General features: G+C 39.2%; 1 long non-coding RNA gene and 1 pseudogene across 1 annotated transcript; both read right to left on the bottom strand.

The window, feature by feature from the left end:
- Positions 1-61,280: 61,280 nt before the first annotated feature.
- On the bottom strand, positions 61,281-171,695 carry LOC132211479 (uncharacterized). The gene is made up of 3 exons (XR_009447454.1): positions 171,298-171,695; positions 63,087-63,197; positions 61,281-61,330 (listed from the first exon to the last, which is right to left on the bottom strand). It is a non-coding gene; the product is annotated as an uncharacterized LOC132211479 (long non-coding RNA).
- A 13,962-nt stretch (positions 171,696-185,657) lies between these two features.
- LOC132211478 (large ribosomal subunit protein eL38-like) lies at positions 185,658-185,915 on the bottom strand (annotated as a pseudogene).
- Between the last annotated feature and the right edge of the window lie 102,443 nt (positions 185,916-288,358).

The raw sequence follows: 288,358 nt of genomic DNA, 5'->3' as shown, positions 1-288,358 counted from the left end.
AGGGCTTTTGGGGGTGACCGGGCTTGCGGGGGAGGGCTGTTGGGGATGACTGACTGGCAGGTGAGGGCAGTTAGGGGCAACCAGGCTGGCAGGGGAGGTCAGTTCGGGGCGATTGGGCCGTCAGGGGAGCAGTTAGACATTGATCAGGCTAGCAGGGAGCAGTTAGGGGGTGATCAGGCTGGCAGGGAGAAGCAGTTAGGGGCAATCAGGTAGGCAGGCAGGCGAGTGGTTGGGAACCAGCAGTCCTGGATTGTGAGAGGGTGGTCCACAGGGATCGTGCCTAAATGGGCAGTCGGACATTCCTTGAGGGGTCCCAGATTGGAAAGGGTATAGGCCAGCCATGGGCAAACTATGGCCCGCGGGCCGGATCCGGCCCGTTTGAAATGAATAAAACTAAAAACAAAAAAGACCGTACCCTTTTATGTAATGATGTTTACTTTGAATTTATATTAGTTCACACAAACACTCCATCCATATTTTTGTTTTGGCCCTCCGGTCCAGTTTAAGAACCCATTGTGGCCCTCGAGTCAAAAAGTTTGCCCACCCCTGGTACAGGCTGAGCTGTACCCCTCTCCGCCCCCCCAGTGCTCAAATTTCATGCACTGGGCCTCTAGTAATCAATAAATATGCTTCTGCCTCCCTGAGGTTCCATCAGCCTGTGAGAAATTTTGCTTCTCTCTTTAATGTACCAACGTTGGCTTGTATTATTTGTGAGGAAACTTGGAGGACATACCCACAGAAAAGTCCTAAGTTGCCTGTTACCATTCCCTTTTAACTTTATGACTTCAACTTACTCACCCACTCACTCACTATGTTTGGGGGCAATAGTCATATTTTTCATTATTAGTAAAAATTTCTTCTGGGACTCTTATAATAAATATTACCAAGTTCTTTGTTTAATCTCACAACTGCTCCAAGTATGTGTGAATGGGGCAATTGAACAACCAGTGCTTAGGTGGCTCGGGGATCTCGCTGATTAATAATGGTAATCAGATTTGAGCTATAAAGTCCAGGAGACGGTTTGTATTTTTTTTGTTTTTAAATATATTTTTTATTGATTTTTTACAGAGAGGAAGGGAGAGAGAGAGAGAGTTAGAAACATCTATGAGACAGAAACATCGATCAGCTGCCTCCTGCACACTCCGTACTGGGGATGTGCCTGCAACCAAGGTACATGCCCTTGACTGGAATCGAACCTGGGACCTTTCAGTCCGCAGGCCGACACTCTATCCACTGAGCCAAACCAACTAGGGCAAAGGAGACGGGGTTTTTAAGTAGCACTTTAGTGGGAGCATACCTGCTAAATTTCCTTCTAAGTGAACTTTTCCTTCTCTTTAGTTTTCTTGCTTTTTACTTTTCTGTTTTTATCTATTTTTCTTTCTTACATCAATAACTCTAATGTCTAAATTATGTTATCTCAATGATCCTTTGTGGAATTCTTAGACATTATCGGTGCACTATGCCAGGTACTGCTGAAGGTGAAAAATATGGGTCTCATATGGCCCTGCACCCCAGGAAGTTTTAGTCTGGTCTATTGTGAAATATACTTTACAAAAATGAGAATCAAAGTAGAAATCAGGGACAGAAACAAGTGGGAGAAACAGCCATGAGCAGTCAATCAGAAAGAGGTCACTTCCACATGTGATTATCAGGAGACTGGATCAGAAGATGGCTTTTCATCCTCCCCTTTCAGGATTTGGATAGGGTGGGCAAGAAAGGGGAGGCAGTACTTTTCCCCACTTTGCCTGTGTTTTGGTGTGTTTTTTTTTTAAGTTGGCTCAGTTATGACAATTTCAAATTAGGTATGTCCTTGGGGAAGTGACTCCATAGCTTACATAAAGTGCAGACATGTACTTATATAATTTTGTCACTCATGATAAGAGCGCCCCCCCCACACGAGTCTTGGGCTTCTTGTGGTGAATTACATGAACAAGGAAAAAGGAGTGTGATGAAATTAGTTGTGATTAGTCTTAATCAGATTGTTAGTCTAATTGATTTTACATCCCTCCTCCTTCTTTTACACACCCAATATCTACTATAGGATATTTCAAACAAAACATCATTCAGCCCTAACTGGTTTGCTCAGTGGATAGAGCGTCGGCCTGCGGACTGAAGGGTCCCAGGTTCGATTCTGGTCAAGGGCATGTACCTTGGTTGCGGGCACATCCCCAGTAGGGGGTGTGCAGGAGGCAGCTGATCGATGTTTCTCTCTCATGGATGTTTCTAACTCTCTATCTCTCTCCCTTTCTCTCTGTAAAAAATCAATCAAATATATTTTTTTAAAAAAACATCATTCAAAAACTAACATCTAAACCTGTGGGTCGCGAACAATGAAAATACATCCTGCATATCAGATATTTACATTGCGATTCGTAACAGTAGCAAAATTACAGTTATGAAGTAGCAATGAAAATAATTTTATGGTTGAGGGTCACCACAAGATGAGGAACTGTATTAAAGGGTCGCGGCATTAGGAAGGTTGAGAACCACTGATATTTTCATGGCTGCATAGTACTCTGTGCATTTACCTAAAAGAATCTGAACATAACAGACTTCTTTAAAACCCATGTAATAGAAACTCTCTTCTCCTCGGAGAAGCTCTAGCAATATTCAGCATATTCTCCTCATAAGTTATTTTTTATCAAATTTTATAGTAACTTTATTTTCCTTTGCAATGTATTGATTATATTTTTAAAATCATCGATTTTTTTGCTCTCTTTTGGTTGAGCCATAATATTTCTTCTCTTGATGTCACAGTACCTCATAACCAATTTCCTTCTCCAAAAGGAAAAACAGGGTCATTTGTCTGGCCAGCTTAGTTCTCATCTTTTTTTGTTTGTTTGTTTGTTTGTTTTTTTGTTAAAGGAATATCTCATATACCAATCCATTTTTTCAAAGAAATGCTCAAAAGAAAAATTTTTATTGGAATCTTTTACACACTTTCAATCTGTTCAAGAATTCATGTAAGAATTCATTGCTAACAAAGGAAAAACATAACTGTAAAAATCATTCTGTAAACTCTATCACCCTTTCTTCCAAACTAAAACAAATAAGTAAACATCATTGTATTGGTATTTTATACTTTTTAAAATCTTGTTTAAACTTTATAAGACTGCAATTTAATTTCCCCTTCCATCATTATGCTTTCATAAACCCAAAGCTTTATATTTTTTTCCAGAAAACGCTGTATTTGATAATAGAATGGTATTTTGCATTATTTTGTTTTTTGTTTTGTTTTTCATAGAGCAATGACATTTCTCCTTGGGGTAATATGAATTGTTTTTTTTTTTATATTCTTGGTGTGAGGAGTGAATGGATGGGTTGGAAATGGATTATTAATAAAAAATAGAGTAAGCATGAAACATCTGTGTTTGGAAATGTATTTCTGTGGAATATGGAATGTGTGCTTGGAACATTTAAGTTACTCATGATCTTCATCTGTTCTTCGCTTATGGTTACATTGTTATAAAAGTGTCCGCCCTTTGTTGTGGGCACATTTCTATTAAGGCATATAAGGAATAGACTTGTGAGAAATATTCACAACAAATCTACAATAAAGGTAATATTGAATAAAGTTTGTCATAGAAGCAACTTTTACAATATTTTTATCTTCTTAGATGTTTTCCCTGATATTAATATAGTTCATCAAAAGTTCACACTGCAGTGGTGATTTTTATGAAGCCACCTTTCCTAAGCCTATTTTCAAATAACCTAGATATTGTTGAAATTCATATTGCTATTGACCTGTAGAGTGTATTACTTAAGTAAGGTTACTGATCCTTTTAAAAATACTTTGTTTTTTTATTGTTTTCAGAAAGGAAGGGAGAGATAGAAACATCAGTGATGAGAGAGAATCATTGATGGGCTGTGTCCTACCCACCCCCTACTGGGGAACTGATCCCTTTTTAAAAAACAAACACAAGACTAAAAGTTGACTTATTTTCTATATCACTATAACATTTTTAAGATTCATTATATTACACTAGGGGCCCAGTGCACTAATTTGAGCACCTTGGACTCTGGGCTACTAGGCTGCGATAGGCACAGGGGTGGGTCTCAGCCCATTCTCCACTCCCCGGCCAGGCCCCCCTACTGTGGCCACTGGTCCCCTGTCTGCTGGCAGCCCCACTCCCACTGCCCCCACGTGCTGACGGCGCTAACCCCACTTGTACTTGCTGAAGGTGTGGAGCAATTGGGGCCGGCAGCAGGTGCGAGTGGAAGCTCCAGTGCAGGCTGCAGGTGTGAGCGGGGCTGGCCCTGGCAGTGGGTGCCAGCAGGGCTGTTGCCGGCAGCAGGTGCGAGAGGCGGCTGCTGGCCCCAATCTCCCCTCAGGAGCAGGAGGAGGTAGAGAAGCCCTGAGGGGCAATTGGGGCCGGTAGCCGCCGCTTGCACCCGCTGATGGTGCTCAGCGATTGGGGCCAGCACTGGACACTGGCAGCAGGTGCGAGTGGGGCCAGTGCCAGCAGCAGGTGCAAGTGCCAGGCGGGACCACGGCGTGCAGGAGCAAAGAATTTTCAGTAACCACCAGAGGCTCACCCTGATGACAGCGACCAAGCCCCCACCTTGGTCTGGTGCCCCTGCTCACCTACTCCACCATCCTGCCACAACTGATGCCCGCCATGTTCCGCACATGCCCCCTGGTGGTCAGCACACGTCATAGTGACTGGTTGTTCTGCCATTCGGTCTATTTGCATAGTAGCCTTTTATTATATGAGATGATTCAAATTATAGATAATATCACAAAAAGTTAAAGAAATTTTATAGCTAAGGAAACAGATTTGTTGGGAGACAGTTACTGGGTCTCTTGCATTTGCACATATTTTATGAGAGAGGAACCAGCGTTTTCTATTCTGGTTCATTTTTTTAAGGATGTTTGTATAGCACAATCTTTGGAAGACAGAGATAGCATTTTTCTTTGGAGAAGAGAGGTTTGTGTTCTCCCAGTGTAACAGAGATAGTGTCTTCTTTTAAGGTTGAGGTTGGGTAGGCTTTCTTGCAACCCATTATAAAAAATTGGAATTTCCACAACTTGTGGCTCTTCAGCTGTGATAAAAATCCATTACAAATGCAGCGTCCACCTGGACTGCTGTGCATCACAGAGAAACAATGCAAATGCAGGTAATCAAGTCCTTTGTCTCTGACCCAGGGTATCATGCCATTAGGAAACCGCTGAGGGCTTAATTTTTAACTTGCCTGTCAGGGAAAATCTCAAGTCCATTATAGTTAATAGAGATAGTATTCTACTTATACCTATTTTGTGAAAAATAAAAATAGGTGAAAGTAGAAATATGAGAAATGAATAATTAATTCTACTATTCTTACCATTTCACTATAGTTAATTATTATTTACTTTCATAGAACTGTTTTATCTTAAATATTATATATCCTGATATAATTAGCTTTGGCACTAAAAATACTGAATAGTACAAAAAGTCCTTATTTATTGACTTTAAAATATTGTGTTATCTTTAAAGACTAAGTTACTTATAGTTTTAAGGTTAAAGGAAATATTATAATTCACTTACAATATTTGCTGTTTAACTTTTTAGAAAAAAACTAAAATAGAAATAAACCTGATAACCTCTAGTAGAGGTTTCCATATATGTTCATATAGTTTTTATTTTTTCATCTACTTTAGCTCATGCTTCAAATTTTATCAAAATTCATTTATGACAAAACTTGTTTCAGAAAATTTACAGAGTTTAAGAAGAACTCCGTGTTAATTTTATGATTTTCCCATTTAATTGCCATACAATAAACATTTTAATGTGCTGTTAAAGTGGTTATTAAAAACTATTTAACTGGTGTGCATTCTATCAATTAGATACACATTCATTTACTTAGCACTTCCTTTTTATTTGAAATTTATGTTCTATTTCCCACTATAAAAATAATGTGGTTAGAATCACTTTTGTGCATAAGTCTTTATTCACAAATACAGAAAAATGACAAATTTCCCAGAAGTAAAAATTGCTTGCTTAAAATTTGAATATAGTTAAGAACTCTGATTTTTATTATTTAACATTTATTCAGAAATCATGTGTCAATTGACTTTTAGTCTTAAAAGGATCTCAATAATATGGCAAATGAAAGGTAAAGGTTATAGTTGGTTTTATTTGGGTTTTTAGTTTGAGGTTAAATATGAAGAGTATGTTAGTCATTGTTTATATGTCCACTTTTTCAAATTGTCTATTTTTTCAGCTGTAATGCTATCCTTGCTGTCTTCACCATGATCACTTTCTCTCTCATCTGACTCCATAAATTATTAAAGAGGAAAGGGAATTGCATATTGAAGTAAAACCCATTTATTCATCCTTGTAACCATATGTCCCTGAATATTATGTATATTTTGTGTTCAGATGCTTTTACCCAGCAGGTCTATGAGAAACATTCATGCTATTGCACATGCCAGTGTTTTGATACTATCGATGGTTGATTAGTCTACTGTATGTATATAGCACTATTTTTTCAGTATTAGTGACCATAATAACATTAACATTATAATACTACCTAGCAATAATGAATACTTTGAAGTTCATTGTGACAATTGTGTGGTTCCCCCAAAGGTACTTGTCGTTAGTTTTATAATTCTTCAATTCTGAAATTTGGTTTTACTCTTGAGGCTACATTTGTCACCGAGCAAAAATTTTTCTAACTCATGGTACACAGAATTTCTACTTTTAAATTTCCTTTTCTGGAAATTGTCAATTCAGAATTCTTGGTGAATACAGAAAAATGACCAAAGCTGAGGTTGAGCAGGTTCTCACCCAGCCCATTATAAAACATAGGAGTGTCTTAAGCTGGAGACTTCTTAACTAAGGGGAAACCCCACTGCTCCTGCAGCCTCCACCAGGGTGTCCTCATCACCAGGGGAAAATGGCTCACATGTGAGTAATAAGGCCCATGGGTATCATTTGGTAGCATCTATGAGACTATTGAGGGCTTACATGGAATTCTACACTGCTTGTTATAGACTAAATGTTTGTGCCCCTCTCCCTAAATTCACAGGTTGAACCCTAATCATCAATATGAGGTATTTAGAGGTGGAGCCTTTGGGAGGTGATTAGGAAGTTAGATTAGTGTCCTTGTCTCCTCTGCTATATGAGGTTATTGGGGGGAGGTGGGGGAGAAGCTATCTATGGAAGTGGGCTCTCACGACACAGTGAACCTGCCAGCACCATGATCTTGAACTTCCCAGTCTCCGAAACTATGAGCAATCAATTGTTTATTAGCCACCCAGTCTATGGTACTCTGTCCCAGCAGCCCAAGTGGACGAAGACACTGCTTCATCTTTACTGGCAATGAGGACTCGTGCAATTCTGAGTTTCCAATCAGTGTAGCCACTTAAAACTGGCAAAGGGCAGGCTTGGCAGATGACCCTGTAAAAGACAAGCACAGTACGATGCTTTCACACATAGTAGCCATGCCAAATATACATTGAGGTAAAGCTACTGAATCCTTGAACGGTCTCTCCAGTCACACTCTGCATTTTCTAACTTGATAATTGCTCTCTCCAGTATGGCATCTCTGAGCATATGTAGTTTCGAATTAGAACCTTTTAGTGTGGTTGCTATCTTGCATAATATTAACTTTCCATTGAACACCAGAATCTGCAGAGCACTTCACCCAAATCACTGCACATTTCCCAAGGGCCCCTGAGAGAGGCACTAATTTCTGCAATTCTGCAAGGATGAGATGTGCTTCTGGTTTCTTACATTAGAGTGAGGACATTCCCAAAGCTTCCACTTACGTATTCCTATTATATTGGTTATTTCTCCATGGGTCAGAGAGCCAATATGGAAACTCTGAAAATTATGAAATACATCTATCTCAACTATACATTCAGAAAATAACCACAGGATGGGTCATTACCCACCCCTACTGCAGGTTTAACTTGGACTGACTCTATCTGTCACGAGCCACCAAAAGTACACACTTTGCCCAAGGCTGCAGTAGCATTTTTGGTGTTCTGGAATTAGTGTAATTTCAGAGCTAATGCCTACTAATCTTTGAAAAGTCTCAGTATTCCTTTCTCCCCAGTGCACCATCATTGTAATAAATTGTCTTAAGTCCCTTAAAAGGAAGACTTAGAGGAAAATTTATGTTTTATACTGTGACAAAGTTGCAAGCTCTTTCCCCAAATGGGCCGGAGCTTCCCTTTTATTTTTTAAGACTATTTTTGAACAGTTTTATATTTACAGAAAATTATAGACATATCCTATAGACAAGAACCTATAGCTTTCCCCACCGCCATTCTTGTTAACATATTGATTAGTGTGGTTCCTTTATTACAATTAATGAACCAGTATTGGTACATTATTATTAACTAAAGTTTAAAAATACTTTATTTATATTTCCTTAGTTTTTATTGATGCCCCTTTCTATTCCATGATCTCATCCAAGATAACACATTACATTTAGTTGTACATATTTCTAAGTTCTTTTTGGCTATGATAGTTTCTCAGAATTGCCTTGTATTTGATGACCTTCATAGTTTCTGGGAGCAGGCATTATCTATATTATAAGATGCTCCTCTGTTGGAATTGTCTGATGTTTTCCATTGATTAGATTGGAGATATAGATTTGGGAGAAAGATCACAGGAAGAGCTCTGTTTCATCATTCATGAAAAAGTTTCATACATCAACATGATTTATTCATGCTGGTAGTGACTTTGATTACCTGATTGAGGTCGTGTTTGTTGGGTTTCTTTACTACAAAGCCCCAAATCCCTGTTTTATACTCTACTCATTGGAAGGAAGCACCTACGTATAGTCCACACTTAAAGAATGGGGAGTTATGCTATACCTTCAGGTTGAGATGAACTGTATATAGCGATTTGGGGAGATTTCTTCTCCAACTTACCCAAATATTTTCTTAATATAAACTCATACATATTTGTTTTATACTTTGAATTAGAATTCAGTGGGGCTTTATTAATTGTTGCTCACGTTATTTCAGGTTTAGTCACTGTAAATTGTCAGTTGGCTCCTGTGTGCCTTTGCAATACTCTCATCATTGAAAACTTTGGGACAATTTCTTACCTGATGGCACTACAAGATGCTCCAGACTCATCTTTTCAGTTTCCTACACTATTGTTATAGTCAGCCACTTCTCATAGGAACCCTAGATGTGTGGGTGGCTCCAGAAGTGCCTTACTTCTGGGCCCTCTCAGCACACAGAGCAAAGAAATATATGTGTGTATACTAACTTGTGTATGCACACATATTTATAAATATTACTGTATGAACCACATGTATCTTTATTAAGTTAAACATGAATTCTTACTATCTGCAGTTATAATCCATTACCACATGGATCATTCTAACACCTTCACTTGCTTATGGATAAATTCCCACTCCAACAGTGAGAAACATGGCTCTCATAATCTCTCATCCAGTTATTTCATGGTCAATGCCAACATATCCATTGGTCAATGTACAGCAGTATCAGAATTATTAACCTGTATCTCAATGGAAAATAATTTTATCAAGCAGAGGGCAGGTATTATGTTTAGTCTTACATAATACATTCATTTCCAAAGTGACTTCGGTCAGCACTTTTCCCCAATGCCCTTGTTTACATTCACTTGTGATATAGTTAGATTCTCTTGTAACACTTGGCATTCTTTCTGGGGATCCTACAATATTCTAAATGACATATGTTTTTAAAATTTCATACCCAAAGGTTCTCTTTGCTTTTAAGTTTTAAAGGTTTTTGTAAATGTACTAGAGGCCTGGTGCACGAAATTTGTGCATGAGTAGGTTCCCTAGGTCTGGCTGGTGATCAGAGCTGATCGGGGCCTTCCAGCTGCCAGCTGGGGCCTTCCTTCATTCCGTGCCACCCCCTAGTGGTCAGTGCATGTTATAGCGAACAATTAAACTCCTGATCTCCCAAACTCCCAAGGGGGCAATTTGCATATTAGGCTTTTATATGTAGACCAGAGGCCCGGTAAACAAAAATTTGTGCACCTGGGGGGGGGGGGGCGGTCCTTCAGCCTGGACTGTGCCCTCTCACAGTCTGGGACCCCTCGGGGGATATCCACCTGCTGGCTTAGGCCTGCTCCCTGGGGGATGGGCCTACGCTGGCAGTCAGACATCCCTCTGGCAGCTCAGGAGCCCTCGGAGGATGTCCACTTGCCAGCGGGGAGCAGTCCTAAGCTGCAGTCAGACATCCTTAGCGCTGCTGAGGAGGCGGGAGAGGCTCTCACCAGCACCGCTGTACTGGCAGCCGTCAGCCTGGCTTGTGGCTGAGGAGCGCACTGACCACCAGGGGGCAGCTCCTCCATTGAGCGGCTGCCCCCTGGTGGTCAGTGTGTGTCATAGTGACCAGTCATTCCCAGTCGCTCTGCTGTTAGGGTCAATTTGCATATTACCCTTTTATTATATGCCTGGTGAATGGGTGGAGGCTGGCTGCCCTGAAGGGTGTCCCAGATCAGGGTGGGGGTCCCGCTGGGGTGCCTGGCCAGCCTGGGTGAGCGGCTGATGGCTGTTTGCAGGCTGGCCACAGCCCCCAGCCACCAGGTCCCAGTGGAGGCTGGCTGGAAGCAGGTATCTGGGATTTATTTATCTTATATAATTGAAACTTTGTTGCCTTTAGCGGAGGCCACAGCCGGCCAGGGCAGGTGAGAAGCTGGGCTTCCTCCATCACTGGGGCAACCAAGCCACCTGCTTGCTCCAGCTCCATTGCTGCTGACCGCCATCTTGGTTGGGTTAATTTGCATATAGTTGCTCTGATTGGCAGGTGGGCATGGCTTGGGGCATAGCGAAGGCACAATTTGCATGTTTCTCTTTTTTTAGATTAGACTAGAGGCCTGGTGCACAAAAATTTGTGCACTCGGGGGGAAGGCGGGGTCCCTCAGCCTGGGTGGTGCCCTCTCGCAGTCTGGGACCCCTCGGGAGATAATGACCTGCTGGCTTAGGCCTGCTCCCGGGTGGCAGAGGGCAGACCCAATCCCTAGGTGCAGCCCCTGGTCGGGCTCAGAGCAGGGCCAATTGGGGTGTTGGGGCGCTGCCCCCTGTCATGCACAGAGCAGGACAGATCGGGAGGTTGCGATGCCACCCCCAGTAACACTCAGGGTAGGGCCGATTGGGGGGTTGGGGCACCGCCCCCTGTCACACTCAAGGCAGGGTTGATGGGGAGGTTGCGGTGCCACCCCCTGTCACACACAGAGCAGGGCCAATCCGGGGGTTGGGGCGCTGCCCCCTGTCACACACAGAGCAGGGCCCATCAGGGGGGTTGGGGCTTCTTACCCTGTCATGCACGGAGCAGGGTCGATCAGGGGGTTGGGGAGCTCCCCCTGTCACTCACAGAGTAGGTCCGATAGGGGAGTTGGAGCACCACCCCCTGCCACCCACAGAGCAGGGCCAATCAGGGGGTTGGGACGCCACCACTGTCACACTCAGGGCAGGGCCGATGGGGAGGTTATGGCTCTACCCCATCACACAAAGAGCAGGGCCCGTGGGGGTGGGGGGTTGTGGCACCGCCCTCTATGACCCACAGAGCAGGGCCAATCAGGGGGTTGGGACGCCGCCACTCTCACACTCAGGGCAGGGCCGATGGGGAGGTTATGCCTCTGCCGTGTCACACACAGAGCAGGGCCGATCAGGGGGTTGGGGCGCCGAACCCTGTCACACAGAGAGCTGCAGGCCGATCAGAGGTTGGGGAGCTCCCCCGTATCAGGCACAGAGCAGGGCTGATCAGGAGGTTGGGGTGCCTTCCCCTGTCACAAACAGAGCAGGGCGGATAGGGAGGTTGTGGCCCTGTCCCCTGTCGCACACAGAGCTGCAGGGCGATCAGGGGGTTTGGGCGCTGCCCCCTATCATGCTGATCCCAGTGCCGGGAGGCCTCTCAGCTCTGCTGATCCCGGTGCTGGGAGGCATATTACCCTTTTACTATATAGGGTAGAGGCCTGGTGCGCGGGTGGGGCTGGCTGGTTTGCCCTGAAGGGTGTCCTGGATCAGGGTGGGGATCCTCACTGGGGTGCCTGGCCAGCCTGGGTGAGGGGATGATGGCTGTTTGAAGCTGGTCACACACCATTCAGGGTGGGGGTCCCCACTGGGGTGCTTGGCCAGCCAGCCTGGGTGAGGGGATGATGGCTGTTTGCAGCTGGTCACACACCCTTCAGGGTGGGGGTCCCCACTGGGATGCCTGGTTAGTCTTGGTGAGGGGCTGTGGGCTGTTTTCAGGCTGGCGGGTGACAGAAGCTCCCAACCGCTCCTTTTTTTCTTTTTCTCTTTTTTAATTCTGGGCCAGCTTTAGCTCTGAGGCTCCAGCTCTTAGGCCTCCACTGCTGAAAGTAGGTATCTGGTTTGTTTCGGTTCGAAACAATGTATAACTCCAGCTCTGACTCCAGCTCTGAGATCCCAGCTCGCTGAAAGCTGGTTTCTGGGTTTTTCTTTAGCTTTTATATTTGTTAAAATGTTTCAAACTGTAGGCTCAGAGGCCTGCAAGGGAGGCGGGAAACGTTGGAGTCCTCAGTCACTGAAGCAAGCAAGCCTCATGTTAGTTTCAAGCTGCCTGGCTGCCGGCCGCCATCTTGGCTGGCAGTTAATTTGCATATCGCCCTGATTAGCCAATGGGAAGGGTAGCGGTCGTACGCCAATTACCATGTTTCTCTTTTATTAGATAGGATAGATAATGTCATATTCAACATTACAGTAACATACAGAACAATTTCATAGCCCTAAAATTTCTTGTGGTTCACCTATTCATTACTCCCTAGTTCTCTAATCTCTTAGTAACCACTTTCTCTATAGGTTTGCCTTTTTTAGAAGGTCATATACAGTAGCCTTTCAGACTTGTTTCTTTTACTTTGCAATATTCATATATTTAGGGTGTCTCCATGCCTTTTCATGGCTAAATCATTTCTTGTTATTTCTGAATAATATTCCATTGTATGGTAATACCACAGTTTATTTGTACTTTTTTCTCTTGATTGACATCTTGGCTATTATAATTTGAGTGATTCCAAATAAAGCTGCCATAAGCATTCATGTACAAGTTTTGGTGTTGATATGTTTTATAATTAGTTGGGTAAAGACCTAGGGGTATGATTTCTGGATCATATGATAACACGATGTTGAGATTTTAAGAAACTGCCAAAATGTCTTTGAAAATGGTTGTACCATATTGAATTCCCACCAGTAAGGATTAAAAGTTCCTGTTGCTCTGCATCTTCACCACCAATTAGTGTCCTCAGTGTTCAGGATTTGGGCCATTCTAGTAGTTGTGTTATAGTATCTTATTGTTTAAATTTGCAATTCTCTAACGACAAATAATATTCTTCATCTTTTCATATGGTTATTTGCCTTTTGTATACATTCATTAGTGAGGTGTTTTCTCAATTATTTGCTCATTTTTAATTGGTTTGTTTTTTATTATTGAGTTTAAGAGTTCTTTATAAATTTTGGATAGATGTCCTTTATCAGACGTGTTTTGAAAATGCTTGTTTTTTCGTTCTATTAAAGATTCTTTTACAGAGTTGAAGTTTTTTAACTTTACTAAGTCCAACTTATAAACATTTTCTTTGTAGAATGTGTTTTTGGTATTGTATGCAAAAATTATTGCAAAAGCCATGACCACCTAAATTTTATTATATGTTTTCTTCTAGTTTTGTTGTTGTTTTTATTTTACACTAGTGGCCCTGTGCATGATATTCATGCATGAGGGGAGGGTTCTCTCAGCCCAGCCTGCACCCTCTCCAATTGGGGACCCCTTCAGGGATGTCTGACTGCTGGGATCAGGCTTAAACCTGCAGTCGGACATCCCTCTTGTAATCTGGGACTGCTGGCTCCTACCTGCTCACCTGCCTGCCTGCCTGATTGCCTCTAACCCCTCTGCCTGCCTGATTGCCCCTAACTGCTCCCCTACCAGCCTGATCACCCCTAACTGCTCCCCTGCTGGCCTGATTGCCCCTAATTGCCTCTACCTCACCCCACACCCGGGACCTGGGCTTCCCTCCCTCTGGCCAGCCACAGGCACCCAGGACCACAGGGCATGTGGCTTGTCCCTCTCCTGGGCTGCAGGCGCAGGTGCAGCTGCTGGCGCCCAGGACTGCGGGGTGGGCGGCTTGTCCCTCTTCTGGGCCAGAGGCACTGGTGCAGCTGCTGGCTGGTCCCCATTTTTCTCTCCCCAGTGTTGAGGGTCTGAACCGTTATGGCATGAGGGTGTGATGACTATTTGCGTATTAGCTCTTTATTAGATAGGATTTTTACTTGTCATGGTCTGTCTTCAAGTGGATATTATACCACTTCAGATCTTGTATAGAAACTTCACTGTAACAAAATTTCATTTTTCCTGGGCAATCTTTGTGCTATTGTTGTTATGTATTTTACTTTCACAGATGTTATAAAACTGACATTACATTATTATTTGTTTTAATAGTTAATTATCTTTAAATATATTTAAATAATAGAAACTTCTATTATAGTTTTTCCTATGCATTTATTGTCTTTGATGTTTTTCATTTCTTAGCACAGATCATTATTTCTATCTGGCAAAATTTTATTTCTGCTTGCAGGACTTCTTTTAACATTTCTTACACTACAAATCTTCTGGTGGTAAAAAAAAAATTCAATCTTTTATATATGACAAATATATTTTAACTATTTTTAAAAATGTTTTCACTCAGTCGAGAATTATAAATTGAGAGAATTTCTCCCCCCTTTTGAGTACTTTAATGACGTTGCTCTACTATCTTCTCCCCTACACTGTTTCTATTGAGAAATACTTTGTAATCTTTATGTTTATTCCTGTGTATAGTGTGTCTCTTCTGACTAGTTAAAAGGTTTTTCTTTTCATCATTGGTGTTGAGCAATGTGATTTTTATGTGTCTTTATGTAGCTATCTTTATGTCCTGTGCTTGCTATTCACTGAGCTTCTTTGATCTGTGGGTTTATATTTTTTTACTATAAGTTGCCAAATTTAGAAATTTTGAATCATTCTTTCTTCAGATGATTATATATATATATACAAGTTCAGGTCTCTAGAGGGGGCTGGGGAGGAAGAGGAGTGAACCAAATCATAGGGTCAGGGCCTCGGCAGGCAATTGAGTGCAATGATGGCCAGCAGGGCCATCCCTGCAGTGGCCAGTTCATGACTAGCTGCCTGAGACTGGCTCATTCCTGGGCTGGGGGTTTCATGCATCTGCTCCGTGCTGCCCAGCAGTGTGGTGCCCGTCAGTTCTGTGCATAGCTTACAGGGAAGGCACGCCTGGGGAGTCGGAGCCTTGATCCCGTGCAGTAACCAGATCTGGGCATTGGGAATGCAGCCAGTTCTCTGCACCCTGAGTCGCCCCACTGTTACATCCCCTGAGCAGTCATGGTGCCTTCTTCTGTCACAGTCCCCTAAGCTTGCAACAATGGAAGTGTGTTGTCATAGGTTTGGGTGAACAGAACACGGAAGACCCCTGGGTGATAGCAGGCTAGGGAGGCGGTCGTGTGGGTTTGTGTGAAGCGCTCACAGTCACAGCTTTGGAAGCCTCTTTCTTAGTTTCTCACAGAGCTACGTGGTGAGGAAATGCAGGTCTCATCCTGCATTGTGGTTTCCGTGGGAAACCTCGCTGTTGGGGGTGTCAGAGGGGTTGGCCAGGAGTGCCTGCGGCAGAGACACCCTTCTCTAGTAACCTCTTCGCAGGCGGACTTGTTGCCGGATGCCCGGGAACTGCTCAGTGGACCCCTGCTGTTCCACAGAGTTCTCTGAGCAGCCATCCATCTTCCGCAGGAAGAAAGGTGTGTGCTTGTGCACAGTCACTGCTCAGTCCCGGGCCAGTGGGGTCACCCCCTCTCCGGACGTGTTCTCCCACTGGGTTCGCAGAGGTCAGACAATCGTTGTCCAGAATTCCCTTGTTTAAGCAGAAAAGTTAAGTTCCCAGTGAGGCCCATGGTTAGAAAGGGAGGGGTTTAGGGAGAGGAGGAGGAGCCCAGCTGCCTCTTCCCCACCCGCCGGAAAGGTGCGAGCCCGAGGCATGACCTCCAGCCCACTCACTTGCCCCGGGAGGCTGCTTTCAGAGAGACCGTGAAGGCAAGGCTCTGCTCCTGTGTCCTGGTGGGTCTGAAAAGCAGGAGGCAGAACCGTGCTCTCACCTGGGCCTCGGGGCAGCGGCCTCCTGGTTCTCGGCTGCTCCTCAGTGGTTGGAACCACATGTAGGCACTGCTGGCACAGGCGTGCCCCTGGGAGGCAGATACAGCAGGCAAACCATCAACCTTGTTCCCCGGGTGATGACCCCAGTGTCCCACCCGGCCACTATGGGCACCGCCATCTTTGTTGTGGAGTGACGGTTAATTTGCATATTCCCTCTTTATTAGATAGGATTGTGGTTTATGATATGTTTGAATTAAATTTTGTGAGAAGATTTTGTGTATGTGTGTCCAATTTTTGTAGCACAATTTGTTGGAAAGACTATTCTTCTCTATTGAATTGCCTTTGGTCTTTTGTCAAAGACCAGTTAAATATACTTGTGTAGGTTTAAATATGGCCTCTTCATTCCATTCCATTCACCTGTGTGTCTATTCTTTCAGCTATACAGTGGGGCCTCGACTTACCAGTTTAATTCGTTCTGAGACCGAGCTCATTAAGGAACTCGTTAACTCAAATTACTCTGTCAACTCAATGCAAAAAATCGGCCGAGAGACAGCTGGTATCTCAAAAAACTCGTTAGTCGGGACACTCGTAAGTCAAGGCCCCGCTGTACTACACTGTGCTGACTTCTAAAGCTTAATAAGGAGTCTTGTGGTTGGATGATATTAGTTGTGTCACTTTGTTGTTATTCAGCATTATATTATATTTTTCTGGGTCTTTTGCCAGTCTCTATAAGCTTAGTTTCAGTTTATCAATATTGTAAAATAGATTGCTTGGATTTAGATTGACCTGCTATGAATCTTTGAATCAAGTTTGGAAGCACTCACATTTTAATAATATTGAGTCTTCCTATCCATACATATGAAATAGCATTCATTTTTAAGTACTTTAATGTATTTCATTAAAGTTCTATATTTTTCCACGTATAGATTCTGTACATATTTTGTTAAATTTGTAACTAAGGTGTTGTGGGTTTTTTTTTATATTGAGTGGATGAAACCACTGAATAGATCAAACTGATTGATTGATAGTGTTCACCATAAGGATATAGCTGTTTACTGCAGTTATGTCCTTTCTAATTGAGTTTCTTATAGAAACATAGAGTTGAATGTTGCTTTAATATACTCTGATAATCCCTTTTTAAAATCCATACCTTTAGAGCATTCACATTTAAAATGGTTATTGATATATTTAGATTAATGTCTACCTTGTTTGACACTCTTTTAAATTCATTTCACTTGTTATTTATTTTATTTCTCTCCAATTTCAATGGTACCCCACCAGATGCCTTCTTCCTAGGTGTCAAGATCCCTGCATTTCTCAATCAAGCCCTAACTTTCATATGAGAAACTGAGCAAGATAATTTCAATCAGCATTCTAATTATATAAACAGCACACTTAAATTTTATGTTTAATAGTCAAGAAGTTTCACACTGAGATAGCAAGAAATAAGGGATTATTCTAGTCCTGTCATGGAAGTCATCTGGTTCTGGGCTCAGGACCTGAGCTAATAATTTAACAATGCAAGTTCCCAGGGATTGTCTTCAGTTGTCACATATCACAACCACAGACAGTAACTAGATTCCCTGTGATGTCAGTGTAAAACATAGATTATTATTATTTCATTTTCCATAACAATATGTTCAGCAAGACTATGACTAAATCAACCACAAAACTCTGTAATTGAGGGACAGTATCCTAGGACCACTGTTGGCACAGAATCTGTATCAGTCACGGTCCTGTCACAGGCAGAAACCGTACTAATAATTTGAACAGGCAGAGATTTACTAAAATATTACTTCTCAGTCAAGCATTCTTTTAACACCCGATTTAAAATTGCAACCTCATGCACTGCCTAAATGTCAGGATTTATTTTCCTCCAAAGTTCTCACTGCCATTTATAAAATATATTTTATTTTTGTGTTGTATGTGCTTTATTACACTAAGCTGTAAACTCAAAATGTTAGAGATGTTTGTCTGTTTGGTCCATTGCATTATTCCTATCACTCTGAATGGTGCCTGGGATATGGTATATCTTAGTAAAACCTTGTCAAGTAAATTAAGCCCCATTCCAAATGAAGAAAGAATTCCTCCCATGTAAGGATGGGTTTGGATTTCCTCCTCAGAATTAGGGCACAATATAATCCAAATATTTTAAAATCCAAGGAAGAACCTACATGTGTGTGTGTATATGCATGCATGTGTCTATCTATGTATATATATGTATGATGATATTTTTTCATGATAGGTTATTCTAGGAAAATATGTTGTCTTTACCAATGGTTTTCAGCTTTAAACATAAGTATTTTGTGGGGATTAAAAAGGTAAAGAGGCTTAAAAACACACACATTTTCAATAGAGTAGTAAAGACCTGGGAGGGTGGGAAGGGGCTGGGAGGAGGGGAGTAATGGGGGCGAAATGGGAGAAATCTGTAATACTATCAACAATAACAAATAGATTTTAAAAATAAAATAAAACATTTTAAAATTATTTATATTAATGATACAAATGAAATGTGGTGGTAAAGATCTGATGATACTGCAATGAAGTTGTACATTTAGTGAATGTTTATATGCTTTTAGCTTCACTAAACCAAATTAATATTTCTGACACTGAAAATTAATATGTCCTAACATCCTACTTTAGAAAAAGTATTTTATTTGAACATTGGTTATATTTGTCTTTTCCATTTATGTCCTGGCCTTCTTGCCCAGGGCAGAAGGAGTGAAAAAGAGCTAGTAATGGTATTTATTACAAAAAGCAATCAACCATAAAGACTGTAATTGAACACACAAGTTTAGTCATTACATGATTAATTACTTTGGTAAATCAAGCTCCTACATATATCATAAAAAACATTCAAATAAGCTAGAACAAAGTGTTCAAAACCAGACTGTCTTCTGCATGATCACTGCCATTCATGGCTCCTTTTCAGTATATCTCAGTTTTCATTATTTTCCTCCCTGCTAATCCTCTACCTTAACTACATTTTAAGATAAATGTTTTCATGATTAAGTGATAGCAGTGCGGGCATTGGCTGAGGCAAATGTTTTCCTCAAGTTTTTGTCACACACACAAAATATTAAACTCAACGATTCATTTGTCATCATATGCATCTATCGGTGATTGATATATTACTGCACTCATTTCTAATATTCCTATAATGCTTCAGTTTAGTAGGCTATATATCAATATCATTTTTTTCTCAAGCTAAAAGCAATGGCATATACAAGACTCTGAAAAAAGAGTGCAGAGAATAAAGTGAGGCAACCTGATGAATAAAAGGTGTTTTCTTTTGCTCTGAATGTTCTTGTATCTGGATATGAAACCCAGAATTGGTGCAGTCATCCTGTGACCTTGAGGGGAATCAGCCTAAGGACAAACTGCCATACTTCAGATGCCAAATTAGAGATGTAGGGAGGACCCAGGTCATGGATGACATCATTAAATTATTGAGGCAGACAAACTTAAAATGTGCTTTGACTCTGGACTTTGACTCTCTTCACGCTGCTTCTCTTGCTCAAAAAACTATAATGTCCCTCAATGAAACCTATACGACTAAAATAATTTCGTTTTACAATTTAAAAAACAAATAGGGAAGTACCTTGGACTTATTTCTCACAATCTAACACAGAGTAATTTATAACAATAAAAGCATAATATGCTAATGAGACCGGACGTCCTTCCGGACAACCTTCCGGACAAAGCAGGGGGCTGCAAGGGAAGCCTGGGTCCTGGGTACCTACGAGTGGCCAGAGGGAAGCCTGGGCCCCAGGTGCCAGAGGGAAGCCGGTGCTGGCTACTCTTGCACGAATTTCATGCTTTGGGCCTCTAGTCTTTATATAATCTCATCCTTCTCAACTACTTATTTTCATCTAAAATTACATTGAAATTTCTAACATAGGTGCTTTGATCGAGACACCTGTTGGGTGGTATAACGTTCTCTTACCTATTTGATAAGAATGTGAGTAGCCACCTCTAGAACACTTGCTTGTCCTAGAACTGGGCATCTCCTACAAGTTGGGCTAGGTAAGTTCTTCCTTGGATTTTAAAAGTGACTCTAAAAGATTGCATTCAAGGTATTGCTCTAATAAATCACAAAGATAGAACTCTGGAATGTTGGTACTCATAGTTTCTGTCAAAAATATTTAAGAAACTGTGGAGACTCATATTAGTTAGAAGAAAGATAAAAGTAGTAGAATTAGCCATATAATAGGGAAATAATAGAGCAGTTGGAAAGAGAATGTTTATACATTACACATTGTGAAATGCTAAAATCATGTTGCATATGGAAAAAAAGAGAAAACATAGGGCCCTATGGCTGAATATGAAACAATGTTTTCTTTTGTTTTTTAAACTTGATTGAATAATTGATCATGTAATTGCATATATTTAAAGTGCTTTGATAAGGTATATTACTTTGTAGAATGATTACCAAGATCAAGATAATTAACACACCCTTCACCTCACTTACTTACACAGATAATTCTTTGTGTGTATATGCTGAGAAAGCTTAAGATCTGCTTGCAACAACTTTCAAAAATACAATACTGTGTCGTTAACTATAGTCACCATACTATACATTAGATCCTCTGAACTTCTTACAACTGAAAACTTGTGTCCCACCCCAAGCATCTGGTAACCACCATTATATTCTCTGTTTCTATGTAATGAGCTTTTAATCTTTTTTAAAGATTTCACATAGAAGCGATACTATGCAGTATTTGCTGTTCTCTTTCCATCTTGTGAATCTGTTTGGCATAGTGCCCTACAGACTCATCCATTTGTTGCAAATGGCAGGATTTTCTTCTTTTTTATGGCTGGTAAATTTAGTTAAATCACATACAGGTATTTAAATAAGTGTCTGTCCATGACTTTTCCCCCCCATTTTAGAATAAGCTTATATTGGATTCTGATTATTTTCAGCAAGTAATCTAAAAGAAACAAGTAAAAATATATCCAGTCATGCTGTTATAATTTCCATTGAATTCTCATGTTTTCTTACCGTCATTTTTCATCCTGAAGATGTCCCTGTGATTACACTGGGAGGAATGCACACTGAGCAATGATTAGTATTATAGTGCACATTTTGAATGATAAAAAATAGTGTGCATGTTACAATTTATTAATTAAAACATAAAAATGGTCCTGTCCCAAGTATTTATGATCTGGGATTTGCCCCAGAAATTAATTAAATCCCTTTTTATCATAACTAACAACATGATTCATGAATGCTTGTGAAGATTATTTCTAAATTGCGGTATTGTCAATGAAAAGACTATATGATGAAGTTAAAATGTAAATGACAAAAGAAGAATATCTAATTATTCTGAAATAATTATTTAGGTGTCACCATATTTCCTTTATGGTGCCTATAAATTATTTAATTCAGAAATTGAACACAGATGTTTTCATCAGAAACTGCTAACTATAACCTATTCAAAGATGAGAATGTTTCATTTATCCATAACTTATTCATGCAACAAACTAACCTGCCTAAAAAGATAGCCAATAAAACTGAAATAAGCACACTGTTTCTGAACAGCCACAGCAGATATAAATCAGCATATAAAATTGATACACACTTATGGAAAATGTGAACATATTTAATATTCTATAATAATAGGTTTAACTGCAGTATTATAGTTTAAAATGTTATATAAGACGATATTTAATTTTTTTCATGGACATTTCCTTTAGCAATATGTATCAGTTGTTTAGGATTAATTCAAAAGAAATTCTGATAAAAATGGACTTGTAGATAACACTCAGAAAATGTGTTTACATGGGATGTTTCAACATTCAAGACTTTTGGCAACAGTAGAATTAGGTGTACATACATGTGTTAATATTCTAAGAATGGGAGTTTGTATGGTATTTGGAGCAAATATGAATAATTTTTAATTATGTATTTGTTTTTCTTTCAGTCTGTGACTTTTTTCATTTACTTAAATACATGTTCCTTTCTAGAAAAGCAGAGATTTAAAATTTTTAGAAGGTCTAACCTATTCAAGTTTTCAAAGAAATCATGAGTTTTTTTGGTCATATCTAACACATCTTTACCTAAACCAAATACTTTTTTCTATATTTTTCATCTAAAAATTGAAAGACTTTAGTAGTATATTTAGGTCTGTGATCCATGTTGAGTTAATTTGACTCTCCTTTCTCTATTAAATTATTTTTTAACTTTGTAGAAAAATCAATTCATATATATATATATATATATATATATATATATATATATATATATATGACTTTCTGTTCTATTTTATTGATCTATGTGTCTGTACTTTCACAAATACCACATAATTCTGATTACTTTAACTTAAAGTAAATGGTTAAATTATTTAACACTATAAAGACTGAAACTTAGTATATACCTATATTGCCCAAAAGCAGTCAAAATGACTGCATTGTGAAAGAATAATATCGGAGCATTCTTCACTTATGTTCCTTAACTTTTCCAATAACTCACTTCTATTCGACATTTCTTTCATGAATTTAGGGTGCAAAAGAAATAAAATAAACAACTTATTAGAACAAGTATCACTGCATAAAGATTTGAATACCAAGTACTAGTTTAGCTTATTGAGCAACTGCAACTTATCAAGTATCGACAATTTATCATGTACTTGTATGTTATCATGTGACGGTAATCGAAAAAAAATGAAAACTGTTATTTCAACACAGAGCCGAACTGGTCATATAAGAAATTTACTCAATTTAATAATAAGAGTCATTTGATTATTTAAAATTTCCCCAAGCAGTCAAAATGATTGCTTTTGGGCAATATAGGTATAACACACATATATATACCGGAAATGAAGGAGGGGGGAGGTAACTACAATTATTAATAAACGCATTTATATGTTGTACAAAAAGTCACAAAATTCTAAGACATTGTGTCCTTATATACATAATTGTTTTTCTAATTGAAATTAAAAAGCAGTCAAAATGACTTCCTTGGGCAATCTAGTGTTAACTATGAATTTTCTAACTTTGTACTTTTTGTATAAAGTTGTTTCTTGCTATTTTAGTTCCCATATTTTGCATATAAATTTTAGGGTTCATTTGTTGATACCTACTAAACCCACACACAGACTTTACCAAATACTTGTTGGATTTTTTTATTGGGTCTTTGTTGATTCTATGGATTAGAGGGAACTTGACATTCTACAAATATTGATTCAACAAACTTATGTTGCTATAATATATTTTCAATTTTTTAGGTTTACTTTGACTTCAGTTATTATTGTTTGTGTGTTTTTTTGTTTTGTTTGCGAATAGATTTTGTGAATAAACATTTTTGTTCAATTTATTTGAAAGGTGTTTTTTTCATGATATTTTTATTAAGATATTGACAAATAGCATGTGAGTTCCAGGTATGCAAAAGCAATGACTCAATATTTGTATATATTGTGAAGTGATCACCACTAAGTTTAGTTAACCATCTCCTTACACAGTTACATTTTTTTCTATCATGAGGACTTTTAAGATCTACTCTCTTAGCAACTTTAAGAAAAACAACATAGTAACACAGTATTATTAGCTACAGTCTCTGTTGTGTACATTGCATCCCATGACTTATTTATTTTATAACTGGAAATTTGTATCTTTGACCACCTTCACCTGTTTGCCCACTCTCCATCCCCCCACCTCTGGCAGGACCCAATTATACTCTGTATCTAGGAATTCATGTTTTGTTTGTTTTTAGATACCACATATAACTGAAATCATATGATATCTGTCTTTCTCTATCTGACTTATTTCACTTAGCATAATTCTCTCCAGGTCCATCCATGTTGTCTCCAATGTCAGGATTCCCTTTCTTGTGTTTGAATAATATTCCATCCTATCTAATAATAGAGAAACATGGTAATTAGCTGTACCTCCGCTACCCTTCCCATTGGCTAATCAGGGTGATATGCAAATTAACTGCCAACCAAGATGGTGGCCGGCAGCCAGGCAGCTTGAAGCGAACAGGAGGCTTGCTTGCTTCAGTGACAGAGGAAGCTAACGTTCCCCACCTGCCTTGACGGCCTCTGAGCTTGCAGTTTAAGAAACATTGTTAAAAATATAGATGCTAAACAAAACCCCAGAAATCTGCTTTCAGCAAGCCGGGCTTCAGCCAGCAGGGCCGCAACATTGTTTCATTTATAGAACAAACGCAGATCCCTGCTTTCAGCCAGCTGGGATCTCAGAGCTGGAGTGAGAAGGACCGCAACAGTGTTACAATTATAGAACCCAAACAAACCAGATACCTGCTTTCAGCATCCGAGGACTCATAGCTGGAGCCAAGCCTCAGAGCTAAAACTGGCCCAGAATAAAAAAAAAGAAATAAAGGACAGGTTGGGAGATTCAGTCACCTGCCAGCCTGAAAACAGCCCTCAGCCCCTCACCCAGACTGGCCAGGCATCCCAGTGGGGGACCCCCACCCTGATCCAGGACACCCTTCAGGGCAAACCAGCAGGCTCCCCCCTCCCCCCCCCGTGCACCAGGCCTCTATTATATATAGTAAAAGGGTAATATGCCTCCCAGCACCGGGATCAGTGGAGCCGCAAGGCCTCCCAGTACCGGGATCAGCGTGACAGGGGGAATCGCCCAAACCCCCTGATCGCCCTGTGGTTCTGTGTGTGACAGGGGGCGGGGCCACAACCTCCCTATCCGCCCTGCTCTGTTTGTGACAGGGGAAGGCGCCCCAACCTCCTGATCAGCCCTGCTCTTTGCCTGATAGGGGGGAGCTCCCCAATCCCCTGATTGGCCTGCAGCTGTGTGTGTGACAGGGTGCGGCGCCCCTGATCGGCCCTGCTCTGTGTGTGACAGGGTGCGGTGCCCCAACCGCCCCCCACAGGCCCTGCTCTGTTTGTGACGGGGTAGAGCCATAACCTCCCCATCGGCCCTGCCCTGAGTGTGACAGTGGTGGTGCCCCAACCCCCTGATTGGCCCTGCTCTGTGGGTGATAGAGGGCGGCGCCCCAACCCCCTGATCCGCCCTGCTCTGTGTGTGACAGGGGGTGGCACCGCAACGTCCCTATCAACCCTGCCTTGAGTGTGACAGTGGGCGGTGCCCCAACCCCCCAATCGGCCCTACCCTGAGCATGACTGGGGGTGACATCGCAACCTCCCGATCTGTCCTGCTCTGTGCATGACGGGGTGGTGCCCCAACTCCCCAATCAGCCCTGCTCTGAGCCCGACCAGGGGCTGCACCTAGGCATTGGGCCTGCCCTCTGCCACCCGGGAGCTGGCCTAAGCCAGCACGTCATTATCTCCCGAGGGGTCCCAGACTGCGAGAGGGCACAGGCCAGGCTGAGGGAACCCTTCCCCCCCCCCCGAGTGCACAAATTTTTGTGCACCGGGCCTCTAGTCTGTTATAATAAAAGCCTAATATGCTAAGTGTCCAGTCGATCAGTCGGCTGTTCAACCAATCAAAGCATAATATGCTAATGATATGCTAAGGCTGCTCAACCACTCACTATGATGTGCACTGACCACCAGGGGGCAGACAGTTAACTGGTTGACCAGTTGCTATGACATACACTGACCATCAGGGGACAGATGCACCAACCTGTAGGTTAACTTGCTGCTGGGGTCTGGACAACCGGGACTGAGATGGGCCAGACATGACCTGGAGCCCTCCCGCGGTCCCTCCACAGCTGGCCAACCTCCTGTGTCCCTCCTGGGCCCTGATCGTGCATCAGTAGGGTCCCTCAGTCTGGCTGTACCCTCTCACCATCTGGGACCTCTTGGGGGATGTTAGAAGCCGGTTTCGGCCCAATCCTGCAGGCCAAGCTGAGGGACCCCACTGGTGGATGAATTCGTGCACTGGGCCTCTAGTCCTATCTAATAAAGAGGGAATATGCAAATTGACCATCATTCTGTCACAAAGATGGCGGCACCCACAGCAGAGGCGGGGTTTCTGTAACACAAGATGGCTGCACCCACAGCGGAGGCCGAGTGCCCTTAATGATCCCTAAAGTGCAATCAGCAGGGACCTCAGGCTGTGCCCCTCCGCCCAGCAGGGCTTGATGGGGGACCTGAGGCCATGCCCCCCTGCCCTGGTGCCAGGCCAAGGGACCTCAGGCCATGCCCCCCTACCTGGCGGGGCTTGAAGGGGGACCTCAAGGTGTTCCCCTCGCCCCAATGCTGGGCTGGGGGACCTCAGACTGCTCCCCCCACCCCAGGCCAGGGAACCTGAGGCCATGCCCCCACCCGGCACCAGGCCAAGGGATCTCAGGCCACGCTCCCCCACCTGGCGGGGCTTGGAGGGGGACCTCAAGGTGTTCCCCTCGCCCCAATGCTGGGCTGGGGGACCTCAGACTGCTCCTCCCACCCCAGGCCAGGGAACCTGAGGCCATGCCCCCACCCGGCACCAGGCCAAGGGATCTCAGGCCACGCCCCCCACCTGGTGGGGCTTGACAGGGGACCTCAAGGTGTTCACCCCACCCCGATGCTGGGCCGGGGAACATCAGACTGCTCCCCCCACCCCAGGCCAGGGGACCTGAGGCTGTGCCCCTCTCCCAGCGCCAGGCCAGGGGACCTGAGGCTGCACCCCCTACCTGGTGGGGCTTGACCAGGGTGGGGCCGGCCGGGTCTGGATCTCGCGTGATTTTGAGACATTACAGGTGGGCGGGGACTTGACTCTGGGTCCCGTGGCGCGCCCCAGACTCTGACAGGAGAAAGATTTTCATATACATTTTACTAATTTTCTTTCATCTCTGACACTTCTATTATAGAGAAAGGGCAAACAGCAATATTAAAATATTTCCTCTAATTAATCCCCTTTTAATGTGCATGAATTTTGTGCACTGGGCCACTAGTTAAATATAAAATCCTCTCTTCTCATTCATTAACTGATGCACACTTAATTTGTTTTCATTACTTGGCTATTTTGAGTATTGCTATAATTAAAAAGGGAATTCATATATCCTTTTGAGTTAGCAGTTTTGTGTCCTTTGAATAAATACCTAGAAATAGAAATGCTGGATCATATGGTAGTTCTATCTTTAATTTTTTTTGTGGCAACTTCATGCTATTTTCCTTAGAGATCATACTAATTTAGATTCCTACAGACAGTGCAAAAGGATCCTCTGTTCTCCATATCCTGCCAATTCATGTTATTTTTTTGTCTTTTTGATAATAGCCATTCTAAAAGGTGTGAGTTTTAATTTGCATTCAATTAATGTCATTGCGGTTTTAATTTTCATTTCCCTGATGATTAGTAATGCTGAACACCTATTCATTTACTTATTTGCCATCTTTGTCTTTTCTGCCCATTTTAAATCAGATGTTTGTGTGTTTTTTTTTACTATTTTTATTTTTATATATTTTTGATATTTGCCCCTTATAAATTATATGGTTTGCAAATATTTTCTCATTTGGAAGATTGTCTTTTCATTTTGTTGATGGTTTCTTTCCTATGGAGAAACTTCAGATTTTGAAGTAGTCCAATTGGTTATTTTTTTCTTGTGTTGCCTTTGGTTTTGGTGTAGAATACAAAAAATCATCATCAAGATCCATGCCAAGGAAAGTGTTGCCTATGTTTTCTTCAAGAAGTTTTATGGTTTCTGATATTATGTTCAAGTTTTTAATCCATTTTGAGTTAATTTTTAGGTACCATGTTTCAGATAATGAATGATTCTAACATTATCTGAAATAAATGGGTCTTTGTTCTACTTTTCTAAAGAAGAAAATCACCTTCCTCCCATAAATTCACACTCAGATTAGAAATGGGAGGTGCTCTGTATGCAGTATTGAAGTCAACCTTTCTGAACTTTGTAAGCTTATGATTACTCTTATTTGTTGTATGCTTATCTCTTTAAGCCTTCAGCTAAATTAATTTGTGAAGAATACTGTTTTATTTCAGATAACAAAATATTGACTTTGAGTCAAAATATTTTTATTGAGTTTTCTAGGATTTCTTCATTCAAATATTGTCAAATTACTGAACCATCTACCTGATCTTTCTTCTCATTTTGTAATTTGATAAAAGTTGTAAGCTCTAATAAATCAATTTTCTAGCCTCATTGTACTTTTCAATTTTAATCTTTCATTATCTATGATTTGGCACCTTGAATAGTCTGTTTCTAGAAGTTTATTTCTCTTTAAAAATGTAATTCATTTTTATACAATAAAAATGAAGAAGAAAAAAAGAACAAACCTGATGCAGACTCACTCATGCATGGCAAACTTATCTTAATTATGTAGCTTCCACAAGTGAGGACACTGAATTAATTCTTGTCCTTCTTAACTCCTAAATAATAGCTAGATTACCTTATAGAGATAGACATGCATGGTAACCCTTCTTTAGTGCTTAATTACCTCTCAGATGTTATCTTCCTTAAGGGTAATGTATGAAATCACTTCTGCAATGTTCTCTGATAGCACACGTAGCAATTAGTTTAACATGATAAAGATTGTCACTTATTTGGCCTAGGACATTTATCTAATTTAAAACAGTTAGATGATTCTCCCCCTATGTCCTCATCTATCAGGACCCATAATTTCATTTTTACCATGTTATTTATGCCCATCAGAGTCTATGAAGGCAACACAGAGTAGTTTTTTATACTGCCAGCTTTTCACTAAATCTTTTTTGTTATTGTTATACAATCTGTTTTCATTCTTATTGTATTTCGTGCTAGGCATATGACGTAAGAAATATTTATTTTGTTATATTCTATCTTTTCTATTATAAGTTGCTTATCAGAGCTTTCCTTCGTCATTGAATATGTCATATTTCATTTTCTTAGAGGATTGTTCACAATCACATGATCAGAAATATAACTTTTAGAATCCCTCAGACTTTACAAACTTTATAATTTAATACAACCTATAGACATGAACATGTTTTTGAAACTCTAATCTTTATTAAAATTGGGGTTAAGTGTCTGCCTATGAAATATGTGATCTCATTCTGAGGTTTCTGAATATATGATTTCTTTAGTTAGACATCAGCTTCTTAAACTGGGGGAATATGATGGGCACTTTAATAAACTGTGGTGATAGCTGGGTAGCTATTTGCAGAAACATACAATTGAAGTCGTACCTCACACTGTAAGTCAAGATAAGTTCCAAACATATATACTAAACGCACTAGCAGAAAACAAATTCTTTCAGAACTCTAACGCAGAAAACCGCCTTAGCTGCAACTTAAAAACCAGTCATTTTAAAACTCATTAATTCAACTGCAAAGAACATAAACAGAGTAAAAATGATAAGCATGAAAAAATATTTGTATGAGTCAAAAACAAGTTACAGATTAATGAAATAAGACAATATATTTTAAAACACATATTGGTAAATATATATTGATATTCCAATTTATATTCAAATTCATATACATATTTAGAAATAAACATTCCTGAAGGATAAGCCAGTAACTAATGAAACTATAATCTATAGGTTGGGGAGAGGGGGAGAAGCAGATATAACATGGATGGTTGCATTAATTCTCAATACATGATTTTCATACTTTTAATTTTGAAATCGGTGCTTTATATATTCAATAAAATAACATTAAATAAAAAGCATAAACAAATGAAACTGAAAGAAATGGAAACAAATAAACTTAAGGTACATCTTTAGTGGGATATATACCACTGACAAAAGGTGCTGCAAATAAACCTTAAATTGCATGAGTTATTGCAAGCTGTATAATTTATATTCATATATTTAAATTATATTAACAAATTGTGATAATGTTAGAAACATTTATTTTTCAGTCCATGAAAGTTCTAAAATAACAGAACAGCAAGGAAGTAGGGAACACTATTAGCACTCTTGAAAGTTATTTCTAAGTATCTTTTCCCACTAAAAGCAATAATGAGTCTTAGAATAGCATCTGTGTGTGTTGTGTGTGTGTAAATGTGTATCTGTAGCTGTATATGTATATAAAAATATAATATGTACATAAAAAACAATATATATACATTATATTAATTATTTTAAATGTCATTAAAACATATCTTTGGGGCATCTTTGAATATGAAGCTTTGGATGTTAGATGAATTTGATATATTAGGATTAATTTTTAGTTGTTAAACTGACATTGGTTCAGAAGGTAAGAAAGACCTTCCCTCTAGTTGTCTGGTTCAAGAGCAACCTGGGATGAGGGGCTGCCCACTTTTTTCAGGATGTATGTATTGATAAATCAACAATTACAATGGAATATTTTACAATTTCACGCTCAATTATCCTTATCTGTGTTATGTTCTATAAAGTCACAGTGAGCACTGGGTTGGTGAACACTGAAACACTGTTCCTTGGGGTAATACAGAGTTAGGTTCCTGGGAGCCCCTGGATTGGTGTCATCAACCAATCAATTTCTAACCTTGATTATGTGGATTTCTGTATAACAGCACATTATGTAGTATATAGTTGACTCATTAACACGGAACTCATGGCCAGCAACTCTACAGCTTATGCCTGAAGGAAACTTTGTGTAACACATACATGTTTTCCATAACTACATCATGGGCTTCTCACACTCTCCGACAATAGATGGCACTACACCTAAGGGCCGTTTTAAGCAGCAGAATCAACAAAAAGCACAAAAATGAGAAAAATACGGCACTAAATAGACAAAAAAGGATACTTGTTGACATCATGAGAGCTGAAACAAAAAGATCATTGCCTTGTTGAGGAGGCAAATTGAAACAAAATCCACAAATAATGAAAATCGATTATATATTATTTTTATATTCCTATGAACACCAGCATTGTCTATTCAACATTAATAAAAGTGATGTTAACAGTTTTGTTAATTTTATATTAATATAATTTTTCTATAAACGCAAATGATGGAAATATTGTGAAAAATTAATGGGTGTAATAGGTCATATTGCTCCCCCTGTACTGAGCAATTAAAATATACATATGTACATTTCAAAAATTATTCACTTTTTGAAACAAAGAAATTTCGATGAATTAGTACTGCACATTAGCCTTAGTCTCTAAATATAGGTCAATTAAGTTAAAAACCAGTATTTAACAGGTAACATTGAAAAAAATCCAAATTATTAGATATTTAAAAATCCATTGTGGGTTCTAGATTCAAATTAGTATGTAGAAAAGTGGAAACAGCATCACTTCCACTGTAACGACCAAAAAATCAGAAAACCCACAAACTCATAGCTGATCTAATCAGAGAGCTGCAGCTGCAGATAGTCACCCAGCCGGAAATCTAAGGGAAGACGGACACTTCCAAGTAGAGATGAGGTGTGAGCACTGCTTTGCTTGTGGCTGAGCACATACAGAAAGGTAACATTTTAAAAATTATTATAAATAATTGAATTGATAAAGAGCAAAGACACAACAAATTTAACATAGTTAACCTGAGACTGCTATCCTTAGAAGGCATGCTTATAAGACTGGCTTTGGCTGGTGTTGGGGAGGTATCCCCCGATTCTGTCATAAGAATGGATTTCTGTGTCGAGCTTGTGGATCAGTATGGTTTGTGTGGAACAAGTGCTTTTCTCCTGGGAGCCTGGGCTTAGTTAAATGCTGGGCAGAGGAGGCCTCTGTAACCATCCCCAATAAAAATATTGGGCTGTGAATCTCTAATTCATTTCCCTGGTAAGTAACATTTCATATGAGCTGCTATTTCTTGTTGTTGGAGGGATTAAGTATATTTTAAAAATATACATTTCTCTGGGAAGGACTTTCTAAGCAAATGTAAAAATGCGTTAATAAAAATAAAACACTTGATATGTTAGATGACATCAAAATTAAGAACTTTTATTAATCAAAATATATTGAGTAATTAAAAGGAAAACTATCAAGAAGGTTCATATGACACCAACATATTGCAACAAAAGAATAATAGCAGAATACATAAAATTTTCTTTAAAACACAGAAAAAGATATTGTCCATTTTATAGTGTACAATTAGCAGAATAGGATCTTTTAAGAAATAGCCACAGTTGTTATCACATAGACTCAAATTTAAAAACTAAGAGATACTGTTTTATCCTACCAGGCTGGTAAACATCTAAGGCAGTGGTTCTCAACCTTGGCTGCACATTAGAATCACCTGGGAATCTTTTTAAAATCCTGATTTCTGGGCCTCATCCTCCAGAAATTCTGTTTCTTTGTTATGGGGTGGGGCCACAACATTAGTAACAAAGAAACAGAATTTCTGAAGGATGAGGCCCAGAAATCAGGATTTTAAAAAGATTCCCAGGTGATTCTAATGTGCAGCCAAGGTTGAGAACCACTGATCTAAGGAGACCTGTGGATAATGTGGAACAACTGTGCTCTTTGAAATCTAATGACATTTTCTAGTAAGCTTAAATATATATACACTTTTTCAGTGGTTTCATCTCTAGGCATCCTAAAATAACTCATGTGCATATGTATGGTCCCAGATATGTGTGGTCATATTAGGTTGTAAGCAAGAAAGGAGATGTGATACAAATGACCGTAAATAGTGGTACAGTCATACAGTGGAATATAAAGAACATATGTTCGATTAGAAAAATTTTTAAATTGCTTTTCCTGGAAAGAATTAAAGTAAATGCCTACCCATTGTAGAATTAAAGTCTGTAAGTTTTTTAAGCTTTGCCTAAAATTCACCACTTAGGATTATGTACTACTATTATTTCTTCCAGTTTAATTTCTATCTGTAAGGACATAGCCTACTCTGTTAGCCAACCTTAGCTCTTGCATTTACATGCCATTATATTTTGGCTTAGTTACTTAATTTCTTTAAAGCCCATTACCTAATAAATAAAAAGAGTGTAATATTGTTGATTATTTCATAGGCATTTTGGATAGTTAATGAGATAAATAGATGATGCCTCTACATTGTCTCTGTCACTACCTCTTCCTCTCTTCTCTCTATACAGGGTGTTCCAAAAAATGAATACACACGTTGATTATAAAGTCAGTGTTTATCAACATTTCATTTTCAATATTTAAAATAATTTACAGAAATTAATACTTTTTTCTGTCAATGCCTGTTTTCAAACTGGTGACATTCTGTTCCAAGCACTGATGATAATGCAAAGCAATAAAATCCCAAATATCAAGAATAATTTTGTTCAGTATTTGTATGCTTTCAATTCGTCTGCTGTTGCTGGTTTTGTACCATAAACTTTATCTTTTATGTGTCCCCATAAAAAAGTCTAGTGGCACTTCACGATAAATTTCTTTTGTTCAAAGTTTAGTCTAGCTTCACTCATTATTTCAAAGCAGTTAACCCTGAAAAGGAGTGAAAATTGAGTGAGTTGTCAGCTGTTAAAGTGTGTATGCATTTTTGGGGACACCCCATATTTATTACACACAGAGTGTGGCTTACTCTCTGCCAAGTTCTTTGTTCTCCTCCACAACCTTGTCTGACATGGGCACTGGGGGAGACCCTCTTTTAGGGGACTGCACACCTCTCCTGGGCAAGGGATTTTGGACTCTCTTTAAGGAATTTAAGGGTGATTTATTGGCTATGAAAGTGCTTACAAATATTAGCAATTGCTGGCATATTTCCCTCAGTTGGTTTTATGTATAAATATCCATAACTGAAATTCACATCCAGATATAGTTGCTAAACTGAAGAATCTCACGTTATACTTATTGAAGTTTGCGTTCTTCACATTACCCATGCATTGAAGTAGCACTGACTATTTTGAATACACTTGAAAGAATAAGATCAGGCAGCAATGCCAGACCTCACCCTGACCTTCATCAGTGTGCTTCCTATAACAGGAGAACAGTTCATCTCCTGCTATTGCTGCCCTTTAACAGGCGGAGTTGATAAATGCACCAGGTTGGAATACAGTAGAATTTATCTTTTTCACCCCAGCTTTCTTCCAAATTAATGAATTCTCAATGAAATTAGACTGTAAGCCATTATAGATGGATTCCTGAGCCTTGTATCTTTGATCTCTGCTTACTTTCCTCCTAGTTCTAATTTCAGTTTATCAACTGACGTGACAAAGATTGAGCACACGCTACACTTTTACTTTTTTCTATAATAGTACAAGAGGTTGTGATATTACAACCCAGGTTGGCATATTATCTACCTTTCAATATGCAGCAGGCAACAATTTGAACAAATATTTTGCTATCATACAACAAGAATTGTCAGCTCTCTAGCCTACACTATTGGAATGCTTAGTATTTTCCTTACCTTCTCCATTCAGTCAGTTCCAGGGTTTTACTCTGTTAATTACAATAGATACTTCGTTATCAAACTTTATATCATACTAGAGACCCGGTGCACAAAAATTAGTGCACTCGGTGTGTGGGGGGGAGGGGGCCCTCAGCCCGGCCTGTGCCCTCTTGCAGTGTGGGACCCCTCAGAGGATGTCCACCTTCTGGCTTAGGCCTGCTCCCTGGGGGATTGGGCCCAAGCTGGCAGTCAGACATCCCTCTGGCAGCCCAGCAGCCCTCAGGGGATGTCCACTTACCAGTAAGGAGCAGACCTAAGCTGCAGTCGGACATCCTTAGTGCTGCTGAGGAGGCGGGAGAGGGTCCCGCCACCACCACTGTGCTGGCAGCCATCAGCCTGGCTTGTGGCTGAGCAGAGCTCCCCCTGTGGGAGCGCACTTACCACCAGGGGATAGCTCCTGCATTGAGCATCTGCCCCCTGGTGGTCAGTGTGTGTCATAGTGACCAGTCATTCTGCTGTTAGGGTCAATTTGCATATTACCCTTTTATTATATAGGATAGAGGCCTGGTGCACGGTGGGGGCCAGCTGGTTTGCCCTGAAGGATGTCCCGGATCAGGGTGGGGGTCCCACTGGGGTGCCTGGCCAGCCTGGATGAGGGGCTGATGGGTGTTTGCAGGCTGTTCACACCCCTTTCAGGGTGGGGGTCCCCACTGGGGTACCTGGCCAGCCTGGTGAGGGGCTGATGGCTTTTTGTAACTGGTCACACCCACTTCAGGGTGGGGGTCCCCATTGGGGTGCCTGGCCAGCCTGGGTGAGGGGCTGATGGCTGTTTTCAGGCTGGTCAAGCCCCCTCCTTCCCCATTGGGGACCCTCACCCCATGGAGGTTTGGCCAGCCTGGGTGAGGGGCTGATGGTTGTTTTCAGGCTGGCCACACCCCCTTTAGGGTGGAAGGTCCCCACTGGGGTGCCTGGCCAGTCTGGGTGAGGAGCTGAGGGCTGTTTTCAGGCTGGTCAAGCCCCCTGGCGACAGAAGCTCCCAGCCTCTCCTTTTTTTCTTTTCTTTTTTTTTTTATTCTGGGATTTGTTTACCTTCTATAATTGAAACTTTGTAGCCTTGAGTGGAGCTCAGAGCCAGCCAGGGCGGGCGGGGAAGCTTGGCTTCCTCCATCATTGGGCCATCCAAGCCTCCTGCTTGCTCTAGCTCCGTGGCTGCCAGCTGCCATCTTAGTTGGGTTAATTTGCATATAGTTGCTCTGATTGGCTGGTGGGCATGGCTTAAGGCATAGCGAAGGAACGGTCAATTTGCATGTTTGCCTTTTATTAGTGTAGATATTAAATTTATTTCTGTTAAATAGAAAACTTTAAAAAAGTTATTTAATGGAAGTAGTTTATTATTAGTTTTTTAATTTATTGTTGACAGTATTTCAGATGTTCCCCATTTCTCCCCCTTTGTTCCCCTTCACCTAGTCCCCACCCCACCACAGGCCTTCCTCACACTACGGTCTGTCTCCATGGGTTATGCATATATGCTTATATATTCTCTGGTTAATCTCTCCCTGTGGCTTCTACTCCCCTCCCTTCTGAAATCTGTCATTCTGTCCCATGCATTCATGGACCTATTCTGTTCATCAGTTTATTTTGCTCATTAGATTACACATATAAGTGAGATCATGTGATATCTGTCTTTCTCTAACTGGCTTATGTCGCTTAGCATGATAATCTCCAGGTCCATCCATTGTGTATATGTACCACAGTTTTATGGTCCACTCATCTACTCATGGGCATTTGGGCTGTTTCCAGATCTTAGCCATTGTAAAGCGTGTCCCAAAATTCATGCAAGAAGTAATTTTGATAAAAAAACACAGGTTTATAATTAAAAATTGTAAATTTTTTATTGATTCATAAAGTATACAGTATAGGGTTATGTAAGGAATAGCATATCGGGTAAATGGCCTCCACAGCTTTGCTGGCACATACGCACTCCTTTGTTGAAATTTTCCATGATCGAAATGTGGCTGCTCAGGCAATAACAGTTAATGGTGCTCACTATCGCACATGATAATCCAGTTTTTTGTGCCTAAATTGCAAGATATGGATGTGGACGACATGTGGTTTCAACAAGACGGTGCCACATGCCATACAGCCCGAGAAACAATTCAATTACTGCATGAATCATTTCCTGGTCGTGAAATTTCCCGTTTTGGTGATCAGAATTTGCCACCCAGATCATGTGATTTAATGCCGTTTGGACTTTTTTCTTTGGGGTTTTTTGAAGTCTAAGGTTTATGCCAACAAGTCCATGACCACCCATGCCTTGAAGGAGGAACTTGAGAGCTGTGTCAACGAAATTCAGCCACATTTATGCAAAAACGGTCATGGAAAATTTCAACAAAAGAGTGCATATGTGCCAGCAAAGCCATGGAGGCCATTTACCGGATATGCTATTCCATACATAACCCTATCCTGTATACTTTATGAATCAATAAAAAATTTACAATTTTTAATTATAAACCTGTGTTTTTTATCAAAATTACTTCTTGCGTGAATTTTGGGACACCATTTAAATAACACTGCTATGAAAATAGGGGTGCATATTTGAAAATGGGGTACATGTATTCTTTAATATTTTAATGTTTCTTATATGTAAAAGGATTCAAAACCTAGGCAGACCAGGGTTGATGTGGATGTTAACACATCGCGTACAGCTCAGGAGTTTTCTTGTGATTCGCGCGCCATCTGTTAAGGGCCGCTCACAAGTGTTCTTGGTTTTCACGCGCCATCTGTTATGGACCTTAGATGTCAACACACTGTCTTGTCCACTGTGGGGCGCGGTTACAGTGTTTTGGCCAGGTTCAAGCCTCGGACTAATGAAAGGGCAGGGTCCTCTCACTGCCACGTGCAAGTCCCAGCTGGAGGGCAGGGCTCTCCCAGCACAATCATAGCCAAGGGCTGTGGTTGTAAGCTTGAACCTATGGTCCAACACATAGCCCCTAAAGTACTAGGAACTTTAATTGTTTAATTGTTTTTGTAAATAAAAATGTTATAATTATTGAAAAACAACACCTAAAGTGCATTATGATCTGTAGTTATGATGATTTAAATAACGTGCAGTTTACCCAAAAACGTGTGGCCCCTGGCATATATCTTAGAGATTTCTATGTGGTACGCAATGTGTTAAGGCGTCTCCAGAGTCATCAGGAACCTAATCTCTTTTATCTGTTCTGTCAGTTTTCTGACAAGTTTCCAAACTCAAAGACGGACTCTTTTCTTTTTTTTTTTTTTTGAGATAGACATTGTATCTTTAGTTATCTAATCCATACTCTACAAAGCAGTAAGAAGGAAGAAAGAAGCATCAAACAAAAAATATCCAGCAGAGTCAGCCCCCTTTAAGGTGATTTCTTATTTCTAAACAGCAATGGTTGGATTCTACTTTAAAACTATATACCCTAAGACAAATTTACATCTTTAATTCATTTTCTAAAGGGAAAAAATGGAGAATATACGCAGGCAGGTAACCAGCATTCTCTGCAGTCTAACCCTACATTATTTTTGTTTTATATATGGTTGGTATACTTTATGGGCTATCATTAGTAATGAGGATGGGTTGCTGTCAACTTTACACTCCTAAAACTTTTGAGAGTAGTGTTCAAGTGTCCTTTTGCAAATTCAATAAGTGGCATATGTTTTAATATATTAATTTCCTGGTATGCCCACTTTAGTATTCCACTACATGGAGGCCACTTTTCATCTTTTATTTTCTGACAAGGAACAAGCACAGACCTGCTTTTAAAAGAAAATGCCCTACAGTAAATCTCAGATTAGATAGTGCTTTATATACAGACACTACTGTTATTTTTTAATGGAATTTTCTGAGACAATGAAACAACTCACAAGAGTAGTCTTTTTAAATGAAACCAATTTTATACACTGAAAATTAACATTTTAAAAGATAATGCTGCCTGTCACTGCTGGGAGAGTGCTCATTTTTGCCCCTATATCAAGGTGTGTCCTGCTAGAAATACCTGGGGAAACATGATATACAGCATGTTTTCACACCAGAATCAAATACAAAGCAGTACTTTAAATGTGAAAAAAGGATGTAGATTTATTTAACTTGCATTTATTGTGGTCAAATGCACATATATCATTTCCCATTTTTGTGCTTCTGACATTGGAAGTCAATGTAATAGATACTTTCTAAATCCCTGAATTTTAAACAAGGGAAAATATTCTGTAAATTATAATCACAAAACAACTCACAATTGATCAATTCTTTCATGAGATCAATTAGTATGCAAGAGAGTTTGGATAGTTACTGTTATTTATACATGTCCTACTGCAGTTCATTCATTTATTCATCTGTGTGGTGTGGGAAGGGTATATACAGGCATAGAATTAACAAAAACAATGAAATACTTTCCTAAGGAGATTATACCTGTTTTTACATTTTTATTAGCAATAGCCAAAAGTTGTTTATAATAGTACCTTATGATATTTTTTATTTATGTGGCATCATTTGTAATGTATTTTTTGAATTTATTAATTTGTCTTTTTTTCTTGGTTAGTATAGCTAAGGTTTTGTCAATTTTGTGTGTTTTTTATTTTAAAAACACTCAGTTTTGTGAATTTTTTCTATTTTTACATTCTATATTTCACTTCTCGAATCTTTATTATTTCCTCTTTATGATTCATATCGATTGTGTTTTTTTAAATTATTTTTTAATGAATGTGTTTGTCACCATAACTTTCCCTGTTAGTATTGCTTTTACTATATTTCATAAATTTTGTTGTGTTTTCTTTTTGTGTCAATATTTTTTCTAATTAACCTTTTGATTTTTTCTTTGACCCAATAGCTATTCAAGTGTGTGCTATGTAGTTTCTGTGTATTTGTAAGTTTCTCCATTGTCCTTTTTGTTACTGATTTCTAGAGAGTTTGACAGTGGATTGGTCAATTCACTATAGGAATAAGGGGAAGGGAGAAATAAAAAATGTACTTGTGATTTGCATTTTAGGCACTAGGAGAGGAATGCCACTAATCAAAACCCAAAAGTCAATTTGGTTTGCTGAAGGAAGGAAGACTTTATAATAAACTTGACTATAGGATGAATTCAGTTTGTAGGGTGCATACAACATTGAAATGAAAATCACCATAGAAATGGAAATGACACATAAAGGTGTAATTGCTTACTAAGAAATGTTTATGAAAATTACATTATTTGGTGTAAGATAATCTCTCTCCCTTCATGTAAAGAAAGCCTATAAATTTGGGCTGATTGTAGAGAAGATCATACATAAAGATGTTTAAGTCTAGATTGTAAGTGGCAGCAAAATACTGTTCAGCAATGACCCTGGGTCTTATTATCAGAGCTACCATTCCTGACCTCAAGAGCTCACTGCAAAACAAGAGGGTCATCCTTTTTTTTTTTTTTTTTTTTAGAAACATTGTACCCTCTGCTTGGGGAGAATACATGGTGGGGCAAAAGTAGGTTTACATTTCATATGGAAAATAATACAGGAATAAACTCAATGTTTTTGCATACTCACAACTGTAAACCTACTGTGCCTGTCTCTGTACTATTACAATGAGAATCTTGTCGGGATAACACCTTGCAATATAAGCTAATTATGCATTTCTATCTTAACTTGGGCAAGGGGTAGGTAAAATATATTACAACTTTATTTTAGTCCACAAGACCCAGAATTTATTGTCAGGCTATCCAGCTCATGTTTACGACCTTTGATTTATATGACAGCGGAAATATCAGTGATCTATAGCTTAAAATAAATAGATCCATGTGCACGCTTGCATTCTGAACTTCCACTGTAACATGAATTTAGTTTGTACCATTTCAGAATTCTATAGAGTTGCCAAATAAAAATTTATTAGGTAGTGTCTCTATAGCCTGGGGACTGAGGCTACAGAGCAAAAGGAAGAGAATATTATTCAGGAAGATAAATGAAACTGCATTATAGCTCCTTAATTCCAAAGAAAATGAATCATTATTCATAATAAATTTATGTGGAAAATATTAACATAACAGTGTGTTTCAAAAGCCTGGTCTGTCTTATTTGACTGGGAAACAGTTTTCCTGCAGGCATAGTTTATCATTTAAATTATGGAAAAATATGATGAACATAATATTGAAATAATAGAACCTGAAATTTATCTTAAATGAGATTAGACTATGCCATTGTTCCTAAAGGTATATGCCTTTTTTAAACAGTGCTGGGAAATGAATTTATCATTTCAATATCAATTCTAAAACAACCACTATGTATCTTTTGAGATTAATAGGCTACTCAAAATTTTCATCTAGATACTAAAAAATAAACCAAAAAATGCACTCTTGTGTAGCTGGAGGTCTGTATCTGAGACAGCGAATGTAGCTATGAAAGCACACATTCACGGCTGCCTGAGGAATATTTAATAATCTCTGTATATTTTTCATAAAATTTTAATTGGGTTTCCATGAGAGGTGATGGGGAAACCTTAACTAAATACAAAAAGCATCTCATTTATTTTATCTTTATCATATTAATATAGATCTTTAAAATAAAACATCCACAAAGGTGATTCCGAGTAAAGCAGAACCCAAGTTACACATTTAGTGTGTTAATATTCAAAGTGGGTCTCTGCTTTAGGAAAACAGATTTATTTTTTAGCTTCTGTTTGCTAACAGAATATTTTATAAGAGGCAGATAGAATTTGGTGATATGAAGTCAAGAAAATTGGGGAACTATGGAAAAGGAATTGTTGTCCCCCAAATAATCCCTAAGGAAGTAGGGATTTGTAATCTTCAGACAAAAATGTGGTTTAACTTTTTCTCCTGTTATTTATTCCATAGAAAGCAATTCATTAGAAATTATTTTATGAGTTTGTAGTCATAATTAATAATTGTATAGCATACTTTATTGTAACTGTAAATAACTTGACAAAGCCTTAAACAAAGTACATAACTCATTTGTATTTCATTTTATATAATGTAATATTGAATCACATGTAATATTTCACTTAACTATATGCAAGAAAATGCGTAACTAAAAACTGTCTTCCATTGTTGCCTATTTTCTCTGATTTTACTCTTCCAATATGCTTTCTCTGGCTTACAAGTTTCTTTTCTGCACTTTTGAAGTGGTTGATGCTGCAGTGTAAAGTAAAGGAAGCTCTGATTGGAATCACAACACATGATACTCAAAGAGGAAAGAGTGAAAATTTGCAGGAGATAAGCAGTGGTAGGGGCAAGAGGTGATGAAAGGGGCTCAGAGCCCAATGCTACCTGCTTCACAGTTGCTCTTTGTGCTGTCTCCACTCAAAAAATATTAGAGCATCCCTGTTCCTATATTATAAATGAAGATGACTTCAAAGCAGGAGAGGACAAGTACTTCCTACTTATTACTTAGTTCTCATTCTGAAAAACCAAATTAAAGTGAAACCAAAAATAATAGATACTCAAAATTGCTATGTCTTGTCCTGGACAGTATGCTGTGTGGTTAGAGTGTCAGCCCGTGCACCTAAGAGTCACAGGTTTGATTCCCAGTCACAGGAGCGTACCTGGATTGCACGTTCCATCCCTGGCTGATGGGGTGCGAGCAGAAGGCAACCAATCAATGGCGGTGTCTCTCTTGCATCCATGTTTTTCTCTCTCCCTAAAAATCAATGGAAAAAATATCCTAGGGTGAGGATTAACAACAACAACAAAAATGCTATATCGTTAAAATTTCTAAACTAGAGCATTATGATCAGCTTTAAAAACACCTTAGCTTCATGTCAGTTTTATATAACCTACTGGCTTTGAAACAACATTAAAAAGAAGCAAGTTAAATATTAAAGGTTTTTCATAAAGATAGAAAAATAAATAAATGTAGTCATATATTATTAAGGGCACTTCATTTTTATAATGACTTTACTTTTACCAACAAACAATATCCACTTGTCTATTTTTTAACCTAGTCCATAAAATCCAAGTATAACCCTAGAATATTTTTTTTCTGTTATAAATTGAACATACACAGCTGTCTTATATTCTGTCATGGTTGGACTACAAAGTTAAAAATATATTAAACAGGAATTCCGACATGTAAAATAGTTTCTTTTCTACAAGTCATTATTTTGAAGAGTGTCATATTCTGTGGGCTGCAGTATATTTTGAGACGGTGCATGTTCTTATTAATTACATTTAAATATTTTGAGTCTTCATAGGAATATTTTAAAGCCAAGAAGAAGAAGTTTTTAAAAATAAATGAGTAAGGATAAAATAACAGACACTAGATTTACTCTACTACCTGAAGCAGCCAAATTATGAACTAAATTAATGCAAAAATAGACAGGAGAGCTCAGGCAATGAAGGACAGAAATAGATGAAAAGTAGTAAATAAACCAGTTGAACCCTATGCTTACCAAAATGTGCTGTTCTGAGTGGATTTCTGGGTTGTTAGAGAGAGCGAACACCCAGGCACAGCCCCGTTGTGTCCCTGAGCTGAACAAACGAAACCCTGAGTACAGGTAGACCTGGTGCCTGGAACTCACCAGGCAGGCTTCCAGGTTGGAACAGTTGCAGAGGCAGAGCTGCGGGGATCTGCAGAATACAGATTAGCACATACCAGCAAATGGAAAGAAACTACTGGTGCCAGAGATTTTCCAGATAGAATTTATCTCTGAAAATAGGGAAGAGCCCCAAGCACACCCTATCCTTTCCTTCTACCCTTTGCTCTCTGTCCAGGTAAAGGCATCTTGAACCCTAGGTGAAATTTTTTGGCTGCAGGACTAAAATCATTTTTAACCTAGGAAATTGGACAGGACTGTGCGTCTAGAAGCCATTTTACTGGGGGCTTCATTTGAAGATGGAAAGGTCACTTTCTCTGAGCTTGCTTTCCTTACTCAATAGATGAGAAGGAACCAGGTGGGATCCAGAGAGGAGGACACAGGGTGTTCTTCCCTGCTTTTCCTTATTTTGGCTGTGTGCTTTCCGGAAACAGAAGGAGGGACAACATTGCCACTTAAGTTTTCAGGCCCAACTTGGCATCATCTGAAAGGAGACATAAATTTGGTCCAGGAATGAAGTGTGTGTGTTTGACAGCAAATGGCAATGGGCTTGGTTTCTCAGGAAAATGAGCATGTCAGCTGGGTCACGGGTAAAAAAAAAAGGACTGTTTCCCTTTGGATATCTCAAAGTGTCTTATGCCTTAGTTCTGTATTTCTAGGAATTCATTTATTTTTATATCAAGAACTACTTCTTAAAAAATCTTGATGCTGCAACATTAGCTGTTTTAATCATTTAAGCTTTAATTGAGTTCATTTATGATTTATTATTTTTTAGCATAACTGCTAAATAATTTTATTTTTAATAATATTGCGGCAGGTCATCTGGGTTATACACAATTTAAAAGTGTGTAAGTGGCCCTGGCTGGGTAGCTCAGTTGGTTAGAGCATTGCCCATATACGCCAAGGTTGTGAGTTCTCTTCCCAGTCAGGGCACATACAGGAATCGACCAATGAAGGCATAAATAAAGGGAACAACAAATAAATGTTTTTCTCTCTCTCTAAAAATCAATTTTAAAAAGTAAGTTAACTAAGTATATTCAAACACTTAGCATGATATATCAAAGTATACTTTCTTACCAAATACAGTTGTAAAAATTTAACTTGAAAAGTAACATAAAATACTATTATGAAAACATAACCTATGAGTATTTAAAAGCAATTAAAGAATTACCTAATGGAAATTAAAACAAAATAAAAGATACATGGTTTAGCAGACTGTAAGTCTATGGTACTTGCATTGCGTTACCCATGTGAAATTTAAGAATTTATGTCCAGATGACTTTGCTTTCATTACAATGACTCCTAACACCCATCAATGTATTTCAGTGCCACATGGAACCTAATATTACTTTATTAAATATAAAGGTAATAATGGAATTATTAATATTCATAATATGTTAAAGGGAATATTAAATATTTATTTTGCTGTGAAAATACTAATTGAGTCTATAATTTGGTTTGTTATCTAGTTTGGAGTTTAGTAAATAAAATATATAATATATATGATATGTGACATTAGGTATATTACTGAACCTACATAACTTTACTGGTATATGAAACATATAGCAAAATATCTAAATATAGCAATTAATGTACAGACTGTTATACAAAATGTTTCCATACATTGTATTACATACCTCCAGGGTATTATATTTTGGGTAGAACACTATAAGATTTCCTCATAAAATAGAGTGTTTTTAACATTCAAGCACCAAGCATTTGTGTCTGTCTTTATGGTTTCATTACTTTTCATCCCTGTTTGATTTAAATTGCAGTATCCTCATATAAAAAATACATAACTTTTATAAACATATTTTATAAAATTAGATATATTAGCAATGAAATCCTTTCCTTGAGATATTTATAATACCAGTAAATCAGAAATATTATTTGCTATTTGCTGACATGATTTATTCTCACACTCAGGGATTTCCATAAATCAATTTGATGCATGCAAATCAAAATGATTGAATTAATATAAATTGTTAGATGTCACACAGAATATAACAATGCTAGAACTGGAATAGGAAATTAATTTTTCTCATTTAAATTCACAAAACTGTTAATTTATGATACATTGCTTTAAAATTTCTAGTCCTATTTTTAGTGTTAGTACTAAGTCAAAGTCCTTTATGAAGGACTATAAGGTATCCAAAGAACAAACTAAATTTTTTTAATAATTAGGGGAGATGGGAAAATTGGTTTGTAGATATTTAAAATTTAAATATTTAAAACCAAACCAAACTTTAAAATTATAATCTAATCATTATTTACAATCACAATAATCCTACTTAAATGTTGAGTATTGTGGATTTACTTGGGATTCTTTAGTTGTTTTTATTGTTTTAAATGTTTAAACATATTGTAGCAGAAATGGTCCACATGTTTTCTTTATATGAAGTTGCTTAAATTAATTCAATATGTTTAGTGGTTGACTATTCTATTTACAAAATGCTGTACTATAAAGATGAAAAGAGTATATTTATTTGCCCTTTATGAGCTCATGTATCATGGAGGAAATAAGATAAAGGTATCTTAATATTAATAAATGAGTACAGATAGAATGTGATTATTCATAAATAGGAAAGACACTTTTAGAAAGATATTTTCTGTTATCATATAATCTGCTATCTAAAGAGCAAATATTGAAAAATCAATTTAATTTTAGAGAAGAGAAAAACCTCCCATATGCACAGGTTAATGGATGCCTATGCAATACTCTCAAATATTTGTCAATGGCTGTTTTTTAAAAAATATACTTTATTGATTTTTTACAGAGAGGAAGGAAGAGGGATAGAGAGTTAGAAACATTGATCACCTGCCTCCTGCACGCCTCCTACTGGGTATGTGCCCGCAACCAAGATACATGCCCTTGACTGTAATGGAACCTCGGACCCTTCAGTCCGCAGGCCAATGCTCCAACCACTGAGCCAAACCAGTTAGGGCCAGTGGTTGGTTTTTGTCCACGATGAGACAGCAGAGGACACAGTGCTTGTCCGCACCTCTCTCTCTCTTGCAGCAGCATCCCAACACCAACATGAACAACAGAAGCAGCAACAGCAAGAACCTTTTCAAAACTACAAGGTATGTGACGAGGGTTGTTGTGAATGCCGGTATAAGCAATGCTATTTTAATGCCCAAATAGCTTCTCCTTTTTGGATGGTTCAGATTTTTTTCTAGTGGCTTAAAAGTATGTTAAGAACACATTCATAGCCAGGGGTTGTCTGGTTGGTTTATTTTTTAAAACAGCTTTGTGAGCTATAATCTATACATGCCATAAAAGTGGTCCATCTTAAGTGTAGAATTCAAAGGTGGCATCATCACTAAAATATAATTTGAGACATTTTAGTCCCTTAAAAACAGATCTCATTGCCTGCTCAGTCGTTACACTGGCCTGCATGACTTCTCCAAATAATGTGCATGAGTGGAAATGTTTAAGATGTTTAGAAATGTATATAAAAGTGTATAGCTGCTTGTTAAGAGTCTGGAATTCTGTAAAATATCATATTTATTAGCTGATATACTAAAATATTTTCAATACATTTTCACTCCTGGAATGTAAATACTATGGTTTATAAATATACAGTTTTCAGTAATAATTCTTTCTAACCATCTGAATGAATACTTTAGTGCAATTCGTTAGCCTCTGTCTAAATGTGATTTGGTATTTACCAGGAGAACACACCTAGTTAAGCACATTTTATTCAAAGTATGTTAAGATATTTGAGTAAAGACAAATTATTTATGACATAGGGTAGTCATTACTATTGACTAATAATTCAAAAACAATAATGCCTTGAATTATAGTAGCATTTAGATAGAGAACTATTATACTAATTAAATTAGCATATATAATATAGTGGTTGATATTTTTCCTCCTTTAAAACCAACATCAATATTATGAACAAGTTCCATTTTATTTTACTACTTAACCCACAGTAATAGAAAAGTGCAGGTAATAATACTTTTTAGGCATAATATATATAATATAAAAATTTCACCCACATCATAATTTTTTCTGTAATGATTATTTGAAAATATTTCTAAATGTAATTTGAATTAGCATTCACAATCTGTCATTAAAATATCTTTATTACTGAAGTATAGATTAAATTTTTATGGATTACTTTAGAATTTTCTGAATTGTTTATATATATTTATTTTTAACAAAGTCTATATTTATGGTCTACATGATTTGATATACATAATACATAGTAAAATGATTATTACAGCCTAGCTAATTAACATATCTTATCACATAGCTACCATTTTTGTATATAATGAGTACCTATTTGAAATCTGTGTTCTTAATCCATATCCAGTATTCAATATAATATTATTAACTGTTAGCATCATGCTGTTCATTGAATCTCTAGACTCATTCATCCTACATGAATGCAGTATAACTATATGCTACATTTTTATCTGGTCATTCATTGATAAACATTTAAGTTATTTCTATATTATCAATGTTGTGAATAATACTGTAATGAATATGAGAGTCTAGATATCTCTTTGAGGTGTTGATTTTATTTCCTTTGGGTATACTAGTATACCACAGTGGGATTGATGGAGTATATGTATTTTAAATTTTTTTAGGAACTGCTATATTGTTTCTCATAATAGCTGTACCAATCTATATTCCCATCAGGAGTGTAAAAGTGTTCCAATACTTCCACATCTTTACCACACTTGTCTTTTATTATTTTTTAAAATAGCCATACTACCAGTTATGAGATGATAACCTCATTTTGGTTTTAATTTGCAATTTCCTGATGATAAATGATGTTGACCATCTTTTCATGTACCTGTTGGCCATTTGTATGTCTTCTGTGGAAAAATATGTGTTCAGGTCTTTTGCCTATTTTTAAAAATCAGGTTGTTTGATTATTGCTATGGAATTTTATGGGCTCCTTATATATTTTGGATATCAACCTCTTCTTAGACATATGGTTTGCAAATATTTCCTCCCAATCCATAATGTTTTTTCATTTTGCTGTTTCCTTTGCTGTGCAGACACTTTTTACTTTAATATAGTCCCACTCATTTATTTTTGCTTTTGTTGCCTGAGCTTTTGGTGTCATATACAAAATTCATCGTCAAGGCCAATTGTTTTCCTGATGCTTTCTCCTGAAAATTTTAGTTTTATATCTTAGGTTTAAACTTGAATCTACTTAATTTTTTTGTAAGATAAGGATGCAGTTCTTTCTTTTACATGTAGATATCCAGTTTTCCCAGTACCATTTATTGAGGAGACTACCTTTCCCCACCTATACAGTGGGGCTTTGACTTACGAGTGTCCCGACTAACGAGTTTTTTGAGATACCAGCTGTTTCTCAGCTGATTTTTTGCATTGAGTTGATAGAGTAATTTGAGTTAACGAGCTCCTTAATGAGCTCGGTCTCGGAAAGAATTAAACTCGTAAGTCAAGGCCCCACTGTATTTAACAATTCTGCTCCTTTATTTCTCAGTGTTTTCCTTGAAATGCTCTCCTGGGAGATATGCTGACAGGAACAGTTTCCAAAGCCAAATAAATTTGGGAAATTCTGCACATTTTTTTTTGTAGATTTTAATTGTATATTTACATATTAAAACCCTCTGAATCCCTCCAATAAATAAGTCTATGTTGTTATTTGTTTTTATTTTATTCCAGTCTCCCAAAGCTACTTGTTCATGGACTTGAAAAAATCTTGTTAGGATGTATTTGCATCCCACAGAGTATTGTTCTGTAGAGCATGTTTTGAGACTTACTGATTTAAACCAAGATGATAGCAATTGAGTAGGGTTGGTTTGTTTGTTTTAGTTATAACAGATCTATTTCTTGAATCTATTCTCTGGATATTTTTCTGTCTTCTCATCCATCCACATTGTCTCAATTAGCTTAGCTTTATAGAAAATCTTGGCATGAAATTGTGTTGGTCTTACAATGATTTTTCTCCCTTAGAATACCATTTTAACTATTTGAGATCGTCCGAGTTTTCATTATAAATTTTAGATGCAGCCAGATAATTTCTTCAAAAAGTTCCTGAGGTTCCTGAGGTTTTGATTGAGATGACACATTGAAATTATATATTAATTTAGAAAAATGAATATTAACAGTTATATTTATTTTAGTAAAATTTGTACTTGGTATATAACTCTACCTCTAGTGATCTCCTTAATTTATCTCAACAAGATTTTGTTGGTTTCAGGTATAGCTCTTCTAAATTTTTGTTGGGTTTATTCAGAGGTAATTGATGTTTTTGATATTATTGTAAATGATATTATAACTGTTTTTTAAATTACTTGTTGTCAGCATTTAGAAATCAATTTTAAATTGCTTATATTGTGTTTGTTGCCCACAGCCTAAATTTACTTACTAATTCTAGAAGCTATATTTGTATTTCTTTGCCTTAACAAAGTATCACAAACTGAGTGGCTTTAAAACTAAAAACATGTTGTCCACAGTTCTGGAGGCTAGAATTCCAAGATGAAGTTGTTGGCAGTGCCATGCTCCCTGTGAAGGGAAGGATGTGATCCAGGCCTTAACCCTAGCTTCTGAAAATTCTTTGGCTTGTGGCAGCATAACTTCAATTTCACATGATGTTCTCTTTGTTTTCATGTCTATATCCAAATTTTCATTTTTATAAGGACATCAGTCATATAGAATTAGGGGTTAAGCTTAATCCAGTATGATCTCATCCTAACTAATTACATTGGCAATGACACTATTTCCAAATAAACTCACTTTCTGTGGTTACTTGGGTTTAAAACTTCAACATGTTTTTTTTAAGGAACATAATTTAACCCATAACTATATATACCAATTTCACACACACACTATCTATCTATCTATCTATCTCCTAGGGTTATACATATTCACAATTATGTCATCCTCCAATAATGAGACTCTGACTTCTTCACTTATAGTTGACTCAAGGCCCAGTGCACAAAATTTGTGCACTGGTAGGGTCCCTAGTGGCTGCCAGCTCGCCAGTCTGCCCCCTGGTCAAACTCCTGAAAGAACTCTGGTTGAGGGGACAATTTGCATACTACACTTTTATTATATAAGATGCCTTTTGTGACTTTTTATTTTACTATCTCTGACTAGGATTTCCAGTAAAATATGGAATGAAAATCAAAGTGCATTATATAATTGCTTTCTTCTCTGCTTGAGGGGGGGAAATTTCAATATTTTACCAGTGAGTTCAATGTTAGCCAGTTTTTTCATAGATATCCTAGTACAGCTGGAGAAAATATCCTCCTATTCCAATAACAATTTTAAATGCTTATGCTTATTCTTTATGTATAACAAAGATCATATGACATATTCCTACCTTGCCCCATTACACTGTTAACTTTCAAGTGCTGAACCAACTTTGCATTCCCGGTATAAATACACTGGGTTTTATATATTGCATTTATGGAATGCTGAGTTTGATTTTCTCATTTGTTAAGGATTTTTGTGCCTATGTTTACAAAAATAATCAGCTCCTAACTTTCTTTCTCTGTAATGTCTTTAATGGGCATTATAATAGTAAGATAATAATGGGATGTGCAAAATGACTTTAAAGGGATTCGGCTTCTTTTGTTTTATTAAAGGTTTTGTGTTAAATTGGTATAATTTTTTTCTTTTATACTGATAGAATGCACATTTGGGTCTGCAAATAAATTTTTATTAGAGGGAAGATTTTAATTAAAGCATCCGTCTTTAATAGCTATAAGGATATTCAAATTTTATTTTTATTAATTAGGCAAATAGTCATTCAAGTTGGTATACTTATTGTTAGAAAGCTCTTCAAAATACTTTCTTATATTAGTAAATTTTGTATCTATTCTCAGTCAGTCTTAAGCACTTACAAACTTTATTAAAATACCAAAGACCAACTTTTGATATTGTTTTTTGTTATCTATTTTCTATTTTTTTATTTTACTGTTATTTATGGTAATTATTTGTGTTTAATTTGCCTTCCTGTTTCTAGCTTACGAAGTGGAGGTATAATTGTTTTTAACCTTTATAAGTACACTCTTCACTTCAAATGCATCTCCTCCTAATCACTGCTTTAGCAACAGTGTGTAAGTTTTAATATGTTTTAATTTTACCATGCTCAAATTACTTCTGTTTCTCTTTGTGATTCCCTTTGATCTGTATGTTATTTAGAAGTGCAATGTTTGATTTTCATAGATTTTAGAATTTTACAGATATATTTTTCTTACTGACTTATAATTTAATACTTTTATTTTTAGAAAACATTCTGGATGATTTCAATACTTTGAAAATGTAAATATTTGTCTTTTGGCCCCCCAAATGGATTATATTGCTTACCATTCCATGTACACTTGAAAAGCATATGTATTCTGCAGTTGTTTCATGTAATGTTCTATAATATTAGTTTTGTGGAAACAACTTAATTGTCCATCAATGACTGAATGTAGAAATATGTGGTACGTATATATACATAGGTGTATATGCACAATGTAAAATTATTTAGCCATGAGAGAGAAGGAGATACTGCCATTTGTAATAACTTGATGATAGTATGCAAAGTGAGATAAATTAGAGAAAGACAAATACTGTATAATATCACTTATATGTGGAATCTAAAGAAGCCAAAATTAGAGTAAATTGTGGTTATCAGGGGATTACAGGGTAGAGAAATAGGAGGGATATTGTCTCAGGATACAAACCTGGAACTAAAAGGTAAATAGTCCTGGAGATCTAAGGCACAGTATAGTGAACATAGACTACAATATTGTATTATAATCATCAAACTTGTTAATTATTCTTACCAGCAAAAAATAATTATAACTAGGTTAGTTTATAGAGGTGCTAACTATGCTAAAATATCATATTACAATATATAAATGTACTAACATGTTGTACACCTTAAATTCACATAATGTTGTATGTTAAATATATTTCAAATGTGATATCACTCTTTGCCATGAGGAACATTTAATAATATATATGGATTTGCATCTCTGCTATCAATTATTTTTGTGTTTCTAAAAATGTCCTTAGTTTTTTATTTTGAAGAGAATTTCTACTGTATGTTGAATTTTTAGTTATTAGATTTTTTCTAGAAATCATATAAAATATTTCAATCTCTTTTATCCTCTATTATATTGAAAAAGTAGTCATCCATGTGTCATATTGTATGATATGACCCTCCTCAATCTAGCTATTTTAAACATTTCTCTATCTCCTATTCACCCGTATAAATACAATATGCCTAATTGTGGTTTTCTCCTTGCATTTATACTGCTTGGGATTCTTTGGGTTTAGGGACCTATGGATTTATTTCTTTAATCAATTTTAAAAAATTTCAGTAATTATACTCTTTCTGGCATTCCAATTACATTTTATATTTCATTTAATACTGCCTGAAAGTCTCAGATGCTATGTTACATTTTCTTATCTTTTTAATTTTTTGATAATTTCTACTGACCTTTCTTCTGCTATATTCAGTCTACTGTTTGGATAATCAAATGAATTATTTCCAATTTAATATTTTTCAAGCTAGCATTTTCATTTGGTTGGTTGTTTTGAGAAGGAGTTTTCATTTCATTTAACATGTTTAATATTTATCAAATTTATTTTAAAGTTGCATTTGGTAATGTGTGAGTCTGCTTTTACTGACAGCCTTTCCCTTGATCATGCATAACATTTTCTTCTTATTATGACTTTGAAATTTTTTTAACTGCTTGACGTTGTGTGTGAAGGAATAATAGGAACTTAAGCCATATTTATCATCAGGAAAAGGAATATTGGAGTTGTCATGTCACAACTTTAGGCAGGGAGCTAAGTAAAGTCAACCTCCATTGATTTGGGGTTTACACTTTGCTGCTAGTTTTTAGTTAGAGTTATTTGATTACAAGATGTGAATATTTTGAAGTCATAAATAATGACATTTCCTTAGTGGGGCTTGTTATCCTATAACCAATCAGACTCTAGTGATCTCTTTTTGCTTTAAAGCTTAGGTGCCAGCTTTACAAAGCATATATAAGTGAACCCCATGATAAGGGGGTGAATAAGAACTCTGACTTACCACTTTTTTATGGGGTCCACTTTAGTCCCCATCATTCATCTTCTCCAAGTATCTTCACAATTTCTACTTCACGTTTGGACCTGTGGAACCTAAGAGTAACTATTTCTAATTTTACATTGCTCTCTATTTTGAATTTTTTAAAGCCCAAAGTAAGCTTTCTAAAAGTCATAGTCTAGCCTTACCTCTACTATGAATACTTATGTGAAAAAGTGCACCCTCCCCAAGTCAGAGTGAGGACATCAGAAGAGATCACCAATGTGAAAATAGGTATGTCCAGTAAAATGACAATATGCTGGGGAGAGGGCTCACCATCAAGGAGAGTCACTGGGACATCTAGAAGGCAGGTGAAATTTAAGGAAATGGAGGCCTGTCCAGGGTACAGGGATGAGGATTCACTTTGGTGTCTGATAGGACTGAGGGTATGCATTTCTCACAGGTTTCCAGGGAGCTTCTATGTCATAATAACCTATCTATAATAATGAAAGTATAATATACTAATTAGACCAGACTTCCTTCCAGACAAAGCTGTGGCTACTAGGGAAGCCCAGGTCCTGGGTGCCAGAGGGAAGCCGGTGCCCGCAGCCAGGGAAAGGAAGGCCTACTCTTGCACGAATGTCATGCATCGGGCCTCTAGTGTGTATATAAAAGAACTGTAATTTCATTTTTGTAAGCCGGTGAAAAATGGGTTAGGTAATTAAGAGAATTGAGGTAATAAAATAATAAGTGGAGAGCAAGGCAAGGTGTACAGAGTCCTTTCAAGTCCTTGCAACAACAGATGTGCCTTAAAAAAGGTAAGTGACTTGCCCAAGCTCAATATAGCTAGTGACCTGGGAAACTGGGATTTGAACTTTCTGATCTGTGCTCCAACTAAGTTCAGCACAAGAAGCATAAAACTAGAATAGGCTCATTCTCTCTTCGGGGAACTGATTGTCTCATGTTTTATAGCAACCTCATGTCCAGGATCCCTGTTCTCACTCCACTCAGCTTTTCATCTTGAATGTGGTTGTAATTTGGAGACTAACTTTTAAGGGTAAGTCCTATGTTCATTTAATCATTAAAACACTGCATTTTGGCAGATTGGCCAATGCATTGTAACTGTGAAATATACGTTTCCATCATTTTAATCTGGAGTGAGGACTTTCACTGCAATCAATATTCAATGAGAAGTTCTGGTTCAAGATAACAATTTTGATGGACTCTGAACTCACTTTTTCCCATGGACACAATGAATCTACAGCTACTTATGGAAGTTTCCTCTGGAAAGAAAATACTAGCTGAGCAATATCTTCACATTCAACGAACAAGAAAAAACACCTTGAAGCAGGTATGAGAGGCTGAGACATGATCTCACATTACATCTTCTTTATCCACTCATATATCAATGGACACCCGGGTTGCTTCCATATCTTGGCTATGTGGTATCAAAAAATCCCCAAGCAAAATAGACCCATAGATACTAATGGTTGCCAGAGGGGAGGGGGTGTGGAGGGATGGGTGAGAACAGTGAATAACGAGAACAAACTTCCAGTAACAAAATAAATAAGCCACGCTGGTATAGTGTACAGTATAGGGAGTGTGTTGATAATATAACTTTTCATGGTGATCGCATTGTAAGGTATATAAGTTTTGAAACACTATGTTGTACACCTGAAACTAATAGTAATGTAAGCCAATTATAGCAATCCTATTAAAATATTAAAGTATAAATTATGGTCTGCAGACCATGTGAAAACTTTTTAATAAGTATGTGAACACTATCTTATTTTAAATGAATAAAAGAAATAACAGAGAACTATTACAGAGAACTTCCCTTCTCTATTGGTATTCATAAGACATACATAGTTAAAAATAGTGAAATTTAATGTAAATACATCTTTACTTACGATTAACAGAGATTAACTCTCACAATTTCTAGATGACCACAGAGGTACTCTGCATCAGAGATCTTCTTTTTAAATCCTCACCTGAGAATATGCTTATTGATTTTAAAGAAAAGAAAAGGAGGAGAGAGAAACATCGATGTGAGAGACATCTATTATTGGTTGCCCTCAGTATGTGCCCCAAGCAGGGATCAAACCCACAACCTTTTGGTTTACAGTATGATGCTCCAACCACCTGAGCTACACTAGCCAGGCCTGCATCTGAGATCTTTGCTCAAACCAAAACAATAAAAATCTCTGGTGAAACAAAGATAAGTAAAGTATACATTTTACTTTTTCCATATACTTGCGTGAAAATATAGGTTTTTATAAAAGCTCAACTGTAATAGTACATCTATGGTGAGTTTGTAGAAGTTTGACTTATAAGCTGTTGAAATTGTTCATATGTAAAAATTAGATGCTTCTAGATCCAAATTTCATAGTTTTAATTATTTGAACTTGTCCTCAATATGAACAAAATTGCTTGAATAATCTCTAGAGTAACATTCTTAACAGCCAATTAATGAACTCATAGACTTACAAAAATCGTAAGAAATGGAATTGAGTCATTAAAGTCCTAAGAAGGGGAATAACAATGCAAAATTACAAAGGAAGTTGCTAAAATGTTAATATGCATGATAATGAAGTAAGATGACAATGTTGAGGTTAATATTGGCAAGAAGAGGTCACCTGGCAATTTTGAATTCTCAGTTAAATGAAGAGATAGCTGCAATAGGCAAAATAAATCAATTGAAATTTTGTATTTTTCTATAATGACGGTCACAAAAGATTTCTATAGTAATTGACCATATAGTTCCATCAAACATGGACTCAATTCTCTTTTGTCATTTCATATAGAAATTTATTGTGTTCATGTTAATCTCAGTTGAATAAGTTTTCATAAACAAAATATAGTGTTGAATCCACAACACTATAAAAACAGTATAGTCTACAAATGATACTTGAAATATAAAGATTCAATAAGTTGAAAGTAAAGGGATGGAGAGAACTATAGCATGATAACACTAATAAACCAAAGGTTGGAGTAACTACATTATTTCCAGACCAAATTTTAGAAATATAATTATCAGAGATAAGGAAAGACAAAGTAACAATAAAAGAATAAATTCTCCAAGAAAATCCTAAACATCTATATACCAAACGAGAATTATCTAAATGCAGAAATAAAAATAGAACTGAAAAGAGACATAGACAAAAACATCATTTTAATTATATATTTTACCATCTCTTCTTCAGTAATTGGTAGACAAAGCAGGCAGAAAAAGCAGTTAGGATAAAATTGACCTAAAAGCACTATCAATCGTCTTGATCTAACTGACATTTAAAGACTCCTCTATCCATCAATAGTATAATACACATTTTTCTAAAATGCATATGAAGTATTGAATAGGACAGATCACATTCTGGCCATAAAACAAACTTTGTATGATCTATGTTCATTTAAATAATTTAAAGTATGTCCTCAGGCCATAATGCAATCAATAATTAATAAACTTCCTAAATAGAAACCATAGTGCCAGTTGATTTCACTTATGAATACTGTCAAACAATTAATAAAGAAAGGATAGCAATTCTCCACAATCTCATCTGGAATAAAGAAGCAGAGGGAACAATGCTTATGAAACCAACATTATCCTAATAACATAACCAGATAAAGATAAAATAAAGGGGAAATGAAGATCACATCTTGCAACAACATACATAGAAAATTTCCCAAAATTGCATGAAGTTGTATAATCATGTGACAGTATAACTATGTTATATTTACTTCAGGTTGTCAACCTATCACATCAAGAAGCTAATGAGAGAATTTATATGATCAAATCAACTCATGCAGAAGACGAATTTCCCAAAATCTGACACCCAATCATGAGAAACCTCTCAGCAAAACAGGAATAGAGGAGAAGGGTCTTAACCTAATAAAAACCATCACTTCATGATGGTACAAAAGTTGGAGCTATATGTCAAGGACAATACAAGGGGGAGAAGGATCCATTTTGCCCTTCTCCTTGCTCACTGTCTGGTGGGTTTTGGAGGGTGTATGTTCAATTATTTAAATTGATATTCAATTAATTTTCTGTCCCATCACTTCTAAGTGTTATGAAGCACTTTCATTAGGAGGTGTGATATTTAACATTTATTGAGGATTTATATGTCAAACACCATGCTAAGCAATTTACATGGATTCTGTTATTTCGACCTCAAAACAATTCTGACTTTTTTTATTATTATTATTGATCTCAGAGAGGAAGGGAGAGGGAGAGAGAGGGAAACATCAATGATGAGAATCATGGATCAGCCCCCTCCTGCACGCCCCACACCAGGCATTGAGCCGGCAACCGGAGCACGTGCCCCGACCAGGGATCAACTGCGACCTCCTGGTTCACAGGTCATGCCCAACCACCGAACCACACAGGCCGGCTCTATGACTTACTTTTGATTTGCGTTTAGAGCTGAAGATCCGGGAAGTAAGCACTACGACTAGTGCTGTGACCTTAGTGGCAGAGCCAGTACTCAAGTCTAAATAATCAGGCTCCAAAGGCGCCTCTCCTTTCCCATGCTGAACTATCTCTGGACAGGACATGTGGGTACAGTTGCAAAAAGAACACTTTCCAGTTAATTCTGGTGGAACTCACGGCCTTCTTTCCTCATTGAACATTCCTAGTGAGGCCTTAAATCTTTGCATCAAAGGACAATTTTAGAAGTTTAGGAACTTCTGCCTATTCAGGCTGCCCATTATCCAAAAACAAAGGCAGAATTTACCACACTTGAAACCTTTTGTTTTCCTCAATCAAACTAGAGTCTGATAGATCTCACTTTTTATCTTTGTGAACTTTTGCATGTCCTAGCCAAATTAGCCTTTGTTTTGTTTTTATTTCACCATTATGGTAAAACAGAAATATTTCTGTCTAGGAGATTAAAACTAATTTTTAATGAAGAGAATATATTTGTTTCAAACCAAAAGTCTGCCTAGAATTTTAGTTTCCTGATTTAATAATTCTAATACTTCTTAAACAAAAGATTAACATCTCTGAAATAAAAATATTTAATAACACTAACTAAATTAATGTGAAATGGAATGCTTTTGTTTTCTTGGTCTTATCTATGAAAATATTCTATATTGAGATGTTTATAAAGATAAATTGACTGTTTATTGTGCCAAATAGAATTCCAAATTATTTTTCTTTAGAAATATATGACTTGCTAAGGCACAATATTTTTCTGCAAATTTTATAAAACAGACATCCAGAATATAAAAAAAAGAAAATAGTGAAAATAAATAAGAATACATTGAAATTTGACAATTTCAGGTGTGGGAGCAAGCATATTTAGAAATAAACTTGCATGTGAAGTCTTTCTTTTAATGACTTACCTTTAAAAACAATCGTGGCTTAACTTTATCCATCTCCCTTGATTAGTCTCCTCCACAAAATGCTTGGCAAACACATTCTTTAGTCATTCCATGTATATGATTCCAAATCTATTGTATTTATCAGGATATATACTAATATTTATTACACTAAAGTACTACTTTGCTGACTTTGAATAACTGGTCTATAAGTTTATAAAAACTATGCAAAAACAATATTAGAATTGTATTCAAGTTAAATGGGCTTATTGGAGTTCTTTTCCATATATACATCTGTATTTAACAGTAAGAGCACAATAAATTCCAACAGTGATTCTTAGGATTTATCTCCTTGTAATCTTGAAAAAAACACACCTATAAAAACTGCTTATGAGCAAGACAGAGTAACTGCATCTGAATTTACAGCCCCCCAAACAACCAACTAAAAATCTGGACACTATAAAACAATACTTTTCAGGGCATTGGAGATGGTGCAATTAAGGGTAGTATTCCCTAAAAGATAATAAACAGGATGAGTGCTATTACTGCCACAGTATCCTGTCCAGAGAGAAACTGGAGACTGCATCACAATGAGGTGAACCTGGGCAGAGGACGGTGCTGTAACTGAGTTGAGAGGAAGTCAAGTGAATGGGTAGGACAAGAGGCTGGAGTTGACAGGGCAGAATCCTGAGAGCAGAAAGCTACACACAGAATGCAATGTGGGATTGTGCAGTGGGTCCTTTTTCAGTCTTCAGCTGAGTACTGATCAGTTTTCAAGGCGAGGAAACAACCATGTAAAATAAACAGAGGGAAGCAACCTCAGAGCTCACACAGAGACAAATACAGTTCCTATTCCCACAGTGGAAAGCCTCATATTTCAGAGGCTATTGGGTAGATGACTTAGAAGAAATATGCCTTAGTAATGGGTAAAAATTTGACTTAGACTAAGACTAAACTCTGTCTGGATCTGCTTAAAAAACACACCTTAAAAGCAAGACAGGTAGAGATCACATTATTTTCAAGTACCATAACTATATCCATTAATGAAACTCAACACTATTTATAGGAATGCAAAATATACATATATACCAAGGCGTCCATTCAAAACTATAAACTATATAATAAAGCAGGAAAATTACCCATGATGTGGAGAAAAATCAATCAAAATTAACCCCAAAACACTGCTTATACAATTAAAAACAACACTGAAACATATACTAAGTGTATTTTCTATATATGTAACAAGCTAGAGGAAAAGAGAGAGCATGTTAATTAAAACATGGAAATATAAAAAGATGCAAATTTAATTCTACAGATAAAAACTGCAATATCTGATATGCAATGTATTGGGTACTTTAGACACTAAAAGATCAATGAAATTGAAGACACAGCCTTAGCCTGTTTGGCTCAGTAGATAGAGCATCAGCTTGTGAACTAAAGGGTGCCAGGTTCTATTCCTGTCAAGGGTATGTATCTCGATTGCATACTCGGTTCCCCACTCTGGTTGAGGTGCGTGTGGGCAGCAACCAATCAATGTGTATCTCCTCCTCCCTTTCACTCTTTCTAAAAATCAATGAAAAAATATCCTCAGATGAGGATTAAAAAAATACTGAAAGACATAACCATAGAAACTATACCAAATAAAAACAAAGAATGGAATATAAATATAAATTGGGCATTACTGTATTGTGGGACAAATTTGAGCAGCTTACTATAAACGTAATTAGAGTTTCAAAAAAGAGAGGGAAATGGGGGGATTAAAACAGAAATAATATTAGAAAAAGTCCAAATTTAATGGAAACAAAAACCACAGATCCAAGATGCTAAATGGACTCCAAACACAATGACATGACAAAAATTATATAAGAGTACATTATAGTTCATTTGATTAAAACCAGTGATAAAGAAACATATCAAAGTGTAGTTAGAAGAAAAGCAAACAGTGTATACAAAATTAAATAATTATTAGGCAAAGATAAAAAATAACCTAGACTTCTCATAGAATATAAGTCAAGCCAGAAGTCAGTAGAGAATGTCATTAAAATACAGGAGAAAAACACAACCAAATAAAAAGCTCCTGCAGAATAATATGCCTGATAGAACTGTCTTCAAAATAAAGGTGAAATCAAAAGCAGTTTCATACTTTCAATGGCTAAAAGAATTAATCACCTATAAACATTAAATATAAGAAATCTATAAGGAACATGTTCCAATAAAAGTCAAATGAAACCAAATTTAAATCTGGATATACACAATGGAATGAAGAGTACACAAGTGTTAACTATTGGGATAGTTAGGTTATTATTATATAAAATATCCAAATAATAACGGTTCAAATAAAACAATAATACTGTGGACTTTAAAACATGTGTATGACAAAAATAATACAACGGCAAGTAGTGGTAAAATGGAAGTACATTTTTCTAAGGTTCTTATACTATGCATGAAGTAGTATGGTATCATTTGAAAGTAGACTGTGATAGATTAAAATGCATAATGTAAATGTAACCAAATACTAGAACAAGCAAACAATGTTATAGCTAATAATTCAACAAAGGACTAAAATTGAATCATAAAAAATACTAAATTAACCCAAAATAATGTAATACAGTGGAAATAGAATAGGACCAAATGTGACCTAGCATTAGGCTACAATTTCTTAAAAACATAATTAAAACAATTGATAAATTACATTTAATAAAAAGTAAAAATGTTGGTCTTTGTAAGTCACTATTAATAGAATATAAAAATAAGATACTAGTGAAATAAATTACCAAATATTTGACAAAGAACTATTCTAAATATATAAAGAAATCTCAAAACTCGATAAGAACATCAACTCAATTAGAAGACAAAATATTTGAACAGAAATATGTTTATTCATTAAGAAATAAATATAAATCGGAAATAAGTATTTGAAATGTTTTCAACATCATTAATTATTTAAAAAATTGCAAATTAAAATGTAATACTACTTCGCATTTTTTGCATATCTAGCATGAAATAAAGACTAACGAAAGAAATCATTGGCAAAATTGTAGAGCATTAGTAAATCACATTTACTTCTTGTAAGAATGTGAAATCATAAACATATTTTGGGAAACAGCTTGGCTTTTCCTTAAGAATTAAATACATATACCTGGGCATATGTCCATGCAAATACTTGCACACACAACATATAGAAGGTGGCATAGTGGAGAAATCAAGGGAAATATCTTAAGGCATTTAAAACCCTTACTTACCATCTCCACATCTCAAAAGGGGTAAAGAAACCGCTAGACTTTCTAAACTCTGTGTGAGAAAGAAAATATATGTGAGAAATTTGAATCATATAAGTGAAAAATCATATAAGTAAAATAAAATACAGTAGGTTGAGGATGAATATTTACAAGCATATTATATATGAAGAAATGATACCTCAAATATATATTAAAAATAAAGGTCTACTGGTGTCTCAATAAGAAAACCATAACAACTAAAAGAAAACTTGTAAAATACACCAATATGTTTACATTATTTTAAATTTCAAACAGATATATATATATGTGTGTGTGTGTGTGTGTGTTCAATTTCAATATTAAGAAAATCTAAAAGTAACAACTAGCTAGCCTGAATAATGTATTTGCTGATAACAGATATTACAAGTGGTAACCCCTGCTTGTGTAGCACATGCAAGGAAAGGGGCTTGCTTTTGAGGACTCATGAATAATATTTATTGCATTTCATTACCTTGGAAAAGAAATCTCAAAAGTAGCTACTGAAATTTAAAACATATTGATATTGAAATAAAATATAAAAATGTTATTGCAGCATCTCTTGTATAGGCAAAATATTTGGAAATAAATCTTGGGAATGATTATTGAAGTATAGTATATGAAAAATAAAAAAATGACATATCACTAATTGAAAGAATTTCTCAGATACTATTATGTGAGAAGTGTAAGATGAAGAGGACACTATATAATTTCTCATAATTGTTAAACAAAAATGGCAAAAATCCATTTTTTGTGTGCTTTGTATATCAATAATGATATTATATAAACACGGAGAAAAGTACAAATCAGTTTGTTAACATTAGTAATATGGTAGGTAAAGAAAAAAAGAAGGTGAGCATGATGTAAATATAAATAATACCAAAATCTTATAAAAATCAGAATGTGCACTTTCCAATAAAAAACTACTGCTTCAAGCTGGAAAGAGGAAAACCTAGAGGAAATAAATAAATGTCATTTTCCATGATACAAAAAAATAAACAAAAAAAACCCCCAGCCTTAGCATACGTCATAAAATATATGGGTGGGTAGGAGACCAGGGTGTATCTAGAAAAACATATAAAACAACATTATAAAAATATTAGTGGTGCTTCTTTCAGGAATTTTTTTGCTTCCTCCTTTACATTTTTATGTATTGCTTAATATTTTAAAATGACACTGTATTGTAAATTTAGTGAAAAAATATTACATATATGAAAGTAAAGGAGATTTTTAAAAATATTCGGGTGGAAATGAGTGGGAGGAGGAGGTTAATCAGGGAAAAGGGGGGCAAATGCAATAATTTCAATAACAAAAGTAAACGTAAGAAAAGTCTTATTTTAAAACCCAAATTATATGAACTCTATTCAAACTTGCATTTAAAAATGTAACAGTTTAAGAATTCATTTACTCACATAACTGAAAAGCTGAAGGGTAGTCCCAGCTTTGGGCACTGTTGGTACCAGTACCCACATAGTTTCATCTGGAATGTGTTTGTCTATATCTTTCTGTGTTGCTTTGTGTGTGTGTGTGTGTGTTGGAGTTATTTTCAGGCAAGATCCACTAAAGGTTGACAAGATGGCCATAAAAAAGTCTAAGTGTATATACATCTACTAGTAGATGACAGTGTCATTTAGTTAATAATTTATTTTCTTTATCCAATGTAACAGCAAAAGACCTCAAGTTGGCCTACACTTGCTCTTACATGGCTTGTGTCATGTGCTCTAATTCTGTGAGTCTTGGAATACAGTTCACTCATTGGCCAATTCTTGGAGAGAGAGGAGAGTTTGTATTACCTGATCCAGAGTTTCAGAATAACTTCATGAAAATAGAGATCTCAGCATCAAATGCACAGGAGTTGGGCAATAGTCCAAAGGGCAAAAGACTGCCACTACTTTATGTTCTTCCTAAATGAGACAAAGTTTAAAAGGTATAAAGAAAAATATAACCACCTACATTTATTACCATCTCCACAGGATTATCATTATAAATATGGTTAAAAGATAAGAGGCAGATTGAAAAACACATATTGCAATAAAATAGTATTTATATGTAAAGTCCCTATAACTCTATGAAGAAAAGATATCAATAGAAGACAGAAAAAGATGAACAAAAGCAGGAATTCTCAGTTGAAAAATGCTTATGTCCAATTAGTGTATAAAAATACTACATTAATCATCAGTAATGCAAATGAATGTGATAAAAAGTTTTCAATTTTTATTCAGTATATTATGAAACTGGAAATATAATTTATTATGGTAAAACAGTCTACTAAAGCTAGTGCTCTCAAAGTTGATGAAAGTATAAATTGGTACAGCCTTTTTGTCTGGTACAACTTAAGGTTGACAAGATGACAGTAATCTGTCAAAATTGAAAATGTGCATAATAATATCTACCCTACAAAAATATTCACAAATACCCTCAAATGTGTATTTATATAAGAATGTTATTGCAACATCATTTTTAATAGCAAAAATAAGAAAATAAATACCTATCAGTTGAATAACGATTAACAAATTATGGATGCACATATTTAAAGATATCAAAGTCCATAAGAGTATGAAATAGCTCTATATAAATGGAACCACTAGACATTGTATGACTGATTTTATTGAAAGTAAATCTGCATTTATGTGCAAATACACATTTCCCCCACTATCCCTATCTGTGTGTGTATGTGTGTATTCATACAGAAAGAGTAGGAGAATGGGCATAAACTGTTGATAGAGGTTACTTATGTGGAAAAGCAGGAGCATAATGAGGGAAAAGAGATACATTTCTAAATGCTAGAGTTTTGGTGACATTTTTAAAATAAATTTTCAACTTATGGTTAGTGGAGGGAAAGTACTACAAATGCTGGAATATATGAAAATATAAACATGCCATGGTTGCAGAAATTATAAAAATAATCTTTCTGAAGCCTGTTCAAAGAAACAGCAACTATTGCTTTTTTTCTTACCTTCATTTCATAGGCAAGCATATCTTTCATACTCTTACATCTTGACCCCATCTCCTTTCTCCACCCCTAAGCATCCTAGCACTGGGAACACATATGGAGATGAAAATACTAACAGAAGCAGATCTATAGCATGGTCTCCATGAAGATTATCTCACACTGGGCAATTAATTCCCTATGATCAACACACCATTAGGAATTTATTGGCTATTATTGTTTATGTCTTCTGAAATTGTGAGACCAGCCCTAATAGTAGAAGGAGCTGAGCCTAGCAGACTCTCTTGACACTTTCTCTTGACACTCACCATTCCTAGCGTTCCTTTTCCACTTCAAGGCAAGTTAATTATTTTAATGGTTTTTAAATTTTTATTATTATATGAATCAATAGATAGTGACCAAAAAGTGGGCTACAGATTGCCAAGATTTCTCTTTGGTGTTTCTGGTGCATGCAGGGCTGAGCCAATGCAGGCTGGTTTGCTGGTGCTCAAGAGCAACAGGTTGGGCTGCTTGTGGGCCATGGCCAATAGGAGGGCAGGGCAGCTCTGTCTGGATCAGCACAGAACAAGGATGTTCTGCACAGCCCCTCCAGGAAGCTGTTGAATTTAAACAGGCTTATTAATGCATCATGGCGAACTTATTAATTTATTTCAAATATATACTTTTGCAAAAACTCACTTTTCTCAATCATTATTTCATTTCACACTGAAGCCAAAAGATTGTTTGTGAATACATATCACAAAGTATAGACCAAGGTAATATTATGAGTTGATTTACCAAAAGGAGTTTTTGCAAGAAATTTTAAGTAAATATTCAGCATAAATAGTATTTTTGCATCTTAATTCTAAGATATATGGCTCACAGTTTAATTTTTTTCTATAATCTAGCATATGGGTTCAGAGTTATTGAATTTGATTACTTAAAAAATACTGTCAGCTTGATCATTCTTTTTGTAGTTTTTGTCACCTCCCATTCATTCTTGTTTTCCTGTCTTTGTTCATAGTTCTGTTATTGTGCTTTCCATTTTTTGAGTAATTTTCAAAATTATGTTGCTAATTCTGTGATGATAGGAAAGTTGAGTCTACACGTGCCTTGAGGGAAGTTTTTGATATCCAAACCTTGGAGTATTTCAGATTTTGGATGAAGGAAAACTAAGTTCCTTAATGTAATTTTAATGTATCATTTAATGACTACAATAAATCCTGATGTATTTTTTTCTTTCTACAAAAGAGAAAATATCATTACCTAATATTTAATGTGATTCCTCAATTTGCAATTGAGATTTCAAGTATGCATTTTCTGTTCTTGGTACCTAAACTGCTTTATTGTACAAAATATATAGCTGTGAAGGAATTTTCTTTTTTCACTAATGAACAAAATAAATAAAATTGCTATGTCTAAAGTTCTAAGTCAAAATTATTTTTTTTATAATGATCTATTTTTTTTACATTTATGCACACTAAAGCAAATGCACAAACTTTCTAGCTTTTTTACCTCACATGTTTTAAGCTCATTTCTATATTGGGAAACCATGCTTTTTAAGCTAGTAGAGTTATGTGAGGGAATAAGAATTATATGTTACAAGAAGATACTATAAAAATGTTATTTGAGTTTTAGAAAGTCTTAATAGGAGTCCACAAAGGAAAGGTCATTGCATGGTAATTTATGACATGATGAGAAAAAATGAAAATATTGTCCTATTATTTAAAAACTAGAGGCCCGGTGGACGAGATTTGTGCACTCCAGGGGCATCCCTCAGCCTGGCCAGAGCCCTCTCGCAGTCCCGGAGCCCTTGGGGGATATTCGACAGTTGGACATCCTTAACGCTGCCGTGGAGGTGGGAGAGGCTCCCACCACTGCCACTGCACTCTCCAGCCGTGAGCCCGGATTCTGGCTGAGCAGCACTCCCGCTGTGGGAGCGCACTAACAACCAAGGGGCAGCTCCTGCATTGAGCATCTGCCCCCTGGTGGTCAGTACGCATCATAGCGACCTGTTGTTTCACTGTTTGCCAATGGGAAGGGTAGCGGTTGTACGCTAATTACCATGTTTCTCTTTTATTAGATAGGATGACTAGAGGCCCAGTGCACAGATTCATGCGCTGGTGGGGTCCCTCAGCCTGGCCTGTGAGTATGGGGCAAAAGCAGCTCTCCGACATCCGCCGAGGTGGCCTGGATTGCGAGAGGGCAGTTCTCAGGTGACACACCCTGGAATCAGGCTCCCTCCTCTCTGGTTCCGGGTGCGTCACCCAAGAACCACAGCTGCCAAGTCACCGCAGCTTGGCAGCTCCTGCGTTGAGCGTCTGTCCCCCCGTGGTCAGTGCGCGTCATAGCTACCAGTCGGTGTGTCTGCCCTCTGGTGGTCTGGTCGCTGAGGCTTTTATATAGAGAGATAATAATAAATTGAGTCACCTTAAAATGGAGCTAGAGGAACTGCCTTGCACTTCTTATGCCTCAAATCTCTGGCATAGTAAAGCAGGGCAAAATAACCTTTGTAGTAGGACTAAAGCAACATTGTGCCTTAAAGAATTGTTTGCAAAGACAATAAGTAAGCAGTTATGACTATTGAACTAAAAATTGAAAACATTGTTTAGAATTAACATCACTATGTTATCTGCACCAATAAATAACCTTCTATTAATGTAATTATTCCCTGTCTCTTTCTCAGAAATGCCCTTTGCTTTTGTCTCCTAATCGAAACTACTTGTGCTTTTGCCTGAATCAGTGCGTCCCAAATGGCTACTTTTATTGATCTTAACTAAATGCATGTTACGTATTACTTTGAAAAACCTTTTATTTTTAGGTTAGCACTATTTTTGGAACTAGCATATATATTAAACAACCAGAATAAATAAGCATTACTGAGAGAAAAAGTCCAACCTAAATAGCAGTGTTTCACTTTTTTTTGCAAAATGTATGGAAAGAGGGAGCACAGGAAAATGTTTTAGTTGTCCCATGCTCTTTAGAAAAAAAAACAAACAACAACCCACCAATGTCCTTTTATTTTATTTTTTACTTTAATTATACTTTCCTATTTTTTTAAATTTTTTCAGTTATAGTTGACATTTTATATTAGGTTTCAGGTGTACAGCATAGTGTTTAACAAATGGTGTTGGAAAATCTGGTAGATACAGGAAAAAAATGAAACCAGAGCATTTTCTTACACTATCTGCAAAATGGGTTAATGAGTTCCATGTAAGACCTGAAACCGTTAAAGTCATAGTAGGAAACATCGGCAGTAAACTCCTTGATGTTGCTCTTATTTTTTCTTGATATGTCTCCTTGGGCAAGAAAACAAAGAAAAATAAGCAAATGGGACTACATGAAACTAAAAAGCTTTTGCACAGCAAAGGAAATCACCAACAAAACAAAATATCAGCCTACTGAATGGAAGATAATATTCACCAATAATACATCTGATAAGGAGTAAATGGGCAGAGGACCTGAATAAACATTCTTCCAAGTAGGACTTACAAATGGTCAAGAGACATTTGAAAGGATGCTTAACGTCACTAATCTTAAGGAAATGCAGTTTTGGAGACTGGGTAGGAAAACAGAGATAGCAAACTCCTTGACATTGCTTTGATTAATATTTTTTTTTTAATCTTTCTTCTCAGACAAGGAAACAAAAGAAAAGAGAAACAAATTGGACTACAAACTGAAGTTTTTGCACTGCAAAGGAAACCATTAACAAAATGAAAAGACACCCAAATGAATGAGAGGAGATAATTTCCAGTGATACATCTGATAAGGGGATAAAATTCAAACTATATAAAGAACTCATACAACTTAATACTAAAAAAAAAGAATCAAATTAAAAAAATGGACAGAGGTCCTACATAGGCATTTATCTAAAGAGGACATACAGATGGCCAAGAGACTTATGAAAAGCTGCTCAAGATCAGTAATCATCAGAGAAATGCAAATTAAAAACACAATAAGATATGTACATATATGCAGTGGAATATTACTTGGCCATAACAATGAATAAAATATTTCCATTTTTGACAATCTAGATAGACCTAGAAGTTATAATGCCAAGTGAAATAAGTCAGAGAAAGCCAAATACTATATGATTTCACTTGTATGTGCAATCTAAAAAACCAAGTAAATGATAACTGGAGGGAGGTTGGGATGGGGAGGGGAGGGATGAAAATGGTGAAGGAATTAAGAAGTAAAAATTGGCAGTTATAGAAACAGTCATGCAGATGTAAAGTAAATGGTAATAACTATGTATGGTGACAGGTAGATATTAGACTCACTGGGTGGATCACTTATGACGTGATATAAATGTATAACCACTATGCCGAAACAAATATAATTTGAATCAAATGTAATTGAGCAAATTTTTAAAATTTAGAAAACAAAAATGAATGATACAAACTTCCTGCAAAAGAACCCTCCCATCCCCTCCTGTTGCACCTGGATAACAGGTAGAGCCCTTTCATAGGTTTACCAGATGTACAAGTTACTTGTGACTACTGTCACAAATTACCACAATGAGGTGGCTTGAAACAACAGAAATTTGGAGTCCAGAAGTCCAAAATCAAAGTGTTGACAGGGCCGTGATCCCTGCAGACAATCTAGAGGAAAATATGTTCCATGCCTCTTCAGATTTCTTTCATCAAACAGCACCCCTTGGTTTGTGGCAACACTCCAGTGGTCAAGGCCACGATCATCCATCCTCTCTGCTCCATGTTCACATTGCCTTCTCTGTACCTCAGCCTTTCTCTTATAAAGACACTTGTGATGGCCTCTAGAGCCCACCCATGCTTTTAAGTTCTCACCTCAAGATCTTAAGGTAATCACATTTGCAAAGACTTTACCACAGAAGGTAACTTTTATAGATTCTAAGGATTAAGACCTAGTATTTTAGAGATCCAACATTCAGCCACAACACCTAATTTCTGCCCAACTCCAGCCGCGTTTAGAACCACTTTCTCTCATTGTCTTAGTACACTGGAAATCTTTCAATGTCTTTCAAAATGTTAAATTTTCTCTCCCCACAATGGCCTTACTGATTTTATTCAATCTCCGGGGTAGTCTTTCAAGTGCTCTGCTGACCTAATGTCTACTCCTTCCTAGGACACATGCTAAATGCCATTTTCTTGCAGATACTGTCTGGTATCTCACAGTGTAACTAGGTCCTGTTATGCTCCTCACAGTATCCTGTTCTTTTCATTTGCATGGGTTGTCGCATCATTTGTGTTAATCATTTGTGTTATTATTTGTATACATTCTGTGTTCTCCACAATGCTTTATAAGGACAGAAGAGATTATCTGCTTGCTCACCGGTGTAGGTCTAGTATCATTCACAGTGCAGAAGCTCAATGAATATACATTCTTGATTTGGATATAATCTTTGTAATAGTTATGCATTTATTCAACAAATACAGATGAAGGCCAAATGGTGTACCAGAGAGAGTTCTAATAAAGACGTTTGTTTCATTTAATAAGGGGTGTGCTATTGATTTAGTAACTTTTTGTATAATGAAAACATTATAGTTGACAATTACAAATTTTTAATATATCATTTCCAGCCCTGGTCCAGTAGTTCAATTGGTTAGAATATTGTCCCAATAAGCCAAGTTTATGAATCAACCAATGAATGCATAAATAAGTGGGAAACAAATAGATTTTCTCTCTTTCCCTTCCTCTCTCTCTAAAATCACAATAAATAAAATATTTAAAAAAATGAAAATTTAAAAGTAAATAAAATGGTAGTTTTCCACGCAATGTATATTTTGGACTCTAAATTTATCATAGAATATACATGATTAAATTAACATTATGTCAGGCTATCGGATAAAAGTAAAAGCAGCTTTTACTTTGAATCTAACACTAAAAAATAAATTGGCTTATTTTTATGTTATGTCTTCTAATTGGAAAGGGAAGGTATCAAGATATTTGAAATTACATCTATGAAAATAACACATATAAAGTGTGAATAATATTTATTCTCAGTTAATGAAAAAAAATACACCAAGTGTGATCATCACTTTTTCTTTAACCTTTGCTTTTAACACCATAGTCATTCTGATGTGCTACATAAAATCTTTGATCAGCAGAATACAATTAGTAGTTGTGATGAACATCTTAAAATAAATTTAATGAGTTTATGCTCCTAACAAACTCATTCTATTTTAACATCTGTGTACCTTATACTTTCTGCCTTTAACCAATGGTACATTATAGATTTATAACAATAATTTACTAGAAAAAATAACAAACTTTATAATTATCAAAGTCATTCGTGATGGCTAGTGGCAGATAACGAATCTGACACATGATAGAACTCTGAGAACTTATTGTGTTGTTCCTTCTTAAAGGGCAAAAAGGCTCAAATGGTCTTTATCTATAGATTTTTTTAAATAAAAAAATTGAAACCTATAATCCTGATCTCTTATGATGCTTCAAGTCTCAGGGTATTAACAACAGCTTCTCTTGTGAGTTCCTTGGTATTGCACTATCTCCATAGAGGGGAGAATCATTCAGAAGTGAGTTAACGGATATGCAGCTGCTTTATAGAATTAATATATTTGCCAAATTGGGGCGTAAACTTACAATTGGAGAATGTACCATTGTTAGAAAAAGGCAAAGTGGCAAAGCTTTAATTTATGTGAGGGACTGGGTGACAAAATGTGAAGATTTTTGAGGACTAATACGTTATCTTGGTTTCCCTAGCTTATCCTTGGCTGGAATGTTGCCCTGAATGCTGGTCTAAGGAATTGGGCAGAAAATTGTGAAAAGGAAAGTGACATCTCCCATAGACATTCAGTGCTTAGGAGATAAAAAAATAAATTGAATCTAAGCAGATGCAAAATAGGTCAGAGATGAAGCTGCTGGAATGAGAGGTAAATTTACAGTGAGAACCCGCAGCCAATATAATGTAGGAGCACTGATTGAGGGCTCAGATGGAGGTCATGAGTCCAGTGTCAGAAGGTAGCTGCCAGAGGACACAGAAACTGGAGTTTGACATTGTGTGTGCTGATATATTAAGGTCAGAGGATGGAACAGCCCTCTAAACCAAGGAGGAAATTTCTCTTAAGACACTTGCCAAATATTGAAACATTACTGGACAAAAACTAAAGAGGATACCTTTAAAAATTATTTCAGGAAGAACGAAACTCTTATAGTCTTCAATATTGACAAAGAACCACAGATACTCTATTAAAAGAACTGAAGGATGATAAAGTTGTGGTGTAATGGTGGTTAACCAAAAGTAGCTAAATTTTCTGAAGCTTCCATTCTGCTTTAAATAAACTTAATCCTAGATTAGATGGAGAGGACCAGCCCCAAAATTAACTGAGGAAATGGGGAATCCTCTCTGGATAAATGTGTCACCATTTTAAGCCTTTACTCTTTTTGTAATACACAGTATCTGCCAATAATAACTAAGTAATAACTAAGGAAACAGTGAATGCAAATTCTACACTACTAAGATAAAAATATATAAAGAGCTATGGCTTTCTGGTAAATTACGTATTACCTAGAGAATAAAATAGACAATAGAAATAGATAGATGATCAAATACTGATGTTAGTAGATGAGGAGTTTACAATAATTATTATTGATATGTTAAATATAGAGGAAAGGATGGTCAACCAGAGGAAAGGATGGACATTTTTAATGGCTAATGAGATCTAATAATAATCATGATCTTTAAATACTAGAAATGAAATATGAAATATCTGAAATGAGCAACTCAATGGATGGTTCTCATAGCACACTGTTTCTAGCATGATAGAACTGGTCCAATGCAAAACACAACAATAAAAGATGTCCAGCCCAGCTGGTGTGGCTCAGTGGTTGAGCATAGACCTATGAACCAGGAGGTAATGGTTCAATTCCTAGTCTGGGCACATGCCTGGGTTGTGGGCTCGATCTCCAGTGTGGGGCATGCTGGAGGCAGCAGATCAGTGGTTCTCTATTATCATTGATATTTCTGTCTCTCTCTCTCCCTCTCCATTCCTCTCTGAAATCAATAGGGATATGTTTGGGGGGGGGGGGGGGGAAGATGTCCATACTGAGGCAAAGGAAGCAAAAAGGACAAGAAGGAACAGAGCTTAAGTGACTCAGACCATTGGTCATATAGCCTAACACACAGGTTATTCGAGCTCACTCATAACATTATGGATATTTGACCTGTGGTATATTAATTTCTTCCTTTCATATTCTTGGATAATTTTAAAGGAATTTAAGACAACTCTATTATTTTTCAACCCATTTTGAAATAAAGTATTTAATTAAAAAATAAAGTGTTTGTAATATTTAGTGCCACATCTAAGAACAGAATGTTGACTCTCCTCTTATAAATATAAATTTTTGTGTGTTGTTTTATCTATGAAGTTACTATAAAGTTATTCCTATTATTTATATTTTATCATTAATTTTTGTTTGTAGAATATTTTCTTATATTGTCTAAATTGTTTTTTATGGCATATCGCAAATATATTTATTAGATATTTTTATTTCATACAAGCTAACTATGTGCCTTCTTTATAGCTGATTTATTTAGACTTTTGATTTCTCTCATACAATAACCCACCAATAATTATAATATACATTTTACTCAAGTTTTATATTTTAATTAATTTAGTAAAGCTCCAGAATAAGATACATATAGTAAACTAGTAGCCCTGTGCACGAATCTGTGCGCCAGTAGCTCTCTGTGATGCCTGGCCGCTCTGCGCCCACTGCCCAGAGGCTCTCACGGCCCAGAGGCCCATCTGTGGCCAGGCACAGAATGCTTGCCTCATTGGGGCAACGACGTAAGCATTCAATTCAGCGCCCTGGCCTGACCAGAGGCCCATCTGCGGCTGGGAAATGCAAACAACTTCCCTCCCTGTTCTTGGGAACTCCGATAAAAGGGCTTCCTTCCTCTTTCTCAGCCAGCTTTCACCCTTGTGCCTCTGCCACCAGCCCCTCCTATCACACTATCCCCCACCCCCTCCACCCTCTGGCCACCCAGACTTGACCTTGCCTGGGAGTCGGGGGCCACTCGACTCTGCTCAGCTCACCAGTTCCTTCTCTTCTTATGCAAGTGTTCCACACCCCAGACTGGCCAGAGGCCCATCCGCGGCCAGACATAGAGCGCTTGCCTAGTCGCCATGGCTAGAAAGCAAGCATTCCGCTAGGCCGCTCATGCTGCCCACTCTCAGCGGCCGCTCCCCCTGCAGATCCCCCCCCCCCCGCCCGCCACCAGGACTGGGGGACTCCGGTGGGGCTGAGAGGACTGGGTGCCGCCATCCTTGTGATGGAGTGATGGTTAATTTGCATATTACCCTTTTATTAGGATAAGTAAATGCAGTTTTTTAAAAAATTAAATTTTATGCCAAGTTTTATCCCTCAGGGATAATAGATATTTCCAGTGAAAGTATTTTAATATTCATTTTGTAGTTGATCTGGAACTGTTTAGAGCCAAGAATAACAATTTTGTAGGCACCTGATGAAAGAAAGCTTTAATTTTCCTGGCTGTTAAAGCATGCTTTAAGTTTGCACTTTATGCTCAGGGATATTCTGAATGCATTTGTTAGATAATTTCAAAGTCTATAAATAAATTATAAATATGTATTGTCATCAATATGTCCCTACTATAAATGAATAAGAACAGACAAAAGAAAGCATGGAAAATAACAGAATAAAAAATAATCTTGGAACTTATTCAAAAGGCCCCATTTTACAATAATCCATGAGGTTTAGGAAAATCATTTCTTTAGTTCACTCAAGATCTGTCTTCCCATTTATGATCTAATAGAATGACATCTTAGCCTATTTATGCATAGTTAATAATGTATATATTAAAATCCATTTTGATTAAGATCATGGGCAAGATAATAAAGCACTTATATATTATCAATAATTATACACTACATGTTGTTTTATTCTACTATAATTATGTGTCATTTTCTGAATATTGGCTAAGAGAAATATCTTTGTTCTCACTACCCTCTAATTTATCTGTATCGTGGGTCCTTATTTATTTATGAAAAACATTTCTTGAATAACTTCCATATACATATTTGCACTGTTCAATACAGTCACCATTGGCAACATGTGATTAGTAAACACTTAAGATGTGGCCATTCCAGATTGAGATGTCCTGTGGGTGAAATATATGTAACTGATCACAGAGCCTGATATACATAAAAAATAATGCAAAATATATTATTAATTATTTTTCTACTGATTGCATGTTGCAAAGAGCTTTGGATATATTGGGTTGCAGAGCATTATTATATTAATTCTACTTAAAATATTTTAATTTGACTAATGGAAAATTTTAAATTGCCTGTGTGACTTACATCATATTACTGTTACACACAGATGGGATACATAGTATAAATATCAAAATGCATGTACTTTTCACTCAGAGTGACAACTATTTATTATTTCTGATGCTTTTCTGTTTATTGAAAACTCACAATTACATAATTAGTTAATAATTTGTATTCATTTTACACTCTAGGTAGGTGAGGCTTGAAGAGCTTCGGTAACTTTGTTCTAACTTTGTTCTAGAAGGTAGAATCTAAATCTAACTGATGTAGCATTCAAAGGCATTTTTTCCTCTTTACATCTCTACAGGGGACATAGGTCCAAAACAGTATCATCAATATAATGTAATCAAAATATAAGACAATAGATTTTGGCAGATAAACATGTTCAAAGTTGCTTCCTGGGGAAATGTTTAACTCTCCCTATAGTCTACTTCCAGCAGAGTTGAAAGGCTAACTAGTTGGGCAATGATGATAAATATTGAGCAAGAGATTTGTAACAAAAAGTCAACATTACTCCTCCATATCTGTCTTTTAATAAAAGACTCCTGTTCTCTCCAGCAAAATCTCACTACTGAATTGATTCCTTTCCTGTGCTTCTGAGTTAAATGATAAGAGAGAGAGAGAGAGAGATGCTAAGCTTTTATTCTTTTAGAATCTGAAAGCAAAGCCTTTGCATCTAATAAGAACACCACAATGCTATATACTTAAATGATGATAATTCTATTTCTCTTGGAATAGCTTTCAACATTTAGAAATATGCTCTTGGGTTTTTTATCCTAAACTGATGTAATAAATAGTCCAAAAACGAGAAAGAGTAAAAAAGAGACAGCACACCCACATTTCCATTAGCAGTATGATTCAGAAGTTATATCAATTCTGACCACATTTCATTTCCCTGGACTTTCTGGCATTGAATGCAGGCTGGGATGCAACCCTGACTGGGTATCTGTGTGCCCAGGGGCTAGTACTGAATGGAAGAAGAGAACTTATAAGGTTCACAGTTAGTAATGCCTACCATACTTATTTGCCTAATGCATTAAAAACAAAAAACAACTTCCAAGTTATGTTAAAAAGGTACAGTCTCTATCCTCAGACTCTTTTCTCTATTCTCTTACCTTTTTTTGTGACTGTAGTCAAACGGGGACATTCTCTAAACTTCCGGTTCTTTTTAATATGTGAAGTAAAGATATTAGTCAAATGATGTTAATATTCCAGAGTTATTGATGGCCTTAAAGATTATCACATGTAAAGATACACTATGAACTGTAAACTCTAAATTGAATCAAAATAAGATATTATTTGAATCATGAAGGAAGAATTATTATTTTAAGTACTTTTATTCAAAAGCTATCAATTATGACTCAGGGCAACTAAAAATGATGTAAATGTCATATTCATCAAATTACCAAAAAGGTCATTCAAAATGCAAATAATTACAAGTGGAAAAATAAAATCTTTCAGAGGAAATACCTATAAGACATCACAATTGAGCAGACAATATGATTTATACAAATAAATATACCCATTCACAAACACAAAATACACATGTATATATTCAATTTAGCACCAGCAAAATTCTTTAAGGCAAGCTTTCCATTTCCCAAATGAAGACAAGTGAGGTTCTGAGGGAGTATGTAAATAAACTGGTAGAAACAGAATTGATATTATAATCCGCATCTGATTCCAATGCCAGAGCTACAACTGAAACATTTATTCACCCTTTATTTTGATTAATCTAAATATTTTATTAATGAATCTTAGTGTTTGTTTTTGTTGTTTTTTTTAAATAGCAGTAACATTACCACAAGTAATCTTACTACATTGACTTTAATTCTGCATTGATCTTGTTGCTTTGGAGCAAAGATTTCGGAAGTTTCAATTATATTACTAATAACTAAATAGGAAAAATGTGTGTTTTTACTACTACCTGCTTAATTCATAATAAGATTTTATAAGTTAAAATATATCATAAATAATTTATATCCTAGTAATAGGGATTATATAATTGTATGGGTTTTGTTAATTTTGCTAAATATGAGATGCCTGAAATTGGAAACACATCTTCATGGTGTTATTGAATAAAGTACAGATGTTTGATCCTCGACAAAATAGTCACATTTTGTTCAGTTCAATGGAAATCAACATTGATTCATCATCTTTAGCCCACTGGCTTTAGCATCCAAGTGTCAAACTACAAGCTTATCAGCTGCATCGACAATTAAATTTCCTTTAAAACAAAGATGTGGGGAATTGAATTTGCTCATTGTAAATGGAAAAAAGATTGGATTGCAGCCTGGTTGCCAGAATGATTGAATCTTCCTGGGTAAGGCTGTATTAAATAAAATGATTAACAAGAGGCTGCATTTTTTTCTTTTATAATGTGAATGAATCAGCTTTCAGGGTGAGTGCCAGAAGTATACATATAGCTATTCAATAAGTTGGAAAAGTGAGTGATGGAAACCATATGAAAAATTAACATTTTAAAAATATCCATATTAACACAGACACAGCCTGCTCCAACTTTCATCTATATAGCAGCAGAGAAACAATACTAAAAACAATTTTCAAGCCTAGTTACAGTTAGTGGGGAGAAGGAGGGGGAAATATGTTACTGAGAAGGTTTCTGAATAATGCTTGCCACTCCCTGCAAATTCATCAAAATAACGAGTAAATCATACCTGAAATAGGTCATTACTGCCTTTGTGAAGCACTTAAAGATATTATGAGCTTTTTTTGAACACTGAGAAATATAAACATCAAGCTGATATCATCTGAAATCATTGAATTCTTAAGTTTCTTTGACAAGTATATACAGTAAATAGATGAGTATAATAGAAAAGAGATGACAAAGAAAGGTTGAATCATTTTTATGAAGTGTCTCTGTATATAACGTAAGAAAATAAGTGTGGATGGCTTCTCTGGAGGCTCTCTCAATGCTGCATAAAACCACTGCTTCTTATTTATCAACTATATATATGGCTTTGACATAAAATTGAAAGAAGCACTCTTCATCTACCTTTATACTTCATTATTTCATCATGAGTCCCATAACCTACAACTCTTTCCCCACATCTACTTTTAAAATATGTTAGAATTTATGTCTATTAACAGCTTTAAAATACATAGGAAGAGTTATTTATACCATGACACTTAATTACCCATAATTAATCCAATATTAGGATGGCCAGTGTTATCAATAATCCCTATCCTACTATTTGAATGCCCAAAAGTCCCTTGCTAGGAAAAGACTCAAAACCTAACATTCTCTATTATATAATATTCAAATGTTAATCAAATGAATTTTTTGCTATTATTTTCTTAAAAATGTTTTCAGTATCAGGTCATGGATATTTATTTTATACTCTGGATTATAACTCTATACTACATTGGCCATTCACCATCAGGTTAATTTTTTATTTCAATGATTATAAATTAAATATCAAGAATTTCCTGTTCTCCTTCATAGTTTCCAATTATTCTTTACAGATGGTCCTTAAGACCATATTTTTAAATATATTTTATATGTATTTGAACATTTTATAATAGATGCAATTTGATAAATCCAACATTTGTGCCATCACTGGGTTGGCTTCTATTGGCTATATTTATTTTTAGTATGGAAACCATTTTCACGTTTGAGTGACTAGTAATTTTTAATTTTATATTGCACATTATAGACTATATATTATGAAGTTTCTAGGTTCTTTTACTGTCTTATAAAAGCACTGATTTTTATTTTAGTGGGCACTTAAATTATTGACTGATCTCCTTGAAATTAGATAGGCTTGATGCTATACCATTTATACCTGAGTAAAGTTCAGTGTGTTTCTCAAACTTCTCTAAATTAGCAATAATTAATCTCCAAACTCTATCTCCTCTGTAGATATTGAGGCCCAGTTTCAGAATGGGTTAAAATGGGTTAGGGTGAGTCTATAGGAGGTTTGTTCTAGAATGAGGACATAACTAAAGCTTGGCATCAATGGAGTCTCTGTTAGATGCCCAGTTTACTAGGGATGTGTCAGAACCCCAAAGTCCCCAGCACATCTCAGCCTCTAGTTATCTATGCTTCATTCACCACCTCATAGTTGCCAACTTCTGGTACTAATGTGTAGCCTCATTCTGTGTGTAGACAGCCCAATCCTTAACCAACTACTTCAGGGGAACTTCCTCTTAACTTCTTTGGACTCCTCTCCTCTATATTGCTTTCATTTACAAATTAGACCTGCTGCATCTGCCCTAAACTCTGACTTTTGCCTTCTACATCAGCAGGAGTGTCATTTGTTTGGATTCTACCAGCAAGAATTTGTCCCCAGATAGAGAACAGCAATGAATGGGGGGCTTCCTTTGTGCATATCCATGTTCTCAAGGATAAAGTTCTTGCATTGGCTGTTGTCCAATGCTGTAAAACAGTTGATACATTTATATGTATATGTGTTGACACACACACACACACACACACACACACACACACACACACACACTTGTTTGATTTTCTTATTTATAGGGAGAGGGCTAGTCTGGTACCAGATAGAAAAATGTTGATAGAAAGTGAAATCAGAAACACCAATCAGAAAGGATATACGCACCCCTATGTTCACAGCAGCACAATTTACAGTAGCTAAGATCTGGAAACAGCCTAAGTGCCCATCAGCAGATGAATGGATTAAAAAACTGGAGTACATCTACACAATGGAATACGAATTGGCTGTAAAAAAGAAAGAACTCTTACTATTCACAACAGCGTGGATGGACATGGAGAACATTATGCTAAGTGAAATAAGCCAGTAGGAGAAAGATAAATATCACATGATCTCACTCATTTGTGGAATATAATGAACAACATAAACTGATGAACAAAAATAGATCCAGAGACAGAGAAGCATGGAACAGACTGTCCAACATATGAGGACAGGTGCAGAGTGAGAGGGTAAGAGATCAAATAAAGGACTTGTATGCATGCATATGAACATAACCAATGGACAGACAGTAGTGGGGTGAGAGCATGTGCTGGAGGGTGGGAGTGGCCATGGAGATGTCAATGGGGGAAAAAGGAGACATATGTAATACTTTAAACAATAAAGAATTTAAATTAAAAATAAAGAAGTCAGGAAAGAAAGTGAATTGAATTTATTTTTAAATATATGTATAAAATGCTTATTATAAATAGTGTTGACATTCACTGTTGCACTTAAAAACTTTACTGTATATTAAATATTATTTTTCTTACATGTAAAATGAGAGTTTTCTTAGAGTGCTGGGGATTATCTATTGACACATTTCCCCCATTTCTGTAGATTTTCTAAGTATTTCTAGAATATATACAAGTTGATTTCTAGAAAAATATTCAGAAAAGAAACACAAAGTGGTTGTTTCCAGTGGTTTGTATTAAACTGTATAACATGATCTTGGAACCACAATCAGAGTTTTTATTTTTATTTTTTAATATATTGTTATTGATTTCAGAAAGGAGGGAGGGGTAGAGGGAGGGAGGGAGAGGGAGAGGGAGAGGGAGAGGGAGAGGGAGAGGGAGAGAGAGAGAGAGAGAGAGAGAGAGAGAGAGAGAGAGAGAGAGAGAGAAACATCAATGATAAGAATCATTGATCGGCTGCCTACGCATGCTCCCTACTGGGGATTGAGTCTGCAACCTGGGTCTGTGTCCTTGACCAGAAGTGAACCTGGAACCCTTCAGTCTGCGGGCCAATGCTCTATCCATTGAGCAAAACCAGCTAGAGCTACAACCAGAGTTTCTAAAGCATAACATTCAATTAAAAGGGGATGAACTTGAAATAAATGAAAACAATTATGTTCATTTCCATAGTTTTCATTGCAGAATTCCAAGATCAATACTCTCTTTCGAATTGCACCAAATTTTCTCTGTAGCTATCTTTATAACTCCATCCATATTTAAATGCCTTTTTTTTCTGTCTAGCATTGCATTCTCTTCTGCTAAGTTTATTCACTAGATGTTTTAAAAAGCCCAATTTTCATGATTTGGGGCAGTATGAAGAGCAGTTTTCATTAACGTCATATTTTTATTAATGTGTTTTAAGTGGTTGCAATCTACTGGCAGGACACAGCCTTTAATCCTTTGTCCTCTATGAGCATCTTCCATTAATAAGCTTGTCTGATGTGTGGAGTTTCTACTAGGATGTGTATACAGTGTGTTAATTAACTAAATATCTAGACACTTCTTATTTGATCTTTTACTTCTTATTTTACTTATTTTATCTTTTAAAGATTATAACTAATAAAAGTATCCCCACAGTTACCTCACTGCCGTGTAGTGGAGCAGACTTCAGCGCAGGTGCTTTAGAGCCTCTATTATCAGTTGCAACCTGCCAGCATTGGCTCTTGAAGCTAAATGGTAAGGAAATAATTGTTTCCCTCCTGTAATTCTACCTTAATCACTAGTAATTCTTTATCCTATGGAACAGGACTTTTCTTCCAAGTGATCTTGGCAGTAATGGGAAATTTGAGAACTACCAAGACATAGCAGAAATGTAGAATATGTGTTAAGAGAGTAGTATAATATAAAGATTAAAATGTAACCAGGTAGACCATAAAGGAAATCATTAGAAATAGATTGTCATACAATGAACCTAGAGAGGAAAATTTCACTACAGTTTAACGGTATCTGTTGCTCATCTGACATTTTCCTTGGAAGGGTTTTAAGGACGCATGTAACAAGGTCAAGTCTTCATTTAGGTATGCCAAAGACACATCAACACCCACATGCTAAGTGACTTTCCAGTTGTAGTTGGCTGTGGTAACTATGTCCTTTATATCCCTTAATCCTCTCTACTACTCTTTATTGCCAGGCACATTTATCCCTGGGGCCATACATTCAGAGTTATCCTTCTCTCATTGAAGGAGGAGAATGTCTAGAGGATTGTACTTAGTTCATGTGAGGATAAGCAGTTTGAGTAACTTAGCACTCCTCCAGAAGATGGATTTCAAAACCTCTTCTGTGTTAACAATGGCATGTCATTTATTATTTTAATAGTTTCAAATAAATGCCTTAATGTATTGCTAGTGGGAACATTTGGAAATTTCTAATGGTATGAAAAGTACAAAGAAAAGTTCATTGGGAATATGAAAATCTCTTTACTATGAGACAAATCCTCAACAAGGGGAAGAGTTTGGAAGATTACAAACAATAGAATTCACTTGGTGCCAGTCTTATTTAGGAGTATAAGGTTAAGAAATTCCATAATGTAAGATATTTAGTATATGCTAAAGCTATACATATCATCCATTGTTGATTAGCAATTTTGTTGTTGCCTCAATTTTAATTTCAGTTGCTCAGGTATTTAATGAGCAGTATGGATCCTGACATTGTGCCACAAAATTACAGAATTTTATATTTGAGATATTGTTCAGCCCAACATTTTTACATTTATTCTCTTCACTGAAACATTCTCAATCTCTACATTTTCTTAAATGTCAAGATTTTCTAAATTTTCCCAATATTCACAATTCCTCCTTAGATAACCATTTTTTAATTTCCTGTCCTTTCAAAATATTTCAATGGAAAATATATCTATTTACATAAAAACCCTGGGTGTAACACCCATCATGATCAAGGCTCGACCAACCGGTAGGAAGTCAGTCCTGCAGGGGTCATCTTGGCAATAGCTGTGCCCTCCCCAGCTGTTTCCCCCCGAGGGCGAGGTTTGAGGCAGGAACCTGCCCTCAGAACTTGAAGGCATAACTTATAAAGTTTTAATACATTATATTAGAGGTCATGGTGGTACTGTTTTACCCACAGCATCTACAGGAATCGCTGCAAGTTTACTTCTCAGTGGAAGAACTTTTCATTCCTAATATAAATTACCAATTCCATTAAATGAAACTTCAATTTCTAGACTCAATATAAACAGTGAAGTTGCTAAAACTATTAAAAAGGCCCAACTTCTCATTATTGATGAATGCACTATGGCATCCAGTCATTCTATAAACGCCTTAGACAGATTACTAAGAGAAATTATGAATTTGAATGTTGTATTTGGTGGGAAAGTTCTCAGAGGGGATTTTCGACAATGTCTCAGTATTGTACTGAATGCTATGTGATCGACCATAGTACAAACGAGTTTAAAGTTCTGTAATGTTTGGCGATGTTTCAGAAAGTTGTCTCTTACAACAAATATGAGATCAGAGGATTCTGCTTATAGTGAATGGTTAGTAAAACTTGGAGATGGCAAACTTGAAAGCAGTTTTTATTTAGAAATGGATATTATTGAAATCCCCTGTGAAATTATTTGTAATGGATCTATTATTGAAGCTCCTTTGGAAGTAGTGTATCTATAGATAATATTAGAAATATATCTAAATATGCAATTCTTAGTCCAAAAAATGAGCATGTTCAAAAATTAAAGGAAGAAATTTTGGATATACGTGATGGAGATTTTCACACATATTTGAGTGAGGATTACATTGATTAAGCAGATGATGCTGAAAAGAAAATTTTGCCATCAAATTTCTTAATAGTATTACTCCTTCAGGAATGCCGTGTCATAAATTCAAATTGAAAGTGGGTGTAATCATCATGCTATTGAGAAATCTTAACAGTAAATGGGATATTTGTAATGGTACTAGATTTATTATCAAAAGATTATGACCTAACATTATTGAAGCTGAAGTATTAACAGGATATGCAGAGGGAGAGGTTTTTCTGATTCCAAGAATTGATTTGTCCCCATCTGACACTGGCCTCCCATTTAAATTGATTCAACGACAGTTTCCCATGATGCCAGCATTTGCGATGACTATTAATAAATCACAAGGACAAACTCTAGACAGAATAGGCATATTCCTACCTGATCCCATTTTCGCACATGGTCAGTTATATGTTGCTTTCTCTCGAGTTTGAAGAGCATGTGACATTAAAGTTAAAGTTCTAAATACTTCATCACAAGGGAAATTAGTCAAGCATTCTGAAAGTGTTTTCACTCTTAATGTGGTGTACAGGGAGATATTAGAATAAGTTTAATCACTTTATCAGTCATTGTTTGCATCAGTGTTTTTATATCATGTTTTTGTTGTTTTCATATCATGTTTTTATATCATGCCTCTGTTGTTGTTATATCCTTTTGTTACTATCTATTTATTAATAAATTTATATATTATTTTCATATAAATTTTACTAATTTCATTTCATCTCTCACACTTCTATTATAGAGAAAGGGCAAATAGCAATATTAAAGTATTTCCTCTAATTAATTCCCTTTTAATGTGCCACTAGTTATGTTAAGAAAAGAGGGGCTGCCCTAACCGGTTTGGCTCATTGGATAGAGCATCAGCCTGCGGACTGAAAAGTCACAGGTTCAATTCTGGTCAAGGGCATGTGCCTTGGTTGTAGGCACATCTCCAGTAGGTGTGCAGGAGGCGGCTGATCAATGTTTCTGTCTCATCGATGTTTCTAACTCTCTATCCCTCTCCCTTTCTCTCTGTAAAAAATCAATAAAATATATTTTTAAAAAAGAAAAGAGGAGCTAAGATATGAGAGGCAAGGCCCTTCTGAAGAAATTATATAAAATCATGGACTTACTCTCTTTAAATTTTCCGATCCAGTCATATCTGAGGTAAAGATTCTAGGCAAAAGAGGGTTATAAGTTAGGTTCTGGTGTACCTTGCATAGATTTCAATCTTGTTGTCCTGATAGTACATCTCATTAAAGTCTTCAAAATTGGCAAAATTTAGATGACATTTTATTATCTTTGTACTTATAAGTAACAGGATGCATTTTAGGTAGATATTTATTTTCCTTTAGCTAGGTCTTGTCTTTTGGAGCTCACAATGTCCACATTGATGATGATGATAATGATTTCACTTAACTTAAGCCCTTAACCTAGAAAATGTTCAGGGGATAGAAGCTGGGGAGGGAGGGAATACTTTCTAACCCCACCCAGGTTTAGCATCTTCAGAAACTCTAAAAAGTATGGATATTGCTCTCAGTCCTCTATTATGAACAGATTTTGGAACTTTAAAGGCACAAATAGTTTCCCTAATTTCTCTGTTATCATGTGATCACAGTTCTCCTCTGAAGCAATGAAAAACCATAATGACTGAGTACTTTAGCATAAGGTGGGGCAAGAAAAGTAGAGAGGTATTAGATTTTATTTTTAATCCAAACATCTTGTTATGCATATCTTTGCTCTTCCTGTGATGCCCTTCATGAAAACATCCTAAGTAAACATTTGGTGAATAAATTACTGACCTGGAATGAACTATGTCAGTATCATAAAATCTGAGGTGACCAGGACACCTTCCAATTTCAGAAAATAATATTAGGCAGCTGTGACCCTTGAGAGACTATGGCTTCAGCTGGAGCTCATACAAATTCAGCATGTTAAAGAATGGTAATCTTGTGTCACTGAATATTCAAAAGCATAGCAAATGTTTAAAATTGCTTGACATTTGTTTATATTTATAAAAGTGCCTGTAGCTTTAAAATGAGTGACTCCTAAAATTAGCTGAGCTTTGTATTTAGTCCCTCAATCAAAACTTGGTTCCTAGACCTGACCAGTGTGTTCAGTGGTTAGATCATTGGTTTGGGCACCAAAGGGTCTTGGGTTGGATTCCTGGTCAAGGGCATGTACCTGGGTTGCAGTTGTAAGATGTTTTCTTTTAATCTTTCTGTTGGATTTATGGAGTGTTTTTTGAGAACCTATTATGTGTTTAGAACTACATACAAAAAATAAAGTCTTTATATCTGTGTTCATGAAGGTAAAAGAAAATATGTGACAAAGGAAGCATGTATAGCCAGCCAAGTAGCATAAGAACAAATAAAATGAAATAGGTTACTAGGGTTTTTGAAGGAAGATTAATGGTGATGACAACAATCTAGAAAGACAAACTGCATGATGAGAAGCAAGTGCTCTGAGTGAGTAGAATTTGATTATGCTGAAGGTAGGAAAGGAGCTATAGAAGTTGACAATTCACTCTTGCAAATAAATCTTTTTGTTACTGATGTTCACAAAAAGACATGTGCCCCCCTATGTTTAATACAGCATTATTTACAATGACCAAGATATGGAAGGAATCCAAATGCCCATCAGTAGACAAGTAGGTAGAGAAGATGTGGTATATATATAATGGAATATTACTTAGCCATAAAAAGAATGAAATCTTGCCATTTGTGACAACATGGGATGGACCTAGAAGGTATTATATAAAGTGAAATAAGCCAAAGGCAAATACTATATTATTTCACTTACATGTGGAATCTAAAGAACAAAATAAATGATAATAATTAAAAAAACCACAAAACAGATTCATATAGATACAGAGAATAAACTGATGGTTGCCAGATGGGATGGGGTTGATGGCTGGGTGTAAAGGTGAAGAAATTACCCTGGCTGGGTGGCTCAGTTGGTCATAGTGTCCTCCTATACACCAAAAGGCTTTGGGCTCAATTCCCAGTCAGGGCACATACCCAGGTTGTGGATTGGTCCCCATCAGCAAAGAACATATGGAAGGCAACTGATTGATGTTCCTCTCTCACATCCATGTCTCTCTCTCTCTCTCTCTCTCTCTCTCTCTCTCTCTCTCTCTCAAAATGATAAAACATATCCTTGGGTGAGGATTTTTAAAAAAGTGAATAAATTAAGAAATACCAATAGGTAGTTACAAAATAGACATGAGGATGTAAAGTGCAGCTTAGGGAATATAGTCAATAATATTGTAATAACTATGTATGGTGCCAGGTGGGTAACTAGAATTATTAGGGAAATCATTCCATAAATTATAAATTTGTCTATTCACTATACTATATACCTGAAACTAATTTAAAATAATATTTCATGGCAACTGTAATTGAAAAATATAAAAATAAATTTTAAAAAAGACTTTTAATTTATTGAAAGAAAACCTCACCATATCAATCACATGCCCTACCACCAACCACTTTCACAATCCTGTACCATCCAGATGTTGTATCTTATTGGTCCTCCTCTGTCACCCAGTTTTCTCTGTTATACAAAAATCTATATAGTCTTTCTATATATATCTTCAGTCATTTTCTACATAGTTCTTTGATCAAAATTATTCAATGTTTTTGTTTGCTTCTATGACCATTTTTTAGCTTTTGACATAATTCTTGAACTTCTTAGATTTTTTTTAGTATAATCTTAGTCTTTGAGGGACTTTCAAGTACTTATTTCTGTAATAACTACATTTAATCATCATGTCCTTTCTGAAAAGTACAAAAGTGAATGACAAATTATTTTTACTTCCTTTCTCTGCCAGCCCTAAAGTAGTCAAATTGGCATTATTATGCTTTAGCAGTTCATCCAAGTACACTCTTCATTCTGGTTCTTATACTCTCTTCAAAACATCTATTTATATAAAAAGCTAAGACCAGCCAGTAGATATGACACACACTGACCACCGGGGGCAGGTGCTCAATGCAGGAGCTGTCGAGCGACAGCAACTTTGCAGAGTGCCCTCTTCCACTCCAGGACCCCACGGGGGATATCAGACTGCCAGTTTCAGCCCAATCCACACAGGCCAGGACAAATGACCCTACCTACTGGAAGAACCCCGCTTATGCTGCAGACGCCCTTTGAGCCCCAGCACTGCCCCAGGTGTGGCCGGCCTGGGAGGGACCACAGGAAGTTGGGTCCAGGGCGTGTCCAGCTCATCTTGCCCAGTCCCACCCCACCAGCACCTTCTATTCAATATCCTTTCAATGTGAACTAATCTGTGCACTGGGCCTCTGGTTAAACTATATTTTATTACAATTTTGAAACTGTAAGTTTTAAGTAATTGCATATTCTCCCTTAAAACTCTTCTACAATTTCTACCTTTTCTCCCACAACTGCTGATCAAATGTGTTTTTATGAAATTCCTATCTTGATTAATGCCACAACTTCCCTATCCCAAGTTTAGTGTCAATATGCAATATTTATATGTAGATACATTTTTTCACTTAAACATGGTTTATACTTGTAACAGATAAATCTTATAAATTCATATTTTTCAGTAGCAGCAGAACAATTGTCCTTTGGATGTTTCTGTAATGTGAGGTAAATATTGATACAGAGAAGTTCCCCAGATAGGGTTGCCTGATAAAATATTAGATACCTAATTAAATTTGAATTTCAAATAAGTAATGAATAACTATTAATGTCATTATGCATGTATGGGTCATAACTGTATTAAAACTATATCAATCATTTCTTTTGAATTCAAATTTAACTCGTCTTCCTCTATTTTTATTTGGCAACCCTACCCAGAAATGGTTCCCAAGACTCCATTAGGCTTCCCCAGAGACATCTGCTTCATAATTTTCTTCTTTACCAACTTTCTTTCGTCTCTGCTTTGCTTAGTCCCTTCAATGAGTGCTGTCTCTCCTGCACAGCCTTTGGTACATACACTCCCTGCCTCTGGTTTCTCATCTGACATATTTGTGTCTGAAACTGTTTGACCATGTCCTTAATATCTGCTCTAAAATCATCCACTGCTCTCTAATCTACTCATGATGAAGTCAAGTTTCTCAGCTAATTTTCTGCCTCTTTTTTAACTGGGTGCATGTTTCTATTCAACTGCTGTCCACAAAATCCCCAAATTAATATCTCACTGCAATGCCTTTACAATAGCACTTTTTTTGTATACTTCTGTCTTATTTGCCATCCAGCTTCCATGCCTTAGATATCTTCTTTTTTTTTCTCCTCATCTGATTATCCTGTTGAGGTCCATACAACTTCCAATTATTGGATGTTTTCCTATGCTTTTTAATCCCCTTTGCAATTACTCTTCTATTGAAGTTACATATAATAATTACTTAACCCATGATCCTATACTGCATTTTTTAGTACAATGCTACTTCTCACTTGATGAAAGACTAATATTTTTGAGGTCAATAAATATGTACTTTCTTAAAAACACTAATCAAATAGAAGGCACTTAATAAATATGTTTTAATTGATTGGAAGATGATAATGACATCCTAATATAAAGGACATGAATTTTCACTGAAATGGAAATGACTGAAATCGTGTAGGAGGACATGGACACAACCATGTCCTCTGCTCTGGAATCTGCTGTGCTGGATGCAAGTTGCATTTAGTAACCATCAAAGGGGAGCGTAAAGTGAGAAAGCATTAGGCTTTAATCATGCTTCTCAGAGTGAAAGGGACAGGGCCCTAAGATTCTCTAAAATAGAGTATTTTTGCAGACTTCAGTTTAGTGCTCAGAAGTCTCAATGTATAACCTTCTTTTTCTGATTGCTCATCTTTGCAGCTCCAGTCTGATCCTCTACTTCAAGTTCAGATTCCCACAAAGGGTTGTTTCCTGGCCATTGCAAGGAGTCACTGCATTATATTTGAGACAAGATAAGTGGAGGTCAAAGTGCAGGATACTTGACTGAAGGAATGACATTAGGAAAAGGGGGCATTTCAGTAGTCATTCTGAACTTGATGCGAATACAAATAATAAGACATAGACACCTTTGATCTACTGACTGAGTCCCAGACATGGCCTAGTATTTTTTGCTAGTACTATATATCTAGAGTTCATATAAATCAATTTACAGGAACATTATTTATTCCTCTCTCGAAGACAATTTGCCAGAATGAGGTCAGAAAGAAAGATTAATATGACAGCTAATACCACAGCAAGAAGAAAACTGTTTTACAAGTAGGGTCAAGTCTTAAAGAGGCAGGTGTTTTTGCTATGCCAGAAAATATTAAATTCACAGTCTCCTGTTAAGGAGCCTGGTAGGTCCTAGTCAAGGGTGTCTGAAGGCAGAGCAGCCATGACACAGGGCAACAAAGCCTTGGGTTTGAAATCCTGGGTTGACAATCCCTTTAACCTCTCTGAGCCTTGGTTTTGTCATCTGAAATTGAGAAACGGGGTTTTGTGAGGACTAAAAATGAACATCGGTGTTTAATAGAACCTCTGTGTTTATAGTAGCCACCTGATAAATGGGGATATTTGACTCCACCCCTTACATCTTTCCTTGCTATGGAATCAAAGCTTGAGTCTAGGAAGGAATTTGTAAAGTACTTTTATATTGTAAAGCTCTTTCAGGTGTCATGTCTCATGTATTAAAAAATACTCCATTGATAAGCAAAGCTTAGATTATCATCCTTATAGTGGTATGCAGAGAGAGAAACTGAATTGCGGGAAAACTGTGTAAAAGAGCATTTCTAAACAAGAATCAGAAAGTTGGGTAAATTTTCAACTTACCCACAAACTACTTTATGGCCATGAGCACTTTTAGCCTTTTGTGTGTCAAGTGAAAAATCTCTCCTAGATGTTCACCATGGTCTGGCAGAGCATGGAAAGTCTGCAATGCAGCCCAGACAGCGACAGAATTATCAACACAATTTGGTTTTTCTGGTTAATAAGTGGTATGGCTTTCCTCACTTGATTACATGGCTTCTTTTGCAGTTATTTGCAGTATTGATTCTACATTTCCATGAAGAAATATAAATTTCTTTGCCCTTTAAAATCCAACTGCTAACTGTGTGTCTTACAGTAAATGTTGCTCAACCATCAATGATTTGTTGTAACTGCATGGGGTACACACATAAATCAAAAATGCATTTAAAACTCTGTCCCAATTATAAATTCGATAACTTAGTCCACATTATAAATCAAATAACTGACTACTGTGCAACTGTCAATCAATTGAAATAGATTAACAATCTCAACTGAAGGGACTTGAACTATAGAAGTTATGGGAACTGCAAGGTTTCAGCTCTAATTTGAACAACTCTTCATAGTGTTGACAGGATATTTCTGTTCACTGGATAACAAAACTGTTCACTGGAATATGGAAATTTATATAACACACATTATGGCCTTTACTCAGACTGCCTTTTGGTTGTCACAACTGCCATATGCAGAAGCTACGCATTATTATTATTATTACTTTATAGATGAGGTGCTGAGGATCAGAGAGGGGGCATGGCTTGCCCTGTCACATGTTACTAGAACATAGAGTAGGACTCCAACTGCCTGCATAGTCTTTCCCTATACCAGGGGTCCTCAAACTACGGCCTGCGGGCCACATGCAAATACAAATATTGTATTTGTTCCCGTATTTTTTTTTTTACTTCAAAATAAGATATGTGCAGTGTGCATAGGAATTTGTTCATAGTTTTTTTTTAAAAACTATAGTCTGGCCCTCCAACGGTCTGAGGGACAGTGAACTGGACCCCTGTTTAGAAAGTTTGAGGACCCCTGCCCTAGACTCTGATCTCTTAACAATTACATTACATCACTTCCGGTACAAGTATAAGTAGAGGAGGTTGACTGGTGGGTGGAATTCCATAGGCTAATTATCTTCCACCTTTATGGGCTGGAAAAAGAAATGTCCCCAGAAATCCAAAGTGTGTTGGATGTATCACCTTTAATGTTGAGAAGGTTTAATTTTTCTTGCTCAAGTGCATTATTTCTGCTTATTAGAGTGTTCATTTCCATATCTACTAGAACTACAAGATCACCAGTTTGTGGAATTAGATGCTTCAGTTTTTCTGATTTGTATAATGACTTGCCTGAGCCACCGAGCCACTACCTGCAGCTTCCTCCCTCTCCAGACACAAGAAATGTTTGGCCATGTCATGGGATTTTGTGAGAATTAAAAAGAAAAAGAATAATTTTATACCAATACCTTCATATTTTGTTTCTCACAGATCACATATTAGGTTCGGATAATTGATTTCATTTATAACTTAATATAACACTGCAAGACAGGCTCTGTGCTTGCTGTCTTCACATGTACTATCTAATTCTCCAAACAACACTGAGAGGAAGTTCTTAGTATCATCAAGCAATGCAAAAATCTCAGACTCTGTGACAAAAATAAAAGGATAGTTTCTTCAATAAATGGTATTTTGAAAACTGGTTATTCACATGCAGAATAATGAAATTGGACCCTTAATTCATACAACATACAAAAATCAACACAAGATGGATTAAAACAATTGTTAAGACCAGAAACTTTAAAATTATTAGACAGCATAGGGAAAAGCCTCCTTGACATTGGTCTGGGCAATGATTTTCTTATAGATGACACCAAAGACACAGACAACAAAAGAAAACTGGAAAAGTGGGATCACATCAAACTATGGAATGAGATAAAATATTTGCAAATCATCTATCTGATAAAGAGTTAACATCCAAAATATATTTTAAAAAATCTCATACAACTCAGCAAATAAAAGTGGCGGAAAATGGGCAAATAACCTAAATACACATTTCTCAAAAAAAGATATACAAATGGCAAATAGGTATAAGAAAATGTACTCAACATCACTAATCATTAGGGAAATGCAAATCAAAACCACAATGAAGTATCACCCCATACCTGTCAGAATAGCTATTATCAAAAAGACAAAAGGTAAGTGCTGGCAAGGATTTGGAGAAAATGGAACTATTGACACTGTTTGCAGGAATGTAAATTGGTAAAACCATAATGGTTAAGAGTATGGAGGTTCCTTATAAAAGTAAAAACAGAATTAAACATATTTTCTTTTAATCACACTTTTGGGTATATATCCATAGGAAATGAAATCAGATCTCAAAAAATATCTGCACACCCATATTCTTTGCAGTATTATTCCAATAGCCAAGACCATCACCAGACAATTTAATGAAGAAAATATATATAATATATATTATATTATATTATATTATATTATATTATATATTTACATATATGTTATATATAATAATGAAATATTATTCATGGGATAATGGAATATTCAGCCTTGAGAAAGAAGGATATCCTGCCATTTGCAACAACATGGATAACCTTGTGGGACACTGCACTACCTGAAGTAAGTCAGACACAGAAAGACAAAGACTGTGTGGTCTCACTTCTATGTTAAATCTAAAATAAACTCATAGAAGCAGGAAGTAAAATGGTGGTTGTCAGGGGCTTGAGGGAGCAAAAAATGAGATATTGGTCAAGGGGTACAAAGTTTCAATTATATAAGAAAATAATTTCTGGAGATCTAATGTAAGGTGATGTGACTACAGTTACCACTATATTATATACCTGAAATTTACTAAAGAAATATTTATACTTTAAATACCTACTGTACTTCAACTTATTATTTTACATATAGATGAAAAAGGACACTGTATTTTTCAGAATGAGGAAATCAGTCCTCTGGATTTCTAGGTCCACAAGCCAGGCCATCACTGTACCTGCCTAGGTTTCAGTATCATTAACTGTAGAATGAGTCACAAGGAGGTTTTCTAGACCTCTATTTAGCACAAAATATTTATCTTTTCCATACTCCAACCTCAATATTCATAAATTTCTTTGTTAGTCATAAAGCAATCACCATTACTTCTAGCTTTGGCACTGGTCCAAATTTTTAACAAATGCCATATAGCAGACCCTTCACCAAGACACTTTCTCCTAGTGGAGAAAGTCCCCATTTTTATTTATGCTTATCTAGAATGTTGCTCATTTCCTCACCAAGTGGAGAGAGTCCCAATACAGTATTATTCCTCTAGTCTCAACCTGTGGGTCACAAACAACGAAAATACATCCTGCATAGCAGATATTTACATTATGATTTGTAACAGCATCAAAATTACAGTTATGAAGTAGCAACGAAGATAATTTTATGGTTGGGGGTCACCGCAACATGAGGAACTGTATTAAAGGATCGTGGCATTAGGAAGGTTGAGAACCACTGTGTCTAGTGAGAGCAACTGAGAATTGCAATTTGGCCATATATTATACTAGAGGCCTGATGCACAAAATTCATGCTGCCTCAGCCGGCCCTTGCAGCCCCCACTGACCCTTGCAGCCCCTCGCAGCTCCAGCCAGCCCTCGCAGCCCCGGCTTCATCCGGAAGGTCAACAGGACAGTCGTCCAGAATGTCATTCGGATGGTCATTTGTCTGTTTGGTCTAATTAGCATATTAGCTCTTTATTACATAGGATACAATTCTGTATTTGTCACCCTCTTAATCAAGCTATTTATATAGTGTTCTTTTTATCAATGGTTTATTGGATCAATAGTGCTTTGGCCTCAAAAACATAATAAATTAGAGAATTATTAATACATTGTTATACATTTATTTTTCTATTGAGTTTTTCCACACTCAATATTCACCTGGAGAAGACATATTATACACTATTAGAAATCTTTTTTCATCAAGCTCTCTTTCCTCTCTCATCTCCCTCTGAATTGTTAGAGTGCATAAGAAAAGTATACAATCAGAAAAACTATTAATATTTCCACAAAGAGCAATAATTTACCTAAACTTATTCCCTAGAAGAACAGCTTGCAGCTGCCCTTCTGGGACATCTGTTTTCCTTATTTATTAGTAGTTATTAATATACTTCAACATTTCCCCATTGAGTATTTTATCCTAAAAGATACAAATACTAGCTATACAAATAAAAACTATATAGAGAACACCTCATGATTCATCTAAATATATTTGTCACTTGTATAGAAGCTGTAATTAACACACACACACACACACACACACACACACAGAAAAGTTCCTCAAATGTTAGTTCTTCATAGGTGAGTGCTCATAAATGAAGGCTATTTTTAAATGTTCTGTGACCAGCAAAGCTTCAGTCTACTTAGCTTCTCTCACAGCAAAAGAAATGGTGGCAAAGAAAAGGAGAAAAAGAGCATTTGCATATCTTGGGCAAACTAAGAAATGGAATAATATGCTTATACAATACATATGTAATTATGGATTGACTGTTATTCCTATAAATTAGATAAAGATTCAGTGGCCATTATCTAGAGATACCACCCCCCCTTTTCTGTGTCAATTTCTACCAGAATAAATCTGTGGCTGCTAAAGTGCTACTTGGGATTCTGTGTGTATATGTATGTGCTTGCACATTTGTTATCAAGAGAAAGAGAGAATTGGTAAGTTAGTTTTCACATTCTGTGTCTAGATGATATCACATGTCATGGACAAGTTTTAGAAACCATGTATTATAATATCTCTGCCTTTGAAAAATCCACAGACTCTTAGAAAATCAGGACTGTTAAAGGACAGCATACTAATAAGTAGCATAGATTTTATACATAGCATATTAATAAGTTGCTTACGCTTATAATCGTAGAATCATTATAATATGATAGCCACTGTGTATGTGGTAGCAGCTCAAATAAGAGAGGTGGTTTATAGCAGGCATGGTCAGCAAAGTTTAATAGAGAAGCTGAGGTTCAGTTGACTTTGAAGGCAGATAGGACTTAGAGCAGTGGTTCTCAACCTTGGCTGCACATTAGAATCACCTGGGAATCTTGTTAAAATCCTGATTTCTGGGCCTCATCATTAGTAACAAAGAAACAGACTTCCGGAGGATGGGGCCCAGAAATCAGGATTTTAACAAGATTCCCAGGTGATTCTAATGTGCAGCCAAGGTAGAGAACCACTGATTTAGAGAATTCAAAAGAAGCAGGTGATTAGGCATCAATAAGTATTTACTAAGTGAATTTATATGTGATTAATTAATGAATGGATGAGTGGAGAGAAAATATGGTAGAAAAGAATAAAGGAATAATCACATATGAATCATTTTATGTAATAAATATTTACTCAAAAGTATTATAGAGACTTATCAATTAAAATATGCTTATCTTCCCTATTATCATGGAGCTTATATTATAGTGGGGAAGGAATGGGTAAGTCTGTGAAGGGAATAGTAGAAAAAGTAGGTTAATTACATTTAAGGATGCAAAACCTAGGGATACAGAGGGCTGACTCTACATTTATAGAAAAAATATGCATATAAATGGAGCATTATTTGGACATAAAAAAAAGAAGAAATCCTGTCATTCGTGACAATATGGATGGACCGTGAGGGTACTATGTTAAGTGAAATAAGTCAGTCAGAGAAATACAAATACTATATTATCTCACTAATATCTGGAATCTAAGAAAAGTAAAAAAGTTGTAGAAACAGATAATAAATTGATGGTTGCCAGAGGCAGGGGAGTGGTCAGGGAATAAGTGAAATGGTTAAGGTGGTCAAAAGGTTCAAACCTCCAATAATAAAGTAAATAAGTATTTGGAATGTAATATACAGCATGATGACTGTAGTTAATAATCTGTGGTGATTATTTGAAAGTTACTAACTATGTGTGGTGGTGGATGCTAGCTAAACTTACATGGTGATCATTTTGCATTCTGTCCATATATCATATCATTATTTTGTAGACCTGAAACTGATACATCAGTTATATCTCAATTTTCAAAAGTTACTGGGAGAAAAAAGGAATGTTAAATGAGTCCTCAGCTTTGTGTGGCTATAAAAGAATGTAATTTATATGTGATTATACTTATTTAAGTCTTATGATTCAAATGTGGCTTATTAAGGAAGAACCAACTCATTGTTGTTTCAATGGGTCCACCAACTTATTCAGCCTTTACTTTCACAATTCTTGCATATTTAATTTTAAAAGATATATTGGGGCACCTAGAATGTCCCAATATTGGCTCTCTCATTCATGAGTTATTTGGTGGAAAAGTCCAAATGGAAGCCTCTGAAGTGATCTCCCCCTAGCAATGCAGTAATGCAAAAACAATGTTGCACTTCTTTGAGAATTTCGAACCAAAATGCTACCATAAAAATTTTGATATTGGGACCAGTGTCCAGTCAATATAGCAAGGGTATGTAGGAGCAGAAGATTTCTATTTCTGGCCATGGAACTCTGGTTGATAAAATACTTAACCAAGATGAACCTGACATAAGACAAGTGGCCAGGGATGGCTTAGTCAAGAAAGTATTTAAATGAGATTATCATTGATGGAAATTGTGGAATTCTCAATTACATACAGAGTTAAAATATGGAGTCATATAGTCAAGGAGAGGTTCAGCTACAGCAGGATATACTTATTAGTACAAGAAGGGCAATGTTGCTGAAGTTCAGAGAATGAGAGAAAGACCTGGTTATCAAACTGCAATAGGAGGAATCAGAGGCTACTCTGATGTGAGAAACAGCAGCCAACAGTGTTCCTAAGAGAACAGGATGTCCTCATGAAGACTTGCTGCCAAGTGCTGTCTTTAAGCAGGCTTTGTCTTGATGGAGGCAGGTCCCTCTAGCATCCTGGTGATTAAAAGTCACATCTTTCTAGTTGGACTCCTCTAGTTCCATGAAGGAGAGAATGCTGTGTGCTTGTTATGCTCAGAAGATACTGATGAAAGTTAAGTAGAAAATTTAAAAAATGTTTGAATTTGTGGGGTCTGACTTCACAGAGCTACTTAATCAGGATCCTGATCATTGTTACCAGGCAAAGTAGGCAAATTATTTAGAAACTCATAGAAAAAATATTCCTAATGTTTTTATTTATTTCAGAGAGAGGAAGGGAGAAGGGGAGAGAGACAGAAACATCAATGATGAGAGAGAATCATTGATGGCCTGCCTCCTGCACACTTTCTACTTGGGATCAAGCCCACAACCAGGACATGTGCCCTGACCAGGAATTGAACTGTAACTTCCTGGTTCCTGGGTCAATGCTCAACCACTGAGCAACACCAGCTGGGCAAAAAATAATATTTTGTAACAATTAATCAGAAAAGATTTCATAGAGAAAATGCACTTGATCTGAGGCTTGAAGTATTGGGAGTGATTTGAGTGACAGATATGGGAAAGTAGCAAACGTCAAAATGGTTACAAATAAATTTTAAAAAGAATGAAAGAACAAGTAAAGGGTCAAAGTTGTACACTACTATCTTCTTCCATTCTAGGAAAGCAGAGTATGGGGATTTAATTTCAAATTCTGATGTAATATCTTACTTCCTGTCTGACTTACTTGTCCTACCTCTCAGTCTACTCATTTTTGACAAATAGCCCTAATGATATTGTAGAAAAGTTTAAATAAAAGAGCATAAGAGAAATGCTTAGCATTCAATATGTTTTTAAATGCTTTCTACAACTTTGAAACTATTTTTCTTTTATAAGAAGACTTTCAGTTTTCAAAGAAAGACATTATAAATAAAAATACACTTGAGGGATATTAAGAAGGGCTTCTCAGCTACAATTTAGGTTGAGAAACATTGATTTCCTACAGAATAGGCCAGAGGTGAGCTATCCAGGAGAATAACTGTCAGCATTAGGAAATGCACATTTCTTCCTGCACCCCCCTCCCACCAGGATGCCTCTTTCTAGTAAACTCTTAAACAACTTTCCAGTGCTGCCCATACATTATCAATACTTAAAAATAATTTCCTGATGCTTCCAAGCAGGTAAGTGCTTCACAGTAATGATAAACTTACAGCTTATTTGTATCTCTATTTGGACACATCATCTTTTGACATGTATGTTCCAGCCCTACTATGAGAGATCATTGAATGCAAGGACCATGTTCTAATATGTTTTGTGTCTGCAGCAACTATAAAGTATCTGGAACATAATAAGAGCATAATAAATGCTTGCCATAGAATAAACCAGAAAAGAAAATGATAGATGCTATTAGGGAAGTAGAAAGCCTAGTGCTAACCACAAATTTGTGCTTAGAATTTTTGTGTAAATCTTACTTTTCTTTAATGGTATTGTTTGGTTGTTTGATTTTTGCTTGATATAACATGTAAAACAAAAAGGAAGCGAGGGAGGGCAAAATGAATTACCCCCAAATCAAGCAAACAAAAATGAAATTCTATACTAGAGCCATTATGATCAGCAGGAACCAAATATATCCTATATAATAAAAGGGTAATATGCAAATTGACGCTAACAGCAGAACAATTGGGAATGACTGGTCACTATGGCACACACTGACCACCAGGAGACAGACGTTCAATGCAGGAGCTGCCCCCTGGTGGTCAGTGCGCTCCCACAGGGGAGCTCTGCTCAGCCACAAGCCAGGCTGCCAGCTGCCAGCACAGCGGTGGTGGTGAGAGCCTCTCCTGCCTCCTCAGCAGCGCTAAGGATGTCCGACTGCAGCTTAGGCCTGCTTTCCGCTGACAAGTGAACATCCCCCAAGAGCTCCCGGGCTGCCAGAGGGATGTCTGACTGCCAGCTTAGGCCCGATCCCCCGGGGAGTGGGCCTAAGCCAGCAGGTGGACATCCCCTGAGGGGTCCCAGACTGCGAGAGGGCACAGGCCGGGCTGAGGGACCCCCCCACCCCCCACCCCCGAGTGCACAAATATTTGTGCACCAGGCCTCTAGTATATACACACACACACACACACACACACGTGTGTGTGTGTGTGTGTGTGTTAAAGACTTTGAAGCTTCATAAACTAGTTTTTAAAACATTTTGCTATGAGCCATCTGCTAGGTTTCTGATATTACTTTTTTCACAGATTGTCTTCCCTTATGTGAAGACCCTCATAGTAAGATATTATTTGCTTAAAAATATTTCATGAAATTTAGTCTACCTTGTTTCAACATCTATATAATAGAGGGTTGGGTAGACATTTGTGACTTTCAAATAGAAATATTTATCATTAAAGCCACATATGGGAGTGGCAGGTGGTTGTCTCAAGCAGTAATGGCTATGATATGAGTTGATTTAGATGCTAAAGTAAAAAGCAAAGAGTTCCATAATGCATACACCATGCTAGGAAAATAGTCCATTGAGGCCTATGCCCATCAGTTATTAAATGATGAGAAAGAATGGACCCTTCAAAACACCCAATGCTTTGTTAAGCAAATTTCATGATACATCCAGTATCCAAAGCACAATAACTCTGTTATCTACCAACTTTGTAATAAGCAACTAGAGGCTGGTGGAGAAGAAAGTTATTTTTGTGAAATGCTTAAAAAGTTATTATGAGTCATTTATCTCTGATGACAGGATATGCCCTCCTCCCCAGCCTATTAGCCACGGGTTACTTTAAAAATGGGATTACATTTTTTCAAGCAAAACCAGGAAATTGTATTGGCCTTATGACATTCACGGTGCCAAGGAAATAAAGAGATGGCTCTGCCTAAACCTGATTCAAGTAAGAAAGCATTCACAAAGTTATAAGAAAATCTCTAAATTACGTATGCCTCCCACTGTCAGTACTACCAAGGAATGATGAAGTCATGTATCTAAAGCTTCCTATGTCCGGAAAACATAGTACAAGTTTTGCTTTTCCATGTTAACACAACTGAATAATCCACATTTAGTAAACAAAGGAATAAAAATAAACACATTTTGAAAATATATGAACATTTATGGTGATTCTATCTTGAAGACATACTGTCCTTTGCTGAAGAGAATGTTGAAAAGGAAGAAACAATAGTTCTCTCTTTTTTTCCTCACTCTACTTCTTTTTTTAAAAAAATATTTTTATTTTTTACAGAGAGGAATAGAGAGTTAGGAAACATTGATGAGAGAGAAACACCAATCAGCTGCCTCCTGCACATCCCCCCCAACTGGGGATGTGCCCGCAACCAAGGTACATGTCCCTGACTGGAATCGAACCTGGCGCCCTTCAGTCTGCAGGCCGACGCTCTATCCACTAAGCCAAACTAGTTAGGGCTACTTCTTTTTTAATATTAACATACTAGGGGCCTGGTGCACGAAATTCGTGCACTGGGTGTGTGTCGGGGGGAGTGTCCCTCAGCCCAGCCTGCCCCCTCTCACATACTGGGAGCCCTCAGGCGTTGACCCCCATCACCCTCCAATCGCAGGATCGGCCCCTTGCCCAGGCCTGACGCCTCTGGCCTAGGCGTTCGGCCCGGGCAGCGGGGACCCGCAGCTGCAGCGGCCCCACGATCGTGGGCTTCGCTTTAGGTCCAGGCAAGGGACCCCTAGCTCCTGGGACTGCCAGCTTCGACTGTGCCCAGCTCCCATCGCTGGCTCCACCCCTACTTCCTGCTATCACTGGCCAGGGCGGCAAAGGCACCTGATTCTCCTATCATGGCTGGGGGGCAGGGAAAAGGCGGCCCCGCCTTTTCCCTGCCCCCCAGCTCTTAGCTCCCCCCTGGGTTTCTGATCACTGTCAGTGGCAGGGGGCTTCTTCCTGCTTTCCCTTTCGCCTCCCTGCATTGTGCCTACATATGCAAATTAACCGCCATCTTGTTGGCAGTTAACTGCCAATCTTGGCTGGCAGTTAATTTGCATATAGCCCTGATTAGCCAATGAAAAGGGTATCGCCGTACACCAATTACCATTTTTCTCTTTTATTAGTGTTGATTTTATAAATGGCATGTATTTTTCTATTTATTAGCTCTTATTTAAATATTAATATTAATATTCAGTGTCTCAGTATGAGATTATAATCATATAAGCACCTCACTTTCCATTTAAAGTCAATGAAAGGAATAGAAAAATAATCTGCTATCCATGAAGGTTTTAACCATCGATATTCCCAGATGGAATCTAGATGGAAGCCAAATAAAAAAAAGTTGTCAGTTGCCAAGAAACAACAAATGGATCAATATAATTAGCATGTGTTTCTGTTGCCTAGTATATCTGTACCTATACGATGAAGCCTTAGTTCTATAGACTTATAGGATATACATATTTGCATTGCCACATAAGAGACTAATAGCTCCAAATCAGTTAGACTAAGGTTTTGGTTCTTGTTCTGTCAATAGCAAATTCCATACAACTGAAGTTACATTTCTGAGCATTAGTGTTTTTATCTGGATTACATTTGGCCTGATGTTCTATGACTACAAACTTCCTAAAAAGCTTCTTCAAACCAACAGAATTGCATTAATAGCTATATGTGTGGCAGGTATCATATTTATGTTTACACAAGCACCCACAAATAGAGCCTAGAATTTTATGTTAGGACCAAAGCCTGAAGGGTATTAAATGCTGGATCACAGACATGTTCTGTAACTGATGTAGAAATATATAAAAGCTTTTTAAGCACAGGGATAAGGTGATCATATACAGAGAGTAGATTAAAAGAATAAATTAATAATGGCCAGGGTATCTGACAGGAAGATATCTTACAGTGGGGAAAATTCACAGTATAGTATAATATAGTATAGTATAGTATAGTATAGTATAGTATAGTATAGTATAGTATAGTATAGTATAGAAGAGAAAAATCACAGGTAAAATATTTTGGAAACAGAATCAATAAGTAAGAAACTGAAAAGTAAGCTTTATTAGCTTCATGCTAACCCTGATTAAAGCCAAAGGACTTTTAAGTTATATTCCAGAAGATGAGGTATGTTTTGAATTTTCATAAAATTTACATTATCACAATTTGCTAACCCGCATTTTCATGTATCCCTGCATTAAAATTCCATTGCTAAAATTATCTGAAACATTTATGAATATCTATTTCTTGTGCTTGGATTGATTTTTTTACCCTAGATCAGTGGTCGGCAAACTGCGGCTCGCAAGCCACATGCGGCTCTTTGGCCCCTTGAGTGTGGCTCTGCCACAAAATACCAAGTGTGGGCATGCATGTACAGTGTGATTGAAACTTCGTGGCCCACGCACAGAAGTCGGTATTTTGTGGAAGAGCCACACTCAGGGGGCCAAAGAGCCCCATGTGGCTCGCGAGCCGCAGTTTGCCGACCACAGCCCTAGATTATATTTCAGGGTTCATCTTTGATATGCCTCTCCAAATTCAAGCGCTCACTTATTAATACTAAATTTGCTTTCATTTTTCTCTTTTGGCTTTGTCCTTCTCTTTACATTTTTATTACCATTGGTTTTAAATATTTACTTAATTTCCTCTCTAAGCTTTCTGCTGAAGTCCTTCATTTTGAGCTGCTACCCATTGACGCCATAATTTGCAATACATTAAACTTCCTAAAACTGTTTTATAGGCATTGCATTTTTGTCCCAAAAACCTTCAGTGGTTCCTCAATACATATAAAATAATATCCAGCCCTAGCTGGTTTGGTTCAGTGGATAGAGTGTTGGCCTGCAGACTGAAGGGTCTCAGGTTCGAATTCAGTCAAGGGCACATGCCCGGGGATATGGGCTCAATCCCCAGTAGGGGGCGTGCAGGAGGCAGCCGATCAATGATTCTCTCTCATTATTGATGTTTCTATATCTCTCTTCCTCTCCCTTCTTCCCTGAAAATAAAAATATACTTTAAAAATAAATAAAATAATATCCAAATAAACTGGCAACCAAGGTCTACCCAACCCAAGTCTCACATTTACCCTATTTACTCTGATTCACTACTGAACTCCTCTAGGACACTACAACTCAGACAAACAGGTTTATCGGTAGCTCCACATTAATTTAATGCATATTCCTTTATGTACGCCTTTCCCAGTGTGGAATAGTCTCAGTACTTTTTACCCCATCTATTAAGTCATTATCCATTCTACATAAACAATTTCAAATGTTACACAAATCTTTTTTTTAAAAAATTTAGTCTCCATTTCGTTTTTTTATTGCACAATTACTCTGATGATGCTCAGTAGCTTCTTACTGCCATATTCGTCTTTTCTAATTTACTTCCTATTGGTTCAAAAAGACCATGAATCCTTTGAAGCTATGAGGCATTTAGTCAACTGCTTTAATTCTCTGAATCCTTAGCATATTGCTCAGTGTTTAGAAGAACATAAATATGGATTTCCATTTTGTAAAAGTAGCAGAGCTAGATACAATGGCAATGGGAAGCTGGTGTATTATCAAGTATAGCTGTTCATTGTACTTTAAAATTATTACTAAGAAACAGTACGTAAACCTCACCTTTATTCTTTTCTAATGTTACTTGCAGAAAAAAGATACAATTGGCAAGCAACACAAGCAGCTTCTTACTTGAAGGTAGAAAATGACAAATGGATTTCCATACACATCTTTACAGATGGGCTCTGGAAAATAGGAGACTAACTGGGGTTGTAACAACCTATTTTAAAAGCTATTTAAATTGAGAAGTAATATGTAGAACACCTTGGATCCCCAACCACACAGGAGATGAAATATTATCAGGGCTCAGCCTGCTCCACTTTCTTCCCCTCTGTTCAGTGTCATTCTTATTTATAACGTCCTCTTAGCATATTCAAAGGCAGCCATCATATTCTTATACAACTTCCCTGTGCAAGAGCTATTATGAAATACATTTACTTAAAAAATGCGCTAACAATCTATCCAGTTAGTCTTCTTCTATTTTCAGTTGATCAATATCAATTCTTCTGGCCAATGCCTAATACAATTTGCTGACTCAATTTCATTGAACACCATGATTGAAAATTTAAATTCAATAAAAGTAATAAATTTTCATCAATTTCTAAACTTTGGATTGCTCTTTATCACAAGATCTTAATAGTCAAAGCATTCTAAAACCAATGGCATTCTTATACACAAGTAAATAGCTTTTCCATATTATAGTGAGCATCTCATAATATTCCACCATTGTTAAAGCTATAGAAAAATTATCAAAACAACCTTTCAGCACAATATTTTGTTTTTTAACAATAACATCACTATGAATATATTATGCATTTTCCTATAATTCTTAAGTCTAGCCTTACTGTTGTCTATAAATACTCCAAAATGCTCTGCATAATAAGTTAATCTTTTCCTGGTACTTCATAAGAACTCCAGAATCGTGTAGAAATTATTTAATGCATAAAAGCAAACTAAAATATCTCTGACAATGTTCTAAGCATCTATCCACAAAACAGGTTCTTTGTATTTTCACAGCTTTCCCTGAGGACTCCCAAAAATATTTCTCCAGCTGGTATCCTCTCCTTGGTTTCCAATTTCATGTATCCGATTGCCTCTATCGTCTTAAAAGCATCTCAAAGGTAACATCTGTAAATTGAACTCCTCATCTGCTCCCTCTGCACACGTACTGCTTTCTTCTCCATCCCAGTTACCTATATTCTCTATTTCAGCAATCTCATTCTCTCAATTGCTCAGCCTAAAATCTTAGTCATCGTAGATTCCTCTTGCTTTTAGATCACATATCTAATGTCTTCAGCAAAGCCTTTCCCTACTATTTCAAAATATACTCAGTACCTTACAACTTCTCACACTTCTGCCACTCACCCTCTGTCCCCAGCCATCCTCTGAGGGTACATATGATGGCATAGATTTTGCTAAGTTGAATTTTCATGAGTGCAGTTCTGTATTACACATTAGGGTGATTTTATTTATAAAGTGCTTCCATGATTAGTAATATGTTATAAGACATAGATAATAAGAATAATAAAGGAGAAAAATCAATGAATAAGCAAGCATCTATTTGGTTGTTGTGCAATTTTTCCTGCTGCCCCTGTACACCAGCTATTTCGCGTTGTGACATTCATCTGTGTTAGCTTTCCCCATATATGTTTGCATGTATACATTTACTGGCACTACTAAAACTTTGTAGATCTAGGTAATTATTTTTATAGTTTTGTGAGCACACTGTGGATACCTCTCTCTGCTGAGCTCATTCATTATTGTGAATTGCAAAATCTACAGCTATGTTATACAAACAGCCTGGTATTTAAGTCAAAGCATGGATATTTGCTGCTCCCACAGATCGTAATACATGGCCACAAAAATGTATAGTCAAAGGGGGAGATTTCCAAAGTCGTGCCAGCATGGTACTTCAATGAACCTTTCCTCCACTCATGCCACAGCCATGCCCTCTGCAACACAGTCTGGTATCTGCCCTGCAGGGGGCTTTAATTTGGGCTCTCCATCGCTATTCTCTGGATTATAGTTCCTTAGTATACAGACAATTTCCATGTTCCTTAAAGTTCTCTTAGTATTAATTATTTTCCAATCCCAATTACTCAAATCTCCTGTTATTAGTTTTGTATTGAACTTTATGTAAATTACTATGTGATATTTGTCCACTGCATGGACTTTGACCAATACACATGAACATGTGGCCTCATGATTTCAGACAGAGCTGGCACTCACATCAGTGAAGGAAAGTTCACTCAATGAATTAAGAGAATGAGTATCCAGTTGGAAAAGGAAGAGAGAAAAATGGATGGATGATAGATGGGTGGGAGGAAAAAAGGAAGGAAGGAAGGGAGGAAGGGAGGGAGGGAGGGAGGGAGGGAGGGAGGGAGGGAGGGAGGGAGGGAGGAAGGAAGGAAGGAATGAATTGATTTTAGACCACTATTTTATATTAAACCTAAAATTAATTATAGATGTATTAAAAATGAAATGTAAAGTACAAAACTACAGAATTTAAATATAAAATGTAAGAGAATAACTTCATGACTTTGGATAGAAATTTACTTAAATGATTCCAAAAAAAGCACTAATCTTAAGGAGTACTGATAAGTTTAAGTATGTACATAGGAAACCTCTGTATACATCATGAAGAAAGTAAAAAGACAGCAACAAACACGGAGAAATTTTGTGTTTCAGAAAAGAGACAAAACCAATTTAAAAATGAACCAAAAACTTGAAAGAAGCACTTCCTCCACCAAGAAAGGAAATTCAATTGGTCAACAGCCAAAGGATAATGTACTGAACATTAATCAGAAATACCAAATTCTAACTGCAAAAGTATATTACAAATCTTCCATTTTGGCAAAAAATTAAAAGTGTGTTACACCAACTGTTGTCAAAGTGAAAGAAAAACTCTCAGTCGTATACACATTTGGAGAGAATGTATATGAATGCTCATTTGGAGACAATGTTTATAGGACCAGATTAGTTTATCACTATATGGATCATCTATTCATTCACAGTTAGATTAAATTTGACTGTGAAGCCCTAACTGGTTTGGCTCAATGGATAGAGCATTGGCCTGCGGACAGGGTCCCAAGTTCGATTCCAGTCAAGGGCATGTACCTTGGTTGCGGACACATCCCAGTAGGGGGTGTGCAGGAGGCAGCTGATCGATGTTTCTCTCTCATTGATGTTTCTGACTCTCTATCCCTCTCCCTTCCTCTCTGTAAAAAATCAATAAAACGTATTTTTTCAAAAATTTGACTGTGAATTCACCTGGTTTGATGAAGTTATAATACATTATTAATTTACTACAAAACCTTAAAGACACAATGTATACTAGTAGACTTTTTACATATAGAATTTCCCTTCCTTGTCTATACAGTCTGTGCCCGATAGCCAAAGATGAGTAAGCAAATCTCATTTCACCCTTGTCAGCATGGAATTTGTTGATTTTCCATTGCTTTGATGAGAAACCATGTTTGGTTGTTTAATTGGCATTATTTTCTGAATACTGAGTTTCACCAAATTGCTATTTGATGGAAGGAAAAAAATATCCCCCACAGACAAGAAAGCATTTTTTATTTCCTTACTCTCTCCCACATAAATATTTAAGTTAGCGAGGTGTGCATCTTTTCATTTATATATGTAAGCTTCCTAAACCTACGCACAAGATTTCCCTCATTTGGTAATGTTTTTCTTGGTGTAGAAACATATATCTGCTCAAACTTTAAGGTATTACATTTGGAAATTACAAAGGATTTTTTTATTCAAGGAATTCCAGTTTGTGCCATATGTGATTATAAAATATGATATGCATGTGTGCATATTTATATGCATGTGTGTATATATATATACATGAAGTGTATATATGTTTGTATGCATATTAATTAACTTCATTAACTCATTTCTAAAGGCATTTTAACTGTCCTCTAGGACCCAGATTTTGTTGTCAGTCAACTATAATCATTTTACTTGCCCCTTCTCTGGGCCTTTCCATGTATGTGGTGGTTGTATATTGTGCACTCTTTAGAGCTCAAATCGATGCTAACACATCTTAAATACCAGTAGCCCAAGAAATATGAGACAATAGTTTGGCAGAAGAAAAATCACATACTAAATGAAATCATAGTAAATGGTATCCTGGAAAAAGATTTTATAATAAAACTAATCACAACAAAGTTAAAAACTGTAATATATAAATAACTCCAATTACTTCTTTTAAAAAACACAACCAAGGGGAAGGTGACTGAATATGTGAATAAGCAATTTGTAGAAGAGTAAATACAGATAAATAAAAATGAAAATAAATACATTACTGACAAACTGTAAATTAAATAAGTTACATTTCATACTGATCAAGCTGGCAAAAATTGTATTTTTAAAATTAACTTAATATTATTGGGGAAACGGAAAAAAGAATAGTCGTACATTTTGTTATCTGTACATTAAGACTAATAGTATCTCCTATATGTCTTATGTCTAACAGCCATACATGAGTGAGCAAGTCTCATTTCACCCTTGCCAGCATTACTTTTTAAAATTTGCTATTGCTTTAATGAGAAACATTTCATTTTAATTGGCACTCACTTGTTGAATATATTGCTTTACCAAGTCTATAATAATAAAAATGTAATATGTTAATTAGGCTGGACAGCCAAATGACCTTCCAGATATCCTTCCGGACAACCTTCTGGATGAAGCCGGGGCTGCGAGGGCCGAGCCCCTTGCATGAATTTCATGCATCAGGCCTCTAGTTACTATATAATTGATGAAAAGGAAAAACCTACTATTGACAGACATTGAGCTAAGCCAATTCATTTCCTATTAATTAGGATAATACATTTTTGAAATGTAATGATCTTTTATTTAGCCTAACTGAAAGGATACATTTTCTATGAAGACTATCTTTACCCATAACTACCATTCTATAGTAAGATATGTGTATGTGTGTGTGTGTGTGTGTGTGTGTGTGTGTGTGTATGTATATATATATATATATATATATATATATATATATATATACTAATAAAAGAGAAAAATGGTAATTGGCGTAGGACGATACCCTTTTCATTGGCTAATCAGGGCTATATGCAAATTAACTGCCAACTATGATTGGCAGTTAACTGCCAACAAGATGGCGGTTAATTTGCATATGTAGGCACAATGCAGGGAGGCGAAAGGGAAAGCAGGAAGAAGCCCCCTGCCACTGACAGTGATTGGAAACCCAGGGGGGAGCTAAGAGCTGGGGGGCAGGGCAAAGGCGGCCCCAGGGCCCCCAGCCATGATCAGAGAATCAGGCGCCTTTGCCGCCCTGGCCAGTGATAGCAGGAAGTAGGGGTGGAGCCAGCGATGGGAGCTGGACACGGTCGAAGCTGGCAGTCCCGGGAGCTAGGGGTCCCTTGCCTGCGCCTAAAGCGAAGCCCACGATCGCGGGGCCGCTGCAGCTGCGGGTCCCCGCTGCCCAGGCCGGACGCCTCAGCCAGAGGCATTAGGCCTGGGCAGGGGCGGAGCCTGCAACCGCGGGGAGCTGGGGGTCCCCTGCCCAGGCCTGACACCTCTGCCGGAGGCCTCAGGCCTGGTCAAGGGGCCGATCCGGTGATTGGTGATTGGAGGGTGATGAGGGTCAACTCCTCTGGCCGAGGCATCAGGCCTGGGCAGGGGGCAGACCCGGGGATTGGGGGGATATGAGGGTCCCCTTGCCCAGGCCTGAAGCCTGGGTCAGAGGCGTCAGGCTTGGGCAGGGGGTGGAGCAAGCGATCAGAGGGAGATGGGGGTCCCCTGCCCAGGCATGATACCTGGGCCAGAGGCCTCAGGCCTGGGCGTGGGCCAGAGCCAGTGATCGGGGGGAGATGGAGGTCCCCTGTCCAAGCATCACACCTCTGGTGGAGGCGTCAGGCCTGGGCAAGGGGCCGATCAGGCGATCAGAGGGTGATGGGGGTCTACGCCTCTGGCTGGGGCATCAGGCCTGGGCAAGAAGCAGAGCCAGCAATCGGAGAGGTCTGGGGGTCCCCTGCCCAGGCCTGATGCCTGTGCCAGAGGCATCAGGCCTGGGCTGGGGGCAGAACCAGTGATGGGGGGAAATGAGGGTCCCCTGTCCAGGCCTGACACCTCTGTCAGAGGCGTCAGGCCTCGGCAAGGGGCCGATCCTGCGATTGGAGGGTGATGGGGGTCAACGCCTGAGGGCTCCCAGTATGTGAGAGGGGGCAGGCTGGGCTGAGGGACACTCCCCCCCACACACACCCAGTGCACGAATTTCATGCACCGGGCCCCTAGTATATATATATATATATAAAATTCTAACAAAAAAGTAGAGTAGGTTTATTTTTTAAATTAAGACCAAAAACAAAACTCAAAATGACTGGCCCAGACAGAGAAAGAGTAATGGCAAAGAGAATGAAAAAAAGAAATGGAGGATGAAGGTAGGAACCCAAGTGACTTAGCAGTTTTGTTACAGCACCGATGAATGAATGAAACATCGAAAACAATTTTCTATCCAAGGTGTGCCTGAGGTGCATTTAGAATAGTAATATCAATATTTAATATAACTTTTTGCTCTATTGTCCAAAAAGAAAGAAGCCTTCCACCACAAGGGATAAATATAAGGGATTTTTCTGGAGATTTCCCCTTAACTCTCAGACAATATTATAATGCGACTCAAGAGACCAAGTAATAAGGTCATTTAAATAATGGATGGTGACAAAACATATATTACTAAGGCTGCTATATGATTTATTTTTTAAATATTTTTATTGATTATTAAAGAGGAGGAAAGGAGGAGAGAAACATTGAAGTGAGAGAATAACTTCGATTGGCTATCTCCTGCACACCCCCTACAACAGCCCTGGCACATGCTCTGACTGGGAATCAAACCAACCTTTTGATGCCCCGGATGACGCCCAACCAACAGAGCCACACAGGCCAGGACTACATGACCTATCTTTTAAACATGAGACAGGTATAGCTAATAACAATTAATTGATAACATGTTATAATTCTATGACTTGTTTTTGTTTATAGTTCCCTATTTCTTCATTCCATCTTCTTTTTCCTCTCTTCACTATTATTCTCTCTCCACAATCAATCATTCTCTTTCCTAGATATTATTAATAGTTAATCTTTAGAGTCACACAACCAAAGGTACAATCTTTTCATGTGATACATTTAGGAGCTTTTCTTTCCTGGATTATAAGAACCTGAATAAAGCAATCTAACAAACAGTACCACCCTACCCACTCACCCCCTAAAAAAAAAAAAAAAAAAAAAAACAGAAAACTTTACTGTCACTGTCTCAAAGATGGTGCTTGCATGGATTACAAGGCTAAATTAACTTCCTCTCCATTTTTCTACCCTCCTATATTGTTAACTTTTCCACTGTGTATTGCTCAGTTTTATTTTTGTCATACAAACAAAAAACTTGGAGTTTAGTCATCCCATGAATTTCCAAGTAATCATCAAATGCATTTGGTATAAAAAAATCCTGGTAAAATTTTAAATTATTACACTTTAATGAACATTTAACTAATCTTCATATTTATTTCATGAAAATTCTTTAGATTTTATGACCACATAATTTGAAATGCAAAACAACTTAATGTTTTCTCTCTTCTGACTCAAGGTGTCTTTTTGCCAATAAAAATAATCACTCTCTTGTTGGCTGGTGTTGTCCAGTGGTTAGAATGGTGGCCTGCACACCGAAGGTTCACAGGTTCAATACCCCAGTGAAGGGCACATACCTGGTTGCAGGTTCCATACTGGGCCCCTGTTGGGGCATATGTGGGACAAAACCAATTGATGTGTCTCTCTCTCTCTGTCTCTCTCTGTCTCTCTGTCTCTCTGTCTCTCTCTCTCTCTCTCTCTCTCTCTCTCTCTCTCTCATTCTCTCTCCCTTTCCCCCTCTCCCTCCATTCCTTCCACTCTCTTATAAAAATCAATGTAAAAAATGTCCTCAGGTGAGGATTAACAAATAATAATAATCACTCTCATTTTCTCACATATAGTAATCTATGTACCTGCACATTTCTAAGTACTCGGTGTTCATGTTACACTAAGCATGACAACAATCATGCAAAATAGGTATTATTTTCTCCATTTTCCATGGAAAAGTCAGAAAAATTATATTATTTGCTTAAAGCCACAAAAGTAAAAACTAGCTGGCTAAAGTAAAAACCTATAGTCTTGCCCTAGCCGGTTTGGCTCGGTGGATAGAGCGTCAGCCTGCGGACTGAAGGGTCCCAGGTTCGATTCCGGTCAAGGGCTCATGCCTGGGTTATGGGCTTGGTCCAACCTGCAGGAGGCAGCCAATCAATGATTCCCTCTCATCACTGATGTTTCTATCTCTCTCTTCCTCTCTGAAATCAATAAAAAAATATATTTTAAAAAAACCTATAGTCTTTTGTGCGGTTATTTCCACTTATCATAATGTTTAGAGATTTATTCACACTCTTGTGACTATTAATATGTTCTCTTTTCTTCTTCCTTTTTCTTTCTTTAATCCTCACCGAATAACATTCTTTAAAAGGAGGGAAAGAGAGAGAGAGAGAAACATCAACCAGTTGCCTGCTGTACGTGTCCAGGCTGGGGATCAAACCCACAACCTTTCCGTGCACAGGTCAGTGCTCAACCAACTGAGCCACTCTGGCTGGGCTCTTTTCTTTCTGAATAGTATTCCATAAGAACAATATGGCACTATTTGCTTAACTTTTCACTAGTTAATGGACATTTGGATTCTCATTTTTCTTTTTATTATTATGAATAGTGCTGCTGAGAATACACAGAAATTGTTAGGTGGACCAATATTTTCACATCCTTGTGGAAAAGATCAGAGTAGGATTGCTGATTGGTACCATAAGTGTGTGTTCCACTGCATGAAGATACTGCTAAACAATGTGTTTCTGACAGTATTTCCACTAGCATTGTATGAGTCTGGTTACTCCATATTCTTAACCAAAACTGGATATTGTCAGTCTTTTTTATTTTAGCTATTCTAGTGAGTATATAGTGGAATTTCATTGTGGTTTATCTTATAATTCTCTGATGACAATGTTAATTATCTTTTTTATGTGCTTATTGGTCATCTAAATGTCTTTTGGCAATGTCCCTTCAAATCTTTTTTCCAGTTTTATTCAATTGTCTTCCTATTAATAATTTGTAAGATTTATTTATATATACTATTACCGATAAAAATGGTGCTGTTATCTTTTGTACTGCCACAAAATAGGTTTTGAATTAACTTTAACATCTTCTGAAATAGACTTATTTTCCAATCTTGATGGCCTTAATTAATACTGCGGCTCTAATTACAGATATACTTGGGGATCCCATTAAATTTAAACAAGCTGCCACCTATAATCTTATCAAATGATAAACAGGAAAAAATAGGTATGCCTCACCTTAACCATCAGACTATTGCCTTGCCAAATTCCCCATAATCACTGCACTCATTGTCCTACAGTATCTCATAGTGGACATGGATGCCAAGACCCAATGAGTAATACAATTCAATTGTCTTTGGAATTCATGATTTGCTTTGCCAAATAGAACCCTATGAATGTCTCCTCCCCCCCACCCCCCACACACAAACACACCAGTTTAAACCATTAATATTTTAAAGAGTCTTCAGAATGTAAATCTATTACACAAGACTTATGTAGAGAAAGGGTGATCATAATAAGCTTTCAACTACTTGACTTATATATGACCCCCCTCTTTTCCTGAAAGCCCTTTTCCTCCATACTGGAATTCTTTTCCCTACTGTACATTTACACTCAAATATTTTCTTGATTCACATTTATAGCATGTCTTTGTCCCCGATAGAGCTGTAATCCTTCTCTGCTCTGTGAATCATACCTGGCAGGTGGTTAACTCCATCCCCTACGTGCCAGAATTCTCTTTCCCATGTATAATCTCCATTTCAGATCTCAAACCCTTCTGTCTTTTCCCTGCAGTATCAGAATATCACCCTTTTTTCAGAGCCCTATATGAATGTCATCTACAGCAACCAGCTCATGCTAAAGAACTGAATAGAACATCATGGTATTGCCCTCAAATGGAAGCAGCACAACGTTCCCTCAGGAAAAGTTATGGTATCTTACATGCACGTCGTATTTATCATAGGTTACAAAGGACTTTCAATACATCACTTGGCTATTTAGGAGTCTTTGCCTCTAAAGGGCACATAAGGCATTATTCCATTGTTCACATGGCAAGGCTGAGAGGTTCAGTGAGATTAAGATGCTCCCCCAAAATAAGTAACACGTGCAAGGTAGAACTGATGAATTCCTGTTTTTTACCCCTCTGTTCTGTGCCATATCCCAAGATTCACAGTTTTGCCCTTTTTTATCCTGATACCATCTTTATCTTCTGCCACCTTCATTTATGTGGTATCCATAAGCCTACTTAGTATCTTAATTCCTACTGATTTTGGAATTAATAAGGGCATTACTAACACAGAAACAACTTAAGATTTGCAGAAACCAAACTTGAACTGAACTCTGCAAAATAAGTGAATAATCAGATTTAGTTTCTAAAGTCTATAAATAAATATACATTACGATTGAAATCTTTTTAAAATATTAATTCTAGTTAAGACAGACAGATAACCCAACATAATATATACTTAAAGCTTATAAGCCATTTAAACATTTCCCTAACTCAATTTAATATGATTAGCCCAGCTGGCATGGCTCAGTGGTTGAGCATCAACCTACGAACCAGGAGGTCACGGTTTAATTCCGGGTCAGGGCACATGCCCAGGTTGTGGGCTCAATCCCCTGTGAAAGGTGTGCAGGAGGCAGCCGATTGAGATTCTCTCTCATCACTGATGTTTCTATCTCTCTCCCCCTCTCCATTCCTCTCTGAAATCAATAAACATACATATTTTACAAAATTGTAATGATTCTATGTGATTTCAATAGAGAGGCAAATAATTTTTCTTTCAAGGGAATATAGTTATTACAAATATCTCTCTTTTACTTCAGTTTATTATGATCAAAGACACTACACTATGGTTCTTCAGAAAACTGGTTTCAGATTGTTGGATGCTCACCAATATTGCCGATTTTTTATTTTCTTCTCCTTCTATAGTCAATCATTTACGAAGTAACAAAATTCTTTTATTTGCTCATAATTCTCTCCATTTCTTTTTTTCCTCCATCCTGACTTAATTTTTTCTCTTCTATTTTTCTTCCTTTTAGGTTGATATTTTCTGCTGATGGGTAGTAGATTGCATCTTAATTATTGTTCTGAAAATTTTCCTCCCACCATGTTCTCCACTCTTTGAATAATATCTACCACAAGTCTATTTGTTGAAACTGCAATAATATCTCAATAGGGATGTAATCCTTCTCTGATTACAAGCATGCTATTACTGTTTCTATGGCTATATCCTCATTCCAAGATTCATCACTCACTCATATTTTTTAAAAAGTTCACTTGATTCTCCTAAAAATCTTATTGAAATGGAATAATATTATTTTACCCATTTTCCAAATGAGGTAGCAGGATAGAAACATTTATTACTGTTCCCAAAAATTTTAAAGGAGGTTGTAACCCAGGTTTCCTAATTCTTATTGCCTATAACTATTTATTTGCAATCTGATTACTATAACTTTTAAGCAGCTCTACTTAATGTCAGAATAAATTTATCAACAAATTGAGAATTAAATCATTATGTTTCATAATTTTTTCTTAATTTGTATGTAATAAAATATTATTAGTATTGAAGAAATCAAAATCAACCTGAACAAGTGAATACCAGAGTTTTTATTTCAATTTTAAAGTTTTTGTTCTCTCTGAAATGTAATTAAACACCTAGGATCTCTTTTTATCTTAACATTAATTAACATAGATCCTCTTTGCCCTGTCTCAGGTTTGTAGTAATTTACTTGAAGTAATGTTATTTGGAAACAATATTTTTTTCTCCTGCAGTTTGTTGTTATAGAAATTATATGGTATTATATATTATTTATTTGGGGTCATATATAATACTTATTTGGTTATAGATATATATATTATATGTTATATAATATATACATATATATATATAATTTATATAGTGCTATATAGGATGGATAGATGATAGATAGATAGATAGATAGATAGATAGATAGATAGATAGATAGATAGATAATGTGTCCTATGCATGGAGTAACACACTTTTTTGATAAACCAGACCAGGCAAAATAAACATAAACTCTTTAAAACTTCAAAGAAAAATCACATCAACTTCAGTCCAATTCTGATTTACTTTTTTTTCTGATTAAGCTGATTATATGGCTATAGGATTATGGCTTTTTATGAGCCCAAGAAGTCAATTGAAAGACAGTCTTAACTTTCATTTTTCTTGCTAAATTTATGAAATAACAGAAGTTATCATTAATCTATTACCATCTTTATGATGATTACTCTTAAGTTTAAATTTAAAAAACAACATTTTAAATGGATGCAGGATAACAATAGGTAGAAATATTACCTTTTGTTTTGTTTGCTCTTCTAAGCATTTTCATGACATTAATCCCAGCAAACTGCCCTCATGTATAAACTACTGGTTCCTCATAATGGTGTATGGCATTTCAATTTCAAACTTGCCCTCAATAAACAGAATGAAGAATTACTGTGCTCATGCATAAACGTCTTTGTGACTCAATGTTTTTCTACCATAATCAGTAACAACCTTATTTTTTAAAAAAATCAAAGTGCATGAAAAGTAAAACAATCTTATTCCATATGCAAAGAAAATTCTTTGTTCTTCCCTGAAGTAGAAAAGATTAATAAAATAGTAAATGTCACTAAGTAAACTTCATCATTCAAAAACTATGATGTAAATTAAGCAATAAAGTGTTCAACAAATCTGCTACTTAGTTTCCAAAGGTGATATTGTTTATGTACTTATTGATTTCTTCAGACGTATAATCTAGTGTAGCTCATCCATTCAACTAACCTGTCCTCTACAAACTCCTAAATAATAAATATTATCTAGGAAAATAAATTATGCTCCAAAGAAGTATCTTCCTGTGCAAAGAAATTCTAAGAGAGAGAGAGAGAGAGAGAGAGAGAGAGAGAGAGAGAGAGAATTTCTAAATAGCCTTCAGAGTGCCACAAGTTAACCAAATTGAAAAATAAGTTTGTTGAAACAAAAACTTTGTTTTTTTTAATTCTAAGTAAAATTTTAATTTTTGTGTAATATAATTTTAAAATACAGGTTTCTATTCACTAAGCCTGAATTCTGGTATTCCCTTTTTTTTCTAGTCCTTAAAGCCAATCTTTCTTAAATATTTATCAATTATCATTTTTAAAGAAATATAATGTGAAATATTCATTTAAAGTTCGCTTTATTTATGACTTTCACAACAATAAGAAAGAGTCAAGATGTCAGGATCTGCCTTATACTGCTCTCATGAGGAAAATGCTATTCCTGAGGAAAATACTATCTGCTAATTAATCAACACTTCAAGACCACACAATATGCAAATCCTCACCTTCTCTTATTTTGATGGAATATAAAGAAAAAGAATTTTGGAACTAAGGTTCTTGTGATTTGTTAGCTATATGACTCTTCTCTTGTTTATTTATTTATCCAATAAATTTTTATTGAACAGCTACTATGTGCTAGGTACCCATCTAGACTCTGGGGCTATAATACGGAACAAGCAAAATAATGTGCCTTTCCTGTGGAACATACATTCAAGTGGGTGTTACAGAAATTATACGAGTAGCTAGATGGAGAGATGTAAATAGGGAAAAATTGTGATAAAACATGATGGAAGTACAATTTTCAATAGAATAGGCAGAATGATCCACTCTGAAGAGGTAACATTTGAACAGAAGCATGATTGAGGAGTGGGATAAGAAATTATGTGCCCTGACCGGTTTGGCTGAGTGGATAGAGCGTCGGCCTGCGGACTCAGGGGTCCCGGGTTCGATTCCGGTCAAGGGCATGTACCTTGGTTGCGGGCACATCCCCAGTAGGGAGTGTGCAGGAGGCAGCTAATCGATGCTTCTCTCTCATCGATGTTTCTCTCTAACCCTCCCCCTTCTTCTCTGTCAAAAATCAATAAAATATAGTTTTTAAAAAAATAAAGAAATTATGGTGATTCCTGGTAGAAAATAGGTGCAAAGGCTTTGAAATGGAAGTGAACTTTGAGCAATTGGAAAGAAGAGAAGGAAGGCCCAAGAGGCTGAAGCAGAGGGCACCATAAAAAAGATGAGTTCAGACCAATACCTAGAAGTGAGGTAGGGTGGACCTTGTAAGCCAGAGCACATTGGTTTTGTCATGTGTAGGATGCAGAATCATTGGAGGTCTTGAGTAGAAAATTAATGTGGATATAATTTTGCTGTAAATGGCTCCCATATTCTGCTGATGGAGAATATACAGGTTAAACCCCCAAGTCTCAATTTATCATTTTTGAAAAGGGAATAATAATGTTTGCCTAGTGCGTCCCAGGAACATTGAATGAATTAGCATGCATTAATTTCTGACACATACTAAGATCTCAACAATATTTCTTTTACTGTGTTTTATTTCCTCTTGAGTTAGATAAAACAGTATCCTTATTCCTTTCAAGGCTAATTCCACCCATCACCCCTATTCCCTTAATTCAATATTTTTCTAACTCTGACTTCTTCTCTGTCAATATTTTCCTTTCTATCCTCTAGCTTTCTTCCAAATAATTTATTCATCCAGTGTAGTCTAGAGTCATATATATCTTCTTACCTCAAACAGAATAATTTTTTAATCCTGTTACTTCATACATCCAATCAAAATGCATCAGTCTCTATTTTTGTAACAAATTACAAAAAAGAATATTTCTCCAGAAAAACTGGTATGTTTTCAATTAGCAGGTTTATCGCTGACTCTGTGCTAAGGTTATCCTTACTTTATCGATGTTAAGATTTTTGTTAATTAATCTTAAATTATTGACATTTCATTATAACATAATAGTGCTTTTGTTTATATTAAAATGCACTTCCAATCGTCTTTGAAAATAGGCAGACCATAAATCAGGGTATTGGTTTCCTGTGTCTGACATAAATTACCATCAGCTTAGCACCTTAAAAGAACATGCATTTATTATCTCATAGGTCTATAAGTCAGGAGTCGGGGTTGGCTAAGCTGGTTTTTCCTTCTAGGTCACGGAAACCACTACCTGATCCACTACTGGGCTGGGATCAAGAGTCTCTGGGAAAATCTCCTTGGAAGCCCGGGCATGCTGCGAGCAGAATCGCATTTCCTTGCCACACTTCATCTCTGGAGGCCGTGCTGTGGCCCTGGCCCGTGTCCCAAAGCCAGAAAAGGTGTTTCCACGATTGACATCTGACTTCTGCCAATCTTTCTTCTACCTTAAGCCAGAGAAAATTCTTTACTTTAAAAGGCTTATGTGATTAGATTGTGCCCATCCAGATACTCAGGATAATATGCTATATAAAAGTCTCTAGTGTTAATAACATCTGAAAAGTCCTTCTTGCCATATAATGCAACATCCCCACGGGTTCCATTGGTTAGTGTGTAGACATTTGGGGGGAGTGGGGGCACACAGATAACAAATGCCACAATAAATAGCTCATAAGCTAAAACACGTGGCTATTTTTCATATTTACCCGCCCAACCTGAACACCCATAAGTTGTTATAGCCGTCATTGCTTAATTTAATACTCACAGAATACATTACTAATGTAATTTTAAAGATTTTTTATGTATTTTTGTAATAAGCAAAATAGGTGGAAAACAAATACATGTTTACCAAAAAAAAAAAAAAATGGAAATGTTAGAAAAAGAAGATAATTTTCTGAAAACAATTTATTTGCACTGGGGAGAGAAAATAAAACCCTTACTTTATTCTTGTTTTATATTCTAGAATCTGAAATATGTTTTAAAAGTTTGCCCTATTTGTCAATTTGTCAGGAAATGTATTTCAGCATCAAGCCTCATGCTCCCGGGGAAATCATGAAACATCTTATTCAGCTGAAGAGGCTGAAGCTCGAAGCAGTGCAATTAATATCTCCCATTTTTGCCATTGGCACGGAAAGCTGCTCCTTGGAATCAGAATCGCTAATTGTGTGTAATAGCTTACATCTGGCCTGTGCACGTTCAGCACATTAGACTTGCTGTCTGTGTCCTGATCGCTGGGCACGGAGTGGACGTGCTCTGACCGGAGCTGCCACACTCCAAGCTTCTCAGGAGAGAGAATATTCATTAACACCTGAAATCTGGCTTCAGGAAATGGGTGGTAGACACTTATCACCAAATGCAGTCTTATTATTACTAGCAGTCTTGAATAAGCTGATAGGAACACCCTCAAAACAAACAAAATAACACTTCCCTGAGTGTGTCATATAAAGTTTTGTTTAAAATTATGAGATGAACAGGGTTGTTATACTGATTCACTTAATTCTGTCTTCATGCTATAAAAACCCAAGACTCTTGCATATATTCATTTTAATAGCTACCTCAGAACACCACTCATCTAAGAGGACAATCCACAACATACAAAAAAACTACCGTTATCTTGCGTCACTGAAACTTTATACTCATTGAACACCATTTTCATATTTTCTCCTCCCTCTAAACCCTGGAAACCACATTCTCGTGTCTGCTTCTCTGAGACTATTTTAGAAACCTGGTAGAGAAATCATGCAGCCTCTGTCCTTCTGTAACCGGCTTATTTCACTTAGCACAATGTCCTTAAGAGTCATCCATTAGTTGTATGTAGTTGGATTTCCTCATTTTATTCAAGGCAGAATAATATTCCATGGTATGTAGATAACGGTTTATGTATTCATTTATTTATTGATGGACAGTTGGATTATTTCCAAATTTTGACAACAGTGAATAATATTTTAACATTGGAATGAAGATACAGTGCCTATAGTTAACACTACTGTAGTGAATGCTTTAACCCTTTGCGGTCCAATGTTATTTTTGGAATTCTAACAGTCTGGTCCAAATTAATTGACGGGATTGAATGTTGAACTTTTTAATGTTCTTATTGCTCGACGTTGGACCTGCTCATAGTGCCTGGTCTGTCAAGTCAGCCTCGAGGTTAGACCAAAAAGGGTTAAAACGTATTGTGTCTTACCATAAAAACAAAACCAAACAAAAACAAAGGAACACAAGGAAACTTTTGGATGTGATGGATATATGCATTATCTTGATTGTGATTTAAGTCTCACAGATGAATGCATATATCAAAACTCATTGAATGATATAACTATGTATAGTTTATATCGAATATCTCTATATATAAAAGTCAAACAACTGGAACAACCAGTCGCTATGACAAACAAGCACTGCAGCCAGCCAACTAGCACAATGGGGGCAGGGCCAGTCAGCCAACCTCCCACGGCTCCTCCCCTTGGCTGGCCCAGCCCCCAATCAGGCCTGATCAGGGGAAGGCCAGCCAGACCACACCTGTGCATGAATTTGTGCACTGGGCCTCTAGTCTATGGTAATAAAAGCATAATATGCAAATTGACCAAACGGCTGAACAGTGGAATGACCGTTCAGACATCCTTCCGGACGCATCCTTCTGGACAAAGCCAGGGCTGTGAGGGCCGAGGCAGCTGCTTCAGCTACAAGGGCCAAGGATGCCGGGGCTGCAAAGGCCTACTCTAGCATGAATTTCATGCATAGGGCCTCTAGTAACCTAATAAAGCTGCTTGAAAAAAATATATGTTAGAGCCTCAGCCCTGCCAAATTCCTCCTTCTAACTCAGGGAAAAAATTCCTGACATACCCTGCAAAGTGTCCCCAGCCTAGTCCATCATTGGTTTCAGCTCCTGGTCCCTTAAAAACAACCTTCCCCTAAGTGATGAGTATTACCATTGGGGCAGCACCCATGCCCATAGCGAGGCCATGTCACACATGAGTCTCCTCCCATCTGGGAAGAAGCTCAGAAAACAATGACCTGGCACAATCATTGATATAGGTCAAGAAGATGGACTTTTTCTGGGTTTTTCTTGTCTACACCTCACACATGCTGATGGGAATACGTCTTCCTCAGGGAATTTTCCCTTTGGCTCCTGGACTCAGAGCTCCCTGCTTCCCATTAGTGTGATTGTTCTTGAAAGAGGAGGATGACTCTTAAGTACTGTCACCTTACACAAAACATACATGCTCTGGTACTTATCAATACCTTCAACTATCTGGTCCTTAATTACTTGGAAAATGCGGAGGCGGGGGGCAGGGACGAGTGCTAAAAGTTTTATATAGATAAATTCCCTATTACTTTTAGGGAAATATGCGGAATTTAAATAAATGGTAGATCAAAAAGGCACCCTGGCACCAGAATTTTAAAGGAGGAAAGAAAGTGAAGAAAACTTCTATATTGCCTTTAATACTGGGTATAACAAACACAACAAAATGTAATGCTTATCCTGGTAAATAATCAGAAACTCTTTTAACATCCTTGCACTTAGATGGCTTTTTAAAACAATTTCCGATTTTATAGGTGGAGGGAAATATAGTATTTTCTTTTTCAGGGCTACTAAATTTATCCCTGTGTGTGATTTGTATGTGTGCTTATGTTTGATTTTAGTGGATTTTTCCTTAAAGGTAAGATAAACACAATGATTATAATAATTAAATCAATACCTAGAATTTTAACATTATGTATATGCACACGTAGAAACACTTTATGTGACTTTTAATTATTCATTCTTTAAAAAGAAAATAAACAATAAGCCCTGGCCAGGTGGCTCAGTTGGTTGGTCATCAAAAGGTTGTGGGTTTGATTCCTAGTCCAGGCACATACCTAGGTTGCAGGTTCAATCCCTGATTGGGGCTCATATGGGAGGCAACCAATCTCTTTCTTTCTCTCTTTTTCTCTCTCCCTCTCCCTCCTCCTCTCCATCTCCCCCTTCCCCTCTGTAAAAATCAATAAAAGCATATCCTCCAGTGAGGGAAAAAAACAATGAGATAGATTTTATTAGCATCCACATTTTACCTCTGAAGAAAACTGAAATGCAGAATGATGATGTCATTAGCCTGTGTCATCTATCTGAGATGGGTTCGACATATGTTGGCGACACAAAAGATGGAGAAATAAAAAACCCTTGCTTAGGACATGTTCATTAAAGGGTCTCAAAGAAGATGGAAAAGAAAGTGCTATTGAATAATAGGTGAGCAGGTCTTGGCAAAAAGGACCAAAGGTAAAGGGCTTTCCAAGCAGACGAACAGCATAAACTCCAGAATGAAGCTATCAAACAGCTTTGGCAATGGAGTATGGGATGAATTTGAAGGAATTTGGAGACTGGAGAAAGAATGTCATGCAAACAGTATATATTAGAAACAACAACATGGACCTTCAGTCAGTGGCAAGGGTACAAAAGGACTTCGCAGATGGGAGTCCCAGATGGTTAGGAATGGAATCCCACAAGAAAAGAAAGGATGAAGGGTGGCCCTTCTCTGAGAGTCGAGATGGAAATTGAAAAGCAAAGTGCCAAGCAAAGAGACTGCCTATCATATGAAATGGTCCAGGTAAGAGTAATAATATGTATATAGAGAGGTTAAAGAAGGGAAGATACATCCAATAATACTTAGCAATAATATTTAGCTATATGGTTTCAATGATTCTTGCATCTTGTTTATTTTCCTCTTATTCTTCCTTAGTATTGAAATCTACTGAAAAGTACATTTTCTAGTCTCAGTTGTTCCAACAAATCTAATGTAGGAGATTTGTTTTCACCCTGAGGTCAGACTTTTTAAAAAAGAATGAGGAAGCCCCTGGGTACCAGTGTGATTAAAGCAGCAGTAATCAGAGTGGAGAATCTCAAGGGGAGATGGAATGCAAGATGACAAAATAGAGGTGATTCTGGTGCAAAAGTTTTGTTTTATTTTAAATCAGCAGCTAATTACATAAGCAAGAAGATAGATTCTACTATGTAAGTCTACAATGAGTTATTTTTCTTATATTGTATGCATTGTTCCAAACGAATCTTATAATTTGCCAAAATTTTGAATGCATGAAAGTATGAAAATGTTTTCTCATTTGAAAAGTCATGAGATAGTCAATTCATACCCTCAGCTGAACAAACTTTGAGCTGTACTATTACATCATAAAACGTTGTATTTATTGCCCTGGCCAGTGTGGCTCAGTTGGCTGGGCATTGTTCCATACACCAAAAGGTTGCCAATTCAATTACCTGTCAAGGCACGTGCCCAGGTGGTAGGCTGAATCCCCATTAGGGGGCATGCAGGAGACAGCAGATGGATGTTGTGCTCTCATATCAATGTTTCTCTTTCCCTCCCTTCCTTTCTCTCTAAAAATCAATAAAATATTTAAATATATATATAATATTTGTTAAAAATAAACTCTTACTTAATACATTTCCATCCTAGAGAATTTCTATAAAACATAGTGCCTATAGTTCACAATATTTTTTATTATATGCTTAAAAATTAAGAGGGTAGAGATCTCATAATAAGTTTCTTATTACAATGAAAGAACAATAAAATTAAAAATATAAATTTTTGTTGACTAAAACATATGCAAAATAGCATGCAATGAGATTTTGGTAACAATATTATAGAATACAGATACAGAGAATAAAATATAAGAAAAGAGCCTGGCTGGCATAGCTCAGTGGTTGAGCACTGACCTACGAACCAGGAGGTCATGGTTTGATTCCCAGTCAGGAATATACAGTATATATAATGCAGATACTATGCTGATTCTTGAAAAGGTACAAAGCAACCTGGTGTGGTATTTTGTTAATCAATCTGGTTAAGGATTTACAGGACAATAATCAACTTTTCTGACAGATGGTTAGGTAAGTAGAAAAATAAATTTTTATTAAAAATAGATTTCTATGAGATGTATAACACTAATAAAATCAAAGTAAACATTTATTCTTTTATGAGCACAATTGAATGCCCCTTAAATTATAAACAGAAGCCAGTTACTGCAGGCCAACCAATTCACTAAGTCACAAAAAGGGGAAACAAAGGATGTGATATCACTCCATGGCTCACTGAAACATACACACGGGATCCAGATGTCACAGTATTTAGCTCTGAAAGGTAGCCATTGTCCAAGAGGCGGTGACATTTTCCCTAGGATCTAATTTCTATAGCATAACTAATCCTTGATAATGAATTCATCCTCAAGGAGAAACACGAAGGCAGTATCTTGGCTTTCTGACAGTCTAGATTATTCTTGTCCTGTGTTCCTTGGTTGTATCTGATTGTGTTTCCATACTCCCATTTATCTTGTTCAATTTTTTTCCTCCTATCAACAATGGCTATCTTAAAGTTCTTTTTAATATTTTTATAGGACTCAAAGTTTCTTAAGTGAAATAAAGATCACCAAAATATCCTGTAAGAAAGTGTAGGCTATAAGGCTTTGGCTGACAAGTTAAAGTATTTTTAATAAAAGTGTATGAGCATGTTTATGCTAGTCAGGATGATTGAGTGTGATCAATATTGAATCCAAGAATACGCAATGTGAGGACACTGCTTTTATGTGCACTCTCATAAAAATAAGTTATATCTTTCCAGGTCATCATTAATATCTCTATTCTTTAAGTACAGTCATGGAGCTATAGTTCCAGTAAATAAAGAAATATGATAGTCTTCTGGTTTTCGGGGAGGGGGAAATTGAAATTCAATGTGTGTGTTTGTGTGTGTGCCTATGTGTGTGTTTGTCTTTATGTCCTCCAGGGACAAAATCAGCAATTTTATCTCTGAATGTTAATGAGTGTCTGTCTATTCACTCACATTCAAAACACTGAAAAGTATCTAGTACACAGTACTGCAAAAAAATGTACAATATCCCCAATTTTACTAAATTACCAGGCACTGTAATAATTATTGGAGTACAAATAAGAGACAGGGCTTTTATCAATGAAGAAATAAAAACAAAAACATAAGATGTTTTCTATCTTTTAAAACAATATCAAAATATGATGATAAATATAATGCCCAAGTGATTTTTTTTCAAGGTATTTTTTGAATCTTACTTGGCTTCAGAAACAGATGTTACCAAATATATAAGAAAAAACAAGCTTGTGTCCCACTGAAACCACTGGGATATACAGATTGGGATAAAGGTAGGTTGACAGATGCTCATATGGAAAATAATACAATAATAAATAATAATACACGAATTAACTCTGCTGTTTGCATACTCACAACTGTAAATATACTTTTGCTCCATCCTGCATACTGAACACTAGTGTGAGGGAGGGAGGCACTTATATATAAGAACCGCATTTCTCTATAGAATTTCCTTAAGCTATTTCATGTAGGGTTTCCTTTGAAGGTACACAAACTTCTACAAAGTCACTGACTTCAAGCATTGCATAGAGAACATAACCTGGATTTCCTCCACCAAGGTCTATATCACCCCGCTTGCCCCACCACAGGAGATCCAGGTGGCTATTTTAATTGCCATATACTTGATACTTTATATATATTAGGACTGTGGATCAATACATGGAAGATCAAATTGATAAATAGGTATTTTTTAAAAATAAACATGTCCAGCTGGTGTTTCTCAGTTGTTGAGGGTAAACCCAGGAACCAAGAGATCACCCATTCTATTCCTGGTCAGGGCACATGCCCAGGTTGCGGGCTTGATCACCAGTAGGGGGCATGCAGGAGGCAGCCAATCCATGGATCAATGTCTCTATCTCTCTATCCTCTCCCTTCCTCTCTCTCTAAAATCAATGAAAAAATATATTTTTAAAAATAAACAGTATTAATTGGAGAAAGAATGGATTAATTCAATTGAATACACACTCCCCAAATATTTTTATGATTGTGTGTGTGTGTGTGTGTGTGTGTGTGTGTGTGTGTGTGTAGACAGAAAGCGAGAAGGAAATAAGAGGAAGAGGGATGGAGAAATATAAATAGAGGGTAGCTCAATAAGCAGGCAGGTGGGAAAATATATAGCTATAGATCAGAATATATACATGCATTACCGAGCTCTGAGTGCCAGAAGGTTCAGGCAATGACAACCTATTAGCAATGACCATTCCCAGAGCCCAGATCTTAGTGTCTAATTTCTAGTTTCTAACCTCAAATAGAAGGAATGAGAATTCTTAGAGAAATGTCTGATTCTAGGGCAGGGGCTGGTAAAATATAAAATGAGCCTGGAGCATTATACTGTATCAGAAAGTAAAGATAGGCTAAAGAAACAGGCCATAAAAGGGGGGTATTTCAAAGAAAAAGAGAAACAGACCTTACAAAGCTCCCAATATCCAAAGCTGAACAATTTTATAAACAGAATAAATGAGGTAGCATAGGATCATAATTCAAATCTACACTAATAAAAGAGAAAAATGGTAATTGGCGTACGACGATACCCTTTTCATTGGCTAATCAGGGCTATATGCAAATTAACTGCCAACTAAGATTGGCAGTTAACTGCCAACAAGATGGTGGTTAATTTGCATATGTAGGCACAATGCAGGGAGGCGAAAGGGAAAGCAGGAAGAAGCCCCCTGCCACTGACAGTGATCAGAAACCCAGGGGGGAGCTAAGAGCTGGGGGGCAGGGCAAAGGCGGCCCTGGGGCCGCCTTTGCCCTGCCCCCCAGCCATGATCGGAGAATCAGGTGCCTTTTCCACCCTGGCCAGTGATAGCAGGAAGTAGGGGAGGAGCCAGCGATGGGAGCTGGGCACGGTCAAAGCTGGCAGTCCCAGGAGCTAGGGGTCCCTTGCCTGGGCCTAAATTGAAGCCCACGATCGCGGGGCCGCTGCAGCTGCGGGTCCCCGCTGCCCGGGCCGGACGCCTCAGCCAGAGGCATCCTGCAGGGGCAGGGGCGGAGCCCGTGCGGTCGCGGTGGCCCCCGCTGCCACTGCAGGTCCCCGCTGCCCGGGCCGGACGCCTAGGCCAGAGGCGTCAGGCCTGGGCAAGGGGCCGATCCTGCAATTGGAGGGTGATGGGGGTCAACGCCTGAGGGCTCCCAGTATGTGAGAGGGGGCAGGCTGGGCTGAGGGAAACCCCCCCCACACACACACACACCCAGTGCACGAATTTCGTGCACCGGGCCCCTAGTTATAAAATAAATATCCCTAAATTTGCATTGATGTAAATAGTGACTAATGACTGAATAAACAAAGATACCAATAAATAAACAAAGGGAAAAATAAAGAGCTTTCTTACAGAAGAATCCCAAATTATTTATATATTCCAAGAGCTGGAGTTTGCGTCCTGGTCCTTCCCTTTCCTTGTGGATGGGCTAGACTCAGTGACTCACCTCTAAAGAATAGAGTAAGAAAATGGGAAAAATACTAATTTGACAGTGGAAATACCTGGCAAAAACTGCCTTCATCAAATGATCAAAATCAACATCTGTACTGTTATATGGAGATCATGTATTCTCTGATATCCTGTGAGGGGAAGAGCATTTCATGGCTGTGATACATACCCTTTCAAAACCCCATAACCCCAGTCTAACCCTGATACATATAAGACACATATAAGATACATATAAGACATCTAATGTGGGCCTGATATTCATTAAGATAATCAAAATTATAAATAATAATAACAACAACTAGGAAACTGCCACAGACCAGAGGACACTGGAGTGACATGGAAATTAAATTAAATGTGTTACTCTGAATTGGATCCTGCAACAGAATGAGGACATTAATAGATGATGTCCAAATGAAGTCTGGAGTGTAGTTAATAGTAATACACCAAAGTCAATTTCTTAATTTTGACAGGCACTTGGGTAATATGATGTTAACAATGACAGAAATCGGGTGAGTGTTTTATACTAGAACTTTGTACTATCTTTGCAAATTTCTGTAAACCTAATATTATTTCAAAATGAAAGAACTTTTCAAAATAAAAAATGTTATTCTACATTTAATTTCAAATATTTGTGAAGCAAAATATATCACTGAACAAAAAGACAAGCCAGATACTGAGAAGAGACATTTGCAACCTCCATTACAGATGAAGAATTAGTATCCATAATTTGAGAGAGGGAAAGAAGTATTAAGAAAAAGTAAAACTACCTACAAATTGTGAGGAAACAAGACACAGACTAGGAGAAAATATTCACAATCCATGTAACAGTTGAAGGAGAAATATTCATGTTTTCAGAGAGATAAATATTAATAAGAAAATAAGAAAAAATGAGAAAAGTTAATAAACAGAAGAAACAACTTGAAAATCCAATAAAATATATCTTAAAGCTATTTTAAGTAATAATCCAGGTGTGCCAGTTATTAATTTATTGCTTTTCAGCTCCAAACTAACCTTCTTTGTCCTACTTAAGGATACTAAAAGGTGATTCTGCAGACTGTATCTCCTTTGTTTGAAGGCTTAATACTTAGCACCACCAGTAGCAAGGGCTGGAGAGACTCCAAAAAGATGAAAAAGGATGAGGGAGTGCGTCCTCTGGTGTAGGATATTGGCACCATAAACTTCAATTTAGTCCCTGGTATCCCTCTAGCTAGTTTATTCACATTATTGGCCATGATTCTGGAGTCTCATGGCTCAGAATTGCCAAATTCTTCATCACTAGTGTAACATTCAATGTGTTCATGGTTGCCATCTCTTCAGAGATGTCCAGCACTGAAGGACCCTGTTCTCTTGTTTTCTAAATTCTTGGTTCTACAAGGTATACAGGGACCATTTGAAAGGGGACAGTTATGGCATTACTTCCCCACTCAGGGGTAGCCTAGAAATACTAAAATAAAGCAAATCCTCTCTATAAGCAGAACTTCATGTGGTACATTTTGTAGTCAGTTTTTTCTGGAATAATGATGACAGAAATATGAATTTAAACTTATTCATGTGTGGTTGATATTGTTTTGGTGGATGGAACTAAATTGAAAGAACATAATTAGGGCCCTAACCGGTTTGGCTCAGTGCATAGAGCGTCGGCCTGTGGACTCAAGGGTCCCAGGTTCGATTCCGGTCAAGGGCATGTACCTTGGTTGCGGGCATATCCCCAGTGGGGAGTGTGCAGGAGGCAGCTGATCGATGTTTCTCTTGCATCGATGTTTCTAACTCTCTACCCCTCCCCCTTTCTCTCTGTAAAAATTCAATAAAATATATTTTTTAAAAAAGAAAGAAAGAACATAATTAGGGAATTGGTGACAAGGACAGGTAGGGAATAACGTTGTTGATATGCTGCTCAGAATGAGCAGACAGTGAAGATATCTATGTCCTATTTCAATGTTCATTTAAGAACATCTCCTGCAGTGGACAATATGACTTTATTTGTGCATTTCAATAAGCCTCTTACCCAAGCCAGTTCTCTCCAGTGATTGCTCAATGAGTTAATGAACAAAGTGGCCACCGTGGCAGCTTAATGCATGGTTATGAAACTCCAATGGTTACATAAAGGATAAGGCATTCCGTGAGTCCATGGCTGGTGACAGAACATTACAGACAGAAAAGGAAAATTCATATCCAACACCATATTCAGTGATGATGCCATGGTCTTGGACAGCAGTTCTTCTGATAAAGGAACTAATTTCAAAGCAAAGGAAGTGTAGCTATGGGCTCTTGCCTATGTAATTAAGTGGCCTTGCTATATACCTTATCACATAGAAACCCAGTTCTAATTGAAAAATGGAATTGGTTTAATGAAGACAACGTTATGGTGACAGTTAAGAGTCTACATCCGTTAAAAAATAGGATAAGACAGATGTCTTATAGTATGAAGTATATGCTTCCTATCAGGGACCATTATAAGGTGCTAGATCTTCCCTTTCACAAAAATAATGAATATAAGGATAAGGAATGGAAATGGAAATAGTTACTCTCACTATTTTACTTGATGATTCATTCATAAAATTTTTGTTTCTAGTCCTAGCAGCTACGAACTGCTTAGTGGTTTAGAGATGATAGTTACCAAGGGGAGGATGCTTTCATCAAGGGATAAACCAATGTTTCCATAAAACTATGAGATAAAACTGTTACTTGGACATTCTGGGGTTTTTCCCCAATGAACCAACTAGAAAACAGGACTACTTTACTAGTGGAGTAACTGATCCCAATCACCAAGAGGAAATTTGCTTGCTGCGAACACTAGGGACAAAAGACTATGTCTAGAACCCAGAGAACTCACTGGGTGATTCTTAGTATTTCGTTCCCATTAATAAAGTGTCACAAAAAAACTACAGCAGCCATAACCAGGAAAATGCATAAAAATTCATTTAAAGAAGAAACTATTACCTTTTGCGACAGCATAAATGGACCTGGAGATTATAATGCTAAGTGAAATAAGCAAGTCAGAGAAAGATAAACACCATATCATCTCACTTATATGTAGAATCTAATGAGCAAAGTAAACTTACAAACAAAATAGAGCCAGAGACATGGATATAAGGGACAGACCGACACATGCCAGAGAGGAGAGATTTGGGGGGACTGGATGAAAGATGAAGAGATTAGTCAAAGAAGGTTATGCATAGCCCTTGGATACAGGCAACAAGGTGGTGATGGCCAGAGGGATGCAGGGTGGAGGCTGGGTGGAGGTGGGCAAAGCAGGAGGGGAGTAGGGGACATCTGTAATACTGTCAACAATAAAAATAAAGAAAAAAAGAAGACCAGCCCTAGCCGGTTTGGCTCAGTGGATAGAGCGTCAGCCTGCGGACTGAAGGGGTCCCAGGTTTGATTCCGGTCAAGGGCATGTACCTTGGTTGCAGGCACATCCCCAGTAGGAGGTGTGCAGGAGGCAGCTGATTGATGTTTCTAACTCTCTATCCCTCTCCCTTCCTCTCTGTGAAAAATCAATAAAATATATATATATATTTTTTTTAAAAAAAGACCAATGCTATACTGATTCATACATAGCTGACTCTTAAAATTTTTAAACTCTTAAAATATAAGTTGTTGGCAAGAATATGAAGATAGTAGCAATTATTAGTGAGCATTGAAATTGCAACAACACATTTGGAAAGCAAATTGTTAATGTCTGGAAACTTGAACATATTCATATCCTGGCTCTCATTCATTCCGAGATTAGTCATATTTTCTAAAACTAATGCCTGCCCATGTGCACAGAAAACATACACATAGAAGCATTATATATAAAAGAATAAAATTGAATAAAACCTAAAATTTCATCATATTAAGTCAATTATATTGTATTCATTTAATGGTATAATATATAGCAATAGAACTAAATAAACAAGTACACTTAATGAAGATCAATAAATTTCATAAATATAACCCTGAAAGAAAATAAAAAGATAAATATAGAATGATGTACAATGCTAAAATATGCAAAACAATGTTTAAAATATATACATATATAATTTGTGTATACTGTATATGCATATATTGTTAATATACACAAACATTTATAATTTGAAAATAGGCATGGGAATGAAAATATTTCTAGGGAGGATAAGGAAAGAATGGCATTGTAGAAAGGAAAATAGGAAGCTTTCAATAGAAAAATTGTTAAATCTATTAATTTGAAACAAAATCTAAACCATCTTAAAATTTTGTCACATGTCTTGCCTAGAACCCAATGAAAGCATCTTATTTAAGAACATTTATAAGAATGCCTCCATGCTGTTGCACAGTAAGTATTCCCTTTGGAAGATCTCATTCCCCTCCTTTATTCCTTTAAACTTAGCTCAGATATCACCTCCTCCCAGAAGCCTTTCATGACTTCTTTAAGTTCAATGCTTTCTCTTTATGGGAGTCTCTTTGCTTTATATTTGTTTGTCCCTTTGATAATCTAGACATCTGTTCACATATAGCTCTGTTTTGTTTTAGTTATGATGCAATGCCTGACAGAGAAATTACTAAGAAACATTTAGGCAAGCTAAGGTTATTTTTAATAATCTGAAGCCTACAAACACCTAACTAGGACCAAGTTCTGAGAAACTAAAAATAAACTATGTACATTGACTGCAAGCACCTTAGTCTAAAATCAAAGGATAGAAATCTACATTTACAGGAATTCTCAGTTTCTATTTGCCAGAATTACAGGAAGGTTAAAAGGTTCATTTATTCATTCAACAAATATGTATTTAATTCCTGCTATATGCCTGACATTATACTAGTCACGGTAGATTCAAGGATGAGGCAGATGAAAAGGATCTCTTTTTAAATGTGTTATCTAGTAAGCAAAATAGCCAACTGCCCCACAAATATATAAAACAATTATCATACATAATCATCATATTATCATCATCAAAGGGAAAATTTATCCTATTGTCCTTGTTAAATCACAGAATTATGAAACCCTGAAGCAATCTACTTCTAAATTATTGGTAGGTGAATTAAATGTTCATATTCAGTACCACATTTTGGAATTAGTTTTCTGCTACTTGCCATAATTTTTTTAATTGATAGCCTTTAAATATTTGCATGACTACAATTAAGTAATGAAAGAATCCTGGACAATACTTGGCGAATATCCTGAGAAAGTTCATCAATTAGCAATTTTCAATGAGGAATTAAAGAAAGATAATGGGTACAAAAAGGAGGCACAAATATTTGTCTGTAGTTTTGTTTTTACTCTTAAAACATATTTTCAGTAACTCAAAAAAGAATAGCCTATGCTATTTACCCAGTGTGGTAAGCTGACAATAAGCTTTCACAATCTCTGCTCACTAGTGTTCCTCCTAGGATGTTATGAACATGGCAAAGGGATGTTGCAGATATAATTAAGGTTAGTAAACAATTGTAAACAGGGATTATTCAGGTAAGCCCAATGTAATCATGAGTCCTGCAAAGGAAAATTCTTTTTCTGGTGGCAAAAAGAGAAGGTAGAGAGATTTGAAACACAAGAAGAACTCCACACACTGTTGACTTGAGAGGTGACATGGAAAGAGTGAGCAAGAAATGAGTTCTGTCAATAACCAGTGAGCTTGGAAGAGAAGGATTTATAGCCTGGTGCAACTCGGAGCAGAGAATCAAGTCATGCTGTGCCAGACTTCTGCCCTACAGAAAATGATCCCTTTGTAATCAGCTAGCTATTAATAATAGGAAAGAAGTAAAGGGACATCATAGTAAAGTTGGGATGACATAAGGAAGATACCTGTCAGTCACACCTGGGAACAAAGGTCATTGGCCAGAATGGGCATGGCCACTACAAGCCTGAAAAGGTTTGGAATACTTAATCCCCTGAAGTTCACTCCCTTGGTTCCTCTTGGCACTTGGCTCATGGCTCACACTTGGCTTCCTAGCATTCTCTCAGGCAGCCCAAGGCCACGTGGATCCCACACAATGGGCTAATGGACTGCAGCTAGCCTAATGCTTTATTGGACCTGGTTGCAACATGGAATGAAAACCCTGGACACTGGCTCTAATTTTAGCCCCACTGAATCCCCAGCTACACTTCTTTTACTAGACTCAGGGGAATGGGAGTTTGGAAGCCCAGGATGTAATTCCACAGAAATAAAGCTTTCTAGCATAGCCCATCCGCATGTGCAAATCTCAGAAAAGTGTTTGCAGTGCTTTTTGGGCATGTTCTGTTCCAAATCATTGGCATAAGATCTTAGATTAGCTTACAGATGATCCCAGACATTCATAAACTAATGCTGGGGTCATTTATTGCTCTCTGTGATATTTCAGGTATATTACAAGTGCCTGGGACTCCTATTTCTGTTCTCTGACAAAAAAAAAAAGTGCTTTTGTACTTCTTAATCCCTTCATCTTTTTCACCTAGTTCCCTCTCTGGCAACCAGTCTGTTCTCTGTATCTAGGAGTCTGTTTCAATTTTGTTTGTTTATTTATTTTGTTCTTTAGATTCAACATATAAGTGAAATCACATGCTATTGTCTTTCTCTGACTGACTTGTTTCACTTAGCATAATACACTGTAGGTCCATCCATGCTGTGGCAAATGGTAAGCTTTCATTCTTTTTTTTTAATCTTTATTGTTGAAAGTCGTTCTTTTTCCCCCATTAACCTCTTCCAGCCCGCTCCCATCCCCACTCCCCCAGGCCCTCACCACTGCATGGTTTGTGTCCACGGGTTATGCATATATGCATACAAGTTAATCGCTTTCATTCTTTTTTATGGCTAAGTAATATTCCATTGTATATATGTCCCATGGCTTTGTCAACTACTTGTCTATTGATGGGCACTTTGGTCCTAGAAATAACAGGGGGAACACTTTGTAAAGTATATGATTATCTAACCACTGTGCCATACACCTGAAACTAATATAAAATAACATTGAATGTAAACAGTAATTGAAAAATAGCATCTTAAAAAAATAACAAGAAAGCAGTACTTTTATTTATGCTACTGTGTAATTCCTGAAAATGCTCTCACATCTAAGCCAAGCAGGACAGAAGGAGAGTCAAAGCAATGGATGTTTGATCCACTCTCTTGAGAACCCAGCTTCTCAGCTCAGAGTGGAAGACCGCCCCCCATCTCAGAATTTTAGGTGACCACAGGTCCCTTCTGCTACAACTGCTGCTACCACCACAACCCCCATGGCAGAACTCCCTTAGGATTGGTGTGCACGTGGAAGGAGAAGAAACATGGGGAAATATCCCCATTTTTTTTATGACTTTCAGGAAACATGGTTTTTCCTAAAACTCACTCTATACTGCCAGTGCCAACTTTAGTATAGGACAGAGTATACTGGAGAAAAAACAATAGCCCACAGCCAGTGAGGTGGTTCTGAATCCTCAAATAGCCACCTGATACATTTTCAAGGTTCTATAGTGCATTCAGTGGGAGAGGGAGAGTGGAAGGTACTGATTCCATTTATCTAGGAATGAAACTCCTGTGCCCATAATTCTTAAACTTAAAAAAAATTTAATTTATGGTCTTCCAAAATTCCACAGAAAATATCTATTTAATAGGAGTGGTTTCCTTATGATTTATTGTGTTGTCTTACAGGTAGAAGGAGTCATCAAGAACTGGCTGGTGGAATTCAGTTCGCAGTAAATGTAGCATGATCAATGACAGGGAGTCGGATATCAAGTCAAAGTGAATAAAAATAAAAATATTTTAAGAAAAGGACAGAAAATGGTGAAGAATCCAAAATATCTTAATAATATTCAGCTTAACACCAATATTTTTGCAATAAATTATTTACAGACCTGAGGAAAGATACAATAAAACTAGAACTATGCAAAAGAAAATTATCATTACAAACAGAAATAACTTTTTTTAATGGGTACAAAAGTAAACATTACTAGATTTTATTTAAGGCATGTTTTTTTAGTTCATCTTCAGAAATAATAATATTTCAGGTCCTTATTCTAACCTAGGAGTATATCTTTCCATGTCCAACAGACAAAGGTTATGTACATATAAGTAGTCCAAGAATAAAGTAGCATGTTTGGGTTGATTATCTAACAGTGGATGTTGAGACACCTGGACTGGAGGCTCTATCCTTCACCCACAATTACTGACATATAAACCTTGCTCTTAAAAATCCCTAAGTCATCCATTTTACTCCCTGGTCCTTTCTCCCTGTTTTGCTAAATATTTCATTCTATTACTCTCTTCTCTTTGTTGTGTTGCCCACCACTAATGCTATAGAGACAAGATTTCTCTGTAACCTAGTCAAGTTTCCACCTCTATCCCTTAGTGTCAGTGTACCTTGAAGACACCTAAGCTCCTCTCTGACAGGAAAGATTTGACATCTGCCACTCTTCACACTCAGTGGGGGGAGATGATCTCCAATCACCTTTGCTGCTCAGAACACATTTCAACATGACCAAAACATTTGATCCATAATTTTCTCCACTCAGTTTTAACTAGGGAAGTTTACAGGATCTATGTTATCACTGCATTTTACAGTCTGCTTCACAATCTGTTAAGTTCTGCAACACCACATAATTTCATGTTCATTGTGCAACAACCATTCACCATCCCGGACCATATGGTACCATACCATGTTCCCAGAGTTCAGATATTGTCTTAAATTAGGCATAACTCCCAAAGTTTCACAACACATGTTTTTCTGATGGAGAATAGCACTCCACTTCTAATATCCTGAAGTTGCTTCTCAGATATCTTGACTTCTTAGTTGTGATCAAGATAAAGTTTCTGCCTGAAGTTTGTTCAGTTCTAGTTTGTATTCTTATAATTACCAGCATCTTGACACTACAGAGAGCTTCACACTTCAGAGAGATCCCACAAAGTACTTATAAAGAAATGACATACCTAGTTATCAACCTAGACTTCTGAAAATATCTGCCCAATAAATAAAATATTTAGAACCTGGGTATGGAGCAATATATAAAAAGTATGTTTTTAATACTTAAAGAACAAGATGGGATAGACACACTTTCGCCTTGTCCTGTTTGGTTCAGCTAAAAATCCTGGACAATATGTCCAAAACAAACCTAAGAAGACTACAAAGTGATGACAAAAAGGCAGTCTGGCTAGTGACTTCACCTGAAGAACAATGTGCTGGTATATTCTTTTTGCCTCACGTAACCCATAAGTGCCAATGGAGCAAACAAAAGAGGCCTGAGAAAAGCTTTCTGTTTCTAGATAAAGACAGGGAGAGAAGGGCAACCTCATAAGACACAAAACAACCCCCACAAATGTTTAGCCAAGAAAAACTACCCCAAAAAATAGCATGGAGAAAGCTGCAGTCTCACCACCAACCCTGTCATCAAAGTCAGGTAGGGACATGAGAAACAGTCTTGTCTGGCTATGCGAACTGCTCCCACTCCCTCATCCCCATGGCTGTAGAATCAGAGAAGACAGAGAGGAGCTAGGAGGTTCATCTTTGCCCGGCAGTAATGACCATGGTGTCAGTGGGGACATGCAAGAATCCTGGATTTCCACCTCACCTAGCAGTAAAGAAGCATATCTGATCTTCCCCACCAGTGTCAGAGGAGGCAAATGGGAAACTGCAAATCTTACCACCCTCCAGTGGAAATAAGCCTGCTACCATAGAGGTTAAATAGGGTGCAGTAGAGGTTAAATAGGGTGTAAGAACAGGGTGGAGTTAGCAGAGGACTAGTGGGGAATCTGAAATCCCATCTCTGCTCAAGGCATCCCAGGAGTGGGAGAAAGAAAGGACATCAGGTGTGCCCAGACTAAAGGTGGTTGGCGTAAGAAGCTGGAGGCAGACTAACTTCAAGCAGGGCAGCCTATGTGATTGGTCAGGGGATCATATCTGGCTCCTCTCATTGGCTCTAAGCTAGAAGCAGGGGCACAAATTAAGAAAGCCAGCAGCTATTAGCCAAGTCCTGGTCATTTGGAGCTCACTGCTAGAGATTGTGGTTTGGCTTCTGGGCTGGTTGCTGCAGATTGTGAGTCAGAGTTCTATTGTAATCAATGGTTCTGGCCATTGTCTCTCTATGTATTCCATCTCTAACTGGTCACATCTGAGTCCATTGTTCCTTTCCAGAGTTAATTCAATAATTACCCTTTTAGTTAGATTAGTGCTTCCATTCACCTGCTAACATCCCAGGTCCACATGTTATTTTGTTCCAGCTATTACCCTTTTCCATAATACATTCCACCACCCTCCGTGACTATCCTATCTAACTCTTTGGAACCAGTTCAAGAACCATTAAATGTATAAGCATCTCCTCTTCACCCTCTTGTCCATTAAACATAAAAGTCCCTCTTCTCTACTCCTGGAGTTCTGATTGCTTATCCAACTGCCATTGCACCACATAACATAGAACCTTGCCTTGTTTAATTTTTCCTCTATTCGTTTCTTAGGGGACAGGATTCAAATCAAACTTCTTTTGTTTTCTTTTGTGACAGAATAGAGTGATGAAAATATGGAATTTCAATCAAGAGGATCAGAATTTGAATGCTAGCTGTCACTTATTACTTCTGCAATCTTAGACCTTGAATGTTATTTCCCTAATGCAGTGGTTTTCAACCTTCTGTTAAATACAGTTCCTCATGTTGTGACCCAACCATGAAATTATTTTCGTGGCTACTTCATCACTGTAATGTTGCTACTGTTATGAATTGTAATGTAAATATCTGATATGCAGGATGGTCTTAGGCGACCCCTGTGAAAGGGTCGTTCGATTGCCAAAGTGGTCACGACCCACAGGTTGAGAAACGCTGCCCTAATGTATAAAAGTGGGAAATAGTAATGGAATCTTACCAGGTAGCAAGAACTTAAAAATATACACTTTAATGGTACTGTCAACAAAGAAGCATTCTACTTTCCTTCTGTATCCACTTCATTATGTAATATTAAAATAATGCCTGGATAGTAGGTAAGACTAAGCCTGATGTTATTATCTTAGATTTAATGCTTAGGATCCAGGATAACAGATAATAATTGGCATTTTCCTTGCCTTTCTCAATTAAGTAGGCATTTGATATAGACTCAAATAGAGAGAAACATTGTTGAAGAAAGTGTTATTTAATTGTTAGATGTAATCACAATTTGAAACAACTTTGGTTTTTATAACCACTGAAGCAAATGAAAATATCTCTTTTATTGTGAAAAAAGAAAAAGTGTGATTAAAAGAAATCCAAATGGTTTCTTTCTAGGGAAAAATGCTGCCTTCCATTCAGAAATAAGAGCATTTTTTAAATGTGCTTCCTATCTCCAGCTGTAGAATTATTGTGAGAATGAATTTATCTCCAAAGAAAATCTATTTTTAAGTACAATGGAAATAAAGAATATAGTCTCAATAAGATAATGTATAAGAAAACTGCCACTTACTGAAGCTAGGATAAGATTCATGCATTCTTTTTATACTGTTCTAACTTTACAATCTAGGGTTTTTAAGTTTTAGTGTCAGTGAAAAATACCATTTTGAAATCTTTGAAAACTGGCTCTCTGTTCTCAAACAAAAAATATTTCGAGTTTTTACACTTTTCATAGAAGTTGATCTGATTTGCATTCCCAAATACTCATTGGTAAGGCTAAGACAGTGTCTACAAATAAGACAGCAATATTCTCTATGAAACAGTGACAAATTTGTCACACACACACAAAAAAAGATGGTACTTATAAGCAATCTAACTGCTAGAATTAAACAAATTCTCCAGGTATTTTTGAAGATTAAGACAGTATTTAGACATCAGACAACAATATTCCCTATGAAAACAGTGACAACATTGTTGTTACAACAAACAACATGGCATTTATAAGCAATGTAAATTACTAGAAGAAAATATATTTTCCAGATCTTTTTGAAGTAAAGATAAGAAAAGTATTTTATTTTTAACTGCATGTGTTAGGTTAGTAACAACATGTACTATTTTCAGAGGAGCTTAAATAATTAATCTCATTAATATTATTTATTTTCCAGGTTATCACCCATTTTCCTGACCTTCCCCAATTTAAAAAAAAAATCTGAATGTTAAATATGTGTTAGTATGTATCAGAATAAATGATAGTAATTCACTAATATGTCTCAGGGAAAAATAGTTCTGGGATTTTTCATAAGACTCGAAATGAAAGAGGAAACTTGCTATTGTGTTTAGCATTGATGGTATTATTTAATTTCCATCTCCAATTTAATTAAAAATTAAATCTAAACATGGTATCTTATAGACATTTAATTAGATTTATTTTTCAAATTTGGTAAGTTAATGAGAAAACCAAATATATCATGATTCCTATTTTCTAGGGTATACCTATTTCTTCATCTCCTTTATAACCAAGCTGTGTATAAATATAGATATCTTGTTATCAGGGATTTAAACAGCAATAACCATCAACACCATCCTATATAATAAAGAGCTAATATGCTAATTAGACCGAACAGCAGAACAACTGTCCAGGAGAGGGGCCGCGAGGGCCGAGGCAGTCAGGGCTGCAAGGGCTCAGGCCCTTGCATCAGGCCTCTAATACATGATTAAAAAAACAAACAAAAAAACAAAGGCATTTTCTGATGAATCATTTATATCATGTCATTGTGGGTGAATGAATGATGGTCCCCCAAAGAAGCTCACACCCTAATCTCCAGACCTGTGAACATGGAACCTAAAATGTAAAACAACTTTTCAGATGTGGTTACATCAATAATCTTGCGATAAGGGATTATCCTGGGTTATCCAAATGGGCCCATGTAATTATAAGCATTCTTCTAGGAAGAACACAGGAGGTCAGAGAAGATAGAAGATGCTATGCCGTTGGTTTGGAAGGTGAAAAAAGAGGTCACACGCCAAAGAATACATGTGTCCTCTAGAACCTGGAGAAAATAAGGAAATAGATTTTCCTGGAAGCGTCAAGAAGAATGCAGCCCTGCCAACACCTTGATTTTAGGCATCCAACCTCCAAAATTATAAGATAATATTTGTGTTTAAGTTTGTGGTAATTGTTATAGCAGTAATAGGAAACTAACACAGTTAATTTAACATTTTGTTACAAATTATAGAAACAAAATAATAAAAATAATCAAATAAGTAGGAAACTAGGAATGCATGTCTTTTATAAAATACTAAAGGCCCGGTGCACGACATTCGTGCACTGGAGGGGGGATCCCTCAGCCCAGCCTGCACCCTCTTGCAGTCCAGGACCCCTCGGGGGATGTCCGCCTGCTGGCTTAGGCCCACTCCCCACGTGGGCCTAGGCCAGCAGGCGGACATCCCCCAAGGGGTCCTTAGCGCTGCCATGGAGGCAAGAGAAGCTCCCACCACCACCACTGCACTCACCAGCCATGAGCCCAGCTTCTGGCTGAGCAACGCTCCCCCTGTGGGAGTGCACTGACCACCAGGGGGCAGCTCCTGCATTGAGCATCTGCCCCCTGGTGGTCAGTGTGCATCATAGAGACTGGTCATTCGGCCGTTCGGTCGGTTTGCATATTAGACTTTTATTATATATGATATGCTTTTAGAAGACTAAAAATTGAGGGGAATACTTTGGCAAATATTAGCAAAGAATTGGGTACTTATTTATTCATTTGGTAAACTAAGGGATTCTAATATTTAATGTTTCAACTTTTTTTTATGCAGAATTTCATTTACATCAATAGTTATTTTTAAATGCCATAAAATTATAGCCCAGTGCTCACTAGTATAGGTTCATGGGCAAGAATCTATGCCCTGGAATAGAGAGGACCAGATATAATTCAACCTTCGCCTAAATACTAGATGTGAGGCATTAGGCAATAAAATATCCCTCAGTCCCTTAATATGTCCATTCAAATGTAAAATGAGGGGGAGGAAGAAAATGGCGGAGGTTTAGACAGAAGTGTCGGTGCCTTGTCCCGGAGCAGATAAGGGCGGGCAGCTGAAACGGGTAGCATACAGCCCAAATAAGCAGAGGAGATTCAGCTGAGAGAGTCTGCAGCCAGGAAAGACAGAGAAATCCTAGATAAAGGGAACAGTTAGAGGCTGAGGCTGAAACCTCTCCAGGTGCGCCAGCACAGCCGCGGAGACCATGCCATCTTGGGTGACTGTCACTGGCATCCAGAGACCAGCTACTAACCTGGCAACAACGTCTCTCAAGCAGCGCGACTATGTGAACTCAGAGGAACCCTGCTTCTCCCCACAGAAAGATTAGACTTTCCCCAAAGGTGCGGTTTGCAGTTTAGGTTGGAGCGTGGAACGCGCGCAGAGGGGTGGGGACTCTGCGCCCCACAAAGACCGCGGCCGTTGGAGCCAGCGTGACCCACGAGTGTGGAAGGGCACCCCCAGGGCTGCTGGCAGAAGGGAACGCTATAAATAAGCCCACAGTTGGACGGGACACAAACGGGCAGGCTCAGATTACGCCCGTTTGCCGGCTACTCGGTGCCTGGAGCCAGAGCCTGCGCAGAGACTTTGCGCAGATTTGGAAGGTGAAGCATTGCGAGTTCGCACAACTTCCCAGGCTCTTAAATCTGTGCGTTTGATTGTTGAACCCAGTGCAAGGGACTACCCAGTTGGGGTCAGTCACAGAGCTTGTAAGGGAAGGCTGTTTTGGGGGAGCCTGGGAAACAGAGCGGGGAGTGACTACTGGGAAACCAGCTCTGGGTGGAGGACATTCCAAACCAGCTTCCCATACAATAGAGAACACCTGGTCAGAGAGGTCCTATACCCTCAGAGGTCAATCCCGACACACTGCCACCCAGAGGCAGAGCCACGAACTGACTCTTCTGTAAATACAGATAAGGGCTGTCTGGGAAACCAATACAGCCTGCCTTAAAATCAGGGCTGTGGCTTACAACACGGAGGAACAGTGTATCAGAGGGAAATTCAACATTCTCCTGAATACCTGGTGTGCCAAAAAGAGGAGCAGAAGATCTGAAGCACCTTTATTACAGCCCATTTTTAATTATTTGTTTAATTACTGTTTCACCTTTTAACTAAGAAACCATTTATTTTCTTTTTTCATCACCTGATTTTACACTTTTAGTTACTACATTTTTATTTTTAACCAGTATTATTACTGCTGCCATTTTACCTTTTTTTTTTAAGTGTCATTTTATTTTCTCTTTATTTTATTTTGGGACTAAGGCTCTCCATTCTATTTTCATCGTTCCTTTAGCATCATTTTCCTCTACCTCAATTGTGCTGCTGTGCTAAAACCCTCTTCCCCACTTTTCCCCGTTTGCTGTCCTGTTTCTCTTACCCTTTTCCTGCTTTAGATTTTCCCTATTCTTCATACCCCCTGTCTAAATTTCACCCTACTTATATATCCCTTTTCCAATCACCTGCTCTAAATCCTTATACACCTCTCCCTTATCTTTCTTCACTATCTAAATTTTTTATTCTCTCCTTTTCTCTATTGTTTTGTTGTTGTTTGCTCGATTGTTGAGTATATTGTTTTTTTTTTCTTTCCTTTTCTTTAAGGATTGTTTGTGAGGTTGTTCTGCTTTTTCTTTTTCTTTTTCTGTCTCCCATTCCACCCCCCCACCCCCGGCCAGTTATTTTTGTGCTTCTGTTTTCCCTTGCCTCACTTGATATTATTGGCTGTTTGTAGTTTGTATTCACTCCAGGGATCCGTTGCTGGAATTTGTTGGGATTAGTGGCGGTTCTATCGGAGTTTTCTCCTCATACGAATAGTCTCCTCCCCTCTTCTACTTCATTCTCTTTTTCTTTTTTTTCTCTCTTTTTTCTGTTTTCCTCTCTATCTTTTCTCTTCTTTCTTCCTTATCCCCCAACTCTCTTAGCTCGGGTGGCCATCTTTATTTGGGGTTATTAATACCATAATTCATTTGTGTTCAGTGCCTGGTACGTTGTGCCTTGTTGTGTTGTATTTTGTGCCTTTAAATCAACGCAGCAGATCCAAGCAACAGTGGCCTCCTGATCTCCACACGCTCTGTCTGAGGAACAGCTGCTGTGTGTGAAGCCTCCCTCCACCAGCCAGAAGAGCCACAACAGCTGTGAACAGCACCCATCAGAAGACCCACTACCAACAGAGGAGCAGCTGCTACCACAACCGCCCAAGGAGCAACCACAGCCCGAGGAGCCACTGCCACCTAGGGAGCAGCCACTGAACGACTCAATATCTATATACGTCAGTGAGATCAAACATGGGTAGACAAAGAAATCCCCAAAGGAAAGAAAAGGAGGACTCACCAGAAAAGCAGCTAAGTGATACAGAGGCATACAACATGACAGAAAAAGAATTCAGAATAAGGGTCCTAGAGTGCATACACCGGATGGAGGAAAAAATCGACAACTTATCCAAGAAGCAAGAAGAAACAGATGAAAAAATCAACAACTTAAGTAAGACCCAAGAAGAAATGAAGTGCGATATAGCTGCAATAAAGAACACCATTGAAAGTATCAACAGTAGACTAGGAGAAGCGGAAGACCGAATTAGTGAATTAGAAGACAGGGAAGCAAAACACACCCAAACTGTACTTCAGTTGGAGAAAAAAATTAAAAGACAGGAGGAGAGCCTAAGGGAGCTTTGGGACAACATGAAAAGAAACAACATACGAATAATAGGGGTGCCAGAACAACAGAAAGAGGAACAAGGATTAGAAAACCTATTGGCAGAAATAATATCAGAAAACTTCCCTGAGGTGGGGAAGAAAAAAGTCACACAAGCCCAGAGAGTCCCAAGCAAGGTGAACCCGAAAAGACCCACACCAAGACACATCATAATTACCATGGCAAATATTCAGGACAAAGAGAGAATCTTACAGGCTGCAAGAGAGAGACGGAAAGTTACATACAAGGGATCTCCCATTAGATTATCAAATGATTTCTCAACAGAAACACATCAGGCCAGAAAAGAATGGACGGAAATTTACAAAGTGATGCAAAGCAAAGGACTGAATCCAAGAATACTCTATCCAGCAGGGCTATCATTCAAGCTTGAAGGGGAAATAAGAAGCTTCACAGACAAAAAAAGGCTAAGGGAGTTTATCACCACCAAGCCAGCAATGCAAGAAATGCTAAAGGGACTGGTGGAAAAAGGAAGAAATAAAAATCTTAGAAAGAAAACAGCCACACAAAAAAAAGAAATGGCTACAAACAAGTACCTTTCAATAATAACTTTAAATGTAAACGGGCTAAATGCTCCAACCAAAAGATATCGAGTAGCTGAATGGATAAAAAATCATGACCCATACATTTGCTGTCTACAAGAGGCCCACGTCATTAGAAAGGACTCACACAGACTGAAAGTGAAGGGATGGAAAAATATCTTTCAGGCTAATGGAAAAGAAAAGAAAGCTGGGGTAGCAATACTTATATCGGACAAAATAGACCTCAAAGTGAAGGCCATAACAAGAGATATGGAAGGCCACTTCATAATACTAAAGGGATCAATACAACAAGAAGATATAACCCTGGTAAACATCTATGCACCTAATGCAGGAGCACCCAAATACATAAAAAATCTCCTGGAAGATATCAAAGGAGAGATCGACAACAATACAATCATATTAGGGGACTTTAATACATCACTGTCATCACTGGATAAATCCTCTAGACAAACAATCAGCAAAGAAACAGCAATCCTAAATGACTCACTAGATCAGATGGACTTAATTGACATCTTCAGAACACTTCACCCCACAGCCACGGAATATACATTCTTCTCAAGTGCTCACAGGACAGATTCAAAAATAGACCACATATTGGGTCACAAACAAAGTCTCCCCAAATTCAAGAAGATTGAAATCATAAAAAGCATCTTCTCAGACCACGATGGCATAATATTAGAAATAAACTACAATAAAAACAACCCAAAATACTCAAACACTTGGAAGCTGAAAAGCATGTTATTAAATATTGATTGGGTTACCAATGAGATCAAGGAAGAAATTAAAAACATCCTGGAAACTAATGACAATGAAAACACAACAATCCAAAACCTATGGGACACAATGAAAGCAGTCCTGAGAGGGAAGTTTATAGCTCTACAGGCCTATCTCAAAAAACAAGAAAAAATGGTAGTAAATCATCTAACTCTACAACTCAAAGAATTAGAAAGAGAGCAACAAAGAAACCCCAGAGTGAGTAGAAGGAAGGAGATAATAAAGATTAGAGCAGAAATAAATGACATAGAGACCAAAAAAATAATACAGAAAATCAATGAAACCAAGAGCTGGTTCTTCGAAAGGATAAACAAGATTGACAAACCTCTAGCCATGCTCACCAAGAAGCAAAGAGAGAGGACCCAAATAAACAAAGTCAGAAACGATAGGGGCGAAATAACAACAGACCCCACAGAAATACAAATGATTGTTAAAAAATACTATGGAAAGCTCTACTCCAACAAACTAGACAACCTGGAAGAAATGGACAAATTCCTAGAAAAATACAACATTCCAAAACTCAATCAGGAAGAATCTAAAAATCTCAATAGGCCAATAACTATGGAAGAAATTGAAGCAGTTATCAAAAAGCTTCCATCAAACAAAAGCCCAGGACCAGACGGCTTCACAGGGGAATTTTACCAAACATTCAAGGAAGAACTAAAACCTATCCTCCTCAGACTACTACAAAAAATTAAGGAGGATGGAACACTTCCAAGCTCATTCTATGAAGCCAGCATCACCCTAATACCAAAACCCGGTAAAGACAACACAATGAAAGAGAATTACAGGCCAATATCCCTCATGAACATAGATGCCAAAATCCTCAACAAAATCTTAGCAAATCGGATCCAGCAGTACATCAGAAAGGTCATACACCATGACCAAGTAGGATTCATCCCAGGGATGCAAGGATGGTACAATATCTGCAAATCAATAAACGTGATACATCACATAAATAAATTGAAAGGAAAAAACCACATGGTCATATCAATTGATGCAGAAAAAGCGTTTGACAAAATCCAACACCCATTTTTGATAAAAACTCTCATCAAGGTGGGAGTAGAAGGATCATACCTCAACATAATAAAAGCCATATATGACAGGCCCACAGCCAACATCATACTCAATGGACAAAAACTAACACCATTTCCCTTAAGAACAGGAACAAGACAGGGATGCCCGCTCTCACCACTCCTGTTCAACATAGTACTAGAAGTGTTAGCCATTGCAATTAGGCAAGAGGAAGAAATAAAAGGCATCCAAATTGGAAAAGAGGAAGTAAAACTGTCCTTATTTGCAGACGACATGATATTATACATACAAAACCCTAGAGACTCCATAAAAAAACTACTAGACTTAATACATGAATTTGGCAATGTAGCAGTTTACAAAATTAACCCCAAGAAATCTGAGGCATTTCTATACACCAATAGTGAACTTTCAGAAAGAGAGATTACAAAAACAATCCCATTTACCATCGCACCAAAAAAATTAAGCTACCTAGGAATAAACTTAACTAAAGAGGTAAAAGACCTCTACTCAGAAAACTACAGGACGTTGAAAAGAGAGATAGAGGAAGACATAAACAAATGGAAGAACATTCCGTGTTCATGGATTGGTAGGATCAACATCATTAAAATGTCCATACTACCCAAAGCAATCTATAAATTCAACGCACTTCCCATTAAAACAACAATGGCATACTTCACAGATCTAGAACGAACTCTCCAAAAATTCATCTGGAATAAAAAAAGACCCCGAATAGCTGCAGCAATCCTGAGAAAGAACAAAGTAGGTGGGATCTCAATACCAGATATCAAGCTGTATTACAAAGCCACTGTTCTCAAAACTGCCTGGTACTGGCACAAGAACAGACATATAGATCAATGGAATAGAATAGAGAGCCCAGAAATTGGCCCGAACCAATATGCTCAGTTAATATTTGACAAAGGAGGCAAGAACATACAATGGAGCCAGGATAGTCTCTTCAATAAATGGTGTTGGGAAAATTGGACAGATACATGCAAGAAAATGAAACCGACCACCAACTTACACCATACACAAAAATAAACTCAAAATGGATAAAGGACTTAAATGTACGACAGGAAACCATAAAAATTCTAGAAGAATCCAAAGGCAACAAAATCTCAGACATATGCTGAAGCAATTTCTTCACTGATACAGCTCCCAGGGCACTTGAAACTAAAGAGAAAATGAACAAATGGGACTACTTCAAAATAAAAAGCTTCTGCACAGCAAAAGAAACCATCAACAAAACAACAAGAAATCCCACTGTGTGGGAAAACATATTTGCCAATGTCATATCTGATAAGGGCCTAATCTCCAAAATTTATAGGGAACTCATACAACTTAACAAAGGGAAGATATACAATCCAATCAAAAAATGGGCAAAGGGCCTAAATAGTCACCTTTCAAAAGAGGACATTCAGAAAGCCAAGAGACATATGAAAACATTCTCAAAGTCACTAATCATTTGAGAGATGCAAATCAAAACAACAATGAGGTACCATCTCACACCTGTCAGACTGGCTATCATCAACAAATCAACAAACGACAAGTGCTGGAGAGGATGTGGAGAAAAAGGAACACTCGTGCACTGGGGAATGCAGACTGGTGCAGCCACTATGGAAGACAGTATGGAGTTTCCTTAAAAAACTGAAAATGGAACTCCCATTTGACCCTGTGATCCCACTTCTAGGAATATATCCCAGGAAACCAGAAACACCAATCAGAAAGGATATATGCACCCATATGTTCATAGCAGCACAATTCACCATAGCTAAGATCTGGAAACAGCCTAAGTGCCCATCAGTAGATGAATGGATTAGAAAACTGTGGTACATCTACACGATGGAATACTATGCTGCTGTAAAAAGGAAGGAACTCTTACCATTTGCAATGGCATGGATGGAACTGGAGAGCATTATGCTAAGTGAAATAAGCCAGTCAATGAAGGAAAAATACCACATGATCTCACTCATTCATGGATAATAGAGACCATTATAAACTTTTGAACAGTAATAGATACAGAGGCAGAGCTGCCTCAAACAGATTGTCAAACTGCAGTGGGAAGGCGGTGGAAAGTTGGGTGGCAGGAGGGAGGGGTATAAGAGATCAACCGAAGGACTTGTATGCATGCAATATATGCATAACCAATGGACATGGGACGCTGGGGGGTGGGGGAGGCCAGGGGATAGTCAAGGGCGGGAAAAAAAAAAGACACATATGTAATACCCTTTGTAATACTTTAAGCAATAAAAAAAAAAGTTATTAAAAAAATAAAGGTAAAATTGTTTGAAAAAAAAAAAGAAAAAAAAATGTGCCTTGTATTTCAAACCAACTTCCTTTGATCAAATTGTAAATTTAGGTAAGTGTAGAGTAATATCGAATTCATCAATATTTATCTTAATACATGAATTGTCAAACAAAATTTGCATATGCAATGTAAAACTGTTCAAATTATATGAGTTTACATCATTTACAAATTTAGGACCTTTCCACCTAGGAGCCAAATTTGTGATCTCAGAGAAGTTCTTTTACTTTTTCAGTTGGCATGTTTGAAAAATAAAGATCTGATAATAGAAAAAAAACAAAAAACAAAAAACAACAAAAAAATGTAAAATGAAGATAATACTCCCTACGATATTTTAAGGGTTAAATTAAATAACACTATAAACTCTTTTAAAAAATGCTTGCCATATGACTAGGAGCTCAATAAATAATAATGATGATAATGCTGATGATGAAAATATTAAAAACAAGACAATAGGCCCTAAATGGAGTCAGTTATGCTAAGCCCCATGTCACCAAACCTAATTACAGTTTGGCTCTCCCAGAAATGGAACTTTAAACCAGTCAATCAGGAATCACCTGATCAGCATTTGTAGGCAATGCTTATAACTGTAAGGGCTCAAGGAGATGGTGAGGCCAACTCCCAAAGGATTTATGGCTTAGAAACCAAAGATAAGCTTATTGACTGATTTTGCTTAATGTTAACTCCTAGCTTCATTATATGCTCATTTTAATACATTAGCATCCCACAGGACACACCCCGTGACACCATGATTAAAAATTAAAAGTCGATATAAAGATACAACATGGCCAACTGTGCTCTTCTGAAAAGTCTCCACCCTTTTCCTAGAAAAAATCATGAATATTTATTTCCCTTATGGAATGCCTTACCCCCCAATTAAATGAACCTCAATAAAGAAAGAAAATTTTGCTAAAAGGGGGGCTTCTCTGCCTGTGGAGTAGCTACTCTCTGACTCACTGCTTCACTAATAACCTCTCTTTCACTTTAAACTCTATGCTGGCTTGTGTTTGAATTCTTTCCTGCATGAAGCCAAGATCCCACAGTGGGTCATAGATCTTTGGATCCCCAGGTCCCCAGAAGGCCTTCATCAATGCCATCCCCAATAAGGAAAGTAACCTTGTAATAACCAATCCCCTCTTCTGCCTAGGCCAACTTCCATGTTGCTGCTCACTTCTACCTACACAATCTGTTTTATATGGCTCCTTGGTTCTTCTTTCTAACTGCTAGGTTTAATGACACCCAACTTATGAATCATTTAAAGAAGCCAATAATATCTTTAAAATTTCCTCACTTGAATTTTGTTTTTTAACATGATGAGGAGGTGGATGATAAAGGTGGTGATGATTTCCTGCTGTTAATACTGACAGGAAGCCTAACATTGACATTTTACAAAGGTTGTGAAATAGGAATTTTGGGGGGTGAAAAAGACAGGTTTTAGGAAATTTTAGAAATTTTGGAAATTAAGGGTACCATGAAGGAAGCACAGGGCTGCAGAGCAGCAGAAGGTACATTTCCATAGAATAGGGAGCTGAAAAGCTGCAACAGGCACATTTCCATAGAATGAAGGAGCTGGGAACAGCAAAAGGTCTATACTTACAAAATAAAGAGAAGGAAGCCCTTCATCCAGAAGGAGAAGAAGAAAGCCCAAAGGGAATAGGAAAACAATAAGAGGAGGGAGAACCTCACCTGTCCCATGTGAGGTTGACCTTTGAGCCTAGGATTTAATCAGAGGGGATATTAAGGCACCAGGATCTGCAGCCTTTATAAGCCATAGGGAAAAGCAACTCTGTGGGACCCTCCCCCCCCCCCCCATGTGGGAGTCTGTACTTGTTCTTCAATAAATCTCCACCTTTGCTATACTACCCTCTGTCCGTGGATTCATTCTTTGACTCTGCCGACAAAGAATCCGGGTTCCAGTCCAAAAATTCCATTTCAGTTGCATTTAAAGATTTGGGGAATCTAATGTGTAAAGACAACATTTTCAAAATATCAGAAATGCCAGTATATAAGTGGCAAAGTTTGTGTGTACAGTGGCAGTGACAGAAGGTGGGTGGTGAGGGAGGTAGAGACCAGAAGCAGAGGTGAAATAAAGGTAAGCCATTTGACCAGTTAACTGGGAGGCAGCACTGGATTCAAATGAAGGATTAATGAGCTAATATCTACCAAAGGTAAAAATAAAAACTATTAAATGGGAAAAAATTTAGTCCATAAATTCAGAAATTTTTTTAATGTTTTTTGAGTGATGACATATCTTTTAAAACCTTCATTTCATCTCATTTTTGTGGGGGGAAAAATGCAACTTTGGTCATTTTTTTTTAAATATATTTTATTGATTCTTTACAGAGAGGAAGGGAGAGGGACAGAGTGTTAGAAATATCGATGAGAGAGAAACATCGACCAGCTGCCGATGCTCTATCCACTGAGCCAAACCGGTTTGGCAACTTTGGTAATTTTTATGTAAAGTAATTCCCAATAAAGATCAGCTTACTAAAATGCAAATGTGGGTTTTTTTACTAGACTTTTAATATTTTCCCAATAAGCACTAGTATTGCAGCAGCTCTTTATGTTGTTAAATTGTAAAAAACAAAAAACAAACAAACAAAACAAACAATTCGGCATACATTTTCATTCTTCTTTTACACAGCCACAAAACCTATCAATATTATCAATACACACTTAACCTTAAATCATTAAAGTTTCCAATAAATACTTTTTATTTTAATATTTTCTGAAGTGTTTTGTAAAATGTTTTGCTGTAGCAAACTCTAAAAATTCTATTTCAGCTCTAGTCACTGATCCATCAAAACACTTAAAGCTCAAATTCTGTTAAGCATCTATGCCTGACATTTTCTTTCAAGAGGAAATTAGAAGTAATCAGTTGTACTGGCCTAAGGGAATTTCCAATGAGAAGTGCTATCCCAATATCTGACTTCTAGACTTTAACCTCTTAATTTATTATGAATATGCATTTCTCTATTTATAAAATAAAATGAGTATTTAAAAAAACACTGTGGGTATAATCCTTTAATACAATCCATTTCCAAAAGAGCTATGTTCCATTTTGGCCTCATGTTTAGGAAAACAATAAGCAAGATGCATATTAGTTACTTTACATCATTCGTTAATTTTCCTGTTTTATTCTTTTATTTATACTACTAGTACTATTATAAGTCTAAACTATTAAAGTAGTAATTGAGTTTAAGTTTTAATCTAACATAGTTGTATAAGATGTCTTACCTAAAGAAAATCTAAGGGCATATGAAATAATACCTTTAATTCTAATTGAATTGATTTGTTAAACTGACTCAAGTGAGGAATATTAACATAAAACCTCTAAAATATTTTTATTGGATTGCTGCCCTGAAAGATAGCATAGCAAAACTCATTTTCTCATGGGGGAATACAACTAATGACAATATAGACAAATGCCATAATATCTGGAACACATTTAATTATTGACAATCTAATAGAGTTTAAAACTTCCATTGTCTTATCTGATGACTGTAACTTCCAATCACCTGTACCCTAAGGGCAGAGTTACAAAGATGGGCAAGATTAAATGATAGGCCAACATGTTCTAGGATTAAACTTCTCCAGCATGTTGGGGTGATTAGCAATTTTTATTATATTATGTTAATTTATATACTTTAGTTCTATATTTTCAATGCATGAAAACTAAAGGTTTTTTAATAGATAACAGATATATAATACTTTGTGTAAATATAAAAAGAAGAGTTAAATCATCTAGTAGAAAAAGAGGAATAGACAAAGAGGAGAAAAACTGAGTAGAGGGAAAGAAATCTCAAAAATATCAGTGCCTTGAAGAAGTAATACTTATACTAATGTCTACTGTGTATTTCCAATGCTTATTATTTAATGACTATTGTTGGGTTGAATGAGATAAAATAAAGCCTTTTTTAGGGTCCAAATATGGATCTGATTAAGAGACATACAAAGGAGTCAGGAAGATGAAAATCAATATTAGCTAAAAATTCACTGATCCATTAGATGGACCAACTCACCCCCCAGAGAAAATAAAATTCTATGAGGGTGGGCCCTTTACTTCACTAGTGGTAGTTACAGAGCAGAGCACACTATCTCAGAAGACGGAGTGAGCTGAAAGAGAGGGAAATGAAGGAACTGAACTTGGTATCTTGTCAGAAACTTACCAATCAAATCAGCCATCCCTGGAGTAAGTGAAGTATGGGAAATAATCTAAGGTTGGTAATCCAGTTTAGTGAATCTCCTATTGGCTGCTCATTGAAATTACCTGAGGAGTTTTACAAAATACTTATGCCTGGGTCCCTTCCCCAAAGACTCTGATTTAATTGGCATTGGTCTTCAAAATAATGACTTGTTTCACCTATTTCTAGGTTTAAGGTGAAAATCTGTTACAGTGGGTTTTTGTGAACCAAATTTAGTATTACAAATAAATGCAATTTATACATTTAATATCACATTTAAAGGTAAGAATGATTATTATTATGCCATATGGCTATTAAGTACAAGGAGTAATTATAATAAATTGAATGAAATTATAGGTTTTTCATACATCACAAGGCTAGGTTCTCTCTGGGATATCTTGAGTCTCTAAGCTTTTGATTACATTGATGAGGTCATAGGTTTGGGGCACATTATGGAGTGAACTTTGGTCATTTATCTTTTTACTGGCAGTTTCCTACTTCAAATCAATACAGAAGAGTCAAGTAAAGAGATGAGTAACAACACAACAAAGTAGGGAACACAGGAGAGTAAAAGAAGAAAGCAAAAGCAAAAGGAAAGATGGGAAGATAAAAGAAGATGACAGAGAAGAGACCAAAGGCAATAGAAATTGTAACTTTCATGGACTGGTTGAATTGATAATAATTATGAATTGGCTGAATTCAGTATTACAAAGAACAGTAATTTAGTTTTTGTAGGAAAACTGCCTTTCAGTAAAAAAAAAAAAAAAAAGACAATGAGAACTTGTAAATTCCATATTACAAGGCTCATTAATGTGAGCCTGGGCTACATGATCTGTTTCAGCCAATGGGATGAACATGGATGTGCTATTACCACACTGAATAGAAGCTTGAATGAGAATGAGTGGACTGGCCCAAGCCGCTTGTTCAAGCCTCTATGGGGACGGCCTGAGTTTTAGGGTGAGAAGACATGGGAAACAGAGCCCTCCCCAACTGATGCAGGCTAAACAGAGCCAAGCAGATCTGCAGCTGACTCACAACCATAAATAATAGTCATTTACTGTTGCAAGTAATGGAATTTTGAGGGTTGTTTGGTGCCATAATGAAAACTCATTAATACTTGCATTGTCTGGTGTAATCATTTATTAATGTGGAGGCTTTCTTTATAGCAGGGACAAGAGAGTACACTGCTGGAATATATGATTTTCTTACATACCTCATAGTACTTCCATGGGCAGTAATAAACATTAAAAATTATCATAATTTAATACGAACAATCAGAAGATTATATCCCACAGGAATGAAGATTTGTGTCATTCTATAAGTTAAAAAATGATATTGTCTGTGGCTATACTGTCAAAATGAAAAGAGACACTAAATAAACAGAAGAGAAACAAATAACAAATATCAACTATGGTTTTGTGATCACTTGCAGAAATAAAATGTATAGCAGTTATGCATATATACTGGCACATGCTGTAGTCTTCCCCCATCTTCCCTTATGAATTCACCTAAAGTGGGAAGGTAGTTAAAGATGCAATTATATCTTTAAGTTACAGGGTAACAAAGGGTATTATGAACAAGAGAAGAATAGGTGCCATTATAAGATGAAATAGATGGGAGTTGGTTTTCCCATTTTTGTGTTAAGAATGTATATTTGTTTGTATGGATAACAGTGGGTTATCTTTAGTGGTAATGTGTTATTAATTCCATTGCTTGTAAGTTTAAATATAGTTAGAAGGGTATGTGTGGATTCTCAGTAACCATATTTGGGAGGGGGCGTGGAGGATGGTGCCACCGGTTCAGCTCCCAGTATTAGAGCCTGAGAAGATTAATCTACAGAAACTTTACTGGGTAGTGTTCTTGCAATCAATACTTCTCTGAGGGAAGAAAAAGAAGCTGAGGGAGAAAAAGAACTTCAATACAGTCTCAGAAGCCTCCGCTGATCCAGCAGGAGGTTCTGAAATGAAATGAGTGCGGAATTGGAAGTTACCAGTTTGTTCCCCTTCATTCCATATATAAATGTTAGTTTATCCAATGATTCTTCTAGATATCTTCCTCAGACCTAACTTAGTTCTAATCTTCCTCAGATCTAACTAAGTTCTTGATAGGCACTTGATAGCTTTTTATTTATTTATTCATTTTTTGGCAATAGTTTTGTTTTTTGTTGTTTTGTTTTTGTTTGTTTTTTTGTATTTGGCAGCTATAGCCTGTAATGTTTTATTATCTCTATGCCTTTATGTTTTACATTTTTACAATAAGCATATCTTATATTTACTATTTTAAAAAAGATAAAGGACTTTCTACAGAAAAAAAGGAGTAAAATATTTATCTGATTTTTTCCTTATCTGTTTTTTAACCAGTTTCCAATCTTCAAATAGTCTGCTAGTTTTCCACAAACCTTTTGAGCCACGTTGTAAGATGAAAACAAATGTAGCCTCTGATTTAAAATTGATTTGGCAATATTGGCTTGATGTATTTTTTACATCTTTCTACTAAAATAAACATAAAGGCAAAGAGAAGATGAAAACCTATAGCACCACTAAAAATGTAGTCACTGTGTTTTAAATATGTAAGGTTTTCTCTGAAATATGGACTCGTCACAGAATTGAGAAACATCACTACTGATGAACATCTGCTATACTCATGTAATAGTAAAGCACATTCTTCATCACTCCTGCCTAATACTCATCCTACTTTACAAACTTGAGGTTTTTCTTCCAATCAGAAAACTGAGTAATCCTCATCTACTGTGTAGGTCCTATTGTTTAAATGTTATTTCCAGGCTTTCTGATGCAGCCTAAGTACTATTTCCATCCATCAGTCTCTGATAAGGATTTTATGTATTAACACCTAGAAAAAGACTAGAACCACACACACAGACAATTTGTTTCCAAGTAAAGAGGTACCTATATGTTGTTGCATACTTGCAAGTTGTTGCAAACTTGTAGGTTTCACCTCCATATGTATAAAGCACAGTAAGTGCCAGAGACAGAACATATCCCCAGGACAATGCATGCTGGAGAGCAGTTGTAATGCCACCCATGTTTGTGGAAGTGATGGTAAGAAAATATTGCTTTTCCATTCACTAGAGCCAAGTCAACTACATCCAGCCATTTTCTGGAATGGGAGTAACAGCTATGCACATTTACTTTGCTATTTTCTTTGTAATGAAATAAAGGGAATATATATGGTTGGCTTATTGGCAAACACTTTTCTAGACAGATGTATCCTCATTAATAGATAGGTCAACATAAATAAACTACATAAGTGGCTTATTAATATTTCAAAACAAAAGGAAAAGAACATCTTATATCTTAAATCTAATTACCTTAAATTTAAAATAATGTTATATTTATATGTTTATGTCTATTATATTTACATATTTTATATGTAATACTAGAGGCCCAGTGAACAAAAATTTGTGCACTCGGGGGTGAGGGGGGTCCCTCAGCCCGGCCTGTGCCCTCTTGCAGTCTGGGACCCCTCGGAAGCTAACGACCTGCTGGCTTAGGCCTGCTCCCGGGTGGCAGAGGACAGGCCCAATCCCTAGGTACAGCCCCTGGTCGGGCTCAGAGCAGGGCCGAATGGGGAGTCGGGGCGCCGCCCCCTGTCATGCACAGAGCAGGGCGGATCGGGAGGTTGCGATGCCACCCTCAGTCACACTCAGGGTAGGGCCGATTGGGGGTTGGGGCACCGCCCCCTGTCACACTCAAGGCAGGGTTGATGGGGAGGTTGCGGCGCCACCCCCTGTCATACACAGAGCAGGGCCAATCAGGGGGTAGGGGCGCTGCCCCCTGTCACTCACAGAGCAGGGCCCATCAGGGGGGTTGGGGCTCCATACCCTGTCACGCACAGAGCACGGTCGATCAGGGGGTTGGGGAGCTCCTCTCTGTCACTCACAGAGTAGGGCCGATAGGGGATTTGGGGCACCACACCCTGTCACACACAGAGCAGGGCGGATCAGGGGGTTGGGGCGCTGCCCTCTATCACCCACAGAGCAGGGCTGATCAGGGGGTTGGGGTGCCGCCACTGTCACACTCAGGGCAGGGCCGATGGGGAGGTTATGGCTCTACCCAATCACACACAGAGCAGGGCCTGTGGGAGGAGGGGGTTTGGGGCGCTGCATCCTGTCACACATAGAGCAGGGCCGATCAGGGGGTTGGGGAGCTCCCCCCTATCAGGCACAGAGCAGGGCTGATCAGGGGGTTGGTGCACCTTCCCTAGTCACGAACAGAGCAGGGCGGATAGGGAGGTTGTGGCCCCGCCCCTTGTCACACACAGAGCCGCAGGGCGATCAGGGGGTTTGGGCGCTGCTCCCTGTCATGCTGATCCCAGTGCCGGGAGGCCTTGCGGCTCCACTGATCCTGGTGCTGGGAGGCATATTACCCTTTTACTATATAGGATAGAGGCCTGGTGCACAGGTGGGGGCAGGCTGGTTTGCCCTGAAGGGTGTCCTTGATCAGGGTGGGGGTCCTGCTTGGGTGCCTGGGAAGCCTGGGTGAGGGGCTGATGGCTGTTTGCAGCTGGCCACACCCCCTTCACTGTGGGGGTCCCCACTGGGGTGCCTGGCCAGTCTGGGTGAGGGGCTGAGGGCTGTTTTCAGGCTGGTGGGTGACTGAAGCTCCCAACCGCTCCCTTTTTTCTTTGTTTTTATTCTGGGCCAACTTTAGCTCTGAGGCTTGGCTCCAGCTCTGAGGCCTCGGCTGCTGAAAGCAGGTATCTGGTTTGTTTGGGTTCTATAATCGAAATACTGTTTCAGCTCCAGCTCTGAGATCCCGGCTGGCTGAAAGCAGGTTTCTGGGGTTTTGTTTAGCTTCTATATTTATAACAATGTTTCAAACTGCAAGCTCAGAGGCCGGCAGCGGCAGGCGGGGAACGTTTGCTTCCTCTGTCACTGAAGCAAGCAAGCCTCATGTTGGCTTCAAGCTGCCTGGCTGCCGGCCGCCATCTTGGCTGGCAGTTAGTTTGCATATCACCCTGATTAGCCAATGGGAAGGGTAGCGGAGGTACGGCTAATTACCATGTTTCTCTTTTATTAGATAGGACTAAAGGCCTGGTGTATGAAATTTGCGCACTTGGGGGAAGGTGTCCCTCAGCCCAGGCTGCGCCCTCTCCAATCTGGGACATTCCTCTCACAATCCAGTACTGCTGGCTCCCAACCGTTCCCCTGCCTGCCTGCCTGATTGCCCCTAACTGCTCCCCTGCTGGCCCGATCGCCCACAACTGCCCTCACCTGCAGGCCATCTTGTGTTCACATGGGGGCAGCCATCTTGTATGTTGGAGTGATGGTCAATTTGCATATTACCTCTTTATTGTATAGGATATGTTACCTATAACTTATATGTATACACTATTTATTATAAAATACAGATTAATACTTTATAAACTCATTGGACATTTTCAATGTATTTAAGAGGAGAAAATACTGAATCTTTATGAAACAAGAGAGCAAATTGTGAGGTCAACATGACTTTAAAATTGAGATAGAGATGAGAAGATTGAGAGACAGAAAGTGCTTATTGAAATCCATTGAATATGGCTATACTAAAAATACATCGCATAAAAGGAAGAGAAAAACTAAATTCCAGATGACAATATAGCAAATATTTATAGATTTTTAAGAAAAATTTGATAACCCTATAATTTTAGACCCACCCTGTTTTTTGTTCATTAGTAATCATAGGAAAGGAACAAAAGCACTGTATCTAGAAGACCCCAAAATGCACTAGGCCTCCCATTCCCTCTTAGAGAAAAAAAGTTTTTGAAGACATTTCCATAAGACTTCTGAAATATATACCAAAATTAGAAAAGTCATAATTAATAATTAAGAAAAATACATGTTTCAGCTCCAATAGAATCATGAAAAATACACCCTGAATTGAACTGGAAGCTGTCAAACAATTCTCATTCCGTCACTGACAGCCTCCGTTAGATGTAGTTTTTCATTGTCTTCACTCTGCATGCATTGGCTGGCAAAATGTAGATCCATCTTTCATTCTCAGATGGGATGCAGTCAGGGAAGACACAAAATGTAAGCTGATTTTTAAAGTAAGGAAATTATATGATATGTAAGAGAGTGACTGTTCTAGCCCCGTGGTCGGCAAACCGCAGCTCGCGAGCCACATGTGGCTCTTTGGCCCCTTGAGTGTGACTCTTCCATAAAATACCATGTGCGGGCGCGCACATACATTCCAATTGAAACTTCGTGGCCCATGCGCAGAAGTCGGTATTTTGTGGAAGAGCCACACTCAAGGGGCCAAAGAACCGCAGGTGGCTCACGAGCCGCGGTTTGCTGAGCCACAGCTTGCCGACCACTGTCCTAGCCTATTTGGCTCCGTGGATAGAACATTGGCCCTACCTCCTTTGCAGGTTCAATCCCTGTGCGGGAAGCAACCAATGGATGCGCATCTCTCACATCGAGTCTCTCTCTCAACCCCCTCCCTTCCACTCCTTCTAAAAGTGGGTCTAAATATCCTTGGATGTGGATTAACAACAACAACAACAACAAAAGTGATGGGTGTTATGAAAGCAAGAAAAGCCTAATTTGAGGGAGGGGATGTATCAGAAAACACGTGGTGGGTAAATTGCAATGTAAACAGCAACAAGTCACAACTGCTTGAACATTCAGAGACATACAGGTAAGGTAAAGAAAGACTTTAAATTCTTATATTATTGGTTATTATTGCCAGTATTACTACTACATTACTTCTGCTGCCATTAGTATTCCTACCATTATTATTACTACAGGTCCTGCTGCTGCTGACACTCTATTCTGAAGTAATACATATGTTCTCAAGCACGGGAATACATGCTTTACATATTTAATACAATAATCTCATGAAGTTGTGACTATTATTATGTCCATTTTAAAGATGTGGAAACTATGACAGATTTTTAGCAACTTACCCAAATATTCTCTTATCTTTCAGAATGCCATATTGAGGAAGATTACAAAGCAATCTTAAGACTTTAAAAATTTCATTAAACTTAAGAAATTTCTTTGGAAGGCCTTTGCTTAAAGAAGCACTGACCAACAGATTATATTTCTTTAAATATATTTACACTGACTTAAGTTAAGACACCCATGCCTTTAGAAAGGTAAATATACCCAAATGCTAATTAATTTCATAAGACTAAAGTGAATTTTAGATAATACCAAATACAATGCGTTACTAAATTTTTAGGGTTATGTATTTTATAATGAAAAACAAAAAGTAAGCTAGTAAAGCAAAAACACTGACTATAACCCAAAGGTCTAAAAAATCCCACAAAATATTTACAACAGGTACATAAAACATCTTAGAAAATGCCACTGCTGGCCTTTGGTCAATTTTGCTTTGCAATGCAGAATAGTAATAATGAAGTACAACTTCAATCAGCAGAGGAAAACGTATTTCATTTTGTGATCAGCTTAAATATCTGGATCAATTTTTGAAATCTTACACTGATGATTAAATTCCAAGGACAGCTTTGGCAGTTAAAATCTTTCAAAAATGTCACGCAAACGAATTAGGATTCTCTTAGCAGTAACTGACAATAAAGGATGCTTGTAAGCAGTCTGCCCATTTTGATGAACACCCTCAGCTCAGATTCCCTTGGATCCTTAGCATATCTGTGTACTAGTATCTCTTCCTGGCTTCAGTCTCCAAAACTCTGTTCTGAAGAATTTCCTTGGGATACACGAGCTGCTCTGTCTTCAGGCTAAGAGACCTACGCATGCCTGGGAGTTTATAGCTGTTGCACCCACCTGGGAGAACCTTCGCCAGTTATAGACTGAACTAGGAGTGAAGAAAGCCCATCTTCTAGGGTTTCAGACCATGTGTAATATGCATGTTACCGTTAGTGTGTGTACTCATCAACTTATTTCCTTTATAGCACTTATTATCTGTAATTAGTTTTTAACTATTTTTAGTTAACTATTGCTTTACTATTTTGCTTCCTTAACTAAGAATATAGGGCACACAGTAAATATTTGCTCCTAACCTCATTAATCTATTCATTTGGGCAATGATTTACTCAACTGGTATGGATTAAGTGACTACCCTGTGCCAGCACTGGTTAGTATGAATCTAGGTAATAGAAAAGCACTTTGAACATAGAAACACTGTCAAATGTTAGCCATAGTGCTCCAGCCTCCAATTTTTGCCTGAGTAGAGAGAATCAGGACCTATTACTTTACTGATAAGGCAATTCATACACAAAGTCTCTAATCTATAAATATAGATTTCTGAGATTCTGGGAACTATCTTGTATATGTTTTATTTCTTAAAGTGCACAAAATAATAGATATGGCACATATCTGTGTTGAATGGGAAAAAAGTATACATGTTCCTATACCCGTATTAGAATAATGAACTGAATGAATTTACAGTGGAAAAGGTATTGTAGCAATACCGACTACTTCATTTGATAGATGAAGAAGCTAAAGCCCAGGATGTGACTTACTTATTCCCTTAATACAGGTCTTTGCCAACAACAAGAAGGCAGGGCAGCATCATGTCCAGACAGAAGCTCCTGCTATCTCTTGGGGTTTTTATAAAATTTGTTTTGTTTTGCTTGTTTTTTGTTAATTCTTACCTGAGGATATTTTATCCATTGATTTTTAGAGAGTGGAAAGGAGGGAGGGAGGAGAGAGAGAGGGAGAGAGGGAGAGGGAGGGAGGGAGGGAGAGAGAGAGAGAGAGAGAGAGAGAGAGAGAGAGAGAGAGAGAGAGAGAGAGATAAATATCAATGTGAGAGAGATACATCGATTGGTGGCCTTCCACACTGCCCCACCGAGGCAGGGATTGAGCCTGCAGCCTAGGGATGTGCCCTTGACTGGAATCTAACTGGTAACCCTTCAGTCAGCTAGGCCAAGCTGGCTACAGTTATCTTGGGGTTTTATTACCCTTATATTTCAAAGGTCTTCCCCATTTATGAAAAAGGGATGAAATAAAAATCAAAACCTTGCCACTGTCAGAATATAATTTTCAAATGTTTAAAACAGAATTCTCCTGTCTCTCCCTCTCCCTTCCTCTCTGAAATCAATAAAAAATATTAAAAATCCCACAGAATTCTCATATAAATGGATAGTGAGGTTAAAGCAAACTTTATGTAATGCAGTGAGATGCAATAGAAAAACTAATTCAGTTCAAAAAGTTGGAAAGATGAATTTTATATTGAGGGAGGGAGGTATTAAAATACAAGTTAGACACAAAACACATAAATGTCCTCCTACAGGGCCAAAAAACAAAAACAAAAAGCTTAATTTGAGAAATTCTTTTCTCCAGAATAGTAAGGAAAACAAATGTACTTTATCAGTTATTTATAAATTTACCACTGAGCCACACTGGCCATGCCTCTTTGAGTTTTAAGGCTATCCATGATTTTTCCCTGACCTACCTATATTTCTGACATTAATTTCCTCTCCTTAATACATTGTAATTGCTCGTCCACTATCCCTCTCCTCCCCAATGACTAAGCTCATGCTTTCTTAACATCCATCCTGGGCATGTTTGCTTCCTCCTCTACATATGTACATTTAGGAGGCAGACCCACATCAAGAGAACACACCATCAAAAGCCCTGTCTTCTTTGGCACCAGTATACAGTGATCAGTGTATTGCAGCAAGTGATTGATAGTTATAACTCAATCATTAGATCATCCACTTATTCCTTCAATAGATATTTTTAAAGCCTACCTTATGTGCTGAAAATATTGAATGGAAGAGATAATGTTCTATCCTCATGGAGCTTATATTAACAATAAAGAATAAAATATTATTTCAAATGGTATTAACTAAGCTCCATGTATAAAACAACAACAACAAACAGGTAATTGGGGGATGAGAGACATTTAAGCTTAAACCTGAAAAATAGGAAGAATCAGACTGTGCACATGATGAGGTGGGACAGACAAGACCTAGACTAGTGGCAGGGCTGGATGGGGGTGATCAATACTAGGATTTTTTGTAATTTGAAGACAGAGTTGATGGGTTTTTCAAATGGATTAGGTTAGAGTCAGAGATAAATAAAGGGAAGTTACAAAGATTTTAAGCTGTTTTTTTGTGGGCTTTCTTGTTTGTTTGTTTTGTTTTGTTTTTATTTGAGGAGTTAGTAGAATAAAAACCCAATTGAAAGAGGTGGGAAAGACTGAAAGAAGGTCGGTTATGTTGGGTGGAGGAGGGGATCACAAATTCTGTTTGGAAAATATCTGCTTAAATATTCCCATTATACATCTAAACTGGATTGAGGATTAGTCAGGTTGTTGTATGAATGGAGTTAAAAGCAGAGATCTTGGTTGTACATAACAAATTGGGAGTCAGCATATTGATGAGATCCTTCCAACACTCCAAGGGTTAGAGGAAGAACCAGAAAGAGAAGCTGGGAAGTATCTATAATAAAAAAATAGCATAATATGCTCATTAGACTGGATGTCCTTCCAGATGTCCATCCGATGACCTTCCAGATGAAGCCGGAGCTTCGAGGGAAGCCCGGGTCCCAGGTGCCGAAGGGAAGCCAGTGCTGGGGGAAGGAAGGCCTACTCTTACATGAATTTTGTGCCTCGGGCCTTTAGTTTGAGTATAAAGAACGTTGTATTGGAAGCCAACTGAAAGCTTTTCCAAGAAAGTGAAGTATAGAATTGTTTCAAATGCTGCTACATCAAGATGTAGATTTAAGATGATGACTAATATAATATTGATGGCCAGAAGTCCCTCTAATCTACAATGCTCCCTGCCCTATAGTGCCTTTCACAGAGAAGGCATTCAAGCAAGTCATTAGCTGTTTCCTCTGTCACTGCCACTTTATGTTGTAGCATAAATTTATAGTGACAAGTTTCCTAATAAAAGTGCAGTCCTGGCTTTTGTCAGGAGTAAATTGGAGGCACTACATCCACTACTTGCTCTAAAAGTTCTTCAATTAGTATCAATCCTTCAGGTTTGGTGTCCACTTCCCAAACCAAAGTGACTATGGGTAAGTGGCCATTGATATTCATTTCTGTTCCATCTTTTATTCATGCTAGCTGTAGTCACATTTACAGTTAGAGGAGCCTATTACTTCACAACACCTCCCAAGAGGAGAAAAAGTTACTAAATAAATCAGTATATATATAAAGTGCCAAGTAGTATCCCATGTGAGCTTCTTTTATTCTTTAGGATTTCATGTCTAAAACCAATCTACTGTTTCTAGAGAGAAACAAGGAAAAAATGGTGCTTTTAACATTCCCCTCATTTCTACATGAAAATGCTATATTATCTGAAGCTCACAATAACCCCAAGTAGACAGAAGACTGTGGGTGGCCTAATAAAATCTATTCCTCTAAAAGACTCAGACTCATTCTAGTTCCAAGCTCTTATTTTACAGTATTTCAATAGAATCGCTGTTTAAAAGTCAACTTGAGGAATGAACTAAACTTTTTCTCTGCCTGACTCCTCACAGGCCCAATGACCTTTACAAATGACAGCAAATTTCTGTTGAATGAAGGATGAAGGGAGAGAGGAAAACATTAAGATATTTTGTCCTACTTTTTTGTGACTTGTTAAAAATAATCACGGGGCCTATTTGTCACATCGGAGCTTCGTCTCTTTTCCCCGTAGCATCTGACACGCTCAATGAAAAAAAGTGCAAGTGAAGATGAATTGGCAGCAGTATCATTTCTGCTCCGTCTCCTGGTCTTTCTAATTTTGCCTCAGATGAAATATATATACAATATCAAGTCAGTTAACTGAAGGAAACAACTATAGGGAGAAGGAGAGGCGCGGAGCCCTTTCTCTAGTACAGGAACTGCTATTAAACAATATCTGTCTCTTTCACTTTCAATAGTCCAGTTATACCCTAAGTCGGCATATCTATAAAATGAAAATGTGTTTTCCTTTGGAAAATGGAAATGACAGATGATCCGGGGAGGCAGAGGACTGAGAGGAAATGAAAGGGAGGGAACAGAGGATTTAGGCTGAATAAATACTAACAACCATAAACTGAGCTAAGGGAAAAGATTGCATTCTGAAAGACATTGTCCGGATGGCATGTTTTAAGTTAAATGAAACAATCCATTCAAGAATATATAGTAGAAAATAATATGGCCCTGAAAATAAAATGATGACATAGAATCATACCACATAATTTAGAGCTAAAGGAAACTTTCAAGGTTCACCAAGTCAGCTGGTAAGGATTCTTTATATGGTCTCCTTGACACACAGTCACTAAGCCCCTTCTTCAATACACTGAACAGAGAACGTCTTTGTCAAAATGTCCCATCCTGATGTTGATGCCTCTTCCTTATTTTGGACTAATGCAGCTTTCCTTCATCTGTCACAATTTAACTAGGTTGTGCTACTCAAGATTAAATTTTTATTCCATATTTGTGGTAGAAATTGCCTCCTCAAATTTGATTACCACTAGGTCAAATATTTTTGTAACTTTTGATTTGGTGGTGTTGTTTTTTCAACCCTATTACTAATCTCTAGACACGTTTTATATTTCTCAGGCTTCAGAGTTACTTGTACTGGTATTTAAAATATTATTCTAATGTTCATAATTCACTTTTAGTTGTGTAGCAGTTAATTACCCAAGATATTATTCGTTTTTAAATGGGCATTGTTGATCTGTATTGAAGTTATGTTTAAGCAAACCACTACATTTTTGCCTTTCTTGTTTTTCTCTCCCATGAGTCACTGTTAAGTTGGTCAGATTTTTCTGTTACCTAAACTTAAGCAGTTGTGTTCTTAAAACTAAGTGTGAGCATTGAACTTTTTAAATTTGGTCATGGCCAAGTGTCTTGCTCTGGCCAGCAACATATGAGAAATGGCATTTTTCATTCTGTACAGAAACATTTAAGGGAGCTAGGAAGCAACCCTTTCCCCACACCCACTCCCTAGCCATAATACTACCACATGTTCTTATACTATTGCAATAAGTTCAAGATAGCTTTGAATGAGGAGTCCACACATGTAGGGGACATGCTCTGCAGAGCTTTAAAGGGAAGAAAAAGTTGCTATTATTTCCTGCTGTGTAACTTAGCCTGACTATGATCAAATAAATTAGAACTAGTACAAGAATTCCATATTTGGGATGATCCAGATGTACATCAGAAAATTCAAACCATCACTAAACAAATAATGATTATTTTGACACCATGTGCAGCTAGTACACATTCATTTTGTCCTCATATACATTCCCCAGTGTGTGAGTTTGTGCTAGGGCCATTCATATCTACTAGTGGTCCAGTGCAGGAAATTTTAGCACATTAAAACGGGATTAGAGGAAATATTTTAATATTGCTATTTGCCCTTTCTCTATAATAGAAGTGTCAGAGATGAAAGAAAATTAGTAAAATATATATGAAAATCTTCCTCCTTTCAGAGTCTGGGGTGCACCACGGGACCCAGAGTCAAGTCAAGTCCCCGTCCACCCACATGCACCTTGATATCGCGCGAGACCCCAACCCAGCTGGCCCCACCCCCATTGGGCTAGATTCAGACCCGGCCAGTCCCACCCTTGTCAAGTCCCACCAGGAGGGGGGATGCGGCCTCAGGTCCCCTGGCACGGTGTCAGGGTGGGGGGTGTATCCTGAGGTCCCCCGTCAAGCCCCACAGCCTCCACTGTGGGTGCAACCATCTTGTGTTACGGAAACCCCACCTCCACTGTGGGCACCACCATCTTTGTGGCAGAGTGACGGTCAATTTGCATATTCCCTCTTTATTATATAGGATGGGAAGACAATAATTTGGTGAACAAAAGACTAAGAGATGCTTAAATATTCAAAGGTGTTTGTGAGCCAAGAAAAGATTTAGATACTCTAGAAGAAATTGTATGTTAGGCAAAGTAACATTTTAAACCTGGATTCCTGGAAAATATTTGAAATGTACATTTCATTCAAACTATTAGATCATGCTGCATAAGTAAAATGTCTCAGGGAGATGTGTAGGTAAAAAAAAACACAAGAGTTTATTTCCTAATTCAATCGGAAGGACTTGGAATAAAGGTACCTCTTCATATGTCAATTACCTTAATTAAGTAAAAACAACTAAAGGTAGCAGGGGACAGCAAGTGAAAATACCTGATTTAATCCCTAAATTATTATGTATGTCATTAATTTTGCATTTATTATACTTGTTTGCTGTAGTATTAGAAATAAAAGTGCGTTTATTATTTATGCTTTTCATGGGTCTCATTCTTACTATTTTATATATAATGACAAGTTGATGAATTATAAATAATTTTAGCTTCAGGAAAAAAATTATCAAGTCTTAGAAGGAATGTTTTATAAGTAACCGTTAATTAACCACTTTGAGGGGGAAATGTGATATTAGTCTTCCCTTATGGTTGATGCCCCGAAACAATTTACCAATTGGTAGGAATATATTTAATAACATAGTTCCAATTTTAAAAAGTAATTCAGATTTCAACAAATAATTGACAGAATTTTGAGAAACATATGCTACCACTTAACTGTATTAAGAAAAAATATCTTGTTTAATTCTTTTTCTGTTACTAATGAAGTAACATACACACCCACTCAAATACCTATTTTTCCTGATTTATTCCTTTGTAATTAATTATTCATGAAATATTCTTTAGCCCTTTTTATTTATTATCTATAGCATTTTATATATTTAACAAACATTTTATTGAAAGCACAACAGGAAAGAACAAAAATAGTTTGAGACAGATGAGTCAGAGTTGACTTCTCTTCCATTTTACTTTTCGGCTATGTAACCCTAAGCAAGTGAATGAGTATAGACAAGTATATGTATGTTTAAAACACACACACTTGAGAGAGAGAGAGAGAGAGAGAGAGAGAGAGAGAGAGAGAGAGAGATAGATCTGGCTGGTGGAAGGCACCTGAGGGCTGACATGAGAGCCACAGCCCTGCCCCTGAGGACACCCTCAGATTCTCAATCCCTCAGGCCTTTCGTCTTGGAAAGACATCCTAAGAAGTGGTTCCTATTTTCAGACTTTCAAAGCCAACAGCTAAGAACTCAACAGCAGGAAGATCAGATTCCTCATGGGGAAATAATGGCCTCCAAAGTGTATTTTCTCAATGGCCACAAATCCAGCCTCAGATGGGCATCCGTGGGAATGTGAAATGTAAGACACCGTATCTTTTTGGCAGCCAAGACATTCCTCCAAACCCATGAGCGTGAGAGACACCAGCTCTCATAGAACCAGCCCTTCCTTCAGAAGGAAGCCCCCTAGGGAAGAAACCCACAAGCAGAAAGCGGCCTCTGAAGGGGCTCAGGCCTCCTGAGGAATCCAGACCAGATCTGCATGTAGAGTTTGACCACCATGAAATGGCTGGCCACGGAGTGGAACCAGGAGACAGGCAGACCCTAACTTTATGACCCAACTGAATCTTAATTACCTCCCCAAAGTACTTATGGCTAAATACAGTCACACTGGGAGCTGGGGCTTCAACATATGCCTTTTTCAGGGACACAAACAGTCCATAACAGCTCTTCACTTATAAAGTGGTATGTTAAACAAACACCACAAAAGTACTGAGCATCAAATAAAATGAAGAGCGTGCACAATAATAGGACTTATTATTTTTTATAATTTAGATTTACTGCAAACATTTTTCATGATAAATCAACTTGGTGATTTACTTTTAAATAAGCTTCTTTCTCTTTTTTTTCATTGTGTGCTTTATCCTGGAGCTTCTCTGGTTAGATATGTCTCCCCCTTTCAGAGTTTGGAACTGAACATTAAATGCCATTTTATGAAATTTAATTTGTTTTACATGTAGCAATTCACTAATTATGGCATTTATTTAGGTGTGTAACATGAGGTAAAAAAGTTATTTCTAAATTGCTAATTAATTTTCCAGAATTATCTTTTGCCTGTGAGTATGAAAGGGTAACAAAAATACAATTAAAATTATTACCTACAGCTAACTGGGGAAGATAGGTCAAAAAAACAAGGAGAAAAGCAAGTTTTTTTTTCTAAAACATAACTTAGTAATTTTGACTTTGGAACCAGGTGAATATTTTACCTATGTTAAAAATCAAACCATACAACAATCTCTAGACACTGGGGCGGGAGGGTAAGGGGGCTAAACAAATATAGTTTACATTATAACAATGTCTGCAAATCAGATAGAAAAGAAGTATTTAAATTAATTTAAAATACTTTGGATCATTATTTTTAAAGCATTGTATTTTGTAGAAAAAGCAAATAATTTTGTCAATATTGTTACGAACCTAGATTTTTATCAAAAGAGAAATAAAATGTATGTGTACAATAAAAATGTAAGTAAAATGTGAAATTATTAAATGTGAGGTACCAGAATAAATACATCATGCCATTTCTCTTTAAATATTAATAGCTGATCTCACAACTGAAAAGACTAGAAGCAAACAAGTGTCTCAGTTACCATGTGCTACAAAGCAAGAAGAGTCCAATGAGTTAATGTCAAAAGGACAAAAATAATTTGACAGAATTCCCAGTAGACAATTTAAACAGCATAAAGAAATACTAATGATATGCTGAACTAAAGTAAATTAAATATACAAAAATTCAAAGATAATTATACTAAAAATATAAATATCTTTGGACACCATTGAAGTTGCTAGGGCACCAACTCATAGCTGTGAATTATTTATTCTATCTTTTCCTTATGTTTAGATGCAAAGTACCCAAACGTTGATGGGGTAAATTTCCTTTTCATGGAACTCCAGGAAATAGAAAGAAGGAAGATAGTATTAGAAGATTTCCATTTGCAAATAAGAAATAAATGGATGCAGAACCTATCATTATTACCTTAATGATGAAATACTAAAAATTACACAGTCATCCATAAAAAGTGCTTGCCTCAATATGAATCTATATCTAACTATCAATTTGCAGAAATACTGAAAAGAGGGAAGAAGTAACTCCATGAGGCAATATTACCACATTCAGAATAATCTCTGATACAACTGGGTGATTTAAATATGAGTTGGGTATTAGATATAATATTAAGGAACTACTATTCATTTTCAAGAGTTCTTAATTACCTGGTAATTATCTTAAGAAAAAGTTTGATTCCTACATGATAACTGGGAATAGCTTTTTAAAAAAATAATGCAAAAAATAAATAAATGGATATGCACAAGTACATTAAAAGAGGATAGGGTATGTAAAGAAGTTGTGGCAAAGTTGACAATTGTTGAAGCTAGACAATCATAAATGGGAGTTTGTCATACAATTCTCTTTATGTGAGTTTGAAAATTTCCTTAATAAGAAGTGAAATAAAATAAGAAGTCACAGAAAGCCCAAATCATGTGGAAGCTGAATTTATAAGGAGAAATCAGGTGTAAGAAGTTAGTCAATAGAGAAAGCAGGTTTAGGCAGATAAATAGGGAAACTGGGTAGTCTCTAAAGATTTCTAATTTCAGTCCTTGAAATATTACAACTAATCCTTTTTTAAAATCTTTATTGTTGAAAGTATTATGTCTGACTCCCTCTTTCCCCCATTAACCTCCTCCAGCCCGCCCCCACCCCCTGCCCCAGGCTTTCACCACCTAACTGTCCTTGTCCATGGGTTATGCATATATACATACAAAGTCTTTGGTTAATTACCTCCCACTTACCCCTACCTTCCTGCTTTTTAAATGTAAGTTGGTGATTTTCCAAATAAAAAAGCGAAATTAAAGTACTATTTCAAAATGACTCAAAAATGTTTTGTACTGATATCACTAATTAAGATGAAAATGAACCTTTATTTACCAACTGAATATTGTGAAAAATTCAAAAACATTATTGGATTGTGAAATATAGTCTCTTTAAATTACAAACTTGTTTTGTGTAACTCTATTATTTTGTGTGACTCTATTAAGGAGAGCAACAAATCTTTGTCCATTTGATGGCATTGGGGAATCTCATTGCTTATTAGGTCACCCAGTAAAGAGACAAACTCAGTAAAACTGGATTAACAGAAGGTTTTCAAAGTCTGGAACTAAAACTCTGACACCTTTTTGAAAAATAAGGTCTTGTCCTGAACCCAGACAATGCAGCCTTCAGTTGCAAAGCCTCATAATGCAGACTACTTCTGCTTCAACCCTGTGAGTTCCCAGTTCTGATGAGGGATGTCTCTATTAGAATCCCACCTTGTATGGCTCTTCGCCTTGGTTTATGCACCCTGCGCTGGATAGAGCTTTCACAGAAGTTTAGTGTTTTCAATATAATTGTAGCTTTTGTGTTCTATGTACCTTTCCACATTTCTCTTTGTTTTTGAAACAAAAACAACAGATGTTCAATTTATTGAGAAATGCATGGCATCAGCTGTTCTAGGAAATATGTAGAGAGATTTGTGAATTAGCCTTCTACACTTTATTGAAGGTTCAATTATAGTTTCTGGGGACAGAGGATTCTAAGCAGTAGACTCTAAATAATAGACACTCTGTTTTTGAGAGACCTTAAAAATATTTAAGCAGTCAAAATTAAACATTCTAAAAACGCTCCTAGCTAGGAGAAATGACCATTCAATATAACACTGTGAGAAATGTTCCAGCAGCAGTGAAACTAAAAGGCCTATAAAATACAGGTAGAAATCCTTGCAGACTGGACCAGCTCAAGATAGCTGCACAGGAAAAGAACAAAAGGGAAGGAAGACATCCTGGTAAGGGTTCCACAGGTAATGAGTTTGAAAGTCACTACTCTGTCCTAACAAATAAAAAGTTGAGCAGATTGAAAATTCAACAACTCTTCCTGGATTCAAAAGAGAGAGGAGGGCATGGCAATCTGCTGCCCCCGATGCTGGATACAGAAAAAGTAAAAAAAGGAAAGCAGACTCACCAAAGCAGAGACTTCACGCCTAAACGCCTTGCAACAGCCAGGGCCAAGCAAGAAAATGTCAGCTGGAGCTGGGGGCCTCGTGCAGACAACTCAGCAAGTTAGAACTCCTAGGGGTCCTTGTCAGGGTGGACGCTCATGATATTGAGAAATTAGCATCCAGGATTCATCCATATTCCCACAGTAAATATCAGAGAAACATTCCGGTGGGCCTCCCTTCGGCGAGAGGAGAAATGGAGCCATTTTTAAATACTTCTTAGGGTCCTGATCTCAACAAGGCCAGCACTCAGGGGAAACTATTTAACTAGAGCCTAATTCCTAACCATCTCCAGCTGGCTCTAGGCTCCCACGTGAGAAAAGTAAAATCCCTAACTCCAGCCCATGCTAGTCACCCTGGCCCACTAAGGGGAGAGAAAGAAAATGAGAAACACATGAAATACACAGCCCAGAGGCTCACCTAATTGAGATTGAGACCTAATAATAGAACTTAGAATGCTTACCTTGCCCTAAACTTTACCACCATGTTAGTAAAGACCTACTTACAGCAGTTCCTTTCACCTGGTACATTGTGTCTGACTATCAACAAAAAATACTGAGGCATACCATCAGGCAAAAAAACAAAAACCCACAGTTTGAAGAGCCAGAGCAAGAAACAGAATGAGACTTAGCAGGAATGCAGGAATTATGAGGCCAGGAATTTAAAACATCTATGATTAATATGTTAAGGACTCTAATAGGTAAACTTGACAGCATACCAGAATATATGGGCAATGTAAGCAGAGAGATGGAAAGTCTAAGAAAGATCCAAATGCTAGAAATAAAATGCTAGAAATGCTAAATATAAAAAAAAGAAAAAGAAACATTGTAGGCGAAAGAAGACTGTCTTTGATGGGCTTATTAGTATACTGGACATGGCTGAGGAAAGAATCTTTGAGCTAGACATATCAATAGAATCCCAAAAACTGAAAAGCAAAAGAACAAAAACTAAAAAATAGGAACAGAATATCTAAGAACTGTGGGACGAGCACAGAAGCATCACATACACAAAATGGAAATACTACAGTGCGATAAAAGAGATAAAGGAACAGAAGAAATATTTGAAAAAATAATGACTAGGAATTTATGCAAATTAATATCAGACACAAAAATATTGGTCCAGGAAGAAACAGAAGGAAGGAAGAATCTTTTGTTTTTATAAAGAATTCACACAACCCATGAAGGGGGAAAGAGTTATTTGAACGTGGTCTTGGGTTAGTTGTAAATGTATATTGCAAACTCTATGACAACCACACACAAAAAGGGAAAAAAGGTGCAACTGATAAGAAAGATGAGAAAATGGAATAATATGAAAAGCTCAATTAAAACCACAAAGGCAGAAAAAGAGTAGAGGACAAAAACAGAAACAGAACAAAGACAACAAATAGAAAAGTGTAATGTGGTGGATATTAATCCAACTACATCGATAATCCATTTGAACATCAATGGTCTTAATGCAGAGTAGATTAAAAAACACCACCTATATGTTGTCTGTATGAAACCCACTTTAAATATAAAGGCACATGTAGATTCAAAGTAAAGGAATGGAGAAAAAGATACCATACTAACCCTAATCAAAAGAAAGCAGGAGTCACTATATTAATTTCTGACAGAGCAGATTTAGAAGAAAAATTATCAAAGATAAAGAAAGCCATTACATAATGATAAAGTGGTCAATTCTCCAAGAAGACATAACAATCCTTAACCTGTGTGTGCCTAACAACAGAACATCATAGTACCGTATGTGAGGCAAAAACTAACAGAGCTGCAAGGACAAATAGATGAATCCACTATCATAGTTGGACACTTCAACACTCCTCTCTTAGAATGGGACAGATCCAGCAGGCAGAAAATCAGTAAGGACACAGTGCAACTCAACAGCACCATCAATCAACTGCGTATAATTGACATCTATAAACTACTTCATCCAACAAAGGCAGAATGCACATTCTTCTCAGGCTCATGTGGAACATCCACAGAGATAGACCATCTTCTGAGCCATATAACAAGCAGTAGCAAATTTGAAATATAAAAATAAAAAAGAAATCATCCAATGTCTGTTCTCAGACCACAGTGAGATCAAACTACAGATCTGTAACACAAATATAATTGGAACATTCCAAAATACACAGAGAATAAACAATAATAATGCATGGGTCTGGGTTCAAAAAGAGACTTGGCTTGGCGCGATGAGTGCACAATGCAGTGTGCAGCTGACATGTGATTGAGTTGTACACTTGAAACCTGTATGGTTTTGTGAGCAAATGTCACCCCAATAAATTCAATAAAAAATAATAATGATGATGCCCTAATCGGTTTGGCTCAGTAGATAGAGCATCGCCCTGCGGACTGAAGGGTCCCAGTTTTGATTCCAGTCAAGGGCACATGCTCAGGTTGCAGGCTCAATCCCCAGTGGGGGGCATGCAGGAGGCAGCCAATCAATGATTCTCTCTCATTCCTGATGTTTCCATCTCTCCCTCTCTCTCCCTTCCTCTCTGAAGTCATAAAAATATATTTAAAAATGATGATGAAAAATTCAGAAAAATAATAACACACAGGTCAAAAATAAATCTCAAAAGAAATTTCAAAATATACTAAATTAAAATGAAGACACAACTTATCAAAATTTGTGGTGTTGAGACTGAATGACTAAAGCTTTAAGTATATGTTAACCTTTGGAAATGCTGAAAGTAGAACTGATCTCTGGCCTTACTTTCACACACTGCCTAGGATTCCCAAGACCCCCAGGTTATCACTTTCTATAAATTCCCTTCTACTTATAACACTCTGTGATTTGTGAATACCATTAAAACTAATAAAATTGGCCAGTTACAAATGTACTTCCAACAATGAGTTTGAAATCCAAGTCCAACATTTTGTGAGGGTTGAGGGGAAGGCACAGTTAGATACCTCTGAAACTTAGAGAACAGGGTAGGGACATGAGAATAGCTGTGCTTTGGGTGTGACCTGCAATTTTCTTTGGTAAGCAACCCAAAATAGCAATGTTGACTTTGTCATTTTTGACCACAGACAGTTTTATTTGTGATTAAATAAATAAATAAATAAATAAATAAATAAATAAATAAATAAAACAAAAAGCAGCCCCTTTATGTGATGCTTTGTCTCCACTTCTGAAGTGGACCTTATACCACCCTCTAGACCGGGCCCCACATTGCAGGCAGAATGACCTGGAAAACCAAAGCCGACTGTATCAAACCTCTGTTAGGTCTCAAATACCCATGGCCTAAAATCTAACCTCCTTGACTTGATGTATAAAGTCTTTGACAATATGACCCTAATCTATACCTGATTTTTTTTTTAAAAAATGTGAGATGCAGTGAAAGCAGTGCTTATGGGGTAATTTATAGTGTTGAATATATATATATATATATATATATATATATATATATATATATATATATATATATATATTTACAAAATCCATACTTAAGTTGAATGATCTAACCTTCCACCTAAGGAATCTAGAATAAGAAGAAAAAATTAAACCCAAAGTAAGCAAAATAAAAGAAATAAGAATTGGAGCAGAAATTAAACAATTTTCTGAAGACAGGAAATCATTCCGAATGAGTAAATTTTATTGATGAAAAAGTGAATTTCTAAGACCAAAATGGAAAAAAAATTAGAGACATGTACAACCTTTCACCAAGACTCACATAATATGAGTAATTACCCCCAAAGAAGGGAGACTTGGGTGTTAATCAGCCAAACACTTTTAAAATTCAATTATCTTGCAATCACTCTCACTACTTGCCCAGTGTGTTTTATTCCTTTAACAAGTATTTTTTGACTACCCATTATATTCTAGGTACTGTTCTAATATCCACATAAACTCTTTCAGTAATAAAAAATTTAAAAGCTCCTAATTAACTTAGTGTAACTTGGTGGTATAGAGCCCCAAACATACTCCTTCTACACATCTCTACACAAAAAAACAACTCAAATTATTATATTTCATCAGATTCAGCTCTAAGTTAAGAATCCCTGAACAATGACTTTTCCCCCTGCTTCTTTTGCAATTGTTTCAGTAATCAGCTATGCTTAGACCCTAATTTATAATTAACCTCCACAAACAAACACGTAAATAATGGAGGGAGGGGAGAAGAAAGACAAGGGAAATGAGGGAAATCTTGAAGCCTCTGTTGTGTGGACCTTCTCTCTCCACGTTGGACTTCCTAATTGGTCTCCAACACATACTAGAATTGGATTCTCAGCGCAGGCCTGGAGATAACGAGCAACGATGGGAAAGGAACCCCCGAGGAAAATTAATTTCCTCTTGAAATGGAAACTCCTCCGACAAGACACTAACAGGGTCTTTCTACAAACCATGGAGAAAAAGCCTTATCAAACAGAGAGAGGAGGTGTGATGTTGGAAGGCTGAGATGGTTATTCCACAACAGGGCCACATTATCACACAAAGGCCCCAAAGTCTCCAAAGCTACCCCACATGGAATTCTTCCCATTCTAGCTCTCCCCAAGCTGAGGAAAACAGGATATTCAAATCTGTGCTGCACTTCCTGACACCAGCCCAGTCCTTGTGCCACCTTTCAGGCACCGTGTGTTTCTTCTTCCTCCTACTGCTGTCCATTGCCCTTTAAGACATTCTCCCAATACCATTTTTTTTAAAGGAGAGGTCTATAACTCTAAAGCTTTTATCACTCAGAAAGAGAAATTGGAGAGTTCATTTTGGCCTCATGATTCAAGCAACATTTTACAATTTAAACTTATTAATAAATATAACTTTTTTAAAAAATTAAATCTTCTTCTCTCCACAATCACCGGGATTAAGAAGCCAGTAAAAGAGAATGGTAAGAGAGTCTCACACCAAAGCATCTAACATCTATGTAGAACAGGACTATTACTGTAATGTATTCAATAGGATGGCATGCTCAACATAGAAAAATGAATATTTCAGCACCCAGCTACCTACCAAAAACAACAACAAAAGAAAAAATCTATTTCATAGTAGAATTGGAAAATTTCACAAATAAATCAAATAAGTCCAACAAGATCTTTAAAGTTTCGTGTGAGAAAAATAAAAAATGTATTATTTAAACCCATAAAGGAAATTTTTAATAAATGGAAAGACCTAGATATTCATTTCCCCAAATTAATATATCCCTTAAATTTATCACCAATGACATTTTTTAAACCAAACAAGCTGATTCTAATATTTTTACAGAAAAATAAATACAAAAAGCTAACTAAGAAAATTAAGAAGACAAAACTTTTTACCTACCAAATAAGCAAACTACTAGCAATAAGCTATAATTAAAACAGCATCTCACTGATCCAGAGTTAGACAAATAGATTAGAAGAATATAATAGTGAGCACACAAAGGAACCTATGCACACATGGAAATTTATAGATAATCTGCAAGGCATTACAAATAGGTAGAACAGCTGAACTACTCAATAACCACAGACAAGAATATTGGCTACTCCCTTCGTACTAAAAAGCAAACAAATGCTAATAAATAAAGGTAGGAAATCCTAATGCCAAAAAGTAAAGTGTGAATAAATGTTGACAACAAAAGTTTATGACTAGGATAGAAGATCATAAACAGAGTTAAAAGACACAATTGACTAAAAGAAAACATATGCAGTACTCATCACAAAATTTAATACCCAAAAACAGTATATAATTATTTTTTCACCTAAGAGTAGAAAGTAAATATTTAATTAAATATGTTTGTCAATCCAATCAAAAAATGGGCAAAGGACCTAAATAGACACCTTTCAAAAGAGGACATTCAGAAAGCCAAGAGACATATGAAAACATTCTCAAAGTCACTAATCATCCGAGAGATGCAAATCAAAACAACAATGAGGTACCATCTCACACCTGTCAGACTGGCTATCATCAACAAATCAACAAACGACAAGTGCTGGAGAGGATGTGGAGAAAAAGGAACACTTGTGCACTACTGCTGGTGGGAATGCAGACTGGTGCAGCCACTATGGAAGACAGTATGGAGTTTCCTCAAAAAACTGAAAATGGAACTCCCATTTGACCCTCTGATCCCACTTCTAGGAATATATCCCAAGAAACCAGAAACACCAATCAGAAAGGATATATGCACCCCTATGTTCATAGCAGCACAATTCACCATAGCTAAGATCTGGAAACAGCCTAAGTGCCCCTCAGTAGATGAATGGATTAGAAAACTGTGGTACATCTACCCGATGGAATACTATGCTGCTCTAAAAAGGAAGGAACTCTTACCATTTGCAACAGCATGGATGGAACCAGAGAGCATTATGCTAAGTGAAATAAGCCAGTCAATGAAGGAAAAATACACATGATCTCACTCATTCATGGATAATAGAGCCCATTATAAACTTTTGAACAATAATAGATACAGAGGCAGAGCTGCCTCAAACAGATTGTCAAACTGCAGCGGGAAGGCCGGGGAGGGTTGGGGGGCAGGAGGTAGGGGGGTAAGAGATCAACCAAAGGACTTGTATGCATGCATATAAGCATAACCAATGGACATAAGACACTGGGGGTTAGGGGAGGCTAGGGGACTGTCTAGGGCGGGGGGGAAAATGGACACATATGTAATACCCTTTGTAATACTTTAAGCAATAAAAAAAAAATTTCAAATCTACTGACTTTTGCTCAATAATCCTACTGCAGCACACTAAAATTCTGAACATTTGTGCATAAAGATATACACACAAGGGTGTTGATTGCAGTATAATTTATATTATTTTAGAATCATTTTTAATATTATAGAATTTTAAACAACCTGAATCTATGTTTAAATATATCAAACTACATTTCTATTTTGGAATAGTAATCAACAGTTACAAATGATCAAGCTAGAACTATTAATGATTTCATGAAAGATCTTTGGGGAGGAAAATGTAATTGATAAAGATAGAAATTCACCTGTGAAAGAAATTAACTTTACATATTTAATAATTTTATAATCAGCAATAACTGAAATATTTCTTTCATAATGTTTTAATCAATTAAAAGAGCATAGCCAATCAGAATGGTTTATAAGTCCTAACTATGACACAGGTTTTAAAAGTATATTGATTTTGTGCCTACCATCACTGAGGAGGCTGAGGTTCACTCAATTTCAAATTGGGCCACTACTGAAATATGATTATCTCTGAATAAAATATGAACATATCTTGGCATCAAGGCTCTTTACATCTATTCTAAAATCCAGAAGTTGTAATGTTAAAGCATAAAAAAGATTTATTTATCCCCATATATCCCAAGAGATCAGAAACCTCATCTGTTCTTTTCATAACTGTTTCTTGAGCACCAACAAGATCTCCTACTATAGAAGAAAGAGAATCTTACATCCTGAGAGAATTACATCTGAGGCTTTAATTGAAGACTGCTTACTCTACCTTGGGATGGCATGAGGTGGTAGAACGGAAAGATTTAAGAAGGAACTTATCTGATGCACAGCGGTGTAACTAAAGTCAGGGGAGGCAGGGAAAGACAGAAAGGAGCCTTCCTCTTTTCTGAGGACATTAGGGGATTTCTTTTGCACTATAAGAGAAGTCCCAATTTACCAATTCCAGAGACTTTAAATTTTTGTTAAAAGCAGTATTAGTTTTACATAGTTGCCATAACAAAGTATTACAAAGTGGGTGGCTTCAAACAACAGAAATTTATTCTCTGACTAAAAGTCCAAAACCAAGATGCCAGAATTATTGCCAGAATTGTTGGCAATCCTTGGTATTCCTTTGTGTATGAGTATGCCATTCTGATCTCTGCCTCATGTCCTTCTTTCTTGTGTATCTGTCAAAATTCCCCTCTTCCTATAAGGACACCAGATCTATTGAATTTAGGACTCACCCTAAGCATCACCTTTCCTTCATCACATCTACAAATGCTTTATTTTCAAATAAGGTCACATTTACAGGTTCTGGGTGGACATGAATTTTGAGGGAACACTATTCAATCCAGTACAAACCCATAGTAAGAAACATCTATATATATACTAGTAAAAACCCAATGACCATTACAGCATAACGACCAGAATGACCAGTGGCTATGACACACACTGCGGCAGGTTACCAGTCTGATCTGGGCTGGATCACACCCCAACACCGTAATCAGGGCGGGGCCAGCTGGCCAACTGCCTTGGCTGGCAGAAATTTGGGGTTTGGGGACCTTGCAGGTGCACGGTCTCCAGCAGCTCTCCTTTGATGGAAGTTGACCTAAGATCAGGTCACCAGAGTCGGAGATGTGGTGGGGAGGCTTTCCTGGTGGCCACAGCAGTCCCCACAGGCTGTGCATAGCACCTGGGCATCTGGCCCTAGTTGGACCAGTGGCAGGAAAAAGGGTCACGGGGCACAGAGGGCAGTGGCACACAGGAACCAGGAGGTGCAAGGCCCGACCTGAACTCTTACCCTGTCCCACCTGCTGGGCCCAGAAGCACTGTCAGGTGGGCCATGGTGTGCAGCGAGGTGCTGGGCCACCCACCAGAGGGGAAGCGAGCCAGGAGGGCAAGGCCCCACACCAGCCAGAGCCCTGAGCGGGGGAGCTGGAAACCCTGGCAGAGTGGTTCGGGCTGCAGCCCCTGTGCCTTCTCCACCTTGGCCTTGGAATTCTGTGGGCAAACAGTGTACTGGCTACCCGTGTGTCAGAGGTCAGTCCCGCTTCAAGAGAGAGGACGTGGTGGAAAGTGGCAAGGCCACAGGAGAGATGGGAAATGTTGTGGCCATCTTTGGGAAACGCAGTTGCCACGGTCTTCAGTAACTATGAACAGATAATCTTTGGTCTCTGTTCTACGGAAGAGGAAGCTAAGACTCAAAGAAGGGAGCCTTCTGCAACACCTCACCCACTTCTCATACCTGACCCTGTGCAGCATTGTTTTCTTTGAAAGTAGAGGATCCAAAATGTTTTTAGATCTTTGCTATTTTAGGCAGGAAAGAAATTAGCACAGGGAATTAGTGCTTGGGAAATCATGGGAAAACTGGAGGAGTGGGTATTAGGCCTGCCCCCCAGAAAAGACTCCCTGACCAGTGGGAGGAGCTGCCTTCTCAGCCACAACTGAATTCTAGCACACTCTGGCACAGCTGTAACCCAGGGATAGGGAAACTGCTGCCCCCGCAAGTGCCCTCCAGCTCCCACAAAACAGGTCACTGAGCACTGCCTCTGCCACAACTGCCTGTGCACAGCCTGGATTCCACTGCAGAAAACCTCCACATTTCTGCAAACATGATCACCAGCAGCAAACAGCCCAAACTGTGGGAAGATGCCTCTGCCCCACTTCTGCCTTCAAATTATTGTGCAAGCGCATCCAATCGGCAGAAACTAATTCATATCCAGAAACCTAGCTGCAAAGGAGTTTGGGAAATTTCAGACTTTTGTCTAGGGGTGAGATCTTGCCGATGTACCTCATGTGCCTGGTATTGATAAAAATGGGGCTCAGTGGTTGAGCATCGATCTATGAACCAGGAGGTCATGATATGATTCCCAGTCAGGTTTTGGGCTTGATCCTAAGGAGGCAGCTGATCAATGATTCTCATCATTGATGTTTCTATCTATCTCTCCCTCTCCCTTCCTCTGAAATCAATTACTTTTTAAAAAAAAAAAAATGGTGTCATGCTGTATATGTGTTATAACGAGTTTTTCACTTCATAGATCACTAATGTCTTTCCCATTAAAACCATATTTATAGAACATTATTTATCACTCATTTTAATTGATTTCAGAGAGAAGAAGGGAGAGAGAGAAACATTATTCCGTTGTTTCCTGCACTCACTGGAATGGGTATTGAATCTGCAACCTGTGCATGTGCCCTGACTGGCAATCGATCCACCACTTTCTGGTGTATGGGATGATGCTATGCTGGCACCCTGACCCCAAATTCCAGCCTCTAGAACTGTGAGAAAAATACATTTCTGTTGTTTAAGCCACACAAATTTATGATATTTTGTTATGGCTGTCTGAGCTGACTAATCCTATATAATAAAAGCACAGTGACTGAATGGCAGAACGACCAGAACAATCACAGCCCCTCGCCCCGGCCAACCCTGCCCCCAATTGGCCCCCTTTGGGGCAGGCCAACTGGACTCCACCAGTGCATGAATTCATGCACTGAGCCTGTAGTATATTATACAAATGCAAAACCAAAACAAAACAAAAAAACGCTTCTCAAGATGCTTACACTGTTCTTATACAATGAATTCTAATATTTTCTCTTCTTTTTAATTTTTAAATAACTTGTCACAATACACAACATTGAATCCAAGTATCAATAACATGTGACATCACAGTCTGAAACACTTAGTAAGACTGATAATATTTGTCACTTTAATATTTTAAGTCACTTGTGACATTGTAAGGACCCTTTCTCTGAAAGGTTGGCCAGGCTAGGAGAAGAAGGAATGGATATCTGGTCTACCAGATATCTCATATTTTTGTAGGCATCCAAAAGAGAGGGGCATGGTTCATTGGGTGGTCTGGAACACAGACCTACCAGTCGTATTGTCATTAATCAAGTTCCACCATCCGGTAGATAGGATTTGACACCAGAAGAGACAGTACAAACTACATATTAACACCCAAAGTTAACACTTTTTTTTTAAAAAAAGTGAGGGATCATAGGGGGTACTAACTATCGAGGTTGCATTTACATTAAGCTAAATCTGCATTATATTTTATTTTTTAAAAATATGACCAATAACTTAGAGAGTACCTAGCTGTTCTCATGTTTTCTTCATCTGCAAAAAAGTTCTAATGAAAATGAGTGAAACACCCTTGAAAAGTAACTCAACACCCTTCTTCAAATTCCTTTGGAAAATGCGTCATTTGAAAAATCTTCAGATATCACAATGAATAAATCTGAGTTAGAGTCCTTGATAGAGAATAAAGACAGAGGTGTCCTTTCCAAGTCACTTTTATGACTAGCCCCAAACCTTAACTACCAGCTAAGAGTTCATACTAATGATTAACCCAGGAACAAAACTCCTCTACAATATTAATTGATCTAATAAAATATTCTTCCTTGGGCTACTTTTCATGCATTCATTTTATTATCAAGTCGGCAACCAGTCAAGGAGTTATAATTCTTTTTTTTTTTTGTACCTGTATTCTAGGATGAAGTAATAGATACTATGATGAGCCAGCCCTTTGTAATACTGCTCCAGAGAAACTAAAAATAATTAAAGTTGTAACATATCACAGAAGGTTCCAAGGTGAGATTCTAATTTATGGTGTTGGGACATGAATTTTAGATGGATTTAGTATTTTCCTTTGCATTCAGTTTTTCATGGGCTCTCCTAGCCTTAATCATTGCCTTCTTGCTGAAAGACAACTTTATAACTTGTTCAAATATGAAAACATTATCATCTTAAACCACCATGGCCAAACCTGGTCTTACACATAACACAGTATGCAAATGATAAATACTATACTTGAAAATTGGTATTTTTATATTGTTAAAGTTAGTTTTATCACTTTCTCTGCTACAAGGCACTTTCCTTGCCAAATTAGAAACCTAAAATTGTGATATATTTAATATAGGCTAAGCAAGAAAATTCCTCTGTTTTACAGATATAGGCTGCTATCTGGAGAAAACAGAGAATGAGTGTGTGTGTGTGTGTGTGTGTGTGTCCCTTTACACTTCGTCCATAATATCCTGAGACAAAGCTCAGATAATTTACTCTCTGGTTGTAACATTGGATTTGTTTTCCAACCTCCAAAATTACCCTTTGGCAAGCCCATGGCACGGTTACTTTTAAATTACATTTTCTAATAAACTCCTGGAATAAAGAATGGTTTGTTGACCTACCTCAAAGCAAAGGCCTGAATATTGTCATTAAAATAAAGAGATATTTCCCCATCTATCTTCAGTTCTTTATAACTGATCTCCCTGTGTAAAGACTTAACTTTAATTCTCTATTTACTGGTTAGTATGGCCCACAAGAACAGTTGAAATAAATGAAAAGTGTTAATATAGGGGAGATCTTCTCTGAAAACTCAGGTCTATTCTAAACATAGCATGAATTTGAATAAACGTGAGAACTATCCCATCATCTGCTCTGCGACATTGTAGATCAAGCAGTAACTTCATTCCACTAACCACCTGGATCTTCTTTGTTGGATCATATCTTTTTCAGGAATTTCGATTTATTTTGACTACAGGAGAAATGGTCAAAGCTCTTTTGACTGAAGATAACTTTTAGGATGAGAGGAAAGTAAATACTCATAAATCTACCACAAATACATTTTTATTCTATTTATCTCTCCATTATTTTCTACATTGATTTTTAAAATCACACAAAAATTATGAAACTCTACTCTGCCTCAAAAACACATACTTTTTCTTCCACTGTCATTATCTATGCTATTTTATTATTTTCTCATACAATTCTTAAAATACTAATTCTATTCTCTATACATTTTCTTACCCAATCATCATACAGTTTAAGAAAAACCTATTATTCCAACCTGCAACTCAAAAACAGATAAAGTATGAAGTAGTGGGTATCATACATTTAACAAAAACATCATTTTATTATGCCTTAGCTCATCATTGGTTACATTGGAGCACTCAAAAATGTATTTCCAATGCAAGCATCATTTTAGAAAAACATCAGGAGGACAACAATAAAATTAGTATCACCAATTCAATTTTAACCTGTGGACCAGACTGAATGTCATCTAAAACCTTACTATTTTCCAAAGAGATATGCTCTTTAAATGATTGGACGGGACCAGTATATCAGCTGAGTGCTAGAAGCAGTTACCCAATGACACAAAATAGAATCAATTTCCAAATTTTGTGGTCACAATTCCTAGAAAACTCTTTCTTAAGACCTAAAGTAGAGCATCGAATGCTCACAAAAATCCCAGCTTTCTCTGAATCTCTTTTTGTTTCAACTGTGCTAGTTTCAGGCCACTAATAAGGTAAATGAGTTCACTGAGCCCACAACTGAGCCCATTTCTCATCATGCAAGTGACTCCACTTCTGAAGCAGACCTTTGTAGGGTAGTTGGGCAATAAAACACTGTGGAAGCTGAAAGTAGGTTCATTGCACATGGTGTGCTATTTCTAGACTCTTTCCAAGTTGTTGTTTCTTATCTCTTCATTTCTTATCTGCTTCATTTGGAAAAATGTATCTATGCCATGGCTGGAAATCCATGGAGGCAGAAAGGTAGTGAGCAAAAGGACAAGACTGTAAACTCTTCACTTTGACACTTTGCCTATAGGTTATGGTTCCCTTTGAAAGGAGTTTTAGGGGTAAAATAGGCACGTTTGGGGAGTTTTCGGAATAAAGAGGGTCCATGGGGGAGAACTGCAAAGGTGGGGGCTTGGAGCTGCCCAAAGGCATACATTCACAGAGAAAAAAAGAGGTGCCAGGATAAGGGGAGAGGAAGACATCCATTCACAGAAGATAGGGAGCAGCCACAGGGTATGGGGAGAAAGAGGAAACATACTTTCACAGAGGATAGAGAAATGCCGACAAATGGGAGAAAGAGGAAGACAGATTTCACAGGAGACAGAGAATTCTGCCACTGAAGGGGGAGAAAAACAGGGGTCACCACGTGGGTTTTAAGCTTTGAAGTTGATATTCTACCAATTGGAAGGCAGCATCAAGAAACAAAGAACTGCAGCTTTTATAAACCTTAGGAAAAAGAGCTTAGTGGGTTACCCCCTTTGGGACAACCTTCCGACGTGGGAGTCTGTACTTGTTTCCAATAAATTTCCACCTTTTCATATACCACAGTGATGGTGAACCTATGACACACGTGTCAGAGGTGACACGCAAACTCATTTTTTTGGTTGATTTTTCTTTGTTAAATGGCATTTATATATATAAAATAAATATCAAAAATATAAATCTTTGTTTTACTATGGTTGCAAATATAAAATAAATTCTATATGTGACACAGCACCAGAGTTAAGTTAGGGTTTTTCAAAATGCTGACACGCCGAGCTCAAAAGGTTCGCCATCACTGATACACCACCTTTTGTCCATGGCTTCATTCTTCGAATCCTCCTGGACAAGAACCTGGGAAAGAAATCACCCTTGCATCCTGCTCAGGAAAAGCCACTCGACTCACCTTGAATTAGGAAAGAACAAACTGATTATACAAAGCTTACCAAAGATATGATGCCCAGAGTGCAATGCTGGCAGTTAGATTGTTATAACTTTGTTTTAAAACATCTTTAAATAGGATTGCTGGGTTTCAGTGACCCTTGAGCCCTTCTAGCCTGTCCACACTCCCTGCTCCAGGCCTTTGCCACCTTATTGTCTGATTATTCCCATTTAGAAGTTGACAATTCTGAGTCTTAAACATATTACATAATTTTTTAGAAATTGTTTTTCATTTTTAGCATTTTAATACAGATCAGTCTGTCAGGTTCATGTCAGCTCCTTCACCGCCAAACCTGGGGCCAGGGACTGCTTCAGCTTCTCGGCTTCTCTTTGTCTGTGATGACCAAGGTATAAAGGTATCTGCTGCATGGGAGTTTGAACTTCACATTATCCTTATTTTTATTGATCTTGACAGATTTGGCATCCTTTTATCTGGCTGTGAGCTGGAAGTCCTTGATTTCCTCAATTTTGCGAGGCATGGCTACCAGGCACATGGTCAGCACAAGTGGCAAGAAGCAAAGAGGCCAAAAAAAATCTACATAATTTTTAAAAGATTACAAGCTAGGAGGTGTCACGATCAGGGACTTAAATCAAATAATTTTAATTTTTGTTGCAGAAATCTTTCTTCCACATATTATTGATTCCCTGAAAGGCTGTCGTAGGATGGGTAGCTCCTTGGTCCCTGCTCTAAATGGTCTCAGTAAGTTATGATTTTAGAGGACTTGCACATTTTTCCATAATATTGCTGTTCCGTCCTTAGGGAGTAAGGTGTCAATTATTTTATATTTTGCCACTCTGTCTTTATATAGTAGATCCCATCATCCCTCCTTTTAAATTCCTGCTACCAATTTGCTGTGAGTTTGAAATCCAATCGTTAAACGTTTAAAATAAGACTCTGCTGGCTGTGGGAGGTCATTTAAAAGCAAAGCATATGAGCTTGCATTTTATAGGAGATATTTGGTTGCTCTTTATAATTTTTTTCTGACTGAAAATCGACCCATGCTTATTATTTAAACAATAACAAAATGTAGAAAGGTTTAAATGTGAAGAATAAATACACCATCTTTCATCTCAGCAGCCAGACAACAGCTCAATATTTTAGTGTATTTTCTACTGTAAGTGTTTAATATTATTACTATTAGTGTGATTATCTTTAATGTTATTTTTTTAAATGAAACAGCTTGTATCCAGCTTTTTTTACTTAGCATTTAAATTGAAATATTTTCCCATGTCAATAAATAATTTTCAAACACAAGAATTTTAATTTTCATATAAAATTTATGGTAGAAATATGCCATAGTTTATTTAGCTATTTTCCTCTGTTCCACATATTGTTTCTATTAATTTCTTTTTTGGCTATAATTCTATGAAAATCATTTTTGTCCAACAAAAACTGGACTTTGATTTCTAGTTGTGATTTCAAGGTCTAACTTTCTCAAAACTTATATATATATATATAAGAACTTATTCCAAGTTCTTTTATCAAACATTATATAAATTTATACTCACACCAAAATTAAATAAACTTTAATTATTTTAATTACTTACTCTATCTCTTCTAATGCTTTTTTATACTCACTACAGGTTTACTGGCTGTATCCCAAATATTTAAGGTTGAAATTAAGTGTTGCTTAAAAAGTGAGGTGTTACTACAAACTAAGGATGCAAGGTTTTCATTCCACTATTCATTTTCATTATCCTTAAAATTCAATTTTATCTTTTTTTTTTTAATATATTTTATTGGTTTTTTACAGAGAGGAAGGGAGAGAGATAGAGAGTAAGAAACATCGATGAGAGAGAAACATCGATCAGCTGCCTCCTGCACATCTCCTACTGGGGATATGCCCGCAACCCAGGTACATGCCCTTGACCGGAATCGAACCTGGGACCTTTCAGTCTGCAGGCCAACGCTCTATCCACTGAGCCAAACCGGTTTCGGCTCAATTTTATCTTTAATAATTATAAATGATAGTATGGATTCACACAAATACACAAAGGCCTGTGCTCTGAGCTCCCTTTATAGTATTTGGGGGCTGGCATAAGGAGCTAGCCCCACTCCTTCTGATTCCTCCCTAATTCTAAAGCAGCTGTCTGATACTAAGCTACAATTGGTATCTGTGCCACAGTGTAAACTTTATTTGTCCGTATTGTTAGTGACTCTGTTGGAAGAAAAAAAATCCTATTATAAAGCATAATCATTTGGGGGACCTAAAATAAACCCTAAAAAAGTCAACAAACAAGCACATTGCTCAAACTATATATTAGGATCTGTCTCGGTCTGTTCAGGCTACTATAACAAAATAGCGTAGATTGGGTAGTTGATTAACCATCAAAATTTATTTCTCACAGTTCTGGAGGCTGGGAAGTTCAAGATCAAGGTGCCAGCAGGATCACATTCTGGCAAAGTCCCTCTTCCTGGTGGAGGTGGCCAACTTCTCACTGCAATGTTTCTGCCGAAACTACTATGTGTGGATTTATTAATTCCTCTTCTTCATCCACTAACCAGTTATTGCACTTGTGTGTATTAAACCCTAGCTTAACATTCAAATTACTGCTACAGCATACATATTCAATTAGGGACAGGAATTGACACCTCACACTGGAGATATCCATTTCCTCTTAGAGGATTCGTTCCTCTGGGCTGAGACAGACCCAGCTCCATGTGTAAGGATGCTTTATCCTTATGATCTGGTCTCATAATTTTTTTCTACCCAAAGCCTGGTGCCAAGTGAATCCAGTGAAGAAATAACAAGAACACTATCACAACAAAACAACCATTCACTCTTTAGATCTATAAATTACAAGACCTGTATTCTTAAGCACATTCATGTTTTATACTCTCACATACATACTTCTCTTTTAAGTGATTATTTTTCTTTATCTCTCTCTTCCCTTTGAACTTGTGCACATTTTCTTCTTGTAACAGAGATATACAACTCCCCAGCCCTATAACATCCCTATGGTTAAAGTAGAGAATCTTAGAACTTCTTACTTATGTTGGCTAACTCTTACATAAATATAATATTAGTAAGTTGCAAACACTTTTCTATTGAACATTATGAAGTAAGGAAGCCTATAAATTAATGCTTTTTTCATACTTGTCCTGAGTGAGGACAGGCTGTGTATTTGTGTGTGTGTGTGTGTGTGTGTGTGTGTGTGTGTGTACACACCTATACATGCTTTGCCGGAGGTCAGAGCCTCTGCTTTGAAGGCTCAGATCTCCTCAGCCACTCTTCCATGTTCCCCAGTTAAGCACGGTAAATACACCACAATAACCAGATTCTAGCATTCTAAGATAAATGCTTAAATGCTTCTTAGATGCTGCAAATAGATGCTTATTTCAATGATGTCAATAACAAACAATGTGTGCAAAAATGCTGTTTAAGAATCGGTGCTCCTCTGAGTGTGGCTTTCTCCTGGTTCATTTATAAGGGTTGCCTGTTTGAGGTATTTTATTTATTTTAAGCCAAAATAAGGAGGAGGAGGAGGAGGAGGAGGAGGAGGAGGAGGAGGAGGAGGAGGAGGAGGGGGAGGGGGAGGGGGAGGGGGAGGGGGAGGAGGAGGAGGAGGAGGAGGAGGAGGAGGAGGAGGAGGAGGAGGAAGAGAAGGAGGAGGAGGAGGAGGAGGAGAAGGAGAAGGAGAAGGAGAAGGAGAAGGAGAAGGAGAAGGAGAAGGAGAAGGAGAAGGAGAAGGAGAAGGAGAAGGAGAAGAAGAAGAAGAAGAAGAAGAAGAAGAAGAAGAAGAAGAAGAAGAAGAAGAAGAAGAAGAAGAAGAAGAAGAAGAAGAAAGGCTATGCTACTTTGACAGTCTTTGGTGTTGTTCCCTTGAGAAATGTGTGGCAGCCTTCAATTTGATTCGAGTACTTCTGCTTTGATTCTCAATCCCATCTCTAAAAATAATTACTGTATTTTGCTATTGGTCTTACGCTGACTAATTTTTATATAGCATATTGATTTCTAATTTTGTTCCTGGCAGTTCATCATTCAATTTGCAAGACACATCATTCTTTCTGTGAATTGCAGTTCCACATTACCCATCTTGAGCCTTTATTCTAAGCAACTTTACCTCCCTTCTTCATATGGCAGGCCAACTTCCCTCCCTAAGGATTTATCTTCTTTAAAAATGCATATTTCTTCATGGTTTTTTATTGTTGTTCTTGTTGATGAGGTATTAAACTTTATTATAAGGCACATAGAAGGAATTGATTTAGGAACTTAATTTTTGAGGAAGTGGGAACAAGTTACTCACCTAACCTTAGTACTGCACTAATGATATAAGGTGTGTGCTGGGGCTTACCAGCAGACCCTGAGTGACGGATGAATGATTACTCTGATACACATTCCTGTGAAAGAGAGGGCTAAGGGACTGCCTGGCTAAAGGAACCAGACAGCCCCCTTCACCTACCTCCATAGGCTTTTATTGTAGCAACAGCTTGAACTAAAATTAACCTCTAGATACTATCAGCAGGGTAAGTATCCTTGAGAAAACACATGCATCTTCAGTCTCCTTTAAATAAGGATGGTTTGAAGTCTAAACATAAAGACTCCAGTAAAACACCCAGGGCTCAGACTTGTTTGGAAAAGTTAAGGCAGGGCCTGTCTCCTTCGGCAAGAATCACCTAGAGGCCTCTGACTTTTCAGAGAGTCCTCCTTACAGACTTTCCAACCAATCCTGTGCTTCCCTACAGGTGTGTATTCTGTGAAGAAGCCAAAATCAGAGGCCCATGCTCCATTTTCATGGGTTTTCCTCTTCCTAGAACACAGATGGATTTATATAAGCACTGTGACATCTGCTTCTCTTGAATGAGAAGTAAAGGAAGAAGTGATAAATATTTTGAGCCAAACATAGAAGAAGCAGAGTCAGAAACACAGATAGATCATCAGTGCTTTTAAAGATTACCGTAAGCATCTGTTACAATTTTTTCTTGGTTTACATTAGACTGAAGCAGGATTTTATTGTCAGCTGTCTCTTCAAGCCAAAATAAGGCTTTCCTCAGGGTCTTGTGAGGAGAGGGATGGGAGAAAGGAGGACTTGTACTTTTCAAGGAATATTTCCAACTCTCAGTTAAGCTGAGTCAGCAGAATCCTACAGCTCTCCTCACCTGAACTCTTCTGGCCTTTACAAGCCATTGTGCACATCACTCCCACAATAATCTTTTGAAGTCACTCCCCTGCTCAGGAACTTGTAATGGATGAGAATAATAGTATTAATGGCTCACATTAGCAGAGAGTCTTTCCATTTACTGAGTGCTCTCACATGTGTCATCTCATTTCCTCCCAACAACAATCAGAGTACTTAGTAGATCAGGTCTAAACTCCTTATCCTTAGCACAGCTTTAACACTTTCTTGACTAGTTAGCTGTTTTTCTCTTACTTCTCCCAAAGAAGTCGTCAGCCTCTTCTTGACTCCCAGACAGTAACTGTTTTTGCCTTCAAGGATTGCCACTTGCACCCAGGCCGAGTAGCTCAGTTGGTTAGAATGTTGTACCTATATACCAAGGTTTTGGGTTCAATCTCTGGTCAGGCTACATACAACAAGCAACCCATGAATGCATAAATAAGTGGAACAACAAATCTCCCTCTCTGTCTCTAAATAAATGCTTTAAAAAAGAATTCCCATTTGCATTTGCCCCTGCTCTCTGCCTCCAAATGGTCCAGCCTCCTCTTGCCTCCTTGTGAGAGCCAGGAGGAGATGCCAGCTGGTGGGGGCACCTTGGTTTCTGAGGACAATGCCATAGATTATCTACCCTTTCTGGCCTCGCTCCACCCACTTCTCACATGAACATACTCTATAGTTTCTACCCACTCCCATGGGATGACCCTTTGTTAGTGAAGTTATGTTTGGCATAGAAGTTTGAATCCTGACCTTCATCTTTATGTCATATTATTTTGGGCTCAGTTTGCCTTCAAGTTCAAATTAGGCATTGATTTTATCCACAATGAACTCCTCTCCCAACCACTCTATATAGCTCTGAAAAGTTCTTGCTAGAGTTCCATCATTAGAAAATATGAGATGCCCATTAACTTTACAAAAAATTCTGCAGAAGTACTTTTGCAGGTTTTTTTTTATTATTAACTTTATTTCCTTTCTGGAGTGGCCTTAAAATCATCATCATGGCATCATCTATCCTCTTAGCCCTGACAGACTGATGGGGGTAGGAGTTAAGTCAAGCCAACTTTCTTAACCTCTGTAAACGTCAACATCTGTATAAAGATGCCCATTTCTCAACCTCTCTGGTAGCCGGATGGTAAGTCAGATGAAAGCCAAGTAAAGATTTATTTTCTCTATAAAAAGTTAGCTTCAGTATTCACTTCTGGGACCTGTCAAAGTTCAGCAACAGCTGAAATCACTGAAGTAGCAATTAGGAAAAGTATATTGTGCACACACCAGAAAGACAGTGTGCAAACCGGGAGCACTCAAACCAAAACACGGAATGAGGCTCAGGGGTAACTGTTATAAAGAAGCATATAAAGCAGCAACTGTATATTCTTTATAGTGATTGGTTATATCATCAAGATCTTCTTAAATGATAGAGAATCGGTCAGTGGCTTCCTCATATCAACCTTGGGAAACAGTGAGTTTTGCTTATACTTTCCAGAGGCATAAGCAAGAAATGACCCAGGTCATTTGTAAAATAAACTAAGTTAAGCTTTGCTTGTATGATTTAACTGGTTTCATCTGCCCTGGAGGTTTTCAAGGCTGGTCTCCCTTTGTATTTTATTTTAACAGACTTTCAGACCTTTATGAAGTGATCTGTAATAGGATTGTACTTCTCTCTGATTATTCAATCATGTGTTAAAAGTTCATAAAAATAAATGTCTAATGACCCAAAGTTAAAAAAAATACTCATCTTCTCAGTGTTTCTATGTTGGAAAGACTTTTCTTTTTTTCTATTTATTTGTCTTTCTCTTCACCAGCTCTTGGTTTTCCACTTTTTAAAGTCTCTCCTATCCTCTCCTCCATTTCTCACTTTCTTTCTCCGCCTTTCTTTTCCCTTTCTTTATTTTCACACTCATTTATTAATTCCAGTAATTAGAATTTGTCAGATAATTTTACTATAATTTAATCAGATCTTAACACCAAAGCAATCTCTCACATTTCTTAAGTCTGAATGGGAAAGCTCTGGATAATAAAATATGAATGTGTATTTTTTTTCACCAAGACACCACCCCTAATTCAGCAACAAACCCAACCAGCAACAGCAATTTTGGGGAGCTTGGCAGAATTTATAGTCACCTGTTAAGAGAAAGACTTCTTTAATTAAAACGTATTTGTGTCCTCCCACCAACACGTCCATCTCTCTCTTTCCACTCAATGCTCTCTTTTGCTGTGATCTTTGCTGATCACCCTGCTTTACTAGGAGAACTGTTTTTGCCCATTATTCAGTAGAGGACCTGTCCTGTCAACCCCATACTCTCATAACATAGCACAGAAAAACAAAACAAACAAACAAACAAAAATGAGCAACCATAATTACCAAAAAAAATAGCATAATTTTAATCCATGGAAATAATTCCACTCTTCCAATCCCTTCTTCATCCTAATTTTATGATTCCCTTTACACCCTAAAAGCAAGCATATCCACATCTTCCCTAACCTACATCAATGTAGATAAATCCCTCTTACCCTCAGTTTCACCTCTATTGGCCTTGGTGTCTTACCTGGGGCTGTGACCTAGACAGGACCCTGAGGGTTACTGAACTCCCAATCACTGACCCCTTTCCAGGCTGAGGATGCTGATCTGTGCATTTACTATGAAACTCAAGTTGCACTCAAGAGGACTGCTTGGGCAGCAAACATAACCTTTTCTACCCCCACTATATAACAATAGCCTAATCACCTCTTGATAATCTGGATCGATAACACCTGACAAGTTGGGACTCTTTTCTTTCCTGATATTCCCTGGGAACTTTGGAGTGCCCAGGCAGCAGTTGAAGAAGATGGTGTTCTACCACTTTCTGGCTTCTCCGGTTCATGATAAAAAAATCACCAGCAATTCTAATTGTTTTCCTTTTATAGGTAAGGTATTATTTCTCTCATTGCTTTTGAGAGTTTGGTGAAGTGTCCATTTTCTAATTGGATATTTTGTTTTGGTTATTGGTGAGTTTTGAGAATATTTTATATATTCTATATTATTTCTCTTTGTTTTTAGTTTATGGAAGTTTGACTATAAGGTATCTTTTTATGAATTTCTTTGATTGATCCTATTGGGAATTTACTAAGCTTCTTGAATATTTAAGTTTATGTCTCTTGATTATTGGGAGATATTTATGCCATATTTCTTTCACTATTTTTCAGTCCCCTTTTCAACTTTCCTTCTAGACTCTGATGACATGAATATGAGAAGTTTTTGTACATTTCCATAGGTCCCTTAGGATATGTTTGGGTCCTTTTTTTACAAAAACACTATTTTCTCTGCTATTTAGATTGGGTTGTTTACCACATGATTTTACTTATATGTGGAATCTAAAGAACAAAATAAGCAAAGCAAAGCAAAAACACACTCAAAGACACAGAGAGCAGACTGGGCGTAGCCAGAGAGGAGGGGACTTGGGGGACTGGGTGGAAGAGGTGAAGGGATTTAGAAGTACAAATTGATAGTTACAGAACAGTCAAGGGGATGTAAATTAAAGCACAGGAAATACAGTTAATAACAATGTAATAACTATGTATAGTTCTAGGTAGGTACTGGAAATATTGAAGGACACTTAGTAAAGTATTTGGTTGTCTACAATGCAATACACCTGAAACTAATACACAGTAATATTGAAAGTAAACTGTAATTGAAAAAGAAAAAAAAAAGATTGGGTAGTTTCTTTCATACTATATTTTTATTTTGACTTCCATTATGCTTCTGATTCATTGCATTTCTTATTTCAGTCATTGTATTTTTTATTTACAAAATTTTCATTTAGTTGCTTTTATATCTTCTGCTTTCTTTGCTGTGATTTTCTATTTATTTGTCAAGATTTTCTGTTTTTTCATTTGGTTAGGGCATGTTTGTTAATTTCTTGCTAAAAAAATCTTTTACTGGCTACTTTAAATTTTTTTTGGCAGATGAGTTTAATATCTATGTCATCTCAATGTTGACATCTATTGACTGTCTTTTTCCATTCAAGCTGAGCTGTTCCTGGTTCTTGGTATGACGAGTGATTCTAAATAGGACATTTTGGGAATTACGTTATGAGACTGGAGTTTATTTAAATTTTCTGTTCTTATCTGGCTTCTTCTGACACTCCTCTGGTCAGAAGAAGGGTCATGCCATCTATTTACTGCCAGATGGAGGGAGAAGTCTAGGTTCCCCTCTGGCCTCTGATGACACCACAAGGGTATGAAAGGGGAGGGGCTGCCCTTATCATCAGACTGGGGTGAGAATGAAAGTTCTGACTCTGGACTTGGCCTCTTCTGACACTAATCCAATGGGCAAGAGAAGGGCTGACTCATTCTGATGCATAAAGGAGAGCAGACCCCTCATGGATGAGGGAATTCTCTGCCTCCTACTAGTGGAACACAGATTTTGAAACATTTATAAATTGAATGTAGCCCATTTCTTCCTGAAGTTTAACTTACACAAATGTGTGCATCCTAGCTAATTTTTTAATAGCCCCAGCTTCTCAATATGGCATGTGTTTGTTTGCTTTTTCTTTTTCAAGTAAGTCCATGAAAATAGGTAAAAGAAATGACCGCAGGTTTTAAAAGATGAATATGGTATGAGGATGACTCTTCACTGGCCTAAGTGTCAGTATCCAGAAATAACATTACTGACTCAGCAATTTTTCTCAGAAAAGACAATAATGGAGGCTTGAGAGAGACATAATTATGACAGTAGCATCAATGTACTTACCTCTTCTTCATTAAATTATATATTCTTATATAACATTATTCTTGTTTACCAGTTGAGATGAAAACAATGCCAATATTTAAAAGGCATGAAAATATTTTACCCTTATTTGTTAAAATATAAAGAGAATACATCCCACATGGGACACACTCAAATTGCCACATCAGGTCAATGAGAAAAAAATCCAGTACCAAAACATGTGCTTGAGAAGCATGAGCAGACTATAATCAGTTAGCAAACCTGAATTCTAGTCTCCATGGTCTCCGCCTTCCTTTAAGCAGTGTGATGACATTGTTAAAACTGTTTCTTGACCCAAAAATGAAGAGCTTAGATTAAGGGAGCCAATGCTTATACAACTCTAATATTTCATACTTCAAAGAAAAGGTAAAATGATTATATTTAAATATGTCAGTGAAGCTTACCTCCAACTATGTCCCTGTGGAATACAGTTAGACCTTGTTTTCAGACTAACATAATGTTTTGTACTGTAGTGGTGAGGGGCCATTTGCTTCATTCTTTTATCAGTTCCTTTCCTGATTCTATCATGTTTCTCTAGAGAAGCAGAACAATAAATGACAGATAAGTAGATAGGAAGATGATAGATAGATAGATAGATAGATAGATAGATAGATAGATAGATAGAACTGGCTCACATGATTGTGGGGACTGGCGAGACAAAATCCAGAAGGCAGGCATGTGGCTGGCAGACCAGAAACTCAGACAGGGTTTCTTTGTTACAGTCTTGAGGCAGAATTGCTTCTTCTGGAAATCTCAGTTATTGCTCTGAAAGCCTTCAGCTGATTGGATGAGGCACACTACATTATCAAGGGTAAACTTCTTTATTTAAAGTCAATTGATGATAAGTGTTAAATCATATGTACAAAGTATCTTCACAGCAAAATTAGACCAGTATTTGATCAAAGAAGTGGGCACCATAGTCTAGCCAAGTTGACAGACAGAATTAACCAGAGATGGTGTGTACTAAATATATACCTACTATGGGCCCAGTGAACAAATCTGTGCACCTTGAAAGGAACTGTGGGCCATGAGGCTGCAGTGGGCACAGCAGTGGGTCTTGGCCCATCCTCTGCGCCCTCACCTGGCCCCTCCCACTGTGGCCCCCATCCCCTGTCTGCCAGCAGCCCTCCTCCTGACACTGCCCCTCCCACGTGCTGATGACATCAGCCCCACTCATACTCACTGACAGCATGGAGCAATTGGGGCCTGTGCCAGCAGTAGGTGCGAGCGGTGGTTGCTGCCCTGATCACCCCTCAGGAGCAGGGGAAGGTGGAGAGGCCCTGAGGAACAATCAGGGCCAGCACTGGGAGCCGGCAGCAGGTGCAAGTGCCGGGCAGGACCACAGCGCACAGGAGCAAAGAATTTTCAGTAACTACCAGAGGCTTGCCCGATGACAGTGACCAGCGCCCCACCTTGGTCTGGCGCCCCCACTCACATGCTCCACCATCCCGCCACAGCCAACGCCCTCCATGTTCCATGCTCTGCTTTCTGTTGCCGATGCCCACCATGTTCCAAGCGCGCCCCCCGGTGGTCAGCACACTTCATAGTGACTGGTTGTTCCACCATTTGGTCTATTTGCATATTAAAAATTTAAATATATAGATTACTTAGCACCTGCAATGAATCATGAATTCTTCTTGATGCTTTGAATAAGAAGTCAGCTGTAATCCTCAACACTATCTTATGAGTTATCTGTGGTTTCTTTCACTTGAGGCATGAGGAAATTGATTCTCTGAAGAAAAAAAAAAAAAGCCAAATATCATAAAGCCAATTGATGGTACAGTCAGGATTGAGACTCAGGTTTAGTTGACTATGAAATATGACAAAATAAACACTGGGAGAAAAGTCAGAAAATTCAGATTCATATACTTCTACACTAGCTTTTAAACTTGAGGCATGTAACAGTCTTCATATATATAATGAAGAGCTTGAATTGGATGTGCTCTAAAAATATTCTGTGATTCTATTTTGGCACTGGATACATGTCTTTCATTTAGAGTACATTATTGCCTTTGAAAGGGTAGACATTTCATTGGCGTTTGGGTTTGGCTGTTCTTTTGAGCCATATAATGATTTTGTGCTGGTTGATTATTCCATTACAACAGAGAAGAGACAAACCATTATGAAGAATTATGAATCTATACCTTGGAAGAAAACACGGTGATTTTGTTTTGCCTATCAGCATTCCATCTGTACTTACATTGCAATAAAGCAAAATACAATTGAATGAATAGGGAACCACAGGAACTGAAGCAAACAGTGAAGATGGCTGATGCCAGGCAATGACTTTTGCAGACCTTCACTCAACACTTATTTTCTCCCTAGGTGGCTTGGCCTAGGTTCTACTTACCTCAGAAACAGAAAGTAAGTTTTTAACACTATTACCTCCTGCTAAGCTCATGTAGTTATGCAGGAGCAGGCTGGATTCTTTTTGTCTCATTCATCAACTCCAACACTGTCATCTAAGTTCCTTTTGCAGAATCTTTATTACTGCCGATGATGTCAGAGAAAAGGAACATAGCTTGATTAATAGATTGCAGGTGCAATTTACAATACTGGCAGCTAAAAATGATCTTTTGATTTAGAAACTGAGAACATTCAAGAGAAAAGTCACACCTTTGCTCAGAACTTTGATTTTCAGAGGTTTAACAAACCACCTTCTGACTTTTACCCCACTCCTCTTCTTTACTGCCTCTTTAATAAAAAATACAGAATTTAACATTTTTGTCTCACATTTTCCCCTAGGGGATCTGAATGAAGCTGGATTTTTTCCTTATTTATAATAGAGATAACTAATGTTCAATAATGACCTGGTAATAGGTGCACATCTTCGTGGAGTGAAAGTCATTCAATTACTTGCATCTCTTCTTATGCCATTGCCTTTTAAATAGTTATCCAAATGGAAAGGCACTTGAAATGTTACTTTTAAAAGGGGAAATAAAGAATAAAAGTATTATTTTTATAAAGAAGAATTCCTGGGTATCTCAACATCAATATGTTATTAAAAGTGTAAGAGACATGTTGAGAGAAAGATACTATTTAAAATATTTGTACAGAATCCATTCATATCTCTAATTTTATTTTCTTTGTTGACTAATTATCCCTACCCCTCTTTTGAAGTTAGCAGAGATACTTTCTTTTCTCATTTTCATTCTTTCATTCAACTGACATTTTTGATGGATATTCAGATGTTCAACTTTACCAATCTATAATGGAGTATACTTCTGACACTGTGAGAAATTTGTAGTATATATTAGACAGGGTGAAGTTGCAGAAGACATGGAGAAAGTCAAGTAGTTATATCTGCTTCTGTGCATTTGAGATAATAGAATCTTCAGAATTCTCTCTTTTATGATGTGGCATAAATACGTTAATGTCCATGGTAATTTTTAAAATATAGTTGTTGTGCCCTTGGACTTCTCCTGCACAGCTTTTAGCACCTCAATTCTACAGGTATAATCACTGATAACATCTGCCCAAGCTTGAGTTAATTTTTTATTAAGATTCTCCATAGTTATTTTACAGTTAACAATGTTTAAAAATATATTATCCAAAAATAGTCTCTCTAAATTTCTCTAGGTCATAAGCCAATTGGAAATATAGCCAATTTGCCTCTCAGTCAACAGACTCAGGTGTGAAGAAAATTAACATTTATATTCTATTACTTCAACTTAATAGTTATCCAAATGGATAGGCTTAATTTTGAGCCACTATCCCACTGGGTTAGTGATGACATTATTCTTAGACTTGGAGTGGGGGTAGGTTTGCCCTGATGTCTAATGCCTCTGGTTTTGTCAAGTTTTGGAGTGGCTTACCTAGTAAAGGAATTAAGGGACAGGGGGGCAGCTAGTTTTCAAGTCACTGATCCTCAAGTGAGATGAGACATAAACCATCACCTAGGCATGAATTGTGCCTTTGGTGTCTTACCTAAAAAATCATCACCATACCCAAGGTCATCTAGGTTGTTTTCATGTGTGAGCTTCTAGGAGTTTTACAGTTTTGTGTTTTATATTTAGCTCTGTGGTCCAATTTGAATTAATTTTGCAAAGTTGTGAGGTCTGTGTCTAGATTAAATTTTTTGTTTGTTTGTTGCTTGTGGAGGTCTAGTTTTTCCAGGACCATTTGTAAAAAAAAAAAACTAAAAAAAAAACCAAACAAACAAACAACAAGCAAACTGTCTTTTCTTCATTACATTACCTTTGCTTTTTTGTCAAAGAGCAGATGACTATGTTTATATGGGCCTATTTATTTCTGGGCTCTCAATTTTGTTCCATTGACCTATTTGTCCATTTTTTTAAATCCAAAATGCCTTATGTTTATTTTCTGTTTTTCTTTTACAGACTAGGACCTTGATCATGAATGTGTTATCATTATGTCTGCATTGTAAATGGCTCACCAGTTGTCAATTCTAACTACATTAAAATGTCACTATCCATATTCCTTGGCAGTCTGTCCTTATATTTTACATTTAAGACAAATGCACATCAACTTCTTTTTTTTTTTTTGTCTTTTTTTTTTTTTATTGCTTAAAGTATTACAAAGGGTATTACATATGTATCCATTTTATCCCCCCGCCCTAGACAGTCCCCTAGCCTCCCCTATCACCCAGTGTCTTATGTCCATTGGTTATGCTTATATGCATGCATACAAGTCCTTTAGTTGATCTCTTACCCCCCTACCTCCTGCCCCCCAACCCTCCCCGGCCTTCCCGCTGCAGCTCGACAATCTGTTTGAGGCAGCTCTGCCTCTGTATCTATTATTGTTCAAAAGTTTATAATGGTCTCTATTGTCCACAAATGAGTGAGATCATGTGGTATTTTTCCTTTATTGACTGGCTTATTTCACTTAGCATAATGCTCTCCAGTTCCATCCATGACGTTGCAAATGGTAAGAGTTCCTTCCTTTTTATAGCAGCATAGTATTCCATCGTGTAGATGTACCACAGTTTTCTAATCCATTCATCTACTGATGGGCACTTAGGCTGTTTCCAGATCTTAGCTATGGTGAATTGTGCTGCTATGAACATAGGGGTGCATATATCCTTTCTGATTGGTGTTTCTGGTTTCTTGGGATATATTCCTAGAAGTGGGATCACAGGGTCAAATGGGAGTTCCATTTTCAGTTTTTTGAGGAAACTCCATACTGTCTTCCATAGTGGCTGGACCAGTCTGCATTCCCACCAGCAGTGCACAAGTGTTCCTTTTTCTCCACATCCTCTCCAGCACTTGTCGTTTGTTGATTTGTTGATGATAGCCAGTCTGACAGGTGTGAGATGGTACCTCATTGCTGTTTTGATTTGCATCTCTCGGATGATTAGTGACTTTGAGCATGTTTTCATATGTCTCTTGGCTTTCTGAATGTCCTCTTTTGAAAGGTGTCTATTTAGGTCCTTTGCCCATTTTTTGATTGGATTGTTTATCTTTCTTTTGTTAAGTTGTATGAGTTCCCTATAAATTTTGGAGATTAGGCCCTTATCAGATATGTCATTGGCAAATATGTTTTCCCACACAGTGGGTTTTCTCGTTGTTTTGTTGATGGTTTCTTTTGCTGTGCAGAAGCTTTTTATTTTGATGTAGTCCCATTTGTTCATTTTTTCTTTAGTTTCAAGTGCCCTAGGAGCTGTATCAGTGAAGAAATTGCTTCGGCATATGTCTGAGATTTTCTTGCCTTTGGATTCTTCTAGAATTTTTATGGTATCCTGTCGTACATTTAAGTCCTTTATCCATTTTGAGTTTATTTTTGTGTATGGTGTAAGTTGGTGGTCTAGTTTCATTTTCTTGCATATATCTGTCCAATTTTCCCAACACCATTTATTGAAGAGACTATCATTGCACCGAAAAAACTAAGCTACCTAGGAATAAACTTAACTAAAGAGGTAAAAGACCTCTACTCAGAAAACTACAGGACGTTGAAAAAAGACATAGAGGAAGACATAAACAGATGGAAGAACATACCGTGTTCATGGATTGGTAGAATCAACATCATCAAAATGTCCATACTACCCAAAACAATCTATAAATTCAACGCACTTCCCATTAAAGTACCAACAGCATACTTCAGAGATCTAGAACGAACTTTCCAAAAATTCATCTGGAATAAAAAAAGACCCCGAATAGCTGCAGCAATCCTGAAAAAGAACAAAGTAGGTGGGATCTCAATACCAGATATCAAGTTGTATTACAAAGCCACTGTTCTCAAAACTGCCTGGTACTGGCACAAGAATAGGCATATAGATCAATGGAATAGAATAGAGAGCCCAGAAATCAGCCCGAACCAATATGCTCAATTAATATTTGACAAAGGAGGCAAGAACACACATCAACTTCTTAAGGTTAAAATCCACATTATCAGTTTTGGGTGTTTTTGCTAAAGCCTACTTCTATTTTTTTGACTCTTGTGAACCCTTAGAACCCTCATCATACTAGTGTAACAATTACTGGGAAGTGGTAAGTCTCACCAATGCCATCGCAATGTTTTTTCCTCCTGTGGTTGTTTTCCATTAGAACTTTGCTTTCTACTGTTAGACACTGCAGTAGTCTTCTCACTCCTCACATTGCTATCTGCTGTGATCATGGTAACAGAAGAATCTTGCAGATCCTTGTGGCAGAAGTTTATACATTGCCTTGCAAAGTCCTATGCACCTACTAAGAATTGCTTTTCATAAGGATTTAAAAAGATCCTTCACTAGATTTAATTTGGAGATTCAGGCTCAAGTTCAAGTTTTGCTAACAATGATGTATATTTTTCAGTTACCTGGAAAACGTACCTAACTCTCAGAAAGGTATCTAACCCTTTTTTGCATCCACGTTTGAATTTTCTTTAACAAGCAATGCAATTTTCAGGCTTTGTCTCAGCTTGTTCAAAAGGCTTTGCAAGGATTATATATGGAATATATATGCCAATGTGCTTTGAAAATTATTGTGCGAATGTTGATAATTCATTTTGATCACAAAGACACAGCAAATGATATTATTGATTCAGTCATGTAGAGATAATTAACGATGTGGTGTTTGAAAATGCGTTAACTCTTCTGCCATATTCATTTTTTCTGTTTCTGAAAGAATGAAATGCTGCTAGGAGAGATTACCACAGGAAGCAGACCCTTAGAGACTCCTTCTTGCTCCATAAATATCCTACTCCTCTGAGATCTTTTCTGAGCTCCAGAATATATTATAAACATTAGAAGATATTTGTTCCTCAAGAGAAATGCAAGCTGAAATTTAAACATTTCTAAATGAATTAGTGAAAATTAAAGAGACATATTGTTTTACTATTTCAGCAGAGCATCTAATAAAGACTTCCCTGGTAAGGTGTTCTGTAGGAACTTCAAACACAGCCTCCCTCAGTGGAGTTATTACACCCTGTGGCTTATGCAAACTACTCCTCCCCAGAGTGCCAAGTGAGGTCCACTCTCCATTCATTTGCCTGCTCAAATAATAAAATTGCCAACTCACCCTGCTTCTCTTGTCCCTCTCAGAATTCTCTTGGATTGGCCTCTTCCATGTTCACTGTCATTGCTCTTGTTCAGACCCCAACAGTCTTCACCAGACTACTACAGAATCTTTTGGGCTCTTTGTCACTATGCCCCACCGTCAATTCCTCCAATCTATCCTGTCAGAGTGACCTTTGCAAAAATAAACAAACAAAGAAAACCACACAGATTCAGATATATCACTTCGTCTTTTAAAGAAATCACTATTTCCCCCCTTTCATTAAAATAAATGTAAGGCTATTTACATCAGTTGGCATGGCTTTTGAGACCTGTTTTCAATCTAGTTCTCAAATAACTTTTCAGCAATCCCTCAAGGATACTTTCCACACTCAATCTTTCCTCAGTCACATTCCATGGGATTTGCTATCTCCCAAAGAGAGACTTCCAGAACACTCTATGTCAAAATAATTCTTCCACTCTTTCTTCATTCTGAGTGGGGGGTTGGGGGAGATTTCACTACTTAAAGGGGTTCTGAAAATTCTAAATCCATCTGGAGGAGGGTCTGAATACTGTATCTTAAGGAGTGCTTGAAAAACAGGGGTTTTGGTATTGGTTTTTTTGGGGGGGTGGGGGGTAAGTGTGTTTACTCATTTAGTCTAGAATCAATAAAACACGGTTTAATGACCACCTTTCAATATTTAAAAGGTATCATGAAGTAAATGGAGTAGAATCATTCTTAGTGGTACAACAGGACTTGAACAAATGTTTGGAATTTATAGAAAAGTAGTCTTTCAATGAGCTTTTTTAAAACAAAAGATAATTAAATTGGCATTTAAAAATAAGTTTATTGCTAATCTAATCACTTTGTATATAGGATTTCTTTAATCCTCACTACTCTATAAAATTTTAAAGAATATTTGATGATAAGAACAGAGGCATTCAGAAAGGTTTAAGCAACAGAGCCAGGATTTAGGTTCCAAAATGACTCTCTCAAAATGAAGTGTGTTTTTTTAAATTAGATTTTTATTGATTTCAGAGAGGAAGGGAGAGGGAGAGAGAGATAGAAACATCAATTATGAGAGAAAATCATTGATTGGCTGCCTCCAGCATGCCTCACACTGGGGATCAAGCCGGGCATGTGCCCTGACTGGAAATTGAACCATGACCTCCTCCTAGTTGATGTTCATAGGTCGACACTCAACCACTGAGCTACACCAGCCAGGCAAAGTGTGTTTCTTTACCACTGTCCTCCAAGTACCTTGCATGGGAAAAAGAGCATCCAACTGCCCATTTATTAGAGATATGATAAAAGGAATCTCTGCATTCACTGAAAGTGAGAAAACTCTGCTTTAAAAAAGAAAGTATTAATTTAAAAAAAGAAAGTATTTACCTCAACATTAGGATTTGATAATTTGATTGACCTATAAGATTAATATTAGTAAACATCTCTTTACATTTCTAGATTGTTTGTTCCCCAAAGTATTGTTAAAAGTGGCCATCAAATGAAAGGAAACAAGCCTCTGCTCTCTCCAGGGAATGTTAATCCAAGGTAACGGATGCAATTTTTTTGTTTGTTTGTTTCTTGCTCCCACACACCTTCCCAAGGTCTTCTGGTAGAATTCACTTTAAGATATTAATGGCAATATATTTTTATGACATCTACAGTGCAGAATTAGCCTCTATAATGGCACTTAGGCACCTTGCTCATAAAATTCAGCACTCCAAACTACTTCAGGTTCTTTGGTGGCCTCTACATTGTCTACTGGAATCATTTCCTAACTGATAAATTCTTCTTTATAATGGAACTTGTCAAAAAGGCTTACATAGCTACTTCAGAGTAAAGAAAAGCTCCCGGAAAGACATTTTATTTGTTTTAAATTGTTTTGCAGGTTTCACAGTATACAAGTAAACATATGAATCAGAGATCATTTTCAAAACAGAACAGTATAAAAAATTAAGAGGCTAGTTCTTTTGAACACTCATCTTAACCATAGTCATGTTATACATAGTAGATTTGACAACAGGAACACAAAAAATAAAGTGTGTGTGTGTCCATTCAGTATTTTATAAGGTTTAAACAATATAAAAAAGGTTCTATGGTTTTTATAACATCCCATTTTATAACTGAATGTTCTGTCTTCATACGCATAGAATCATTTTCCAAGTAAACATGAATAAATAGTAAATTCTTTGAGATGCAAAGCAACTTAGAAGTGCACTTTTTATACTCACTCAAAAAAATATCCATTAAGGACCAAGAATATAGCTCGAAGTGGAGTGTATAACAGTTGATTAAACTGAGTTTGTCTTCTTTAGACACTTTTTCTGATATTTGCTCAACTACATATACTATTCCATCTATCACTGCAAGCTTGATCCTGACCCTGACCAAGCAGCATTTCAGCATTGGCAGCTACGGTATGCTAGATTGGTTAACATCTGCTTTAGGTTCTTCTTTTCCTTCTAAAATTTAATAGCATTTGAATACAGTTACCAGCTTCAGCTTAAACTCTTCTTGTTCACATTTAAATCATTTCTGATTTGTTGGAGCAAAGCTTTCTTATATCATGGCACCTCCACATTTTTCCCACAGGAAAATAGTTACCTAAGACATTTTTCTGGGGGAATTTTCCAAAAATATATTAACAATTTGGTGGTATAATACTATTTCTTAGTGACCTAAACTTTGACACACTTCCTTCCTACATAAGCCCTTCAGCCTGCTGAGCTTCAGCTGGAGGGAGACAGTGATAGTGTTGGAAGCTAAACACAGCAGTACATTTCATGATCATCAATATTTCAGAAGGAAAAGAAAGCCGTTGATGCAGTAGCCAGCATGGAACTCACTCACTAGGCCTGAGATAAGTAGGCAATGATCAGAGAAGGTTCAAAATGCAATCCCCAATTCGAGATATTTATATATCTCCTATCTAATAATATACAAAGATGGTAATTGATTGTACCTTTGCTACGCCTCCCATTGGCTAATCAGTGTGATATGCAAATTAACCCAACCAAGATGGCAGCTGGCATCCACACAGCTGAAGCGAGCAGGAGGGTTGCTTGCTCCAGTGATGGAGGAAGCCAAGGTTCCCTGCCTGCTGCTGTCCAGCTCTGAGCTTCAAAAGCAACAAAGTTTCAATTATAGAAGCTAAACAAACCCCAGATACCTGCTTTCAGCAGGCCGTGGCCTCAGAGCTGGAGCGAGCAGGAGCCTGGCTCTCAGCTCCAGTGAGGGCAACAAAGTTTCAATTATAGAAGGTAAATAAATCCAAGAATAAAAAGTAAAAAAGAAAAAAAGGAGAGGCTGGGAGCTTCAGTCACCCGCTATCCTGAAATGGCCCTCAGCCCCTCATCCAGACTGGTCAGGCACCCTAGTGGGGACCCCCATCCTAAAGGGGGTGTGGCCAGCCTGAAAATAGCCATCATCCCCTCACCCAGGCTGGCCAGCCACCCAAGCAGGACCCCCACCCTGATCCGGGACACCCTTCAGGGCAAATCAGCCGGTCCCCACCTATGCACCAGGGCTCTATCCTATATAGTAAAAGGATAATATGCAAACTGACCCTAACAGCAGAAAGACTGGGAATGACTGGTCACTATGACACACTCTGACCACCAGGGGACAGACGCTCAATGCAGGAGCTGCCCTCTGGTGGTCAGTGTGCTCCCACATGGGGGAGCTCTGCTCAACCACAGGCCAGGCTGATGGCTGCCAGTACAGCGGTGGTGGTGGGAGCCTCTCCTGCCTCCTCAGCAGTGCTAAGGATGTTCGACTGCAGCTTAGGTCTGCTCCCCGCTGGCAAGTGGACATCCCCTGAGGGCCGCCGGGCTGCCAGAGGTATGTCTGATTGCCAGCTTAGGCCCAATCCCCTGGGGAGCAGGCCTAAGCCAGCAGGTGGTCATCCCCCGAGGGGTCCCAGACTGTGAGAGAGCACAGGCTGGGCTGAGGGACCACCCCCCACCCAGTGCACAAATTTTTGTGCACCGGGCCTCTGTATAGATAGATAGATAGATAGATAGATAGATAGATAGATAGATAGATAGATATAGATATAGATATAGACATAGATATAGATATAGATATATAGATATATAGTTTGTTTTTTAAATATATTTTTATTGATTTCAGAGAGGAAGGGTACGGGAGAGAGACAGAAACATCAATGATGAGAGAGAATTGGTGATTGGCTGCCTCCTGCACACCCCACACTGAAACCCAGGAATGTGCACTAGATTATAGTTTCCTTGAAAGCAGAAACCATTTCCTCTTTCTTGAATACCACCAAATCAACACTTTTTATTTTTATTAATTAAATTATCATTACTTGTGATTCCAACTTAATCATGTTTGAATTTAAACTTTATTCATGATATGGTTTTTCTTTAATTAAAAAATCCTTAAAAATTGATCACTTTACCATCAGATTATGCCACATATGAGCTGTGGTAAATTACCAGGCTAATTTTAGTACAAACTACCAGACCTAAACTAGTAGTGTCAATATTGTAAATCTGAACCTACCCAGGGCAAAATAGCTGGGATCGGAGCAGGCACATTTCTTTCACTCTCTGTTAACAAAAGGAGAAGAGCAAGATGAAGCAGTGGTCTCAGGAGCAAACAAAATTAACCTAAATTTCTAAATCAGGGAAATATTAAGATTTAAGAATATAACATTAACCAATTATGTATAAAACATAGTGTTAATAAACAACAACAATAACAACAAAAACGAGTTTCACGCCACTAGCCAGGTAAAATTTAGGAGATAAAGCATGAAATCAGTGCAGCAAATGAGTGGATTGCCAGATTCTGGAGCCAAAATTCAAGAACTATATTTGGCATAGTTCTTGTATTGAACACAGCAAAGGTGAGCACTTTGTAAACCAAGCAGAGTAAGAACATTACACAGCAAACTCTCTTTTCATTTACCCGGACCTTGACCTTTACTCGGTCTCTTCCATTCTCTACCTTGCTCTTCCCCCAGAGGTTCTGCTCTCCTCTGCCATTCCAGTTGACCATCCAGCTTAAATCAACCTCTCTTCTTGATTTCCATTTCAGATATTAGACCACTAACAGGAATCCTTTAGCATGGGTTCAGGCTGCAGGATACTTTGAGAAGCTGTCTTTGCATGACTACAGCTCTTTAAAAGGCACTGAATATTAACTTAGCAAGTTTCTTGTAGGTCTTATAGACTTCAGAAACACTCATCAAATAGGTTGTCTTCTTCTTTCTTTTTCTTTTCTTGGCCATAAGTGGGTATGATCTATTCAGGAAGCTTCCATAGAGGAAAAATTTCTGGAAATGATGTAAAAGTGTTTACCTTCAGTTAAATGATATCAGAAAACTTTGAACAACTTACCTAAAAAAGTTTCACAAATAAGAAATTCAAAACTGTGCTGTAAAGGCATGTGTCACATAATAACATTTTAGCCAACAGGAGACCACATATACAATGGTCCCTTAAGATGATAATGGAGTTGAAAAATTCCAATCGGCCAGCGATGCCATAATTGCCATAACATCAAAGCACAATGCCTTACTAACATGTTTGTGGTGGCTCTGGTGTAAAGAAAACTATTGTTTTGCCAGTCCTATAAAGTACAACACATACAATTAAAAACAGTTCATAATACTCCATAGATAAAATAAACAACTATATTAGTGATTTATGTATTTACTATACTATGCTCTTATCATTTAGAGTGTACTATTTTTATTTATATAATAAGAAAGTTTGCTGTAAAACAGTTACTGGGGCAGCAGCGTCTTACATCTCCTATTTACATGGTCTCTTGGTTGCATTATTTCTCTTGTGCTTGATTTAAACTCATGTTATTTTGTGCAGTAATGTGCTCTACAGGTTTGTAGCCTAGGAGCCATCATCTATACCTAATAACCTAGGTGTGTCGTAGGCTTTTCCATCTATTTTGTGTAAGTGCACTCTATGATGTTCGCACAATGACAAAATCACCAAACAACACATTTCTCAGGACCTAACCCTGCTCTTAAGCAGTGCATAAATGTATTTGCTAGCAAAAAAAAAATCTATATATATATATATAAATGATTATGTGCATAGATATTATATTGATAGTCTCTCAAGGTTAACAACCAAAATCTCCCCCAAATTAAAAATATTAACAAATTTGATGCTGACAGACAGAATTATCCACATTACACACATATGAAAATTTTTAATGTAAAAAGCTGTTGACCACATTTGATGATAGCTTCGATTCCTGGCCTCAAAAAGGCTGAAAAGAATTCAACGTAAACAATATTACAGAAAAAAAAAAGCCTATTTAGCTTCCAACCAAACAACTCTGGTAATTTTCTGGTTAGTACTTTTTTTAAACCTTGTTATTACCTTTTTTAGTCTGTTATTACCTTTTAATAAACTAAGAGTCGTGCCCGTGTTTAATATATAGAAATATAAGGCTGGGGTATGGAGGTAGATCATGAGAGAAGTGAGGACATCATTTATTTTATTTATCACATTCTTCAGATATTTGCTTGTAATTACTACATCTGTATTTCATTCTGAACTTCCTTCTTTTAAAAATTCTCAGAAGATTGGGTTTTGCATTATCATTTCGTATTTATCATTTTTTATTTTTTATAATTCTTTAGTCAGAACTGTTTTATCTGAGTTTACTATCTATAAAGATACTCCTAGCATGTATTAATCTCATATTTATATAGAAAATTGTCCTCATGCTTTGGCATTGTTGCATCACGTTAAGGTATTCTGAGTCCTTTTAAAAAACATAACTATGTTACTTTATTTTTCAAACATTTTTGTGATTGGTTAATTCATGTCATCTGGTAAAATCAAGTAATACATATAATACCATGATTTTTTTAAAGTGGAAATTAATTTTTCTCCATATAAATCTTATGTAAGTGTTCATAGTACATACTATTCATTTTCTTGTCCGAAATAAAAATATAAACCTCAGTCTCCTTATCTACAAAAAAGATATTCCACTTTATAAGGTTGATATGAAGATTAAGGAAGTCATGTTTGCCTTAAATAATTTGCAATATGTTGAGTAGCTTTTATAGACTTTCTAGTAATTTTAAATGAATGAAATAGTCAAATAAATTGTTTTAAGATGCAATGTAGAAAGTGTGGTTGGTAAAAATAAAAGTTACTGGATATTACAGAAGAGTCAATCTCAAAACTGTAGATATGCTATATTTTAATATTCCTAAATGGACATTTAAATATTTATAAGTATACTCTTTGTCTAGTTATAGCAATATAACATTAATTTAGAGGGGGAAATCTCATTTAAAAATATTTAACATTTAATAATTATTTCAGGGATAAAATTCTCAAGTCTAGCTCCTTCAAGTTAAACTTTCAATTAAACAAGTTCTATTTAATAGCAAAACAATTCTTCAAATTCTTGAAGTTTATTATCCAGACCAAAGCACTTTAACATGCATGAAATCATCTAATCTCAAAAGCTCAGTAACGTAAGCAGTGCATAGGCTATAATTTCTATTTCACCAAAGGGCATATAGTGGCTCAGAGTTGAGTGACCACATCGTTTTCATCGGACTAGAGAAAGAAGATGTTGGGAAGAGAGCAACGTTATCACTTATCCATCAGGTTTTCTCAACTTATGCCTTAGGAACTCCATTCAACAACATTTATTAATTCTTTAAAAATAATTCTTCATATCAAAGAAAAATAATTATGGATACAATTTTCACCCCTCCCCTCCACGTCTACATTATCTATCAAACTGTAATAATAAAATGCACATGGTTTTAAGTATGGAGCTAGAAGCTGTTGTTTGTGAATAGGCAGGTCTGTTTATTATCAACCATCCACATCCAAAAATTAGTATTCATTAGCATTTCTCTTTGTATTCATCTAAACACTCAGAAAGATTTAATAGTTGCTTTCAGTGTTCACCATGCTTCCTTTTTCTCTGTGAGTGCTATATTTCTCAAGATATTTAATTAGATGGAAAGCTGGGAGATAAAACACAAAAAGTTGAAGTATTTGCTATAGTTATGCTACTGTTGCATTTTAATTCCTATCAAAATCAATTACATGTTTCAGGCATCTGGATAGACAATTTTTACCTGACGATGACTGAAAGGGCAGTGTATGTATTGTATTTATATGGGCAAGTTTTCCTTGCCTTTCTCTCCAACCTTCATAGCAATTATTAATAACATAACCTTCAGTACAGTGGGCTGTCATTGCTTTCCCTCTATTAGCAGAAACATATATCACCCATTTCCATAGAGAATAGGTAATGCAAACTGAAAAATATGCTAGCGAAGACGTATTCATTCAATTTATTTTACCTAATTCTATTTGACACCTGGGAGATGGTGATATTCATTTCAGCTTCCTGTTGTAGCTATTGGACGGGGAAAATCAAGGCAATATATTCTGGACTTTTCATAGTCCATGCCCATAAAAAGTTTGCTTTTGGGGCTATGGTTCAGCATGGCAGGTTTAATTATTATTTTTGGTAGTGGTGGTGGTGGTATGGTATTGGTGTTGATCTGAAAACAATTTCCCAAATTTTGTAAGATATTTGAAAATTCGAACTCACAATATAATTGTAGAGCCCTTTTCTAAACTCTAGGCATTAAAAATTTGATAAGAAACTAAAATATAAATTATTACTACTTTTGTTCTTTTCCTTTGTTATCACCATCAAGAAATTTTTCTTTTTCATTTGGCAGTAGATAGTGGTCATGAACAAATCAGGCTAAATAATGTTAACTGCTATTCAAAGGAAATTACAACATATTTCCATTGGAAATGCAACATTAATTCTACTTAGGAGAATAGAAGGACGACTGCCCAGTAGTGAAACAAGCAGCCACACAAAGTAGTGAGTTCATTGTCAAGTATGAGAAGTATTAAGAGACTAGATGACCACTCACCAAAAATGTTGTAATACAGAAAACAGGAAATTTTTAAGTAAAATAACAGCTGAACCAATTTACCCTCAAGTCCCTCCCTACCTTGTCATTCTATATTTCTGCACAAAGTAAAGTGATGTAAAAGGTTAATCCAAGGCACCAAGGGTTTGTGGCAAGAGCTGCATAATATATAGAATCAGTTCGTATCAAGTACGCATATATGCCACTCTATGTAAATTTTTTCTTTTTCAAAATAAACCTGTGAGTTAAAGATACTGATTCCCTCCCAACAGTTAACAGAGAAGGAAATTTGCACAGTCCCACAAGGAGGTGGCACCAGGGCTCCGAAGCCTTTGCACTCAGCCACTCTGCCTTCAGGGTTTATACTCTGTGTACTCTTCTAATTATTTCTGAATTATGTGATTCTAACCCTATTAAAGAATATTACCGTTGAGTCTTTGGAGAACAAATTACCCAAAATAGATGTTCTCAGGCAGACTGCCAAAAACACGGTGCCAACACCCATGCTAAGCCTTTGGCTCATTTTTTCGTGAGGTCTCTTTAGAGGGGGCCCTGGATGCTCTCGCAAGAAGCCCAGGAAGTGGGCTTCGGGCTTGCTCACACAAGCATTTCCAGATTCATTCTGTGAAGATAATTCATTCGCTCAGAAAAAAGCCTTCCTAACCTCCCATCAGAGAAACGAAGTGTTTTTCTCATGACTCTTCCAAACAGCACTCCAGGAACCCAGCAGAGACGGACTGTCACACGCTAGGCTGGCTTCCATGGAACCCCCGCCTGACCCAAATCATCTTCACTGAGGAATTCTCCTCAGGAAATAAAGAATGTTTGGCTTAAGTTTTCTGGCTTCCATAACATTAACATTACTGCTCATTTTGTTTCTCATTTTACAATAACTGAATTTATTCAAAACAACATTTTGCTTATTCAGGGCATTACCACATACTTAGCCTTAAGAGAAGGTAAATTCTGTCCACCAACATTTTTTTTCCTTGATAATCTCCTTAAATTCCTATACTCTTAACACACAATTTTTGTGCCCCTCTAGGTTAGCTTGGTCTACCTGCCCCCAGGCTGACCCCCTTGCTCAAAAACTTCCCTGACTACACTACCCAGCATATCCTGTCTCTGGATCATCTTTTGCCCATGGGTTTCAGCGCTGCAAGTCTTGGACAGCACACTTCCACAGGATCCATTCACATGCTGCAGCAGGGCCACCAGCATCTTGGTGGGATCCCACATAACACAGGCTGCAGCAGGGCCACCAGGACCAACATATCCAGGTGGGATCCCACATAACACAGGCTGCAACAGGGCCACCAGGACCAACGGATCCAGGTGGAATCCCACATAACACAGGCTGCAGCAGGGCCACAGGAGCACCAGGATGCAGGTGGGATTCTATATAACACAGGCTGCAGGAGGGCCACAGGACCACCGGATCCAGGTGGGATCCCACATAACACAGGCTGCAGCAGGGCCACCAGAAGTACCAGGATGCAGGTGGGATCCTATATAACACAGGCTGCTGGAGGGCCACAGGAGCACCAGATCCAGGTGGGATCCTATATAACACAGGCTGCAGGAGGGCCACAGGACCACTGGATCCAGGTGGGATCCTATATAACACAGGCTGCAGCAGGGCCACCAGAAGTACCAGGATGCAGGTGGGATCCTATATAACACAGGCTGCTGGAGGGCCACAGGAGCACCGGATCCAGGTGGGATCCTATATAACACAGGCTGCAGGAGGGCCACAGGACCACTGGATCCAGGTGGGATCCTATATAACACAGGCTGCAGCAGGGCCACAGGAGCACCAGGATGCAGGTGGGATCCTATATAACACAGGCTGCACGAGGGCCACAGGAGCACCAGATCCAGGTGGGATCCTATATAACACAGGCTACAGGAGGGCCACCAGGACCACCGGATCCAGGTGGGATCCTACATAACACAGGCTGCAGGAGGGCCACAGGACCACTGGATCCAGGTGGGATCCTATATAACACAGGCTGCAGCAGGGCCACCAGAAGCACCAGGATGCAGGTGGGATCCTACATAACACAGGCTGCAGCAGGGCCACCAGAAGCACCAGGATACAGGTGGGATCCTACATAACACAGGCTGCAGCAGGGCCACAGGAGCACTAGATCCAGGTGGGATCCTATATAACACAGGCTGCATCAGGGCCACAGGAGCACCAGATCCAGGTGGGATCCTACATAACACAGGCTGCAGCAGGGCCACCAGAAGCACCAGGATGCAGGTGGGATCCTACATAACACAGGCTGCAGCAGGGCCACCAGAAGCACCAGGATGCAGGTGGGATCCTACATAACACAGGCTGCAGCAGGGCCACCAGAAGCACCAGGATGCAGGTGGGATCCTATATAACACAGGCTGCAGCAGGGCCACCAGGACCACCGGATCCAGGTGGGATCCTATATAACACAGGCTGCAGGAGGGCCACAGGAGCACCAGATCCAGGTGGGATCCTATATAACACAGGCTGCAGCAGGGCCACCAGAAGCACCAGGATGCAGGTGGGTTCCTACATAAAACAGGCTGCAGCAGGGCCACCAGAAGCACCAGGATGCAGGTGGGATCCTACATAACACAGGCTGCAGCAGGGCCACCAGAAGCACCAGGATGCAGGTGGGATCCTACATAACACAGGCTGCAGCAGGGCCACAGGAGCACCAGGATGCAGGTGGGATCCTACATAACACAGGCTGCAGCAGGGCCACAGGAGCACTAGAGACAGGTGGGATCCTATATAACACAGGCTGCAGGAGGGCCACAGGACCACTGGATCCAGGTGGGATCCTATATAACACAGGCTGCAGCAGGGCCACAGGAGCACCAGATCCAGGTGGGATCCTACATAACACAGGCTGCAGGAGGGCCACAGGAGCACCAGATCCAGGTGGGATCCTATATAACACAGACTGCAGGAGGGCCACCAGGACCACCGGATCCAGGTGGGATCCTACATAACACAGGCTGCAGGAGGGCCACAGGACCACCGGATCCAGGTGGGATCCCACATACCACAGGCTGCAGCAGGGCCACCAGAAGCACCAGGATGCAGGTGGGATCCTACATAACACAGGCTACAGCAGGGCCACCAGAAGCACCAGGATGCAGGTGGGATCCTATATAACACAGGCTGCAACAGGGCCACCAGAAGCACCAAATGCAGGTGGGATCCTACATAACACAGGCTGCAGCAGGGCCACCAGAAGCACCAGGATGCAGGTGGGATCCTATATAACACAGGCTGCAGCAGGGCCACCAGGACCACCGGATCCAGGTGGGATCCTATATAACACAGGCTGCAGCAGGGCCACAGGAGCACTAGATCCAGGTGGGATCCTATATAACACAGGCTGCAGGAGGGCCACAGGACCACTGGATCCAGGTGGGATCCTATATAACACAGGCTGCAGCAGGGCCACAGGAGCACCAGATCCAGGTGGGATCCTACATAACACAGGCTGCAGGAGGGCCACAGGAGCACCAGATCCAGGTGGGATCCTATATAACACAGGCTGCAGGAGGGCCACCAGGACAACTGGATCCAGGTGGGATCCTACATAACACAGGCTGCAGGAGGGCCACAGGACCACCAGATCCAGGTGGGATCCCACATAACACAGGCTGCAGCAGGGCCACCAGAAGCACCAGGATGCAGGTGGGATCCTATATAACACAGGCTGCAGCAGGGCCACCAGAAGCACCAGGATGCAGGTGGGATCCTACATAACACAGGCTGCAGCAGGGCCACCAGAAGCACCAGGATGCAGGTGGGATCCTACATAACACAGGCTGCAGCAGGGCCACCAGAAGCACCAGGATGCAGGTGGGATCCTATATAACACAGGCTGCAGCAAGGCCACCAGGACCACCGGATCCAGGTGGGATCCTATATAACACAGGCTGCAGGAGGGCCACTGGAGCACCAGATCCAGGTGGGATCCTATATAACACAGGCTGCAGCAGGGCCACTAGGACCACTGGATCCAGGTGGGATCCCACATAACACAGGCTGCAGCAGGGCCACCAGAAGCACCAGGATGCAGGTGGGATCCTACATAACACAGGCTGCAGCAGGGCCACCAGAAGCACCAGGATGCAGGTGGGATCCTACATAACACAAGCTGGGGCAGGGCCACAGGAGCTCCAGGATGCAGGTGGGATCCTATATAACACAGGCTGCAGCAGGGCCACAGGAGCACTAGATCCAGGTGGGATCCTATATAACACAGGCTGCAGGAGGGCCACAGAACCACTGGATCCAGGTGGGATCCTATATAACACAGGCTGCAGCAGGGCCACAGGAGCACCAGATCCAGGTGGGATCCTCCATAACACAGGCTGCAGGAGGGCCACAGGAGCACCAGATCCAGGTGGGATCCTATATAACACAGGCTGCAGGAGGGCCACCAGGACCACCGGATCCAGGTGGGATCCTACATAACACAGGCTGCAGGAGGGCCACAGGACCACCAGATCCAGGTGGGATCCTATATAACACAGGCTGCAGCAGGGCCACCAGAAGCACCAGGATGCAGGTGGGATCCTACATAACACAGGCTGCAGCAGGGCCACCAGAAGCACCAGGATGCAGGTGGGATCCTACATAACACAGGCTGCAGAAGGGCCACCAGAAGCACCAGGATGCAGGTGGGATCCTACATAACACAGGCTGCAGCAGGGCCACCAGAAGCACCAGGATGCAGGTGGGATCCTACATAACACAGGCTGCAGCAGGGCCACCAGAAGCACCAGGATGCAGGTGGGATCCTATATAACACAGGCTGCAGCAGGGCCACAGGACCACCGGATCCAGGTGGGATCCTATATAACACAGGCTGCAGGAGGGCCACTGGAGCACCAGATCCAGGTGGGATCCTATATAACACAGGCTGCAGCAGGGCCACAGGAGCACCAGATCCAGGTGGGATCCTACATAACACAGGCTGCTGGAGGGTCACAGGAGCACCAGATCCAGGTGGGATCCTATATAACACAGGCTGCAGGAGGGCCACCAGGACCACCGGATCCAGGTGGGATCCTACATAACACAGGCTGCAGGAGGGCCACAGGACCACCAGATCCAGGTGGGATCCCACATAACACAGGCTGCAGCAGGGCCACCAGAAGCACCAGGATGCAGGTGGGATCCTATATAACACAGGCTGCAGCAGGGCCACCAGAAGCACCAGGATGCAGGTGGGATCCTACATAACACAGGCTGCAGCAGGGCCACCAGAAGCACCAGGATGCAGGTGGGATCCTACATAACACAGGCTGCAGCAGGGCCACCAGAAGAACCAGGATGCAGGTGGGATCCTATATAACACAGGCTGCAGCAGGGCCACCAGGACCACCGGATCCAGGTGGGATCCTATATAACACAGGCTGCAGGAGGGCCACTGGAGCACCAGATCCAGGTGGGATCCTACATAACACAGGCTGCAGCAGGGCCACCAGGACCACTGGATCCAGGTGGGATCCCACATAACACAGGCTGCAGCAGGGCCACCAGAAGCACCAGGATGCAGGTGGGATCCTACATAACACAGGCTGCAGCAGGGCCACCAGAAGCACCAGGATGCAGGTGGGATCCTACATAACACAGGCTGCAGCAGGGCCACAGGAGCTCCAGGATGCAGGTGGGATCCTACATAACACAGGCTGCAGCAGGGCCACAGGAGCACTAGATCCAGGTGGGATCCTATATAACACAGGCTGCAGGAGAGCCACAGAACCACTGGATCCAGGTGGGATCCTATATAACACAGGCTGCAGCAGGGCCACAGGAGCACCAGATCCAGGTGGGATCCTACATAACACAGGCTGCAGGAGGGCCACAGGAGCACCAGATCCAGGTGGGATCCTATATAACACAGGCTGCAGGAGGGCCACCAGGACCACCGGATCCAGGTGGGATCCTACATAACACAGGCTGCAGGAGGGCCACAGGACCACCAGATCCAGGTGGGATCCTATATAACACAGGCTGCAGCAGGGCCACCAGAAGCACCAGGATGCAGGTGGGATCCTACATAACACAGGCTGCAGCAGGGCCACCAGAAGCACCAGGATGCAGGTGGGATCCTACATAACACAGGCTGCAGCAGGGCCACCAGAAGCACCAGGATGCAGGTGGGATCCTACATAACACAGGCTGCAGCAGGGCCACCAGAAGCACCAGGATGCAGGTGGGATCCTATATAACACAGGCTGCAGCAGGGCCACCAGGACCACCGGATCCAGGTGGGATCCTATATAACACAGGCTGCAGGAGGGCCACAGGAGCACCAGATCCAGGTGGGATCCTATATAACACAGGCTGCAGCAGGGCCACAGGAGCACCAGATCCAGGTGGGATCCTACATAACACAGGCTGCTGGAGGGTCACAGGAGCACCAGATCCCGGTGGGATCCTACATAACACAGGTTGCAGCAGGGCCACCAGAAGCACCAGGATGCAGGTGGGATCCTACATAACACAGGCTGCAGCAGGGCCACCAGAAGCACCAGGATGCAGGTGGGATCCCACATAACACAGGCTGCAGCAGGGCCACCAGAAGCACCAGGATGCAGGTGGGATCCTATATAACACAGGCTGCAGCAGGGCCACCAGGACCACCGGATCCAGGTGGGATCCCACATAACACAGGCTGCAGCAGGGCCACCAGAAGCACCAGTATGCAGGTGGGATCCTACATAACACAGGCTGCAGCAGGGCCACCAGAAGTACCAGGATGCAGGTGGGATCCTACATAACACAGGCTGCAGCAGGGCCACAGGTGCACCAGGATGCAGGTGGGATCCTACATAACACAGGCTGCAGCAGGGCCACAGGACCACTGGATCCAGGTGGGATCCTATATAACACAGGCTGCAGCAGGGCCACAGGAGCACCAGATCCAGGTGGGATGCTACATAACACAGGCTGCTGGAGGGCCACAGGAGCACCAGATCCAGGTGGGATCCTATATAACACAGGCTGCAGCAGGGCCACCAGGACCACCGGATCCAGGTGGAATCCTACATAACACAGGCTGCAGGAGGGCCACAGGACCACCAGATCCAGCTGGGATCCTACATAACACAGGCTGCAGCAGGGCCACCAGAAGCACCAGGATGCAGGTGGGATCCTACATAACACAGGCTGCAGCAGGGCCACAGGAGCACCAGGATGCAGGTGGGATCCTACATAACACAGGCTGCAGCAGGGCCACCAGAAGCACCAGGATGCAGGTGGGATCCTATATAACACAGGGTGCAGCAGGGCCACCAGGACCACCGGATCCAGGTGGGATCCTATATAACACAGGCTGCAGGAGGGCCACAGGAGCACCAGATCCAGGTGGGATCCTATATAACACAGGCTGCAGCAGGGCCACCAGGACCACCGGATCCAGGTGGGATCCCACATAACACAGGCTGCAGCAGGGCCACCAGAAGCACCAGGATGCAGGTGGGATCCTACATAACACAGGCTGCAGCAGGGCCACCAGAAGCACCAGGATGCAGGTGGGATCCTACATAACACAGGCTGCAGCAGGGCCACAGGAGCACCAGGATGCAGGTGGGATCCTACATAACACAGGCTGCAGCAGGGCCACCAGAAGCACCAGGATGCAGGTGGGATCCTATATAACACAGGCTGCAGGAGGGCCACAGGAGCACCAGATCCAGGTGGGATCCTATATAACACAGGCTGCAGCAGGGCCACCAGGACCACCGGATCCAGGTGGGATCCTACATAACACAGGCTGCAGCAGGGCCACAGGACCACCAGATCCAGGTGGGATCCTACATAACACAGGCTGCAGCAGGGCCACCAGAAGCACCAGGATGCAGGTGGGATCCTACATAACACAGGCTGCAGCAGGGCCACAGGAGCTCCAGGATGCAGGTGGGATCCTACATAACACAGGCTGCAGCAGGGCCACAGGAGCACTAGATCCAGGTGGGATCCTATATAACACAGGCTGCAGGAGAGCCACAGAACCACTGGATCCAGGTGGGATCCTATATAACACAGGCTGCAGCAGGGCCACAGGAGCACCAGATCCAGGTGGGATCCTACATAACACAGGCTGCAGGAGGGCCACAGGAGCACCAGATCCAGGTGGGATCCTATATAACACAGGCTGCAGGAGGGCCACCAGGACCACCGGATCCAGGTGGGATCCTACATAACACAGGCTGCAGGAGGGCCACAGGACCACCAGATCCAGGTGGGATCCTATATAACACAGGCTGCAGCAGGGCCACCAGAAGCACCAGGATGCAGGTGGGATCCTACATAACACAGGCTGCAGCAGGGCCACCAGAAGCACCAGGATGCAGGTGGGATCCTACATAACACAGGCTGCAGCAGGGCCACCAGAAGCACCAGGATGCAGGTGGGATCCTACATAACACAGGCTGCAGCAGGGCCACCAGAAGCACCAGGATGCAGGTGGGATCCTATATAACACAGGCTGCAGCAGGGCCACCAGGACCACCGGATCCAGGTGGGATCCTATATAACACAGGCTGCAGGAGGGCCACAGGAGCACCAGATCCAGGTGGGATCCTATATAACACAGGCTGCAGCAGGGCCACAGGAGCACCAGATCCAGGTGGGATCCTACATAACACAGGCTGCTGGAGGGTCACAGGAGCACCAGATCCCGGTGGGATCCTACATAACACAGGTTGCAGCAGGGCCACCAGAAGCACCAGGATGCAGGTGGGATCCTACATAACACAGGCTGCAGCAGGGCCACCAGAAGCACCAGGATGCAGGTGGGATCCCACATAACACAGGCTGCAGCAGGGCCACCAGAAGCACCAGGATGCAGGTGGGATCCTATATAACACAGGCTGCAGCAGGGCCACCAGGACCACCGGATCCAGGTGGGATCCCACATAACACAGGCTGCAGCAGGGCCACCAGAAGCACCAGTATGCAGGTGGGATCCTACATAACACAGGCTGCAGCAGGGCCACCAGAAGTACCAGGATGCAGGTGGGATCCTACATAACACAGGCTGCAGCAGGGCCACAGGTGCACCAGGATGCAGGTGGGATCCTACATAACACAGGCTGCAGCAGGGCCACAGGACCACTGGATCCAGGTGGGATCCTATATAACACAGGCTGCAGCAGGGCCACAGGAGCACCAGATCCAGGTGGGATGCTACATAACACAGGCTGCTGGAGGGCCACAGGAGCACCAGATCCAGGTGGGATCCTATATAACACAGGCTGCAGCAGGGCCACCAGGACCACCGGATCCAGGTGGAATCCTACATAACACAGGCTGCAGGAGGGCCACAGGACCACCAGATCCAGCTGGGATCCTACATAACACAGGCTGCAGCAGGGCCACCAGAAGCACCAGGATGCAGGTGGGATCCTACATAACACAGGCTGCAGCAGGGCCACCAGAAGCACCAGGATGCAGGTGGGATCCTACATAACACAGGCTGCAGCAGGGCCACCAGAAGCACCAGGATGCAGGTGGGATCCTATATAACACAGGCTGCAGCAGGGCCACCAGGACCACCGGATCCAGGTGGGATCCTATATAACACAGGCTGCAGGAGGGCCACAGGAGCACCAGATCCAGGTGGGATCCTATATAACACAGGCTGCAGCAGGGCCACCAGGACCACCGGATCCAGGTGGGATCCCACATAACACAGGCTGCAGCAGGGCCACCAGAAGCACCAGGATGCAGGTGGGATCCTACATAACACAGGCTGCAGCAGGGCCACCAGAAGCACCAGGATGCAGGTGGGATCCTACATAACACAGGCTGCAGCAGGGCCACAGGAGCACCAGGATGCAGGTGGGATCCTACATAACACAGGCTGCAGCAGGGCCACCAGAAGCACCAGGATGCAGGTGGGATCCTATATAACACAGGCTGCAGGAGGGCCACAGGAGCACCAGATCCAGGTGGGATCCTATATAACACAGGCTGCAGCAGGGCCACCAGGACCACCGGATCCAGGTGGGATCCTACATAACACAGGCTGCAGCAGGGCCACAGGACCACCAGATCCAGGTGGGATCCTATATAACACAGGCTGCAGCAGGGCCACCAGAAGCACCAGGATGCAGGTGGGATCCTACATAACACAGGCTGCAGCAGGGCCACAGGAGCACTAGATCCAGGTGGGATCCTATATAACACAGGCTGCAGGAGGGCCACAGAACCACTGGATCCAGGTGGGATCCTATATAACACAGGCTGCAGCAGGGCCACAGGAGCACCAGATCCAGGTGGGATCCTACATAACACAGGCTGCAGGAGGGCCACAGGAGCACCAGATCCAGGTGGGATCCTATATAACACAGGCTGCAGCAGGGCCACCAGGACCACCGGATCCAGGTGGATCCTACATAACACAGGCTGCAGGAGGGCCACAGGACCACCAGATCCAGGTGGGATCCTATATAACACAGGCTGCAGCAGGGCCACCAGAAGCACCAGGATGCAGGTGGGATCCTACATAACACAGGCTGCAGCAGGGCCACCAGAAGCACCAGGATGCAGGTGGGATCCTACATAACACAGGCTGCAGCAGGGCCACCAGAAGCACCAGGATGCAGGTGGGATCCTACATAACACAGGCTGCAGCAGGGCCACCAGAAGCACCAGGATGCAGGTGGGATCCTACATAACACAGGCTGCAGCAGGGCCACCAGAAGCACCAGGATGCAGGTGGGATCCTACATAACACAGGCTGCAGCAGGGCCACCAGAAGCACCAGGATGCAGGTGGGATCCTATATAACACAGGCTGCAGCAGGGCCACCAGGACCACCGGATCCAGGTGGGATCCTATATAACACAGGCTGCAGGAGGGCCACAGGAGCACCAGATCCAGGTGGGATCCTATATAACACAGGCTGCAGCAGGGCCACCAGGACCACCGGATCCAGGTGGGATCCCACATAACACAGGCTGCAGCAGGGCCACCAGAAGCACCAGGATGCAGGTGGGATCCTACATAACACAGGCTGCAGCAGGGCCACCAGAAGCACCAGGATGCAGGTGGGATCCTACATAACACAGGCTGCAGCAGGGCCACCAGAAGCACCAGGATGCAGGTGGGATCCTACATAACACAGGCTGCAGCAGGGCCACCAGAAGCACCAGGATGCAGGTGGGATCCTACATAACACAGGCTGCAGCAGGGCCACCAGAAGCACCAGGATGCAGGTGGGATCCTATATAACACAGGCTGCAGCAGGGCCACAGGACCACCGGATCCAGGTGGGATCCTATATAACACAGGCTGCAGGAGGGCCACTGGAGCACCAGATCCAGGTGGGATCCTATATAACACAGGCTGCAGCAGGGCCACAGGAGCACCAGATCCAGGTGGGATCCTACATAACACAGGCTGCTGGAGGGTCACAGGAGCACCAGATCCAGGTGGGATCCTATATAACACAGGCTGCAGGAGGGCCACCAGGACCACCGGATCCAGGTGGATCCTACATAACACAGGCTGCAGGAGGGCCACAGGACCACCAGATCCAGGTGGGATCCTATATAACACAGGCTGCAGCAGGGCCACCAGAAGCACCAGGATGCAGGTGGGATCCTACATAACACAGGCTGCAGCAGGGCCACCAGAAGCACCAGGATGCAGGTGGGATCCTACATAACACAGGCTGCAGCAGGGCCACCAGAAGCACCAGGATGCAGGTGGGATCCTACATAACACAGGCTGCAGCAGGGCCACCAGAAGCACCAGGATGCAGGTGGGATCCTACATAACACAGGCTGCAGCAGGGCCACCAGAAGCACCAGGATGCAGGTGGGATCCTATATAACACAGGCTGCAGCAGGGCCACAGGACCACCGGATCCAGGTGGGATCCTATATAACACAGGCTGCAGGAGGGCCACTGGAGCACCAGATCCAGGTGGGATCCTATATAACACAGGCTGCAGCAGGGCCACAGGAGCACCAGATCCAGGTGGGATCCTACATAACACAGGCTGCTGGAGGGTCACAGGAGCACCAGATCCAGGTGGGATCCTATATAACACAGGCTGCAGGAGGGCCACCAGGACCACCGGATCCAGGTGGGATCCTACATAACACAGGCTGCAGGAGGGCCACAGGACCACCAGATCCAGGTGGGATCCCACATAACACAGGCTGCAGCAGGGCCACCAGAAGCACCAGGATGCAGGTGGGATCCTATATAACACAGGCTGCAGCAGGGCCACCAGAAGCACCAGGATGCAGGTGGGATCCTACATAACACAGGCTGCAGCAGGGCCACCAGAAGCACCAGGATGCAGGTGGGATCCTACATAACACAGGCTGCAGCAGGGCCACCAGAAGAACCAGGATGCAGGTGGGATCCTATATAACACAGGCTGCAGCAGGGCCACCAGGACCACCGGATCCAGGTGGGATCCTATATAACACAGGCTGCAGGAGGGCCACTGGAGCACCAGATCCAGGTGGGATCCTACATAACACAGGCTGCAGCAGGGCCACCAGGACCACTGGATCCAGGTGGGATCCCACATAACACAGGCTGCAGCAGGGCCACCAGAAGCACCAGGATGCAGGTGGGATCCTACATAACACAGGCTGCAGCAGGGCCACCAGAAGCACCAGGATGCAGGTGGGATCCTACATAACACAGGCTGCAGCAGGGCCACAGGAGCTCCAGGATGCAGGTGGGATCCTACATAACACAGGCTGCAGCAGGGCCACAGGAGCACTAGATCCAGGTGGGATCCTATATAACACAGGCTGCAGGAGAGCCACAGAACCACTGGATCCAGGTGGGATCCTATATAACACAGGCTGCAGCAGGGCCACAGGAGCACCAGATCCAGGTGGGATCCTACATAACACAGGCTGCAGGAGGGCCACAGGAGCACCAGATCCAGGTGGGATCCTATATAACACAGGCTGCAGGAGGGCCACCAGGACCACCGGATCCAGGTGGGATCCTACATAACACAGGCTGCAGGAGGGCCACAGGACCACCAGATCCAGGTGGGATCCTATATAACACAGGCTGCAGCAGGGCCACCAGAAGCACCAGGATGCAGGTGGGATCCTACATAACACAGGCTGCAGCAGGGCCACCAGAAGCACCAGGATGCAGGTGGGATCCTACATAACACAGGCTGCAGCAGGGCCACCAGAAGCACCAGGATGCAGGTGGGATCCTACATAACACAGGCTGCAGCAGGGCCACCAGAAGCACCAGGATGCAGGTGGGATCCTATATAACACAGGCTGCAGCAGGGCCACCAGGACCACCGGATCCAGGTGGGATCCTATATAACACAGGCTGCAGGAGGGCCACAGGAGCACCAGATCCAGGTGGGATCCTATATAACACAGGCTGCAGCAGGGCCACAGGAGCACCAGATCCAGGTGGGATCCTACATAACACAGGCTGCTGGAGGGTCACAGGAGCACCAGATCCCGGTGGGATCCTACATAACACAGGTTGCAGCAGGGCCACCAGAAGCACCAGGATGCAGGTGGGATCCTACATAACACAGGCTGCAGCAGGGCCACCAGAAGCACCAGGATGCAGGTGGGATCCCACATAACACAGGCTGCAGCAGGGCCACCAGAAGCACCAGGATGCAGGTGGGATCCTATATAACACAGGCTGCAGCAGGGCCACCAGGACCACCGGATCCAGGTGGGATCCCACATAACACAGGCTGCAGCAGGGCCACCAGAAGCACCAGTATGCAGGTGGGATCCTACATAACACAGGCTGCAGCAGGGCCACCAGAAGTACCAGGATGCAGGTGGGATCCTACATAACACAGGCTGCAGCAGGGCCACAGGTGCACCAGGATGCAGGTGGGATCCTACATAACACAGGCTGCAGCAGGGCCACAGGACCACTGGATCCAGGTGGGATCCTATATAACACAGGCTGCAGCAGGGCCACCAGAAGCACCAGGATGCAGGTGGGATCCTACATAACACAGGCTGCAGGAGGGCCACAGGAGCACCAGATCCAGGTGGGATCCTATATAACACAGGCTGCAGCAGGGCCACCAGGACCACCGGATCCAGGTGGGATCCCACATAACACAGGCTGCAGCAGGGCCACCAGAAGCACCAGGATGCAGGTGGGATCCTACATAACACAGGCTGCAGCAGGGCCACCAGAAGCACCAGGATGCAGGTGGGATCCTACATAACACAGGCTGCAGCAGGGCCACAGGAGCACCAGGATGCAGGTGGGATCCTACATAACACAGGCTGCAGCAGGGCCACCAGAAGCACCAGGATGCAGGTGGGATCCTATATAACACAGGCTGCAGGAGGGCCACAGGAGCACCAGATCCAGGTGGGATCCTATATAACACAGGCTGCAGCAGGGCCACCAGGACCACCGGATCCAGGTGGGATCCTACATAACACAGGCTGCAGCAGGGCCACAGGACCACCAGATCCAGGTGGGATCCTATATAACACAGGCTGCAGCAGGGCCACCAGAAGCACCAGGATGCAGGTGGGATCCTACATAACACAGGCTGCAGCAGGGCCACAGGAGCACTAGATCCAGGTGGGATCCTATATAACACAGGCTGCAGGAGGGCCACAGAACCACTGGATCCAGGTGGGATCCTATATAACACAGGCTGCAGCAGGGCCACAGGAGCACCAGATCCAGGTGGGATCCTACATAACACAGGCTGCAGGAGGGCCACAGGAGCACCAGATCCAGGTGGGATCCTATATAACACAGGCTGCAGCAGGGCCACCAGGACCACCGGATCCAGGTGGATCCTACATAACACAGGCTGCAGGAGGGCCACAGGACCACCAGATCCAGGTGGGATCCTATATAACACAGGCTGCAGCAGGGCCACCAGAAGCACCAGGATGCAGGTGGGATCCTACATAACACAGGCTGCAGCAGGGCCACCAGAAGCACCAGGATGCAGGTGGGATCCTACATAACACAGGCTGCAGCAGGGCCACCAGAAGCACCAGGATGCAGGTGGGATCCTACATAACACAGGCTGCAGCAGGGCCACCAGAAGCACCAGGATGCAGGTGGGATCCTATATAACACAGGCTGCAGCAGGGCCACCAGGACCACCGGATCCAGGTGGGATCCTATATAACACAGGCTGCAGGAGGGCCACAGGAGCACCAGATCCAGGTAGGATCCTATATAACACAGGCTGCAGCAGGGCCACAGGAGCACCAGATCCAGGTGGGATCCTACATAACACAGGCTGCTGGAGGGTCACAGGAGCACCAGATCCAGGTGGGATCCTATATAACACAGGCTGCAGGAGGGCCACCAGGACCTCCGGATCCAGGTGGGATCCTACATAACACAGGCTGCAGGAGGGCCACAGGACCACCAGATCCAGGTGGGATCCCACATAACACAGGCTGCAGCAGGGCCACCAGAAGCACCAGGATGCAGGTGGGATCCTATATAACACAGGCTGCAGCAGGGCCACCAGAAGCACCAGGATGCAGGTGGGATCCTACATAACACAGGCTGCAGCAGGGCCACCAGAAGCACCAGGATGCAGGTGGGATCCTACATAACACAGGCTGCAGCAGGGCCACCAGAAGCACCAGGATGCAGGTGGGATCCTACATAACACAGGCTGCAGCAGGGCCACCAGAAGCACCAGGATGCAGGTGGGATCCTACATAACACAGGCTGCAGCAGGGCCACCAGAAGAACCAGGATGCAGGTGGGATCCTATATAACACAGGCTGCAGCAGGGCCACCAGGACCACCGGATCCAGGTGGGATCCTATATAACACAGGCTGCAGGAGGGCCACTGGAGCACCAGATCCAGGTGGGATCCTACATAACACAGGCTGCAGCAGGGCCACCAGGACCACTGGATCCAGGTGGGATCCCACATAACACAGGCTGCAGCAGGGCCACCAGAAGCACCAGGATGCAGGTGGGATCCTACATAACACAGGCTGCAGCAGGGCCACCAGAAGCACCAGGATGCAGGTGGGATCCTACATAACACAGGCTGCAGCAGGGCCACAGGAGCTCCAGGATGCAGGTGGGATCCTACATAACACAGGCTGCAGCAGGGCCACAGGAGCACTAGATCCAGGTGGGATCCTATATAACACAGGCTGCAGGAGAGCCACAGAACCACTGGATCCAGGTGGGATCCTATATAACACAGGCTGCAGCAGGGCCACAGGAGCACCAGATCCAGGTGGGATCCTACATAACACAGGCTGCAGGAGGGCCACAGGAGCACCAGATCCAGGTGGGATCCTATATAACACAGGCTGCAGGAGGGCCACCAGGACCACCGGATCCAGGTGGGATCCTACATAACACAGGCTGCAGGAGGGCCACAGGACCACCAGATCCAGGTGGGATCCTATATAACACAGGCTGCAGCAGGGCCACCAGAAGCACCAGGATGCAGGTGGGATCCTACATAACACAGGCTGCAGCAGGGCCACCAGAAGCACCAGGATGCAGGTGGGATCCTACATAACACAGGCTGCAGCAGGGCCACCAGAAGCACCAGGATGCAGGTGGGATCCTACATAACACAGGCTGCAGCAGGGCCACCAGAAGCACCAGGATGCAGGTGGGATCCTATATAACACAGGCTGCAGCAGGGCCACCAGGACCACCGGATCCAGGTGGGATCCTATATAACACAGGCTGCAGGAGGGCCACAGGAGCACCAGATCCAGGTGGGATCCTATATAACACAGGCTGCAGCAGGGCCACAGGAGCACCAGATCCAGGTGGGATCCTACATAACACAGGCTGCTGGAGGGTCACAGGAGCACCAGATCCCGGTGGGATCCTACATAACACAGGTTGCAGCAGGGCCACCAGAAGCACCAGGATGCAGGTGGGATCCTACATAACACAGGCTGCAGCAGGGCCACCAGAAGCACCAGGATGCAGGTGGGATCCCACATAACACAGGCTGCAGCAGGGCCACCAGAAGCACCAGGATGCAGGTGGGATCCTATATAACACAGGCTGCAGCAGGGCCACCAGGACCACCGGATCCAGGTGGGATCCCACATAACACAGGCTGCAGCAGGGCCACCAGAAGCACCAGTATGCAGGTGGGATCCTACATAACACAGGCTGCAGCAGGGCCACCAGAAGTACCAGGATGCAGGTGGGATCCTACATAACACAGGCTGCAGCAGGGCCACAGGTGCACCAGGATGCAGGTGGGATCCTACATAACACAGGCTGCAGCAGGGCCACAGGACCACTGGATCCAGGTGGGATCCTATATAACACAGGCTGCAGCAGGGCCACAGGAGCACCAGATCCAGGTGGGATGCTACATAACACAGGCTGCTGGAGGGCCACAGGAGCACCAGATCCAGGTGGGATCCTATATAACACAGGCTGCAGCAGGGCCACCAGGACCACCGGATCCAGGTGGAATCCTACATAACACAGGCTGCAGGAGGGCCACAGGACCACCAGATCCAGCTGGGATCCTACATAACACAGGCTGCAGCAGGGCCACCAGAAGCACCAGGATGCAGGTGGGATCCTACATAACACAGGCTGCAGCAGGGCCACCAGAAGCACCAGGATGCAGGTGGGATCCTACATAACACAGGCTGCAGCAGGGCCACCAGAAGCACCAGGATGCAGGTGGGATCCTATATAACACAGGCTGCAGCAGGGCCACCAGGACCACCGGATCCAGGTGGGATCCTATATAACACAGGCTGCAGGAGGGCCACAGGAGCACCAGATCCAGGTGGGATCCTATATAACACAGGCTGCAGCAGGGCCACCAGGACCACCGGATCCAGGTGGGATCCCACATAACACAGGCTGCAGCAGGGCCACCAGAAGCACCAGGATGCAGGTGGGATCCTACATAACACAGGCTGCAGCAGGGCCACCAGAAGCACCAGGATGCAGGTGGGATCCTACATAACACAGGCTGCAGCAGGGCCACAGGAGCACCAGGATGCAGGTGGGATCCTACATAACACAGGCTGCAGCAGGGCCAGCAGAAGCACCAGGATGCAGGTGGGATCCTATATAACACAGGCTGCAGGAGGGCCACAGGAGCACCAGATCCAGGTGGGATCCTATATAACACAGGCTGCAGCAGGGCCACCAGGACCACCGGATCCAGGTGGGATCCTACATAACACAGGCTGCAGCAGGGCCACAGGACCACCAGATCCAGGTGGGATCCTATATAACACAGGCTGCAGCAGGGCCACCAGAAGCACCAGGATGCAGGTGGGATCCTACATAACACAGGCTGCAGCAGGGCCACAGGAGCACTAGATCCAGGTGGGATCCTATATAACACAGGCTGCAGGAGGGCCACAGAACCACTGGATCCAGGTGGGATCCTATATAACACAGGCTGCAGCAGGGCCACAGGAGCACCAGATCCAGGTGGGATCCTACATAACACAGGCTGCAGGAGGGCCACAGGAGCACCAGATCCAGGTGGGATCCTATATAACACAGGCTGCAGCAGGGCCACCAGGACCACCGGATCCAGGTGGATCCTACATAACACAGGCTGCAGGAGGGCCACAGGACCACCAGATCCAGGTGGGATCCTATATAACACAGGCTGCAGCAGGGCCACCAGAAGCACCAGGATGCAGGTGGGATCCTACATAACACAGGCTGCAGCAGGGCCACCAGAAGCACCAGGATGCAGGTGGGATCCTACATAACACAGGCTGCAGCAGGGCCACCAGAAGCACCAGGATGCAGGTGGGATCCTACATAACACAGGCTGCAGCAGGGCCACCAGAAGCACCAGGATGCAGGTGGGATCCTATATAACACAGGCTGCAGCAGGGCCACCAGGACCACCGGATCCAGGTGGGATCCTATATAACACAGGCTGCAGGAGGGCCACAGGAGCACCAGATCCAGGTAGGATCCTATATAACACAGGCTGCAGCAGGGCCACAGGAGCACCAGATCCAGGTGGGATCCTACATAACACAGGCTGCTGGAGGGTCACAGGAGCACCAGATCCAGGTGGGATCCTATATAACACAGGCTGCAGGAGGGCCACCAGGACCTCCGGATCCAGGTGGGATCCTACATAACACAGGCTGCAGGAGGGCCACAGGACCACCAGATCCAGGTGGGATCCCACATAACACAGGCTGCAGCAGGGCCACCAGAAGCACCAGGATGCAGGTGGGATCCTATATAACACAGGCTGCAGCAGGGCCACCAGAAGCACCAGGATGCAGGTGGGATCCTACATAACACAGGCTGCAGCAGGGCCACCAGAAGCACCAGGATGCAGGTGGGATCCTACATAACACAGGCTGCAGCAGGGCCACCAGAAGCACCAGGATGCAGGTGGGATCCTATATAACACAGGCTGCAGCAGGGCCACCAGGACCACCGGATCCAGGTGGGATCCTATATAACACAGGCTGCAGGAGGGCCACTGGAGCACCAGATCCAGGTGGGATCCTATATAACACAGGCTGCAGCAGGGCCACCAGGACCACTGGATCCAGGTGGGATCCCACATAACACAGGCTGCAGCAGGGCCACCAGAAGCACCAGGATGCAGGTGGGATCCTACATAACACAGGCTGCAGCAGGGCCACCAGAAGCACCAGGATGCAGGTGGGATCCTACATAACACAGGCTGCAGCAGGCCCACCAGGACCACCGGATCCAGGTGGGATCCCACATAACACAGGCTGCAGCAGGGCCACCAGAAGCACCAGTATGCAGGTGGGATCCTACATAACACAGGCTGCAGCAGGGCCACCAGAAGTACCAGGATGCAGGTGGGATCCTACATAACACAGGCTGCAGCAGGGCCACAGGTGCACCAGGATGCAGGTGGGATCCTACATAACACAGGCTGCAGCAGGGCCACAGGACCACTGGATCCAGGTGGGATCCTATATAACACAGGCTGCAGCAGGGCCACAGGAGCACCAGATCCAGGTGGGATGCTACATAACACAGGCTGCTGGAGGGCCACAGGAGCACCAGATCCAGGTGGGATCCTATATAACACAGGCTGCAGCAGGGCCACCAGGACCACCGGATCCAGGTGGAATCCTACATAACACAGGCTGCAGGAGGGCCACAGGACCACCAGATCCAGCTGGGATCCTACATAACACAGGCTGCAGCAGGGCCACCAGAAGCACCAGGATGCAGGTGGGATCCTACATAACACAGGCTGCAGCAGGGCCACCAGAAGCACCAGGATGCAGGTGGGATCCTACATAACACAGGCTGCAGCAGGGCCACCAGAAGCACCAGGATGCAGGTGGGATCCTATATAACACAGGCTGCAGCAGGGCCACCAGGACCACCGGATCCAGGTGGGATCCCACATAACACAGGCTGCAGCAGGGCCACCAGAAGCACCAGGATGCAGGTGGGATCCTACATAACACAGGCTGCAGCAGGGCCACCAGAAGCACCAGGATGCAGGTGGGATCCTACATAACACAGGCTGCAGCAGGGCCACAGGAGCACCAGGATGCAGGGGGATCCTACAGACCCTCTGGCTCCCCCAGCAGCTGTGTAGCTGGGTGGGTAACAAAACCAAGGAGTACAAAGCAGTAAATATCCCTTATGCAAGATTTGACCAATGCATGTCAGGATGTGGAAAGTGTCTGACATAAACTCTTCCCTCCTCTCTGGGAATACTCTACATGACGGAGCAGTTAGCTCTGTTTCTTGTAAGGCTGTGTGTCTCGGTAACACACCAAATCACCTCTATTCATCTGGCCCTACCCAAAATAGGATGGCTCAAGTTACCATTTTTTTTTTTTACTTTATGATGGGGTGAAAACAAACTATATTCAGTAGAAACCCTAATTCAAATTTTGAATTTTGAGCTTTCCCCAGGCTAGTGATATGGATACTCTTTATTTCTCTTGATGCTGGGCACTGGCAAGGAGCAGCAGCTTCCCCTGCAACAGCCACATGATCACAGGGTTAACAGCCAGTACTCTACAGTGTATGCATTGTGTTAGTGTTTCTGCCCAATTACATGTAAGTGTCTGAGCACGTTTAAGGTAGGCTAGGCTAAGCTATAGTGTTCAGGATGTTAAATGTATTAAGTGCTTTTTTTACTTAAGATATATTCAATATATGATGGGTTTATTGGGATGTAACTCCATCCTAAGTTGAGGAGCACCTGTAATTGTTTTTCCTTCTTTCCCTTACTCATGTTGTGCTGCGATTGTACCTCCAAAGTATGAGAACATTTGCTTTGCTTTAGTTTCTCATTATTAAGAGATACTGTCTACACTTAAAAAACAAACAAACAAAAAACACAAAAAAACGTTCTTGTTAGCCTTTGGCACTGCTTAACAACAAAGAAAGGTGCCCTGCCAGTGTGGCTCAGTTGGCTCAGTTGGTTGGGTGTCATCTCATGCACTGAAGGGTTGCCAGTAAGGGCGTGTGCCCAGTTTTCAGGCTTATTCTTGGTGGAGGCATGAAGGATGCAGCCAATCCATGTTTCCCTGTCACATCCAGGTTACTCTCTCCCCTCTCCCTTTCTCTCTCTCAAAAATCAATAAAAACTTCTTTTTTTAAAAAAGAAAGGCAAACAGAAGTTTAATCAGGAGAAATATTTGTCAGTTCTACTACTAAAGCAATTTTCATACATATTTCTAAATGAAATTTGAGCAATGCAAAACCATATAACCATATGTACCATTTTCTTGCTGTCTCGATTAAAATTTAGTATCATTACCTATATTCCATACTTAATTAATCATCCCGAGAATTTACAAAATAGCCCTTTGAATTTTGAGGAGAAGATATGAAACTTTTCTTCTATTTTACTTCTTCATGTAAGTATTAACTTCCACTTTAAAAAAGAAAATGCCACTGCCAGAAAGTTTGCTTTACTGGTACATTAAGGTCAACAGTTTAATTTTATTTTGCACTTTTCTTTTATTTTCATATCTTCATTATAACTCACTTTCACATAAAGCTAAATGTACTTTTTCATTCCCAAGGCAGTAAAAAAGATTAATTTAAAGCAAGAAGAAGAAAAATCCCACAAAACAACATCAGCACTTTATTATAGCCATTCTCTGATTCCTCTCAATTGCTTTATTTATTTAATCACTTTCATATTGAAATATTTCAAACACCCTAAACATACAGACTAACGAAATGAACACCAGAGTACCCACCATCCCATGCTATCTCTCCTGACATTTGGTCAACCTGCTTCAGATTTTTAAAATTAATAAAATATTATTTAGGAGGTGACCTCTTCCTTATGTCAACTTTCATTCTCTGCCATGATGAATTTGATTTTCAGTCTCATTCACAACTCTGCTATTAGTACATGTGTAATTATATGTAAATGATCTTTCTTTGCAAATGGTATAATAATTTAGGTATTCATTCACTTAATTCACCAACCCATATTTTTGGCATTTCCATATGCCAAACAATAATCTAAAAATTGAATTTACAGTGAAAAACAATACAAAGTTTGTGACTCTTTTTGACTTTACATTCTACCTGAAGAATTATCAGGAAGTAATAATTGCTGTTTAAAAAAAGAATAAAGAGTGTGAACGATGCTTAAATATTTAGGCTGGGGAGCAAAGTCTGAATAAAGTAGCAGAAAGAGAGCCATTTGAATAATTAGGTGAAGTCTTGTAGAGAGAGGTGGCATAAATACAACACTGAGGGCAGGCCTTGAATGGTGAGTTCAAGAATCCAAAAGTGATGGCAAGAATGTAGTGAGATGGATGGACAGCCAAGAGCAGGAGGTTGCCAAGGTTTCTTGTGTAACATGCTCTTTGTAGTCAAAAGTAGTTTTTAGAGATTGAACCATCTTTTAATGAGTAAGCTTTGTTTAATTATTTTTATAAATTTTTCCATTGGTTAGGAGCCTAAAATTTAATTATCCATGTACACATCAATTTAAATTGTTTCTAATTTTCCTTATTTTCACTATTGCAAAAGATGCTCTATACTTTCATGCTAGGGCTTCATCTTCCAAACTCTCTCTCCTCTGTTTGTTGAAGCAACCAGGTTATTCATCTATAGAATATTGCATAATTTGGATTTTGTTTAAGATACATACTGCTTATTTCCAATAGAGTCATCTGTTATTATTTCTTTTAAATAGTCATCTGTCATATGTATGCAAATGAATAGCTCTTTTAATCAGTTATTTTGACTGTAAGTAAAATACTTACTCTTTGTTTTTATGCCTGAGACTAAACCAGTTACATGTGTAGAAGGAAACCATTGATCAGATTCTGCTGTACACCTCCAACCACAGCACCCGCAGTGACAACTGTGAAGATCCCCGTGTCCCTTTCTTCTTATGCTCTGGGAGTAAAGTGAAGTTGACTCAAGGCTACTCAGAGGTCAGGGAAAGAACAAGAAGGGGAAAAGAAGAGCACAGCAAGCCTTGGGTTAGTATTAGTGACATTAAAGGTTCACGCAGATAGAAGAAATCTAGATCTACTCAGTAACCAGAAAGCCTACAATTTTGAGAGAAATGAAGCAAGAACAATCCGAAAGAAATGTAAATGTTGCAAATATAAGTACTTTAGATGACAGAATGAATTCTTGAGGAAAGTAATCTGGTATTTTCTTTTAGTCAAATGTTCAAGCAGGACATTCATGGGCCCAACCTGTGAATCTCACCAGAAGGAAGAATTATAAGTGGTAGAAAAATAGTAATTCCTACCAGCCTTAGTGTATGGTTTAGTTATGTAATATAGTATTAAATGAAAATTTTAATAAAGATATAGTAGAAATTGTCAACACCTACCACTCCTCAGCCCCCACTGTACTCCCAATGACTTCTTACTGCCAATATTTGGCCCCAGCCAGGTAGCTCATTCGGTCAGAGCGTTATCCCCATATACTAGGGTTATGGGTTTGGTCCTCAGTCAGGGCACATACAAGAATCAACCAATGAATGCATAAATAAATGAAACAACAAAGAAATCAATGTCTTTCTCTTTCTCTCAAAGTCAATAAATAAAAATAAAAAATATATATTTGTATGTCTCTGAATAATGCTTTTTCAAAACCCTGGAAAGGCTATTAATACTTTCAGGAAGCAGCCCTCAACCAATGGATCACTGGAGTAGATGTACTACAAACACCTCTGCCTTCTCTTTGGTGGGATAGTCCTGAAGCTTGATTTCACTCTTCCCAGTGTCGCTAAGGAGTGAAGCTCCTAGTGCCCTCTTATGGCGACTTGACTTAACACCCTTTGTTGGCTAACTTCCCTCCCCTGCTTCATTTCCAAATCCTCTACTCATATACACTACATTTCCCCCCTAAAGTATTTGAACTGTTTATAGCAGGGACTGAGCTCCTGTTTTCTTCCTGGCCGCTGGCTGGGACTGCTCTCAGCTCTTAGAGCCCAGTACATTTCAACAATGGAGAAACCTCCCTTGTCAAATCTTTCACATGCTCTGAATCTCTCTAACTTCTTCAGTCTCCAGTCAGAGAAAACTCTTTCCCCCCCCCCCCCCCAGGATTTGTGGGATTAGGTCCAGCCTACTCAGATCATGACTATATCTAAAGGTCAACTGATCTGGAACCTTTCAGTTGTACCTACATTAGGTATGATTGAATAATCGAAGTCCAGGAATCCCAGAGAACCATCATAAAACGGACAACCATAACCATCATTTAACTTAAGATAAATAAAATTGTGGTGATGCTTGTACAGCTCTGTACATATATAGTCACTGAGTTGTGAACATAAAACAGGTGGAATTTATATGTAACTAACACAAGCTTTAAAAAGTGATTTTCACGTTTAATATCTCATTTAATCCTTAGAAAAATCTTCTGCATTGTAATCATTATTATTCCTATCCTATCTAATAAAAGAGAAAAATGGTAATTGGTGTACGACGATACCCTTTTCATTGGCTAATCAGGGCTATATGCAAATTAACTGCCAACTAAGATTGGCAGTTAACTGCCAACTAAGATTGGCAGTTAACTGCCAACTAAGATTGGCAGTTAACTGCCAACAAGATGGCGGTTAATTTGCATATGTAGGCACAATGCAGGGAGGCGAAAGGGAAAGCAGGAAGAAGCCCCCTGCCACTGACAGTGATTGGAAACCCAGGGGGGAGATAAGAGCTGGGGGGCTGGGCAAAGGTGGCCCTGGGGCCGCCTTTGCCCTGCCCCCCAGCCATGATCGGAGAATCAGGCGCCTTTGCCGCCCTGGCCAGTGATAGCAGGAAATAGGGGTGGAGCCAGCGATGGGAGCTGGACATGGTCGAAGCTGACAGTCCCGGGAGCTAGGGGTCCCTTGCCTGGGCCTAAAGCGGAGCCCACGATCGTGGGGCCGCTGCAGCTGCGGGTCCCCGCGGCCCGAGCCGGACGCCTAGGCCAGAGGTGTTAGGCCTGGGCAGGGGCGGAGCCTGCAACCGCGGGGAGCTGGGGGTCCCCTGCACAGGCCTGACACCTCTGCCGGAGGCCTCAGGCCTGGTCAAGGGGCCGATCCGGTGATTGGTGATCGGAGAGTGATGAGGGTCAACTCCTCTGGCCGAGGCATCAGGCCTGGGCGGGGGGCTGAGCCGGGGATTGGGGGGATATGATGGTCCCCTTGCCCAGGCCTGAAGCCTGGGTCAGAGGCGTCAGGCTTGGGCAGGGGGTGGAGCAAGCGATCAGAGGGAGATGGGGGTCCCCTGCCCAGGCATGATTCCTGGGCCAGAGGCCTCAGGCCTGGGCGGGGGCCAGAGCCAGTGATCGGGGGGAGATGGGGGTCCCCTGTCCAAGCCTGACACCTCTGGCGGAGGCGTCAGGCCTGGGCAAGGGGCTGATCCTGCAATTGGAAGGTGATGGGGGTCAACGCCTGAGGGCTCCCAGTATGTGAGAGGGGGCTGGCTGGGCTGAGGGACACTCCCCCCCCCACACACACCCAGTGCACGAATTTCGTGCACCGGGCCCCTAGTTTTGTAGATAAGGCAAAACTGAGACTCATAGGGTTTAAGAAATTCCTGTGACCACACAGTGGCAAACATAAAATCAAATTAATGTCATCTGCAATTTCCATTATTTTCCCTACTTATTGCTTGTTTTTATGTAACTATAGGATTATTCATCTGCTTCCTGGAAAACAGTAACCATTTTAAAATGTGGATAACATTACAAACAGTTTTATACTTACCCCAGAGAATAGCTCTCAATTTTTTACAGTCATTTTCTATAGAATTAAAGTTGAAGAATATAATAGGAATACACAATTGCTCTTTCCACAAAATCATCCCCTAAATCAGGGGTGGGAACGTCTTGCCCAAGGGCCATCATTTGGTCTGGCCCTGCCAAGGCAACTGCAGGCAAGACTCGAAATTCAATAAATTAAGGAGCTTTTCCATAGCAACATAAATTTATATTAAGTGAATTATATTAAATAAATTATGTTATAAATATCCAAATGGACCTTGGCAGAAAAAAGGTTCCCCACCCTCCTTGATGGAATCGGGGGGGGGGGGCGTGCGGGGGAAGATAAGGGAAGGGAGAGAGAAAAAATTTGTGAGAGGGAGAGAGAGAGAAGTGTTTTGCTAATAACAGCAGAATGAGAACATTAGTCCATTTTTCTCAGGGTAGAGAGAACTGTAAAATGAATTCAAGTGTCCCATAATAGAGATAGGCTATTTGATACTCTACACATTTTGCCTAAGAGTATGGAGTCTCAAATGCACAACTTAAACCATCACAGCTGCTATTTACACTGTTTCAGAAACCACAACCTTAAAATAAATCCCACACTTAATTAGCAATTCAAATATTGCATAAAATATTGCTATGCTCTGATTTTCTCAGCTGATAAAAACCCAGGTTTTATAATAAGAGGGAAGACAACTAAAATATTATAAGTCCAAGGAGAATGCAGACATAAAATTGATTTTAATTGAAATTTTTCCCCTAAAGGAAAAAACATTTTCCTCGTGTAAAGTATGTTTAGGGATCACTAAAATGTTTGCAATTGCTTAACAGCTGCCTGGCACCTTTACAGTTTTTTTAAAGGTTTTTTTCGGAAAGTTTTGAAAGCTGTAAAAAGTATATGCTATAAACTGTTAAAACATAAAACTGCCTACAGCTTTTAATTCTATAAATGACTGAACACTCCTTAAACACAGAGAAAAGGCATATATATCTACACTAATAAGAGAAAAAGATGCAAATTGACTGTACCTTCATGATGCCCACCAGCCAATCAGGAGTGAGTATGCAAATTAACCCAATAAAGATGGTGGGTTCATTTGCATATGCAGGCGCTAAGCGGCTGGGGGCAGGGCGGGATGCAGACATTCCGTACCACCCAACCTGCTCTGGGCCTCTGGGCAGAGGAAAGGCGGCTCCAGCCGAGCAAAGGCAGTGCTGGCAGCCAGGGAAAGGAAGGCCCATTCTTGCATAAATCTTCATGCATCAGGCTCTAGTATATATATAATTATATAGGAATATATATAATTCAAGGAATATAATTGCCTTTGTTGGCATATAATTGCCTTCATCATCCCAGAAGTCTTTAGGACATTTTCTTTTTTTTGGTTCTTATCCAACTATGCCCTCAACCCATAATACATTGAAGTGCCATTATAGGTTTTTTGGTCAGAAAGTCTTAAAACAACTCTCCTTAGCTTAGCTTTTCTCACTTTCTCAAATCCTCTCAGTATATGAGTTTGGGGAGGCATTGCTAAACTGCCTGCCAGTGCCCACAATAGCCACTAGTGACTCAAGTTTAGTAGCCATTAAATACTTAAAATAGTAAAGAGATAGCTGAAACTCTCAATTGACTGAATTATAATCCCTGGGGCAGTCTTTTCATTACTGCTTGTTTTAGTGTCTTGTCATTGCTCAGAGAAATTCAGGTGACAACCCCTGGTGCTTCTTAAACCTTTTCTAATTATACTACTTCAGGCTTTCTGATAGGTTCGGACTCTGTTCAAATCTTACCTAAGTATTCGGAGTGGTGGTCTCCAAGTGAAATGGGATGGTTCGGAACATGTATGTTGAATGAGACAATGCCATTATTACATGTTTTCTACTTTGTTATTGCTTTGTTTATCTCCAAGCTAAAGATGAAATGCCTCAGAAGGCAAGGTCTTATCTCCCTTGAAAATATAGCATCCTTAGTAACTGGCTAGGTAAGACCGCCTACTGTTTCTTGAGAATTATGCATGCTGACAATCTGTCACCTCTAATTGGAAACTTCCAGAACCTCTAGGAATAACAACGGTTTGATATATTTATGTAGCCAACTACTTTGCTATCTACTCAAGTTTATCTATTATATCTCAGGTGTTTACTCCTTGGGGTCTGACCATGGCTTTCTTCTGGGATATCTATGGTTAGTGACTATCTTTCTAAAACAAATGGCCAGGTTCATGCCATTATTCTTTCTGTCTACCCAAAGGACAATTAATTTCATAGGGTAAATATAGAAAAAGGAAAACAAGAGCAGAAAGAGCATAATCAAATTCAGGATTAAATGAATGGTAGTTACCCAGTAGGAAATCCTACATTAGTGAAATACATTGGGATGGGATGTCAGTTAACTAAGCATTCCGTATATGACACCTTACGCAACTGAAAAAGTGCAAATTGCGTAACACTTGAAGGTATGAACTATAGGACTCACCAGTCAGTGAAATTGTAACTCACGGGCAACTGTTATTCTGAAAAAAAAGAAAGCTAGGTGTAGGGTGGTTTTACTGGGACAAATGAAGTGAGCTATATATAAAATATGCATAATTAAAATGACTCTCAAAGAACTGTTTAGAAAATTTATAGTAATAAATTCCTTATTTAAACAAGCATAAAATTTTGAATAAAAAATGTCTTTGTATATGCACTAAACTAAATAAAGGTTAAACAAACATTTAAAGGCTATCAGTTTTTGAAGGAAGGAAAAAATTTAACTTAATAGATTTTAGTATTTCTAGTTCCTGATCCTAGCAGAGTTGGCTGTAGAATTCTCATATCTTTACTTTTTAAAAAATTGTATGTTTTTATTTATTTTAGAGAGAGGAAGGGAGAAGAAGAGAGAGATAGAAACATTGATGAGAGAGAAACATCATCCATGAGCTGCCTCCTACACACCCTCTATTGGGGATGGAGCCAGAAACCCAGGGTATGTGACCTGGCCTAGAAGCGAACTGGTGACCTCCTGGTGCATATGACAACTCTCAACCACTGAGCCACACCAGCCAGGTGAATTTTCATATCTTGATCCCCACATACAGACCATAGTTTGATCATTTTGTTCTGTTATGAATGACACAGAAATTTCCTAATCACTGTTCTCTCTAATTCCCAACATCTGAAAGCTAGAGTAATGAGATCCCATTTGTGAAACTTTTACAATCCTTGTGAAAATTATACAATTATATGCACAATACATTTATCTTTGTTGTAACTATACAAAGAGCTGTAATTGGCCCTCTTTTGTAAGTGTGTTTTTTGTTGTTTTGGGAAAAATTTTGTGATGGGTATAATTCTAATGCCACTAATGCTGCTGTCTAAAATTTATATTGAAGACAAAGCTACTTCCCCTGAAGATGCCTTTCTTGCAATCATAAAATATGAACAAAATTTTGAATGCCTATAGCTGAGATTGAAGTACCTTTAACATGCTGGTAAAGCATAAGAGAGAAAAATCTCTGTAGCCTCCATAATATTAACAAAGAAGCTAAAATATTTCATTTCTTGTTCTTCAAGTCTTTTTTGTATGTCTTAATGATGCCATTTCTCATCTTACAATCCAGACATCACCATCATTCTGCAAGCCATATATTTAGTATTTTTTCATATAATTGGTCATATTTATTCCTTCAGATTTTGGGTTCCCTCTTTCATTTTCTATGTTGGCCACTTCCCCCTCATCATCACACTAAATCTAACCATTCCTCCTCTCCTAGGCTTGGCCCACAATGCCTTCCAAGGAGGCTATGCTTTTCTATGAACCAAAATGTCGTTAATTTAGTGCATCCATCCAGATATAGAAGAGCATTTTATTGTAACTCTCAAAAAATGCAGCACCATAAAAGAAAATAAACATACCATCCAAAGGAATACCTACAGCATATTTACATAGAGAGAGAAGTGTTCCATCACAGAAAGGAACTCTCCTTTCCCTATCCCTAGAAACCACCAACCTGCTATCCATCTCTATAATTTTGATATTTTAAGAATGTTATGCAAATGGATTTACATAATATTCACATCTTTTTTAAGGCAACTTATTTCTTTAATTTTGTTTCATTGTATTATATTCAAATATCCTAATGCACTCAAATTTCAATAACAAAGATGCTTTCAGAAGGAATAAGTTCCAACATAGTTCTACTAATACTCTAATAACCCAAGGGGAGGCCAAAACACTAGTGATGTTTGCATAGAAAATTGTATGGGAAATTAAAAACATGGCATCTCCTATATTATGAATGTCCTCAATTTCATTCGTAGCTTTGAGAATTCAGGCTTGAGAAGTTGGCCTGTATGCTCTTACTTCTGTGATTAATGTTCTTCACTCAACATAATGTCCTTGCAATACATCCATGTTGTACTAGGAATCTATAGTTTATTTCATTCTATTGCTGAGTAGTGTTTCATTGTATGGATGTACCACAATATGTCTAACCATTCATACTTTGAAGGACAATTGAGTTATTTCCAATTTGGGGCAATAGCTGTTATGAGCATACATGTGTGAGAATATATTTTCATTTTTCTGGGATAAAGGCCAAGGAGAACAATTACTAAATTATATAATATTATCTTTATTTATATTTTTGAAATTTGTTCATCACATATTTTTTACATTAATTTTGGTTATTCAAAACATTGAACTACAATATTAAGTTTTTTATATTTTTATATTTTTTAGGTCCACATAAATTGTGAACCTGATGTAGGCCTTCTTTTCTTTCATCTTAGTTTCAGCCTTGAGTAGTATATATTTCACTATATATCTGTCAAACTGTTTTCTAGAGTGGCTGGAAATGGGGCTGGTCTCCAAAATGGCTGGAATCTCCAACAGCATGTTCTGAGTGGTCTAGCTACTTAGCATCCTTTCCACATTTGGTGTATTTTCATTCCAGCATTCCAATGTGGTATCTCATTGTCGTTTTAATTTGCATTTTCCTAATGACTGATGATTTTGAACATCTTTCATGTGCTTATCTATTTGCCATCTGAAAATCCTCTATGGTGAAATCTCTCTTCTTATCTTTCGCCTATTTTCTAATGGGATTGTTTGATTTTTAACTGTTCTGTTTTAAGAAGTTGTTTTTTTTTATTTTCTAATGGTTCTTTGTTTAATCTGAGACTTGCAAATATTTTTTGTAGTTGGTAGCTTTTCATAGAGCAAATGTTTTAAACTGTGATAAATTCAATAAGCAATTTTCCTTTAAAGGGCTGTGCTCTCATTGTGAAGTCTAAGAACTCAATGTCCAGTTCTGAGGTGCCAACACAGCAGGCCCCAATCACCTGATCAGGGGCAGGCCCTGGGCTGGGATGGGGAACCAGGGGTGGGTGGCAGTGGATGTGGCCCTTTTCCCAAGGGGGCCTAGGGCTGATTCCCTCCTCAGGGCCAGCGGCCAACTTCCTGCAGCCTGTCCCTCCCCCTGGCTAGCAGGCCCTGATCAGCCTGCTGCCTGCCCACCGTGGTGGGGGCACAGTGGCAAGGGAAGGAGGAGGGGGGGAGGCAGGGAACCATGCAGTGGCAGCGTCCAGGATCCGTTCCTTCTGCGCCTGGCCTGGCAACCATTGCCTCCTCTCCCAACCCTGCTGGGGCCTTGGGGCCCCAATCGGCCATGCCCTGATCACTGGCCAGGCCTAGGGACCCCACCCGTGCATGAATTTCGTGCACTGGGCCTCTAGTTGACATTTAACATTGTGTAAGTTTAAGGTGTACAAAGTGTTGACTTCTTACACTTGTATATTGCAATACTATCATCACCATAGAGTTAGTTAACACCTTCTTCATGTCCCATAACCATCTTTTCCTTTTGGTGTGGAAACATTTAAGATAGAATCTCTTAGCAACTTTCTGATTAAAAAGTAGACAGAGAAACTGGGTTCATTTTCATATAAGGTATGAAGTTTTTATTGAGGTTGTTTTTGTTTTCTTTAGCGTTTTTATCTGAATAAGATGTTATGTTTTACCAATTTTACATTCAACTTGTATGGAAATGACTATATAGTTGCTATTTAACCTATGAATATGATAATATGTGTTGTCTGCAGACCCAGCCTTAGTGTAATACCACTGGAATGAGTTGCTGAGAAATGAATTGGCTTTGTTTTTTTGTGTAAATGTTTGGTTTAGTAATTTTCTTGTAAAAAATTAAAAGATCATTTGTCTCTTCTTTATTCAATAAAGTAAGGTTTGACCTTATTGCTTTTAAATTCTTAGATCCACTTTCCAATAGCAAATTAAGATATATATACTTTAGGCTGACCTCAAACCCACCCTTAAAATCATTCTAAAAAATTGTTAGACACCTGGGAAACAGAACAAATGTATACCAGAATATCTATGTCATTATTCACAACCTATTTAAACCTAAGGTCCCTTTATTTTTAAAAAATTTTTATAACACTCTAGTTATTATTCTAAAATGAGCTCACAGATGATATAAAATACTACCTATAATCATAAATTATTTAATTCAGGATAGTGCTCTTATTATATTACAAAAGTGAAGTACAAAGAAATTGATTTACAATTACAATTATTTATTTATATACTAGAGGCCCAGTGCACAAAATTTGTGCACAGGTAGGGTCCCTAGGCCTTGCCAGCGATCAGGGCCTTCCGGCTGCTGGCTGCTGGCTGGGGCCTTCTGGCTGCTGGCTGCTGGCTGGAGCCTTCCTTTGTTCTGTGCTGCCCCCTGGTGGTCAGCACATGGCATAGCAAGTGATCGAACTCCCAAGGGGACACTTGCATATTAGGCTTTTATATATATAGACTAGGGGCCCGGTGCACGAAATTCGTGCACTGGGTGTGTGTGGGGGGCGGGGGAGTGTCCCTTAGCCCAGCCTGACCCCTCTCACATACTGGGAGCCCTCAGGCGTTGACCCCCATCACCCTCTAATCGCAGGATCGGCCCCTTGCCAAGGCCTGACGCCTCTGACAGAGGCGTCAGGCCTAGGCAGGGGACTCTCATTTCCCCCCATTACTGGTTCTGCCCCCAGCCCAGGCCTGATGCCTCTGGCCTAGGCGTCCGGCCCGGGCAGCGGGGACCTGCAGTGGCAGCAGTGGGTACCGTGATTGCGCGGGCTCCGCCCCTGCCCCTGCAGGGTGCCTCTGACTGAGGCATCGGCCCGGGCAGCGGGGACCCACAGCTGCAGCGGCCCCGCGATCGTTGGCTTCGCTTTAGGCCCAGGCAAGGGACCCCTAGCTCCCGGGACTGCCAGCTTCAACCGTGCCCAGCTCCCATCGCTGGCTCCACCCCTACTTCCTGCTATCACTGGCCAGGGCGGCAAAGGCGCCTGATTCTCCCTGCCCCCCAGCTCTTAGCTCCCCCCTGGGTTTCCGATCAGTGGCAGGGGGCTTCTTCCTGCTTTCCCTTTCACCTCCCTGCATTGTGCCTACATATGCAAATTAACCGCCATCTTGTTGACAGTTAACTGCCAATCTTAGTTGGCAGTTAATTTGCATATAGCCCTGATTAGCCAATGAATAGGGTATCGTCGTACGCCAATTACCATTTTTCTCTTTTATTAGTGTTGATGTGTATATATATATGTGTGTGTGTATATATATGTATATATATATATATGTATATATATGCTAATGCCTTAACACAAGTACATTAAAACACCTAATGAAATAGTCAGATGTTTTTACTTATGTGTAATCATCCTTGATGAAAAGCTACAACAGTGTGCTGTCTGCATGTTGTGTAGGTGGCTTAAAATCTTTGAGTTGATTATTTCCTTGATTTCATAATACAAAAATGGTCATCAACTTTGGGCCATGTTCTGAGCAAAACAGTATAATAGTTTCTCCATTTGCACAATATTTCACTCCTAGAAATTTATATAAAACAATAAATAAAATATGTGTAATAGTTACTTTTAATATGCAGTTAAACTTCCACCTCATAGGAACATGAGCAAATTTTTCACCTATGTGGAGATAACTGTAGAGCTATTTGAAAGAGGCAAGTCTTTGCCATGCAAGTGTCACCTAGATTGCAGGATAGCTAGCATTCCCAGCCTATAATTTAATGCAAGTAATATACCCCCCCCCAAAAAAAAGTACTACCTCACATTTCTTAAATTCTTCATATGAGTTTGACCAGCCTCACAACTCAGAAATTCTAGTCAATTCCAAATATAAGAGATCTGCTTACTAGAGGTACTAAGTCAGTCATGTAAATGTATGAATCTATCTGGTCATTAAGTCAGAAGGGAGTTTATGGTTTTAGTGTTTCAAGTACTTAAATGTATTTACAAAAAATGTTATCACTATGCAGGCTACACAAAATACTTCAAGTATTTTTACAACAGTTGTTGCAATGTCTGTATCAGCTAATTTCAACATCTGTGCCAGCAGTTCTCAACCTGTGGGTCGCAACCCATTTGGCGGTCGAACAACCCTTTCACAGGGGTCGCCTAAGACCATCCTGCATATCAAATATTTACATTACGATTCATAACAGTAGCAACATTACAGTTATGAAGTAGCAACGAAAATAATTTTACAGTTGGGTCACAACATGAGGAACTGTATTTAAAGGGCCAGAAGGTTGAGAACCACTGACTGTGCCATCTTGGTGTTGGCAGGTGCTAATGTCTTCTCTATGTCAGTTGAGATTTTCATAGCTTTGTTTTATGCCGAGTTATTTTTAATCTCATTTTGGGCATTTCGGATACTATGTCAAGATTCTGTGTCTTAATTAAATCTGATAAAAATTGATGTTATTTTTGTTTTGGAAGTTAATTGAGTTGGTTAAATTTAGGCCCTAAGTTCCAACCTGCTTTCTGTAGGCTGTGGTTCCAAGGTGTGCTCAATTTTCAAAACCTTTTCAGTTCTCTTTAGATCTATCCCGCTATTTACTATCCACTGGTCAGCCTTTGACATAGACTGACATAATTCCCATATATTATGCTGAAGGCTATAAGCGTGCCTCATCAAGATATCAAGATCAATAAACCTTGTGTCTTCCCTCAAGAACATCTTAGACGAGGAAGTCAGGCATGCAAAAAAATTACAATGGATACTTTATAGATATGTTGAAAGCGATCATGGAAAACAAATGAATAAGAAAAAAATCTGTAGGTCAAAGTCATAATTTATTTTCTTAAATATGAGATATATATATACATATATATGTGTATATATATATTTGTTTATACTTAAAAATATACATTTTCTTCCATTGGAAAAAAAAATGGTTGTTCGTACTGTGATTTAACCTGCACAGAAACATTTTCTAAATCTTCCACTTAGAGCACCACAGGCTACTCATCCTTAACCTTGACTAACAGACATGCCAGGAAATAATCCAAATGTCATGAACAAGGAAATATTTCTAATAGCAATTTGACCAGCAGGTGCTCAATATTTACTAAAAGAATGAATATTTTCAGGAAAATCCAAAATTGCTTAAATATTTCTGACTGCATTATTTATCCTACACATCTTGCCTCTGGGCTTTCTTAATCACCACCTCATATACAACACAGCAAAACATTGCCGAGCATAAGGACATATTACTTGTAGTGTCATGGATTTATTTTTCTGCAAAATAAATATGCTACCCATTTTTTAAAGTACTTAAATTGCTAAGACTTAAATTTAGATCACCTTCTAGAAATGGTCTCCCTTCTATCTGGGGGAGTTGTCTAAGTCCCTTTGAGTCTCTAATTGTACTGGACATATATTTGTGCTTTACTTATCTCTGGATTTCTTTCCATACTACAAGCAAGAGCAATTCTAAAGAAAGAGAAAGGGGAGGGAAGGGAAGAAAAACAACATGTAGCTGGCAAAGTATAAATTATAGATAGGGTACCGGAGTTGATACATTTGTTTATGTCGGTGAATTTGGGATTCAGAGAAAAACTAAAGGAAATATATCATAGCAAAGAATGATAAAGCATAGAAATGTACTCTTTATTTATAAAAACAAAATACATTTTCATGTCTGAGGAGGGCATTCAGTTTCCTCTACCTAATGTTATTTGTTTAGTAAGCTTTTATATAGTGTGCAGTTTCCTTAACACATAACTCCAAACTCACACAGGGATTTTCTCTTTCACTCAAATGGTACCTCTAAATTTGAACTATTGATTCGAGGTGTTTTCATAACAGCATTTGAATTTACCAATAAAATTATAGTATAAGTATTTAGGTGTAATGCCTATGTTGTCAGGGAAATGTTAGTATAACACATGAGGATGTCTTTCTCTTAATGAGGCTAGATAGATATAACATTTCTGTATGGTTTCTAAATGCCTAACCAGTTGTTCCCTGAAGTCTGTTTTTAGGAATCTAATGTGCATTAGAACAACTTGGCTTTTTATTTCAGCATTTATTTGAATGCACAAATGCCTACTTTGTACTACGGTGGTTGAATTTGATGACTTGGCTAATTTTCCTACAGCTTTATTTTATGATAGCAAATCATAAAACCACTATTATCACACAATGCTGATCTGTGGCTAGAGTACATACACTAATTTTCCATTAATAGAGTTGGAGCCTCCTTATGTAAAATATTTAAGAATTTAGTTATAAAGTACTCAGACATCTAAAAACTATTATATTAGAAACAATTAGTGCAAGTGACTGAAAATCATTGACAAAAATAAATAAATTATGGAAGTCATAGCCAAAATAAAGCACAAATATGAAGCACCTAATATGAAGAATACTCTGATTTCTGGCGATGATAGAATACTGCTTCAGGACCCAAGGGCACTTGTGGCAAAACACTTGGAAGACAAATGTATTGGCTCAAGATTCTATAAATAGATGGCAAGAATAAGGTAATCAAGAGCAGATGTAAGAGCTCTCCAGTGTAATACATATAAAAGAACAATAAAACCCCACACATATTCATCTAATTTATATTTAATTCATATTTGCTTCCTTTTTCCATCATCTTCATTCTCAGGGCATGACCTTGCTCCAACTTCACTGTGAAACTTGAAGCCATAACCACCACTATCTGTATCCATGTACTCTGCTTTCCTACCTCTTATAGTAAACTAGGGGCCCGGTGCACGAAATTCGTGCACTGGGTGTGTGTGGAGGGGGAGTGTCCCTCAGCCCAGCCTGCCCCCTCTCACATACTGGGAGACCTCAGGCGTTGACCCCCATCACCCTCCAATAGCAGGATCGGCCCCTTGCCCAGGCGTGACGCCTCTGGCCTAGGCGTCCGGCCCGGGCAGCGGGGACCCGCAGTTGCAGCGGCCCCGCGATCGTGGGCTTCGCTTTAGGCCCAGGCAAGGGACCCTTAGCTCCTGGGACTGCCAGCTTCGACCGTGCCCAGCTCCCATCGCTGGCTCCACCCCTACTTCCTGCTATCACTGGCCAGGGCGGAAAAGGCACCTGATTCTCCAATCATGGCTGGGGGGCAGGGCAAAGGCGGCCCCAGGGCTGCCTTTGCCCTGCCCCCCAGCTCTTAGCTCCCCCCTGGGTTTCCGATCACTGTCAGTGGCAGGGGGCTTCTTCCTGCTTTCCCTTTCGCCTCCCTGCATTGTGCCTACATATGCAAATTAACCGCCATCTTGTTGGCAGTTAACTGCCAATCTTAGTTGGCAGTTAATTTGCATATAGCCCTGATTAGCCAATGAAAAGGGTATCGTCGTACGCCAATTACCATTTTTCTCTTTTATTAGTGTTGATGGACAACTACAGCCCTTTCCTTCATTGTGTATGATATGCTTTCCCCTCTCACCCACTTGAGTAGTTTGCCATAGCAATTCTCTCTCCTATATAATGATTTTCCCTCCTATATTATTATTATAATCAGCCCAGAAACATGCTGTGTTTTTCTCTCATTAAAAAAAAAAACACACCCAAAATTCCTTATGACCACACTTCCTCCTCAGCTTGGCTCCCTGTTGTTGCTCATCAAAGTGAGCCTGGCTTAATCAGACAAGAGCCCTTAAAACAGAGTATTTTCCTATTGGTGGCAGAACAGGGGTCACCTGAGAAGTTAGAAGTATGGGAGGAACTTGGCATACTGTTGCTGGTTTGAAGTCCGAGGGATCCACATGGAAAGACATGGGAGCAGCTTTACGAGCTGAGAGAGAGGCCCCTGGCCAACAGCCAGTAAAAAACAGGACTTTGTCTTCAGCTGCAAGGAACTCAATGCTACTATCACTGGAATCCAGAGGACAATCTAACAATCCTTCCAGATATAGGTCTGTGCACTCACCGAGACAAGATCCTGAGGTGTGGCAGTCAAGGGCATGGAAGTCCAGACTCTTATCCTAAAGAGAGTCATTAATACAAAGATTACTGTATAAAACCAACTCGGGTAGGGAGTCAAAATATAAGTAGACTAACTACTTAGCCTGAAAAGAAACTCATTAACCCAGAAAATATCAAGAACTTTCTTTGCCAACCAGTAGAAAGAACGTTCAATCATTAGAAAAAAGAATCTAAGCTTTCTTTACACAGTTGATTAGAGTATGATTGACCATTTATCTAAATTCTTACCTATATGACAGATTTACAGAAATCAGTAAACAAAAATGTCTCAAATATTTCATCATGCATATTGGTTAATGTATGACTAGGAGCAAAATTCAATAAATTGCACTTTAATGAAAAGTTCAAAATATTGAAAACTGTTCTTGCCTTTCTTTCTTTCCCCACCTCTAAATTGAGCAAAATATTATATGTCTATTGAGGTATATAATGTGATAATGGGATAGGTAGTGTTTTTATGAAGAGATTGTAAAACCCATGAAAAGTTGCCCACAGCCAAAAGGATATTAGGCTGAGCATAAAAAACTATAGCTAGTAGAAAATAAGAATTTTAATAAAATTGAAAATACAACACATCTCCCTCCTTTATACTTCTTCAGGCTACCAGTGTTCTCTCTCAGCCATGTTTCACTGTTATAACATTGATAAGTATAAAGCAAGCAGATAAAAGTTTTGAGAGCTGGCCAAATAATTTCGGGTATTGAGCCATCTGAAAGCTAATATGGCAGAGTTAGTTCATTGATAGCATGAAATGTGGTGTTCATATTAATGCAATAATAAGTAATAGCACTAAAATAGGTAAGATGTGAATATTAGGATGAAATAATCAGTTTTTATGCACAGACAATAACTTCGAGATATCTAATCTAGCCTCTCAATTCATAGCTAGGAAAACAGGATTAGAAGCAGTAATAATAATAGACATATCTAAATCAATCAAAAACTCATTAATCTAATAGTGACATTTGCCTACTTCCATTATTGACATTAAGGCGATTACCACCAAGATCAGGTAGTAAAAAATGCCGGGACTTCCAGATGGGCTTCTTTTGTTCCTGTCTTTAATAAAACTAGACAGAAAGGAGTGTAATTAGTCAAGGGAAACTCCAGCTGTACCTGAATCTATCTAAATTGTTGACAAACGCCTTAACCTTTCTCTAGTCTTAATAGGAATTCTTTTCTGCAGTGTTTACTACCATTTGGTGATTTCATGTTCCTATAGTAGTGCTGACAGCTGAGACCTTTCAGGCTATTCACAAGGCTGTGGGGAGCTGAATGAGGAACTCAAAGCCCATTGTTCTCCTAGAACAAAAGCTCCATTTTCATTACACCTACATACACACATACATACCCAAGTACTGACACACTCCCCATGAGGAATTCCTATTTTTTAAACTTGACTTTAGCTGGGTTTACAACAAAAGGAGTCCTAAGTAGTGGGTTAATTTCTGTGCCTACAATAGTTTTCTCCTTTTCAAGGTTTCCCTGTGGGGTGGAGGAAGAGAATGAGATAAAAAAATAAACACTATCCTATAAACTCCTGACTTCATTCAATAGCCCCTAAGAATTGTGCTTTCCCCACCTTTAAGGATGCTGAGTCCAAGGACAGGTTGGAAACATCAATGAATGACATGGTCTCTTCTTTCATCTACATGGTGAACTGCACATGGTAATCACACAAATGGTGAAAGCATGTTTCATTGTGTTCAGTTATAGAGTGCAAAACCAACGGAATAATACTCAGATGGAAAAAATCACAGACTGTGGGGGCTAATTCTAAGGCTTTCCACTTGGAATAAAGGGAACATTGAAATGTATAATTTAAAAATAACCTTTCTCAGGTGAGTTCAGAGTTGCCTTGTGTTGTGGGGTAATTAAAGCCAATGACTTGTTTAGGTCCACATACACACAAGCGTTATATGTATTTGTGACTGGGAGATAACAAAGCACATTGGTTTCTAATAGAACAGTAATGTGTTTCATTCAGCCTGTGGTCTTTAAATCCACTTTGTTCAACATGGCGCTAGAGGTCTCTAGCTATATAACACAGCCTATACCCAGAGGTGAGCTTTGACATGATTAAGGCAGGCTTCCATAGATGGTACCATTGTGAATGTATATGTAAAATTTTCTCCTCTCAGGAAATGAGACTAAGAACCCAAGATGACAATGAAACTATCTTCAAAGTGGCTGAGGCTTTTAAATTTTATATATGTAAAGTTCAGAGTCTTGTGTATATTTACAGCCTAATGCTGGGCTCTAACTCCACAAGACGGCATCTGGGAAGGGGGAAGAAGTATGTATGTAAGAAGTAAGGATGTAAATAGAGGAGAGCAAAGACAACACAGCATGAGCCAGAATCCATGAAGATGGACTGCATCTGGGGTAATTTCTTGTTGTCTCCAATTCTGAAAGTAAGGGAGTCCCGCAGCAGACACTGGAGCCCTTCGTCATGGAAATGAACACAACTCTGGACCAGCTAGAATATTTGCAGGACAGATAGCTGTCACATATTAATGGTATTGGTCATCAGATAAGAACCAACTGGTATGAGTTCCAATGTGGCTACTGCCTTAAATCCATCCTCCAACTCTCACTCAAGAATCTTGCTTTTGCCCACTGTAACTGGAAACATACAGTACATCTTTGAACAATGATATTTTAGCCCAAACTTTTTTCCAATAAAATAATATCTATAATAATATACCATATTATATCAGTCTATAATATCCCAACAGAAAACCTACATAGCCTCTGGTTATCAGAATGGGATGTTAGTGAAGTGTGGGGTATGGGGAGCAGATCTCCCCCTTGAGGGTTTTTGCCTCATGAAGTTTGAAAAATAAAATTCACGGACTAAAAGGGTGGAGATTTATTGGAAGCAAATACAGACTCCCACATAGGGAGGGGGTTCCAAAGGGGTAACCCATGAAGCCCCTTTTTTCTAAGGTTTATAAAGGCTGTAGTTTGTCCCTTCGTGCTTCCTTCTAATTGGACCCCTTCCCCATTTTATGACTCTGCTTTTTTTAATGGTCAGTCTTTTGCAGAATATCAGCTTCAAAGCCCAAAACCCACGTGGTGCCCCCCTCTTGCTCTCCCCCTTATCTTGCAACTTTCCTCAATCTCCTGTGAACATGTTTCCCACCCTTCAGCATCTGTCCACATTTCTCTATCCGCTGTGAAAGTATATTTCCTTTTCCCTCGTACTCTGTGATTTTTCTTTATCCTCTGTGAATGTATGTCTTCCTCTCTCCATATCCTGTGGCACCTTTCTATTCTCTGTGAATGCATGCCTTCTGGTATCTCCAAGCCCTCACCTATGTGTTCCTCCCCAATGGACCCTTTTTATTCCTAAAACTCCCTAAACCTGCCTATTTTATTCCTAAAATTCCTTTCATTAGTGGCAGGCAGGAAAGCAAACATGATATAATTTTAATAACAACAGGAACAAAGATTCACTGTATTTAAAAACCCGATTATTAAAATGTTCTTATGTGTTCAGGGATGATAGTCATAATAGAGAGATTCACCCAAATGGGATGTTTGCTAACATTGTAGGTAGTACTTCATCTTTACATCATTGACAGAAGCTATCAGTTCAGCCTGAAATTTTCTTGGTTTACAAATTCAATTTGTTTAGTAGAAAAAGCACTATTCACTTATCTATTTCTTTTTCAAGGAGCATTAGTAATTTGTGTGTTTCAAGGAATTTTAACATTTTATTTAATTGTTATATATTGGCATAAATTTGCCCATAATATTTTCTTATATTCTTTTGAATTCTGTAAACTGTATACTAATGTCTCCTGTCTTGGTTCTGTTATTGATAAATTATTTCATTTCTTCCCTTTACTTTGGCTAAAAGTTGATCAACTTTATTGATCTTTTCAAAGAACCAGATTTTGGTCTCTAATTTTCTCTATTATCTTTCTAATATCTTATATCTGATCTTACCTTTCTTCTGTGTACTTAAGTTTAATTTTCTCTTTTTAACATTTTTTTTAAAAGATGGAGCTGAGGTCACTGATTCCAGTTCTTCTTTTCTGATATATATATATTTCTGTAAATTGCATTCTACTGACTTAGCTGTATAAAATAAATTTTGATAGGGTCTCTTTTCATTAAGTTAAAAATGCTTTTTAGTTTTTATTTTGATTTCTTCTTTGACCCATGAGTTACATAGAATTGTGCTATTTAGTTTAATATATTTAGAGATTTCCCAGATATCATTCTATTATTGATTTCTAACTTTATTCTATTGTGATCAGAAAATACATTTTGTATGACTTAGAGCCATTTAAAAGATTTTAGAATTATCTTCTGGACCAGAACATGTCTACTTTGATAAATAATCCATAAGTACTTGGAAAGAATATGTCATTGGCCCTTGTTGGATGACATATTCTATTAATATCAACTAGGTAAGTTAATTGATGTTTTTAATCAGAGAAGTATATAAATCTGACTATGCATATGAATTTGTCTATTTCTTCTTGCTTTTCTATACATTTTTGCATCAAGCATTTTTTAATTCTGTTATTAGTTTAAAAAAATTCAGGGTGCTAATGCTTTTTTGACAAATTGACCCCTTTATCATTATAAAGTGACTCTGTCCCCAATAATATTCTTTGATCTAAAATCTATTTTTCTGATATTAATATAGCCACATTTTGCTCAGTATTAATGGGTTATATCCTCTTCCATTCTTGTATATTTAACCAAGTAGTGTCTTTATGTTTAAATTTGATTTCTTTTAGGCAGTATATTCTTAAACCTTGCTTTTTATCCAACCTGATCATCTGTCTTTTAATTGCAGGATATAAACCATTTATATGTAATGTGATTATGATATGAGTGGGTTTAACTCTATTATCTTGTTATTTGTTTGTTTTTTAGTTCCCCATTTGTTCTTTTTTATTATTCTTTTGGATTATTTGAGTATGATTAATGAACTAGAGGCCCGGTGCATGAATTAATGCACCAGTGGGGTCCCTCAGCCTGGCCTGAGGGATCAGGCTGAAACTAGTTCTCTGACAGCCCCTGAGGGGTCCTGGATTGCAAGAGGGCACAGGCCAGGCCAATGGACCCCATCAGTGCACAATCAAGGCCCAGGAGGAACGCAGGTGGTTGGCCAGCCAAGGAGGGACCTTGGGAGGGCTCCAGGGCATATCTGGCCCATCTTGCTCAGTCCTGACCAGCTGGACCCCAGCAGCAAGCTAACCTACCAGTCGGAGCGTCTGCCCCCTGGTGGTCAGTGCACATCATAGTGACTGGTCGACCAGTCAACTGTCTGCCCCCTAGTGGTCAGTGTACATCATAGCGAGCGGTTAAGTGGCCTTAGCATATCATCAGCATATTACGCTTTGAATGGTTGAACGGCCGACTGGTCGACTGGACACTTAGCATATTAGGCTTTTATTATATAGGATTCCTTTCATCTCAATTGGCTTCTTAGTCAAAATAATTTGACTTTTGTTTGTAGTGGCTGCATAAGCATTTTTAGTACATATTTTAAATGATCATAATATATATATATATATATGCTAATTAACTGGGCCGCTGTATTGGGTTGGCTGGACAGGAGGTTGCGCGTGCAGCGTCGGGGAGGGGTGGCAGGGGCCTCCGCATGCCTGTGCTGGGGGAGGGCCTGATCAGCAGTGGTCACAGCTGCTTCAAGGGCTGGAGAGGGAGGCAGGGCCAGGCTGAAGGGTGGGTGGCGCTGCGCGATTTTGAATTGTGCACTGGGCTCCTAGTCCTATATAATAAAAGGCCAATATGCAAATCGACCAAACAGGGTAACAACTTGTCGCTATGATGAGCACTGACCACCAGGGGGCAGATGCTCAATGCAGGAGCTGCCCCCTGGTGGTCAGTGCGCTCCCACAGGGGGAGCACCATTCAGCCAGAAGCTCTGAGCTGGGCTCAGGGCTCACAAGCGCAGCGGCGGTGGCGGGAGCCTCTTCCACCTCCATGGCAGCGCTAAGGATGTCCAACTGATGGCTTAAGCCCACGTGGGGAGCGGGACTAAGCCATCAGTCAGACATCCCCCAAGGGCTCCCAGACTGCGAGAGGGCACAGGCCAGGCTGAGAGACCCCTCCCCCCCGAGTGCATGAATTTCATGCACTGGGCCTCTAGTATTAAAATAATATTAGAAATAGAATTTTATAACAATATGCTCTATGTCCCCACTGTCTTTGTGCTGTTATTGTTTTACAATTTTATCACAGTACAAGTTGTAAGTCCCACAATTCATTGTTATTATTTTTGTTTTAAACAGTTAGTTATCTTTACGGATCTTTACAGAGATCTTAAAACTTTCTAAAAAGTATTTATTTCTCCATATATTCACTATTTATAGCACTCTTTTTTTTTTTTTTAATGTTGACACCATTACAGATGTACCCATGTTCCCCTGCTTTGCCCACTTCCAACCAGTCCCCGCTCCCCCTTCCCTCAGGCCATTCCCCACTGTTGTCTGTGTCTATGTGGAATGCATATATGTTCTTTAGCTAATTTCTTCACCTTTTTAGATCTATAATGTCATCTAGCATAGTTTTCCTTTTTGCCTGAAGCACTGTCTTCAACATTTCTTTCAGTGCAGGTCAAATGATAATGAATAATTTTGGCTATTCTATCAGCAAAAGAATTCTTATTCCAGCTTGGCCAGTGTGGCTCAGTGGTTGAGCATAGACCTGTGAACCAAGAAGTTACTGTCTCCATTCCTAGTAAGGGTACATGCCGGGTGGTAGGCTGACTGCCCAGTGGGGATGTGCAGGAGGCAGCTGATCTATGATTCTCTCTCATCATTGATGCTTCTATTTCTCTCTCCCTCTCATTTCCTCTCTGAAATTAATAAAAAAATATATTGAAAATTTTTTTATCCAGTTTTGTTTTCAAAATATATTTTACTGGGAAAATACTTCTAAGTGTAGAGGTTTTTTTTGTCATTTCTTTCCAGCAATTTTAAAGGCATGGCTCCTACTGTCATTCTTATCTTTATTCCTTTGTACATAGTGACTTTTTTTCTGACTGCTTTTAAGATTCTTTTCTGACTAGTCTTAAGTAAGTTGATTTTGATATGTCTTAATGTAGTTTTCTTCATATTTCTTGTACCTGGGGATTGTGAACTTCTTAGAGAGTATATAGATTTCATCAAATTTGGAAAGTTGTAACTTTTGGTCTTTATATCTTTTTTCCTGTATATCCTCTATTACATGGACTACAATTACATATACACAAATCTTCATAAAATTGTCCCAAAGTAGTTGCTAGTTTCAATTTGGATGTTGCTATTCCTGACATAAAGTTCATTATTCTTTTTGTCTGCAATATCTAACCTGCTGCTATTCCCAACCAAAATATTTGTCATCTCTGACATTACAGCTTTCAAGTCTAGAAGCTTGATTTGAGCATTATTATTTCTTTCAAATCTCTACTTAGTATTCATAATCTTTCTCCTGCTTCCTTACACATATGCCATATTAGTATAACAAACATTTTAATATGCTTTTCTGTCAATTCTATCATCTGTATTTTTATAGGTCTATTTATATTGATTTTTCTCTCTTTATTGTGGATAATATTTTCCTGCTTCTTTGCATGCCTAGTAACTTTGGATCAGATGTCAAACATTGCAAATTTTACCTTTTGGGATCCTGTAAATGTTTATATTTCTGTAAATATCCTTGATCCTTATTCTGGGGTATAGTAGAATTACTGGAAATAGTTTAATCCTTTTAAACTTTGCTTTTAATCTTTTTTATGTCCAATCAGCTGTGACTTTATTTGAGAGCTAATTGTGTGTGTGTGTGTGTGCGTGTGTGTGTCTACGTGTGTGTGTTTGGTTTGGTTTTTAATTTTTATTGTTGATAGTATTACAGATGTCTCCTATTTTCCCCCTTTGCCCCAATTCACATAGCTCCTGTCCCACCCCAGGCCTTCACCTCCCTATTGTCTGTATCTATGGACTACACATATATGCATATAAGTTCTTTGGTTAACCAGAGAAGTAATTTTGCATCACTACTGAGGCAATACACTTCAGCATACTTTACCCAAAGTTTTTAATTTCAAAATTGCAACCCTTCCAAATTGTGGGAACAAGAACTATTCCTGCCCTTTGTGACCTCTGTAAATTACTTGTAATCCATTGACAAGGTTCTTACCCAGCCTCAGATACTTGTCTCATATGCATTAATCAGCACTCAGCAAGGACATGAGAGAGAGCCTTTGCAGATATTCAGATTCCTTCCTGCCCTCCAAAGCTCTCCTTCTCTCTGTCTCCCTCTTATCTTGTACTCTGCAAATTTTACCCACTTTGGTCTCTCTTCTTTCCCTCAGCTCATCAAGTCCACCATTCTCCAGTGAGCTGGGGCAATGAGAGAGCTATCTCATTTGTCTCCCTTCTCAGGGATCACTATTCTGTCCTTAATCATGTCTAATGTCTGAAATCATTGTTTTCTTTATTTTGTCTGTTTTTTTTTAATTGTTTCAGTTAAAAGGTAAATCTGGCTCCTGTTACTGCATATTCACAAGACTATTTTTTAAAAATACATTTTATTGATTTTTTTTTTTTTTTTTACAGAGAGGAAGGGAGAAGGATAGAGAGTTAGAAACATCAATGAGAGAGAAACATCGATCAGCTACCTCCTGCACACCCCCGAATGGGGATGTGCCCACAACCAAGGTACATGCCCTTGACTGGAATTGAATCTGGGACCCTTCAGTCCCCAGGCTGACGCTCTAGCCACTGAGCCAAACTGGTTAGGGCCACAAGACTATTTTAATACCTTTGTTTTCCTATCATTGCACAGGAGCCTCAGATTTAGAATCAGAATATCTAAATTTAAAATCTAATTGGATTGTGAACAGCAGTGTTCTGTCTGTGACTTGTTCTTTTACTAACTATAGCAACTTTGACAAGTAATTTAATAAATTGTCCTAAAATTGCCATTCCCTTTTTATAAAGTAGGGACAGTTATACATGTTCTATTTATTGATGAGATATTTTGTGTGGGGGGAAATGAGCACTAAATTATGTAAAACTGTTTTTGTAATTTCACAGTTGAATTCTCTCTTCTAAATCTAGTGCTGTTTTCATAATTGTCTGCTTTATTAAATACACAATTTAGAAATTGGTTCTTGTCAATAAAGCATTCTAAATGCTGGCAGGATTTTCCATATATGTTGCTGTGTTTTTCTCCCTATATACATTTTTTACTGACTATTATCACCTCTGTATCACTCTCTAAGGATTTGTACAGCTTTTCATCTAGGAAAGGAGATGGTCTCCGGTGCATTTAAAATCCAGTTATAAATAGCTGGGAAGGACGACTGTTTATAGGGTAAGGCAGTTGTATATTATTATTATTAACCACACAAGACAATTCTTAATTCCACATTATACAGAGAAGTCCTTGCCACCGCAAAAGTACCACAGGATTTTCAATAAATTTTGTAGAATGGGAGCCAATTTTAGTCAATGTGCTGGTAAGGAAAACTTGGTTTAAAGAAAAACAAAAAACACACACCCTCAATATATAGTTAGAAATGACTTTCCAAAAAATACGCCAGAAATATATGTTGATTTAATTTTATTTTCAATACTCTCTATGCCTTCTTACCTCTAAGGATCTTTTTCCCCATTCGTCTTTCCCAGAATCCTCATTTCCTGTCCTGAACTCCCTCTGAAAATAGCTCTCGGGAAAGGTTTTGAAAAACTCATACAGTGGAAGTATCTGCTACAGATTGTCATTCCAGGAGATAATGTAGTGTTTTTCCTTTTGCTTTATTTTCATTTGGGTTCAAAGAGTAACGCAGCCTCTTATTTAATTTGGTTCAGAGAAGCACGTTTGAAGCAACTGACCTGTATTGTGGAATCTCACCCTGATTCCTCTCTAACTCTCTGAATGAAGATTTGATCATGGAAATTCAGAAATTATCAAGGGGTTCTGGTAGATATCCATAGGTGTGCAAAACACAGGACTAGGAATAAGAAATAATTTCTGATTCTGTCTCAGACTCCCAAAGTTCACTTTATAAATTTGGATAAAAATTTCTCCCTATGCAGTGCTCTCATTTGCAAAAATATACACATTAAAAGCCCACAGATTATCTCTAGCACAGAGAGTTCGCATTGAAGAGGTTCAATACGTATTTGTGAATTGAAGGATCTTATTCAGTGTTTTGTAAAACTTTCACCAATATTCAAACAAAAAATCAAGCCCCTGAATAAAATGAATGTAAATCATTTTTATTTGTTTCTCCACTACTTGAATTTTGGGTAAGGCTGATTCAGGAAGTCAGCATAATGAAGAAAAATAAATTATTAAGTAGGTTCATTCACATGTAGATTGAAATAATTAGTTTGGAAATATTCTGCTGTCTCTATTTCCACCAAAGTCATGACAAAATGTTTTGGCTACTAAGACTTCATACGAGCTTGTGACTCTTTTTCCAGGTAAAGGAACAATCAATCTTAGTTTAAATCTAGCAGGAGGATCAATCTTAGTTTAAATCTAGTAAGAAAACTCCTTAAGCCAATTTTCAAAGTTTCTAAAGAAATTGTTTTGAAAAGTACATTTTAAATGAAGTTGATATATTTGGTTCAAGTTATACTATATTATTATGCCTTTAATTAAGCAACAACCTAAAAAATGTTTTCTTTCTGATGACATTCTAACTTGCTTTTTTTAAAGAAAAAAAATTATGAATTTAATATTCTAGATCCCAGAGATAAGTAACACATGACTAGCATTGTTCACTGCCCTTGTGCTTCTCATAATTACTAAATCCTCACAGACCCCATAAAACTATTCACTACCCTGACTTGTATGGTATTTTTTTAATGTGTTTACACTTTATCAACTAAATATGCATCTCTAAAAAGAGTGGTTTGTTTTAATTTTGTCTGATTTTTTTGTAATATAAGTACAAGGAATCATATATTCTGCATTCTTTCCTTCCTGTTTTTACTTTCTCAATCTTTTACTTCTGAGATGGATTTGAAGCATAGTAGCAATCATCTCGGGTAAAAACTGCAGTTTAATTTTTAATCCTGCTGTTCTGGCTTCTGTAATTGTTTGCTTGCTAAAATAATAGAGAAGTTATTCTGATGCTCTGAACTTATATAAATCATCCCATTCGATTGAATACCCCACTGATTGTGGTTTCACTGGTCTTTCAAAACACATTCCTCTGCACCTGGAGACCAGGACAGCACAATTGCTTTAATTGCTTCAGTGGTTCCAGAAAATGTGTTTTCGTTGACTCAGTGGCTCCAAGACCTGAAACTATAATTAATCTTTGTAGATAACTAACTTGCTCAATTTAGCTTCTGTAACGAACTGCTTTTGCAAACCAGGTTCCTCATTCAAAACCTAGAGATATAATCAATACCTTTGTGATAATTGCCTATATAAGTCTGATGTTACGGCTATTCGGGACTGTGAGATTTGGAGCCACATCGCACAGTCGCCGGCTTTATCAATTAAATGACTCATTGATTTGATTTTGCATCCTGTGTGTTGCTCGTGGGGTACATTACAACAGATTCATATTATTCATATTCTGTGTAACTATATTTCATTCAATTTTAAGTCTTAAGAAAATACAATTAATTTATCTATTATAGTGCTGTTAGGTATTTGGGTTGTTTATATTTAGGAGCTATTATAAATACTGCTGCTATGAACATTCTTTTCAAAGTACTTCTGTTGGGCATAAACCTAAGGGTAAAATTGTTAGTTATTTTGATTTTAGAACTACTTTGCATCTGTTGTTAGTGTTTTCAATATTTTTGGTTTTATTTTTATTATTTTGTCCATGTATTTTGCTTTTGTTTGGCTTAGCTTTTGCATGTTTCTTATTAAATATATTCTAAGTTAATACACTATTTTTACTTCTTGAGGTTGTTGTAAATGGAGTGGTATCTCCTACTATAGCTTCTGACTCTTTTTTAAAACATATTTTTATTGATTTCAGAGAGGAAGGGAGAGGGAGAGAGAGATAGAAACATCAATAAGAGAGTTTCATTGATAGGCTGCCTCCTGCACACCCCCTACTGGGGATCGAGCCCACAATGGGAGCATGTGCCCTTGATGGGACTCGAACCCAGGACCTTCCAGTCCGCAGTTTAATGCTCTATCCACTGAACCAAACCAGCTAGGGCAGTTTCTGACTCTTGCGAATGTGAAAATGTTTGATTTTGGTGAGATAATTTATATCCTGATATTTTACTCAATGCTTTCATTGTATAGATTCTAAAGCAAATTCTTCAACTTTATTATAGTTGCTTCAAACTTGATTTGACTAATCTATGTCCTTTGAATTTCCATATAAATTTTATTTTTATTTTAAAATATTTTTATTTGCATTTTAGAGAGAGAGAGGGAGGGAGAGAGAGAAACATCGGTGAGAGGGGAACATCAATCAGTTAACTCCTGCACACCCCATACCAGGAATAGAGCCTGAAATCCTGAGCAGGTACCCTGACCAGGAATTGAACCAGTAAACTTTTGAAACACGGGATGATACCCACCAACTGAGCCACATCACCAGAGCATGAATTTCCATATGAATTTTAGAATTAGCTCATCAATGTCTACAAAAGAACATGGTAGGATTTTTATTTCTTGAAAATTGGAATTGTTTTAAATTTACACACCACTTGGAGGGCGGGGGGTGACATCTTAGTAAGCTGAAGTCACCTGACCTATGAACATGGGATATCTATTTATTTAGATCTTCTTTAATTTCTGTTGTCAATGTATTGATTTTCAGTGCACTGCTATTTCATCCATGTCAGATATATCCTGAAATACTGCACTTCTTTGAAGTCTAGTAACTTCAAATCAAAACATCTGCCAACACAAAAGCATCTATACTAATAAAAAAGAAAATGCAAATTGACTGTCCCTCCATGATGCCCACAAGCCTTGCCCGCCAGCCAATCAGGAGTGAGTATGCAAATTAACATGACAAAGATGGTGGGTTAATTTGCATGCACAGGTGTTAAGTTCCCTTGGAGGCAATGGTGGCCGCGGGCTCCCAGGACCTTCGCCGGACCCGGGAGGCGAGGCCGGCCGCACCTAGCCACGCCCACATGCTCCCTGGACCTTCGCCGGTGGAGAGCAGAGCGGGAGAGCGGGCAGAGAGCAGTAGGTTTGGAAGACTTGGAAGAGCAGGAGGCCGTTGGACATAGAGCAGAGCAAGACAGTGGGTGGCTTGGAGGGCATGGCTCCCTCTATCACCCTAGCTTCCTCATCACAGCTATGGAAACTGACAGCAGGGAGGAGGAAGTCCCACCCCCACAGAATCAGCCAGAATCAGCCATTGGTCAGAGAGCTCTCAGCGACCTGACAGCCAGGACTCACATTCACTTGCATCTCAGACCGTGACAGTAGAGAGGTGGGACTATGTCTAAAGAACAACTGTTGATACAATGTAGCTCTGCAGCCAAAAGACGCCAGAATTATCGACAGAAAATGTCTGAAGAGCAACGTGCGTCTGATCTTGAAAGAAGCCAGCACCTGTGACAGAATGTATCTGAAGACCAGCTATTGGAAAAATGTCGCTCTGATGCTGAAAAACACCGGTGTCATCAACGGAAAATGTCTAAAGACCAACGTGCCTTTGAAGTTGAAAGAAGGCGGTGGCAATGACAGAATATGTCTAGAGAACAGTCATCAACAAGTACTACCAATTCTGGTAGGAACTGCCTTCTCAGCAAAAATGGAATACATGAGGATGCAATTCTCGAACATAGTTGTGGTGGAATGACTGTTAGATGTGAATTTTGCTATCATTAAATTTCTCTGATGAAAAACCATTCGATGGGAAATTTACTTGATGTTGTAGCAAAGGGAAAGTCTGTCCAAATGATATACATTTTCCAGATTACCTGGCATATTTCAAAAGATTAATGACAAATGAAGAGTCTGACAGTAAAAATTTCATGGAAAATATTCGTTTCATATAGTTCTTTCGCTTTTGCTTCCATGGGTGCAAATATTGCATCGCCATCAGGATATGGGCCATATTGTTTTAGAATACAGGACAAGTTTATCACCGTATTCTAGAAAGATGCAAATTGACTGTCCCTCCATGATGCCCACAAGCCTTGCCCACCAGCCAATCAGGCGTGAGTATGCAAATTAACCTGACAAAGATGGTGGGTTAATTTGCATACACAGGTGTCAAGCGCCCTGGGAGGCAATGGCAGCCGTTGGGATGGAACTTTACATCCTTCAGATGGTGTTTCTTGGAAGTTTGCTCAACTCTATATTTTTGATACAGCCGAAGCTCCAAGTAATGGAGCTTCTAGCAATGCCAGAAATCCAGAGCTGCATCAACATCAACAACCTCATGCATGAAATAAATGAATTAACAAAATCATACAAGATGCTACATGAGGTAGAAAAGGAAGCCCAATCTGAAGCAGCAGCAAAAGGTATTACTCCCACAGAAGTAACAATGGCAATTAAATACGATCGTAACAGTGACCCAGGTAGATATAATGCTCCTTGTGTAACCGAGGTTGCTGTCATATTCAGAAATGAAGATGGAGAACCTCCTTTTGAAAGGGACTTGCTCATTCACTGTAAACCGGATCCCAATAATCCAAATACCACTAAAATGAAACAAATCAATATCCTGTTTCCTACATTAGATGCAATGACATATCCTATTCTTTTCCCACATGGTGCAAAAGGCTGGGGAACAGATATTGCATTAAGACTCAGAGACAACAGTGTAATCGACAATAATACTAGACAAAATGTAAGGACAGGAGTCACACAAATGCAGTATTATGGATTTCATCTCTCTGTGCGGGACACATTCAATCCTATTTTAAATGCAGGAAAATTAACTCAACAGTTTATCATGGATTGGTATTCAAAAATGGAGGTCAATCAGATAAATTTCATCAAAGCAAATCAATCTAAGTTGAGAGTTGAAAAATATAGTGGTTTGATGAATTATCTCAAATCTTGATCTGAAAATGACAATGTGCCAATTGGTAAAATGATAATACTTCCATCATCTTTTCAGGGTAGTCCCAGAAATGTGCAGCAGCGATATCAGGATGCTATGGCAATTGTAATGAAGTATGGCAAGCCTGATTTATTCATAACCATGACATGCAACCCCAAGTGGGCAGATATTGCAAACAATTTACAAGGCTGGCAAAAAGTTGAAAACAAACCTGACTTGGTAGCCAGAGTTTTTAATATTAAGCTGAATGCACTTTTAAATGATATCTGTAAATTCCATTTATTTGGCAAAGTAATAGCTAAAATTCATGTCATTGTATTTCAGAAATGTGGACTGCCTCACGCTCACATCCTCTAATTAATTCCCTTTCAATGTGCACGAATTTCGTGCACCGGGCCACTAGTTTTATAATAATGACATTTGGGGTTTAATTGTGTATCCTCCTCAAATTTATACATTGAAGTCCTAACCCTCAGTACCTCACAATGTGACCGTATTTGGAAATAGGGTCTTTATAGAAGTAATTGAGTTAAAATGAAATAATTAGGTTTGGCTCTAATACAATATGACTGATAGCCTAAAAAGGGGACATTTAGCAAAAGATATGCACAGGAGGAACACCATGTGGCCATGAAGGCAAAGGTAGGGTGATGCTTCTACAATACCAAAGACTGCCAGCAAAAGAGCAGAAGCGAGGTGAGAGGTATAGAATAAATTTTCCACACAGCTCAAAGAGGGAATTAACCTTGCTGAGACCTTGATCTCAGACTTCTGGCCTCCAACACTGTGATTCAATACATTTTCTGTTGTTCAGTCCCCAGTTTGTGGTACTTTGTTAGGGCTGTCGCGGAAAACTAATACAAATGCTGTGAGTTAAGATTCAGAATACACTGGATTCTGTTTAATGACTTGGAAATAATTAATGTTCCTTTTCAGAACACAGATCTAGACTATATCAATGTCTCAACTATTTATAAAGAAATGGAAACAATATTAATTCCTTCAGACTCCAAGATTATTGTTCAGTAAGACATACCTCTGCAGTACCAAGGAGGGAGCACATTTGAAATGAGGCCGGTCCCCGTCTCTCAGTGCTGAAAAAGGGCCAACCATAGCTGTCCTGGACTGGAACCTGCCCCTGCCTGCGCTTTGCCAGGCTCTTCCTGGGTGGCATGTTTGGAAGTTGCATTAACTCATCCATGTCCTTAATGCAACATTTAGGGTAATTCACCAATTAGGATTGGCTAAGATTAGACCTAAGTTATACTAAATGGAACCCTAAAGGCCTGAAGGAGTTAATGGAGCTTTCAAAGTGGCCTCCTTTAAATATTCACAATTTGCCAGATCCAGTCAACTACAGCCTGCTCAGGCAGCATATTCTTGGGAAAAGCAAAGATTTGTACTCTCAAGAAAGTGATGGGCATGTTACCATTCCGGGTTCTAACCAAAAGAAAAACACTGAAGTTATTCATATGGATACCATTGATAATTCCACTTATATTATAAATATTACTATTACACAGTTAAAAATAAAAAGAGGGTTACACAGACATCATAAAATGCAATACAATGGGGCCTTGACTTACGAGTGTCCCAACTAACGAGTTTTTTGAGATACGAGCCGTCTCTCGGCCAATTTTTTGCTTTGAGTTGCGAGCTAAAATTCGGGTTACAAGCCAGCTTCAGATACCCCACCGCTAGTTGGCACAGTGAACGTCACAGTGAACGCCACAACATCAGCCCAGCATCACGTGTCTCACTCGTTCACTTTATGATTTGACATATGAGTAATTTGAATTACGAGCTCCGTCATGGAATGAATTAAACTTGTAAGTCAAGACCCCACTGTATTAACATTAACCTCAGAAAAGCTAAAAATCCTATGTACCAACATTCTTTATCAACCCTAAACCCAGGTTTCCATCACTAGATGCCTTGTATCCTCGTGCCCCTGCATGCTTTCTTTAAATCTGTCTTCAAGAATTATTCTCATTTGCATCAGAGAATACAGAGTTAATAATGATGTCAAATTACTCTCAAGAAGAGGTCTATAAGTGAATGAGAAAAGAAGCGTAGTTGTGGGAAGAAGCTAGGAAAAAGACGGGGTTTGGGGAGAAGTCAAGATCAGCCTGATCCCACCGGGAGCTCTGGAGCATGAATTGGATCACAGTTGTACTGCCCAAAGCAAGGAGGTTACACTCCATCCCCAGGCTGAGAGTACATAACCCCTTGGACAATCGGCCACCAACAGGCCAAGACAGGCCCCTTGAGCTGGGTGCAGCCAAGAGCCATGAGGATGGTGCCTCAACCCGCTCAAGGATGACTGGGTGGGCCATGGACAGCCTCCCATACCATCAACATGTATTTACTCAGCACCTAGCTGACTTGTTGATACATTAAGATGAGTCATAGGCCTCATTCTTATGGATAATACAGGAGATATCCATATGTAGGTATATATACAGGGGTGGGCAAAGTAAGTTTACAGTTGTGATATGGGAAACAGGGTTTATTCATGTATTATTTATTTATTGATTATTGTATTATTATTCACCTGCTTTTGCCCACTTCCCTATATAAAAGCTAATCAATGAAAATAGGTTTAGTTATTAGCATAACCTATTATACTAAATCGGTCAACCTTTGAATAGGTTATAGCAAAATTTTTGACCTTTGACTTTATCTCAAATGGGTTTATATATTCCATGTATAAGAAATGTAAATTTTTAACACTCATTTTTCTCACAATAAAATAAAGAACATTAAAATTCAAGCTGTAGAAAAATTAATTTAAATTAGTTTGATAATTTTTGAAGTTTGGAAATCCTATCTAATAAAAGAGAAACATGGTAATTGGCGTACGACCGCTACCCTTCCCATTGGCTAATCAGGGCAATATGCAAATTAACTGCCAGCCAAGATGCCGGCCGGCAGCCAGGCAGCTTGAAACTAACATGAGGCTTGCTTGCTTCAGTGACGGAGGACTCCAACGTTCCCTGCCTGTCGCTGCAGGCCTCTGAGCTGCAACTCTAAGCAACTATGTTACAAATATAGAAGCTAAACAAAACCCCAGAAACCTGCTTTAGTCCGCCGGGCTTCAGCCAGCAGGATCGCAACATTGTAAGCAAAAGCCAGAAACCTACTTTCAGCAGTGGAGGCCTAAGAGCTGGAGCCAAGCCTCAAAGCTAAAGCTGGCCCAGAATAAAAAAAAAAAAAAAAAAGAAAAAGAAAAAAGGAGCGGTTGGGAGCTTCAGTCACCCCCAGCCTGAAAACAGCCCTCAGCTCCTCACCCAGACTGGCCAGGCACCCCAGTGGGGACCCCCACCCTGAAGGGTGTGTGACCAGCTGCAAACAGCCATCATCCCCTCACCCAGGCTGGCCAGGCATCCCAGTGGGGACCCCCACCCTGATCCAGGACACCCTTCAGGGCAAACCAGCCGGCCCCCACCCATGCACCAGGCCAATATCCTATATAGTAAAAGGGTAATATGCTTCCCAGCACCGGGATCAGCGGAGCCAAGAGGCCTGCAGGTACCGGGATCAGCATGACAGGGGGCAGCGCCCAAACCCCCTGATTGCCCTGCAGCTGTGTGTGTGACAGGGGGCGGGGCCACAACCTCCCTATCGGCCCTGCTCTGTTCGTGACAGGGCAAGGCGCCCCAACACCCCCCCCCCCCACAGGCCCTGCTCTGTGTGTGACGGGGTAGAGCCATAACAGCCCCATCAGCCCTGCCCTGAGTGTGAGAGTGGCAGCGCCCCAACCCCCTGATCGGCCCTGCTCTGTGGGTGATAGAGGGTGGCACCCCAACCCCCTGATGGGCCCTGCTCTGTGGCGTGACAGGGGACAGCGCCCCAACCCCCTGATTGGCCCTGCTCTCTGTGTGACAGGGTACGGAGCTCCAACCCCCCTGATGGGCCCTGCTCTGTTAGTTACAGGGAGCAGTGCCCCAACCCCCTGATTGGCCCTGCTCTGTGTGTGACAGGGTGTGGCGCCCCAACCCTTTCCCCCCCACCCCCACGGGCCCTGCTCTGTGTGTGACAGGGTAGAGCCATAACCTCCTCATCGGCCCTGCCCTGAGTGTGATAGTGGCGGCACCCCAACCCCCTGATGGGTCCTGCTCTGTTAGTGACAGGGAGCAGCGCCCCAACCCCCTGATTGGCCCTGCTCTGTGCGTGACAGGGTATGGAGCTCCAACCCCCCTGATGGGCCCTGCTCTGTGAGTGACAGGGGGCAGCGCCCCAACCCCCTGATTGGCCCTGCTCTGTGTGTGACAGGGTGTGGCGCCACAACCTCCCCATCGACCCTGCCTTGAGTGTGACAGGGGACGGTGCCCCAACCCCCCAATCGGCCCTACCCTGAGCATGACTGAGGGTGGCATCACAACCTCCCAATCGCCCTGCTCTGTACATGAAAGGGGGCGGGCCCCAACTCCCCAATCGGCCCTGCTCTGAGCCTGACCAGGGGCTGCACCTAGGGATTGGGCCTGCCCTCTGCCACCCGGGAGCAGGCCTAAGCCAGCAGGTTGATATCTCCCGAGGGGTCCCAGACTGCGAGAGGGCACAGGCCAGGCTGAGGGACCCCCCTCCCCCCCGAGTGCACAAATTTTTGTGCACCGGGCCTCTAGTCCTATATAATAAAGAGGTAATATGCAAATTAACCCGCACACCCTCACAAGATGGCTGCCTACAACCAGGCTGGCAGGGGGGTAAGGGATGACCAAACGACTGAACAAGCAGGCTGCGTGGGGCGGCCAGGCTGGCAGGGGGGTTAGTGAGGTGCAACCAGGGCAGCAGGGGGTCAGTTGGGGGTGACCAGGCCAGCAGGGGGGGCATTTGGGGGCGACCAGGCTGGCAGGGGGGGGAAGTAAGAGGTGACCAAGCCAGCAGGGGGGACAGTTAGGGGTGACCAGGCTGGTGGGGGGGGGGGCGCTGCAGTTGGGGGTGACCAGGCTGGCAAAGGAGGCTGTTGGGGGTGGCCAGGCCAGCAGGGGGGGCAGTTAGGAGTGACTAGGCTGGCAGGGAGGGGGCAGTTGGGAGTGACATGGCCAGCAGCGGGGGCAGTTAGAGAATGACAGGCTGGCGGGAAGGGGGGGGCAGTTAGGGGCAACCAGGCAGAGAGGCAGGTGAGCGATTAGGAGCCAGCAGTCCAGGACTTTGAGATGAATGTCTGACTACCAGCAGTCAGACATCCCCAAATGGGTCCCAGATTGGAGAGGGTGCAGGCTGGGCTGAGGGAACCCCCCACCCCCGTGCATGAATTTTATGTACCGGGCCCCTAGTTTTTAAATAAAACCTTATATACAAACATTAGATTTAATAAGAATTATCTTAGTCAAATAATCCAAACACCAAATGGGTTGAGGAACGCTTTACCAGGACTACAATTTGTATGTATTTCCCAATGTCCATTCTCCTTTTCTTTTCTCAGGTATTCTAGTATCTCAAATCCTGCAATTAAATATTTCTATGGAGGGGTAAACATGAAAAGAGTCCTTCTTCCTGTACTAACACACATAGATATATCCCAGACATCTGTAGAAAGTTCTCTTACAAGAGTATATTTTCAGGAATAATTAAATATTAAGGTCAATCATACATCATTTGTTATCCATGTCCCTTTATTGGCCTACTCTGTGTCTTAGACTCGAGAGTTGCATAGTTCATGATTCTTATAGAAAAATAAAAAAAGATCATGATTTGCCCTGGCCAAGTTAGTTGCAGTATAGTCACATACACAGAAATGTTTCAGGTTCGGTTCCCTGTCAGGGCACATACCTAGGTTGTGGGTTAGATCCCCAGTCGGGGAGCATACAGGAGGCAACTGATCCATATTTCTCTCTCACATCAATTTCTCTGTCTCTGTCTCTGTCTCTCAAACTCTCTCAACCTCTCTCCCTACCGGTCTCCCTCCCTCCTCTCTCTCTAGAATCAACAAAAAACATATCCTCAGGTGAGGATCTGAAAAAAAAGAACAACGATCATGATTTTATGGTTAGAAAGAGATGTGTTCTCATATTTACCATTAGAAATGATCATGATGGCTACTCAAATTCCTAGTTTCACAAATCGCATTGATAACCAAAGTTTTCTGCTCTGAGATCTGTCCAAAAAAACTGGTTGTTATTTGTACAGTATGAGACCAGTGACAGAAAGCCTGCTTTGATGAGTTGCAAATACTTATGTTCAGGTGCTTAACAGCTAGTTGAAGGGGGGAAAACAGTAATAATAAGGATTCCAATCTGTGCTATATGCAGTCAAGTATATGCATGGAAAGTCTCTGTGTCCCCACAATTGACCTGAAGCTGCACTTCCGGGGTGACTCACTCCTGATAAGGAGATGCCTGCCGCACCAATGATGCTTAAAGGCCACTGTCAACTCTCCACGACTGCGGGATGCGGAATCAGTTCTGCAGTCCCAAATATGATAATTTAAAAGCAATTTATGGATTTTACAGTTTATGCTTATGGTCACAGAGGTCATCTCTTCCTGGTATTCATCATTTCACATATCAAAAAAAATAAGCCTGGAAAACCAGATTAAAAATTCAAGAACACAAAGTTCAGTTATGAAAAGAACAAGCTATTACCAGCACTATGAAGGCATGCTTCTGAGTTATCCCTCTGTCATTACCAAAGCAAATGTCCAGGGAATTGAAGTAACTTTTTAAAGAAAGGCCAATAACATTACATATTCAGAATGAATCAAACGAAGACATGTGACTATAAGTTTACATGGTCAAATTCTTGACAAGGTTTTTAAAAATTGCATGTAAAAATTATTTACTCCCTAAAAGTAGCTTCCTTAGTAAATGATGCATCTATTTCGATGACATTGGTGAGGCTTCCTTGAATCTTTAGTATCTTCTTCTGATGTTAAAAAAAATTCTTACCTATAAGGGCTTGCATTTTAAAAAAAAGTAAAAAAGACAGTAAGATACAGGTTTAATGAATATTAATAGAAAAATCACACAGTTAGTAGATGTATACAGAGGCACCCATCAGAATGATATAGATACAAACTGTCTTTCAGAGATATAGAATATATTATTAAGCATCCATCATTATTATAATAAATGTATGTTGCTTGAGATATTTTAGTTTCTTAATTCTCTAAAGATTTTGAAAATTGTTTCTAAGAGTTCTTCCTACGGTTTTAGTGTCCCTCTGGGAATTTCAAACGTGTCAACTGCCAAGAAGGAAGGAGGTCAGGAAAATGTATCTTCCTACAAACTACATTATCAGTATTAAAATTACCTCACTGCCTCAAGGAGTGAGCTGTGAACGGTGGCCTTGATGCTACTGTTGCCTCTCTCATTACACTTAGTCAGTGGCCAGCCTCTTTCCATTTCTGTCCTTGACAGATATGAGTCATGGGTTCTTAGGTTTCATGAACTCGATTCCAAAAAGAAAAACCACACCAAATTAACCTTTGTGATCAGAGGTGGCCTTGCTCGGTTAGTGGAGGGTATATTTATAAACAATGAAGATAAAATGTCAAGATATGAATAGACTTTGTAACTATTATGGATGGATAACTCTTTCTTATTAGACAAGGCTAAAAATGATTTGTCTTCAGTAACATAGAAGGATTATAGTGTGGCTAGTAAATGATATTGGGATTACGTAAAATGGTTATTTCCCTTGGAAGGTAAGTACATGACACTGGAAAAAAAAATAAGTTATGTGCCCAAATGTTAACCCTACTTTAATAGGAACCTTGTAGAGTTAGGAAGTTCTTATCTCATGGAGATAAAGCCTTATGTCCCAAGGGTAAATCTGCGAAATTCAAAAGAAGACTTTAGGCCTTTGGGGTATCTGTTAATGGCTGATACAATAGAGCAGTATTTACTTGTGTGTTCATATATGTTTGTGTGCATGTGTGTGTAATAGAAAGAGAACATATTCCAATATTTTACTACTAATTGGTCCTCAGACTTTAGTGATGTAAAAGCATATGTCAGTAGAAATAAGCTATTTCTTTTTCCTAATTACATTTTCCCTTTCTAAGCATACTTCACTTTACTTAGTAATAAGCACTAAAAAGCTATCCCCAGTTAAAGTTTCCTTTCAAGCAGTGGTTCTCAACCTTCTGGCCCTTTAAATACAGTTCCTCATGTTGTGACCCAACCATAAAATTATTTTTGTTGTTGCTTCATAACTGTAATGTTGCTACTGTTATGAATCATAATGTAAATATCTGATATGCAGGATGGTCTTAGGCGACCCCTGTGAAAGGGTTGTTCGACCGCCAAAGGGGTCGCGACCCACAGGTTGAGAACCGCTCTTTTATAGGTTTCTTATGACTAAGAAAACAAAGAAAAAATGCTTTGTCATTATTTAATAATGCACCTGATATGAATGCAGGGGCATGAGGACACAAGGCATCTAGTGATGGAAGCCTGGGCATAGGGTTGATGAAGGTTAATGTTAATAATGCATTTTATGATGTCTGTGGGATAAGAGCAATGGGAGCATCTTTTACTATAATATTTGGTTTCTGATCCTGTTTCTGAAATGGCTTCAGGCCCATAAAGGTAAAAAGGGTGTCTTATTATTCATAACAAGCCCCTTTCTACCACTACTGAGTTTATGGTAATGAGGTTACTTTGGAGAAGAGAGATGGACTATACATTTGAAGTTCATTGAAATGGGAACACTTTTCCATAATATAGGATGGAACACCAGGGCAATTATGAAATTGAGTATTAATATATGACTAGGTTTACACAGAAAAAAAATTACAGATATTATGGAATTCAGACAAGATTATCACTCATTCAATTTTGACTTACAGCCTTACTAATTTAAGTGTAGTCTGCAGACGGCATTAGTATTCCCTGGAAGTTTGTTAGAAATGCAGAATGGAAGGCATTTCTACTAAGATGCCTTCCAGAACTACTGAATCAAAATCTGAATTTAACAAGACTCCCAGATATTTTCTGTATCTGGTAAATATTGAAAAAACACTGATTTACAGGACAACACACCTACCTTTTTGTTGTTATTACTTCCGGATCTTACGTACATGCAATGTTTACACATTTTCTAAAATCCCCTATAAATTTTTCTGCAATCTATACCATTTACCATTATTCTTTTGCTTTCTTCTCTGAATTTTTCTTCTCCCAACTGAATGCTCTTCTCTAAATTTTACTTTCCTGTTCCTTTGTTATCAAGATTTCAAGCTATTTTTGAAATTTGAGCAATTTTAGCATGGTTTTGACATGGTCTTTAATAGCTTCCTTTCACTAATTTTCTTTAATATCTCAGCTGTTTTAATTTGTTTCTGATTATTGGAGAGTTTAATTTATTTGAAATTTGCTGAGATACACATTAGGGTAAGAGATATTATAATAAATTTTCAAGATTATATGATAAATGAGACCAGAGATATGGGTCCACAGAAAGAAGTTATTTTTAAGAGGATCATTAATGATAGCCATTCTGACAGGTGTGAGGTGATATCTCGTAGCTTTAATTTCTCTGATGATTAGTGGCACTGAGCATGTTTTCATCTATCTATTGGCCATCTGTATGTTCTCTTTGGAGAAGTGTCTATTCAGGTCTTTTGGATTATTTGTGTGTTTGTTTTTTGATGTTGAGTTTTATAAGTTCACTATAAATTTTGGATATTAACCCCTTGTCAATTATACATCTGCCAAGGGGTTAATATCCAAAATTTATAAAGAACTTATAAAACTCAACATCAGTTCTCCCATTCAGTGGGTTGTCTTTTAATTTTGTTGATGGTTTCCTTTGGTGTACAAAAAGCCTTTTGTTTGATGTAGTACCATTGTTTATTGTTTATTTTGTTTCCCTTGCCCAAGGCAATATATCAGAAAAAATACTGCTATGAGAAATGTCCAAGATTTTACAGAGATTCAGGTTGGTTCAGCCACTGTGGAAAGCAGTATGGAGTTACCTCAAAAAATTAAAAAATGGAGCTGCCTTATTACTCAGTGATTCCACTTCTTGGAATTTATCTGGAGAAACCCAAAAAACTAATTTGAAAGAATATGTGCACCCCTATGCTCATTGCAGCATTATTTACAATAGCAAAGATTTAGAAGCAGCCAAAGTGCCCATCAGTAGATGGGTGGGTAAAAAGCTGTTGTACATTTACACAAAGGAATACTAATCTGCTGTAAAAAGGAAGACAGTTTTACCTTGTGTGATAGCATGGAAGGACCTTGAGAACAATATGCTAAGTGAAATAAACCAGTCATAGAAATACAAGTACCATATGATTTCACTCATATGTGAAACTTAATGAACAAACTGAACTACCAAGCAAAATAGAGACTGACTCATAGATAAAGAACAAGCAGACAGATCTAGAGGGGAGGGAGAGTTGGGGTGAGGAACCGGACTGAGTGAAGAAAGAAAGGAAAAAGGAGAGAGAACTCACGGACATGGACAACAGTGAGGTGACTGTTACGGGAAGGCAGGTGGGTGGAAGGGGGCATAGAGGGGATAAATTGTGCTGGAAAAAAATTAAATTAAAAACAAACAAAGAAAAGGATAAGTCTTGAATACCTAGTGAAGTTTTTTTTTTTAATTTTATTTGAGGGCAAGAATCCATTTTGAGAATCTTAAAAAACTGTTTCTTGACAAAACTTTAAACATACGCAAATAAGACTTTGCATATAGCTTCCAGGCATTCATCTACTCTAAATCCCACATATGGATCTTGAATTTCATGTCCTAAGCTCAAGCAAAAATAAATATGAATGTCTATACTTCCTTTGCAGTGTTTCAGCCAATGGACAAAATGCTGATTGTTTGGGGGGGGGGAGTACAATTTTTTTTTTTTGCCCTGGCTGATGCACATTAATTGTGAAATATTGGTATAATCATAACACACCAAATGAAATATAAATTTCCTTTAGTAAACTGAAGATAATTAACTCCCTTTCAGATGACGAAGTAGAGCCGTCCAACAACCATTTGTTTTATGATGTAAAGCTCCCTTCATGCAAAACTGTAGGGTCAGGAACACTCAGCCAGTTGAGCAACTGGTTGGCTGCACATCCTCAAGTGCTGTGTAATTTAGGTCAAGTAGGTTAATTAGCGTATTATTGTTTGGCCAAATGAACAGCACGAAGTTGCCAAACTTCAATTCCTTAAATAGCAACACATAAATCTTCGTACTTGGCACTTCTACAGATGGCAGCACGCTATCTGATGGATGGAAAGGGCTGCTTGAGCATAGCATTAGGATTCTAAACAGCAAAAGAACTTCCGCATTGAAGAAATTTCACAGGACAGCAGAAATTTATCATGTTTGTTTTGTCACTGTAACTAACATCTTGCCAACTCAACCTCATAAAATAATAAAGGGACATTTACAGAAGGTCACAAAAGGGGGAGTGAATGAAATCAATTTATGCAAAGATAGTGTACAATAAACTGCACTCTAAGAAAGAAATGACATAAAGTATTGTATTGTTGCTTAGCTTTTTATAAATAATGTAAACTTCTAGGCCTCTCATTTGTTTCTTATTTATCTTGCTTCTTGTGTTATTACAAAATGTTTTTGGAAGCATTCAGTCAAGTATTAATTCTCCATTTTATTGTTTTCTGCCTTCTCTTCTATAAGCATTATATTTATCTTTACATTAAAAAAATCATAATAGCATGAAATGTATTATGATAGCAGTCCCTGAGGGGCGGGGAGGGGGGGGAGTTTGCTGTGTAGAGAGAATGGTTCTACTCTTTAAGTCAAGATGTTATGGAAATCCTACGTTAAATCCTGTTTCCCATGTGTGTTGGAGGTCAGCGAGACCACGTTGGGGTTTTCATGACTTATGGAAGGACTTATAGGACCCAGGAGAGCTGTTATACTCATGTTTACAGTTTATTATAGCAAGAATACCTAGATTAAAATCACCGAAGGAAACAGGTGCATAGGGCAGAGTCCAGAAGAACCCAGGCATGAGCTTCCAGTTGTCTTCTCCCAGTGGAGTCAGAGTCAGTACTTAATTTTTCCCAAAATGTGTGACATGTACAAAGTGATGCCAGCCAGGGAAGTTCAGCAGAGCCTTGGTGTTCAGGAATTTTCTGTGGGAATTTGTCACCTAGGTATGTATGCCAGGCTCCTGTAACTGACTTCAGCTACTCAGTATCCTGCCTCCCCAGAGGCCAACCTATTGTAGCACGGCTCAAAGCCCCAGGCATACATACAAAAATAGGCATTTACCATAAATCACATTGTTAGCATAATCTATCCAGTGTGATTCAAGGTCACAGGGATACAAAGACATTATCAGGCAGGATATTCCAATGGCTCAGAAGTTATCTCCCAGGAGGCAATCAAGGGCCAGTCCAGAAGATCTTGGAATGTGCAGGGTTTGGGCAGCCTAAACCTGGTGAGTTAACTCTTTGTTGCAGGCCATGGAAAGGGTACAACAACCATGGCTAAAGTTTTACCTTACTTATTGCTCTTTCCCCAAATTTCTCCTGAATTTCTTGTTGTCATTCACTTTGACAAGACTGTATTTTTACCTTCAGGAAACTCTTATATCTATGTGTGCCCAAGTACAGACATATCCTATAACTTTTACTCTTCAGGCAACCAAGCATATGTATTCTTTTCAAAGCAATGGTGAGCATTATTAAGTCAATTGCCCAGCACCTGAATAGATGAATCTTGTGAGAAGAGCAAGATGCATCTAATTCTAATGAACCCACAGCATCTAAAGCTTGTGTTTCCTTGCCCCTCTGGTTGCTAGGATGTGGGCATGAGAACTCAGATAAGCCAACAATGCTATCCCACCTGGGCCTGAACCTGGAGCAAGTATCTCAAAGAGAGAGATAAAGGGTTCCTCCCAGGCAGCTCCTGTAGATTCCCCAGTCTTGCTTAATTCCTACCCACTTTGGACCCAGGAACTTCAACCTTCCCCAAGTCCCCATGAGCCATAAAATAGCCTTTCAGTATATTTATTAGGTTAAAATTTCCAGAGTCAACATTTGTTGCTTTCAACAAAAATGTCAACTGATATAGGAACTTTACTATGAAATTAAAATAAAATACAAGTGGATAAACAATTATAAGAAACCTTTAAAAATTTGTAACAGAAGACTAATAGCAGATTCCATGGTTGGCACAATTTCTTAGGGTCTCAGATCCCCTACAAGGATTACCAATGTGTTTCCTCATTTTTTGTCTGAGTAAATTCTACTATGAGGTTGTGAGGTCTGCTGAGAATCTCAATCTCTCCTGGGCTATTACCTGATCTTTCTAAATGTGGCCTCAGTATCACCTCTAGGGCTGTTCACACTGCACTTTTCAATTCACTGTCCCTACCAAATTGATCTGAATCTATAGTTAAAATTGATAAAGTTCTTTTTTCTTTTAATTAAATTTATTGGGGTATCACTGGTTAATAAAATTACATAGGTTTCAAGTGTATGATTTTATGATATATCACCTATATATAGCATTGTGTGCCCACCACAGAGTCTTTTTTTTAAATAGTCCTCAAAGTAATGACTTTGAATGTCATGTAATTTTATATTAATACTGAACTTCCTACAGATTTCTTTCCGTCCCCAAGCCTTGAAAAATTTAGTTCCCATCATTGTCCAATTTTATGCTACATTTGCAGTGGTCTTCACCTTGGTCTAATTTCACTGTAGGTTTTTTTATTTTCATGATGGATTCAAAGTTTCTAGAGGCCTTTTAAAAATAAAAACAAACTGGTCTTTTACCTTTTAATTAGTCACAACTAATCTAAGGCACTCCATTGAATTCTTTTGCTACATGAAGAAAAAGTACATTTCTTGGTTTCTTTGCAAAGCAAAAATTCTTAATAAATCCTAAAGGATTTATTAGGTACAAGAAGGGCGGTCTCTGCCCTGATCCAGGAACTGGGGTGTCCTGACTTTAGGCTGAACCCTCTACTGGCTACATCCCTTCCAACAAACAGGATAATGAGTTTGTAAATCAAAGCTTCAAGTTTCCCTGTCAATTCCTAGACTATAATTCTAGTTCCCAGAAATCACAGCCCAAATATCCTATACAGATCATATATAGACTTCTTCCCAAGATCTGTTCTCCTGAGAGGCCCACATCACAGAAGTAGGTATTCCTAGATGCAAGGGGCTACAGTTTTCAGAGGAGTGGGAAGCACTTGAGCATATGGACTTCGTGTACACACATGTGTGCACGGGTCTCTCTCAGTGTGAGGCAGAGCAAGGGTAAGAAGAAAAGAGAAGTGGGCTGGAGTGAAAAATTAGGGGCTGAGACCACCATATTCTTCCAAGAAGATGAGAATTTTAAATCCAAACCAGACCTTCCAGGTTCTTATGAAAGGACAGACTCTTTTTAGAATATTCTTTTAGGAAAGAAAAGAGGTTTGCTAACTTCATTTTAATTTAGAAATATGTACACATATGGTAAGTGGCCTCCATTTGTACCCATGTTCCAGGCAGGTTTGCTTATCCCAGTAAATAATCAATTTCCTCTGAGGTCAGTTATTCAAATCCACACCACTTATGTTGCTGTTGTTAATCCTTACTGGAGGATATATTCTCCATTGATGTTTAGAGAGCGTGGAAGGTAGGGAGGAAGGAGGTAGAGAGAGAAAGAGACAGAGAGAGAAATATCAATGCAAGAGAGACACATCGATTGGTTGCCTCCTGCACGCCACTGGATCAGGGCGTAGGATCAAAGCTGCAACCCAGGTACATGCCCTTAACAGGGAATCGAACCTGCGAACCTTTGGTGCATGGGCCAATGCTCTAACCACTGAGCAACAACGGCCAGGGCCAAATCCACACCACTCTTATAGACTGTGTTTTACAGCAGGAATTAGTATATATTCTTCAGAAGTTATACAGACATATCCTCCATTAAGGCGTGATTTAACATATTTCGTAAGGCTATCACCCAGCTACACTGGAGAAATTTTAGAAAACCTAATTATAATATCCAGAAACTACAAAATAGTATCAGCTTCACACAGAAGTTCCATTTTGTTCTTCCATTTCCACCAATTCCTCCTAACATTCATTCTTTTATACATGTGAATCTGTTGATGTGCACACATTATTAGAAAAGATAGAATGTTGTGTTGTGGGTGTGGACTCTTACCAAAGGCAGGCAGGAGATCTAGGGCTCTAATCCAAGGCTGTGATTTGGCTAGGTTTAGACAGCAGGAACTGAGTATTAAAGGAGGAACTTGGTTAATCAAAGATTTGGGGGGTGGGGGGGGATGGAGGTCAGAGGTAAAAGAAGATTCTAAAATAAAAGATCCAAATCCAAAGGGAGAGAAATAGGCAAAGTCTGGTCACAAAATAAAGAAGCTATTCCAGAAGCCAGGCAAGGTGGAGCAATCTGTTTTAGAAAAGTGAATAAATGACAGATCCTGGAGAAATTCCTTAAGTCATTTAACACAGAGAACATACATTTGTTGTACTGGCAAGTACTCCAGTATCTCTTATTGCTTGGTTAATTCCCCCTTCATATTCAGATCATATATTAATATTAGCTTCTAAAGATGACTTCTACTTGCATTTGTGAGAGGGAGGGTGCTGCTTGGGGAGGAAAGGCAACTAGGATTCTGTGGGTATGAATTTGTACACATTTTAATTAAAAGTTAACACTTCCAAGTATGAATGAGTAGCCAGCGTGTTAAATGAACATGTAGGGGGTAGGGGCAATGGGAGGGTGATGATATGTGCAAAGTCTCAGAATTTATACTAAAGAAAAGAAGAAGAGAGAAAAGCAGGAAGGAATGGAGGGAGGGAAGGCAGGAGGGAGGAGGAATTGTGCATGTTCAAAAGGAAAATCAGGAGAAATAACAGAAATACTGAGGGATTTGAATGATAAATAAGTTAAATTGTGAAATCAAAAAGTAAAGATGATAAACTAAGTGGAAAATTGTAAGGCAAATTGAAATAGCAGAAAAGAAGTGAGAAGAAGGTAAGTGTAGTCTAAGAAATCACTCACATAGAGATCAACCAACGCAGAACATGGATAAGATCCAAAGACAGAAAGGACATGGGATGAAGATTAATTAAATAATTTAAAATGCTCTAGACATTATGGGAATACAAATACTATTCCTACAAGAGATAACAGTGAATTCTAGTTGGTGAGCAAAATTCATTTAGTCACCCAGCCATTATTTACGGAATGCCTCCTCTATGCTAATCCCTATAAAGTGCTGAACAAAAGAAATAAGATCCTTGATCTCCTGGAGTTTACTGTCCAAGGGAGGAGCAGCTGATGGAAAAAAAAATCCACAGAGTAATAAATTTATATAAATTGAGATGCTGAATTGCCAAATATAAATTGTTGGGCTATAAAGAAATATTTCAATATTAAAACTGGGCGTTCACAGAAGTCATCTCTAGAAGCTAATATTAATATATGATCTGAATATGAAGGGGAAATTAACCAAGCAATGAGAAATACTGGAGTAGCTTAAGTGGAGAGAAGAAACGTGTAAAAGCCTTGAGAGGAAAAGGAGCCTGACTTATTTGGGTTGCTGAGGGGAAGCAAGTTTAGGTAAAGCATGGTGAGCTTAGTTGACAATAGTATGAAAGGACATTACAGAGCTGGGTAAAGTTTGCTGGTTTACATTACAAATTTGTATTTTTATCCTAAAGAATAAATGTTCATTTTCAATACTGGGTGAGACCATGTCAATTTTTGTAGTACATGATAAGCCAGAGAAAGAAATCAAGATAGATTGGCATTGAACAAAGGTTAAAGAGGGATATGGTGAATTAAGTGAATTTAAAAAAATACACTGAGGTTGTAAGACCCCAAGTATAGATGCATCTTGAGGAATATGAATCATAAGGATATTGGGCTAGAGACAACAGAGAATATTAATAAGTAATTAACACATATACCTAAAATAAACTCCAGCTGTTCCATGTTCATGCCAAAGATAATGAACATTGGATCAATATGAGCCCATATAAAAATGATTGTGTTTTGCTTACGTGGAATATTAAAAAACATAATGGATATTGCCTCAGAACATCATAGATTCTGCCCCTGTGACTACTGTGTAATCTGGTCTTGCCATCTCTTATTCTCTGAGAAAAGAAGAGATCTACACACCCTATGATAAAATGATAGGACGACCACTCATAACAGGAAAGTTAGAGGCATTAGCTGAGAAGCTCTGGCACCAACACCTACTAAGGTATACTGAAATGAAATGAATTCAATTCCGTATCTGTGAATGTTAAACGAAAACTAGGAAACAGCTTTTTATGTTTATATAAGCTACTTATATTTGATATTTTTGCACTAGCTCTAACAAGATCTTGAAATCTGAATTCATCATGAAAGAAATATTTCTTATACATTAGAAATAATGAAAACAGCACTGAACTTAGAGTCGACTATTATTCCATTGTTAAATTCTTCACTGAAAAGACCCAAAGTATTCCATCTTATCTTCTTCCAGCCTTGGGTTTTATCTTATTAAAAACTGTATTAATGCACATTTATTCTCTATTTCTGTTGTACTTGTGAAAAGCAACAATACGTCATTATAATTCTGAGGGCAGGCTCTATATTTATATTCAGGCTCTACTACTTGGCAAGTTAGATAACCTCACTGTGTCCTTTTTTCCTTACCTATAAAGTAGACTACCTCATGGAGTTGTGGAAGTTGAGAACAGCACCCAGAACATATGGAACCAGTGGGTATTGGGTATTAATTATTAATATCTATTAAGTGAAGCCACTCAGGTAAAAGTACTTAGAATTGTAAAATGCTATGCAAGTGCAAGCCATTATTACTTTGATTAAGTGACATTTATATTTTCTTTTGAATTTGAAGGCATTGATGTGAAATTCAGCCTTTATCATACCCTAATGTCTATGACGAAGAGTGACAACTGTCATTCAGTATTTTTTGAAAACTGTAGCTGATTTCCCAGAACATGGCAGATATGGATATGTAGTCAAGGATGTTGTGCCAAATATTTTTATATGGTCTACTCTAGAACCACCCTCCATCCTTCTTCATCGGGTTCTGGGCCTCCGAGTCTTACCTGTATGGATTATATCAATAAGACAACCATGTTCTCTCACTTTCAATTGAATTCAGCCTAGAAGGAGCCCTAGAAAGATCAGAGAAAAGGAAAGAAAGTTCTTTCGTTATTTACATGCTCAGTTTTCTCTAGTCCAGCCTCATCACCTTGCAAATCCTGTATTCCACCGACTCCTCCCCTGAGAGATTGCCTCACATTGGCTGCCTCTACCAAAGCCTCTGCTCCATTCAAGGCAGCCTCCCAAGGCAGTGGGTCTCCATCCCCGTGTCTCTTTGGTCCCTCCCAGGAGTGACCAGCTTCCCTGCTGCTCGTTCAGGTTCCTGCCATATTATGGCTCCCTAATACCTGCCCATGCCTCTCTCATAAGATCCCCTATAAATAAACTTTCCTTGCATGATCTTAAGTCTCTTACTGGTTAGACTTTAATAGAGGGAGCCTGAATTATTCTTAATTTTCCTTTTAAGATCTTTCATCTCAGGCAATATATATTAGTAAACAGTGACACCATAAAACCCAAGCATCCCTACTGTGACCTAACTTTAAGAGAGTCAGTGCTGGAGGAGTGAGGTTCTCGGCTGTCCATTTCACAGGTGCTTGGCAGCAATCCTGAGCAAAAGCTGAAAACACTTCTTAGGAAGAGGCCAAGAACCTATCTGTGTGAAGTTAGGCGATAGCCTAGAGAAGTTCTGGAAAGGGAGGAAGAACACTTGAAAAGTGGAGGTGTCACTCTGCATATAGGAGTATAAATGGATTCATTTATAGTTAGGTACACATATTAATGTAACCTCATTTGTCCCTTCATACCAGTGATGCCTAAATATATACTGACTAGAGGCCCAGTGCACAAAAATTTGTGCACTCGGGGGGGACGGGGGTCCCTCAGCCCGGCCTGTGCCCTCTCGCAGTCTGGTACCCCTTGGGAGATAACGACCTGCTGGCTTAGGCCTGCTCCCGGGTGGCAGAGGGCAGGCCCAATCCCTAGGTGCAGCCCCTGGTCGGGCTCAGAGCAGGGCCGATTGGGGAGTTGGGGCGCCGCCCCGTCATGCACAGAGCAGGGCAGATTGGGAGGTTGTCATGCCACCCTCAGTCACGCCCAGGGTAGGGCCAATTGCGGGGTTGGGGCACCGTCCCCTGTCACACTCAAGGCAGGGTTGATGGGGAGGTTGCGGCACCACCCCCTGTCACGTACAGAGCAGGGCCAATCGGGGTTGGGGTGCTGCCCCTGTCACACACAGAGCAGGTTCCATCAGGGGGTTGGGGCACCGCCCTCTATCACCCACAGAGCAGGGCCGATCAGGGGGTTGGGGCGCCGCCACCCTCACACTCAGGGCAGGGCCGATGGGGAGGTTATGGCTCTACCCCATCACACACAGAGCAGGGCCCGTGGGGGGCGGGTAGGGGAGCTCCCCCCTATCAGCGACAGAGCAGGGCTGCTCAGGGGGTTGGGGCCCCGCCCCCTGTCACACACAGAGCCGCAGGGCGATCAGGGGGTTTGGGCGCTGCCCCCTGTCACGCTGATCCCGGTGCTGGGAGGCATATTACCCTTTTACTATATAGGGTAGAGGCCTGGTGCATGGGTGGGGCCGGCTGGTTTGCCCTGAAGGGTGTCCTGGATCAGGGTGGGGGTCCCCACTGGGGTGCCAGTCTGGGTGAGGGGCTGAGAGCTGTTTTCAGGCTGGGAGTGACTGAAGTTCCCAACCGCTCCTTTTTTTCTTTTTTATTCTGGGCCAGCTTTACCTTGAGGCTTGGCTCCAGCTCTTAGGCCTCCAGCTGAAAGTAGGTTTCTGGCCTTTGCTTACAATGTTGTGAATCTGCTGGCTGAAGTCTGGCGTATTTGTTACAATGTTTCTTAAACTGCCCGCTCCGAGGCCTGCAGCCGCAGGTGGGGAACGTTGGTTTCCTCCGTCACTGAGGCAAGCAAGCCTCGTGTTAGTTTCAAGCTGCCTGGCTGCCGGCCGCCATCTTGGCTGACAGTTAATTTGCATATCTCGCTGATTAGCCAATGAAAAGGGTAGCGTTCGTACGCCAATTACCATGTTTCTCTTTTATTAGTGTAGATGAGTCTGGAACTATATCTCAAAGTGAGAAATTTCTACTAGGAAACTATATAAACAAAAGCACAGAACCAGGAATGGTTATGGCATTTATGGAATTGTGCAAAAAGGTCAGTCTGACAAGAGAATGGGTTAGAAAGAAAGGAAAAATATTTAGTAAGTACATGAGGATCTTGAATAGATGGTAAAAAGTTTTAGCTCGGATCAAAAAGGCAATGTATGTTATATCTATGCAAGTACTCAATGGAAAGTTTTTAAAGTATCTTGGAAATATTATTCTAGCAATTTTCTGCAAAAAAATATCAAATTTAATAGATATTGTTTGTTGGGACACAAACAAAGATACTGGCATAAGTATTACTCAGGAAGGAAAATCACCCAAAAGATATCTTTGAAAATGACTGATTACAATTAGATCTTGGTTTCTATATAAACAGGAAAGAAATGAAAATAAACCAGAGAATCCTTGGATAAATGGCTACGTCTAGGCTGGAGTAAAAAAAACTACAACAAAAACAAAACAACATAAGATAAGCCTGGAACACTATAGTAGTGGAAAGGAAGAAAATGCTTTAAAACAAAACAGACATCCCTACCCAGTTTGGCTCAGTGGATAGAGCGTCGACCCTCAGACTGAAGGGTCCTGGATTTGATTCCATACCTCTGTTGCTGGCTAGATCCTTGGCCCTAGTAGGGGTATATGTGAAAGGCAACCAATTGATGTATCTCTCTCACATCGATGTTTCTCTCTGTCTCTCCCCCTCCTTTCCACTCTCTCTAAACATTAATGGAAAAATATACTCAGGTGAGGATGAACAACAAAATAAAAAGCAAAAAGAGGCAAACAAAACACCTCACAATCATTTGGGATATGTTACAGGACATAGGAGCCCACTGAAAGAGGTCCTAGTGGCCAAAGACAGAGCAACTGGAGCAATAAAATTGCCTTAGATTATTAGCCAAAGCATAAAATAAATATCCACAAGTCCACACTCATACAAGTGATTAAGTAAATATACAAACGGGGAATAGACAAATCTGTGCAGAAAAATCCCAAATAATTTATGTAGATTCTCTGACGCCTTAGATGTGGGCTGCTCGTAGTGTTTCTTCCCAAAGACGACAGCATGTAAAGGGGAAAAAGGATAACGTTACAATGGAGAAACCTGATTAACATGACCAAAGTCAACATCAACAGTGATGTCCTGGTATAGTCTGTGTGCTTGACACTGATGGGGTTAAAATGCCACTTCACCTCTGCAGTGTTTCTCCCCAGTATATTCATGAGAAAAACATCAGACAGTTCCAAATTGAGAGACATTGTATAGAATACCTACCTGGCCAGTATTCTTCAAAACCGTCAAAGTCATCAAAAACAAGGGAAGTTCAAGAAAATGTCAAAACAAAGAGGAATCTCAGGAGACATGATAACTAAATATAATATGGTATCTTGAAAGTCATCCATGAAACAAAAACAAACAAACAAAAAAACCCGTAGATAAACATTAAAGTAATCTGAATAAAGCATGGGCTTTCTTAAACAATGACTTATCAATAAAGGTTCATTCATTGTAACAAATACACTATACTAATGTCAGATATAAATACCAGGGGAAATTGGGTGTGGAGGGTTTGGGTCTTTGTACCATCTTCACAGTTTTTATCTAAATCTAAAACAGATCTAAAATTAAAGGTGTTTTTTTTTAAATCCCTATGTGAGTATAAATAAAATATCTTATATATTGGAAACATGTATAATGTAACCACCCTGAGTTCAAAAACTTTTGTTCTGTTCATCATTGTATGAACATTCAGCAAGGTGTCTGTCACATAGTAGGTGCCCATTAAATATTTGAGTGAATGAACAGTTATAGTGGAGCACATGGGAACAAAAGCAGACTGAAGAGAGTTTATAAGAAATAAAATGTTGAGGAACAAACAATAAAGTAAATGATACTGTGGATAAGAGGGAATAGGGAATGAGATAAAAGAGAAAAAATAACAGAGCCATAGATAAAGATGGTAAAAAATCGAGCAGGATAAAGACTAACAATGCAAGGAAGAGAGGAGAGAAAAACAGGTTTATTGTCATTTTGCTATGGGTTGAGACAATAGGGCTTGCTCACTGACATAATGTGACTTGTGCTGTTGAAATGCTTCCTCAGAATGGCTAATGTGTCCAGGCTAATGTGTACTCACATTGAAGCTATCTCAGAGTTCTAACATTGTTTATATTAAAAGGAAAAACATAGGGAAAAACTAAGATAAATTATTCTTCATTATCCGCAAATGAGAAAAATATATCTATAACATAAATTCTGAGGCATCCTAATTCTTGAAGGACATCCAGAAAGTGTTCCATTTATACTCAAGAGCTGCAAAATGAATTTAGCAAAGACCTTGATCCATATTCCTTCAAACAACCCATCATGTTCCCTCTTACATTCTGAAGACATTGAACTCTATTCAAATGAAGTGGGTATTGATGGAAAAGATGTTTATTCTTGACATGTTAGATTTATTGAGCAACCTTCTGTAAAATGTCCCATATTTTAGGACCATTTTAATAGCTTTAAACAACAAGGGATTATAGATTGTGATTATTTCCTCAATAAAATAAAAAGGCAAAGAGAATTGTTAGATGAAACTGGAGATGTAAGCAAGGTCTAAGATGCACAGAGGTGGAAAGGGAAGGGATGGGACCCTGAAAATGAACTTGGTTTATTAAACATCAAAATTGCATAGGCCCAGCTCTTTTCCTGCTCCTGAATGTTTTGGCAAAGCACATCTTTAATACATTCCAATAAATTTCATAAGAAAAAAATATGATTTGGAAATTCCTATGTATTTTAAGGATATATTTTTATTCAATAATTCATTCTACTGGGACCCTTTCCTAACTTTCTCTTCTCTACAAGTGTTTTTATTTATCTTTATTAATGACATTGCATTTTAACATCAATAATCATTAAGTGTCAGGAAAATGTGGATGTTTATACAAAATGATTTTTGAAAAGTTCCAAATGTTTTGCCATTAAGGTTTAAGCCTTTGAATACTTAAAACTGAATTACTTTAGGCTATGTTGAGGAAAAGATTTCCAGGATGTTAAAAATTGCAAAAGAGACATAAATGGAAGCAACAGCCTCTTAAAGGGATGAACAAGAAATAAAATTA

The sequence above is a fragment of the Myotis daubentonii genome, chromosome 10, assembly GCF_963259705.1.
Source record: "Myotis daubentonii chromosome 10, mMyoDau2.1, whole genome shotgun sequence".
Lineage (NCBI taxonomy): Eukaryota > Metazoa > Chordata > Mammalia > Chiroptera > Vespertilionidae > Myotis > Myotis daubentonii.
Note: the sequence above shows the minus strand (reverse complement) of the source record. Positions and strands in the feature narration are given on the sequence as shown.